The 288,358-nt window shown below is 42.1% G+C and overlaps 9 protein-coding genes and 1 pseudogene across 15 annotated transcripts in view; 7 read left to right on the top strand and 3 right to left on the bottom strand.

The window, feature by feature from the left end:
* The first annotated feature begins 42,190 nt into the window (after positions 1-42,190).
* On the top strand, positions 42,191-46,495 carry LOC146614852 (uncharacterized; annotated as a pseudogene).
* Positions 46,496-69,542: 23,047 nt separating this feature from the next.
* Positions 69,543-75,836, top strand: ncaph2 (non-SMC condensin II complex, subunit H2). Its single transcript, XM_085375755.1, has 19 exons — positions 69,543-69,650; positions 70,091-70,192; positions 70,268-70,329; positions 70,407-70,485; positions 71,455-71,511; positions 71,593-71,672; positions 71,760-71,911; positions 72,042-72,175; positions 72,279-72,362; positions 72,605-72,668; positions 72,743-72,844; positions 72,936-72,980; positions 73,086-73,156; positions 73,297-73,408; positions 73,495-73,587; positions 73,698-73,747; positions 73,948-74,049; positions 74,139-74,288; positions 75,714-75,836. The coding sequence occupies exons 1-19, from the start codon at positions 69,543-69,545 to the stop codon at positions 75,834-75,836; spliced, it is 1,770 nt and encodes a 589-aa protein (XP_085231881.1).
* Positions 75,479-78,270, bottom strand: sco2 (synthesis of cytochrome C oxidase 2). Its single transcript, XM_085375756.1, has 2 exons — positions 78,213-78,270; positions 75,479-77,498 (listed from the first exon to the last, which is right to left on the bottom strand). Exon 2 carries the CDS (start codon positions 77,484-77,486, stop codon positions 76,680-76,682), a length of 807 nt encoding a protein of 268 aa, XP_085231882.1. The 5' UTR covers positions 77,487-77,498; positions 78,213-78,270; the 3' UTR covers positions 75,479-76,679.
* Positions 78,271-89,466: 11,196 nt separating this feature from the next.
* Positions 89,467-101,090, top strand: LOC146614849 (uncharacterized). Of its 2 annotated transcripts, none has more exons than XM_085376472.1 (8): positions 89,467-89,518; positions 90,335-90,631; positions 90,990-91,064; positions 91,780-92,073; positions 92,343-92,460; positions 95,242-95,443; positions 96,622-96,756; positions 101,001-101,090. In XM_085376472.1, exons 1-8 carry the CDS (start codon positions 89,467-89,469, stop codon positions 101,088-101,090), a joined length of 1,263 nt encoding a protein of 420 aa, XP_085232598.1. The 2 variants fall into 2 exon arrangements, with proteins under 2 accessions (XP_085232598.1, XP_085232597.1); XM_085376471.1 differs by lacking the exon at positions 101,001-101,090 and adding an exon at positions 99,371-99,475.
* Positions 101,091-108,135: 7,045 nt separating this feature from the next.
* On the top strand, positions 108,136-169,988 carry LOC146614848 (filamin-C-like). Of its 4 annotated transcripts, XM_085376003.1 has the most exons (50): positions 108,136-108,829; positions 124,961-125,209; positions 127,086-127,183; positions 128,907-129,057; positions 130,245-130,363; positions 130,450-130,527; positions 131,174-131,339; positions 131,631-131,831; positions 133,073-133,195; positions 134,864-135,001; positions 135,331-135,457; positions 135,717-135,853; positions 136,341-136,534; positions 136,615-136,728; positions 136,821-136,964; positions 137,539-137,662; positions 137,958-138,118; positions 138,213-138,303; positions 139,034-139,203; positions 139,289-139,406; positions 140,338-140,600; positions 140,960-141,557; positions 143,015-143,188; positions 144,085-144,247; positions 144,348-144,508; positions 144,620-144,787; positions 145,030-145,153; positions 145,233-145,389; positions 145,538-145,654; positions 147,334-147,523; positions 147,609-147,632; positions 148,784-149,031; positions 150,059-150,151; positions 151,042-151,141; positions 156,449-156,589; positions 156,749-156,877; positions 157,067-157,240; positions 159,360-159,521; positions 161,777-161,980; positions 162,067-162,219; positions 162,483-162,605; positions 162,741-162,998; positions 164,008-164,277; positions 164,613-164,750; positions 166,216-166,331; positions 166,952-167,084; positions 167,471-167,647; positions 167,728-167,946; positions 168,334-168,540; positions 168,630-169,988. In XM_085376003.1, the coding sequence occupies exons 1-50, from the start codon at positions 108,451-108,453 to the stop codon at positions 168,815-168,817; spliced, it is 8,454 nt and encodes a 2,817-aa protein (XP_085232129.1). In that variant the 5' UTR covers positions 108,136-108,450; the 3' UTR covers positions 168,818-169,988. The 4 variants fall into 4 exon arrangements, with proteins under 4 accessions (XP_085232129.1, XP_085232126.1, XP_085232128.1 ...); XM_085376000.1 differs by lacking the exon at positions 145,538-145,654; XM_085376002.1 differs by lacking the exons at positions 145,538-145,654; positions 162,741-162,998.
* Positions 169,989-174,830: 4,842 nt separating this feature from the next.
* socs2 (suppressor of cytokine signaling 2) lies at positions 174,831-180,592 on the top strand. The gene is made up of 3 exons (XM_085375626.1): positions 174,831-175,190; positions 178,052-178,262; positions 179,214-180,592. Exons 2-3 carry the CDS (start codon positions 178,136-178,138, stop codon positions 179,693-179,695), a joined length of 609 nt encoding a protein of 202 aa, XP_085231752.1. The 5' UTR covers positions 174,831-175,190; positions 178,052-178,135; the 3' UTR covers positions 179,696-180,592.
* Positions 180,593-185,045: 4,453 nt separating this feature from the next.
* On the top strand, positions 185,046-189,754 carry cradd (CARD and death domain containing adaptor protein). The gene is made up of 2 exons (XM_085376297.1): positions 185,046-185,419; positions 189,376-189,754. The coding sequence occupies exons 1-2, from the start codon at positions 185,107-185,109 to the stop codon at positions 189,678-189,680; spliced, it is 618 nt and encodes a 205-aa protein (XP_085232423.1). The 5' UTR covers positions 185,046-185,106; the 3' UTR covers positions 189,681-189,754.
* Positions 189,755-208,058: 18,304 nt separating this feature from the next.
* On the top strand, positions 208,059-246,465 carry ptpro (protein tyrosine phosphatase receptor type O). The gene is made up of 26 exons (XM_085376083.1): positions 208,059-208,283; positions 217,713-217,974; positions 220,095-220,250; positions 221,175-221,327; positions 221,623-222,144; positions 222,223-222,384; positions 222,537-222,733; positions 222,859-222,979; positions 223,092-223,285; positions 223,371-223,482; positions 224,115-224,278; positions 225,716-225,836; positions 226,940-227,076; positions 229,733-229,871; positions 230,437-230,557; positions 232,165-232,233; positions 234,506-234,589; positions 239,996-240,031; positions 241,479-241,560; positions 243,011-243,101; positions 243,568-243,644; positions 243,762-243,896; positions 244,527-244,649; positions 244,737-244,891; positions 246,038-246,173; positions 246,361-246,465. The coding sequence occupies exons 1-26, from the start codon at positions 208,059-208,061 to the stop codon at positions 246,463-246,465; spliced, it is 3,879 nt and encodes a 1,292-aa protein (XP_085232209.1).
* A 6,543-nt stretch (positions 246,466-253,008) lies between these two features.
* On the bottom strand, positions 253,009-284,319 carry eps8a (EGFR pathway substrate 8a, signaling adaptor). Of its 3 annotated transcripts, none has more exons than XM_085375414.1 (21): positions 284,150-284,319; positions 273,582-273,669; positions 271,780-271,847; positions 269,096-269,163; positions 268,727-268,888; positions 268,405-268,554; positions 268,029-268,111; positions 267,812-267,948; positions 267,285-267,355; positions 266,840-266,966; positions 266,416-266,504; positions 266,109-266,183; positions 265,555-265,703; positions 265,296-265,479; positions 265,075-265,205; positions 263,746-263,857; positions 263,082-263,351; positions 260,814-261,072; positions 260,400-260,583; positions 259,828-259,960; positions 253,009-255,274 (listed from the first exon to the last, which is right to left on the bottom strand). In XM_085375414.1, exons 2-21 carry the CDS (start codon positions 273,644-273,646, stop codon positions 255,164-255,166), a joined length of 2,628 nt encoding a protein of 875 aa, XP_085231540.1. In that variant the 5' UTR covers positions 273,647-273,669; positions 284,150-284,319; the 3' UTR covers positions 253,009-255,163. The 3 variants fall into 3 exon arrangements, with proteins under 3 accessions (XP_085231540.1, XP_085231541.1, XP_085231542.1); XM_085375415.1 differs by having other exon boundaries at positions 263,211-263,351; XM_085375416.1 differs by having other exon boundaries at positions 263,211-263,351; positions 265,174-265,205; positions 267,285-267,352.
* A 3,960-nt stretch (positions 284,320-288,279) lies between these two features.
* dusp16 (dual specificity phosphatase 16) overlaps positions 288,280-288,358 on the bottom strand; it is a 7,890-nt gene continuing 7,811 nt past the window's right edge. The window contains exon 6 of the mRNA XM_085376172.1: positions 288,280-288,358. This exon is cut by the window's right edge and continues 2,526 nt beyond it. The gene's annotated coding sequence lies outside the window, so the exon portion shown is untranslated.

Raw genomic sequence — 288,358 nt, 5'->3', positions numbered from 1 at the left:
CTCTGCAGTTTCCCTCCAAAACAGCAGCTGGTCAGAGAAGAGACATCTAAGTAAACAAGCGTATCATCTGCATAAAGGAGCGCTTAATCAAAGAAGAAAGCAGGACCTGAAATCAAAGCATGAGGGACTCCTTTGTAGAGGACCCCAGGAAACATGACCTTTGACCATGCGTAGAAACACGCTGGGATGACCTTAAAAACCGTGAAGAAAACTTAGTGTGACTAACAGCAGCTCATGGTGGACTGAAGGAAATGCCAATAGCGCTGCTTTCTGTCCACAACATCTTTTTACTGTCCGAATCTTGTCCTGATGCAGGCTCACACTGCTTTGAGGAAGTTAAATAAATAAATGAATAAATATTTAATGCATCATCTCACACACTGGACCCAACACATAAATCCTTCAGCTTCGTGTAACAACAGGTGATGTAACAGATACAGCCAGAGTGAGGAGGAAGACAAGGAGAAGGTTCATTTCTCTCCCTCAGCACTCAGTTTCATCTGGTTCACTGCTGAGAGTGGACACCAGGCTCTGTGCGTGCGTGCATGCATGTGTGTGAGATCTAAGTGAAGGCAGGGGGTCTCCGACTGCAGCCAATCAAAGATCAGAGAAACATGAAGCTGCTGCTCAGCAGGAAACACTGGCAGAGGTTTAAATCCTGCTGCTGCTTGTTTGGGTTGCTGAGCAGGAGTGAGGATGAGTAGCTGTGCAGGTCGGTCCTCACAGGTTCTACATGTAGACTTTAACCCTCTGAGTGTCGGCCTGTTCTGCTTCTCTCAGATGGTCACATGGTTTTGTGGCTAGATTCTGAATTTTGGTTCTTGTTCTCAGATTTTTTTCTCTTTTCTTTGTGTTTTTAGTCCAGTCAGTGTTTGGTCTTCTTGCTTTGTGTGGTTGGGATTTAATTTTCTTCACCTGTCATGTCTCTCACCTGTGTGTCTCGCTGCTGTTCGTGTCCATCCTTGTGTCTTACTTTTAGACGTGGGGCTTGGTTATCCACTCATCGGTCATGGTTCATGTGCTTTTACCTGCACAAATATCTGTCACACGTTCTTAACCCGAAATTCCTGAAAACCACTTGATTATTTGATCATTTAAGGTTAAATTCTTATATCAAGTGCTTAGAAATGGAGAAAAGCTTTTTGTTAATGACCCAACTGTCTTCACTTTGATGTGATAAAAGACAGTACATTACAGAGAATGCTCATGGACACGATCATGATGCTGAGGTTGTCTGCAGCCGGCTCTTAGCTGTGTGCTTTTCTAACCAGTGCAAACAGTTCACAGAGGGACTGTCAGACTCAAGCTTATTGATAAATGTGATCTGCTCATCCTGCACATCCTGTGCAGTCACACACTTCAGCCTGCAGATATACACAATCCGTACAGATTCTTCCAGGTTTCTTGTGTAAACGTGGAAAAAAGCAGTGAACAATTTCTGACTATTAATAATTCAAAAAATTCTTGCTTTTTCAGAGCCTTTCTGCATCTCTGAGCCACCAATGAAGAAGAAATCTCCATCTGTGATTCGCTCAGAGCATTTCTCTCTGTGTGTAAGGGCACAGAAAAGTCCAGAAATCAGGATTATAAACGGATCTCTAACAGAGTTTATCAGCCATCACATCCTTCAGGTGATGACGTCCAGCTCAACGCCACCGCAGCCAGGGGCAGCCAATCAACCGCCAGCAGCAGAACAGTATCAATGCGTTATTTCCACAGTTGAAGCTGAATGTGTGTGCGTGTGTGTGTGGTGTCATTCGTTCACTCCGACCACTCATCCACTCGCTCGCTGTCACTTCAGATAAACAAAAACAGGCCACCATCGATCAGCCTCACTCTGAATCCTGAGAGGCTTTTAATTAATCCTCACCTCTGCCCCCCCCCCCCCCCCCGCCCCGCCCCAAAAAATAAAAAATAAAAAAACCTCGCCTGACATCGAGGAAGGAGAAGGGGGCTAGAGAGATGGAGGTGGAGGGCAGAGGCGAGGAGGGAGTATGTAATTAGAAAGCAGAGCTGAAAGGAATCAGTCACCTGAGCTCAGGTCTGCAGGTAGAAACTGTCAGACAGGATTAATGCAAGAGAGACTGAGGGAGGAGGAGGAGGAGGTTACCAGCAGTTTCATCATCACTCCCCCCAAACTCAGCCACATGACCTCTGTTTACTGCCAGGATCACAGCGAGAAGGTCCAAACCAGTAGAAGAGAGAAAAGAACCCCAAACAATCATACATCATTAAATGTGTCTGGAAAGTGTGGATTTCATGACCTTCGCTGACCTGAGGCTCCACAACAGTTCAGGTTTCACTGCTTTATTCTTCAGGAAAGCTGTATCGGGCTGCCCGAAGAGACTGCCTTGCTGTGGTGGATCAGCATCATCAGGCCCCACAAACCCGAAAACCTCCTGTTCCTGAGAGCGGAGGTTATTTATGATCAGGTTCTCCTAGTTAATCTCCTCGCTGTCATCGTCTTTGTTGTTCTCGCAGACATAAGCTAACTGGGTTTTATGAAATTCTATGAATGTCTACCAGGAGCATGACTGCTGATAGACATCTGCAGTTAGTTAATTAGTTGGAGGTGCATCTAACACAGTTAAAGGGTCAGGATGCTCGGCTGCAGTGAAAGCATGAATCCTGCAGAGCTGAGCTCAGAATAGATCTCAGAGACTGAGCAGCATGGTTCAGATGTACGCCGCAGTTCTGGTCGGAAGCCTGTGATTGGTTGACTGGTCAATGATGAGCTGAAGCTGGGTTCACAGACGTTGGCCTTGCCTTTCAAACACCTGTGAGGTGTTCTCCTGTCAGAGAGCATAAACATTTGTCCTCAGCTCAGCAGGAACCACCTGCGCTCCACCTGTGAGGTCATCAGCAGGTGTGAATACTGATGCGTGCTGCAGCTGTATTCTCTGTCAGCCACCTGAGCGAGACTTGAGCAGCTGAACTCCATCGATCGCCTCTCACTGTTTTTCACTGGTATCAATGAAAGTCAGCAGCAGTCCTGCATGCTGATGCCTCTGAGTGTTTTCTTCTCTCCTTCTACTCTCACACTGAGCAGATGATTAATTATCAGGAAGTACAAGCCGGGGTGGAGACGGATCTATCAGCTCCAAGTCCAGAGGCCTCCGGTCTCCTTGGGTTTCGCACAGAAATCATCTACATTGAGCTTTGAGGAGAACTCTTCGCTGAAATCTCAATGTGCCGAGATGAGGCGAAGCTACGGCTGAAATTATGATTCCCTCCTGCTTCTACACAAAAGCCATAAACTAAAAGAAAAGTTTGTTAGGCCTGTGACATGAGGCCCACCTGCCCAGGTCTACAATAACAGTTGAGACACTTCACCACCACCTCCACCTCCACTCCCATGACCTTGAATTGGATAAGCAGAAGAAAATGAGTACTGAAGGAAAAAAATGTCCATCCCGGTTTTCCCTCCAAGGCACGAGCGATAAGCAGAGTTCTGTCCTTTCCTTCTAAGATTCCTAATTATTTAAAGTAACACTCAGGTATGCCATTCAGCGTGTTAGTACGAGCTCGGGAGCAGCTTGGGAGAACAAGAAAACAGAGACTGCTTTAGGTTGTCTTCCCAATCGACTCAAAGGTTTATTTAGTACATAACAGCTTATATAGAGGAAAAAAAGGTTCGTGTGTCAGCAAGTTCTCAGTTCAAACCGGTACAGACCAAATAAGGAAACGTCTTCCTGCCTTGTGAGCAAAGAAGTATCCTGTGTGTAGTTTATCAGTTCAGCTACAATTTATGATCATCCCAGCAAAATACACTCCTAGACATAGAATACAGAGTTCTTTCATTAGTGAATTCTGAAACAAACCACCTAGCCTTTAACGAGCCTTTTTCTAAGAGATAAAGAAAAAGGGAGGATGGGAGTAAGGAAGTGGTCTCGTCTCTGTGGTGTTTTCGACCTTGGGGTACCAGCCTGTGAGTCTTACACATTAATTCTTGGGTCAGAGAGAAAGAGAAAAACAACTAGTAAATGGGCCTTATTGAGTAACAGTTTCATGTATGATATCACTATAAAACAATATCCTGTAAATGCTACCATGGTATCAAAATATCACAACAGTTCCCCCCTTTTATCATGAAATGATAACATAGTATAAAGACAGAATGTAATAACATAATATAAAGACAAATCATAAACATAAAACAAATCATAAATGTAACTGGTCCTTCGAGCAAGCTTAATATCAAAAATTCTGAGAGCGTATACATGGTATCACACAACAGACAATAATCATCGAAAACAAAATAATACATGCTGCAACGGTTACAAAGGCTACAATTAGTTCCCTCCATTATCCAAACGTGTCCTGTAGCCACTTATGTAGCCACTGACCGTGGCCTGCATTGGCAATTAGTTCTATCTTCAATGCTTCAAGTCTATTCATAGCTTGTGTGAATGAACCGTTAGGAGCGGTATTATTGGGAATGAAAGTACAGCATACATCAACGGTCACTAGACCACAGGTACCGGTCCAATTAACAGGTAGGGCTAGTCTAAGAGTATTGTTGCACAACCAATAACCGTTAGAGATTGCTCTAGTTAGGCGCGTGACCATGTGTGATTTAACTAACTCCCCCCAGTCAGTATCATTTAATACACCTTCTGGGGGAACAATGATCGATTCTCCGCTCGAACTTGAACTGTGTGTGTGTTCCTCCAGATATGATACAACTTCAGCCACAGAGACAGCTAGCCATGTTTAATTACAGCGTGCACCTGGGGAGTCAGAGAAAAATGTATAGTTATCCTTTGTATAATCTATGTGTGTGTCTGGGCCAGTTAACTTTAGTCTGCGCAGACATATCATACTAGTATTAAAATGGAGAGGGATCTGTCCTAAGGGCAGTGAGGGTTTTAACCTATTCTTAGGGCGTTTCATTGGGGCGCAGGTCCCTGCGGTGTCATTAGATAACTTCAATAATTCGCCTAATGGAGTCTCAGGGTTAGTTGGTGTGTGTGTGTGTCTAAGTAAGCAGTCGAGAGGGCTCAGAGTCAACTGTAAAGTGTCTTTAAGGAGAGCATTATCTCTGCCGATTTTCTCTAGTCCCTCAGTGAGGGGGAAACCGGATATGGGGTATCCTACTATTACCTGTTCTGGATTAGCCTTTGAACAGACATAACAGTTACTGTTTCCTAAATCACGAGCGGCTGTTCTGGCATTTTCATACCAGGAGTTGACTCCTGTTCTAGAGGGCGCATAAGATGGTTTATTAGTGGCGTCTATGTTGCTATTTACTGATTTTAGGGAACGTAATGAGTGCATTAAGTAGGTGTCTTGCAAAATAGAGCATGAGGTATAGTCAGCAAAATATGACCTGCAGAAATGTGAACATGGTTGCAGTCTACAATACAAAATAGCAAAGAAAAATCCTAAGGTTAATGCGATAGATATGATAAATAACCTAAATATATAAGAAAAACAGTTCTTCAGTCGTCTCCTGGCCTGGTCCCAGGTTCGAGAGACACAGAATAAGCGTCGTATGATGACAATGGGCATTTCATTTTCTCCATTATCAGGATGGAATGAGTCTAGCTTTATCAGGTTAGGCATCATGTGGTACTTTTGGCTTTCTGTTCCTGCTGGATGTTTGAGTACCTTGTTGTTGTTCTTTCAGGCGTTGTGTGTTAATCAGTGATTGTGTGTGTGTATGTACATTGGATCCTGGCGCTGGCTCGCCGGAGATGTCGTCTACCCGTGTGTTTATTTGCTCTGGTTCCGGGCGTTGGCCCGCCGGAGATGTCATCTGCTTGATCCAACGCCTGAGATGGTCCGATTGGGCTGGTCTTAACCCTGCTGGCATGAATCCACTGAGGTTGTCCGTCTGTGAGGATGCTGGTTCTTCGTCACTGCCAGTACAGTCTGGGGCTGGAACACGCGCGGCCTCCCAAAGTGTCCTTGGTTTTAGCGACTTCACCAACACGCATCTCCTTGTCTCCACTGGTGGAACTGTGGAGGGGAAAGGCTGAGAGAGACAAACTTTCTGATAGTTATTATTCAGTTTTTCTACCAGGTTGTGAACATCAGTGGACAATGCAATATACATCACCTTCTACTAGCGGTGCCCCTCTGGAAGCTGACCATGGTGTTGGAAATAGTCTTATTTCAAATGGAAATAATTTGGTTACTGCAGATGGAGTCATAATGTATGAAATGGAAAATCTGGTTGTGGTAAATGCTGATGTTTTGCTTTTGAGCTACCTACATTAGTTCGTGCACATGTTAGACAGGTTGCTAATATGCTTTTTACTGCATGTGATGTTTTCTCAATTACAAATCTTGATTTTATTGCCCCTATTACCCCTCTTTGTCCGACATGACTCACACAGTGAAAATGTCGGGCAAGGACTGGCATCAGGGAATATGGGAGGGCAATCAAACCCTTAAGATTTTGTATAAGCCATCTCTGTCATCTAAGGTACAGTCATTATTCTCCCAATAGGTGTAATCACATGCAGAGGCTTGCTCTTGTATGAATTTTAAATCAACATTTGTTTCTAAATAGTCTGGGAGTGTAACAAGTGGCAGCTGTAGGGGCACAGATAATACTTCCTGCGGAGGTGGGAGCTGTGATGCAGCTGCAGCCTTGGCTGTCACGTCTGCTAAGGCATTACCTGTTGCTTCGTCTGTGTCAGCTGTACTGTGTCCTTTCGTTTTTACAACTGCAATGGCCGATGGTAGCTGTATAGCCTGAAAAAGTCTTTGAACAAAATCAGAATTTAGCAATTTATTTTCCATCAGCAGATCTAAATCCTCTCTGTCTCCACAATGTGCCAAAGTCATGTACGACGCCAAATGCATAGCGGCTGTCTGTGTAAATCGTCACATGCTTATCCAAATGTAGCTCACAGGCGCGTATTAAAGCCATGAGCTCTGCTTTTTGTGCTGAGTGAAATGGTAATGAGTGAGCCTCTAGTATGATGTCAGGCAATGTCACCACCGAATAGCCACAAAGAAATGAGTTGTCACTCGGCCTTGAACAGGACCCGTCCACATAAACCGTGGCTGAGTCTGGGATAGGTGTTTGCTCTAAATCTGGACGTGGTGCTGTGGATTCCTGTATACGTGTCATGCAGTCATGATCGTCAAGCCTGTCTGAGCCATCCTGTCGGTCAGAAGAACACAGCATAGGATCAATAAATGTGCTGGCGAATTGGGTGTGCTGCTCGCTTTTATAGTGAGATTTGCATATGTTGTGTAGTTATGTTTGCTAGAATGGTCGTGACCTAGTGATTGGTGGTGGTCAGAGGGCCCGGTGGCGCCAGTGTCCGGCAGCCTCGCCTCTGTCAGTGCGCCCCAGGGTGGCTGTGGCTACAATGTAGCTTGCCATCACCAGTGTATGAATGTGTGCGTGAATGGGTGGATGACTGGATATGTAAAGCGCTTTGGGGTCCTTAGGGACTAGTAAAGCGCTATATAAATACAGGCCATTACCATTACCATTGGTGTGTAGAATAGTGTCATGTGAGAGTGTAAGCTTCTCGCAGTCCCTTATCATGATAGAGCAAGCTGCTACTGCCCTCAGGCAGGCCGGCATTCCCTGAACAATTCAGGCAGCACCTTTGAGTGGCGGAGGTCAGCACTCCCTTTAATGCATTGAAAGAGGCAGTCATTTCTGTGGATCACAGTATTCGAGGAGGCTTCTCTTTTTTACAACAGTCACGCAGAATGTGGTCATGAAAAGAACAGTCTGGTATCCACTGTCTGCAATAGTTCACCATGCCCAGGAAGGACAACATTTCCTTCTGTGTAGTGGACCGAGGGACGGAGGTCACAGCTTTGACCCTGTCTGTAGTCATGGAACGTTTTCCGTGAGACAGTGTGAATCCCAAATATTGAACAGAAGTCTGACAGTACTGCATTTTCTTTGCTGATGCTTTGTGGCCAGTCTTTTGGAGGTGCTGGAGAAGCATGTGTGTAGCAGTTTGACATAGTTTTTCACTTTCAGCACAGAGGAGGAGGTCATCCACATGTGGATCAGGGTGCAGCCCTGGAGGAGTGAAGCTGTCCAGGGTAGCACGGACCACCATTGAGAAAGCAGCAGAGCTGTCTATCATGCCTTGGGGCAAACGGGTCCAAGTGTACTGCTTATTTCTATGTGTAAATGCAAATAACGGCTGTGTCTCTTCATGCACAGGCATTACTCCTGTAGTCAATAAATCTCCTATGATGACATCTAGAGCTGCGGCTTTTTCCGTGGAAATGGGACATTGCTTGACATATACTGGCTTGTTGTTTTTCATGAGCTGTGCGTGATTAGGTATAAAGCCAATATAAGGTATAAGGTAGATCTATGTGTCGACATGGTTTAGTTATCGTAGCCTATGTCTGAGTTATGTGACAAAATCACTGTTTGACCTTAGAGAAACAAAAGTGTGGCTTGTTGTATTTGTACACGTTTTTTTTTTTTTTTTTTTTTGGCACAGTGTGTGACGTGGAATACCAGAAAAAACGATGTTGAGTTCATTCTCTGCTGAGGCGTCCAGCTGACACAGAGTCTGTTCCTTCTCCATCATGTCGATGCAAAGGGCAGAGAAAACATAAGCTGTTATCAGTGTCAGCAAACATTTCACACTTTGTGTTAAATTAAATACACAAATTCATTTTTGCTCCGGGTGTCTGTAGCTGCTGGAAAACTGAGCCACAATAAAAACACATATCTCTACTTTTATCCTTCCGTCCTCTGAAACTTCCTTGCTGTGCTGGAGCGGGTAATCCTGCATACATTAGTTTCTCACTTTCCTCTGAGCCTTCTACATCAAAATTCAACTTTATCTTAACACTTTTAGCTTTCGTGGTAGTATCTGCACTGGCCTTCAGTTTTACTGACCTGTTTTCTGGCGATAATCGTTCGGGATAGGGCTCCGGAAATAAATTAGAATGCATTGAACTTACAGTCCGTAAGTTGTAAACAAAGTCAGTCACATAAGCACTTCCGCATGTTCTGGATACGTGATCATGGACGTCTTCACCGATTCGCGGACGTAGGTTACACGTAACCGGAAATGGGAGTTGTACTGAGCCGTTATTTGAGACTTTATTTTGTATTTTATTAATTTTTGGTTTTACAGGTACTTTAGATTTTTTATCGGACCTGTCTGTGGTCTTTGAATAATTCTGACCCATGTTCAGTGATTTCCAGAGGGGTTTACACGCTAGGAGGATTTAGGTTAGTATTTTCGCTGCGGCACAGCTGAGGTCACTTTAAATTTATTGCTAGCAATTTTTGTTTGGGTGAGCAACTCTCACTTAACGAGCAACTTCTCGCTTAACGAGCAACTTCTCGCAAAACAACAGGCAACTTCCTGTGTCTTTCTGCTTTTAATTTACTGCTTTTAACCCTTGAGACCCGTGTTTTGTTTTGTTTTTTTCAAAAGAAAAATTAAACAATTAATTTTTTTTTTTTTTTTTTTTACGTATAAATGTGTTGTGTCTTTCCACTCACTCCACTTGATTATAACTGATTTATTTATAACATTTTATATAAAAGAAAAACGAGAAGCACATTAATTCATAGTAATTTAACATAAAATTGTTTGATAGTGTTAATTTGGAAAGCCACAACTCTAGCGGGTCCACCAACACCACACAAGGGTTAATTTACTTTATTCGGGGACTGAGGAAGTCGTCAGTGTATCTCTCTGGATCACTAAGTGAAACTTCGTCAGCATATCCCGTTTTTTTATGGATCGATCACTGAGAGAGGTATAATACGGTCTTTATATAAATATGAAAGACGCATATTTACCTTCTGTCAGGTAATCCCACTTCTGACGCCAAATTGAAGGAAAAAAATGTCCATCCCGGTTTTCCCTCCAAGGCACGAGCGATAAGCAGAGTTCTGTCCTTTCCTTCTAAGATTCCTAATTATTTAAAGTAACACTCAGGTATGCCATTCAGCGTGTTAGTACGAGCTCGGGAGCAGCTTGGGAGAACAAGAAAACAGAGACTGCTTTAGGTTGTCTTCCCAATCGACTCAAAGGTTTATTTAGTACATAACAGCTTATATAGAGGAAAAAAAGGTTCGTGTGTCAGCAAGTTCTCAGTTCAAACCGGTACAGACCAAATAAGGAAACGTCTTCCTGCCTTGTGAGCAAAGAAGTATCCTGTGTGTAGTTTATCAGTTCAGCTACAATTTATGATCATCCCAGCAAAATACACTCCTAGACATAGAATACAGAGTTCTTTCATTAGTGAATTCTGAAACAAACCACCTGGCCTTTAACGAGCCTTTTTCTAAGAGATAAAGAAAAAGGGAGGATGGGAGTAAGGAAGTGGTCTCGTCTCTGTGGTGTTTTCGACCTTGGGGTACCAGCCTGTGAGTCTTACACATTAATTCTTGGGTCAGAGAGAAAGAGAAAAACAACTAGTAAATGGGCCTTATTGAGTAACAGTTTCATGTATGATATCACTATAAAACAATATCCTGTAAATGCTATCATGGTATCAAAATATCACAACAAGTACCATGCTAGAACTGAAATAGAACAACTCACAGCGAAGCTGGTTCTGCCCATGAATGGCTAATATGCAGCTCATGGATGCTGATTGGTCGGTAAAGGATTCAGAGCAGGCCGCGCTTGCTCGATGATGCCTGTTTCCAAGTGATAACTCCAACAGAGGATAGCAGCATGGTTGCTAACCTCTGCCCAGCGGACACAGCCGTCTGGTAGAAGGTGAATCTATCCAGGGGCTGCTGCTCGCTTCATGCCCCGAATCAAAATGGGGATGATGCAAAGCTGCTCAAGCAGTACTGTGCTGGGTTTCTGTCATTTATAAGACATGAGACTTGAAAAGAGCCCATAAACTCATGTCATAAAATTTCATTTTAGTGTAGTTTTTGAAGACTTTCCTTATTTGGACTGTGTGATGATGATGATGATGAAGATGATGATGATGACGATAATGATGATAAAAGGCTTCACTGGTATTGAAAGAGAAATGAATGTGGGCATCGGTAGGAACAAATACAGTGCTTCAGAAACACAGTGTTGTCTCAGAGGCAGCAAACGAAGCAGGACAATAAGTTATTTTGGTGGGTTTCAATCAGGCGGCATCTCAAAAACCGAAGGATCCTCCTCAGGATCTGAGTTAGTTCTGCCTTGTTGTCTATTGAAAACAAGCAAACATTTCAGACTTTTGTTAATAGAAATCATTTCCACTGACTGCCTGATGCCGGTGAACTACTTCCATGTTCTGCAGTGTAGGTACCTCGGCAGTCAGGTGTCGAAAATCAACAGTGACACTGCATTCCAAGGCTAAAGTCGGAAAAGCAGGAAAAACAGGTTTCATTTGCTTCTCTTGGAAGCACAATACATTTTTCCATTTAACTTCACTGCCGTCATCTTGGATTGTTAACTCAGGGTTGGCGGGGCTCTTCTGACTTTCCGAGTTAAGGTGATGACCCACATGAAATATTTCAACTGGGAACTTGGAAGTCCAGACTTGGGACTCGCTCTAGACTGCACTAATAGACCCTGCTACTGCTACGACATCCCTGTGTCAGTCTTTGGAGCGTTTCTCAGAGTTCATCCGAAAACCAGTGATCGAGGTCCTCAGCAGAACAAAGCATGAGATTTGTGACCGAGGCAGAGACTCAGACACATTTACAAACCTTACAAACCAGCTGCAGCTAATCAGAGACGACCCAAATCAGGAGAGTCACACATTAACTGAATACTAATGGCTGTCATTACTGCCTCCTCCTCCTCTCTCAGCGGGAGGAAGATGAGCAGAAGTGATGAGCTTCTCCTCACTCTGTGACAGCAGCAGGCAGCTCCGAATTTCATATCAAGTACTTTAAAGGATACCTTGAACATAGACACATGCTAAACTGCATCACAATGACAACTTCTGGCCTTGCTTCATTAGGTTAATTTACTTAAAGAGAAAATGTGATGAAGCTGCCGTTCTTCAGGAGAGCCCACAAACTAAACTAAACTAAACTAACCCCCCCCACACACACACACACACAAACACAGGTCACCCTCCATGGGTTTCAATCTGACTTCTGTAATGGTTTTTCTGCTTTGCGTGGAGACGATGGCTCTGACCATCAATCACCATCAGCTGACTGTTTTTGTGGGGACGTCTCTGTCAGCAGAACGAGCTAACACACACACACACACACACACACACAGAATGTAAAACTACCCATACATGTATGTGTGTGAGGCAGGTTTTGGAGAGAAAGGTGTTTGTTCCCTGAGTTTGTCCAGAAGGCAGCGCTGCAGTGTTTGCTCATCAGTTGGAGAAGAATCTGTTTTTGTGGATGAAACGAGCACAAACCTGTTCAGTGATCATCAGCCCGACAGCCTGACCTGCAGACTGCGACAATGAGTGAATTAAAATAAAGACTAATATCTGGAGGGTTGATTTGAGATTCTCACGGTTCTGTGGTCGACAGCTTGGACAGACAAAGATTTAGTGTGTGCATCAAAGTCCAGTTGGTTACAGACAGGATGTGAGATTCTAAATAAAAGGAAGAAGCTGGTGGAGGTAAACACTGGAAGCCTAAGATACCTGGAGTACCTCAGGCATGCATAGTGGGCCCTGGGCCCTTTGTTTAGATATAAAAGATTTCCATGTGATGAACACAAAAGTTCAGTGAGGGTCACAAATGTTGTTTAAAAGAAGCAATGGCCAGTGTTTGGCGCCAATTTTCAAAGAATCCTGATACGTTTTATCTTGATTACAAAGAACGATTTAAAAGAAAGAGGGAGGATGACCAAAGTTCATTCACCTCAAACGTCGAGAGGAGGAGTCTGAATGAACACGCTCGCTGGGTGTGACTGATTTTCAAATTTACAACACAAATGGCGCTCTGAAGGTCAGAACAGACTCAGTGAGAGATTATGAAATGATAAAGAGTTGATGAAGAGACAGTCACCATGATGCTTTCACTGCCCGCTGAGGAGTGTTAACATGTCACATTTACAAACATTGCTGCCTGATGCAGAGACACCTCATTGTCGCACGCGCACGCACACACACACACACACACACACACACACACACACACACACACACACACACACACACACACACACACATTGTTGACATTTGTTGAGAAGAGGCGTCTCCATCCTAATGATCATTTCACACGTTAGTTTTTCCTTCCTGTGAGCGTTGTGAGCTTCACACAGCCAGGAGTATGTTAACAAGATGAATGGGTGGAGGAGAAGGTGGTGAGGAAAAAGGCTGAGCGCAGAGCTGGCTGTTACTGAGGCTGCAGTAAACCATTGATTTAGGTGATGGATGGAGTGATAAAAATGAGGAACATAAAAAGAGGAGAGTGAGCAGGGGAGCGGTGCTGAAGGACACAGGTTCAGGGTCTGAGATCAGCAGTTTAACAGGAACATTTTCAAGGCTGGAAACGTTCACTCAGGTCCTCTTTTCAGGAATTCACACAGCTGAGGCTGAGCCAGAAAAACCTGAATCTCAGATTTCAGCAGCACTCATACTTTCTCTCAACATTTACCCAGAAGAAGCCGTTAGATCCGTCTATCACATCACACAGTCGCCTCCTATTACTGGAAGTATGTTTGTGTTGCTGTGTAAGAACATCAGCAGCACCCAATCAGAACTTCTTCCTGTGAATCCAAACAGGTGTAGAGTGGAACAGCTTCTGTCTCCGACTCTGATCTCAGCCGGTGAACCTGGAGGCTGCAGCTTCCTGCTGGGAGGATTGATGGGATGGCTGAATTTATTCACAGAAGCTGGTGCACTCTACATGATGATGATGATGATGATGATGATGAGGTAATGGCTGTCAACGCAAATGCATTCACTATGTGTGAGCAGCCTGAGAGGCAGAAAGCAGGGCAGAGCTTCCATGTGGACTTTTGAAACCTCAGTTGGATCCAAACTGGAAGTGTTTGCAGAGATCATCGTGACAAGCGGTCATTTGGGGTCTAACTTGAGCTCTTCAAGCCTGAAGCGTGAGGCAGGAGGAGGCGGAGTAATTTAAAAGCCTGGAAGCACCCGTGTGTACACCTGTGAGCACTGGTGTACACACGGGTGCTCACACACACAAACTACACCCTTTTTGGCTCCTACCTCAAAGCACACTGTGCGCTGTCGATCTTACGTGATGCACAATAATATTCAATATTTAATATTTACTGTTATATTCACATAGATCATCGCAATGATGTAGTTTATTATATTGCCCTCTTTTTTTTGCTTGTTTTCTCTTTTTTCTTTCTCAACAGGTGATCCAGGTGATTGATATATGTATTTTTTGTCTGTTTGTTTTGTTGGTTTTTGTTTTTTGCCCTTTATCCCCATTCCTCTTCCCCGCTGTTTTTCTTTCCCTCTTTCTTTCTCCCTTTTCTTTCCCCCAGTCATGTCTGTCCCGTGTGTAGCAAGTGAAAATAAAATAAAATAAACAATAAAAACAAAGGTGAATCAAATAGAACAATACGGCAAGGCCGGGATGGTCCATTTGGTAAATCCGTTGGGCATCTTTCTTTGCCTTTAGACAATAATTCTGATGGCAAAAGAACCAAACAAAAATAAAATAAAATAAAATAAAAGCCTGGAAGCTTAAAGGCGATCTCTGTCGACGAGCCCATCGAAGTCAGAAGCCGTTTTCCTGTTTTTCTTATCGTGTTCGCTCATCTCACACAAACACTGATAAGAGTGATCGCAGGAGGTGAAGAAGTAAATCACAGCAGGGCGGAGGGAGCGGGGGGAATACAGAGGAAACAGTGAGGAGGGGGGCAGCGTTTTATCACTGTCAGCATGGTGAGTACCGCTCGGCATGCTGGGATGAAAGAGTCTGAAGGAGGAGGCGCAGGAGGGAGTTCCACCTCACTAAACTCAGCTCGTTTGTCTCTAATCCCTCCGTTTCTTGCTGCCATCAGGGGTCTGATATCAGCGTGTTTGTCGAGTGGAGGCGTCATCAGGAAGAGATTCCTCACTGCGAGGCCGTTTGCAGAGGAAGAGCCCAGACGACACGATGAGACAGGAAAGATGAGAACACGAGCTGTAACACACCAGCTCAGCTACAATTCTGTGTGGCGGGTCAGAGGTCACAGAGACGCTGCTGCTGCGACAACACTGAACACTGAAACTGTTGCAATGGAGACGTGTCAGTGTTAGAGTTCACCAACTGTAGACATGCAAGCATTACACATTAGAACAACGAACGCCTCTTGGTGTACGTACAGCGGCTGTCAGTCATGCACACACCTGAGTCTCAGCCAGCCTCTGTCAACAAATAGCTGACAGGAAGCACTCATGACCCTGACAGCCAAAAACACAGGCTGAAGCAACAGAATGGGAACATGACAGGGAACTAACAAACCTACCAGGAATCCCTGAGGACAAATTTCACAAGAATATAAGAAAACTACCCAGTAAATGAGCAGAGGTGTCTGCCTCAGCTATGAGAACCATGTTTGATAAATGGTCGACAGCTCGTTTACGTGTCTTCCTCCCCTCACCGCAACTGGTTTCTTCCTGTTAAAAGGGAGTTTTTCCTTCCCACTGTCACAAAGTGCTTGCTCACAGTGGCTGGTGTGATTGTTGAGGAGGTCTTTGATTTGGTGCTGTATGAATAAAACTGAATTGAATCTGTGATGTGCAGCACGTGGAGGACATGGAACCGAGCAGGATTGCTGATTGGCGTGTTTGTGTTCTTCATACAGGGACCTTCACAGTTAGCGATCAGGTGTTTGAGTCTGTGAGAGCTGAACCTTACAGGTATCTGCTGTGAGGTTTCTCCTGCCTCCTCTCAAGCAGAGATGGAGAAAAATGGCAGGGAGGTGGATTTCCTGTGTTTGTGGATGGTGAGGAAGCAAGATGTGAAGAGCACAAAGTGCGTCATTGTGCTGGAATGTGTCGCTGCAGGAGGAGCCGAACCTGCTGGAGGTTCATCCACCATCACAGTCAGCTGATGATGACTCTGACACTGCGATGAAGATAACGATGCCTTCGTGTCCGGGTGCTTGGTCACTTCAGAGCCTCGTTATGCCTCGTTAAGCCTCGCTGTAGTGCTGACACTGAGCTGATTAGAAATAACGAGTGTTTCTGTGTGAACTTCTCCCTCCATCACCGATAACGCAGCCCTCGCCTTTCTGCACTCGGCCTTCATCTCACACTTAGCTTCACATGAAAGTCCACGTCCAGAACGGCAGGGCTAACTTTGGTTCTGACCCCAGACCGCAGGAAGTGATGCAGCCCTGTAATTATCACTCTGTACTCACATTAGCCTCCTTAGAGCTTTTCTTAATGCTTCCTGTGTGTGAACACGGTTTTAATTAACTGTCACAAAAATTTATGTTGAACGTTTAGGTGGAGGCAAATGGAGCATCAACAGGACACGCAGAGCCTTCGGCGGAGCACACAAGCAATTATGAATGTAGACAACGAGAGGGTCAAACGGGGCATCCTGATAGGCTCAGTCAGCTCTTTCAGCTTCAGAGGATCTCACCCACTGTGCTCCAGACCCCGCCTCTTCCAGCTGAAACCCAGACTGAAATCGGTTCATTTCACCTGTGAGGTAAAAACACCCTCTGACTCTGCCTGCTCACTGAGGCCTCATAGTTGATTTTAGGTGAGATAAGTAAACTACACACATACCTGCTAATCAGTAACATCCAGATAAAATCCCAAAACTAGAGCTCAGACTTACAGTAACTTCACAGCAGCCAAATTATTGGTCAGATATTTGCATTAAAAAGCTCCAGCAGTCTCTTAGTTATTTAATATATTGTCTCTTCAGTCGTTAGCTTCACTTTCACCTTTGGTTCTAAGAGTTTATAATGTTCTCTTACGGTCTCGTGTCCAGTGTCATTTCCACATCTTACGTTAGAAAACGCAAACATATTCCTCCTTAACTTAGCTTCACTGGTGTCCCTTCAAGTTTAGGATTAATACTAAGATTTAACTGATTGATTGGGCTGGCTCATGTTCACACTCTTGTCAGATCACATGATCACATGACCCCAATAACTGAGACGATCGAGCTTTGAGTTTCTGGGATGTATTACCATTTCATATTTGACATGTCCAAACTTTACATTCAAATCTTTGCTCAAGGCTCATTTTTCTTCTCTGGACTTTAATCCACACTAAACCTCGACCTCCTTTAATTGTTTTGTTTTCCATTAGCTTTTAATTTTGGCTTCCTGTGAAGCACTTTGGTAAATTGCGGTTGTAAATTTGCTATATAAATAAACGTGACCTTGACCTTTAACTGTGTTAGGTTATTCATGTGTGTGTGTTTCCTGTTGAGGTTAATAGTTTCTTGTTATTGCTGCTTCCTGCTCATTATTGTCATCTGTGTCTCTTTACCCTGCTGTGTTAGCTTCTCTTGCTTTCCCTCGTGTGTATAAATAGTCCAGTCTTCTTAGTCTTTGTCTCAGTGTCTGTTTACTTCCTTGCACGTCTCCAGCCAGATTGATTAGTTCATTGTATTTTGGGTTTTTCATCAGCTAAAAAGCTATTAACCTTCATGCTTCATGACACCAACAGCACCAACACAGGTCCATTTAGCTGAGGTGAAGCCTAGCAGACAGCTAGCAGCTGCAGCTGCTACATGTTTCTAATATCTTACCTTTTTTTTTCTCTTTGGCATGTATATTAATAAAAGTTTCCTGATTCCTGAGTTGACTGGCTTTTTCTTCGTAGATATCTTAAAGTGAAGGTCGCTGAGCTGTGTGACTGCAGTGTGAGCAGATTGTAAAGCGGCGATCAGAGACTGAGGCCTTTTTATTGTCGTCTTCCTGCTGACAGATGATGGCCGGGAATCGTCCCAGAGAAACAATCGCATGGCGTGTCTACGGTCAGTCCAGCTGCTCACTGAGTCACACCTGATTTACCTGATGTGATTCTGCGAGCAGCGTCTGGTCCTGCAGCAGAGAAGGTGGAAAGGCTCGCCTCCTCCTCTGCAGTGGGAGGATTGTGCTGGAGGACAGGTGTCGGGGGATTTGTGGGAGCAGGCGTGCAGAAAGCCAATATGAGCTGGAAATGGGGAAGAATTCATGCGTGCTGTTTTGGAATGAATTGAAACCTGCAGAAGGCGTATTGATTCACGTCCCGGCCCCTCCGCCCACCCTCCCCTCCCGCTTTGTTTTTCGCTCACTGACTGATGGCAATGGACGGCGATGATGGAGAGGAAGGCGGTGACCTCTGGCTCCTCTCAGCTGAAGTTTAACTGCAGACAGAATGAATTTGTGTCTGACGGCTGGAGGTCGCCAACAGAGTGAACCTGCTGTCACTCGGCTTTCTCTGCAAACACTCAAAGTGAGATAAATATGAAAAATATATTTGCTCTCTCCTCCTGTAGAGCCTCTGACTGCGACAGCCTCCAATTCTGCAGCATGATTGAAAACGCTGTCAGTCTGTTTTTTCAGCCGCACGTGAGAAAGGAAAAGTCACAACTGAGTCATTCCTACTATTCGGTGCCATTTCAGTGTGATCACTCTTCATCAAAAAATACAAAATTTTGAATTATTTTAACATTTCATCTAAAAGAGGGATTTTCAACCTATAAGAAAAATGTATTGGTCCAGCTAAGGATATTATATTATAATATTTTTTAAAATCAAAGTCTTTACCCATGACGTGCCAAATGTCCACCCTGTTACAGGACATTCAATTTTCTATTAATAACTGTTCTGAATACACAGTTATAGTAATATTTACATTTTCTAAAAGCTACAATGTCCCTTTTTAAAATCTGCAAGGAAATTTCATGTTACAGTGCATAGCAATAACAGGGGTGACGGTAACAGGGGGGAGATTTTATGCTAAACTTAGCCATTACTACTAGTATGATGAACAACAAGCTAGTACATGGTGACCACTAAGAACCATTTTTAACATGTTTATTAGCCATATTATAAAAATTACAAAAAAAAAATTGTTTCCACTATTATAAGCGTAACAGGTTGGACGTGTTATGCTTTGCCACATTACAAAATCTTGCTAAAACATTGAAAAAAGGGTTGATTAAAGAGTGGTACTTACTCGTCTTCTTCTTGAAAGTTTTCCCTCCAAAATATGTTACATCCGGGAGTGTCATGTGACTAAAAGAATAATCAGGTGATGTGTTCTATGGAATTCTTATCAGAGTAACAGGGGTGACAGTTGATTCAGGGACACAACATTTTTTAAAGATTTTAAGTATTAAACATGCATTAATAATAAAAAAGAACATTTGATGAGGAACATTAGAAATAAGCCAATCCAGAAATGATGAAAAATCTAGATTTATTTATTTTTTTTAAGTTATATTTGTAACTGAAGTCGAGCAAGCATGACTGGGGACATAGTACTTTAGTGACTTGTGCTAAAATAAAAGTAATTTACTTTTAATGTATTTATCCTGTGTATATATCAATGTGTTCTATGGTAGAGGGGGGTTAAACATACAAGAAAATGGTTTAGAAATAAGCATTAGACAAGTTTTACACTAAATATACCATATTATGTCATTAGGACTCAAATGGCACCGAATAGTAAGAATGACCCAACTACAGATTTTAGGCTTTATTTCTGAGTCTGTTAAAAAATTGTCTTCAGATCAGATTTAAAGATGGTAGTTGATATTTTACAGCTATGTGTTCAGGCTGGCCTCACTTTCATTGGAGTTTTCCTGCAATGAAGGCATAAATGAAAAGTTTAACTCATTAAATTTTAAGTGAATTCACTTTAAAATAAAAGGAAAATAAAGGAAAATAAGATGTTTGATTACAGATGTGTCAGAGTCCTGTTTCGCTGACGCAGTGTTTCAGGTTGGGGACTTTCTTGGTTTTCCTTGTGTTGTGCTTTATCTTCGTTTCCCAGTGATCATTTTGGTTTTTATTGTTCTGCCTATATTTTGCTCCTTGGCTCTGTTCTTGGTAGTTTAGTTCCTCTTATGTCAGTTTCTGTTTTGATTGTTTTTTGGTTTTTGTGCCTGCTGTTCAGTTTTACTTTCCTTTGTCTCGTTTTCACAGATTTTTTTGCTGCTGTGTCTCATTCCCAGTTTCCCTCGTGTATGTAGCCCAGTCAGGACTTTGCTCTGTGTCCCTGCATCATTATCCCTCCCATCATGCTTCTGGTTCATGATTCTCCTGAACGTCTTGGGTTTTTGTACCTCTTGGATTCAGTTTTCTTGTGCATTATTTTCACAGACTGTCATTAAAAGTACGCTTTGAGTTTTCATCCTTGTTGGGTCCACAACCACACGCTACCGAACCGGATGGAAAGAAAAACGGACCCCTCCAACTCCTTTAAAGAAAACATGATCACAGCTGGAAACTGACTCTGTTTTATGCTCTGTTACGTTCAGCCTCTGCGTTATTATGATGGAGCTGCTCCTGGGTGGAGATAGGAGGTGTGTGCTGTTTAGAACAGTGTTAAGCTGATTTGGTTTAGCTGGCTTAGCTGCTTGTTTTCAGTAGTTTTGTCTCCGTGACACATGAGGTCATCATGAGATTATAGTCATCGCTCCCTGCCTGAGAAACAGCTCTTTCATCTTTTCTAATAGTTTGTATCAGGCAGGAGGTGAGGTCCAAACACGATGCGATCCATGGTCCCCTGATGATCCTCAGACTTTGCACACTGGACATGTAAAAATTTGTGCAAATGTTTTGCCTTTTAAAAATATTTTTCGGACTCACTGTTCACACCGACCACATAATTTTGCTTGATGAATTTGCAGTATTCATTTCCCCCCTGCAAATAAACAGATCTGACCAATTAGATCACTGAATTTGGCAACAAGTGTGCTCGTAGCTCGAAACATACACCGGTACACAACAAACTGAATTATTTAATTTTCCCATTTAAACTGTAGTGCTGTGATTACAGGGGAGACTCCTCTGCACTCTCATATTGGAAGGAAGCTGGAAAGCAGGTCTGTGATGTAGAGTAGTGATATCCCCTCTTTAAAGACGTGGTGATATTATTGCTACAAAGAGAAGCATGTTGGACTTCCTGATATTGTTTGACTGTTGGTGTGTTTGGTGCTTTGTGCTCGCTTTTCTTTGCTGATGTTTTAAAAGAGCGGTTGAAGAGCTTGGCACCATCAGCTCAACTACGACCGAGCTGTCTTCTAGTTTGGATACTTCTGACTCTTCTACTGCAAACCACTGCAGAAGCAAAGCCTTCATCGTGATGCTCGGCAGCGTGAAAACGGACTGACGTGGTGACACCACAGCAGCTTTTTCAGAGACAGTCCAGTCTGATCAAAGTGAAAGCAAACTTTCTGCATGTGACGTTTCCATCAACAGTTCTCTGAGCCGGACCAGGCGGGGTGAATTGGGGTGAATGTAGTGTTTGTGTGGATGATGAATGGTGGTTCTGTATTCTGTCCCCTCAGCTGAGTAAAGAGCTGCGTGGTTGTCAGGTTATTTTCTGTGGATGACTTTTGTGTCTGTAGGAGGTCATATCTGCAAATGTGATCTCTGTGAAGTCACTGAAGCTGCGACGACTCTGTGAGGAAAACAACAGCACGTAAAGGAGCAGGAGGACATATTGGAAAAATGACTCAGGACCAGCACGCCCTCTGCACGTCGTGCTTCGAGTAGAGGAACTGTGAAAACGTGACCTGCAGTGTTTTTGTCGTGAAGCATGCAGAGAAGGAAAAATGAAAGATGGCTTCAGGAGGAGCAGCAAGCAGTTCCTCTCTTTAAATCCCTCGACAGGAGGAGCAGTCAGAGATCTAGTGACACCTCCTCCACCTGCTGGACTAGTTCGTTAAACCTAAAGTTCTATTTGCAGACAAATGTCACCTGTTAGTCAGTGAAGACCTGTCCTGATGACATGTCTAAGTTTTTTTTGACCTTCATTGACTTGGATGTTTAAAAGCACACCTGTCAGGTGAGGGGTGGCTCATTAAACCCTCCCCTACTTCCTGCTCCTCTCCGCTCCAAAATTTCCACAGTGAACTTCATGTTTGATTCAGTCTGACCTGAGACCAGGAACTCACCAGAAAAGAGTTCACCGAGGAGGCACTCCCTGCTGAACAGAGAGATGGTCTGTGGAGGTCAGTGGTCCTCAGAGTTCTCACATTAAACCTCATTAGTCAGTGTGAATTAAATCTTTCTTTTTAAAGCTCGTTTTGGTGCTGGTGACTCTGAAGAGCTAATGTCCGGCCCATCTTGACCTCTGACCTTGAACCCTTTAAAGTGGCAGTAAAACCATAATGGAGCCATTAAAGACACTTGGATCCTCGCTGACCACAGAAAAAGCAGAAATGAGAGCGGCAGAGGCAGAGGGAGGGAGTGGAAGTTTAATTTGCTCTGCAGACTGAGAGGTAATTAAAAGAGACTGACCTAATTAAGTTAGAGAGCCGGGACTCTCCCTCTGAATTACACTGTGAGACTCCACTGTCACTGTTTAATCACTGCAGCCACTTCACTTTAAAAGCCACTTTCTAACCACCAGATTACAGTTCAGATAACAGCTGGTATTTATTAGGAAGACGTACAGAGATCAAAATAAACTGCAGCGTGTAATCCTGGAGCTTAAAGAGATTAAATCATGTACGATGGAGCATTATGGACTTAAACACCCATAAAGACAACAGCAGTAGCTCCTCAGAGGTCTCATCCTGTAAAGTCAGGCTTCACATCGACACCAATGTGTGCTTTATTCGATTTTTTCCTGCACACAAACGATCACAGGGTCATGGTGGAAAGGGTGGAAAAGAGTGGAGTTTCCGCTCCCGCAAATATCTTGGGGTCCTGTTCATAAATGAGGGGTGAATGAAGGGTCTGCAGTGATGTGGGTGATGTACTGGTGTGTTTTCTGAGTTTTCTTCCCTCATCTGTGACTGTGAGCTGTGGGCAGACACCAAAACAGGAGAGTGAGGATACAGGTGGACGGTGTGAGCTTCCTCCAGAGTCTCAGCCGTAGAGAGCCTGAAGAACTGCTGCTCCTCCACATCAAAAGGAGTCAGCATCTGAACAGGAGCCTCCTACACCATCCCACGGGAAGTGACTGCCAGGTGCTTGGACAGACAGACGGACGGATGGATGGACAGATGGATGGGTGGATGATGAACTGACATGAAACTTCATGGGAGTGGGGGATCATTGAAGAATTAGTAGGGCCATCAGACGGGAAGTTACAGAGATGAGGATAGAGTTCCTGTGGGTTCTTGTGATCTTTTGGGGTTTTTTGGTTCCGGATAATAAACATGAAGCTGTGTGAGAAACCGGGACTGGAACCAATTCATCTCAGGACTTAAGTCTGAGATGATTTCCCTCTTGTGTTTTCAGTGCATGTCACACATTAACTGGCACATCTTCTGAAGGTTTATGTGATGTTCATGAAGGAATAGAGAAGTACCAAGTCACCTCTCACACTGGCAGTGACACAAATGCACACTAAATAACCACAAAGGAAGAAGAAACCAAGAAAAAGCACTCAAGAAACACAAACACAAGCTGTTCTCATTCCTCTGGGTTCAATTAGACAGACTTGTCAAAGCTAGTGGCATGGCTCATTTACACACAAGATGTCCTTCATTAGGAAAATTATGCTAATCAGCAGTGGGACAAAACACAACAACAGAATAGGCCAAACTAGATGTGCACAAAGCTCTCCTGACTGACTAACCTGTGACTTACGCCAACACTATCCCTGCAAACTCAAGCTGAAACTGCTGCGTGCAGTGCACAGCAACAGCATAAAGATTTAAACAAAGCCAAGCACAGAGACTGCACTGCTCTACCTGATGAGCAAAGCGGCTTTCGGCTTTTTTAATTGAACACTCGTAGAAACAAATCTGCTGCTGGGTCTGAAATATGCAAGCTGCGGCTTGAAACATGAGTTTGAGCCCAGAGCGAAAATCTTCAAGCAGCAATTAGCAGAGAAGGATTTTTGTTTGAAACAGGCAGAGCACAAGTCAGCTGCAATTGATGGAAACTCAGCTCAGACTTCAGACTCCTTTTGAGCTGTTTAAACTCCAAACTGCAGCTCGGTCACATGGCCAGACACACATATCTTTATGCTGATGTCAGCTCCTCTGCAGCTCCCACTGACACTGACAATGATTTTATTTTAACCCTTTAAGACCTACCATAGAACCAAGTCCGCCAGAGCTTATATTATATTTTTACATGCTGTGGAGCCATTTTTGGGAGCATTTCAAGTTGCTATACATCAATACAACCATTATAGCCCAGATTTTAATAATATGTATTCATTAAGTGCATAGTAATTACATAAATTGCAAAAAAGTGCAATAAACTACAAAAAAATTGAAAATCGTTTTTGATTTTTTAACATATATTTGTAGTTAGAGAAATTTAAGAGTCTTATCCCTCAAAACTGTAAATACAAAAAAGTTGCACAAAATAGTTTCCTACCACAGGAAATTTATTTTGAGTGTCTTCATAGTTTTATTTTTGAAATACACCAATTTTTATACACTGCAGGAAAAACGAAAATAAATATTATACTGCAAATTTGCAAAAAAGCAGCATATGCATCAAAATAAACTATTTCCAGCAGTGCAATATGAGTCCTAAGCATCCCAGAAACGACACAGAAAGTCATAAAGTCAAAGATAACTTTTAAAAAGAGCAGTATAGGCCCTGAGGCCCTGATCGCAAAAAAGACTACATTTCCGCGAAAATTACGTCACTTCCGGTTTCGGGCAGGTAATGGCGGAAATGCAAAAGTTCGCGCTGACGTCTATTCCAACGTAGGAAGTGTTTTGAACAGCTGATCAGATCGGTAAAGCGTGTTTCTGGAATATTATGTTTTTGTTCCTGCAAGCGCTTTTTATGCAGTTTTTGCAAAGCTTTATGTGGAAGGAAACCGTGACCTAGGACAAGCTGATGGCATCAGATGTAAGTACAACTCCTCCGGTTTCATATGCAAAACAAATTTTTGCGCTAGCTTACGTGGTTGCAGTGCTACTGGGATTTAAAAATAGTTACGCATAACAGAGCGTTCCCGCTCCGATCGGCTCTAAAGGGTTAATGGTGTACAAAGCACTAAATTAGATCCAGGATATCAGTGGCGTGCACAGACATTTTGGGGGGCAAGTGCTCCAGGGGGAAAAAAGGGCACTTTTTGCATATGTGGAAAACCTTTTCTTTGTATAATAAAAAAATCGCACAGGTTAAATGCAATTTGACTTTTATTTTCTCCTTTCTCAGCCTCTCTTTCCTAGGCATTATGCTTGCTGAAATTAGTAAATAAATAGACCAAAATGTATGAGAACGAATAAGACTGACTGTGGTCATTACAAGAACAGGGCAGAATGGTCGTTTTCACAGGCAATTGGGAACTGCCTATTTTTCCTTTAGCAAATTAATGTGTTAATGTTGCCAATATGTTACACCAAAAAAAATTAACATGTCTAACCAGTGCTTCTCAAAACTTTTAACATGCACCACCCCCAACACCGTACCCTTCAAACTACCAATAACAACGTCACTGTTCTGTCACAATCAGGTCACAACACAGTGCGTAAATGTCTGCGAGCATCGCTGAGTCAGTAACAACCAGTTAGGCTAAAGACTGCATCTTTAGACAGTTGGACGGTGTTCTAACTTTCTCACAGGAGACACCTACTAAAGACAGTCAAAGACATTAATTTCAATCTTACCAAAGTAGGACAGTAGTTGACGTTAGTTATGGAAAGGCTAATCCACAAAAACGGAGAAACGTCCATAATTCTATTATTCATAATCATGTCAAGGTTTTAGGTTTTTCTGCAGTTCCATCTCTAAAAAGTGTGATGTCTTCCCGTCACTGACTTCAGTTTGAAAACTTTGTATTTATTCACAGATTTCCGTGAGATCATCCTAAAATTTGTAATGAAAAATGGGCTCAAAAGAGCCCTCTGCCTAACGGCATGTAGCCTTAGCCTATAGCATAACGTGATATTTTCAATAGTGTATGCAAAAAGGTCGGAATTGATGGAGAGTGGGGTTGCCTAAATGGTTTAGGTTACATTTTAAATGTGTCGTTTTTTTGTTTATCCATATGGATGGATGGAGGGGTAAGCTGGCAAAGTTTGTCATGTGCAGTTTCTGACAGGCTACTTCACAACAAAACAATTGCAGGTTGGTCTTAGAGGGCAAACAGAATAATTTCACTCGATTCATGGGTTACCCGACTGGTTGGGAAGGGAAAGAGCTGCCGTGTTGTCCGCCGTGGCTCCCAGTCGCTATAGTTAGCCTACTATGCCTACTCCAAGTAGTCCTGTGTCATGCCGCTGCTACACGCCTCACAACAAATGAACTGCAAGCGTGTTCACGTGACACGGTGACAGTGAAAAAGCGACAGGGTTCGGGTGTCTTTGAAGAAGGGGCACAAATCAAGCCATTATTTTCACACCTTTTTAAATCGCGCAGCTTTAAAAAAAAAAAAAAAATCATGTCTTTCAAAAGGGCACTTTTTTGGACTGAGGGCAAAAGGGCAAGTGCTTCAGCACCACCTCGTCTCTATCTGTGCACGCCAGTGCAGGATATATTATAGAGCCACTAAAACCACATTCACACTCTGCACTCTTGGCTGTACCACATCATCGCACACACGAACTCTGGAGACCCATGCTGCTCTGGGAAATCAAATTAAACCTGCATCTACACCCCATTATCAGCATGAGCAGCTAATGCCAGCAGAGCAATGTCCAGCTACCGCAGGAAAAATTGCTTTTAAGGAGAAAAACCAGTTTTAAACACACTGGTCTGGATCGGCACACAAATGTAATGGGCTCTTCCTTTGGCTCGCTCAGCCCGTGACCACGAAGAAGAAACAAAAACAAAGAGCAGAAACAGCAAAACGTTTGAGAAGCTTCTCGTAGTTCTGTCAAGTCACAAAGTCCGAACAAAGATTCAGATTTTCATCCAATATCTAAGTGAGTGGAAAAAAGCAGAAAACAAACAGACAAAATAAGCAAAAAGTGATGTGAAAGACAAAAAAGACACAAAATGAGACAAAGTGATCAAGATTCACAGATTCATGAAGTTCAACTCAGAGCTGCTACTGACAGACACTTTAACAAACCATCAATCAATTAATCGCCAATCAGTCGTGCAGGCAGCAGATACCTTTGCGCTTGCAAAAGTCCAACATGGAGACTTTCTGTGTGTCCTGGAAGACATCATTAAGAGAACCGTGAACTTTCAAAGCCTCTGCTGATGTCACAGAGGTGATCGGAGAGCTTTGATTGGGCTCTGATGTGTTTCAGGTAAAGTCTTTGATGGTGTTCCAGAGGACCTTCAGGACTTCGCAAGGGAGGGTGAGGAGGTTTTAGAGCCTATAGTGAAGGTTGTAGAGGATTTAACGACCTTCTGGGGATCCATACATCATTGTTACAGTGTTTACCTGCAGTTTATTTAGACCAGAACTCAGCCAATCAGAATCCAGGGCCAGCTCCCTGCAGAAGCATTCGTAGTGAGGCTGGATGGAAACAGCATGTGTCCTTCTCATATTTCGTGTGGTCTCTCGTGGAAACACGGCTGCAGGAGATGGGAGGTAATGATCATAAATACAGTGGAAAGGTCAGAGCATGAATCTCTGAGAGCGGCTGCAGCGTCAGTCCTCACCTGTCCTCTGCATCTCTGTCCTCAGGTGGTGCCAGGGTGGGTAGGAGTGTGTCGTTTCTGCTGCTTTGCTGTTCAGCAGTACTGCAGCACTGCGACAGCTGCTCTCCCTAGGCCTCATAATGGCAATATCAGTCAGAGCTGATTCATTACAGGCAGACACCAGAGAGTAGCCCGAGTCCCAAGTCTAAAGACGTCTCACACTGGCTCTAAAGTCAAGACAGCACATCATTCATTCATGACTCTTCTTTATCCTTTCAAACCTGCACAATCCTTTATTTTTCATTATTGAAGAGATGCAGGAGCAGACACCCTCAGGATTTCTGTTTTTTTTTTCTTTGTTAGCAATTTCATCCAACTAGGACTCATTAAACACCTCAGACAGAGAGGAACAAGACTACAAGTCTGCAACGGCAGGAGTTTAAGTTTAATGTGAGATTTGTATTTCATAAAATTGTGTAAGGCGTGTAGTCCTGGAGGCTCAGACAGACTGATATTTAAATGGACAGATTTGTTTCAAATCACCTTAGTGAAGCTGTGGACGGATTACGGAATCAACCTTAGCACAAAGCCCTGATGCAAGCTTTACTGGGAAACGCATGAGACGACACACACACACGCACACACGCAGCAGTGATAAAAGTATACAAAGTGACCACAAAGACACAAAATGACCACATGCACAGATTTCCTGAGCTGATGAGCACAAAAATAAAGTTTAAACCATGCTGCAGAGAAACTTTCTTCGCTGTCTTTCTTCTCTCAGCATTTTATTGACGTGTTTTCAGTGGAACCAAAGGTTCAGCTTTCATTTTTTATTCCAGGAGCATTTTTTATTCATTTTTTATTCTTTCTTCTTCTTCTTCTTCATCTCTTCCTGTGGTTCTTCCCTCCAGCTGCTTCATCAAATGACCTGAAATCAGTAAGACCTCCCTGACCATCAGAGAGAGCAGAGCATTGTGGGATACCAGCTGACTCAATGAATCTCTCATCAGACAGAAAGTATCAGGTAGGTCCAGGAGCTCATTCACTTTTCAGGATGGCTCACACTAGTCCACACTACAAAACTAGCTGCGACCAGACCAACGTGGACTCCACTCATTCATTCACTCATTCATTCAGTCTCAGCTCAGAGAAACAAAAGAGGACTGCTATTAGGTTTATATTGTGGATTGTCATTTATGCTTAGAAATATGTACCCATATATGCTTAGAGTTTTATAATCGATTGCATATTGATAGGATGTCTGATCCTTAGCAGTCTGCAAAGACTCTGTGTGCTTCCCAGAGCACCCTGGCATACACACACACATCTTACGGTCATGAGAGAGGTCGTACCTTCTCTTACTGATTCATGGTATAGGAGGACACCTACTCTGTATTTGTTTAAGTATAAGAGCCCTTTGTGTAGGTGGACCGCTGGACTCCTGGCACCAGCTTTGGGGAGTCGTTCACAGGGTCACATCTTGACACCCCCCCCCCCCCCCCCCCCCCCCCCTGCACACACACACACACACACGACACACAGACATGGAACTCTTTGTTTAAATGTATGCCTATGTAAGACGTCATATGTTAATGAACGTATGCCTTAGTCATGTAACCGCAATAAAGAGCAGTGTTACGAGGGAGCAGACAAGAGCGACTGGAGTTCGAGCGTCAAGAACAGCGCTCGTCACAGTTCTCTCCCTCGTGCACGAGATCACACAAAGAGCTCTGCTTGGTGTCCAATGCTTTTTGCTGTTGTAGTAGAATTGTCTCGTTCCAGTGGTGGGTCTGTGCTAGACAGACCCAACAACTGCTTTATATATGGGCAGGGCTTATTGTAAGCAAAGTAGCTGCTGTGATGAACAGCTAACATTAGCTAACATCAGTTGGTTCACAGGGGATCAGAGCCGACCCTGAGCTTTCTTTCTTCAGGCTAAAGACAGACTCATTAGATGCTCTCAAATGGGGGTTCCTGCTAACAGCAGAGGTGCTCTGACTCCAGCTCCAACCGCTCTGAACTCTCAGAACTTTCCTTTGTTTCCTGAAACCAAGTGCTCTGCCTCTTCGTTTATTCACCCAGTCCAGAGTTTACAATGTGAGAATGAACACATTCAGTTTCTGCCACTTTGACAGCAGGTAAAACACAGTCATCAGTCTCAGTCACACAGGTCAAAGGTCAGAGTCCCTCAGTCCTTACCCCACCAGTGTAAATGTGCTCCTGTGTTTAGTTTTTTGGCAAATCTGCTTCACTGCCTCCACAGTCTTAAACCTAACAGCCCGTTCTGCTGCGTTCCACTGTTAGTCTTCAAGATCATATGATCAGTGTATTAGCAGTCAGGTGTGCAGCTCTGAGGGACTTGAGTGGAACCCTGGGCTGAATGTCATTTAGAAAGAGAAAAAAGACACTCATCAGCTGGAAAAGGAGGAGGGGAACCTCTCTTTAACAAAGAGCTCACACTGAGTCTGAAGAAACTCAACAACCTGCAGAGTCTTTATTCTGATTCAGGCCTTTTGATCTCCCTCTCTGTCTGCTCCGGTTCTGATGTTTTCCATCACATCCCTCGGTCTACTTCCTGCCATCGAGCCAACACTTTGTCTTTTTTCTGCTTTCAGTAAATGAATGCAATGCTTTTTGCCCCAGAGGCAATTTATCAGGAACAATGTGCCTTCAGAATTCATGTATCTGAAGGTAGAAATGGTCAGGGTGAAGTAAGACTCTGGGGTACCGAGTGTACTGTACTCAGTCTGTGTTTGAAAATGCAAAGGGTATGCTGAAGTTGGAGAGCGAATAATGACTTTTATGACCTGAAACATAAAGATTTGTACAAAGAGTTGATGTGGATTTATTGCTGTGGAACTGAAGACTTTTTGGTTGGGACCTGGAATTAATTCCGAGATTTGTTCAGGTCTTAGAGCTGAGCTTGTCTTTACTTTGGATGCAGTTGAACTTCATAACAGCCTTTATGTGGAACACAATTTGTGAATTGTTAAGTTAGTTAAAACTTGTTGGATTCAGTTTACAGCTTGTATTACTTTAACAGGGCCTGGGTGGTTTGGCTCTGGAACTTGGAGCTAATATATCTAACATGTAATATAGGATAATCAAACTTTATCTTGTTGGATACACTGGGACTTGATTTTGGACTTCATTTAGGAGTTGTTAGATTTGACATGTGGATTTGTGGGTTTTCATTTCAGTCTTGATTTGGAGCTGATGTTGGATTTGATGGACTTGATTTGGGATTTAGCAAACTAGATCATGGTCGTCATTTTGTGATTTAGTGGCCTTCGTGCGGGACTTGGACTTATTTCAGGGCCTATTTTCCGCTGATTTGGGTTTTGTTGGATTATGTTAAGGACATGGAACTTGATTATGGGCCTCGATAAAATGATTTGGGATTTCTTAGCCTTGATTTGGGACTTGTTTTTCCTGTTCTCAGACTTGATTTAGAGCTACTTACTACTTACTTTGGGCCTTGTCTGGATGTGACTCTTGTTCGATTTGATTTGGGATGTTCATGTGTTGCTCTGGAACTCCTTGGTGTAAATTTTGAACTTGCTGGATTTGATTTATAACCTGATGGGACTTGTTGCTCTTGGTCTGTAACAAAACTTGGCACTGGCATGCTAACCCACTGACATTAAAGGTACTTGGATGAAAATAGCGTTTATACTTTTCGGCTGAAGCTGGCCTGCATGGCGCTGTTTGTTGACTCACCAAAGTTTTCTTTGCTTTATCTTCAGCTCTTTATTAATAACAGGAGCTTCATATGATGTATTTGTGCAGAGCGAGTCTTCATCTCCTTTGTTCTTGGCGGTTTCTTTCCTCCCACGTGGCTCCAAACATTCTTCTGATAAACACAAAGCCATAGTCTTGAACCTGCCGAGGGCCTTGAACTCACCTTTTGTCTGTAAAAAGAGAAAATTAATGTGGGCCAGATGAGACTCAAACAACAGCAGCGACTCGTCTCTATTGGGTTATTTATCATTCGGCAGCGTGCTCGGCTCCCTGCCCTCGCTGCTGCCGACACAAATTGGATTTTCTCCGTCACAAAAACTATCAGAAGAAGCAAAAACAATCTTTAAACAGATCCGAAGGAGAGGTTTCCTCTGTACACAAAGGCTGTCCTTCATGTGCCATCCTGCAGTAAATTCTCTCTGACACAAAACATCCCTGAGCTCATTCACTCCCAGTTTCATCTCTCAGCAGCCTCTATTGCCTCCCACACTGACAACATAAAATCCTCTCAGCTTAATTCTTCTTCTTCCTCTGTGGCCTCCATGTCCGCTCACAAACAGAGGCTTTCTGCAATTGATTGTCACATGGACGGCCAGCACAGCGCATTTAAATACCTAAAATATTTTCTTTACTGAGCAATCATCTTTCAAGGAAAATCACATAAATTTTTGTTTGTAACTATAACGAACAATCAAATATCTCACATTCACACAAAATAGTATTTTTATCATTTAGAAAGAAAATCAATGCATTCATTTTAAATTTATCCCCCATTAACTTTAACACGCCAGCCTGTACTAATGAAGGTTAAAATATTTTTGATTGGTTCAATGATCCTTAAAATTCACCAATTGTGGGACTTAGCTCTGAAAATCAGCAGAACTGCTGCGTTCAAATAGAACAAATCATCTTGAGTTACATTAAGATTGAAAAAGTTTGAAAAATATTTCTTTATAAATCTGACCAGACACAGAAAAAGAAATGTATTTGTATGAATAAATGTAATACTTTTCGGGATAAAAGTGAGCTTTTATTGTTATTTGAGACATGCAAACTTGTTTATCTTTATTCTTCAGATTTTACAGCTTTTATTGTGACTTTTCTCCTGAACCGATTCTCATATCATTTTATACTTGTTTATACAGTTATAATTCTGGCTTTCTAATGAATTTCACTCTCAAATGTCCACTCACTATTCTGACTTCTCCTGAAAATGGTCTGTTAATTAAAGAGTTGAAGCGTTACCGACTTTCACTTGTATGTGTTGATCTTCATCTTCCTCTTGATCTTCATCAGCTTTGTGATGGAGGGTAAGAGAGCTGTGCATAGACTGAGAGAGTAGATACCTCTGGGCTTTATTGAAAGCGAAATATGCTTGCTGTGTTTCAGGACAACAATGCATGAGCCGCTCTGCTGCCAAGTGAAGCGCCTCAGGCTCTTATTCACGTATATATAGAAATGTCTTCTGTTCTCCAGGCTGCGAGGAAACAAACGCTGCATCTTAAAACTCGGATGTAAATAATGAAGTTCTCTGAAGCGTTAATACGCTCATTCATCTGAGCAGCACATCTCCTCATTATTTATTCTTTATTCTCTTTGCTGCCTCAGCACTGAGGGACGTTAAAGTGTCTGCATGTGATTCATCATAAATCCTCTTATGTAAATGTCTCTGCTCCAATATGAAGAACAGAGAGAAGACGACAACTTATTAGGAGAAATCAGCTGAAAACTGAAGGATCTGCAACAGCCGACAGATAATTACATATGAAAAGTGAGAGGGATCAATAATGCTCAGAGGAAATCCAATCAATCAGAACGCCAATACACTGAATAGAACTGCAGTCACATTACTTTGAATTTATTCCTTGAAGTGTCAGAAATGTACGGTGGCCCTGAGAGGCCAAACGGACTGCAACTTCAGAAAACACTTGCAAAAAGAAAAATGCTGTAAAAAGAAAAACGCTGCACTGCAACTTCAGAGAAAACCTGCAAAAAGAAAAACGCTGCAAAAAGAAAACACCTGCAAAAAGAAAAACACTGCAAAAAGCACACAAAACACAACGGAAATAGGAAAAAAACACAATGGAAATGTTTCTGGGGAGACAATAACCCGACGGACCAGTTGTACGAACCAAAACATGTATGTATGGCTGTATCCCAATTCAGGGGCTGTGTCCCAATTCAGGGTCTGCACGCTTGAAGTACGCGCACTACGCGCACTACGTACAGTGCGTACGGTCTAGCCTTCATTGCGCTGTTCCATACAGCTTTGTGTGACAGAAATGAAGGAGAACAAATGTTTTGTTGGACATTAATTTTTGTCATGACATCACTTTGATTAGTTGAGTATCTGAGGCTGAGACCACAGGACTGTAAAACATGATTGTTGGGCTTCATTTCTGTACTGAACAGTTATTTCAAGATTAGTTAGTAAATAACAATTAGCTAATGTTGTTCATGAGACTAAGATCATCTCACTGTGGTAATGTAAATATAATATGGCCAATATTATATGTATTGTCAGATTATTATATATATATATATATATATATATATATATATATATATATATATATATATATATAATGTGTGTGTGTGTGTGTATGTATATATATATATATATATATATATATATATATATATATATATATATGTGTGTGTATATATATATATATATATATATATGTGTGTGTATATATATATATATATATGTGTGTGTGTATATATATATATATATATATATATATATATATATATATATATGTATAAAGCAGCTGGATAGCGTAGTGGTTAGACTACACGCCTTTGGAACAGAGGATCGCAAGTTCGATTCCTGCCTGGGGCGTCTGTATCCAGTAAGGGTCCTAAGGCTAGACCCCCTATGCTAAGCAAGCCTACCGCAGACATGAGCGAGACAGATAAATATGAAGGCATGCCGGCTCGGACGTCGCCCAGATCAACAAGGTCCGCGTCAGGTGTTGAGGAACCAGGGCACCCTGACGAAAAGTGGGCTACTGGAACAAGAAGGCATCGGTGGGCAAGGGACGAAAACAGGGCGTTGTTGGAATGCTACTACGCAAGTAACCCCGGCGGAAGGGGCTACATGAATAGGATGAGGGACCTATGGATTCTTCGATACCCAACATCCACAATGACGGCGAAACAACTAGTAGCTCAGTGTTCCAACATTCGAAAGAAGGGACTGCTCTCACAGCTAGAGATTGACGAGGTACAACACAAATGCTACGGCAAGGAGGAGTCAGGACGCCAGGTCAGGGGGGAGATATCATCACCCCCACCCGAGATTGGGTACATAGCCCCAAGTGTGATAGGAGAAGGATCGTTGAGTGCGAGAGGAACTGACCTGAAAAATAGGATCATGGCCAAGCTTGAAACCTGGATCCCCCGTAGCCGGTTACCAAGATTACGTGAAGTACCCTCAGAAGGTCTGCTAGATGATGTTAATGCAGCACTACGGGCAATACCTACAACCACGATTACCGACACTAACAAGCTGATCTACAATACGGCAGCAGTGATCAGTGAGATGCTTGGCTACAAGTTGAACAGCCACAAGGGGCAGTACCCTCCATGGAGAAGGAGGCTAGAGGGCAAGATCAAAGTAGCACGGAGAGAGGTTAGCCAACTAACGGAGTTGCAGAAAGGTGCGACGAATAAGGTGCCTAAGAAATACAGCAAGCTGTCCATACCTGAGGCCTTGGAAACTGCCAAGCAAAGACTCACAGCCTTGGCCAGCCGCTTGAGGAGGTACACCAGAGAGATAGAAGGCAGGAGAATAAACCAGCTGTTCTCCACAGAACCAGCAAAGGTGTACTCTCAGTGGCAAGGGAACAATAAGAGAACAGCACCACCAAGGCTGGAGACGGAGCAATACTGGAAGAGCATATGGGAGAAGGATGCAACCCATAACGGCAATGCTCAGTGGCTAGAGGATCTGAGGGCAGACCACAGCGACCTCCCTGAACAGGGTCCAGTAACCATCACAGTGGCGGATATCCAAGAAAGGGTCTCCAGTATGAAGAGTTGGACAGCACCAGGGCCCGACATGGTTCACGCCTACTGGCTGAAGAAGCTAACTGCACTCCACGAGCGTCTGGCAGCACAAATGAACCAGCTGCTAGTTAACGAGAGACACCCGGAATGGCTAACCGAAGGTCGGACGGTCCTGATCCCCAAGGACCCCAAGAAGGGACCGGTCCCCTCCAACTACCGACCAATAACCTGCCTCAGTACTACATGGAAGCTCCTGTCAGGCATCATATCGGCTAAGATGAACAGGCACATGGGTCAATACATGAGCGGGACACAGAAAGGAATTGGCAAGAATACCAGAGGCGCAAAACACCAGCTACTGGTAGACAGAACAATCAGCCGAGACTGCAAGACCAGACTGACCAACCTGTGCACTGCCTGGATTGATTACAAGAAGGCCTATGACTCAATGCCCCACAGCTGGATACTGGAATGCCTAGAATTGTACAAGATCAATGGGACCCTAAGAGCCTTCATCAGGAACTCAATGGGGATGTGGCGTACAACACTAGAGGCCAACTCCAAGCCCATAGCACAAGTCACCATCAAGTGCGGGATCTACCAAGGAGATGCTCTGTCCCCACTGCTGTTCTGCATAGGCCTGAACCCCCTCAGTGAGATCATTAACAAGACTGGCTACGGATACCGACTACGGAACGGAGCAGTTGTCAGCCACCTCCTGTACATGGATGACATCAAGCTGTATGCCAAGAGTGAACGAGACATCGATTCACTGATCCACACTACCAGGCTATACAGCAATGACATTGGAATGTCGTTCGGACTGGAGAAGTGTAGTCGGATGGTAACAAAGAGAGGGAAGGTAGTCAGAACTGAGGGGATTGAACTACCAGAAGGCAACATTGCAGACATAGAGGACAGTTACAAGTACTTGGGGATCCCGCAGGCGAATGGGAACCATGAAGAGGCCGCTAGAAAAGCTGCAACCACCAAGTACCTGCAGAGGGTCAGGCAAGTCCTGAGGAGTCAGCTGAATGGTAAGAACAAGATCCGGGCCATCAACACGTACGCCCTGCCCGTGATCAGGTACCCTGCTGGGGTAATAGGCTGGCCAAAGGAGGAGATAGAAGCCACTGACATAAAGACAAGAAAGCTCCTTACCATGCATGGAGGGTTTCACCCCAAGTCCAGCACCCTGAGGCTGTACGCTAAGCGGAAGGAAGGGGGCCGGGGACTGGTGAGTGTCAGCACCACAGTCCAGGATGAGACAAGGAACATCCAAGAATACATTGGGAAGATGGCCCCAACTGACCGAGTGCTCAGTGAATACCTCAGGCAGCAGAAACCCAAGAAAGAGGAGGGAGACGAGGAACCATCATGGAAGGACAGGCCCCTGCACGGTATGTACCACCGGCAGATAGAGGAGGTGGCTGATATCCAGAAATCCTACCAGTGGCTGGACAAAGCTGGACTGAAAGACAGCACAGAGGCACTAATCATGGCAGCACAAGAACAAGCTCTGAGTACAAGATCCATAGAGGCTGGGGTCTATCACACCAGGCAAGACCCCAGGTGCAGGCTGTGTAAAGATGCCCCAGAGACAATCCAGCACATAACAGCAGGGTGCAAGATGCTAGCAGGCAAGGCATACATGGAACGCCATAACCAAGTGGCCGGCATAGTGTACAGGAACATCTGTGCCGAGTATAACCTAGAAGTCCCGAGGTCAAAATGGGAGATGCCCCCAAGGGTGGTGGAGAATGACCGAGCTAAGATCCTGTGGGACTTCCAGATACAGACGGACAAAATGGTGGTGGCTAACCAACCGGACATAGTGGTGGTAGACAAACAGAAGAAGACGGCCGTAGTGATCGATGTAGCGGTTCCGAATGACAGCAATATCAGGAAGAAGGAACACGAGAAGCTGGAGAAATACCAAGGGCTCAGAGAAGAGCTCGAGAGGATGTGGAGGGTGAAGGTAACGGTGGTCCCCGTGGTAATCGGAGCACTAGGTGCGGTGACTCCCAAGCTAGGCGAGTGGCTCCAGCAGATCCCGGGAATAACATCGGAGATCTCTGTCCAGAAGAGCGCAGTCCTGGGAACAGCTAAGATACTGCGCAGGACCCTCAAGCTCCCAGGCCTCTGGTAGAGGACCCGAGCTTGAAGGATAAACCGCCCGCAGGGGCGTGCTGGGTGTTATATATATATATATGTGTGTGTATATATATATATATATATATATATATATATATATGTATATATATATATATATATATATATGTATATATGTATATATGTGTATATGTATATATATATATATGTGTATATGTATATATGTATATATGTATGTATATATATATATATATATAATAATCTGACAATACATATAATATTGGCCATATTATATTTACATTACCACAGTGAGATGATCTCTCTGACACAAAACATCCCTGAGCTCATTCACTCCCAGTTTCATCTCTCAGCAGCCTCTATTGCCTCCCACACTGACAACATAAAATCCTCTCAGCTTAATTCTTCTTCTTCCTCTGTGGCCTCCATGTCCGCTCACAAACAGAGGCTTTCTGCAATTGATTGTCACATGGACGGCCAGCACAGCGCATTTAAATACCTAAAATATTTTCTTTACTGAGCAATCATCTTTCAAGGAAAATCACATAAATTTTTGTTTGTAACTATAACGAACAATCAAATATCTCACATTCACACAAAATAGTATTTTTATCATTTAGAAAGAAAATCAATGCATTCATTTTAAATTTATCCCCCATTAACTTTAACACGCCAGCCTGTACTAATGAAGGTTAAAATATTTTTGATTGGTTCAATGATCCTTAAAATTCACCAATTGTGGGACTTAGCTCTGAAAATCAGCAGAACTGCTGCGTTCAAATAGAACAAATCATCTTGAGTTACATTAAGATTGAAAAAGTTTGAAAAATATTTCTTTATAAATCTGACCAGACACAGAAAAAGAAATGTATTTGTATGAATAAATGTAATACTTTTCGGGATAAATATATATCGGGATATATATATATATATATATATATATGTATATATGTATATATGTATATGTATATATTTATATATATATGTATATATATATATGTATATGTATATATTTATATATATATGTATATATATATATGTATATATATATATGTATATGTATATATTTATATATATATGTATATATATATATGTATATGTGTATATTTATATATATGTATATGTGTATATATATATATATATATATGTATATATATATATATATATATATATATATATATATATATATATATATATATATATATATATATATATATATATATATGTGAGTGCAGGACAGACAGGTGACAGTCTCAGGTGTATACACTGCTACAAAAGAGCACAAGAGAAGAAGGATTTAGTGTTTGTGTTATTACGAGTGCTAAACAAGAAGAGTTCCCAGATGGTACAGTGGACACATGTGTGACTCCTGTGATTAAAGCATCTTTCTTCCAGCTTAACGAGTGAACCGTCAGCTCGTTCAAACACACGTTAAAGTCCGTTTGGCTTGACACCACCGAACAGAGGCAGCAATATAACATAGCTAACATTAAAAGTGCAGTGAATCCTGCTTGTGCCGTGATATTCAGGACTGCAAACCGAGCAGCATCACTGACTTTGAGCTTGTTGTGTTTGTGGATATATGACTGACTTTAATTATCCACAAAATCATCACATTCTCTGTAAGATTAAGGTCACCTATCGAACGGCGTATAAAGTAAAGGTTTTAAAGCAAAGTAAACGCTGAAAGTACAGACATCGCTAATGTCACATAACTTTGCCGACATGTGGCCAACAGTAATGTTTTAATGTTCTTCATTATTAAACATTTGCACATAAATAAGTGACATAATATTCAGTACTTACTTTTGAAAGTTTACTCTTTGGCCGCCCCGCTTCCACCGTTTTTTTCGGCAAAATTATCCACACCCACCACCGTGCTATGCATTCTGGGATATGTTGGGCCACGAAGTCTACACCGCCACATCGTTAAAATTCAGGGAAATGAAGGACGCATTTGAGGGCCGCATTTCGAGCAGCCTTTGAATTGGAACAGCCTTCGTCGCGTCGCTGTGACATAATCGCCCTTAAAAAGCGGCCTTTAAGGCTGCAGACCCTGAATTGGGACACAGCCTATATTTCAGATATCTGTAGTATTATTAGAATCATATGATTACAGTTGCAGTGCAGTGTTTTTCTTTTTGCAGCGTTTTTCTTTTTGCAAGTGTTTTCTGAAGTTGCAGTCCGTTTGGCCCCTCAGAGAAATGTCCCCATAGAAGAGAAATGTCCCCACGAAGCAGAAACGTCCTCACAGAGGAGAAATGTCCCTAGAGTGCAGTAACATCCCCGCAGAGAAAAAATGTTCCCACAGTGCAGAAATGTCCCCACAGACTGAGGTTTTGAGCTCAAATTTGTCGAGTAAATGTGGAAATGCATTTATCCATTTACACACATACCGGCCTTTGTAAACCTGAACAACCCAACCTGTCTGACAGTCTGGACCATGCAAGAGTTTGTCCATGCTGAAGACTGTCCCACAGTGATGAGTGGAACAAATGTCCTCACAGTCTCTAAAATGCTCGCTGTTCCTCACAAATGCAGCCATGCAAGCACACAGTCTGGCATCAATCGTGCAGTGAACGAGGGTCGGTGTTTACGATCCCCTTCAGCCTTCGGCCATGATGGATTTAGTGCTGATGGGAGAGGAAGGGCTCCAAAATTCATCAGTGAGACACACACACACACACTGACCCAGTTAAGTGGTCCAGGAGTGCTGCACTTTCTTCTTCTCTCCACAGCAGCCAGCAGAAACACTGAATGTGTGATTTATGTTCTTAATTACTCAAGGAAGCAACAAGCAGCTGGACAGGAAGTGGAAACAAATCAATGTCTTGGCAGGTCAGCATGCCGCCTCACCTGTACCTGCAGCCTGATACAAACACTGTTTTGGACTCTATAGTGACAACCTCCTCCTACATTATGGGAACGTGTTTATGACTCACCTGTCTTCATCATTAGGGCGCAGCCTCTTTGACTGGCAGGTGAGTGGCTGGACCTCTGGACCATGCCTGTGCTGTTGGATGTTTCCTGAATTGTTGTTAATAAAGTTACAGATTCAAGACGTCAGACTTGAGCTCGCAATAAGAAGCTCAGAGATTTCACAAGAACTCCTGATGCCTCTCTTCTCTCTGCTGCTGCTCCCTGTGTCATGAATCTTTATTGATGTTCACTCACACAGCAATCCGACACAACACCAGGAGCATGTGATACAATCTGCAGAAATTATAATCTGTGGGATTGATGAAGCCGTGTTATTACTGAACTGATCAATCAGACTGAGCGACGAGGCCATCAATCAGATTTTATCGTGGATCGACAGATTTGTGTCCATCATTTATTCATTTATTTAAAGTCAGTGAATTTCCTGGATTTGGTCAAAGTTGCCAAAGTGTGTCTGTGCTGTGATTGGCTGTGACAGTCCCCTGAATGAATGCTGGAGTAGAGCCATGAGTCAGTGCAGGCCGTCAGAGGAAGCAAATAAATCCTGAGAGCTGAGCGTCCGGACGCAGCATTAAAATGCAGCTCTCAGTGGTTCATCACAGCATCCTGCACACTCCTCACAGCAAAGACTCAAACACACTTTGACACACTGAGGAAGAAACGTCTGCTCTCCTGCTGCACGCTGGCCTCGTCGCTCAGTCTGATTGATCAGTTCAGTAATTACACGGCTTCATCAATCCCACAGATTATAATTTCTGCAGATTCCATCACATGCTGCTGGCTGTGTGTGGGATTGTTGTGTGAGGGAACAAAAAGATTAATGACACAGTGAGCAATTGAAGAGAAAAGAGAGGCCTCAGGATTTCTTGTGAAATCTCTGATGTGATCTTTGAGCTTCTGACATCTTAAATCTGTAACTTTATTAACAACAATCCAGGAAACATCCAACAGCACAAGCACAGTCCAGAGGTCCAGCCACTCACGTGGCAGTCAAAGAGGCTGCGCCCCTAATAATGAAGACAGGTGAGTCATAAACACATTCTCATTATGTAGGAGGAGGTCGTCTCTGTAGAAACCAAACAGTGTTTGTATCAGGCTGTAAACATGTTTATTTCTGTTGTAAAGTTTTAACGGGACGGACATACTGCTGGAGCCCCTGCTGGTCGTCAGAGGAGCTACAGGCTGTGCTGGGCTTCTGATTGGCTGTTTTAGATGCCGTTATTTTTGTGCCTCTATTCTGAGCGCACATTAATAAAATGCAAGCGCCAATGTTGCATTTTGAGGAGAAATTTATTTTGATTGAAGAAAAGTTTAATTTGAGAGAACAAAATTCATTGCTGCGTGTAAGAAGTGTATTTCTTTTGTTTGCTACTATTCATATACACCCACAATAACAGCCCCTCTTGCTCAGTTGTTGGCATTTGTTCTTGCTCAGACCTCTGCTTTTTGTGCTGACAGACATCCGCTGACCTGCTCTCAGTACGGAAGCGTAGAGCTGCCACCCAGGCAAAAGAAAAATACAAGTGTATCACGTTATAACGTGAAAAGTTTATTGTTCTAACAAGATACTTTTCCTGTTTGTACAATATACTATCATGTTTGTACAATATACTTTTCACGTTTGAACAACATATCACGTTATTACAATATACATAATTATCACGTTCGTACAATATAAATATTATATTGTACGAACGTGATCATATATTGTACAAATGTAAAAAAAACAAATACCATTACAATAACATTTTTTATTGTAAGAACGTAAAACGTGTTGCGTTCGGAAACCCAAATCCATGGTAGGTGTGGAGAGCTCACGCTCTTCAGAACTGGCACTTAACTTTGAATGCCCTGCTTTCAACATGGACACAAACACTGAAAGCCCACTTCTGAGATTTCTTCGGAATCGTGGTGTACCTGAGGACTGTCTCTTACGAATGCTACAAGAACACATAAGTGCTCTCCTGAGGGGGAAATTTGTAAAACTCGCTTTTTACGAAGTTACAGCATCTAAAAATGTGACATATTGCTAAGTTAGCAACCACAGCGGTTTTCGCTTCTCTCGCTTTGACTGCGTAAGGACGTAACGGTAGGCTGCATTGGTGTGGATCTATATGGAATGGAGAATTGTAAAACAAATTAACCCGCTGTATAAAACTGGGTCGTTGTATGACCACATGTTACTACTTAACCCGTATGCAGATTCCAGGTTTCGTAAATATATCGCTATATTATGTGATGCACAATGTTTCCTTGTTTATCTAAAAACAAATGAATTAAACTGTGCTTATATTGATATTTGGCTTCAATTTAAAAAAAACTGTGAGTTCAACCCCTTGTTCTCTGTGCAACTGAAAGATACGTGAATACTAATTTACTTTTTCAAAAGTGGGCGTTGTATATACTGTAATATTTCTATTAATAACATGTTAGAGAATCTCATTAATGTTGCTGGCATAGAGAGAGGAAAAGAATAAATGCTAAATATTGATGGCTGCCACTAAAATAATAACAGACAATTATCAAAACACATGTGAAATGTACATACATTTTTTTAGTGAGGTACCTCATGTGGTGTGGCAGCAGGTATACCTTGTACTTCTGTATAGTAATAAATATCTCTTATTACAGATTGATGCCACAGTGATTGATTTCATGGATGACAAGACCCTGTCTGGTTACATCCCAACATATGGTGATCGGATAGCTGCCAGACGGTTCTGCTTGGAAAACAGTGGTGCAAGTACTAAGGAATCAAGAAAAAAAACTCATTGCTCGAAAAATTGAAGGAAAAGATGGGAATCAATGAAAATGAGAAGAAACCTGATCATGAGGAGGCATTTGTTTCTAAGAGAAAAAGAACATATGCAAAAAACAACAAATGGGCTGAGAAAAAGACTCGAAAAATTGAGTTAGGGTGGATCCATGAAGGTAAGCAAGTGAGAAAGCGCAGAGGAGGAGGAACAAGGACCTTTGATGTGCCCAAAAACTCCAAAAAAGCTGACATATTACAGTATGCTAAAGATCTTTTCTTTCCAAGTGGAAAAAGCAAATTTGGAAGATGGGAGGTGTTCAGTCATGACATATTAGACTATCAGGAAGAGGCTGTATTTGATTAAGATGTCACAGTTGGAGAACTCTACTCAGCACTTAAAATGGGAATGTTGAGATTTTACTTGTGCACAAGAAGATTTTCCAATGATGAAGATGATGAAGAAGTTTATGATAGAGGGAAAACACATGTAAACAATGTTACACAACTGACTGATTCACATCAAGGAGATGAAGAAGCTTCTCACACTGTTGTGATCTCATCATCAGAATCTAGGAATGCTGATGAAGATGTATTATTAGACACATCTGAGGTAATGATTGGACCCTACCTTGGAGAGCCTCTGCCTTGTCAACTTGATGACACTGTAATAGATGAACCATTCCTGCAGTTTGAGGAAGATGATCTGGTCATCACATCCATTACACTTCCTCCAACAAACACAGCAGTCAGTAGTCCAGATACATCTATAAGCAATGAAGCAATAAGCTCTGCAGGATCATATGATGTTGTCTGTGTTACCATCAAACTTCACAGGGTTACTATTCTGGAGGAGATGATCAGCCAGTTCAAAGATCCAGCACTCCTCATACACCCTCTAAAATACACCTACATTAATGAAAAAGGAGCTGATGCAGATGGCGTATCAAGAGATGTGTATGCTGCATTTTGGTCAGAGTTTGTGGACAACACAGCTGAAGGAGAGGAGTTCAGAGTGCCATCACTGTCTCCTAAATGGCAGGAAGAAGAGTGGAAATCCATGGGTAGAATTTTACTGAAGGGATTTCAAGACCATGGATATTTCCCTTGTCGCCTTGCTTCTGTTTTCACAGTGGCACTCATCTTCGGTGAGAATCAAGTATCAGATGATCTGCTGTTTGAAAGTCTTCTCTTTTACCTAAGTCAATCAGATAGGGATCTGATAACAAGGGCACTAAAAGAAGATCTTTCAGATGAAGACAGGGATGAAGTGCTGGATCTCATGGATAGCCTGGATGTATCAGTGCTTCCAAACAAAGAGAACTTAAAAGGCCTTCTTCTGAAAGTCGCACACAAACAATTAATCCAAAAACCAGCATATGCCGCAGAGAAAATGTCCTTGGTTGCAAGCCACTTCCTAAAATAAGCTTTTCAAAGCCCACAAGATGTCCTACAAATGTATGAAGATAAAAAGCCAACAACGAGAAAGCTTTTGAAGTTGCTTACTGCCTCTCCCACCACTCAAGCAGAGAAGCAAAGCTTCAGATTTCTGAACCAGTACATCAGAGGACTTGACGATACAGGGCTCAGAAGGATGTTCAGGTTTCTTACTGGGTCAGATGTCATCTGTGTTGACAAGGTTGAGGTACTGTTCACGCCTGTGGATGGACTGGCACGATGACCTGTAGCCCACACATGCGGCCCTCTTCTGGAACTACCATGGACATACAGTGGGGCAAAAAAGTATTTAGTCAGCCACCGATTGTGCAAGTTCCCCCACTTAAAATGATGACAGAGGTCAGTAATTTGCACCAGAGGTACACTTCAACTGTGAGAGACAGAATGTGAAAAAAAAATCCATGAATTCACATGGTAGGATTTGTAAAGAATTTATTCGTAAATCAGGGTGGAAAATAAGTATTTGGTCACCTCAAACATGGAAAATCTCTGGCTCTCACAGACCTGTAACGTCTTCTGTAAGAAGCTTTTCTGTCCCCCACTCGTTACCTGTATGAATGGCACCTGTTTGAACTCATCAACTGTATAAAAGACACCTGTCCACAGCCTCAAACAGTCAGACTCCAAACTCCGCCATGGCCAAGACCAAAGAGCTTTCGAAGGACACCAGGAAAAGTATTGTAGACCTGCACCAGACTGGGAAGAGTGAATCTACAATAGGCAAGCAGCTTGGTGTGAAAAAATCAACTGTGGGAGCAATCATCAGAAAATGGAAGACATACAAGACCACTGATAATCTCCCTCGATCTGGGGCTCCACGCAAGATCTCATCCCGTGGGGTCAAAATGATCATGAGAACGGTGAGCAAAGATCCCAGAACCACACGGGGGGACCTGGTGAATGACCTGCAGAGAGCTGGGACCAAAGTAACAAAGGTCACCATCAGTAACACACTACAATGGCAGGGAATCAAATCCCGCAGTGCCAGACGTGTTCCACTGCTGAAGCCAGTGCATGTCCAGGCCCGTCTGAAGTTTGCCAGAGAGCACATGGATGATACAGCAGAGGATTGGGAGAATGTCATGTGGTCAGATGAAACCAAAGTAGAACTTTTTGGTATAAACTCAACTCATCGTGTTTGGAGGAAGAAGAATACTGAGTTGCATCCCAAGAACACCATACCTACTGTGAAGCATGGGGGTGGAAACATCATGCTATGGGGCTGTTTTTCTGCCAAGGGGACAGGACGACTGATCCGTGTTAAGGACAGAATGAATGGGGCCATGTATCGTGAGATTTTGAGCCAAAACCTCCTTCCATCAGTGAGAACTTTGAAGATGAAACGAGGCTGGGTCTTCCAACATGACAATGATCCAAAACACACCGCCCGGGCAACAAAGGAGTGGCTCCATAAGAAGCATTTGAAAGTCCTGGAGTGGCCTAGCCAGTCTCCAGACCTCAACCCCATAGAAAATCTGTGGCGGGAGTTGAAAGTCCGTGTTGCTCGGCGACAGCCCCAAAACATCACTGCTCTCGAGAAGATCTGCATGGAGGAATGGGCCAAAATACCAGCTACTGTGTGTGCAAACCTCGTAAAGACCTATAGTAAACGTTTGACCTCTGTTATTGCCAACAAAGGTTATGTTACAAAGTATTGAGTTGTATTTTTGTTATTGACCAAATACTTATTTTCCACCCTGATTTACGAATAAATTCTTTACAAATCCTACCATGTGAATTCATGGATTTTTTTTTTTCACATTCTGTCTCTCACAGTTGAAGTGTACCTCTGGTGCAAATTACTGACCTCTGTCATCATTTTAGGTGGGGGAACTTGCACAATCGGTGGCTGACTAAATACTTTTTTGCCCCACTGTACACGTCCTACCCAGAACTACAAAATGAACTGGACAATGTTTTGGCTGCTAAAAGCTCTCATGAGTTCAGCATAGCTTGATTAAAGTCCATCATGTTTAAACCAAAAAATGAAAGGTTTGCACTAACAATGACTGGCTATGAAGCTCTAAAGTTTGTTAAACCCATAAACAGGGAACACATCATTGTATAAAAAAAGAAAGAGCTTAAATTTCAGGGAAGTGTTTTATTTCATATTTGAATTTATTTTCAAAAATTGTGGATAATATCAATTTGTTTCCACCATGAAAAATGTAAATTTCAGTTTAAATTTTCATACTTAAAAGTTTTACTAGTTTAAATGTTAACTAATTATGTTTAATAAGTTCATATGGTTAGCAGCAAGAGGTGAACTATGCTTATTATTAGTTCTTATCATGTGTCAAGGTCCTTTTCCACAGGTCTGTGGTGCAGTTTTGTAGGATACAAGATGTCTGCTAGGGGATGTTTTGTTTAGTAATAATTCAAAAGACTTAATATTAATTATTTTCAAGTATATTTGTTTTACCTTTCCACCAGTCATTTGTTTAGAACATATTTTAAGGGAATAACTTTGGAAGGCAATGTGTTTGATGCAATAGTTGACTGGAATAAAAGACAGAAAATTGGCACATAAGTTAAGTTTTGTAGTGTTTATCAAGAGTCCGTGTTTTCTTCTCCTTGAACAAAAATAAAAGGGAGGTTAACATCTAACAGTGTTTGTTAATTATTAAATAATGCAGAATTTTTACATTTACCAGTTTACAAGAAACTGTTCGTGGATGAATAGCAGTTGCACAATGTGTTCAGTAAAATTGAAAACAATATTTCATGAATGATAATGTATAGGATCAGCAGTTTAAAAAATGTTTTTTCGACAGTCTTAAAACAGAAATCAGATATAATAGAAATTCAGTTAAAAAATAATTGGACATGCCAAAAGGTTGAGGTTTTTCAATGCACATCTTTACTGATTTACTTTTTAAAACATTTTGCGTATTCAAGCATTTACTTCAATGTTCTCATTTCAATTAATAAACAGGTGTCAGATGTTTTCTTTAGATGGGAAGAAAACACCAGTTTTTTGCATAAATCTCTCAGTCAAAATATTAAAAAAAGAAAAGCAATACTAATACAAGGACCTGCTTTAATTTTGCTTCTTCACTGGAGTACACAGATTTGGTAAAATATATTTAGACATGCTTGCTTGCTACTATCATGAACCGAAAATCCAAACAAAATAATAATGATTGTCTTTTCTATTGTTTATTGCACAATAAAACATTGTACCAAAAAATATGTGCGTAAAAATTCCCAAAGCCCAATTATATTTAGGTTTATAAGTCCTTCAGTATATAGGCTCTCAGGAAGAGATACAGTTCAATGGATTCATCTGCTGTGCTTGGTGGAAGTAAGAAGTTCTCTGACATTATAAGGCAACACAAGCTGAAAACTGTTTCATCACAGGTATAAGGTCCTCTCTGTTGACATTCTTGTTTACAAGCATCCACTACCTCGCGAGAAACCTCTTTCAGATGATCCTGTCCTCCAAAGAGATGAGGGATGGTGTACATGAGAATCGGACGTCCACTTGGAGCAACTGCATTTCTGCTTCTGCGTATTATGTGGGTGTTCCACATATGTGCAACTTGCTGCAGCTCTTCCTATTAAATATTAAAAATTAAAAAATATCATATCAGTAAAAGAACACATTTCTCTTGGCTCAACGGGTTTATTCGCTCGGTCAGCAGGTGGCGGTATCCTCGTACACTGGGGAGTAAACTGCCATTAAACGAACAAAAGAAGAAGAAAACATCTGCACATGCGCGGTACGGATCGGGTAGCCCCGATTTGTACGGTCAGACTTTACACATGCGCAGTAAGGATCAGAGAGTCCTGATCCGTAACTTTCTTTTTATTTTTCGTTTTTGTCTACATTGTATTGAAATGCTTCATTATTGCAAACATTTTAAGATATACTTGTTATTCTTAACAGATACTCTGACCCATAACTATCGTAAAACGCTACGACCGGAAGTAGAAACCTTTCGCGCATGCGGGGTACCGATCGGGTTTCCGGTACGGATCGGGTAGTGACACTTTTTTTTTTTTTTTTTTTTTTATTAGTAATATAAACATACAAACAAAATGCACCATATATTACAGATTCAGAGAATAAACATTTCTTACATATTAGCAACTTTCATATATAGTGAAAATAAAATATAAAGATGGGGTCACATAAATTAACAGATTATTAACTCACTAAATCAAAATCTTCTACAAAGGAAACAAAAAAAGCAGCCTTTTTCTTTTTAACTAAAGTCAAAGATTTAACCAACAGGTTTAGGTCGTTTTTCCAGTGAGCCAGTGTTGGTTTAATCTTAAAAAAGCGACATTTATGTATAAAATACTTACACAAGATTAATAACACATTAACACCATAATTAGCTTTCTTTTCTTTCAAAAACACTCCAAACATTATCATATTTAAGGTAAATGGGGTAATTTGAATCCCACTGGAATAAAGCCAGGTATGAAAATCCAACCAAAATATTTGTATAAAATTGCACAAAAAGAATAGATGGTCCAAATCCTCCTCTTCTGTTTCACAAAATACACAATTACCCGTTTCTATTTTGAATCTATCACTAAGGAGTCTATTTGTCGGGTAAATTTTATTCAAGATTTTAAATTGGACTTCTTTCCCTTTAGGAGGGATAGGGAAGGTGATATAATCAGTTCTTATTTTTTCAATTTCTTCCCTTTGGAAATCTTTTAATATGTAATTACGTCTAAGTAAATTTGGAGAATAAAGACTCCTTAATGAAGATCTAAGAAACTTATTGTTGCATTTAACATCACAAAATCGAATACCATCTATATATAATTGCCTTAACTTGGGGGAGATGTCGGAATATATTATATCATTTACAACTATGTTTTTAAGTGACAATGGAATGGATTTTATAACCCGATTAAATTTACTTTTAGAACATTGGATATTAAACTTTTGGCAAAAATCTTGATGTCCTAAAACATGTCCTTCCTCATCTACAAAATGGGCAATTGCCCAAACACCTTTTGATAACCAATCTTGAATAAAAATAGATTTTCTGTTCATCAGTATATATCTATTGTTCCAAATTGGGCTATTATGTGGAGTGAAATTATGTTTAAATAACATTTTCCAATAAAGAAGGACCTGTTTATGGAATTCAGAGAGTTTAGCAGGTAGCTTAGTAATTTCAAAGTCACACTTTAGGAGAAAGTCGATACCCCCTAGTGTGTTAAAGACCTTACTTGGTATAAAAAACCAAATGGAGTGTGGATTATTTAGGAAGGATTTTAACCATTTAAGTTTCAAAACACCATTCATTATGTCAAAATCAATTGTGTTTCCACCGCCTTCAATGTATGGTTTAACCAAATCATCTTTAGATATATAATGGCACTTATTCCTCCAAATAAAATTAAAATTCAAGCTATTAATTGTTTTAATAACTTTATTCGATATTGATAGAGAGTAAGCTGGATATATAAATCTAGATAAACTATCCATTTTGGTTAATAATATTCTTCCAAAAATTGTGATGTCTCTTTGTAACCACTTATTTAGGATTGTCTTACATTTGTCAACATTATCTAAAATATTTACTTTTTCTAAGACTTTGTGATCTTTTGAAATTGTGATGCCCAAATATTTTACCTCCTTCTTCACCTTTATATCGTACAGTAATTGTGAATTACACTCCTTTAATGCCAATAATTCACATTTATTTAAATTTAACTTTAAGCCTGAAGCTTTTGAGAATGTAGTGATTATTTGTTTTACCAGGGGAATCTGATGTTCATTTTTTAAGAAAAGAGTAGTGTCATCCGCAAGTTGACTAATTATTAAAGAATTGTCCATAATCTCAATTCCGGCAACGCTGCTGTTTTTAATTAGAATTGCGAGCATCTCCACAACCATTATGAACAACAACGGAGAGCTTCCACACCCTTGCCTAATTCCTCTTTTGACGCTAAATCTTTTACCAGTGCCATAGCCTAATGACACAGAGCTATTTATATCATTATACAGTATATCTATTATCTTCCTAAATTTATCCCCAAATCCAAATCGAGTTAGTGTTTCTAAAATAAAAGGATGTTCTACTGAATCGAAAGCTTTATAAAAGTCCAAGAAAAGAATAAAACTGTCATCACTAATCAGATCATTGTAGTCCAGTAAGTCTAAAACCAATCTGATATTATTATGAATGTTCCTGTCTTTCAAAAACCCTGATTGTGTCTCACTAATTATACTTGAAACCCCTTGTTTGAGCCTTGTTGCAACTGAGCTAGAGAAAATTTTATAATCTGTATTTAATAAAGTTATGGGCCTTAAGTTATCCAATTGTCGTTTATCTTTGTTTGGTTTAGGAATTAATGTAATTAATCCTTGTTTCATGCTAGACATCAATTCTCCCTTTTCAATACTGGCCAGTATAGCTTTGAATAAAATTTCCCGTAAGTCTTCCCAAAAAAATTGGAAGAAATTAACTGTAAGCCCATCTGGACCAGGGGATTTATTAAGTGCCATTTTCTTAACAGATGCATCTAACTCTTCAATTCTGAAGTCAGATTCACATAATTCCTTAAATGATTCATCAATTTTAGGGATCAGATTATCTATTTGATCAAAAAAGACATCACAATCTGCTTGGGAGAACTGTGAGGAGTATAAATTGGAATAGAATGTATAAGTTTCATTCTCCAAAATTTTAGGGTCGTCACATTCAATGCCATCAATTAACAGAGAAGATATAAAATTTCTTTTCTGTCTGCTCTTTTCTAAATTAAAAAAATATGAAGAATTTCTTTCCCCCTCCTCAATCCACTTGGCCCGTGAACGCACAAAAGCTCCTTCTGCTTTATTTAGGTAGAGCTGATCTAATTTAGTTTGCAACTCCATAAGTTTACTCCTTTCTTGGGTATTTAGATCATCTTTACTACAGCAATAAGTAATTTCTTGGAATAATTTACATTCATATTCTCTTTGCTTTTGACTTATGTTTTTACTGAATTGAATACTAAATTCTCTAATTTTGAATTTAATGAATTCCCATTTATTGATATATCCTACAATTAGATGATCAGCCATAATATCTTTTATAATTTTTTTGACTATGTTGCAGTAGTCTTCATTTTGTAAAAGTTTGGCATTGAACTTCCAATAAGTTCTTTTATTTGATTGTCTAATTTCCGATTCTAAGCACAGTTCAATAAAGCAATGATCAGATAGAGGTGCATTTGACATTGCAACTTTTACAGTGTGGCTAAGAATGATGTCACTTCCTAGCCAATAGTCTATTCTAGATTTACAAGCTCCATTTGGTTTAAACCAGGAAAAGCTCTTAATTTCTGGATTTCTTACTCTCCAAATATCTGTCAAGTTGTTATTAATCAAAAATTCTATAATTAGGTTATTTTTTTGTGGTCTACCTGTCCTTGAGGGCCATCTATCAGTCCATTCATCAGGAGTCATATTCCAATCACCACCCATTAAAATGTATTCTGTAGGGTATCGACCTTTAAGTTCAAAAATATTTGAAGTTATATCTTCTAACATAATTTTATTCTGACTTTCATTGTTATATCCATAAACGTTGACTAAAATGAAAAACAAACTTTCAACTCTCATTACAGCAATCAACCAATGACCATTCAAGTCAGTTCGTTGTATTACAAGATCCCCGGGAAAGTTATTGAATAAAATTGCTACACCCCCCGACCTCATTGAGCCATGGCTAAACAGGATTTTGCTACCCCATTGGTTTGACCAAAAAGATACATCACTATCAGATGAATGAGTCTCTTGTAGAAAAATACAGTTTGATTTTTTACCTTTGCAGTACAAAAATAAGGCTTTTCTTTTAACAGATTCTCTTAAACCCCTAACATTTAAAGAACCAAAACAAATGTTAACATTCAACATGAACTATAGACAGAATATCACTCACCACGTGAGAAAAAGAAGAAAAAAAAAAGTACTAAATGCTGAGCTCCTCAGACCGCGAACAAGTTTCCACTATTTCAGTTTTTGTCATTTTTAGTTCTCCTGTCTTTCCTCAACTTTGCGTCCATCAATGAAGGCATGTGGACCACGAAAGTAGGCCCGTTTACCCGCACGTCTTGCTTCCTCCACCAGAGGCCATAGGCGCTGTCGATCTTGTATGTCCTCCTGCGGCAACATCTCCGCGAAGCTGATGCCTTCTTGCTTGCAGGTTGAAGAGTCTTTGGTGCGCCTCCACAATTCTTCTTTAATTCGCCTCTGTGTAAATAGAATAATGATGTTTCTGTTTCTGCCATCAACTCGTTTCCCTAAGCGGTGGACAATATCAACGGCCTCTTCTAAGTTCAAGTCAGGGGCAATCTTCTGAAGCGTTTGCAAAACCTTCACTCTAATGTTTTCATCTTTGTCTTCCTTCACCCCTTTCAGTTTTAGGCACCACCTCATTCGGTAGCGCTCTTGTTCTCTCACTCTTCTTTTCAAGTCTTCATTTTCTTTAAGCAGCTGTTCATTCGCATTTGCCAGTTTAACAACTTTCAGTTTGCAATCAACTATCTCTGCAGCATTAAACTCTACAGCCTTAGCCAAGCTGGCAACCATAGCTGCACTTTGTTTGTTTTGTTCCTTGATATCCTCCAGTTGTGCTTCAAATTTTTTGTCAAGTCCCATAATGGCTTCAAAAATAGTTTTATTGGAGATATCATCTTCCTTCTCTGAAGATTTTGTTCTTTTCTCCTCTGGCGGTTGTTTTGAAGGAGTTGGCGGCGCCGAGTCTGTTCCCCGTTCTCGCTTGTTTAAGCCCACGTTGGCAGCTTCAGTGCTAGCATAGCCATGGTCACTGACTTTAGCATGCGACGACGTCTTAACAATGGGGTTTGACGGCACAAATTGCAGCTTTGCATTCTTAATAACCTTTTGGGAATCCATAGTTATAGTTCGAGTGGAAAGAGAATAAAGTTACTTAGTAAATTTTGCGGTCTTTCGGAGCTCCTGAAAAAACACGACTGTTCAAGCCGCCATCTTGGTGCCTCCCCGGGTAGTGACACTCACAACTATAACATCTCTGCTCCGTGCGCTCAACTCTCTGTACACCGTTATAAGTGTGCCACAATGATATGCGACAATGGGACTCAATCTCTATCCTTTTAATGATTGTGTTTTTGGTGTACTAAGTAAGCCACATGTATGTTAAAGTGTTCGCAGAAAGGAAACTGTTATATCTCATAAAAATGGCCTTCATATATTTATGTATATGTATATATGTGTTTTTTTTTGTTTTTGTTTTTTTGGGGGGTTTTTTTTGTTTTTTTTTCTATTTCGTTTGGTTTCTTATTCAACCTTTTCAAGATGTTGTTGCACTAATGTTGTCTCCCAACGAGAGATTGTAATATGTGCATAAATTTAATTAAAGTATGGGGGAAAAAAAAAAAAAAGTGTGCCACAAAACCAACCAATCACAGACTTGGATGTCAATATTCTGATTGGCTGTTACGGTATCCAATCAGCTGGCTAGCTACTGCATTCCGGAAACACGGTCCAGAATGTAGTTAAATCCAGTGGAGTGGTTTGGTTTAAACTAGATTAAAACAAACACTGGTCTTAATTATATATATTAAAAAAAAAAAAAAATTTAACATACTAACCGAAAATGGATTTAGCTATATTCTGGACCGTGCTCCTGGAACAGGAACAGCCGATTCGAATATTGGCATCCAAGTATGTGATTGTTTCGTTTTGTGGCACACTTATAACTGTGTACAGAGAGTTAAGCGTGCAAGGAGCAGAGATGTGAGCGCGAACCACACATTGAGAGCAGGTCCGCAGATGTCTGTCAGCACACAGAGCAGAGATTTGAGCGAGAGGGGTTGTTGTTGTGTGTGTGTATATGGATAATAGCAAACACTGAAATACATTTCTTTCACGCAGCAATGCATTTTGTTCTCTCAAATTAAACTTTTCTTTGCTCAAAATAATTTTCTCCTCAAAATGCAACATTTGCGCTTGCATTTTTTGTTTACACGCGCTCAGAAGACAGGCACAAAATAACGCCATAATTTTCCTCCGTCTTCATCACTCACGTGGAGTAACAGCTTCTGTGTGGAGTCTGCATGTTCTCCCTGTTACGGCATTTGTTTTCCAGCTTCCTCCAACAGTCCACAAAACACACATGCAGGTAATGTGCTCTTAGTCCCCTTCTATTGGCTGCAGAGGTGACAGCCTGCTCACCTGTCCAGGTGTGCTCCCCTTCTCAGGCAAAATTAAGCTAAATAATAAAATAAACGTTTGGGTTTGTTTTTTTTATCATTTACAAATTCTACATTCATGTAGTTTTTATCAAATCATTCATTTGTTCACATGTTTAATCGGGGATTTGATATTTTATCTCTGAATTAGTGTTTTTCCTCACACAGCAACTTTGAGTAAAGTTGAACCTGTGACTCGCTGTTACTGTAAAGACGCGGCTTTTTATTTCATTTATCGTTTTGTTTAATGGCTTAAAATTTTGTTGCTAACATTCGTTTCTAATCATTTTGGCTTTCAGTTAATTGCTTTTATTATTAAGCATTTTAAAAAATTATCTTATATTAAACACCATGTTTTCTAATATTTATTATTTTGCTAAATTTTGAGGGATATTTTTATTATTCAGTATTTCAGAGTGTTGCCTTATTATTATTTTCTGATCTTCTTCTTCTACGTTTTTATTGCTTCATATTTTTTTCTTTTCTTATATATTTATTCTCATAAACTTGATTTTTAAAATCTTTTGATGTTATTTTTTCTTTTTTTCAAATTCTAACTTCATTCTAAATATTTTAATCAAAAACTTTTAATTTTTATTTTTTGGTGATGATTTCTTTCCCCTTTATCTGAAATGTTGTTGTTATCATTAAATGTTAATATTTTTGATTTCTATCATATAGTTATATCGTAAAGTAAATACTGTTGTTATGATTATTTGTGTCAGTCACTCAGTACACCTGTGTGAGCAGGGAGTGGTGGGTGGTTGGTGTGTCATTGAGTTGATGAACATACTTGTCTGCAGACGAGGTTTCATCTTCCTGCTTTTACCTTTACGGTAAAAGCAGGAAGATGAAACCTCGTCAGCGTTTCCTGAATCCTTCATGAAGACGTCACAGACTTACGACCCCACAAGCTTTCAGCCACAAGCTTCTGGCTGGAGGGCTTCAGTCTCTAACAGGAAGCACCTCTGCTGTGTTTCTGCTTCACGCTGCAGTCGATGGCGAGAGGATCAAAGTATCTGCTGTGTCACCGGCCTCCAGAGGGCACTCAGTTTCCTCCTCCAAACATGGCGGGTGGCGTGGATAAAGCTCCATCACTCTCCTGAGGACCTGGAAACACAGACTTCACTCATCTTAATTGGCCCTGAAGCAGTGCTTTGCCACTCTCGGCTCCCTTGGCGGCTTCTTTGAGTCTGAGGAGGGAGCTCGTTATGCTCCCATGCAGGCCTTTAACACTGAAGCGTGATATTAGAAAATGATGAAAAACTGTGATCAACACGTCAGGAAAACGAGCCGTTTGCTCAGGAGAGGAAAATATGTGAGCGGTGTGCTTCTCACTGATGTACAGACATAAAACTTAATGATTATGCTGAAGTAATGAGGGTTTAAAAATACCACAGCTCAGGCTTAGAGCAGAGTGAAGACCAACACTCTCAAACACCACCTCCAGCCTCCAAGCAGCTCTTCTACCTGCCTGCACTGACCTGCAGGAGCTCCTGTCTGCTGGACTGAGCTCTGAGGTGACGCCCTCCTCAGACACCAGTCTGTGGGCTGAGCTTGTGATGATGCTGGCGAGCTCCACTAAATCTCTCAGCTGGAGAGTTTCAATACAGCCATTAAACCACAATAGAATCTCAGTTCCAGATGTTTAACAGCTGTGGTCAGAGGTGCCTTTAATCCAGGTGTGAGGAGCATCATCAGTCACCTGAATCCTAAAATTGCTGTTTAAATGTTCACAAACTCATCTCTGATTTTGTTTCTTAGTTCTGGATTCACGTTTTTGTTCCTAAATCCTGCAGCAGGACGCAGGATTTCCTCTGATCATCGCCTTGGTAACTGATGCTGAGTTCCAGGTTAGAGATCAGCACGTATGAAATCATCGCCTGCTGACCAATCAGACATGTGTAGGACAGCATCACCCTAGCTGTGTAGCTTCAATGTGCAGGCCAGTGGCCATGTTCTGCCTTCTGTTTCTGGTTCCTGATGCTCTCCTGTGATATTATTCATCAGTGTCTCCTCGTGTTTGTTCCTCCTCACCTTGCAGAGAGTTTTTGGACAACACCTCCTCCTTCTAGGATGTTTTGGTAACAGATCCTGCTGGACGAGGAAGAGCTGCATGTGAAACACACAGAGGTGCCTATCTGTCCTGCACTCCACGTCTCCAGCTGCAGACGTTTCATTTTCAGTCACTTCTTTTTCACCTTGCTGCACTTGCCAAAGTCACATGGTCCCAAACAAAGCTGAACCCTGACCAGGTCAGACTCACGTGGTCCTACTGCAGCACCAAGGAGTTCCCGCGTTACGTAGGAGCATTTGAGCTCAACTGCCAGAGGATTCCTCCACATCTGGACAGAGCCAGGGACCAAAGCAGAGACACATCTGGAGAGGAGAGGGGAGCCTCAGCAGGCTTACGTAAGACACCATCTGTCAGTCAGTCTGATCACAAACAGCTGCAGCCCCAAATCCCCCGACACTTCACAGACTTCATCTGTCCACAGCCTCGCCCGTCAGCTGCCTGCATTGGCCTGACCCCCCTCCTCCTGCTCCTGCTCCTCATCCTCATCCTTCTCCTCATCATCACCCAGAAGGTCGCATTTGAACTCATGCATGAGTCTTTTTATCCCACTGGTGACGGCTGAATATTAATGTGCATTATGACTTTAAACGTCCCAGCAGTGCCGGCTAATGTGAACAGAAATCTAATTTGTTGATGCTCCGCACAACACAGTAGAGTGATTATGTTAGCACAGCCACAGGTGTGTAATAACGTCCAACAGGTCATTAAATGTTCTCATTCCCTCGCACTGCAGCACAAATGCGCTCTTTTATGTCACTAAATCTCATCTAACCTTCTAAAACCTGCAGATATGTGCAGTCCTGCCACCGAGAGGTCAACAGCAATAATCTCAGAACCAGGTGTGTCAGACTCCGCCTCCAAACCTCATCTTTAGGCATTTTTTTTAAATATTTATCTATGTATTTAGAAAGAGGGACAATACATAATAATTAACATTTTCACAAATGTAAATATGCCAGATTATAGCCTTCAGCTAATTTCCATCTGAAAACCCTCTGACAGGTTGGTGTTGCACACAAGTTAGTAAAGAACACACAGAGACAGTATTTACAGACCATTTATATAGAGAAACAGTTATCACATCATATTAGAACAAACAATGACAAAAACAAATGGACAACATAGCAAACAATAACAGAAACACATCAATTATATTGCACATGCCCTGATATTGCACTGACCCATTGCACCAATAACTGTTTCCCTTTTTGTAATTCTATTTCACGTCCAATATATAATCAAGATTAATTAGACATGATCACATGCTTGTGTGTCCATCAGCCACCCTTTTAAATGACTCCTAAAAATAGAGGGAGACTTGTGCTTTCCCTCACTGGCAGTGGAAGACTATTCCAGAAGCTCCCTGATATGACAGAGCATTCTGTGAAAAGGTGGTCCCTCTAAATGCCAATTCACAATCACCTCTCACCGTGGCTTAAGTCAATCAAGACCCAGTAATACTGCTAGACTTTTGTTTAATAAGATCACTCATTGGTGGAGGCGCCAGACCACCTTATAGATTAGACAGGCAGATTTAAATATTTTGAAATTAATAAAATGTAAAAGCTTGTATCTATCTAGAATTTGACATTGGTGGTATGACAAAGGTTTCTTGTCTAATATGTTCATCCTGGGTTTCAGAACAGCTCCTGCAGGAAGCATGGTAAACTTTTCTAATTCCTGCTGAGGTCTTGTTGTTTTTCAGGTAACTGATGTTCATTGGCTCGCTAAGTGTGACTCACAGCTGATAAACACAGGCCTGTGTCATCTGCACATGGAGAAAGGGGGCGGGCTCACAGGTGAACAGCAGGTCACAGTGGCACTGCTGAAAGCCAGCACTGGAGCCGGTTCAGTCTCACGGTGGGAGGTGAAGCTGAAGGTTGGGTATCATGTGCTGGAGCGCCATCTCCAGCAGCTGATGGAAGCTTTGCTCTAACGTGCTGGGTTTCGTGTGTGACACTCAGGTCCTCCATCACACAAAGACAACAGCATTTCACTTTAAACTCTTACATAACGCTGCTGGAGACCATGTTCTGATCTGCAGCTAACGTCTCCCTGAGAGGCCGGCACACTGAGGTCAGAGGTCAGACTGGAGGAACACAGGCACTCGAGCAGGTCAGCGTTTTCTCCCTCATGTTAGAAGGTGTGTGTGTGTGTGTGTGTGTGTGTGTGTGTGTGTGTGTGTAGTCAGAGCACGATGTCCTCGTTACACTGGACGGTCCTCATTATAACTCTGACCCTCCCCCTCCTCTGTCCGAGGTTATCAGGCGGCTGGGCGCGAGCATTTCTGTCTGCGGACAATTGAGGGCACGCCCCCTCCTGCGCAGCCTGATGGGAAGGATGGAAGAGAGCGCTCTAATGGAAACCAATTACAAGGCCATCATCGTGGTCACAGCTAACGTCAGAGTGAGGTGACACCAAGGACGGGGGGAGGTGGGTTAGCCTGCAGGTAGCTCTCGGTAGCTCAGGTAGAAACATTAGCTGTCCTGCTCGTGAAGACAAGCAGAGATCAGGGAGAGACTTTTCTATTCACCACAAAAACAGTTAGTTAACGATGTACGTCTTTACCTCCTAACAACAAACATCTGAGCTGTCAGTTTTTTTCAATTCAGCCACAGCTCACTGTGGAGTCAAACTGGTGTGTCTTTTATCACACCAGTTCAGGTTTGAGGAAAGGCGTGTGTATTATTCACACACCTGAACCCTGAGCTGTTTCTCTTCATGTTTTACTATCCACAGTCCTGACTGCACAAGTGAGAAAACAGTGTGGTCATCACCCTGCAGCAGCCTGACACACAGACGCACACTGACATCATCACGAAATGCGACAGCAAAAAACCTGTGAGACAAACATATTTTACCACATGACACACATCCATCCATCCATCTGTCATCATCCACCCACCCATCATCCATCCATCATCATTCATCCATCCATCCATTATCCATCCATCATCATCCATCCATCATCCATCCATCATCATTGATCCATCCACCCATTATCCATCCATCATCATCCATCCATCATCCATCCATCATCATCCATCCATCATCATTCATCCATCCACCCATCATCCATCCACCCATCATCCATCCACCCATCATCCATCCATCATCATCCATCCATTATCCATGCATCATCCATCCACCGATCATCCATCCACCCATCATCCATCCATCATCATTCATCCATCCATCAACATCCATCCATTCAGCCATCCATCATCCATCCACCCATCATCCATCCATCATCCATCCACCCATCATCCACCCATCATCATCCATCCATTATCCATGCATCATCCATCCATCCACCCATCATCCACCCATCATCCATCCACCCGTCATCATCCATTCAGCCATCCATCATCCATCCACCATCATCCATCCATCCATCATCATCCATCATGCATCCATCATCATTAATCCATCCATCCATCATCATCCATCCATTCAGCCATCCATCATCCATCCATCATCTACCCATCATCCATCCACCTATCATCAATCCATCATCTACCCATCATCCATCCATCATCATCCACCCATCATCCATCCACCATCATCCATCCATCCGTCATCATCCATTCAGCCATCCATCATCCATCCGTCATCCATCCTTTATCCATCCACCCATCATCCATCCATCATCCACCCATCCTCATCCATCCATTATCCATACATCATCCATCCATCATCCATCCATCCGTCATCATCCATTCAGCCATCCATCATCCATCCACCCATCATCATCCATCCATTCAGCCATCCATCATCCATCCATCATCCACCCATCATCATCCATCCATTATCCATGCATCATCCGTCCATCATCCATCCATCATCCATCCATCCGTCATCATCCATTCAGCCATCCGTCATCTATCCATCATCCACCCATCATCCATCCATCATCCACCCATCATTCATCCATCCATCATCATCCATCCATTATCCATGCATCATCCATCCATCATCCATCCATCCGTCATCATCCATTCAGCCATCCATCATCCATCATCCACCCATCATCATCCATCCATTATCCATGCATCATCCATCCATCATCCATCCATAATCATCCATCCATCCGTCATCATCCATTCAGCCACCCATCATCCATCCATCCGTCATCATCCATTCAGCCATCCATCATCCATCCATCCATCCATCATCCATCCATCCATCATCCATCCATCCATCATCCACCCATCATCATCCATCCATTATTCATGCATCCATCCATCCATCTACCCATCATCCATCCATCCACCCATCATCCATCCATCCCTAATCATCCATTCAGCCATCCATCATCCATCCACCCATCATCCATCCATCATCATCCATCATCCATTATCCATGCATCATCCATTCATCATCCATCCACCCATCATCCATCCATCCGTCATCATCCATTCAGCCATCCATCATCCATCCATCATCTACCCATCATCCATCCACCCATCATCATCCATCCATTATCCATGCATCATCCATCCATCCATCATCCACCCATCATCCATCCACCCATCATCATCCATCCATTATCCATGCATCATCCATCCATCATCCATTCACCCATCATCCATCCATCCGTCATCATCCATTCAGCCATCCATCATCCATCCACCCATCATCCATCCACCCATCATCATTCATCCATCCATCAGAGCTGCTTGGCCTCTGTGGTAGTTGGGATTTTAGCGTAAGAGAAACGATTCATGAATGATCGAATGATTAGTAGTTCTGCTTGTTTCGTTTCAGGATCTCACCTCAGTATATGGCTGAGATAAGCAAAACTCACTGAGGAGTTCAAACTGAAGTAAATCTGAAACATCAGAGTCAGGGCAGAGAAAATCCACTTCACATGTGAAACAACTGGCTTCAGCAGGTCCACATCAGCTGTTTGCTTTGAGAATCATTTGTTTTTGCGTCATCACAGAATTAATCCAGAAACAGCGAGCACACTTGAAACAGCTGATTAAAGCAAGCTGCTCTGTGTGTGGTGGTGAACTCACTAATCAGTTCTGTGCGTCTGTAATGTGCGACGCTGATTAGTAAGCAGGTCCAAACGAGCAGGAAGATCAATAGCAGGCAGACCAGAGCGGCTGACAGGAACAACATTTACAAACGAGCAGCAGCCAAGCAAAGACGGCAGCGAGGACGGGTCATTACAGTGGCCAATGAGCTGGAACTAAAATACGTGGTGAGCTCAGAGAGCGAAGGAGGAGGAAGTTTGAAACTGTATGTAGCATGTACAGAGGCCCTGTTGGGACATCTCAGGAGCAACACATTACACAGGAAGAGGTGTCTTCTTCTTTGGCTCAAGGTTTCAAAGAGATCTCTGTGTGTCATCGGAGGTAAACCAAAAAAGTTCTCTTTTTAAAGCGAGCCCAGATCAAAGTCTCTCAATAACAAAAAGATTCTTTTTTAACATAAGTTTAAATCAAATCTGTCAAACTTTCTCCTGTTCTCTGCTGACACTCTCAGCCATCTGGATTTTATGGGACTATTTTTCATTCGGTCTGGCTGAATAGCCGATCTGAGTAACGAGCCGGGGGTGGCCGATCCGAGCTCAGCGGAGGAGTTTCCCGGGACAGCGCTCATTTTTCCAGCCTCGCTGAGGCTCGTTGGCGAGGGAATGATCCCTTCACCCGCTCCCTCCATCCTTCACCTCGCAGACAGACTCGGCAGAGAAGTCGGACGTTTTCTCTCTCCATCATCCTCTGCCTCACCTCTTCGTCATCCTCCTCTGCCTTCCTCAGATGGGATACAGCTGTGACTCCATCAGTACATCCATCTTCCTCTCAGAGACAGAAGCAAGGGGAAAAGGTCAGAACCAGAACAAAACATCATATTTTATAAACCCACTGCATGTTCAGCCTGGCAGACTTTAATCTACTCACTAACAGTAACTCCACCTGAGGAAGAAACTTGGAGATCTGCTGATGTTAGAGCACAGAAGAAAGGTGAGGTACTCTGGGAAACATACTCCAGGAGACTGAAACCTGAAGACATTGGTGAAGCTAATAGCCAGAGAGCCATCTGATCTTTATCAGAGTCCAGGATTCCCTTCAGTTCCAGGACTTCAGCTCTACAGAGGTCCAATCAGAGTGTCAGATCACTGCGATGAAGGTGACACCTACATGTGTCTTTGTTTCATTCCGAATTATCTGCTGATTAAACAGGCGTGATCAGACCGTGTTCACTACAGCACACCTGTTTTCCACATGTAAACAGCGCTGCCGATGTCTCACAGCAGCTGGACCACCACCCGAAGTTTTCCCAGCCTGGTGGATCTGACACTAAATGAGCACAGAGACAAGCAACACAACCAACGCCATAAAAATACATGGAGTTGAGTCAGCAACAAGTCAAACAGCTGCTGCTCCCCTGCAACAAGGTTCAGAATCAGAATCAGAAAGGGTTTTATTGCCAAATGTTGAGCAGGTTTACAACATTAGGAAATTGCTGCAGTACTTAGTGCAAAACAAACTGTCACACAACCAGTGTTGGGGAGTAACGGAATACATGTACCGCCGTTACGTATTTAAAATACAAAATATGAGTAACTGTATTCCGTTACAGTTACCGTTTAAACAGGTGGTATTCAGAATACAGTTACTTTGTTGAAATAAATGGAATACACTGGGGTACTTTCCTGTTTCATTTTGTCGCGGGTCAGGACTGTTTGGGTTTTGTTTGACAGCTATGTTCTGTTGTTCCAGGCGGCAGCGTTACGGTTGCCATGGTTACAGGGCAACGCTCTCTCTCTCTCTCTGCGACTGCGTGTTTCCTGGGTGAGAGAGCGCCTTTTCGTTGTTGTTGTTGTTGTTGTGCTAAGCTAACAGGCAGAATGCTACAAGCATAGCTCTAAAGAATGTAGCATCATGGGCAGTGTAGTCCGTGTTTCAGGGAGAATGGACTGCCATACACATTATGGGTCTGTGAGCGCGAGGAGGGAGAAAAAGGGGAGTGGAAAGGTACGAGTTGTCATCGAGCAAAAACGGGAGCTGGAAGCATGTAAATATAATAATAACCACTTCAGCCAAGAAGAGTGCCTGACGAGCCCAGTTGTAAGTAAGACTCGACTGTACACTGTGTTCGTGTTTTCCTCCGAAAACAATAAGTTCTGTTGGAGCAGCCTTTCAACGCCTCTCTCTGTCTCTCGCAAGAAAAGTTGACCCACACAACAAAGTAAAGCTATTTTTCGGCTACGAGCTGACAGGGACCCCGCCGTATTAGTCAGAGGTCCCTTTACTACAGTTCGGAGTCGCGGACCTTCAGTAATAGTAATAAATCACACAGCAATAGCACATTCACGTTGTTGTAAAAAGAATGATAATATATTAAGTAATCCAAAGTATTCAGAATACGTTACTGTCATTGAGTAACGTAACGGAATACGTTACAGAATACATTTTGAGGCATGTATTCTGTATTCTGTAATGGAATACATTTTAAAAGTAACCTTCCCAACACTGCACACAACACTTAAATAAACATGGAAATTAAAATTAAAAGTACTAAGCAGGTAGATATATACATGAATGCAGGTGGTGATCAGTGTAAAAATGGAATGATGCAGTGAACACTGTATAGGGTCAGGTTAAACACATTTCTAGATCCTGGGGGTCTGGACCTGGATTAGGCTTTCACACTCCCAGCAGCATAGCAGGAGTCTGTTGGTCTTTTGATATATTGTACATTAAAGTACAATGAATTTAAATATTACTGCTCACCTGTGAATAAATGCATCATATGAGAGTCACTGATATGGCTTTGAACCATTTTGTGCTCTGTGATCTGAGATCCCATCACGGCTTAGTTGCAGCACAGTCTGAAAGTCACAGACTTCTGTCTGAGGGCAGCCCGGGTTTACTTTCATCCACCTGGGCAACACAACATCCCTTGAGAAACCTCATGCTCTTATTTTGAAAGTTGAATTGCTGCTAACCAGTTTCCTGCAGATAAACTGATGTGAGACTCCTCCTCCGTGGTGGAGGTGGTTCAGTTTTACTTTTAGTACTCTGGGGCTGGATTGAGAGATACCTGCACAACTCCTGCTGCACCTGTGTTTCTGAGAGAGTACGCCGCGAGGTCAGCAGCAACAACGGCACCTCTGAGCCAATTGAGTCACACCTTTACCCAATCCTGACAGGTGTCAAAAACAGAGGGTTCTAACGCCTGAGAGACTCACTGTGGTTTCATGATCCATCAGCGCTGCTCCTAGTGGATTGTGGAAGCTAAAAGGGAGGGAGGGAGGGGACCGGTGAGCCGTGCTGTCGTCCAATCTCACAGCTGCTGGCTGCGAGTTGGAAACTGGGGTGAAAACGGGGAGCAGGTTTAACTCTGATGGGTTTTTCCAGCCAATCAGTATGCTTGACAGGAGAGTCGTGACCTCAGCATTCTCATATTCATCTGCACGCGGTCAGTTTGAGCCATTCAAGACAGCTGATGAATGAGACTGCAGTGAAGATGTGAAACACACACACAATAAAACAGCAATTTGTTCACTGAGATCACATTTCTGGATTTCTTCTGTTTTTATTCCTTCTGGCAAAAGTATCGATTTAGATTTAGAAATACATTTCCCATAATGCTTTTATGTCATCTGAGTTCTTCCAGTTGATTTCAGAGCTTAGAGTAACTGTGTGTTACTGCTGGGCTTCATATCTGTTCTCTATCAGTGCAGGCTTCATGTTCACTCTGTTTCTTCTAGACTTTAAGGTGCAGGTCGAAGAGGCAGAGGTGCAGATTATCTGATTGGATTATACTCTGGAGACACTTCACCATCTGTATGCTTGTGCTTCACACTTCCAGTGTAAGGACCAAGCCTTCACACAGTTGTTTTCCCGTTTCCCTCGTTTACTTCCTGTCTTATTTTGAAGGGTTTTGGTGTTTGGTGGTGTTTTTATGTCTTCTTCCTGTTCTGGTTTTTGGCTGTGACTGAGTTCACCTCTTCCTTGTTATCCTCCCTGTGCTGTTTGTATTGCAACCACACACAAAAACTACCAGCCTGAGCGTAACTGGAAGCAAACCAGCGCAAACAACATGAAACCAAATCAGAGGACATCATGAATTAATCTGAGCAGTGCAGAAAACCCTTGGTATGATTTTCAGCCTCCTGATTGGCTCATTATGAGCTGCTGGTTCACTGGCATCACTACATTAATATTTGAAAACCTGCAGAAGAAGAAGAGACTGAAACTTTGAAGTCAAAGATCAATATTTAAACCCAAAAAACATAAAATACTTCAGTTAAACCACTGATCCCATCCATGCTCTCATCCAATGGGAATTAAAATAACAGGACTGACGTCCAATGGCATGCCACGCGGTGCACTCTCACCCTGCACAGACTTCTTAACTGAAACTTTTGTTTTAAGTCCATTTACATAACTGTTCCAGCAGTAATCAGAGTACAGCGGGTAGACCATTGGTGTAACCTTTGAGGAGGAGGAGAGTGCTGATCTTCACTCCACTCACTTGCTGAGATTCACACCTCCTCATTTACTCAAGCCGCCGCTCGCTGCGCTGTCTCTTCATCCATGGCAGGTGTTTGGAGGTCAGAGGTGCAGACTCCTCCTCCTGCTGTGGAACGTGTTCTAGATACTAGACTGTATATTTAAGATGGACATGATGTAACCCTTGGGTTTCTGGTGAATCAGCAGCAGCCTGTGTCACCATCCACCTGTCAGTCACAGAGGCCACGCCCATAACAATGCAGGCTGGGAGCTAGAAGTTAGAGGAACTGCAGCTGTTCAGGTTAACATGCTGTGAACTGTGAATGATTATTATTATAATGCTGATTAGATTTACCTGTGTGCTGACACCATTAGTTATCAGGTGATGTGCACACGGTGGTGTTTGTGGGGGTGGAGTCTCTGTGCTCACTCTTGCTGCAGGTGTGATGGAGCGCAGCAGGCAAATATGACTGCGACACATGGCTCAGCTTCACCTGCAGCTGAGTCCAGGATGTTCTGCTGCAGAGTCACACCTTCTTCTGACAGATGCTCTGTGTTATTAGCCAAAGACTGTATGTAAAGGATGGCTGTGGCCACAGCAGCATTACCTGTTAGTTTGTAGCTTTTCTGAGACATTTTGTGCTGGGTTAAGAATGGCGTGCAGCTGCTGGCATCTCAGTAATCTGTTGGTGCTCCAGTGGAAGAGATAAACGATGAAGAGGAGCGCAGTGCGATGGGGATGGGGTGTTGCTGGGAAACCGCTGCGTGCATTGTTTTCTCTGAGTTTATCAGAGGATTATTCTTCATAATCACATGTGGCCAGATGTTTTCCAGAAGTGTTCTTCCTGGGCCGTGACGACGTTTCTCCGCCAGTCTGCATCCTTTGTTGTCTCGTCTCTGTTGGGAAAGTAAAACAGTGGGACTCCCGAGCAGCATGTACACCTCTGAGGAGGAAAGACAAGGAGGAGGAGGGCGTCGTCTCCTGGATTAGAAATCCGGCTGCTTGAATTAGGAGTGTTAAATTTAGCTCCTGCTGCCCCGTCATCCTCCTCTCAGAGGCATTAATTACAGCTGTCCTCTCAGACTAATAATACTCACTAATGCTGCTGCAAGATGAAGAGGAGGCTTCCTGAGGCCCATCATCATCATCATCATTATTGCTTCTTAATGACATCACCTGCTGTTTTTGTAAATAAAGTTTTATTAAATCACAATAAAAAAATGGTTTCATGTGTGGAGGAAGAGTTACAAACACATGCATACACACACACGCACACACACATACTGAGGGCCCTGAAATCAGATCTGTGTGCAGAGGAAATCTCATCATGTTTCCATCTGCAGATATGATTTGTGATGGTCAGAGTTCAGACAGCGGTGTGCTGTCACGGCACACGGCAGCATGGCTCCGCACACTGCTTGTTTTGTTTCATGCCCAGGTAACCAACATTTGAGTTCAGGTGGAACCAAGAAAACCACTTTCTTATGTGTCCTTCACATGGCTTTGATTGTCTGCACGAGGGCTTTTATTCTGGCTCGATACTCTTCCTGCCCTCCTCACCTGCTGGTGGATTGGAGTGTGGTCTGGAGCAGGAATTTCAGGCTCAGAGGAGAGCAGAGACCTCCCTCAGTGCACTTCCTGCTCCACAGGGGGCGTTCTCAAGGGGCAGACTTGTTCACGGGTCGTGTCCAAATTCATACTAATGCTTCCTCAGGAGGATGCAGTCCAGGAATATGGACACGACCATTGTGTTCGCACTGAGCACCAGAAGAGTGAGATGAGGAAGAGTGCAAACATTCATGACAGTATTATGACTTCTCACTTCATGGTTTTATTTTTTCTAAAAGATTATCCAAACAGCTTGTGATCCTTTTTACTGATTACTTAATTCATTAAGTATTTTGGTTTTTGTTTTTGTTTTGTTGCTTAGGATTCTTTAACCTTTAATCCTACACCAGTCGTGTAGCACAGGGTTTTATTTAACTTGTTATCATGTATAAACAAAAATAAAACAGGGGCTTTAAATATTCTGTGATATTACAAAATAAGTCCAATGAATGAATATGGCTTTAGCCTGATATTTGCAGATATAAATATGAAATATGGAGTCCAAATTCTCACTATTTGACTTGGCTTTGCTCTTGCGCTGTTTTGCGCATGCCAAATCATCTGTATTTCTTATAAACAGATCGCAAGGTGCAGGCAGCAGCTCGCCCAGTTTCTTTAAACCAATGACTGGAGAAGTTTTCTACAGTTTTACAGAAAACTGTAGAAAACTGTAGATGTTTTCTACAGTCATTGCTTTAAACTGCAACGCTGCCATCTAGCGGTCGGCAGCCTGTATCACACCATAGCGCCGCCGGGGGGCAGCACGCGGAGCTGCTACACAGACCAGAGCAGCGAAGAAGAAATTTAACGCGGGTACTTTGAGTGTTGTGCTAACGGCTACAAACAGTTAGCCCCGGTGTAGCTCGGCTCAGGTTTTTCGGTAAGTTTCTCTCTGATTTTACTCCTTAAACACCGTCGCTGCTTCATGTTACCGACACCTGCTTATTCTCAGGTATTTCTCTTATTTAAAAAAATAACCAAGCTGAGCAGGTAAATGAGCCAAGTGTTCAAGCTTTGACAGCTGCAGTCGCTTAGACGCTCCGCCACATTGCGTTGATAAATCTGACATTTCTGTGTTTCATTCGGATTGATGTAAACATCGATCTCACAGAGGATTAATTAACACGGTTTACTAAACAGTGGAATGTCCCGGTATATTCGGCGTTAGATTAGGAATAAGTTAATTTGTTAAGTTTATCTTTTAATCACAGGTTTAGCTACAGCGATTAAAATAAATCACATTTTTGAACGTACTTTGCTTTAATTTCGTTCTCTCTGATTTCAGTATTTGCCGCTTTAGCTCGTAGCAATTATCACGCTATTTAATATAATTCACAGCAGCGATAACACAGTTTTGTTTGATTTTGAGGACAGGTGAATGCAAAGAGTTCACCATGAAAACTGATAATCGATACTTAAATCGATATGTACAGTCCAGCTGTAGCTGTGCGCTCTGATCAACATTACAGGCTTTTATGAATCTACTATTATATCAAATTTGGACTGAATGAAAGTAATCTTTGCTTGAGTTTTAAATGAGAAAGCGTTCCATCTGCAACTCAGAGCACTGCAGAGAAACGAGCTGCTTAAAGACCGAGTGATGTTTGAGACCCCGCAGGATTCACAGCCTGTTCTGGTTCTACCTGTTTCAGGTGAGATGGAGTCCACAGAGAGCCGATATGCTCACCTGCTCCAGCCGATCCGAGAGCTCACAAAGAACTGGGAGATCGACCTGGCGTCAGAGCTAAACGACTACTTAGATGAGGTAATTTATTTATACCACAGAGGCTCTTACTTTGATAGCTTTCGTCCTCCATACAACTGACACGAGACAGCAATATCCTTCTGCATCAAACATGTGGTCCGTGCCCCAGAACAGGCTCACCTACAGGGTCAGTCTGGCTCCCTGGGTGTCTTTGTAAAGAGTAAAAGCAGCACGGAGAAGGTGTCAGTTTTAGCAGTAAGCTCTGCAGTATTTCTAATGCAGACAGAAGAAGACAGAGCTGTAATTAGAAGGTAACAACTGCATTTCAGACAAATTGCTCTGGGTCAGTTTATTGTTCAGGTCATTCACAAAGGACTGGTCTGGCAGCTTCAGGTGATCCACAGAGACACAAACGTGAATCCAGGTGGGATTTCAGTCAGTCACAGCCTGATGGAATGAAGCTGAGCTCCGCCCAGTAACATCTGTCTGTGTGTCTGCAGCTGGATGACATGTGTATCACCTTCGATGGTGGGAAAACCAGGCTGAACTTCGCAGAGGCTGCGCTGCTCATCCAGGGCTCCGCCTGCATCTACAGCAAGAAGGTGAGCCACACACAAGTCACATGACCTCGGCCAGTCTGTGATGGAGTCATGTGACGGCATCTGCGTCTGTTTCAGGTGGAGCTGCTGCACAGCCTGGTGTTCCAGACTCTGGAGTACATCAACGACAAGAACAAGAAGTAGGCGTGACTCCGCCCACATGCTGGTTTGATTTCCTGCTGCAGGTTCACACATTATCTTTGTGCTCTCCCGACAGACGCAACAAGCAGGCAACAGAGTCTCAGGAGGGTGATGGCAGAGCAGTGAGCAGTCATGATGCTGACAACTTGGAGGAGGTAAAAAAAAAAAAAAAAGACCAGGCAGCTTTTATTAAAGGTGGTTCTTTACCTGAGAGCAAACTTCCAGAGTCACATTTTGTCCCTGATTTGATTTTCAGCTTTCATGATGCTTCATTCATTTAAACACACTGGCGATAAAGTGCTTTGAGAGCTGGATGTTAGACTCAAAAATAAACCACACCAAGGAAAAGAAGTATAAAATGTTTCTGTTCTAAAAATTCAAAACTGATATCTGACATTTTTATAGACTTCAAAGAAAGTCTATGAAACATGTTTTCAGAGGGGATTTAAAGGAAGCACCTGACTCTATGAGCCTGATGTTATTAGCCAGCTTGCTCCAGAGCCAAGGCCTTCTTTAACCCTCAGAGGCTGCAGAGTGAGCCGAGCTGTAGAAATAGTTCGGTCCTGGAGCAGACAAGAAGTCAGGGTCAGCTGGAACTGAAGCATCTGAGGTCACTGAGTGTGAAGCTGTTTGGGTGAAAATGTGGCATCTGTGCTCAAGAATATAAACAGCAAGTTACAGGGGACCTGGAGCCAAGCCTGAGGTACCCCTCAGGTAACGTGAGTTAACAGGTCAGAATGAAAACAGGCACAGGGTTAAGGTTTTACTGTTACGCCATTCTCTAACAACACTCACAGGGCATTCTGGGGAACGTAGTCACTTCATTCAGTCACTGACCATATCATATTTAAAAAATTAGAACCTTAAATTTAAAACATTCTTTATCGTGATCATTAATTATTTTATTTTAATTATTTATTATTAATGATCTAGATTTTTCAGATTCAACCTTTTAATCGTAAAAAATAAAATAAATTTTGACCTCAGATTTTCACAGAAATTCTTTTTAAATCTGTATCGTGTCATTTTTGCCTTTTTATTTTTACTCCTTTTTTGTAACTCTTTATCCTGTCAAAGTCAGGTGTGCTCGGGTGTAAATGAGTAACATCATTTGTGTCCTTCAGTTTTCTGCGTTGGACCTGGAAGTGTCGGACCGATCTGAGAGGTCTGACTCCAACACGGTGAGTTTGATTCTCTGAGGTCAGTTTACCTGCAGCTCGTTCTGGCCTCTGACCTCTGCCTGTGACCTCTGACCTATGCAGACTGTGGACGTGCCGCCTCTTCCTCCGGAGTCTTTGATTGCACCTGAAACCCAAGAGAAAAAGAAACTGCCCCTCATCAGGTCAGTGATCTCGCACAGCAACTAAATGAGAGCTAAGCCTCGCTCCCCGATGATGAGGTCTCACCTGGTTCTATGCCTGTGTGTCAGTGTGAAAGGTGAGATCCTGTGCAGTCAGAAGGACTTCAGGATCAACCTGTTCGTCCCAGGTGAGGGCGACATGATCCTGCTCACATTCAGATCAGTTGCTTCCACTTCCCTGCCTCACAGTGACTTCGCTCAACTAGAGACCCAGCCCCCAGGTACACCTCACCTCACCTGTTCAGTCCTTCATGACACATTTCCTCCCGCTTTTCTCCCCTTTTTTTTTCTTCTTGACTTTCACTACTTTGGTTTCTGATTTTTTTTTTACTTTTGACCTTCATGGCTCAGATGCTGTGGTTCCAGTGGATGTTGAAATGGGCAGAGCTGATGCTGAGGAGGGTGGAGGCGATGCAGCAGACGATTTCCTCCCCTTAGAGTTGGACAACATGGAGCAGGAGGAGGAGCATGTGGACAGATTGCAGGTGGAGGAGATTTCACTTGTTAGAATCACAGAACAGTTTCAGCCACCACCTCTTCATCTTCTTCTTCTCCTTGTGTAACTTCGGTGTCGTTGGTGTGTTTCAGGCTCCGAGTGATGGTCAAATGATCCGAGAGAGGCAACATATGGAAGCCAACAAACCGAGGAGAGAGGAGCCGATTCCTCCTGCTGTACGTTAATCTGCTTTAATCCCCCAGATTGCAGCTCAGTGTTCGCCACAGGAGCGTTTATTTTCCCCTAGTCAAAAATCTCACACACTTAAAGCACAACAGTACTTTTATTTTGAAAAAAATAGTTTTCATAAAGCTCCGGTTCCTCATTTTGTTTTCTAACTAGATTCATTAAATTTGACCTTTTTACTAGAGCTTCATTATGAAACATCTTTTTTTTTTTTTTTTTTTTTCTTCTTCAGGTGAATGTTTGGGCGTTCCATGACCCATACGCCATGCTTGAGGAGGACAAACCACTGAAACCAGGTAACTATGGGGACCGCGTGGCGTGTTTCAGTATTCAGTCTGCAGGTGCTTACAGAGTTTTGTGTCTTCTGCAGGGAAGTGCTACAGAGTTCCTGACGGGCTGGACGACTGCGGGAAGAGGAAAAGGAAACGAGCCGCTTTCCTTCGGGACTTCAGGAGCTGGTTCAGAGGAACCTGTAAGAACAAACTGCTTGGAGCACTCATGTTCTTCCTGTGGACCCATTATCTGTTAACATGTCACTTCCTTTTTGTGGTTGTTTGTTTCAGTTGACCCTCCAGAGCACAAGTTGAAAAATGGACCCACATTTACAGGTAACAATAGGCTGAAAACTTTTCTGTGTCCAGAAAAAGACTTTTAATCTGAAGAGTTGAATTTATACTTCCTGTTAAATGAAGCTAAGACTTCCTGTTTTTCAGACCTCAACTACATCTACCTGAGCACGATCAAAGACAAACTCAAAAATCAGAAGAGGATGAACAGAAGAGCCGTAATACGCACACACCATCATCCATGCTGACATCACAGTGATGTCAGCAGTGACATCAGCTGCGGTTCAGGTCGTTTTATCAGGGTCAGTGTTATTGTCAGATTATGACTCATTACTATCACATTTGTTATGTCACTCAGGGAGTGATGATGTCTGACGAGGAGCTGAAGAGGACCTTCCTACAGCCAGAGGGGGTGGGGCCTGGTCAACTGGGGGAGGAGCCTGTGGAAGAGTTGAGACAGCACCTGCTGGGTAACAGTCTTAGTGCTGGTCTGAGTTCAGGGTCATAAAAGCTGTTTGAGTGTGTTTGCGTTAAAGCCTGATATGTCTGTCTGAAGGTGGGGATGATGACGCCTCGGACAACGAGCACGACGCCTTTCCCGATGACGTCCCAGCCGAGTTTCTGGGTGGCCCAGAGCACATTTCACCTGGTAAAATGCTTCAGATTCAGACTGAAACTGATCGATCAGTTCAATCAGTTCAGTATCGATACAGGAACAGTGGAACGTGTGTAATGATCTGATGCTGTTTGTGTCCGCAGAAGCTCACCGAGATGAACTGAGTTACGAGGATCTGGTGAAGCTGCGAGTGGTCAGTGATCAATATTATTATCTTCAGTAATGTTCAGTACATTCTGATCAATCATACTTGGAGCCTGTAAGGTTTGTTCCTACTGCTAGAAGCTACCCATGATCAGAAAAATCAAACTACTTATAACTCCGTCATGAAGAAGGTGAAGCTTTTATTTTGAATAGCAGGAAGTTGATTAACCCTTTGTGTGTGGGATTTAGGAGCAGCTAGTGGTAAACAGTCGTGGTTACACTCAGGAGACAGCACTGTCTCGGAGGGTCAAAGACTGGGAGGAGAAGATCCGCCCTGAGTTGGCACTGCAGGTAAAACCTGCTGAGCCCCATCCAGTAACTTAACCCAACTTCTGACTCAAACCCCTTCTGACTCTAAACCCCGCCTCTCCATTTTCCAGGAGGAACGCCCAGCATTTGACATCCATGATTACGGAGACCGCATCGTGAGAGCGCTGAGCGGCGTTGGATGCCGCAGAACGTTTGCAGCCATCGTTCATGGTCTAGACAACTTTGAAGCCTCAAAGTACCTGCTGGCCTCCCTGCAGCTGGTAAAACATCTGCACAGACATCAGCGATCAACCAATAACAGCACAGAGATCACACACATCAGACCACACTTACTTTAATGATCTGAGCACACTCAAATCCAAAGGAGGCATTTTGCGCGTTTTGTGACTAGTTTGGCCCAAACAGTGAACGTCACCTGTTCCAGTCAGGGATGTCATCAAATGATGATGAATTCTCTAAAAAGCATAAACGATAAACTGCAGCATTGATACGTTAATCTGGTGTCATAGTTACGGCTCTGCACACACAGTTCGGTACAAGGATGAGCGCAGCGCTGCAGGTGTTTAACATTCTGTTGCTGAATGTTTCCTGATGAGGTCATCCCATCGAACTGAATAAAACAACATGTTTGGTCCAATTAGTGTCAGGAGCTTTTACCATGGGACCACACAAAATATCCAGGCTTTATACAGAAGTAGATGATGTCACCATGTCCATCTTTTATATACAGTCTCTGTTTAGACCCACTATAGCATTCGCACTGGGTATCGTCACTGATTTCTATAACTGATTGGATTCAATTTGATTTAGACTCAGAAATATTTTAATTCTGATCTTTTATCAGTATATATACATATTTATGCATATTTATATCTATGCATTAAAAACAAAGCTAAGACTTGTGAGAATTCATCAGAGGTGGTCTCTGAATACACAGAGAGGCAGCTGTGCAGGAAGTGTGGTTTTTATTGTCCTGGGCACAAAAGAGGGAATTCATGACAATGTTTTTCAAACATAGAGCATAGTTTGGATCTTCTTTTGCTGCCGGTTCAATGAATTTTGGTCAGAGTGACGAAACCTGCAGCTTCAGAACTTGTGAGATATCAGCTTTCAGCAACGACAGCATGTCCGCATGTGCCGTTTACCTGCTCTCATTTGCTTTTTTAACTGTTTGGCAGTGGTTGAAATAGTTTTGTGAGCTTTAACCTGAGATTCTGGTGTTTCTGGCAAAATACATTTATATATTAAAAATCAATTCAGGAATTAATGGATTGATACACTATTCAAATTGAAATCGATTTAAATAGGATAATTGATTTTTTTTTTTTTTTTAAACCTGCCCCTATCGTGCATAGCTGTGTTCATTCCAGTGAACAGCAAGGTGTGTGTTTAGGGGTTTTACTGTGAAAAAGGTAAGGACAGGAAACTGGATCAGTCTGGTGGTTTTATTTTGAAAATCCTCCATGACAGAAGTGGTGCTTTTATTTCTTTAAATCCTCTGAGCTGGTTAAAGACAGACGAGAGTCTGATGAGCTCGCTGATCAATAACAGAACAGCTGTCTGATCACTTTATTGATCAGTGACACCGTCAGAAGGTTGAAAGTCTGTTCTGATGAGTCTTCACTTCCTGTTGATGGATGGCTGCAGCTGATTGGTTGCTGATCATGACTCTCTACTTCCTGCAGGCAAACGACTACACGGTGGAGATCGACAGTTGTGCCGGTTTGGAGGGAAGTTTGGACACAATGGCTCTGACTCTACTGAGCACGCACAGAGCGACGGACAGATTTGCCACGCTGAAGGCCTGAATGCAGCACAAGCCGCTCTGACATCATCATGTAACGTTTAATCGATGATCAATGTTATTGAATTTTTGTAATAAAATGTTTGTCACTGTCTGCACTCTGTGTCTGTGGGGAAAATCTGATGGTAACAAGAAGCCAAAAAACAAAAACGCACGACCTTCTGACGAGAACCTGTCTGTCACTCACGCTTCATTAAAGTCCGCCATAATATAACTTGTTTCCACAGCAACATTACAGCTGATCAGTTTCCATGTGACCAGCATGATCTGCCCTATCGCTGACCTCTTCACAGGAATCGGCGAGGTCCTCACACCCTGAGGCCAATCTGACCTTTAACTATGAAAACTGACACTTTCTCAGAGAGCATGTCCCACTGCCATTTATGTGACAGACTGGAGGAAATGCCCAGCATGCACTTCTTCCAGCTGTAAACACACTTCATCCACACTGAGCAAGAGAGAAGTAAACTTAACCTGATAAACATCTCAGCTCCACATGGAAGCAGTCAGACTGCTTCACTTGTCTGAGGAACAGGAAGTCTGTCTAGGTGTCAACAGAGGAACACCTTAAACAGGAAATCTGTGTGTGTTCCTCTCCTGACACCAGGCCCCACACACACACACACACACACACACACTGAAACCATCAGGCTGAGACAGGAAGTGAGGGAGCATGCTCTCTGGATTTTACATTGTTATTATCGACAAACTTTCACTTCAAACACGTTTACAGTTCTGTGTTACCATGGAGAAGTGTCCCGTTTTAGGACAAGAAGCAGTTTATCCCCCAGCTGTGAGTGGGGTTGTTATGAAAACAGTCTGTAATTGGTTGCTATATAGCCAGCGCTCACAGCGTGGCATAGTTTCTGATGTGTTTGCGGACACTGTCGGCGATCTGCTCATCACTCTTCATCCTGTTGTAGTAGTCGAGAAAGAGGCCGTCAGGGCTGACAAGGTAGATGAGGATAGTGTGGTCCACAATGTAGTCGCCATCCTCGTCTTTGGGCCCGGCGCTGGCGTACACTCTGTAGTCCCGCCCTGCGTGCTTCACCTCCTCGACCGTCCCCGTCAGCCCAATCAGCCGGGGATGGAAGTCTTTAACGTACCGGGCAAGCGCCGCCTCATCGTCCCGCTCTGGGTCTACAGTGATAAAAAGGGGCTGCACCGGCGGCAGCGAGGCGTCGCGGTCCAGAGTCATCACGACAGTGCTTAGCTTTTCCAGCTCTTCGGGGCAGATGTCAGGGCAGTGCGTGAAGCCAAAGTACAGCAGCACCCAGTTGCCCAGGAAGTCCTTCTTCGTCCGGCGGCACCCCGTGTGGTCCATGAGGCTGAAAGTGCCCTGCCCCAGCGCCACCTGCCGCAGCTGCTCCACTCGCTGCTGCTGCAGCTTCTGCTGTTTCTCTGAGTGCACAAACCACCACACACCCAGCAACCCGCCGCCGAACAACAGCGTAACCAGCAGCCGAGTCCGCAGCTTCATTTTAGCCACTACTGACGGCGACGAGTCCCGATCACCAGAGAGGAAGCGAGCCTGAGGAAGCCTGTCCTGCGGTGCTAGCTGCCACCTCAAACTCAGCACCGCCGAAGACACAAATGTCCTCCGGAGTGCCGCTCCTCCTCGCAGGTCACCCATGATGCACCGCAGCCCCAACATCTCCACCACCTGCTATAAGACAGGAAGACCAGATTATTTTATTATATTATTTATTCTGATCATTAATCTGTCAAATTATTGATTATAAAACATGTTTCACTTGTGTCTATTAAACTTTAGATCCGCTTATTTTATTTGAAGTCTGACTTCAGAAACACACTGAAACGCTAAGCTCAAAACATTATTTTAGTTTTAAAAATTTACCAAAATAAAATCCATTATCATCACGTGTTATTATTAGTTTCTGACATTCATAAAATAAATAAATAAATAAATAATTAGTTTAAATGTAAAATCTTGGCCCCTTTGGTCTTCCATACACTCATTACCCTTTTAATCGTCTTTGGGGATTTTTCCTGTTTTAGTGAAGTTAAACCCACGTGACACTGCCTTACCTAGACCCCAGACCTTCAGTAACTCTCAGGTGAGTTTACGTCCTCACCTGTTACTGACCGCGTCACGACGCTGTTACGTCACAGGACAAATGACGATAAACACATACAAACACCAGCCGAAGAGACACCCCCCCCCCCACACACACACACACACACACACACACACAGCTGATGTCAGGACAGTGCTACAGGGTTTCCTGGTGACTGAAGGTTAAGGAGCACGCGGTTAGCCAAAAGCTAACTGAGTGTCGGCTCGGGATAATGCTAATGCACGAGCTGCTTTAGCCTCGTGAATTCAGCGAGTTCCGGTAAAAACGAGGTGCGGACTCACCTGTTTACCTTTTAGACCCCACACTAATGTGACCGGCTCCTGCCACACGTCCACCGAACACTCCTCCGGCTTCTGCTTCCTCTTCTATGGTGGTTTACCGCAAACATCGAGATGCAGTGCCGCCACCTGCTGGAGTGACGAAGCAGGACTCCTAAATCTACAACTGCACTTGTCTCCACCTTTAATCTTACAGAGAATGTGATGATTTCATGGATATTTAAAGTAAATACTGAGACAAATTTAGTAATCATGTTTTTACAGTCCTGTGGTCTCAGCCTTAGATACTTATCAAATCAAAGCCCATGTAGAAACAAACAAACAAATGAACAAAAATATGTTCTCCTTCATTTCTGTCAAGCAAAGCTGTATGAAACGTTTCCAGCTGTTAGTATCATGGTTGCTAGGCAACCTGGGCAGCGCGACCGAGGCTAGACCGTCCCATTTCAGAAGCCTCGCACTTCCGGCCTTAGCGGTCTTTGAGTGCGCGGCCCTTGTGGACCGTTAACGACGCGTACTTTAAGGCTGCAGACCCTGAATTGGGATACAGCCCTGGTGACACGTAATCTCCACAACAGCCTCTCTTCATTCATCATGTTTGTGTAAAATGTCTTTCATGTCATTATCAGCTGTAAGACTGGCTTCTTCCTCTGAATGGCGCCGTCCGACAACTGCAGATGCGCTCCACTTTAATCAAACAAACATCTGCACGTTCATGTTATCAGGAAATCATACAAAATCACAACTAACATAATTTATTACAGCTCCTGCAGTCAGAGCAGCTTTCGGGTAACCTGAGCTCAGAGTTCAGAACTTCACCTGAACGATGAGAACGGGGAAAAAAATCAAGAATTGAAACTAATCAGGTAAAAATACTCATGTTTCCGTGATTTCACCTCTAAATTAAATCAGAACGAGCGCTCAGAGGGGATTCTGACTGATCATTCAGGTTTTAACTCGTTTTTTAGGATTTAATCTACACTCAAAAAACAGATTCAGGTCCTCCTTTCAAAGAACACATGCAAATTATGTTAGTTGTTCACAAATGCAATTAAAAAATACCAAATTAATTTGATTTTCTTTGTGTAAACCTAAAATTATTCAAAACCAGCAGAGGCTGATTCTGAACACAAAATGAATGAGTTTGTTGGGGCACTGGGGGTAGGAGGAGTACATTTTTGCACTTAAGTATTTGTAAACTCAAAGAAATCAATTCAAGCCCCTCTTTAAGCTTAAACATTATTTTTAATCTCATTCAACGCAAATGTAGCACTCCAGCGTTACTGCAATTATTATTCGTGTGGTGAACCTAAATTATTTTCTCTCAAAGCAGTCTTTGTCACAAGAACACAAAGTTACTGAGTTACACAACGGTCCGCCTTCTTTGAAAATTTTGCGCTCTTTCAGGATCACCTAAATGAATCCAGCTGCTCTTGGCCTCTCTGTACTTTTTGGATAAAACTACACCTTCAGGTAAGGTAACATATTATTTTTCCATATATCCAATTGTGTATTTCTTTATCAGCTAAATCTATAATGCTATTTATCATAGAAGCTTGTAACAGTTGTTTTTTGAACTTTTGGTGGTGCTACCATTCTCTTCTCTGCTTGAATACTATTTTTTTTTTTTTTTTTTTGACAATATAGCCAGGTCTTTTCAAAAGTGCCTTGTTTTAGAGGAGAAATTGTGTAGCTGCCAACTTTTAAGTCGGAGCGTGTGCTAGCTTATTAGCAGCTAGCCATTGTGCTCAATGAAAGATGATGTCCTATAGCTAACTTCTTTCTTACTGTTTTCTTTTTATAATCTAAAAATGTGGTATTCTGTGTTTATTATTATATGCCATTTTCTAGTAGAAAGTATCGTTTTGAGGTGTCTTTAAAAGCACTACATAGTTTACTGAGGGTGCTACCAAAAGCGAACCATGTGGCCGGAAGAGTAACTGCAGGCAGCACAATGCGCACTCCCATGACGTTCAAACCTATTTATTATTATAAAAGATTTCGGCTACGTCCACACTTACACAGGTATTTTTGAAAACGGAGATTTTCCGTTTTCGTTTTAAAAAATAATCCCGTCCACAGGTAAACGCAAAAATGAAGGAAAACGCTGCTAGGAACATGCCAAAGCAACAGGTGGCGATATATTCCTAAACTCAGCTAAAAACAGTTTAGGTCTTGACAAACTTCACTGATGGTTCAAATGTTTAGCAACTTTCAGTGTGTTGATTCAGCAGTCTGTATTTAAACTTCTAGTTTATTATATTTGTGTATGTTTTATTTCCAGGTGAATGCAGAGTTCCTGCAGATCACTACAAAACCCCTGCAGGCGAAGTTCTTGGCTCAGCTGGACAATTTAACAGACAAGCTGATGCAAAATTTTCAGGGGAGCAAAGGAGCAAAGGGCCAAAAGATCAAGGATATCATGGCGATCAGTAGTTTGGTCGGTACTAATGATAAACCCATCAATTAAATGCAATCAATCAATTCCATTTTTTTCACCATTTTTTTTCCACCCTTGCATTAGTATGATGACATCGACATAAAGAGGGAGCATACTCTTAAAAGCCTGGTGATCTACTTTAATGAAGATCCAGACCTACTGTTCAAGGAGTATCTGGTACGCTTATCACACTTTCTTTTCTAGATTCAATTTGAGTTAGGTTCATCGCACACAAAATCCTCATATATTCAAAAGAGACAATATAATTGTGAAATAGTATTATTCTTAATAGTCATTGTTGAAACTTGCACTGGAGAGCACTTTTTAAGGGGATAGTTTCAGCAAAAATTCAATTGTTCATTCTTTTGGTGCTGCCATGTAGGTATCTACTGCCTCTATAAACACAGTAAATGTGGACAAAACATTCATCCATTTTCTGTCAGTGTTTCAATTCAGTTTATTTATATAGCGGTATATCACAACAACAGTCATCTCAAGGCACTTCAGAAAGTAAACACTCCAGTGGAGTTCAGTTTATTATGCCAATTAGTAAAAAGTCTTCATTATAAGGAACACAGCAGATTGCATCAAGACACTAACTAGTGTCACTGCCATTACAGCAATCTCCTGGTTTCAGGAATAATGTGCATAAAACAAGCTGTTTCAAAAGGTTCCCAATTGTGATGAAATAAGGGAAATTGACCCAGCCCACACACACACACACACTGATAGACACTGGAGGAGCTCCTGCTCTATATCAAGCCCCTCCCAAAGGTAGGTACATAATACCTGAACCCAAACTATTGATAGGAAACAGATTGACGGGTTTTATTTATGTTTGGAGTGTTTATAGAGGCGGTAGAGACCTATGTTTCAGCACAAAAGGATACAAAAGCTGAGTTTTGCATAATATGTCCCCTTCCAAGTGACAGAGCCCTTAAACCTGAAACAACCTGTTTTTCAGACCTCCTCCACTGAGGATGAACGGTTGAGGTCCACTGCAGCAACTGTCACTGTATTTACACCATCAGAAGAGAAGGGATTCAGGAGCCAGAGGATGTTGGAGTTGTCATTGAAGGTACTACAGTTATGAACAACCTCGGTAGTGTCATCATGGCATTCATCGTCCTCTTTGGACTGATTTATGCACTTGATCTGAGCTATCCAAATGACCACAAGTACACTTTTGAGTTCTGTCAGAAGATTTTGATGAATCTGGATGGACAAAGGCTCAGTACAAAGATGCAGCAAATGAAAATGAAGATGTTTGCTTAGGCCAACAAGACCCAGCACAAAAGTTGATTTTGGCCTTTTTATATCTTTTGTTCAAACTGTGACCTTTTTTTCTTTCTTTTTTTTGGCCAAATGGAAGTTGTCTATTTTTGTCTGCTGTTCTGTTGTGAGTGATGTGACCTTTAATCTGTACTACTATAGATGGATGAAAAGACTGGGGATTTAGCTCAGAAAAAGTTTCATGGTTGTAACCACCATTTTCTTTTTGATTGCTTTTGGGATTTGCAAAGGTAATAGAAAAATGTTGACAAGTTTTGTGTCTTCCAGTGTTTTAAAGTTGGTCTTCCCGTTCTTATAAGCTTGTAAATGTTTACATGTAATTGGTTTTGGAGAAGTAAAGTTGAAAGATTTTTTTTTTATTAAAATACCTCCCCCTTGGTAACAGAAAAATGTTCGTCATGAAAACACACACACACACACACACACACACACACACACACACACACACACACACACACACACACACACATACATATATATGTGTGTGTGTGTGTGTGTGTGTGTGTGTGTGTGTGTGTGTGTGTGTGTGTGTGTATTTATGTATATGTGTGTGTATTTATGTATTGTTGGGTTGTTTCAAATCTTCAGTGACTGCCATACTATGGTGTGAATTGCAATGTTTAGTAGGTTATCATTGTGAATTTGCAAGTGTCACTATAAATATATACAATGATTCTGAAGTGAAATCTGATTTTACAGATTCCAGTTTGTTTTCAGTATTGCCTAGTAGTACAGAGGTGTGTGCTATTCAGATTTGACATTCATTACAAATGTACGTCAGCACTTTTTTGTGAGCACTTTGATTTTTGTTAAGGTTGATTTGACCATGTGACATGTATGTTTATTTACAAAATATTCTGTTTCTGCTTTTAATTCAAGTGAATAAACCTGAGTTGTAAAAACAAATTCATTTTGTCATTATTTTAATAATTAAATTAGTTTTCTGGTAATGAAAATTATGATTTAGTTGAACTCAAAATAATGATTTCAATGCAATGAAAATCTAGCTCAAGTGAATGACATTGTATTGAGTTGGACCAACCAAAACCTTTCACATCATTTTAATGTACTTTTTTTCATTTTAGCAGTATTTACGAAATTGTGTTCTACTGACTCAATTTAATTGAATTGTCATGATGTATGTAGATTAGGTTGGACCAAAATAGATGTATTACGTGGAAAACCTGCCATCAGTCCAATTGAGTTCATCCAATGACTTATTTTTTTGAGTGTAAGAAGCTGAAAATCATGGTTCACGTGCGTCCTCTAACCGTCCGTCTCGCGCAGCTCAGCTTCTTCTCTGCTGCGTCGCTCCATGTTTCTTTAATGAGCTCTAAGGGCAGCACAAACCGGCTGAAGCACCACTGAAGAAGGAACCAGGTCACATCGCAGCGCAAACACACAGCATGCACAGTGCACAGCTGATTTTCCTCTTATCATTCTTCTTATTATTATTATTCTTATTATTCTTATTCTTATGTAACACACCCAAAGAAAGATTCTAGGTCTGACCAACCGTCTCAGTCATGGGCAAAAAAATGACAGTCAATAAAATTCTAAAAGATAATTTATTGACAAAAAAATATCAAGAGATAAAAGATAAAACAGTCCAGTGTCCTATTTATGAATCGTATAAAAACACATAGTCCCAAGGCCAGAGCCAGCTATGCCACATGGCCAGTTGCACTCCGCGTGTTGCCTTTAACAGGGTTAGAAGTTGTCCTTGGAGACCCACCACCCTGCAAGCATATAGTCAGTGGTCACTCCAGCCTCTGCAACTCTGCTGCCTTTAGGTTGTGGCATATAATAGGCCCTGGCCTGCACAGAGAGACAAAATGACACATTCAGTATAAAATTCATAGCGCAAAACCCATCCATCCCAAACATATCTGATTTCTTTTCATCACATTACATACCTGCACAGAGAGACAAAATGACACAGCAGTGTTTGTAGTGTGGGCTATAAGTAGACCAGTGTATCAGTGCAATCAAGTAGGGGAGACCGGGGATAGTTGTAACGTGGGTCAGTTGTAACACTTCCAATTTCTCCAATCAGGGCTAAGTTTCAAATGATGTGACTCATCCTGTGCATGCCCAATTCAGTTCTGCTATCACATGTGAAAAATCAGCACATTTTGTCAAACACAGACAATTTAACACGAAAAAAAGTAATTTGTATGGCAAAAAGTAAGTTTTTCTACTTTATTTCAATTTCTAATAGCATTATTTGCTTTTCAGTTAAACTCATCAAACTTAAATTGTGTTATTTGTATGTCTATGGGGATATATTCTGTGTAGGTCTTTAGTGCTAATGTTTTAGCCGTTGCCTGTAATGTTAGCTAGTTCATGGCTATAGGAGTCTGGGTCAGTTGTAACAGCAACAGTCTGGGTTAGTTGTAACAATAATGCAGATGTTACAACTTGCCACACTATTACTTTAACTTATATTAAACAAGTTGGGGCAACGACATCAGCAGAGAGAGGTTCACTGGTTTCATTTGTATATGTGGTTAATGCCATTGGCAACACAATTCCTCCACTGTTTGTGTTCCCACACATACATTATGCAGACCACTGTGTCAGAGATGGACCAGTAGGAAGTACTGGTAGTGGAAATAAGTCAGGATGGGTGCAAGAAACAGATTCCCTCATCTTTCTGAAGCACTTTGCAAACCACACCAAGGTAAGCCATGATAAAAAGTAATGGAATTGCGATGCTGGTGAACAACTACATTTTTCCAGCTTCATTGTTATGTTCAAAATTGGTGCAAGAGTTGTAGGTTATAATGCCCACTGAGCCAATGAGGCCAACCTCGAGGAAGACCAACCAAAATTAATGAAATATTCAGTTGCAGAAAATTCCATAACCTGTCTTTTTTGGGGGGTTGGAATATGTTCAAAAGCTAGATTTCTGCATTCTGTCACACACACACACAGAGCTACATAAATGGCTCTAAGTGCATTCATGTGTTGAATAAACAAAGATTACATGTTAATGTTTTGTTAGTACCCTTATTTCATTGTGTTACATTTCACCCCAGGATATGTTACAACTAACCCAGACTATGGGGTTAATTGTAACATTTCACTCTTTGTGTTTGAGACCATACCATGCAATGGGTAATTGTGCTGCAGAGAAAATAGCTGCACTATTTAATAGTTGAGACATGTAAATACTTTGCATTACATTTTGAATCCACTACCTTAAAAGAGCTCCAATTTACAGACAGAAATGTCAAAAATGTTACAACTATCCCCGGTCTCCCCTACACCTTCCTCTAATTAGTCCAACCCCATTCCAGCCATTGGCTCACCAAAAATGTGACACACACACACAAAACCACTCCCAACCCAGTGCAACTTCACATAATAATATGGAGCTGAATTAACACAGGCACATTAGTCTACCATGTTACAATTATTATTATTATTATTATTATTTCCAGGTGCTGCAGTGGTTAGCACCGTTTCCTCACAGGACAAAGCCTCCAGTTTGGGGCGTCCTGATTGGCCGGTTCTTTCTGTGCCTGCCTGTGTTTCCTTCCTTTGTCCAATGACGTGAGTTTCAGGTCACCTGTGATTCTGACAGTGACGTGAGGGCTAAAAGCCAGTTTAAAGAGTCCAGCTGAGTGATTTAGAGCCTTTACATAACCCTGCAGTGCTGAGCACACACAGCATCTCTCACTGTGTTCACGTCCTGTTTGCACGTCCACACTAACACAGCGCGTCTACAAACATCTTTGAGCTTCAGACAGAAGTAGAGACTCAGACAGCAGAGACGGTTTAATCTTTTACTCCCCTCCAAGTTTCAGAGTCTTCAGAGCCATCGTTTAAATGTAGAGTTTCAGATCTACAGTCACAAACTTTCACGCAGTTTCTAAGAATAATGTGCTCAGTTTGAGCCAAAACATCAGGATGCAGATGCCGTTTTTTCTACTCTGGGATATCTGTGATGTCACACAGGGGGGGTGTCTTCGTCAGACCCATTAGCTTGTCTCTACTCCGCTCTCGAGGTTCTAACTCCTCATCAGGACTTATTTATTTTAAGATTATTTATTTATTTTACAGTTTGTTTTCTCAACCTTCACAGCTGCGAGAGGAAGCCAGGCAAAGGGCAGCCAATCAGAGGAAAGCTGCTTTCATGCAGTGGTTCTCCTGAAGGTGGTCCTGCAGTGGTCACACCCTACACCTTTTACCCTTCATCACCATAACAGAGTTTTTTAAAAAAAATACTAATTTGTTTATTTCTATTTATTTCACTTAGTTTGACTCCTCCCACCACCTGCAGAGGCCACCAGGGGGCTCAAGAACTGCTGGTTTTAAGGCAGGAGGTCCCAAACACACTATTATTATTATTATTGTTATCATCAAGAGTTGCTGTTGTGTCGTTATGAAGTGAAAGCTCATCTGTGCTGTATCCCGTTTGCTGAATGTGGGTTCAGCGAGGCTGTCAGTCACAGAGCTGCTCTCAGAGGTTCTGGGAAAACTCTGAAACTGGGAATGAGCGGACTGGAAACCTCTTCACTGTAGATGTCAGTGATTCTGGTCTCTGTCTCTGTGGGGATTTTGAACCTTCAGGTGGAGTTTTAGTTTTAACCCTGCAGCTTCCTGGATCTTTGGGAGGTCGGTGCTCAGCTTTCATTTCCCTCCTCTCTCATCTTTGTGGCCTTTAATGTTATCCAGCCTGGATTTGTGTTGCCTAGCAACAGAAGTGAGCGAGTTTGCAGCGTTTCCATTTTCACCGGCAGTCGACTGAGAGCCAACGAGTCTTGCAGAGCGTCTGTGTCACCTTGTGTTAAATCTCTCCTGCAGGTGCGACCCAGAGACTTTCAGCTGAGACTAAAACCGCAGTGAAGCATTACTTTTAATGGGGAATAAGACAATTATTCCCCATTAAAACAATTATTAGACAGTTAATCAATACTGATATCAGTCTTTTTTTTCTGTATCAAGACTGAAATAAAATCAGTGTTTGTCATTATTGTGTTTGTTTTGCTTCACATGGCCTTGTTAGAGTTGAACACTGTTTCTGTCTGACCACTTGGTGAATCATAACCTGGGCCACAGAAATGTGATCCTTGTTATGTCTGCAGCTGCAGCCACTCACACGTCTTCAGTTTCACTGACTGCAGATCAGAGGCAGGAATGGGTTAATAAATGACGTCATGTAGGCTGATTGTGCATTCACATCATGGCCTCTGTCCGTCTGTAGCATGTAGTGACGTTGCATCACGCTGAGAGAGCAGCTGAGGAGGAAATATAGGACAACAGGAGGAGGAAGAGGAGGAGGAGGTCTGCAGCAAAGCCTGAAACCACAGAGAGTGGTTCAGAGACGAGCAGATCTGCATCAGGTACGTCTTCATCCTGCATGTATGTGTTGTGTTTGAGCAGCAGAAAAAGGTCGTGCCACAGCCTGTTAGCTGATTCTAATGGAAGAGTTCAGCATTTTAAAACTGCAATGAGGCAGGGAGAGGATGTTCCAGCAGAAAATCCAAGGAATGACATTTAAACTTTTCCTTTATGAAGGCACAATGACAGGGAAACAGGGGGATTTCAGGCTTTATGGTCACAGTGCAAGCTCAACGAAATGACACAGACCAATGAATGAGGACTTTAATATCAGCAGCAGGACAGCACATACAGAGCACATATAGAGGGTGATGACATGGTGGTATTAATGTGTAATAGTGAGGATAAGATTGTAATCCAGCTCATGTCAGAGCTGCTCTCAGTGTAAAACCTTCAACATGAGGAGTTTCTGCAGATATATCAGATTAACATTGCTGAAGCTGTTCCTGTTTGTGCCTCAGTGTTCATATTTGAGTTTCCACGTCAGCTGGGAACTCTGAGGTGTTAAAGCTAATCGATGCTTCTGTATCAGCACTGTGTTCTCATCAGTCTTTTTGTCCTTCTTGATCGTGCTGTGTCTGTTTTTCTAGTCTTTTGTGTGTTTTGGAGTGTTTTGTAGAAGCCTGGCATCAGACAGAAATGTGTGCTGGTCCCTTTAAACTATCCCTGAACGGCTGCACTTACATGCAGAATGCATGAGTACTTGCAGTGTGACTGAAGGTTTCAAGTTATCTTTACATCCTTTCAATCGGGAAATGTGATGTGTGTTCTCGTCAGCGCTTCGTCCCTGAAAATATTTACAGTCAGAGTGTTTTAAAATCTCAGCAGAGGAGCAGTTTGACATTCAGGTTTAAGTCATGAAATCAGGTGGATCGTTTCCTCTGAAGGGTTTAAACTTTAAATAAATATAATCTGAATACCAAGCTCCAGGTAAACACAACCGCAGCCTTAAATCTGACAGCCTTTCCCAACCAACCAATCTCTGGAGACCAACAAACCTCTCTAAACGATCATCAAAGGCCACACTGATGAAGAACAAGCACTGCACAGAACCGTAAAACACATTCCAAGATTAATAAATGAAGCTAGCACTGAAGCTCCAAACTAGCAGTTCTTCTAGTTTCCACTAGAGGCTCCAGGAGTGACCCAGGACCAATAGACTTCATTGTTAAAATAAACATGTTTACAGTCTGAGACGGGATAGAAACTGGTTTGTGCGCTGTACATAATTTCCCACTTCCTGAAACTATTTTACTTCTGTTACATCATAAAGATAAGTAAAAGGAAGTAAAAGACAGGAATGGGAAGAATAAGACATGCAGATGACATAGATTTATAAGCTGGAAAAGAAGGAGACTGCAAAAGTTTATCTGGGGTTCATATCAAATATAACGTCTGTATGGGGGGAAAATGTTTTTATAAGTCATATGTTTAATTTTACTAACAGGCCATCCAAGAAGTCTGAGCTCCAGTTTTGGTCACCAGTGAAATTCTAGGATTTTGATTGGATGTTACTGCACAGGTATTTGTGTCTGTGAGGCTCTGCCCTCTGAAAACAAAACATAGCACCTCATGGGTCAAAATGCTAAAACTGATGGCACAAAGCAAACAGCCGATAGCCCTCTTTTATTCACAGTCTGCTAAAGGTTAGCGCTATTTGTAGGTAACATACCAGCAAACTGAGAGTTAAGGGATTCAGTGGTCCAGGTGATCTCTGTGGTCAATTCTTATTTCAGTCATTTGTCATGAAGAGCGGTCCCAATTTATAACTGTATAGATGACACCAGCCGCCCATGGTAGCTGTTGATTGGTTCTTGTGGCAGTGGTGTCCGCAGAGAGATGCTGTGTTTGCTCCCCTCTCACTGAGGTTATGCGGGTTGGTGGTTAAAAGGCAGCAGAGCTGCAGAGTGAGACATGTGGAGATAGAGTGTGTGTTTGAGGCCTGCACGCTGCCCGCCTCCTCGTGATGCAGTATCTGTCGCAGCTCTCACCGCCTCTCCCTCCTCCCCCTGTGTTTCCCTCCCAGCTCCAGAAGGATGAAAGGGCTGCAGCGGCTCTCTCTACCCGGAGCGTGAGGACCCTTCCTGGGCTCCATCTGCCTCATTCTCTCCCCTCCTCACCCCTCTGGAGCTCTGACCCCCTCATCTCTATAGCTTCCCGTCAATCAGAGGAAACATGGATGCCTTCCGGCTGCCGCCTGTCATCGAGGAGGTCCTCGACCCATCCGGTCAGTCACTGTGTGTGCGTGTGTCTGTGTGAAGGGATAAGCATCAGAGTCTTCATTTTTAGTCCCATTTATTTTACCTTACATTTATTTTATCTTCACCTTGTTAATTATGTTCAGCACTTCCTGTTTCACATAAAAACCATAGAGGCTAGAACAAGGTGTAGACATTTCAAATGTGTGTCAGAGGTGCAGACTGAGGTGCACGCTGGAATTCAAATTATTACTTTTGATTTAAGAGAAACACGTTCTCCTTTATATGAAATATTATATTAGAATTATCTTATTTTATGGGATTTTAACTCTTTTGTTGTTTTTATGCTGATGGTACATACATTTAAAGGTGTTTTGCTGCCAGGTGAAGTCAGGTATATTCAGTTGTTTACCTTTTCCCTGCCCCTCACTTTAAATGATTTGCTGTTAATGATGCACCAGATTAAATAAAGGTTAAATCCAGCAGATGTCTCTGCAGCACAGCACACAAAAAATTTGGACATTGAGTAAATTTAGAGGATTTTAAAGTATTTAAAACAAGGATATTTGATAAAAACTGTTAACCTGCTTGAAAACCTCAGACAGTTTCGGTATTTATCTCCCACTAAAATAAAGGGTATGACTTTCAGTGACAAACAAGAAGAAACCTGGTTTATTAAGAAGAGCCCTGGTGGTCAAGTAAAGAAGTACATCATGGTTTTATAATCTTTTAAAATAAATATTGTTTTATTTGGAAACTCCTACAAAATAAGAGAAGTGTATTTTCATCTCTCTTTGTTAAAAATCCTCCTCTGCCTCTTCATTGTCTCCTTCCTCTCTGAGCAGATGAGCTCTGTGAGCTGAAGGAGGAGAAGCCCATCATGCTGGCAGATACCCTCACAGCCAAAGAGAGGGAGTCCCTTGAGGAGAAGGAGGAGACAGGGGGTGAAGGAGAGAAGGGGCAGGAGGAGGATGAGAAAGAGGTGAAGAAAGAGAAGTCTGAGGATGAGGAGGAAGGCGGCGATAAAGGTAAAGAAGAGGAGCTGGAGGAGCTGAAGGCTCAGGTGTTGCAGCTACTGCTGGAGCTGGAGGAGACACGGGAGGTGTCTCAGAGACATGAGGAGAGCTTCATGGAGCTACAGGGTGAGGAAACGTCACTTTGCTTCATATTCACGGTTGTTACTCCTTCTGCATCTCCTGTTATGCAGGAGCACAATCAAAACTGCTCCCAACAAACATAGAGGTTTACATCAGCTCTGTAACTTTCCTCTTATCTGTATTTCATTTTATTCAATTTAATAACGGTACAGTACTCTGTTTTTGGTAACCTTTGTCCTTGATGTAAATATGTGAAAACTGTGTATGTTTCTGTTCTGTGTCTTGTGTACTGTTTGTTTGTATATGTGTCTTTCTTGCTGCTGTTACACCCAAATTTCCCCATGTGGGACAATTAAAGGATTATTCTATTCTATTCTATTCTATATCATTTCTCCTTTCAAAGGTCTGTTAGAGGAGGAGCGGCTGGCCAGCGCCCACCAGGCCGAGAGCTTCACCCGGCAGATCCAAAGGCTGCAAGGTGAGCTCCTTCACCTCCCTGACTCTGACAGTATGACACTCTGATTCTCTGACACTCTGACACTGACTCACAGACTCTGACTCTCCGAGAGTCTGACACTCTGAGACTGTGAGTCTGACTCACTGTCTCTGACTCACTGACACTGACTCACTGACTGACTCTCTCTGGCTCTTTGACACTTTGACTCTCTGACACTGACTCTCTGATCTCTAAGACACTGACACTCTGAGACTCTGACTCACTGACTCTCTCTGACTTTCTGACTCGCTGTGACTTTCTGATCTCTCCGACTGTCTCTGACTATGACGCTCCGACTCTTTCTGACTCTGATTTTCTGATGCTCCCCGACTCTCTCTTGCTCTCTGACACTTTGACTCTCTGACTCTCTGACACTCTGACTCAGACTGACTTTCTGAGACACTGACTCTCTGAGACACTGACTCTCTGAGACAGTGACTCTGACTCTCTCACACTGACTCTGACTCACTGACTCTGACTCTCTGACTCTGACTCTAAGACTCTGACTCACTAACTCTGATTCTCTCGGACTCTGACTCTTGGACTCACTGACACTGACTCACTGACTTTGACTCTCTCTCTGATTCTGACTCTCTGAGACTCTGACTCACTGACTCTGACTCTCTAACTCTCTGAGACTCTGAAACTGTGATATTGACTCTCACTCTAATTCTCTCACGCTGTCTGACTCATTCAGCCCAGCTGCGTTCAGTCCAGGAGGAGATGGACAGTCTGGAGGAGGAGAAGGAAAGCGAGCTGGAGGAGGTGCAGCAGGAGCTACGCTCAGCTCAAGAGGAGGTGCTAATGCTGCAGCAGGCAGCCGAGGAGGCAGCAGCAGAGAGAGAGAATGACATTGCCTCCCTTCAGGAAGAGCTATGCCGTCTGAGGGCGGAGCTACAGCGTCTGCACGCCACAACAGCCGAGTACGAACTTGAGGTGACAACACTGAGAGCTGAGCTGAGCATGAAGAGCCACAGCACACTGACACAGGGTAACTGCAACTAAACACAGTAACTATAACTCTAAGTAATATTAACCTGCATTATCTAAGGTTTAGTACTAGTAACTGTAACTAAGTAGGAGAACTGTAACTAACAGATGGGACCTTTATCACCTGAGATGAAGGAAACAAAGTGAACAAACATCTGATGCACCAATAATGCAGAGATGTAATAACGTGTTTGTTTCTTCATTAGAATCAATAAGACAATTATTAGTCAGTTAATCAATACTGATATCAGTCTTTGTCTACTGATACAGGTGAGGTCACTCAGCTGCAGGACGAGTTCAACTCTCTGACAGACCAACATCAGAATCTGACTAGTGACAACAAACAGCTGAACAACAAGGTGGAGGAACTGCAACAACAACAAGACGCGTGAGTGACCTGAGCAGCTTCAGTCAAAACATCCACCTACACCTGACACTCTGACTCTTAAAATGTGCGAAAATTCTTCAAGCTTGGGTTTTCTACCAGAGGCTTTTTTTGTGTGGTAGACCCCACCCCCTGTGGATCTTGTGCTCAGAGCTTGTCTGATCATTTCCTAATAATATTTAAATTTACAATAATGAATTACACGGCAATGGGGAATAGATTTCATAACAGCAGATGTCTTTCTGAAAGCACTGTAACTAAGTTCAAGGTCTTGTTAATAATTTTACTTCTTCACTGTGTACGACTCTGCACAATGTGGCTCCTCAGAACAAGAAAGCACCAGATCACAAGAACTTGACTCCCTGGTGTAACTCTTAAACACAAACCTTAAAGATAACTTGTAAGCTGGAGAGGAAATGGCATATCACAAATTTAGAAGTTCATTATTTAGCCTGAAAAAATAGTTTGCTGCTTTATTGTTTTGAAAATGTCCCCCATAAAGCTAGAACGTCTCACTATTCATCATTGTTTGACGAAAATAAGAATAACCCCAGGTTTCTCTAAAGCACTGTAGCCAGGCTGACAAAAGGTTACAATTTATGTTCTTATGGCCTCTGACGGTGGACTTATCTCTGTGCTGGTCCTGCTAGACCACAGTGCAGCATTCGATAGTGTTGACCATAATATTTTATTATAGCGATTAGAACTTGACGTAAGTGTTACAAGTACTGCACTGCAGTGGTTTTAATTATATCTATCTAATGGACTCAAATTTGTTCATGTAAATGGAGAGTCGTCTTTACACACTAAGGTTGATTATGGAGTTCCACAGGGTTCTGTGCTAGGACCAATTCTATTTACATTATACATACTTCCTTTTGGCAGTATCACCAGAAGGTATAGCATACATTTTCACAGCTATGCAGATGACACCCAACTTTATCTATCCATGAAGCTAGATAACACACCAATTAGTTAAACTGCAGCAATGTCCTAAAGACATAAAATCCTGGATAACCACTAATTTAACGCTTTTAAATTTAGATAAAACTGAGGTTATTTTACTCTGCCCTGAAAATCTTAGAAATATGGTATGTAACCAGATTCTTACTCTGGATGGCATTATCTTGGCCTCCAGTGACACTGTGAATCTTGGAGTCATTTTTGACCAGGATATGTCCTTCAGTGCGCATATTAAATAGATACAGATGTGGACAAAATTGTTGGTACCCTTCAGTCAATAAAAGAAAATCTCACAATGGTCACAGAAATAACCTTAATCTGACAAAAGTAATAATAAATAAAAATTCTATAAATGTCAACCAATGAAAGTCAGACATTGCTTTTCAACCATGCTTCAATAGAATTATTTAAAAAATAAATGCATGAAACAAACTACCAAAAGGCAACATTGCAGACATAGAGGGCAGCTACAAGTACCTGGGGATCCCACGGGCAAATGGGAACAATGAAGAGGCCGCTAGAAAAGCTGCAACCACCAAGTACCTGCAGAGGGCCAGGCAAGTCCTGAGGAGTCAGCTGAACGGTAAGAACAAGATCCGGGCTATCAGCACCTACACCCTGTCCATTATCAGGTACCCTGCTGGGGTAATAGGCTGGCCAAAGGAGGCGATAGAAGCCACTGACATCAGAACAAGGAAGCTCCTGACCATGCATGGAGGGTTTCACACCAAGTCCAGCACCCTGAGCCTGTACGCTAAGTGGAAGGAAGGAGGCTGGGGACTGGTGAGTGTCAGCACCACAGTCCAGGATGAGACAACAAACATCCTCGAATACATTGGGAAGATGGCCCCAACTGACCGAGTGCTCAGTGAAAACCTCAGGCAGCAGAAACCCAAGAATGAAGAGGAAGAGGAGGAACCATCATGGAAGGACAGGCCCCTGCACGGTATGTACCACCGGCAGATAGAGGAGGTGGCTGATATCCAGAAATCCTACCAGTGGCTGGACAAAGCTGGACTGAAAGACAGCACAGAGGCACTAATCATAGCAGCACAAGAACAAGCTCTGAGTACAAGATCCATAGAGGCTGGGGTCTATCACACCAGGCAAGACCCGAGGTTCAGGCTGTGTAAAGATGCCACTGAGACAATCCAGCACATAACAGCAAGGTGTAAAATGCTAGCAGGCAGGGCATACATGGAACACCATAACCAAGTGGCCGGCATAGTATACAGAAACATCTGTGCCAAATACGGCCTGGAAGTCCCGAGGTCAAAATGGGAGACGCCCCCTAGGGTGGTGGAGAATGACCGAGCTAAGATCCTGAGGAACTTCCAGATACAGACTGACAAAATGGTGGTGGCTAACCAACCGGACATAGTGGTGGTAGACAAACAGAAGGAGACGTAGTGATAGACGTAGCAGTTCCGAATGGCAGCAACATCAGGAAGGAACACGAGAAGCTCGAGAAATACCAAGGGCTCAGAGAAGAGTTTGAGAAAATGTGGAGGGTGAAGGTAACGGTGGTCCCCGTGGTAATCGGAGCACTAGGTGCGGTGACTGCCTAACTAGGTGTGTAGCTCCAGCAGATCCCAGGAACAACATCGGAGATCTCTGTCCAGAAGAGCGCAGTCCTAGGAAGAGCTAAGATACTGCGCAGGACCCTCAAACGCCCAGGCCTCTGGTAGAGGACCTGAGCTTGAAGGATAGACCGCTTGCAGGGACGAGCGGGTATTTTTTTTTTTTTAGGGTGTTATTATATATCTCACTTTGTCTCCTGAAGCTACTGTTCCAACAGATCTTCTGTCTAATGGCAAACAGGTGTGATGACGTGTATCTGGCAGTCAGAGCGGAGGGCAGTACTGAATATGAAAAGGACAACCAGGTGAAGGCGGACTCTTATATCACGGTGTTCCAGTCCAGACCTGAGCAGAAGGACTCATCTGATATACAGGAGGAGATCAGCATCCTGAAGGTCAAACTGAGACAAGCTGAGGAGACAGCGCAGAAGGTCCAGAGAGAGGTGAGAGGTGACTGCTGTTTATGAGCTAAAACATCTGGATGTTTACTACAGACGGACATCATATTTGGTCAGTTTAATCCAAAGACTGTTGATATCTTGAATTGCAAAGCTTTTGATTTTACCTTTAACAGTCATCTGTAGCAGCATGGCAAATTTCAGCATTTCAACATTAAAAAACAGGCAGTTGTAACTCGAATAGAATAGAATAGAAACATGCTTTACTGTCATGGTACATGTTTAATGAAATTGTGGGAAATTGTCCCCAGTATGTCTGTGAAGGTTCTCAGTCATCCAGGTCATCGTAGTCAAAGGAGCTTGGAAAGAAAAGCGCCTGGACTTCTTTAAGTTGCTTGAAGACGTTTCACCTCTCATCCGAGAAACTTCTTCAGTTCTAAGGTCAAATGGTGGAGAGTCCCAGATATAAACCTAGTGGGAGTAACCCCCCACAGAGGGACAAAAGGACCCCCTGATGATCCTCTAATCGCCTGAGCCAAGGTGTGAAACTGGGTGTGGGTCCCAATCAGCCAGAGTTTCGGGTGTGTTCATTGTGAAACCTGGCCCCACCTTATCATGCGACTTCCTGAGGTCAGATGGCCCAGGATGTGAGTGGGCGTTAAGGCGTCTGGGAAGGGATCTCAAAACTGGATTATAGATGGCAGAGAGTTGGTGTCGTAAACCCCCGCCTCTGTTCAAAGATGGTCGCTCACAGTGGACATAGATGGCTTCTTTCACTCCTCTTTCAAACCATCTGTCCATCTGTCCTCTGTCCAAAATGTGAACATTGGCATCCTCGAAAGAGTGTCCTCATGCTGTACAGTGCAGCGAGGAATGCTCAGACCTCTACATTGGAGAGACCAAACAGCCACTTCACAAGCGCATGGCACAACACAGAAGAGCCACCTCCACAGGACAAGACTCAGCAGTCCATCTGCATCTTAAGGATAAAGGACACTCTTTCGAGGATGCCAGTGAGAGGTGAAACGTCTTCAAGCAACTTAAAGAAGTCCAGACGCTTTTCTTTGCAAGATCCTTTGACTGTTCCCAGTATGGAATCAGCATCTTCCAATAGTCTTCAGGTTTACAGACCAAAGAGGTCCTGACCTGCCCATAGTATCTTTGTCTCTTATATAAATATCTGTTATTGATTTGTTGTTGTGTTTCTTCTGTCCTTCCTTCAGTGTGAAGGTTTGAAAGGTGAGCTCGCCGAGCTTCAGCAGCTGTATGACTGCAGCCAGCGGGAGCGAGCGGCACTTGAACAGGAGCTGCAGCGCTGCAAGGCTGAGCTGCAAAAACTGGTGGGCAGGAAGTCACAGGTGAGAGGTCACAGGTAAAAGCCTCAGGTGCTTAGTGAAGTTGGGTATGTTACAATGTTAAAATGTTTCAGTACTGATAGATTATTTGGTCTCAAGTAACCATGCCTGACAGAGATTAGGGTTAAAACTCCCTCCCTCTGGAGAGGAAAGGGTGAGGTTTAGATTAACATAGCAGAACATTTTCAGGTAAGTGTTTAGAGAAAAAAAATCTGGTCCGTGCTCTGTCACATGACGCCTCTCTGTCTGTACTGTGTGCATGTTGGCCGGTAACAGCTAAGCCCAAACGCTTTCTGGATCATTTTGCTTTCAGCTCTGCTCGTGGCCGGTTTCTGACAGTTTTTCTGTGAGCTTCTAAATGTCTGTCGCTTCAGGGCACGTTGTCTTTTGTCTGGTCTTTCGCCTATATCGCACAGCCCTTGAAAATGAATTTCATACAAAAACAAAGAACACGGACATTTACAGCTCATCTGATATGGAACATCTCCTGCAAGACAGACCAGTCCAAACAGTTTGGGACTCTTTACTTTAACATCAGTAAATCAATTCTTCCCGGAGACTCCAAAACTTGAACAAATAAATTCCCCAGTTAGGTGACTCAGTATTGATCAACTGTCAATTTTTCACACCTTATGACTCAAATTGACTTGAGGGTTCACTAGGTAGGATGTGAAATTCAACTGATTTTCATTTTTCATAATGTCAAATGGATTAAAGAGATTGGAAACTTTAACAATCAGATGACCCCCCCACCCCCACCCCCCACCCCAAGGAGCAGCATTTGGTGTCAGTGAGGAGCAAAACTCCCGTCTAACAGGAAAAAACCTCCAGCCTAACCAGGATCAGGGAGGGGCAACCCATCTAGTCTGATATAGTTCCACATAAGAGGGGCCTTAAAGATGAAGGCTCTGCCTCCCATTCTACTTTTAAATACTCTAGGAACCACAAGTAAGCCTGCAGTGTGAGAACAAAGTGCTCTAATGTGGTGATATGGTACTATGAGGTTATTAAAATGACATGGGGCCTGATTATTTAAGAGCTTAAATGTGAAGAGCAGGATTTTAAATTCTGGATTCTTAACAGGGAGCAAATGAAGAGAGGCCACCTGTCAGTACTGTTGCTGCAGCATTTGGGTTCAACTGAAAGATTTTCAGGAAGTTCTTAGGGCATACAAATAACAAATTGCAGCAGTTCAACCTAGAAGTAATAAATACAATAACTAGCTTTTAGCGTCACTCTGAGACAGGATATTTCTAATTTTAGAGATATTGCAGAAATGGAAGACAGCAGTCCCACATATCTATTTAATATGCGCATTGAAGGACATATCCTGGTCAAAAATGACTCCAAGATTTCTCACAGTGTTACTGGAGGTCAAGTTTATGCCAGCCAGAGTAAGAATCTGGTTATATGCCATATTTCTAAGGTTTTCAGGGCAGAGTACACTAACCTCAGTTTTATCTAAATCTACAACCATTAAATTAGTGGTTATCCAGCCTTTAAATTTTTAAGACATTAATGTAGTTTTACTAATTGTTCTTTCTTATCTAGTTTCATGGACAGTTAAACTGGTATGGATTTTTGCATAGCTGTGAAAATCATAATCCTTTGTCCAAGTCAGCACTCAAGACCTGCTGTTTGACTTCACCCTTATCTGGATCTCCAGCCATGCTTTCAACACTCCTACTTGTAATTTGAAATGTAAACTGTAAAATTAAAAACTAAAACTACACAGAGTTTGGTTTTCTAAGACTTGCTGAGGAACTTTCCTGACTCGAGCATTTGCATTCACTAGTGCTGACATGAGGTTTGACTCAGAACTTGTTGTGGCACTTGCCTTTCTTTTCTTTGGACTTTGTAAACAGTGACCTGGTCCCCAATCCACTCCTCTTCATCAGATAATTCATTCAATTTCTTATCCACCATGCAGCACTGCAGGGGTGTCATTATTTTGATAGTAGCAGCCTTTAACATTGACATTAGTTCCTCCTTCCCTTGGCAAAAATTAAATGGGATTTTTTCACAGGCCTCCAGAAAATATCACTTTGTGAAATATAAACATTTTAGGATGAATTTAGGATATTTTCACCGAGTGAGATATAAACTCACTTGTGAGAATACTAACGCTAGGCTAACAAACTTGTTAGGAAACACATCAACTTTTAAGATGGCTCTCTACAGCCAAAGCTGACCTGGTAGTTCTTACCCAAAAGCTCCTGCAGGGCTGCTGATGCTTCAGATTTGATCTCCAAAAGTCTTGAAATGACAAGATGCTGATGTTTTAATGTTAAAGACTTCAAACAAAACAAAACAAAAAAAACCTCACCATCTTGTCTTTAATTTTTCAGTTTCCTCACTTCATTTCCATTTTTTTGTCTGATTGCCGTCTCTTCTGTTTCACATGAAATTTACACGAGAAACTGAAAAATTCTCTGAAAATTTGATGAGTTTTCATGATCGACCTGCCTGCCTATCAGTCATTTCACATCAGATCACTCGTTTTCGTTTGCTCCCTGCTTGCCGTTCGCCCTCACGTCCTCTGACTTTATTATTCTGATTTTTTTATTTTCTCCTCTCTCCATACTCCCCACACTCCTACCTTCTGTCTTCTTCCCAGAACTGCACTCGCCAGTCTGAGCCCCCTGTTCTCTCCATCCCCTTCATAGGAATGATTGTAATAGTGGCCTTGATTTGGTGCTGGTGGGAGGAGCTGGCGTCTTAGATGGGACCAGGTATGGCCATGACCTTCTTCCTCTACCAGGCGCTTTCAAGGAAAACTGCCTCTGCATTTGTTTCCACAAATGAAGAAACAATTGCTTCAGATGAACCCCTCTGTCATTTAAAGAGTTTAAAAGTGGAAACCTCTGCCACCATGACTTCCCAATCTCTGTTCAAATCCAGGTTTTACTTGTTTGTTTGAACTGTAGTAGTACATCAGCCGTGCCGGGTGTTCCATCCTCCATCAGCCATGATTTTACATGCTCATGTCCCGACTGATTTAATGCTGGGCTCAGTTTGTTTTGTCAGGTTGCTTGAGTTTCTGTGAAGCAAATCAAATATGAAGGAAGGTTGGTGGTTCAATCCGCGTCTGCTTTCTATATGCCAAATATCTTTGGGCAACATACTAACCCCAAGTTGCTCTCAGATGCCTCCATCATCTGTGTTAATGTTAGATAGAAAACACTTGCATAGAAAGAAGCGCTTGTGCGAATGGGTGTGAATGTGTGAATGAGCCAAGTTGTGCAAAGTTAGCTCATAGTAGAAAAGCACTATATAAGAACCGGTCCATTTACCATCTGTCCATCAAAGAGCCCATAATAATGTAATCTTTACACTTTAATTCTTAGATTAATGTCAGAATTCCGAGAAAAAAAGTCAGAATTCTTACTTTTTTCTCGGAATTCTGGAAAACAAGAAAGAAAAAGATGTTCCCACTCTTTTTTTCCCCCAGTGGCCCTAATCCTCTTCCATACTTTTATCTTTTATATCTTTTTAAAGAAAATCTATTTCTTTATTTATCTTTTTTGTATTTTCTTTATCACCGAGGGCACCACTGTAATTTTTGTTATGTTCTAGCAACATAATGCCAGTAAAGAAAATCTTGAATCAGAAGAGTCTTTGCTTGTGACACAGCACGGACTTTTTCTGTAAGATTAAATATTTTCAGTTTATGTATGATTGCATCTTAGCATTGACTCTGTTTGTAATTTTGAGGCACAAAAAACGTCCTTCACCTTTCGCCTAAACACAGCCATACAGAGGTAGTTAGAAAAATACTGAATGACCTGCCACTCACTCTTCACTTGTGACCAGTACGAATGGATTCGCAGAACATCTAAAAGTTCCCAAACATCTTAAAGGCTCCACACTAAAACTTCGCTTATGGTCATATTCAGTATTTTTTGTTGTCAATTTGTGTGGGTTCTTTGCATATGTGTTTAGAATATGCAGAGGTTGAAGAGGCTCTGCTTCAGGGGCCACCTGATTTCTTCACCCCTCTGGACCAGATCCTACAAGCACATTCAAAATGTGGTGGGAGGTCAGAATGTAGTGCTCTTTTATAAAAAGTATTGTCCCCTTTTTTATAGACATTTCCATTATTTGGTGCATCCAAATGGAAAAGAACTGCAAAGTCAAAATAAAGTTTCAAACTCCATTTAAAGTTTCCAAAATATCCAGCATGTGGCTAAAACCTAATGTGCTTATAAATTAATTTTATTCTAACCTGTCTTGTCGTCTCCCGGCAGCGCGACTGTGAAGGCTGGAACCTGGCAGTGGTGGCAGTCGCCGTGGCAGCCATTGCTGTTCTGGTTGTCCCTAGTTTCACCAGGGCTTGAGGAGTACACAGGAAGCGACCTCACGGTGAACTGTAGGATTGTGGGATTGCCGTCATCCATCCAGTGCTGCCCTCATACATGTGACCATCCTGATGTCTGCTTGTTGCATCTCCATGACTCTTTGACCAAACGCCACAGACGTCAGTGAGTGCTGGAGGGGAAAGCAATAGGAATTCCCGACATCGTCTACTATGATTCTTTACTCTTCCTGCAGGTCAGCTCTGCGCAGATGGTCAAGCGGTTGATTTATTGAGTACTCACCATCACAGTTCAAGAGTTGAACAGAATATCTCATTTTGTTGTATCTTCCAGAAGTACCAGAAGTAGCTTGTCATGAGGTTCGTGAAGACAATGGACTAAGTTTCACTTTCGTGTTAGTGGATGCTACATATAAAAAAAAAAATGTCTCTACATTCAGTGTTAAAATGGAAAATATAAACTCATGGGGTGAAATGATCTAATTAACTTACTGATAAAACATGCTTACTTACTTGAATAGTTTTGGTGATTATTCATTAAAATGAGATTTGATCAAACAGCAGTCCAAAACAAAAGGCTCATTAATTTAAAGGCAACACTCTGAAAAAGTAGCACATTTTTACTTTAAAAATGACTTGAGTTATTATATTTTCCTTCAGCTTTAAAATTATTTGCCTTATTTCTGTCCTGGTGAGTTTAAGGAGTACTTTGCACTTACTGATAAAGGAGAAAACAGTAGCAGATAAAACTTGATTGTTTAGCGCTTCAAATACTGCCTTCCTTCCTTCTTAATGTTATACATCATCTGATCATGTATTTGTCAGAAACTTAACGCTGATTAACTTTAATCAGCGTTAAGTTTCAGCAGGTCTGGTTTGTAGCATGAAACACTGGGATTAGCTTTATTTTACCTTCCTCACTTCTTATAAATCCGTTTACATGTCTGGATTTCTGTTTTTCAAATGTGTAGTATGACTATCTATAAAAGTAAAATAGCACTTTAAAAATATATATATTTCCTAAAGCTCATTTCTAAAGAGAGATAATTTCTGTGGACTGATTACACTGTGTTTAAATTCAGATTGTGCCAGAGTTGTTTTTATTTTGCACAGTTAGGTGTAGCAGATGGTTTTCATTGATTTATTTATTGATTTATTTTTGAACAGACACTTTCCTCCTTCTCTGAAATAATGCTAAGGGGATTTTTTTGTTGTTCATTTTTAGCATGTTGTAGAAAATGTGATTAAAATCAAAACACAGCAAATGCTAGTGTTACTTAACATGCAAATTTTAGATTGTGTATGCAGATGACACTTTTCTTTATTTTTACGAAGAGCAGAGTTTGATCAAAACGTAATGAACTGAAAACTATAATGATTAAACAGAAAATTACTTTTTTACTAAAAAAGTCCAAATTTTATGCATGCAGATGATACATTATTTTACATCTAACAGTTGAGCACAATGCAGCAGAATGAATTTCATGAAAATTTGATTAATTGAAAAATGATAGAAGTTAAGCTCATATACAGTCCTAATCAAATAAGGGCACTGGGCAATATCTATTTACAAATAATAATGGAGGAGGACCAGAAATGATGTCATGTAGTGGAACACCTTTCACTGAATTCAAAATGACAGTGATAAGGACACAAAGTTTTATTTAGATTCCAACATTGAATATTGTTTTGTTTATTTTTTTTCTTCTGTAGAAATTAAAAACTGGGATGGATCTTGTCTGAAAGGGGCGGCAAAAATTCAGCATTTAATGTAAAACCCCAAAGAGAAGTCTGCATCTGCATTTTGGTTGATCAAACTTCTCAGATGCCTCAGATCATCCTTCTGAATAAACACGTCTTTTTCTGTAAGCTTTTGAATTTTTTTTACTGTGGGAGATACCCAAATACATCTCTTTTTTGCTTTTGCACACATTTCAAACTTTATGGTTCCTAAGTTATGTTTACATTTAAATAGAGACCAAATAATCCTAGAAAATAAGAATAAGCTGTTCAGATGACTGTGATCCCTTTCAGGGTGGAACAAGGTACTTCTGTCAAACTTGTTTCAGTAAGATAACAACTAGCTCAGACATTCCAGTTTCTTTACAACATATGGCACTGCAAATGAAGATTGAACTGTGACAAGTGTACTTGACTGAAGATATTAAAAGCATTAATTTGATAAAGCAGGGCTTTAACAAACTATGGGAATTTAAAATTAATAAAGGCTTATTAATTAATTTAAGATTATTTAAATTAATTAATAATTAAATCCGAAGTTTGATCAGGCTATTATACTGTATTGTTTAAAACAACTAGTAGCATGTGCTGTTAGGAGCTCCTATAAACATTTTGCATGACAAACACGTGTAGCCTACTTTAAAGACACTTGCTGAAGGAAAAACATATTTTACACATTTAACTGATGTTGTGAAGTTTTCTTAGTAATATGTGTAGGTCAGCTCCCAGCAGAAAAAAAAACAATAATATATATGAAAGGTTAGTCAAGATAAAGACTTAATTGCCACACAACTTTCACGGGGTAACTTTTTTAAATGTACTTATTTACTCAAATTAAAGGTATGAAAGCCCATTACTGCCAGAAAAGGGAAACCAGTTAGGAACAAAAAATTATTATCTCATTAATGTCACTAGCTAAGTCAACATTAATGAGATAATTAGACAGATGTTGAGTTGCACATTATTTAATCATTTTGATCAGTGAGTTTCAACTAATTTTATCTGATATTTTAGAACATAAAATACTAATAGTTATAACCTATATTTGACCTGCTAGTGTTTTTGGTATTTCCTGGGCTTGAATCTGGTTTTGTGTTGTATCGGGGCTCTCACTGTTTTTAGTGTTGCCTTTGCTGGTCTTGTGTTAAAAATGTGTCTGAAAATATGTAATTTATTCGAGACTTCCACGACCTTAACTGGCACTGAATCAATTCCTCCAGAATGTTTTTAAATCTGTGTTTTACTGTGAATACAAACTCGATACTATTTTTTTATTATTATGTCAGTAAAATTACAAAAATCTTCCTAAAAGCTGCATGCCGGTGTTCCTCTGTACCGTCTTGGTATCTTTGCTTTGATCAGGTGCTTTGTTCTGATTTTTCTTCTGCTTGGTTTCTTCTTTGTTCTGTTTTAAAGTGCATAATTTTCCTACAGCTTCTGTGATAATAAGTATGTGATAGTTTGTCAGATGTTTGCAAATCTAGCATTAAGAAGAGTCTGGGGGTGGACTGATTATTGGTTTCCTGATACATTAATATACAGCAGCACAACTCAGACTGTTTGTCCATTATGCAGAAATCACATCTGAATTTATAGAACAATTTAAAAAACTTTCTTTCATCTATTGTGTGAATATGGATTTACTTTGAAAACTTCTCAAACATCTGAGCTTCCTGTTAGGCCACCAAATCTCCTCTGATGGTTCTCGTATGTCTGTGTTGGAGTTATCTTGACAAAAGTCACAATAATATAATCAAAATACAAAATATGTCAGTTTATCTGCTGTTGTTTCTGCCACAGTAACTTGCACTTGATATCAATTTCTGGAGGTCTGTGATAGTTTTTATGTACTTCTGAAAACAGAACTAGTACTTATCTGATCCTTTTGTTGTTCTCTTTTCACAAAATTAAAATGTAAAAGTGAAAAGGCATATTTTGTTTTATCAGTGATATCCTGAATCCGTCCATCCTTAGCACAGTCCTGACAAACGTTAGCTCCCAGTAGGTATCTCCATCCTGCATGTTAGGTTTAGAGGAATAGTGACTTTGCATGAAATTAGAAGAGTAGATGTAGCCGCTGTAGCAGCTTCAGCCAAGCTGTAGCATGAGCGCTAAAATCCAATTCTTCCATTAGCTGATGCAGACTGTGTTATTAGCCAATTGTTTTTATGGTGGATTTTAGTTTCATCTGGGTTTAACCAAGCTGAGCATGAACACTGGAACCATGGGAGCACCTTAACATCTACATGATGGTTTACATTAAGTTTATGTGGCACACAGCTAAAGACATTGTCACTGAACTAGTTTAACTTATAGAACTACAAACAGTTTAACGCAACATGTTTTCCTGCTGGTTTCTAACTGGTGTTGTGTCGCGCAGCTGTGTCTAATGGAAATAGCAGTTTATTATTATAGTTATCTATCAGTAGCAGCTAGTTCAGCCTAATTTAGCACAAGTCCGTGTAGCTGCTGAAATACTGGCATGTTTTATTAGCTAAGTGATATTTTTGTTGTTATTAGCCACTGCAGGCATTACACTAGGTTCTTCTAGTACTGACAGGCATTGTTGTAGTTTTTTGTAACTGGTGTTTATAAAATTAGCTTAGCCTAGCTTAACATATGTTAGCCAGCATAACTAAAGATAGTATGCTAAATGTTTTTCCATATTTTGGGATTTATTTGGTAGTTAGCAATAGATTTATTCAACATCATGCTAGTTGGTATAAAAATGAATGTTATGGTTTGTTGTTTTGTTTAGTTTTATTTTGTTTTGGGGGTGGGACAAGTGTTCATATGTTTAAACGTGATTAGCCAAGCTCAGCGTTGATTAGGATGTTAAACACATAGGGGGAAACTGCCAATGAGCTTTAAAAAAGAAAATACAGAAGACACTGATAGCTGTCAGTTTGCCCCTGAGTTCCAGCCTTTTTGCAAAGCTAGGTTCATCCTGGATGTATACTTAGACCACGGTGAAAAGATTTAAAAATGTCTGACTGTTTAAACTCCTCAGATTTCACTGCTGATTGTGCGTCAGGTGTTACTGTCAAGTATCAGGTGTGCTGTATGAACTCTGCTTCTACTTTGGCGTCCTGAATCTGAGCCGCAAAAAAGTGGAACATCACTGTCATCTGGCTGCTGTTTCTCTTCTTTGTTTTTGATCTCTGTTCTTGATGTTTTTGCACCATGATAACATCTGTCTGGGACTGTATTTTATGTTTGTTAAATGATCTAATACAAATAAACATAGTTTTCCTTGTCTTTCATGTGTTCAGCATTATGGTATATTTTCAGAATTACTGGTAAAAACAACCTTGAGACATTACATGCACCTGTTTCAACCATGCAATTATCTATTCAACCAATCACATGGCAGCAACTTATTGCTTTTAGGTATGTAGACATCGTGACAATGACCTGCTGAAGTGCTTGGTTGTTGGTGCTAGAGAGGCTGGTCTAAACTTGAAGCAACTGGGCTCCAGCAGCAGAAGACCTCACATGTACCACTTTTGTTCACTAATAACAGTAGGCTACAGAGAGGCTACAGTTTACACAGACTCACAAAAACTGGACAACAGAAGACAAAAAAACGTTTCCTGGTCTGATGATGATTCCTGCTAGTACAATCAGATGGTAAGTTTAGAGTTTGGTGAAAACAGCCATTATGAAGTCATTTATCAATCCTGCCTTATACCAGTATTTCAGGCTGCTGGTGGTGTGATGGTGTGAAGGATATTTTATTGACCCGCTTTTGTCACCTGAGCAACACAGTTTACAGTTTAAATACAGCATCGTAGCTGAGTATTGTTGCTGACCATGTCCATCCCTTTATGGCCATAGTATACCATGTTCTAATGCTCTATCTACTCTGTCATCTGATGCTGTGTCAGTTTCTGCTGTGAAACCTTGTGTCACCATCATAGTTGTGGCAGCTGTGTGGTGGATCAAACCAAACCAAAAGGTCCCATTAGAGCCAGAAAAGACCACAAAACCAGGAATGATTTAGGGCGGGGCTACCTAGTGGTCAAAAAGTTGCTTCATGGTGACATCATAATGGCTACTTCCATCGTCTTTATTCAGTTCATGGTGAAGGGGAAAAAAAGAGTAGGAATCAGGAGTGAAGTCATGACCGTAATAAGTGGTGATAACTCTGGTAAACTGTCTGCCCTGAGAGGATGATGAGTGTATCACGGCGGCACTCGCTGTTAAATTTAGTTTGGCTCCATATTTACACTTTAGATGTGAGCTGCTGTTTTCCTCTCGTGATATCTGAGCTGGACGCAGATATTTTCAGACTCACGGTGAGTCTGTATTCCTGTCTTGTGTTTTTATAGTAAGTCTCTAAACGTGACACACAGGAAATATGCCTGATGCCACACATTTTAACTCAAAACACTACTTTCATGTTTTCATACACATGTTCAACGAGCCCACGATTCCACAGCATGAATGCAGTGAGCCACTGTGCCACTTGTCACTTTTTAATCCACTCAACCCACTAGAATCATCACTGTGGACATTTTTTGTTTATAAAGACTATAGACTATGTACAGCCACAGCGAGCACATTTTAGGCTGATGTTCAACACAGTTGGAATAAAACCAGCAGCTCTTATAAAGCTGTAACTGCACACATCTGTATGTGATTATTGCAGAGCTGATCTTGGGTTTCACTCTGGGTCAAGTTCAGCTTGTTTCACGTAGAAGCAGACTGTGCTCAGCAGGGGGCGCTGCTGTTTACGTCAATAAATCTCTTCAGTTTGTTTTATTCTTCAAAAACGCAGCATGGAATTTTTCTTCCTCTCTCGCTTGCTTCAGTTTGCCGCGCCTCCATTTGGCAGCCAATGGAATTGCAAGAAGCAGCAACACCTCATTCAATTAACTGTAAACACCTAACCTCCATTGTAGTTACCATTAATTGTCATTAATCATTATCACAGAGCCTATTGTATTTTCAGATATGATATGTATTTCCAAACTGAAGTAAACTTTGATGTTTTTTATTTATGCTTTGTTGTTTAAATATCATGCAGTGATTTGATTCGCTGTCTGATGGTGATGTCATGTCCCTCCTCAGGGTGTCTCTCCAGGTTTGAGGACTCTAAAAATACCCGGAGGTGTCAGAGCGGCTGTGGAGCCCCGGGTCCGGCTGTCGGGGTGGGGTAGATGGGGGTGTCCTGGTTGGGGGTGTCCAGCGTGTCTCCACCCCCCTGTTCCGCGCCGACCAATGATCTGCGGTCTCGGTGTCCTGCGGCTCGGAGGATGCCCGGGCCGCAGTAGTATATGGTCATGGCAGGGGCATTCCTGGGAGTCCTGCGCAGTGACGCCGAGCCTTTAAACCTCGCTTCACGCTCCCGCAGCTGCACAGCCCCACTCTGTCCACGACGCCACCCGCGTGTGACCACAGCCAAGCCAGCCGGAGGACAAAAGCAGACTATTCTTCACTCTTCCTCCCGAGCCTCCGCTTTCTCTGAGAGTGTGAGCCACAGGAGTGACCTCGGGTCTGCATGCGCGCCTCTTTACGCACAGCTCCGTGAAGCTCCCTCCCCGCGCGCTGGGCACTGCCCCTCCGCTTCCACTGCCCCCCGTTTCTCTTTTTTTTCTGCCTTTCCTTCTCTTCCCACTGCGCTCGGTTCTATAAAAGGCATGTCCATGATGAGCAACAACAGCTACTTGGAGCCCCAGCAGTTCTACCAGAGCACCGCGGACATCGGCGAGGAGGAGGAGGAGGAGATGCCGGCCACCGAGAAGGACCTAGCCGAGGACGCCCCGTGGAAGAAGATCCAGCAGAACACCTTCACTAGGTGGTGCAACGAGCACCTGAAGGTGATCAACAAACGCATCAACGACCTACAGAAGGACCTAAGCGATGGGCTAAAGTTAATAGGGCTGCTGGAGGTGCTAAGCCAGAAAAAGATGTACCGGAAGTACCACAGCAGACCCAACTTCAGGCAGATGAAGCTGGAGAACGTGTCCGTGGCGCTGGAGTTCCTGGAAAGGGAGCACATCAAATTGGTCTCCATCGGTGAGTGCGTAAAACCGAGACAGAGGCGCGTTTGGAGAGTTTTTACGCAAATTTTACGCACGGTGTGTATTTGTATGTGTGTGTGAGAGAGAGAGAGAGACCTGGAAACAGTCAGCCCAACTGCTGGTTTCTTTCATAAAAGGGGTTTTAACAAAGGTAATCACGTGTGGCATCGGTTTGTGACTGACAGGTCACAGGTGTGGCTCACAGGTGTGTGGAGATCCAGGTGTTCACAGCTGTTCAGTGCGTACAGCTTCATCAGTGGATTCATTCAAAGAGTTTCTTATTTTTAAGGATAAAAAGTCAGAATTATTAAAGCCTGCTTTTAAATTTCACCCAAGTACAGAATATGTGGTTTTTGCAAAAGGTCTCGGGAGGGCTCAGAGAAACTTGTTGAAACTTGAACCCTTCAAGAAATCCAAAAGTGTTTGGAACCCTCCAGAAGGACGTAAATCGGACTGCAGATGTCTTGGAGTGGATGTGAATGATGAGTGGCCAAGGTGTTGCAGGGTTTTATAAATCCTGAAGAAGTACAACTTTACTGCTCAGTCTGCAGACATGAAGTCCATGCTACTTAGTACAGCATTAAAAAACTAGTATAGATGAAGTTAAATGCACTAATCTGACTAAAGGACAGTATTTGCAGACACAGTGTGTTTGTGTTGCTGAATTCATTGTGCAGTGGTGTGTTGGAGTCTGTGTGCCATGGTTTTCAGTGTTTATATGAAGGTTTAGTTGTTAACAGACTCCTGTTGAGAGTAATTGTTCCCACTTCAGTCTGTCTGTAACTGTGCAGGACACAAAGACTAAGCAGGCTTACCTTCATTAAATGAAACATAGGTAGTAACAGTAATAATAACTTTGTTCATATAGCATGATTTAAAAAAAAAAATCAAAGACAGATGATCAAAAACATAAATAGCAAAATCAAAGGGAGACCCTGAAATAAAAGACGATAAATGAGAGAGAGGAAAAATCCACACACTGAAGAAAAAATCACAGCCAACAATTCTTCTTACATTCAATATCAGGATTAAACTGAGTTTAGACTGAGCTTGTCACAGTAACCGTCAGCTGGAAATCAATGCTTTAATTAAAGAAAATCACTTTTTGTAATTATGTCACATTTATTATAACTTAAGGAAAAACATGCTTCATTTTCATTCATTGAGCAGTTTTCAGTTTCGGGCTTTTGAATGTTTCTTGTATCGGATTAACAGAAAATACCCAGCTGTGTATTTAACTTGTGGACATCTGTCATATATTCATGGAAATAATATTAAAATATTTAAAGAAAAATACTGACATCACTAACGAGACATGGTGGTTAAGGCTAAAGGTGAAAGTTTTCCTCTGTCCAGCTGTGCGCTCAGCTCTGGAGATAAGTTTGTTTTCATGTGTTGTAGTTTTACTTTTGTTGAGGGTCTAACAGGACAAACTGAAGCTTGAGCTGCTGTTGTGAGTCTGCAGCTGATGGGGGGGCTGTTGGGGGGCTGTGAGGCCTGGAGGGCGCAGTTACTTGTTGGGGTTTTATGGGGTGGAGGGGGTGGAGGAGGTGGAGGAGCAGTGTGAGTAGGAGTTGATTGATAGCAGCACAGCTGAGCTCTGCTGTCCCTCAGCCAACAGCTGCTGAAAATAGACCCAGAGAATGCAGGGCCTCGCTAACCTGCTGAGGGGCCTGGGGGCAGAGACATGCTGAGGGCTCCTCAGGACCCCCTTATGCAGGGCAACATTTAATTAAACTTTGTTAATAAAATGCATATGCTTTTCTATTATTTTATAATAATTTTATATAGATAGATAGATAGATAGATAGATAGATAGATAGATATCTATATAGATATATAATTATATATAAAAGGTCATTATAACCAACCACAGCTGACAGGCTTCATAAGAGGCCTGGCCTGGAGACAGCCACTTAATAATGTTTTAGCACTAGTAGTGGGGCCAACAGGAACTCATCATTGGTTAGCTAATATATGTGAGTTGCTTGTTGTGTCTGATACACAGATATTTGATGTGTGACAGGATGTGATCTGTAACCTGATTGGCTTGTTTCCAAACCTGAGGGGTGGGTGTATAAATGGTTAATGTGGTGTTTGTGTAGCTGAGGCTGCTGAGCTGAACTGCGCGTTTTCTCTAACCTGGATTCTTTCAGCCAAACTCCATTCAAATATCGGCTAATTTTACCTCCATGCCTCTCTGGCTGTGTCTCTGTAATAGTTGCCATGTGTTGCAGCAGTCAGCACACAGGAATGTTAAACTAAGGCCAGGACACCCCGCCCCTCCCTCCCCTCATAGTAACTCACTACACGCTGCTGATTTCTGAGCCGTGTTTCACATTAACTTCCTGTTACAGCTGAGGATATCCTACCTGACTGTGAGGTCACAGGTTAGACTGTACCTGTGCAGCGTTTATGTGAAAACGGTGATACCGAGTCTGTGTGTGGCAGCAATTCAGAGGTCAAAGGTCGGGTGGAATAGGAGACGAAGAGAGGTTCAATGTGGAGATGGTCATTTGTGGGAGAGGAAGTGTGAGTGTGGTATCGCCTCTCTTTTTAGGACGTACTGGGAGCTTCACTTTGTCACACTGTCGGCTTCATTAAGACCAAAATAACGAAGTCGAGTCTGAGCCTTTCTTGTGTGGGGGTGACGTCCTGCTGTCCTGAACCTTCAACCAGGATATAATAGTGAGAGTAAAAAGTCATACTAAAGAAAAACTCAAAGCTCCCAGCGGGACTCGAACCATGACCTCCAAAGAAGGGCTCCTTCCAAGCTCCTGATGAGGACGTCACAGGCTGTTATATAAGACACCCTCGTACTGTCCTGATCCTCCCTGCTGAACACTTCCTGTCAGGCACCGGCAAACACGAAACTAATGAGGAGGCTGTGGTCACGCCCCGTTTGGACTTTTATGTTTGCACTTTTTTTCTTTTGTTATGAGCTTGTTGGGTTTAGATGGTTTAATCTGCACCAGTAACCCACCTCTTTGAAGCTGTGGTGTGTTTGCACCTTCCTTCTCTCAGAGCTCCTGGAAACCTCAGAATCAATCTGTTATGAGTCAGCGGGACAGCTTTCATTAACGATGGCTCAGCATCTCTAAGTATCACTGAGGCAGCGTGACACCAGCTGGATGCTGGAAACTACATCAAGGGTCCAGCTTAACCAGATTAAAGTGAGCTTGTTTGGTCATTTCCAGATGTGGGAGCGTGTTTAAGCCACTGTTGGAGACAGATGTTTCAGTGCTGGGCGTCTACATGCTAGTTGGTCTTTGTTCCCTCTGAGCCTCACTGGGTATTTGTGAAGTTTGAGAGGAACAGCTGCACAAACAGCAGAAATCACCTCAAAACAGTTTAAACTAGCTGAGGGTGATGTGGGGGAGTAGGAGCCCATTACCAGATGAGCTAATAAGCAAAACTGGAGATGGTGGGGAGGAAGAACACCCTTTAAACTGGAAAACAGGAGGAGGATCAGGGTGGAGTACCTAACAATAAGATCAGCAAAATTTCAAATGGACTGCAGGGAAAGAATGAGATTTTTCAAAGCCCCGGACTTCCCCTGTGTGTGTGTGTGTGTGTGTGTGTGTGTGTGTGTGTGTGTGTGTGTGTGTGTGTGTGTGTGTGTGTGTGAGAGAAGAGAGATAGAGAGATCTGGTGTGATCTGCTGACTGTCACACTGTAGACTCTGCAGTAAACGTCCAGTTTGAGTCTGAACAACAAAGACTCACTTTAGTTACTGCCCCCCCCCCCCAGACAGAGACCAACCACATGACAAGAGGGTGAGGGTGTGTGTGTGTGTTTGTGTGCATGTGTGTGTCAGCTGTCGCCACAGCTGTTGTGAAGCATTTGAAGCAGCAGCCGGAGCCTGAGCACATCGAGGGGAATGATGTGTTCAGGCTCCAGCTGACAGAGTTATTATAAGTTATTGATTAGTGTGTGGTGTGTTGTATGTGTGTGTGCAAGATCTGGGGTATCTAACAATATCTAACAGTGGTACATTGGCTTTGCAGAGCTACATCCCTAAAAAATCAGACAGACTGAGAAAAGTTCCACGCTGGAGAGATTTGATCTCTCGGCTGGTTTGTGAACGCCTCCATGCTCATTGTTGTTGGAGGAGGAGGCTGGGCTTCTCTGCTTAGACTGCTGCCACTAGGATAAGAGAATAAGATGGATATGTGTGTGTGTGTGTGTGTGTGTGTGTGTGTGTGTGTGTGTGTGTGTGTGTGTGTGTGTGTGTGTGTACATACATATGTATATGTACATATATGTAGTAATGTGAAAAAATGCTTTAAACAAAGAATGCTTTCAGAAATATGAACGCTTGTTTATTTGCCCCAAATGTAGCCAAGCCAAAGTCATTAAGAATTATCTTAAGTGTAAAGAAGAACAAGAAGTACTGGAAGTAATGGCATGGTCCCCACAGAGCCCTGATCTCAACGTCATCGAGTGTGTCTGGGATTATATGAAGAGACAGAAGGATGTGAGGAAGCCAACATCCACAGAAGATCTGTGGTCAGTTCTCCAAGATGTTTGGCACAACCTACCAGCCGAGTTTCTTTAAAAACTGTGTGCAAGTGTACCTAGAAGAATTGATGCTGTTATGAAGCCAAAGCGTGGTCACACCAAATATTGATTTGATTTAGATTTCTCTTTTGTTTATTCACTGCATTTTGTTGATTGGTGAAAATAAATGATTAACACTTCCTTTTCTGAAAGCATTTTTTCTCTCATCTCCGTTCTTCCTCCTGATCGCCTCTCAGATCAGCACATTTCTCTTTGACCCACCTGTTTCTTTTGACCCTCACCTGCACTATAATCCAGTGGAGGGTGTCTTAAATTGTGGAATCTCACATGAAATCACGGCTTTATTCATATCAGCTCCAAACAGCCTCTGAGCCGTCTCACGTGTCGGGTTTCTCTGGGTGGTGTTGTCAGAAGGAAGGCGCCTTGATGAGGATGACACCGGAGCGTCACTGCTACACGAGGATATACCTCACATCTATCACGTCATCTGACAAACGGATCCCGGCTCCTGCCAAGTGTCCCTGCTGAGGGACACCTCCCTGTGGAGCCAGGGACACTTGGCAGGATTTCGGGTGCCTGAAGTTTGTCTGTCAGGGTGAGATGTTAAGCTGTGTTATTGGAACTCTGATATATATCTGTTTTATGTCTTCATATTCCTCTCAGTCTGTTCAACTGTTTGTTTCCTGTTTTACTTTGATAGTTTTGTCTGGTGTCTTATATTGATTTTGACTTCCTGTCTATCTCCTTGTCCCTCCTCGCCTCGTTTAACCAGAACTCTGAGGTACATTTAGTCCTTTGTTTGCTGCTCATATGTGGGTGTTTTCGGTATCTAAGCTCCTCATGCCTGGCGCTGGCTGCACTCGTTTCACGGCTCATCCAAAGGTCTTCTTCAGTCCTGACAGATGACGGGGAGTCAGTGGTATTTAATTTGGAGGCGGATCAAATGCATGAAGGTGTGAGCGGGGCTAAATGATATAGGCGGTTGATGGCTGGTGTCATATGCCACTACCTTTGTCCAGTGATGGTGCTTCAGGTCTTCAGCAGCTCAGAGAACCAAGCAGGACCCTGAGATGTAAATGTTACTGTTCCTGGATCAAGCTCTCCTCACTGAGGAGGACGGAGGCCTGAACATCGTGCGCGACGTGTACAGCCTGGAAATCCAGTAGATCCTTGCTCTAGGTCTGGTGGGTGATCAGCTCCCTCCTGACTGACCTGCTCGTGTCTAGCAGAGCATTTGAAGTGTCCAGGTAACTGCTTTGACCTCCTTTATTCAAGAAAGCATTCAGAGGAAGAGAATGTGTTAAACTACTGATAGAGTACATGTTTGTGCGCTGAATATTGCAGTAATAACACGTATTTCTCACACCTGGGCATGCTTTGAGGTACAAAGCTGATGGAGGGATAAAAGTTCATTGTACACCTGATGTCACTGTGTGGACTCTGAGGGGGAAACACCAGAGCAGCACACTCAGAAATCCTAACCAGCTGCTGGCCCGATCAGCAGACTTTGGTCTTTTATAGCTCACGTGTGTGTGTGTGTGTGTGTGTGTGTGTGTGTGTGTGTGTGTGTGTGTGTGTGTGTGTGTGTGTGTGTGTGTGTGTGTGTGTGTGTGTGTCTTTAAATAGTTGTGGTCTTTGTGAAGTCTCCCAGGATAAACAACAACATCTCATTTACTCAGCTGCCGTCCATCTGCTCAGACAGAAATCAGGTTTGAGCTTCCAGTGAAGTTCGGGAGCAGCTGATCAGTGACTGAATGAGCTCTATCTTCGCTCCATCCAGCAGGTGCTCGGGGTGGATGTTTGTGTGACAGCAGGCTGTTGTTCTGTTTCTTCTTGTAAACTTCAGCTTCATGAAGAGCTTTTACAAAAGTGACCCACTCAAAAGGCAGTCCAAAAATATTTTTTCAGGCTTTTATTTTGAAAAAACACTCCTTCCTGTAGTGTTTAAAATGCTTCACGAGTAAAATCAGACTGCGAATTGCTTAAATGCACTAAAAAGGGTAAAATCTACTTTATGTTATGTTAAATTCAGCTTCCTGCAGTCAGAGTTCACCTCATGTTCATTTCTTCCCCCGATACTAAACGACCTACATATACTTTCCTGCTCTGCTCACATCCAGCTGCCTGTTTTCATACTGTGCCAGGGCAGCTTTGCATGATTCACAGTTCAAAATGTTATAATAGTGCTTCTTTATCTGATCCTGCGTGTCGGTGCAGCCCGTCAGTTCATACTCTGTCGGAAACAAACTGTTTTAGCTCTTTTCACTTTACAGCTAACCTTCTTCTGATTGGCCAGTTTCTGGAAGCGTGCTGAGGGACACTACCCAGTAACTGTGAACAGCACTGCCTGATTTTGTTTTTCTTTTGTTTGTTTGTTTTTTTGTTTGGGGGGGAGGGGTATCAGCCTGAGTCAAGATGACGTGGTGATGGTCGTGAAAAGAAATTTGTAATCTGAGAGTGTTTGAAGCTTTGTTGATATTCACTGTGAAAAATACACAGAGCCTTTAAAAGTCCCTTTTCTCAGTTTGAATGTTGAAGATTGAGGTTTTCTTTGTTTCGTCTGCCTTCGTATTGCAGGCGTGACCTCGCTTTGACCTCTGTGTGACTGCAGCTCAGCAGATAGTAGAAATCCTCCCACACAGACGTGAACATCAGCGTACCAGCCTGCGCCTTGGACGGGTGCTCACACAAACTATCTGCACTCCATCAGTCTGTCACGACCTCATTTGTCCTTTTAAACCACCTTCAGTTTACTGAGGTCACACTGTGAGGGCTCAAAGGAAGCCTGGCCTCAGACTGTCTGACACCAGTCTGCTTCCAGTTAAACCAGTGATGGAGACATTCAGACTTTCTCCTGATCTTGGATTGTTTAACTCTCCTTTTTCAAATTGAGCTTGACAGGAATCCGATGAAAGGATGAGTAACTTTCACTCTTCAGAGAGGAAGAGGACGCGGTGATGTCAGGCTGGTGGTTAAACCACCTGTAAAAGCAGACTGTGGACATTGGTGAGTCCAAGCGTAGGTGATCTTCCTCTCATAGTCACAGAGTGGAGTTTACAGCAGTGACTCTATTCTCAGGGCTGCGTTTTAAAAACGTGCAGATAAAGAGCGACAGCAGACTGGACGCCATGTCAGCAGGTAGCCGGAGGATTGGCTGGCAACTTGTTTTAACTTCCTGTTGTTGGACTCCTGCAGAGCTCAGACCCTCCTCTTTAATTCTTTCCCTACATCGTCATCCTCGTTCTTTGCTTTTTCCACCCTCCCTCCATGTCTTCCTCTCTCCACTCTGCAGCTCATAAAGCCTTTCTTTCTAAATGTCACATTACACAGCTTCTCCGTCACCCTCGAGCTTGTTCTGGAGGAGGAGGAGGTGATGGAGGAGGTGACGGGGGGGCTGTTTTCCTCTCACGCTGCAGGCTTTCTATCAGGACTCCATTGTTTCTAGGTGGCCTGTTTGTTTGGTAACCAATGACGACCGGCGAGCGTGGCTGTCGGACATTAACGAACAGATGAGTTGTTGTGCGGCTGGCAGAGTCCTGATTTTAGAGCCTTTGGGGGTTTTTACAGAAAACTCACCTCGACTCAGCTTCTGTTTACAGGACGCGGCGCTCAGAGCACGTGTAGCTCAAACCCACCTTCTCCAAATTATAAATCACTTTTTTTGAACACACATTCACATTTTCCAGAAAGCCTTCCAGCCACAGGAAATAAGAATCAGTGGTGACGATCATGTCTGAATATGAGCTGATATTTATTTCTGTGCTTCACCATAAACTATTTAAATGATCGCAGAATAAACTGTGTTTATCAGGCAGGGAAGGCCAGGCCAACTGCTGCAGCAGCTCCTGTTTCCTGGGGAAAGATTACAGCGACACTCCAAACACATTTCCTCTCTGGACACCGGACCGGGCTAATCTCTGGGCTCCGAGTTTCCTGAGGGGTGAAGAAAGGTCATCTGAGCTCAGAGAAGGAAAATATGATTTAATGACTGGGAACAGACGCAGTGGTGTTTCCATCACCTCAGAGGACATCACACTGAGATTTATTTCCTTCAGGCTTAACCTTAAACTAACCTTAATCTCACTTTAAAATAACATTAATCCCAGGAGACACAGAACAATTTATCTGCCTTACAGAGGCTGCTGTGGTTTCAGACATGCAGAGTCGTGTTTCAATCATTTCCAGCAGGAAGATATTAAAGAAAACTTATTTTCATTAGACTTAACTTAATGTCAGTTTAAACCTTAATATAACTTAATATAAAATATCTTTATTTGGGCAGAGTCAGGACCTTACATTGAGGTTTTTTTTTTTGAATACTTTTTAATTTTACTCTTTTTAAACAAATATCTGTACTTTCTACTCCTTAAATTTCCAAAGCAGACTAATTACTTTTGCCATAACACATTTGAGGGGAGTTATTATGTCATCACTCACATCAGTTCCTCACGTCAAACACATGAAAGGAAATCCTGTTCACTTATTAATCTCCAGGAGATGTGGCATAAAAAGAGATGACTATGCCAAAGTCACAGGTTAAAGTGGGACAGTGTTTTTTTGTGTGTGGGGTGGGGGGTGGGGGTTACCACAACCACTGCAGGTGTCCATAAGCTGTGTGTTTGTGGTACTTCAGCATCTAGTCTTCGTTTTTTTAAAATCAGATATCAGGTCTGTACATGTGAAATTATGTTTTTTCATATTGTGAAACATGCTGCTAAACAAACTGAGGCAGACAAACTGTGTTATTTGAAATCCTCTGCAGGTTAGTGCAGGATAAATAGGTTAGTTTTCTGCACTGTGATGGATTTAAAGTAGGGGTGGGAATTTAACACGTTAATTGCTATTCATTTTTTTTTTTGAACAAATAACACATTCAAAAAAATAATGCATTTAATTGCAATTTGTATTCCAAGCAAAGGGGAACTTTTGTCAATGCACAATTTCCTGGTATACTGAATACACTGAGGCACACATCAGAGCGACTGTGCTTGACCCATGCTTTAAGGATTTAGAGTGTCTTGCAAGGGGAGAGCGAAAAGAGGTTTGGACCAGCCTTGAGGCCGCTGCAGGAACAGTGTAAAGATGCCACCACAAAGGAGCCAGCAAAGACAAAGAGCCTCCTCTTCTCTTCGTTGTTTTCAGACTCTGATTCAGATGAGGAAGCCCTGTGTAACAGGGCCCTGAGTTTGTACAGAGCAGAATCCACCATCAGCAAGACAGACTGCCCGCTGCAGTGGTGGTCCAGTCGAGCAGGGACCCACCCACAGCTGTCTGTCCTGGCCTGCAAGTATTTGATTAGTCCTGCCACTTCTGTCAGATGTGAGAGACTGTTCTCAGTTGCAGGTCACAGTAACAAAAAAGAAAGCTACCTTCAGCTCAGAAAATGTGAACAGACTAGTTTGTCTAAGTAACTGGCTGAAGAAGACGGACAGTAAATAACCATGGAGGTATTGTGAGTCCAGTGGGTTTGTTATGTTTTGCACTAAAATGTTCAATGATCACACTGTTTTAACCTAATGTACAAAATAAGGTTACTTAGAGTTTAAAGGTGAAGCTGTTGAAATAACCTTTTATGTTTCTGCCTTATCTTTTTTAAGAAGAAAACCTGCACTTTATGTTGACATTTTTATTATTATTATTGTAAGACAATACAATTTTGAAAATGTACTTAAAATGGCACTTTATTGTTAAGTCTGCCCAATTTTGAACAGGGATGTTAGGTTTCTCTGTTTTGGATTGAGTTAAATCCTTTTTTTTCTTCCAGAAATTAAAAGAGGTTGAGTTACAATACATGTCCATGTCTATTATTTGATTCTGTCACCCACTAAAACACTTTTCAATTTAAAAAAAAAAAAAAAAAAGCACTCTTGGACAAATTTTCTTGTGTGATTAAATGCGATTATTCGAGATTAATTAATTATAAAGTCGCTAATTAATTAGATTAATTTTTTTGACCTAATGACAGTGTGTGACTGGTGCACAGTGGCTGTGGTTTCATGGTCAGAGTAACTTTACATCAAGTGTAGCAGAGACTCATTCACTGAATTCCACCTTCATACCAACTTTAGCACTCAGTAGAAATCGTCATATCATCGTCACCCCCCCCCACACACACACACACACACACACACACCTGAATCCACTTGAACCCCTGACTGTACACCAGAGGAGGAGCCAGACATTTGAAACACCCGGGGCTTAGCCCTAAAGGGTAGTATGCATGTGGGATTTTTTTTTTTTTTTTGAGGGGGGGGTGTAGAAATGACTGAAAGATTAATAGGCTCTGTTTTGAGTTTTGTTCAAAAAAGAATGACTTCATATAGGGAAATATATATATCACACATGCAGGACACCTTAAACTAGTTTTTTAATTGAGCAGCAAGACAGAACAAAGTCTCGGGGCTGTATCAAGACACAGGGACTAAACCCCAATTCAACCAGACCCAGAACTGATCCAGAATTAAAACAGGACTACAACAGTTCAAAAGCAGGACTACTTGGGACTTAACCAAGACAGAACCAGAATCAGAACTAGATGATAGTAGCACTAAAAATCATCATAGACCTGCACTACACTTATTTATTTAATTCTACCAAAGTACAATATTTAGATTGAGAAAAGTTTATATAATTATTTAGCTTTGTTGTGCAAACAAGCCTGCAGAACTTAATAAATATAGAATTTGAAAAATAGCAAACCTAAAAAGAAACACTAGGTACGAGATACATGAGTACCTATGATACGGTGATACTTTTGGTAAACAACCATTTGACTAACATGTGTGTCTCACCTGCTCTTGTTCATCTCTGTTCTGTCCTCATTCTCCATCTCAATCTCTGCTCCTCTCTCTCCCTCTTTGTGCTGACAATCATCAAATATACAGTTGAAACCAGATATTTACACACTCTTCAGATAAAAACACTTTTTTAATTGTAACATCAAATCAGACTAAATGTTTATTTTTTTAGATTGATAAATATAAAAACATATTTGTTAACTTTAAGAGTAAAGAGAGAAACTGTCTGTGTTTTTTAATTGCAAATGGCACCAAATTGTATTCAAACTGAGCCACACTTATGGAGCTCCACGATTCTTTTCCTGGTGTTTTGGTTGACATCTCTTGATTTTCCCATGTCAAAGAAACAGGCTCTGTGTTTTGCCTTATATGCATCCACAGCTGTGCCACCAATTTACTCACATGGACTCTACTAACCTATCAGAAGCTTCTTCAGCTCACAATGGAATCCTCTGGAGTTTTTTTTATTAATTAACAAACTTAGTGTACATGTGCTCCTAAATTTAATGAAAGTGATAAAAATAGACAGCTCTGTCTCTCTTTATTCTGACATTTAACTAATTCAAAATATATTTCAATATTTATCTAAAACAAAAGTTTACTCTAAATTGATGTTGTACAGTAAAAATGTTTTATGTTTTCTCCCTAAAGTGTAAATATCTGGTTACAAATGTGAATATCCTGCTGTGTACTGAAATCCCTCTTGTTTTGCATAGAAATATACTGAACAACATACAAAGCATAATATATAAAATAACATTTACCTGAGTTTTTTCTTTGAAAGAACCCTCTAATGTCCATTCTTATATTTCAGTACATAACTGAAACCGAATTAGTCGGGGAGGGTAAGAACTGAAAATATGAAATAAACACACGTAAGCTAAGACTCTCTAAAAAATAGCATTTGTTCGGCTTTTCATTTCGCCATTTGTTGATTCACTTGAAGAGCAAGTAACTAATATGGGTCAAGTGATCAGTTTCATATCAATCTTTCGTGATGCACCGTCATATTTACATTATTTGTACGGTACGAATGATTTGCTTTGGTACCTGCTCAAACTTAAGCTCTCCTTAGTATGGCTGGCTCCGTCTCTCCAACAGCGCACTCACGGGCAGCAGCTCCCCCCGCCCCCTCGCTCAGTCGCTTAGTGCCTGAGCTTGGATCATACCAATATCAGGGGGGGATTCACGCACAGTCGTAAATTCCCACAGTGTGCACTATGTGCTTCGAATATTGTGTGTACTTTTTGTTTTATACAGTTGTCAGCCAGGCATCTAACTATGAAAAAATTACACTCCAAAATATCCCGGGCTTCTGACAAAACAACCCGGGCTTAAGCCCCGTAAGCCACCCCCACGCTCCGCCCCTGCTGTACACATTGACTGTACCTGTTTAGAGGTAAAGTCACCCTCTACAATGCAGGCAACAGAAATATAGATTTATTTATTTTTTCCTTCTTTTTCTTCCAGTTCAAACTGAAAATAATTAGGATTAAAAAAGTTAGATTAAAGTTTGTATTCCCATCTACTGACATTATTTTATCATTATGTTGATATAGCACAAGGTTCAGTTAGCATTGTGCAAGACATAGAAATGTCTTCCAAAGATCTGCTTATACTTTCTTACTTTTTTACTTTTAATTAAGTATAGAAGTAAAGTTAAATCAGTACTTCACCTTTTTGTGGTGTGTTTCTAACAGTAGTACCTGTACTTCTGCTTAAGTACAGAATGTCTTTACTTTTGCCAACTCTGGTCAGAGGCCTTAAGAAGATCATTTGTAACCTTCACTAAAGCTGTTTCTGTGCTGCTATGAGCTCTGAAACCTGACTGAAACTCTTCGGATAAGCCATTGCTCTGCAGATGATCTGTTAGCTGTTTGACAACTACTCTTTCAAGGATTTTTGAGATAAAAGGAAGGTTGGAGGCCTGTAATTAGCTAATACAGCTGGGCCAAGTGTAGGGATGGGTATCGTTTTGGTTTTATCCGATACCGGTGCCAAACCGGTACTTTTGAAACGGTGCCGGTGCTTAAACGGTGCTCAAACCAGTGCTTAAAGAATGGAGAGCACAAAATTGGTCCAAAAACCTCTCATGTTCAGCTGGTTTTTTGTAAAAAGATAACAATGTTAGCCTTTTCTGCAGCTATGGGGCATATATGGTATCACTCTTGGCTGGAAGCAGTGCTTAAACAATGGACAAACACAAACTTTGTCCAAAAACTTCTCATGTTTAACTGTTTTCCACTTTTTCTTTGGTCATTTTAGCCTTTTTGGCCAGGGTGAAGGGAGTATCTGCCATCAAACAAGAGGACAGCCGCATGTAGCTATGATGATGTTTGCTAGTTCACCTTACATGCATTAATGTAATAACGTGGTTAGCCTACTCAACGTAAATTACACACGAACAACATTAAGCTACTCACGCAGAGAAGAACGGCTGCTGCTGCCATCATCATCCGTCATCATTTCTGCTACACTGGCAGGGCTAGGGGCCAGGACTCTCCTCTTTGGGTTTTTGGGGGATGATGCTAACTCCGGGTCCGATAACAGGCACCACACCCGCAGTAGATGTGCTCGGTGTGAGGTCTCGCAGCAAGCTATCAAATACGGCGCATTTCTCGGCTTTTAAAAAAAAAAACGCTATGCGTCGCCAGGTGTTTCATCGGATTTGAGGTGTTACCTCCTTTGACAGTATCACAGTATCAGCTTAAAGCACTTGTTGCAGGCTGCTGAGTTTGCATATTTTGCTGTGAAGTACAGCCAGACTTTTGACCGCTTCGCCTTGGGCATTTTTAATCTGTAGCTCTGCTCTAAAAGAACGTACGTACCTGGACCCGCCTACTATCCTCGGAAACGTAAAATGATCGGCTAGAATCTAAAGTGTATCACAGCTCAGGAAAAAAAAAGCACCGAAATAAAGCACCGAAATGTGCGCTGCTTTTCGGTCTGGTTACTACCGTTTATGTCAGAACCGGTGCCATCATGGCACCGGACACCGGTACCCATCCCTAGCCAAGTGCTGGCTTTTTAAGTAAAGGTTTAAATACTGCCAGCTTGAAGGCCTGTGGTACATAGCCAATTATTAGAGATAGGCCGATCATATTTAAGATTGAAGCATTAATTAATGGCAGGACTTCTTTGAGCAGTTTTGTAGGAATGGGGTCAAAAAGACACGATGGTTTGGAGAAGTAATTACTGAAGTTAACTCAGAAAGATTAATTGGAGTAAAAGACTAAATAAATAGTGTTACATCTGTGCGAGGATTATGAATATTTCTTTCTCTAAATAGTTAAAATTTTATTTGTGAAGAAGTTCATTAAGTCATTATTACTAGTTGGTCTTTAGTTTGTCTCTTTGGGAGCTGACACAGGCGATGGGGCTTTGGGGGGATAACAGGAGAGAAGCTGCATAGAGGCGTGTAAGACTGCAACTCTGTTTCCTGGTCCAAACTCTGGATAGTCACGTTTTGGTGGTTTTAATAAATTTGACCAGATTTCTAGAAATGAAAGCTGCTCCATCCAATGTGGGACGGATACCATCTCTCCTAACAAGACCAGGTTTCCCTCAGAAAGTTACCCAATTATCTATAAAGCTCACATCATCAAAATAAGCTGGCAGGCAGTGTTCGTGTTGCTTGTATGTGGTAATGTGAAGTTAAAGGCGCTGAAAACAGCCAAAGCGTGAGTGAAACTCCAGCTGTGTGTTTAGAAGTTGGTTTCCTCGCCTCCTGATTGGGTAGGCCTTCAGAAATTTTAACAACACTCAGGGGGAAACACAAGGTTTTCTGCTGTTTTAAAGACGACATGTTCACATGCCAAGCTGACCTCAATATAGAAAGAAAGCAAATTCACCTGAGAATTCAGGTGTGTGACAGAAAACAACAGCAGTGTTCAGCAGAGCAGGAGAAATGTGTCTGAGGGTGTCCTCCATCAGATTCCTGTTAATGTGTGTGTGTGTGTGTGTATGTGTGTGTGTGTGTGTGTGTGTGTGTGTGTGCGCGCATGTGTTTCCTATTTAAACTGACCTCATTCCTCAGAGCGGGGGCTGCATGACATCATGCTGCTCGCTGCTGTCGATGGATGAAACTTTTCTGCACGATGACAGAAAAAAATAAGTCTCCTGATGTCTGAAAGATAAACAGAGAGCAGACGTGAACTTTTATTTTGGCACTCTTTGGCAGAACAGGAAACTGGGTCACGAAATGTTGGAAATCAAATTCAGCTGAACGTGACTTTAAATTAATCAAAACCAGCTGTTAACATCTGTTCACTGATGCTCCACACGTCACAGAATCAAAATACCACAACAGCGCACGTAAAAGTATAAAAATATAATCATCTACAGTCATGATACAAAGAAAGTTAAAAACAACCTCATAAGAAAAAACAACCATGACACATTACACCGTGTCTTTATTTAATTAATGAAACTAAGTCCATCTCATATTTCAGCAGCAGTAAGTTGCACTGATGGTTCCTGTGTGACTTCATCAGTCCGTCTCATCTCTGCGGGGGATTTTTAGTCCACTCTTTTTCACAGCCATGCTTTAGTTCATTGAGGTTTGCAGCATTCATTCATGCACAGCTCTCTGAGCTCTGCAGCCCTTCTAAACAGCCATACCTGTTAGTCTTTTTCTAATTGTGCTGTCATGAACTTTGACTTTTAACCTGCTAACTGATGCTTGTAGAGTCTGACATGTAGTTCTTGGTTTTGTTGCTCAGTCTGACCTCAGGGTGGATTTGCTAGAGCACTCAATCCTGGAAAGACACTCACATTAAAACACCTGAATGACTCTGTATTTATTTCAGACTCCAAAGCCATCGTGGATGGGAATCTGAAGCTGATCCTGGGTCTTATCTGGACCCTGATCCTCCACTACTCCATCTCCATGCCCATGTGGGAGGACGAGGATGACGAAGACGCCAAGAAACTGACTCCTAAACAGCGTCTGCTGGGCTGGATCCAGAACAAGGTGCCCCAGCTCCCCATCACCAACTTCCACCGAGACTGGAGGGACGGCAAGGCGCTGGGAGCTCTGGTGGACAACTGCGCCCCCGGTAGGATCCCGCTGACACTGCACACAGTGTGCAGAGACGCTGATGTTTAAGTTAAAAATGATCAGTAAAAGTAGTTTAAATGTTTTAAGACAGGAAGCTGACTGAGTTTGGTTTTCTTTAAAACGTTCCTGTGATTTAAAGAAAAGCGGCTGCTGTTTTCCTGGAAGCTGAGGAAAGCTTCCAGGAAAATATAGACGCTGTCAAATAAAAACTTTCCCTGAAGCCGTCAAACTGTCAGTTAAAGTGAACATGTGCTTAAATAATCTGTGAGCTGATGTGAAGCAGCTGCTAAATCTAAACTATCGATTTGTTCCTGTGTCAAAGTTTTCTCTAGAAAACCTGATATTTAACTTCCTGTATCGATGTCTGGAGGGTTTGGTCATCGGCTGAGTGCTTCGCTCTGGAACTGATCCAGCCCCACTAACCTGGAGTCAGGCTGTAAAAATGTCTTGACTTTGCAGGAAAAGTTGAAATCTTCACATGGAAGTTTGTACAGCACACTTGGGGAGGAGGAGGAGTTAATCCTCTTATCAGCTTCAGGCTCAGAGTGTTTCTGTGTTTCTGCTTCATGTCAGCAGCTTCAGGAAACAAGCAGCAGCTGAAATCTGCAGTTTCTGCTCTGATCCTCATCAGAGAGCAGCGAAGGACAAATATGTATAACTCATCAGCTTTAACGTTCAGCTAATTTTGAGTTTTTCAGTCCAGGGTGAGGTGTGCCGGATATTTTCTGATCTCATTTTTGAGTTTGTGAAGCTTATTATGCAGCCAGAGGCTCGTTACCTTTGTGGAAATGTGTTCAAGTAATTTATGAGGACAAAGTGTGTGTGCTCAGGGCTGATTACAAGAAACTGGCTGAACATATTGTTCCATATTTTTTGTTTTCATCATCATTTCTCTCTGATTAAGGTCTAACAGAAGAATCCTCCTGTTTTATGTTTAATAACAGTCACATATTTTATTCATGTTTTCTGCTCCAGTTTCATAAATGCTTTTTCTTTTTCTCTTTCATCATCGGAAACTTTTATCTTTAATATTTCCGTATAACAGACCTGCATTAACTAACTGCAACACCTCCTCCATTTCCAGTTCATAGTCAGCACTTAACTGTGAAAATATTTACAAATAATTCAAAGTGCATTAAAATAGAAATGTTGAGAAGATCTTGTTACTTTGACTCTGTAAGTCTGACCCTCGACGAGGTTTGATGATGAGCATCTGCTGCCTCTGTTTGTATGTAAAACCAACAAGAACTGAAACGAGTAAACCGGCTCAATCAAAATAAAACCTGTAATAACTAAACCTACAGTTTCATTACAAAGCTGGTTTCTCCTAGATTACAAAGTAAACCCGTTCATCCATTTATAAATATAAAATACAGACATAATTACAACAAATTTTAGACATTTGTTTGTTTTCTCAAGAATATTCTGTAATTTCACAGTGAAGCATATGCGAGTTAGAGAAAATTGTGCACATGAAACAGAAGTAGTCAAAGTGTCTTTTAATTATAAAGTACTCTGTAGTCAAAGTCCATAAAGAGCCCATATCACATATTTTTATGTTCATAATTTAATATGTGGCATAAATCGAATATGTAGTTTTTTTCATGTTAGTTTGATATTAACTCCCAAACTTTGTCTCTTATGGAAATGAACTCGTGTCAGACATGTTCTGAGTTTCTAAAGCTTGAACAAAAAGGAACTCGCTACACAAATCAAGGAAAAATAAATCTTATTTTGAAATATTTTCTCTGCAAACTGTTAAGCAGGAGCTCATCGGATGTTCTGCAGCAGAGGCGACTCAGACTGAATGTCGTCCTGCAGGACAGACTAGTCTCCTGTACATAATGAAACCTCTCTGTCTGTGCTGCCTTCAGGTCTGTGTCCCGACTGGGAAACATGGGATCCCAGTCAGCCAGTGGAGAACGCCCGGGAAGCCATGCAACAGGCTGACGATTGGCTGGGAGTGCCACAGGTAACACCTACCTGCGCACGGACTGCAACACATTCAGTGTCTGTTCTCTGAGTTTCTTCTTACTGATTAATGAGAAAATCAGAGCCAAAATCTAGGAAACAGCTACAAAATAAAAGCCTCTGCTTCACTGAACATGGATGAATCAGGGATAAGTTGACCTGTATGCTGTTTATATCTGCCGGTGAGCTTTGTGGTTCCTTTGAATTCAGGCTCAGAGGATATATTTGTTACGATTAAATTGAACTTCAGAAATAGCAGTCGTGGTTGAGCCATGATCCATGTGGATGATTCACACGCTCGACTCTATTTTCAGCCTGCAGAGATGTGAGCAGGCTGCAGTTTAAATTAGCAGCAGAGCAGATGAGTCAAAGCGATTGTTCACTCAGTAGTCTGAGGCACGAAGTCAGAGTCTGAGTTCAGCTGCTGCCTAATTTCTGCAGGTCGGAGGTGAATTAAGCCTCTCTAATTTCCCAGAAAGTTTAATCATAAAATTCAACTGCCAGAGTCGTTTAAATGAGAAACGCAGAAATTTTTTAGTCAGAACTTGTAAAGAGAGGAATAATGTATAAATGTTTTCACAAGAAATTAGAGGGAAATGATTTGGTAAGGAGCGCTTAAGTGGAAAAAACACATAACGATGACAATAATGATAAAACTCTTTGCACTGTTCTCAGGTTGATTCAGGCGGTTTTCCTCTGAGATTTCAGACGTCTTCTCACTCTCCTTCGCTGAGCAAGCAGCTGTTTACCATTTCACCGACCCCTCACGTGTTCTGTTCTTTTGTTATTTATGTAATTAAAAAACAGATTTTCTGATCAGATGAAACCATTCATTTTGATTTCCCTCCAGTTTCTCTTCCATGGAGGATTTTGGACTCGACTCCCTCAATCTCTTATGAACTCACTCACTTCAGCTGTTGGAGATTAGAGACGTCTTTATCGAGGCCATCTGATGTGTTTCTGGCAAAATGAAATCGTTTTTAAGTTTCCAGCTGTTATTTTTTAAATAAGTATTTGCAGCTGGAAATGTATTGATTGTAACAGGTTTACTGACATGTTCACAAGCTCATCAGCTAATTTATGTCCTACCACTCTGAGCTTCACGAGAAAGAGCAGGGCATCCCCTAATCAGAAGGTCGGTGGTTCGATCCTAAGCGCCTCTATTGTGTGTGTGTTTGTGTGTGTGTGTTTGTTTCTGGGTTAGTAAAAAAATGCTTAAAGACGTAAATTATTATAACTTGTTGTGAAAAGTGCTTTGAATGCTGAGTTCGAGTAAATGGTAAATGGTAAATGGCCTGCATTTGTATAGCGCTTTTCTAGTCCATAGGACCCCAAAGCGCTTCACACTACATTCAGTCATTCACCCATTCACACACACATTCACACACTGGCGATAGCAAGCTACATTGCTAGAGTAGAACATTGCTATAAAAGGACCAGTCCATTTAACATAGTTCCAACTTAAAAGCAAAGCAAAGAAATAAAACTGCAACTAAATCAGGAGATGTTAAGCATAATATGAGAAAACAAATTTCTAGCTGCAAAACAATTTTCCTTGAAGGTTTTTAAACTTCTGAAGAAATCGTCAGTAAATGGAAAACTTACCTTACCAGTCATACAGGAGAACCGTTAGCAAGGACATGTAGTTCCAGTTCGATAAAGCTTGAGTGTGTGGCTGCTGTGTGTTGAGCTGATGCAATTTTCGTCTTGTCCTTCCTCTCCAGGTGATTGCTCCTGAGGAGATCGTCGATCCTAATGTGGATGAGCACTCTGTGATGACCTACCTGTCTCAGTTCCCTAAAGCCAAACTGAAGCCCGGTGCCCCCTTGAGGGCCAAATCGCTACACCCCAAGAGGGCTAAGGCCTACGGACCAGGTGAGTGGAAAATGCACAGGAACAAAGTTCATTAATCAAACTTCAAGTTTTATTGAGGTTTTAGAAAAATTTCTGGTAGAATCGACTCATTGGGATTGTACAAAAAACGTATTGTAATACCTCAAAATTCCATCAATCATTTAGATATTTGTCTCATTACTCAAAACAAAGTTGTTAGGTGTGGCTGTGTGCAGACAGGAATAGGACCCAAGGTGCAGACTCCGGAGACAGAACTTAAACCAAAACAGCTTTAATGCTGAACTCAAACATAACATAACTGGGGAAAAAAGGTCAAAAATAAACTCACACCGGCGGATTGACAAAACACACAGCAAAATAAACGGTAGATTGCGACACAGACACTAAGAAACACAGGGCTTAAATACACAGAGGGAGCAATCAGGGAATGAGTAACAGGAGGGAAACACAGCTGGGACAAATTAGAACTGACGAGACCAAAGAAGCGTAACCTGAACACACTGAGATAAGACAGAGACCTTCAAAGTAAAACAGGAAACACATAACACAGACTGAACAAAGACACAGACTCACATGCAGGCACTACAAAGGGAACAGAGACGTGGGAACAGGGCAGACACAAACACTGACTGAACACGGGGATATAGGAACTTAAGATACACATAGACGCGAACTAGACAAGGGGATGCAGGTGATAGGGGAGACATAAGCCATAAGACGGAACTCAAAGAAACCAAAAACTAGAAAGTATAAATAATAACATAAACTCAAACACCCTGGGTCAACGACCCAGGCATCCTAACAAAAGTATCTAATCTGAGGATGTCTTTGGGCTTATTTAACTCCTTTTTTTGTTTCATAGATGAAACACTGAAGTGGAAAAAGATCATTGCTAAATTTCCAGAATATTAAAATGTTTAATAAATGCAGATGCACATTTAAACTGAAATCATGCTCAAATAGCAATTTTATTTGTACTGTTAGCTGAATTAAAACAAGTTTTCTAAATATGTTATCGACATCAGCACATTACGGCCCTAAATCCAGAAACAGTCAACTTTATTGTAGCTTCTGTTATTAACACGGTAATACCACATCTGAAAAACTATGTCGCCATTTACGTAGTTCGATGCTATCGGAGGACTTTCACAAACATTTCCATTCATTACTTCAAACAATAAAGTTACGTGTGATCGCTGTGTTTGCAGGTATCGAGCCTCGAGGTAACATGGTTCTGAAACCAGCAGAGTTCCTGGTGGAGACGGTGGAGGCTGGACTGGGAGAGGTTCTAGTTTATGTGGAGGATCCAGAGGGACACACAGAAGAGGTGCAAACACACCCTCACATTAATTTAAAAGGACACAAAAGTTAAATATAACTGAAATTATGCTGCATCATTTCTGTCTCCATCAGGCCCGAGTCATCCCCAACAACGACAAGAACCGAACCTACTCTGTGGTCTACCTGCCCAAAGTGGAGGGGCTTCATAAAGTAAGAAGCTCTCACTGTAAGGCTGAAAGAAGTACAGTGGTTCTTATGTTATTGATCAGAAATACAGGGCCATGGTTCCCAACGTTCTTCATCTGATGGACCTGCACAGCCTATAACATGGACCCAGAGCCCTTCATGTTTGAAGGGGAACCCATTTACATTGGACAAGGATGACTTTACCATTTAAGATAAATAAATAAATACAAATACAAATAAATGTCATCATCCACAATCATTAGCATAACTGTTCACTGACTCATCAATAACTGCATTCTCTTTCACCATTAATTATCACTTTTAATCATGTATGCATATCTATTTGCTACCATTTATCAGTTCCTTTTAACTTTAACTGGTGATGTCTGCTCAATTTTGGTCTCTGTAATTTTTTTAATGTTTATGTTTGAGCTAATCTTTCTGCAGAAGAACTCCCTGTGATGCTTATACCCCTGATTGGGGAATACTGAACCAATGACATGTATAACTCACATGGATCATGTGTGGATAAAGGAGCTGTTTCTTGTGTTGTCCTTTTGACAGGTTCTGAATGTTTCCTGGTTCCTTTGTCTTAGCTTTTGTTTAGTTCATGGAAACACAAATTTATGTTTGTGAACCTAACAGGCCTTTGCGGTCCTCTTCCACTCAGGTAAAGGTGTTGTTTGCTGGTCAGGACATCGACAGAAGCCCCTTCATTGTAAATGTTTCAAAAGCCATGGGCGGCGACCCAACCAGAGTTCAGGCCCGCGGGCTGGGACTGCAGCCAACGGGAAATGTGGCCAACAAACCTACATACTTTGATATTTACACTGCAGGTAAGTCTCATTGTATTGTTAGTTTGTCTGAGCTACATTCCCTTAATAAAAGAAAATTGATGAAAAGTTTTTCTTCCATCATTACTCTTGAAAGAACAAATTAAAACCAAAATTATGCACAAAAACATTTTGTGGTCTCTCGGAGGGACTCTGACTCTATATTTCCATTAGCTCTGGGTATCCACTGCTATATTTCCTGCAGATGACCTTCATTGTCTGATACTGTTCCAGTGACTGTCACATTCCTCCTCCATTGTTTAAAGGTCTTGTTATTCTCTGTCCGTACACCAGGAGCGGGTGCTGGAGATGTGGGCGTCATCATTGTGGACTCAAATGGCCGCAGGGATACAGTGGAGATTGTCCTGGAGAACAGAGGCGACAGTGTATTTCGGTGCACCTATGTCCCTGTCCTGGAGGGACCTCATGTCGTCTGTGTGACTTTTGCTGGGCAGCAGATTCCCAGAAGTCCTTTCACTGTCCACATCTCCGAAGGTGGGCTATTAACATTTACTTTATGTCTACAACACTACAAACTGACCTTTCTAACTCTTTCCTGCATTCTAGGTGCTAGGCAGTTCCTTCAGTGATTTAAAATGAAAACCACAATTTTGTCCTAAAGTCCTATCTTATATGTAATTCTTTAAATCTGCAGATATATTTTTATTTCATTCATTTAATATAGTCAACTTAAATATTTACAATATTTATTTTAAACATTTAACTGACCCTGTCTCTTATTGTAATACATTCACCAGCACAGATCTCTGATCAGCATGCGTGTAACATTAAACTTCAATGGATTTTGTAACAGGAACCTTTGGTATCGTCCAAGTCCAGGTCTTCTGAGATTGTCTGTGCTTCCTTTATGGTTCACTCTATGGACTTTCATGTTTTTAGGCTGTGGTGTTTGATCACCTCTGGTTTGCTGGAACAGGATGTGGATATTTATATGGACTGGATTATGTCTGACTTGGCTGTTCTTGATCTGGGATTTGGCTACTTTTGGTTAGGACTTGTAAGTCATGTTTGGAGCGTTCCTAATTTGTCTTAATTTGGAGCCTAAATTTAGGGTATTATTGGCAACTTGGTCTTGTCTTGTAATTTGTTGCAGAAGTAGCCTTGGGATGTCATGTTGGATTAAACTAATTTGGAATTAGATGAGGGGATTTTTCAATATTGAACTTAAGAATCGTGAAATGTGATTTCCAAGGATTTAAGATATAAATCAGGACCGTGTTGATCCAGGACACTGAGTTTGGGAATAGCTTACCTTAATTTGAAGTCTAACTTGACTTATCTTTGAAAATGGGACTAGCCTGATTCAACTGACTTGAGAAAATTCCAGTGACTTGAGACTAACTTTGCAGAATTAATGCAGAATTAAACTTTATCCCAACTGTCTACGGGTTTGATTTATGTTGGTTAGGTGGTTAGGTCTGGAATAGTTTGTTTTGGGTTGACTGGATTTCCTATGTTTTATTTAGCGTTGGTTTGTTGGTTGTGTTTGATTTGTTTTAGTTTTGTTTGGATTGATTTGGCTCGTTTGCTTTATTTTAGTGCATTTGGGTTGGGTTATTTTGGGTTTGCTTAGTTTTCGTTTGGTTTGGGTTGGGTTGATTTGGTTGAATTTGGAGAGTTCGTCTTGCTTTGGTGACGCTGCCCTTTAACCGATCTGGGTTCTGTCCTCCTTGTGCCGATGTACAAATGCATCATACTGTTATTCCCTCCTTCAGTTTCACAGAGTGTCCCTCCTCCTGGGTCTCCAGTGCAGATTGTACCTCAGTCCATACGCACCCCACCTGCTGACAAGACCAGGAGAGCTCCTCCTCCAACACCACCCAAACCCAGGCGACCAAGTTAGTACAGGCCATTGACAGGATGCAACTGGAGCCTGCCTGCGCTAGCCTGGTCTTTTCGACTCAAACTGTCTTCACTTTGGCCCCATATGGATGGGGGTTCCCTGCCTTACAGCATGTCCTGGCACTGCTTCATCCTGAGCAGCTTGTTCTTTTTCTACATCTCAGAAACTGAATGTGGTAGTCTAAAGCCCTTTTTGAATGGCATCAGAAATAATTAGGAATTATTTAAGTTCATCATTATTTTATCATTATTATTTTATTACACTTTAGTTCTGTAGAAATTCAAGCTTAATAATTTACATTTGGGTTGGTTGTGGTGTTCTGGGATGCATTTTGTCAAAACTATCTATCCTGAGAACATGTTGTTAGGTCAGTAGGTTGATAAAAGCAGCAAAGAAAGCAATTCCAAGTAACTCAAGCTATTTACTGCTCAGTTTTTTGTTTTTGTTTTGTTTTTTTAGCTCCATTGCCCACAGATTCAACTTTTGTGTCAGCAAAAATCCAGAATATTCTCCTGAGTGGGTTAGTATGTGTGGTGGGTCACGTCTTGTAAACATTTGGAGACTTTTGTTTGATTTAGATGGTTAACAAAAAATCTACAAGAACCGTTGAGGGCTGGAAAACGACACTGACAAAGTAGCCCAAGAACAGCTCAGATTTTCTTGGTATCACTTTTAATTTTAAGAAATTTTGTAGAATTGAACAGGGTTCAACTATATAAGGAGGTATTAAGAAAAAGTGTGTTATGAAGAAGATTCTGGGTTGTTTTATTGGTTTGAATCTGTAATTTGAATAACAACTAAACAGAATAAGAAGTGTTAATAACATCTTAGCAAAACAACAAAATTAACCACTTTAAAATAAAGTGGTTAGCAAGTGACTTCACATAATTATATATAATCAAAGAAGAGGCTTAAATGCCAGAGTGATCTTCTACTTGCTCCTCCCCAACATCATCATCAACCCTGCCTGTTCTTCCTCACGTCGCCTCCAGTAACTCTTCCTTCTGCAGCTAACCGACGCTCTATCCTCTGAGTGCATCGTGTTCTCAAATCTGATGCTTCAAACTTAAGTTTAAGTTTAAAGAACATATCAATCTATAGCAAGTTTTTCCTTCTGTTTGCTATTAAGTTTGTGTGTATTTTGTATTTTTCTTGAATCTTCAGCTCTGAATTCTGATTTCATCACGTCTTCCTCTTTGCTGCTTTTCCCTTTCAGCCTCAGCAAACTGCATTTTATGGCGCTGATCAGCTGACTAATGAGAAACTCGTGCTGCTCTGTGTGTGTGTTGTTAGTATATTTTAGTTAGAATCACTGTGTACTGTTGTACACACAGTAATCATTTGAGTTCAATCAGCTGTGCACTGATCAGTCTGAGAGAGTAAATGAGTAACCTGTGAGATTAACTATTAATTTCTGAGACCAAATTAACTCCAACTCAGCCCTCCATTTCAAGCTTCATAGCTCCTCCATGATAGCAGCCGACTTTATGGCTTCAGCTGGAGGAGGCAGTTGGACAGATAAGACAGATTCTGATGATTCTCCAGGAGATTCAGTGTAGGATTACATAGGAAGTATGAAACAGGCTCTGTGTGTTTGTGTGAGTTTCATTATCATTTGAGCATCGTTTCCCAGTCTTAACCTCCATCTGACTGATCCTTGCAGCCTGTAACCCAAACGCCTGCAGAGCATCTGGCAGAGGTCTGCAGCCGAAGGGTCTGAGAGTGAAAGAATTGGCAGATTTCAGAGTTTACACCAAAGGAGCCGGCAGCGGGGAGCTCAAAGTCACCGTAAAAGGACCAAGTAAGACAGCAAGACTCACCAACCCACGAGATTCACCAACTGGAGCTAAAATCCCTTTAAGGAAACACATTTAAACACAAAACTGAAGAGAACCCCTGTTATTTTTAGTACAGAACACTGACTATAGCTGATATTTGTGAGATTTTTAATGATGGATTCAGCACAGTATGGCCTTTCCAGAATATCCAAAAAGAGGTTTCTCCTGTGTATGTACATTTGTGAGTGTGTTTTACAAAATGTTTTTATTTTTGGTAATTGGCTTTATTTTCATTTGAAATTTAGCTCAGTAAAGGTGGGCTGATTGTGGATTATGTTTATTTTTAATATAGAGGGCCTGGAGGAGTCTGTGAATGTGCTTGAGATGGAAAATGGCCTGTATGAGTGTAATTATTACCCCGTCATGGCAGGAAAGTACATCGTAACCGTCACTTGGGGCGGACACAGCATCCCTCGCAGGTGAGGTTGATGGAGTGATTATACATACTATTACATTTTGGGGAGTTAACAGTGTTTATTACAGCTGTGCATTATGTCACATATAGTAACAAATGCATGCATTTTAATCATTTGGCCATGTGATGCCATATAAAACTAAAGATATTGAGGATCCAAGATTGAACCCTGAGGTACTCCAGTGACTTGTGTGCATAAATGTAAACTTTTTTTTTTATCTGAAATAAAGATAAAAACTAATCAATTCGTTCTGTTTTTCCAGCCCATTTGAAGTTTATGTCAGTGAGGAGGCAGGGCTTCAGAAAGTGAGAGCCTGGGGTCCAGGTCTGGAGACCGGTATGGTGGGGAAGAGTGCTGACTTTGTGGTGGAGGCCATTGGAACTGAAGTGGGAACTCTCGGTTAGTTACAATAACATAAAGATGGGACTCAGGAAAACGTTAAGAGCTTAAGGTGCTGACTTATGGTCAAAAGCAATCCACAGTACTTCAACATCTTGTTGAAAAAATATTTTTAAATTTAATAAGGATGTAACATTTCTGCTGCATCTATCAAACGAAACGAGACCAAGGAAATCTAACACCTCATATGTTTCAGTAAACAGCTACCAAACAGAACTCCACATCTTTTATTTGCTTAAGTGGTCATGGAATAACAACCTGCAGACCTACTCCTTATCAACAGTCTGGTTACTTTTGAGCATCTGAAAACAGGGCATTGTGTGTAAGATGTTTGCCACTGTCCAAAAGCCTCTGGATCTGATGGTATATCCTGCTATTTCTGTGAATATTTGTGTGTCATGTAAAGTATTGAACTCCATGGGCAGATCCCATTGTTTTCACATTCATCAATGATAGGCAGTGTTTAAATAACAGCGTCTATGTGTAGGTTTCTCTATCGAGGGGCCCTCCCAGGCTAAGATTGAGTGTGATGATAAAGGCGATGGATCGTGTGATGTTCGATACTGGCCGACTGAACCAGGCGACTATGCCGTCCATGTTATTTGTGATGACGAGGACATCAAGGACAGTCCCTTCATGGCCCACATCCTCCCTGCTGCCAGTGTCATCTTCCCTGAGAAGGTCAGATCAGAGCCTTGTTGAGTTTCAAACATTTTCCTGCATGTTTAATTTTTAAACATGTGATGTGTTTACTTCCTCAGGTGAAATGTTACGGTCCAGGTCTGGAGCCTTTGGGCTGCATTGTTAACAAACCTGCTGATTTCACCATTGATACCCATGGAGCTGGCAGAGGAGAGCTGAAGCTCTATGCTCAGGTGAGGATTCAGAGGCAGCCTCTCCGTAATGTTTTAATAACACATTAACATCTTTTCAAAGTCACACCAGTGTAAATCTGTTTGTGTTGTAGGATTCAGATGGTTTCCCCATTGACGTCCAGATCACAGATAATGGAGACAGCACCTACTTCTGTGTTTACATTCCCACAAAACCCATCAAACACACCATTATCGTCACCTGGGGTGAAGTCAACGTCCCCAACAGCCCATTCAGGGTATAAAACCAACACCAAATATAGTCTTACATTAAAGTCACTGAAGTATATCCTTTAAATCTGTTAATCCCACTGACAATGTCTGCAGTTTGTTGCAGTGTAAACTGGTCAATCATTAACACGAACATACAAATACCTTGCTCTTTGAATTATTACCAACTTACAACAGACACTATGTGAGATTAGTTTCAGGTTTGTTTTTTGTTAGTAATCAGTAAAACATTAAATGGAAAAAACTAAATTAACCTTTAATTTAAGCAGATGTCTGCTAAACACGATTTCTATTCGTTGAAGGACAAAATGCTGTCATGTAAATACAGAACTTTAGGGGACCCATAATAGAGCCTTGAGGTACTCCGGTGGCTGCAGTGTTTTAATAATAGTGTGTCGAGAGCTCAGTGTATCACCTCAAATGTTTCTTAGCAGAAAAAGATGAGTTTAAAATTTTCCTTAAAAGCATGGATGTTTATATTCCATGATTTCTTCCATATTTCAGCTTTTGCATTTATTTGTTAGAGTCTAGATAGAAGCCAGGTTTATTGTTGCCAACAATGATGGTAATGTTGTGAATAAGGTGACTATCGGAGAGGGCAGCCATCCAGAGAATGTGAAAGTTTACGGTCCAGGTGTGGAGAAGACAGGACTGAAGGCCAACGAGCCGACTTACTTCACTGTGGACTGCAGTGAAGCCGGACAGGGTGAGACCTGTTTCATGTCTAATGTCCTCTTTTCATGTCCCGCCACCACAATGCACGACACATAGGAGATTGTTTTGTCTTTCTGATCGTTGAGCTTGATCTCCAATGAATGACTTTAACTCAGATTCAGACCAGCTGTGCAGCACACAAACATGCTGTAATGCCAAGTTTTGTTTTTATGAGTGTAATTAGAAAGAAATTAAATAGTACAGGAATACTGCTACATGATGTTTGAATATTACTGCAGAAATAACCTTGAATCTCTGTAATAGAGTTAATTATTATTTCCCTGCAGGTGATGTCAGCATTGGCATCAAGTGCGCTCCAGGTGTAGTCGGACCTGCCGAGGCTGACATCGACTTTGACATCATCAAGAACGACAACGACACATTCACAGTGAAGTACATGCCTCCGGGTCCCGGACAGTACACCATCATGGTGCTGTTCGCTGATCAGGTAAATGAGGGGTCAACAGTTGGATCAAATCTTAAATGCACATCTATGTTAAAACTGAATTTAAAAAACATCTCACTCTTATTGTGTAAAACAGGAAATCCCTATTAGCCCCTTCAGAATAAAGGTGGATCCTTCCCATGATGCAGCCAAAGTCAGGGCAGAGGGACCTGGACTCAACAGGACAGGTGAGCTGGGTTTTATCACATTTGCGATCAATACAACACAAAAATCAGCGTGGGTTCTCTCCGGGTACTCCGGCTTCCTCCCACCGTCCAAAGACATGCACTTAGTGGGGATAGGTTAATTGGTTAATCCAAATTGCCCATAGGTGTGAATGTGCGAGTGAATGTGAGTGCGAATGGTTGTCTGTCTCTGTGTGTTGGCCCTGCGACAGACTGGCGACCTGTCCAGGGTGTACCCCGCCTCTCGCCCTATGACAGCTGGGATAGGCTCCAGCGCCCCCCGCGACCCTGAACAGGATAAGCGGACGCGAATGGATGGATGGATGGATGGATGTTTTCTATTGATTCCAGCTGCCTACTATTTATAATTTATTCTGGCACAACTAGGGTGGAGCACCCACAGTTTTGATTTATATGTACAATGACAATAAAGGGTTATTCTATTCTATTCTTCTAATAATACAAACTTTAAATAATCTAAAAAGACTGTATCAGACTATAAACATCTATATCTGTTGTAAAGTTGGACATTTTAATCTTTAATTAGTCTGTTAGGACTGGCTCACTGCTGGAGCCCCTGTTCCCATCAGGGGGACAGCAGGTTTTAGCTTGTTATCTGTATTAAATTAGATAAAGTAAAATTTTATTTATATAGCACCTTTCTAGACAGAGAATCACAAAGTGCTGCACATAGAAGAACCTTATTAATAAAGTTTCTGTCTGAACTTTGCAGGGGTGGAGGTAGGTAAGCCCACCCACTTCACCATTTATACAAAGGGAGCTGGTAAAGCCAAACCTGAGGTCCACTTCACCGGAGCAACTAAAGGTGATGCCGTCCGAGACTTTGAGATTATCGACAACCATGACTACTCATACACTGTCCGCTACACGGCGGTGCAGCAGGTAACACACCAACTTCACATGTGTGATGGATTACCTGTGAGGTGACTGATGGACATAAGTTAAGCACTGCTTGTGTTTCTCTCAGGGGAGCATGTCCATCATTGTGTGTCATGGAGGAGACCCCATCCCAAAGAGTCCATTCACCATCATTGTGGCCCCCCCACTGGACCTCAACAAGGTCAAAGTTCAGGGACTGAACAACAGTAAGTCTGTGAGGAAAAAAATGGAACATTTATCATACAGAAGCAAAGTGCTTCCATACGGAGCCCTGATCGGGTTTCATGACGCAGCAGATGAAGCAGAGAATGCGTGTTTCCAGCTAAATTCCTGGAATTATTCATCACAAATTCCTAAATACAAGCTGCTGTTTAGCTTTAGATTACATGATGTTTCCATAGAGAGTCCTGCACAGTTTGGTACTAATTATAATAAGTGAGGTGGAGAGTAAATGATGGATTAGATGAGTAAACAAAAGAATCCAGGAGTTCCTCTGAAAGGCAATCACAACCCCTTCATGGGGATCCTTAATGACTCTGAGCTGCTGTTCATTCAAGCTCTGTTTCATTAAATTTAATCTAACTGATGTGTAATTCTGATCTGCAGTGGAAATTTCTCTTCTTTCTGAATCATTTAACATAAAACAAGCTTGAACTGCTTAGACCACTTTTCCATTTCGTTTATAATCGGTATCAAAGGATTCCAACAGAAATATCCCTTAATGTGCAGCCGAACACACGCCAGCATTTCCAAAAATAATAGCTTTTCATCTTTATGTCTAAAGCTGCGTCCACACAGGAAAAAATTCACATGGTGACAGGAAAATCAATGACATTCAATGATGTCACGCGTGACATAAACGTTTCTCAACTTTAAGGAGAGCAATTAAAGTGATTGCTACTTAGCTCAGGATACTGGTGAATGACATATGACTGGCTAGTAAATACATTAGAATGTTACCTAGGTAACTGGAGCCTGGTAGCGACCAACCATCAGGTTGAAAGCGATGCACGGTGAGTGAATTGTCCTCTGTGTGGGTACAGCTTAAAAAGATGTTCAGACTTCACTGTTATCAACATCCTAAACCCCAAACCCCTGTTCCTGCTGACCATCCTGCTGTTTCTGTGCACTAATCAGAAGTAGACGTTGGGAAGGATCAGGAGTTCTCCATCTGTACTCAAGGTGCTGGAGGTCAGGGCAAACTAGACGTGAAGATCACCTCCCCTTCTCGTCGACCAATCCCCTGCAAGGTAGAGTCGGGCACAGCCAATGAGGTTCATACAGTGAAGTACATTCCTCCTGAGGAAGGACCATACAGAGTGGACATCAGCTACGATGGGAACCCTGTCCCAGGAAGTCCATTCACTGTGGAGGGCATCATGCCCCCTGATCCTTCAAAGGTGAGTTAAGATCACAACAACCCACACTGATAGAATTTTAATATTTGTCAGAATAAGTAAAGACATGTGGTTATCCTAATTGGGCTTTCATCGAGTCAGCAAAGATGCACAGAAAAAAGTATCAGACACCAACTAGGAAGGATCAGAAAGGTACTTAGTACTTAGTTGAGAAATCCTTGTGTAAATCTTTACTTGTGTGAATGTTTTTCAGGCCTACCAGTTTAGTAATCCATGGATGTTCAGTCAATCATCTGTGCTGATTCTGGTGCAAACCTCAGACTTAAAGCTAATGTCTTCTGCTAACCAGCATTAATAAGTATTCCTTGTGTCTCTTCTGGTTTTTTTCATTTACTTTCCAGGTGCGAGCCTACGGTCCAGGCCTTCAGGGTGGTGTGGTAGGCAAACCAGCCCCCTTTGCCATTGACACAAAGGGTGCTGGTACTGGTGGTCTGGGTCTGACAGTGGAGGGGCCGTGTGAGGCCAAGATTGAATGCCAGGACAATGGTGATGGATCCTGCTCTGTGTCCTACCTGCCGACTGAGCCTGGTGAATACGCCATCAACATCCTGTTTGCAGACCAGCACATCCCCGGTTCCCCCTTCAAGGCTGTGGTCCAGTCAGTGTTTGACCCCAGCAAGGTGACAGCCAGCGGCCCCGGGCTGGAGCAAGGCAAGGTCAACGAGGCTGGAACCTTCACGGTGGACTGCTCCAAAGCCGGAGAGGATGAGCTCACCATCGAGATCATCTCTGACTCTGGGGCCAAAGCTGAAGTTCACATTCAGAACAACAGTGATGGGACCTACTCCATCACATATATACCCCAGTGCCACGGCATGTACACCATCACCATTAAATATGGAGGACACATGGTGCCAAAGTTCCCCATTCGCTTGCAGGTGGACCCAGCTGTTGACACCAGCGGAGTGAAGGTCTATGGACCAGGAGTGGAACCCAGAGGTGAGCACTTAAAGATGGTTTAATGCCCAGTTAAAAGAAGGATGTCTGAGGTTTGTATACTTTAATCAAACACAAATGTAAAACAATATCTGGTCATCAAATTTGCTCATCGATTTTGTGCTCTAAACACGACAGAAAACTCAGTAGATTTTGCACACGTGTGAGAAGCTGTGAAAATGTACTGATTTTTATTAGCTGTAAACATGCAGGGGTGCAAAATGCTTCCACAAAACCCCCTGCAAAATTTTAGTGACGTAATGCCACTGCCATGTATGTGTATAAAATATGATACATGCACCTGATATAAAAACATGTCCAGAAACGCCCCTGACCCTAACAGGACGTCTGCCACTAAAGATGCAGGGGTTTTGGCTCCTCTATGTTATGGGGTACACATTACCTTCTATTTTCCTTAATAAACCATAGGGGAGCCTTTAACTTGTTTTCAGCCCTAATTAGCCTATCCGTCTCAGTGGTTAGAGTTTCCAAACTCTCTGCTGTTCTGAGGTCTGTTTTTACGACGACAGGACTGTTTCCAGTGTGATCTGGTTTAGGCTCAGCTCTCTGTGGTTGGTTCATTGGCCTCCTGGACGCCACCAGACTCCATTATCACAGTTAATAAACTCCCAACAGCACATTTAGTTTGTATGTTGTTCTTTTTTTAATTATTACGTTTTTCTTTCCGTATTTCGATTGCAGTCTTTATTAAATTGAGATTAAAGTAAAACCAATAAAAGAGCACTGAAGTCATAAAGTCTTATAATGAGAACAAATGGGAGAAGTTGCTGAATGCTCACGTTACTAATTTAATCAATAAACAAAGAGCAAAGAAGAAATGAGTGCTTGTTGCATTACTCTGATGGATTTATCCTGAAACAACCTTTGGTCCTGATCTAAGTCATGCTGTGAAAGTTAAAATATGAGGCTGGAAAGTGATAGAACGTCATACCTCTAACAGAGCCACGGCATCCAAAATGAACTTGTTGTTCTATTCAATCAGACCTGAAAGCAGCGACTGAGAAAGAGTTTGCTGAGCTCAGAGACTTTTATCCAATCAGACTTCACTGGAGTCGCCCCCTGCTGGAAATGACAGAAAATGCAGCACTAGAAGCTAAAGTCCATCTTTTGTAATAACTATGATCTGTGTTAATGATACACGTTTTCTATCATGTTTGGGTTTTTTTTAATTTATGTGACTGGAACCAAAAACATAAATTAAGTGATTAATATGGCTGATTGTTTGTAAACTGAACATGAATTCTGTAGCACTTTAAATAATCTGTTCAGTATGACTGTATTCAGTGAAATATTTCAAATATTTTACTGTCTTTGGATATGATTAAAAGTGATGAGTCCTTCTCTGCATCTTGGTAAAAAATGGGATGTTATATTTCATGGAGACATTGACTAACTTTCTTCTCTACTTTTTTGCCTTCGTGCTGCTTTCCTCTCCGCAGGCATCCTGAGGGAAGTAACCACTCATTTCATCGTGGACGCTCGAGCTCACTACAAGAGCGGTGGCAGCCATATCAAAACCTCGATCTCAAATCCGTCAGGCGCCAACACAGACGCCTACGTCACCGACAAGGGAGATGGGACATACAAAGTCGAGTACACACCGTATGAGGACGGTAAGCCTGAGACCTGTGTGTTGTTTGTGAGCCTGGCTGCAGATCGTCAGCAAAGACAGAGGACGGGCAAGACGACGGTTTGCTGCTGGTTTGTGGGTGTTTTTCCACTGCAACACCTCCTAATTGTGAAATAAAATTCCATTTGGCTTTCATAAGGCTTGTTTTCCCTCGCCAGCCATGAAGGACTGTTGGCTGAACTGCGGTCAGTCTGTGTACAGAGGGGTTAGCAGCAATCAACATCCAGGGCATAATTACCATTCCAGAGCAAATATATCTGATTTAATATTTAAGTGCCTGAAGCTCAGACAAATATCTGCTGCTCAAAGCTTAACCCTGCATGTGCTACTGTTATAGTCAGTTATAGTAATGTACTGAACATCAGTTACAATGATTGGATTCTGGTCCTTTAACCTCTCAGTGAGGAGCGGGTTTGGACCAAGGGTATTTATAGCTGCAGTCTGTCGGCGCTCAGCAGATGGTTTTCCACTGATAGTGAAGTGTGACGTGTTAGAGTCCATTGCATTGTGGGAAAGAAATACTCAGTCAGACTGGAATTTTAATGGAAGGTGATTCTTTGTCTGGTTTACTCCCACTCTGCCTGAGAGGTTGCTGGTTAAAAACTGAACCGTGGGGTAAAAAAATGAGTGACCATTAAATGTTTGGGTTACTTTGAAACAACACACTCAACAGCTGAAGACGGATAAATAAATAAATGTGTAAAGCATTTAATTTGTATTTCTTCGTATACAAGTTTAAGAGAACAAACAAATTACAGAGCAATGAGGAGGTTACTCAGTGACATCTACACACCGGATCACTGCAGAATGGTTTCACCCACATTATCTTGACTCTATCCATTAAAATACTCACTTTTACTGGACTCTTGTTTGCTGAAGGTTTACATCTGATTGAAGTTCTTTTGGATGACATCTCGGTGCCAAAGAGTCCGTTCAGGGTGTCCGTGAGCGAGGGTTGTGATCCCAGTCGAGTCCGAGCCTACGGTCCAGGTTTGGAGGAAGGACTGGTGAACAAACCAAACCGATTCACTGTTGAGACCAGGTATCGTCACTCTGTTTTTAAATCCAGAATAGATTTTGTAGCATCCATAGATCTCTGTTTAAACATCCTAAACTTCCTTTTTGTTTCATGCGTGCCTCAGAGGTGCTGGCACTGGGGGACTTGGCCTGGCCATTGAGGGTCCATCAGAGGCAAAAATGTCATGTAAGGACAACAAAGATGGCAGCTGCAGTGTGGAGTATATCCCCTTCACACCTGGAGAATATGACGTCAATATCACCTTTGGAGGCTTACCGATCCCAGGTGAAGGTCACTTAACCCTGTAGGGTGTGGTTTGGATATAACTGACTCTGCGCTTTTCTAAGGTAAAGATATCTGCAATCAAGAGCATCTATTACGTCACTTGTCTTTCAGGGAGTCCATTCCGGGTCCCAGTGCGAGAGCTGGTTGATCCCAGTATGGTGAGGTGTTCAGGTCCTGGCCTTGGAAGTGGAGTCCGGGCTCATGTTCCTCAGACTTTTACTGTAGACAGCAGCAAGGCAGGGGTGGCTCCCCTGTCAGTTCAGCTATATGGACCAACAGGTAAGATTACAAAGACTTATTAACCTCATAACATTGCCCAGGCCATTGGTAACCAGGAAAGCTGTTCCAAAAAAGCTGCACCTGCCTTACCTTATACCCGTGGGACTTCCAGTCAGACCAACTCATTATCAAGCTGGAGTTAAATCTTTCTTTAGTAGTATTGTCATGAAACTCTCCCATTAGCTTTAATCACCTGATATCACCTCATTGTGGCCTTGCCCTGTGCTCTGGTTTGTCTTCAGGTGTAGCTGAGCCACTCAACATCACAGATAATGGTGATGGCACTCACACGGTCAACTATACTCCTGCCAACGATGGCCCATATACGGTGTGCGTAAAGTATGCCGACCAGGAAGTGCCCCGGAGGTTGGTATTGAAGAGAAGTGTGTACAAGACAGTTCTGGTCCTTCAGGTTCAGATTTAACCTTTCTAACTGTCTCTTCAGTCCTTTTAAAATCAAGACGTTACCGGCTCATGATGCTAGCAAAGTTCGAGCCAGTGGTCCCGGTCTGAATGCATCTGGGGTTCCAGCCAGCTTGCCAGTGGAGTTCACCATTGATGCCAGAGATGCTGGAGAAGGACTGCTCACCGTCCAGATTCTGGTGAGTCTCCTGTCCTGAAATCATCATTGTGCTGCCCAGTCAGTGTTTGGCAGGGAGGTGTCTGTCGTGTCTTGTTGCTCTTCTGTGACCTGTTTCTGACTCACCCCGATTCAAACGCAGACCGGCGGGCTTGTTGCTGTCACTGCAGGGTCCAGACGGCTGCAGTCGCGAGGCTTCATTGTTTGTGGAAGACTGGGGCAGGAGGGTGTGGGAGACTCACATAGTAAAGAAAACCATCCCCTTCAGTATTCTTAGGAGAGGCTCTGTAAGCCCTGCACTCTCTCCCTTCACCTCCTTCCCCCTTTACCTGTCTCTTGTCCCCCCGCCCAACCCACCTGTTCTCCCCCGCTGACTGCCTCCTCATTGTGTAGCCTTTGGCTGTTTTCACCGCTCTTATATTCTGCATAAGATCTAAAGTGTGAATATTCCTGTGACGCTAATAACATCCATGAAACTCATTATTAGTTTCATGGATGTTATTAAAAACGGAGACTCAAAGAAAGAATAGCTGCACGTGGTTAAGCTCTTATAATCAACTCCTTAATATGGAATCTTATCTGTTAGTTACACTTAAATGGAAATCTTATAATGGAAGAACTGTAAGGATAAAATAAGAGTGAGAGAACAAATTTCAGCCCTTTCCCTTAGCAGTTCACATCTGACCTGGCAGATGGTAGGATGTTAGGTAAATGCTCTTAGTTAAAGCCTTTTAAATGAAGCTCATAGTTTCCTGTGTTAGAGTCCAAGTACTTGAAATATCACTTTCAATGTTCATCAAATCAACAACAGATTCAAAAAGATTATCTGCTGGAACGTTAGAAGCAAATTTTCATTGGCAGCACTTTGCTTGGCTTCCACCCCTCTGTGGTCTGCACGTGCACTGACTCCATTCAGTTTGTTTAACGAGTTAACAGACATATTTGATTTTGAGTTGTTAACTAACCAGAGTTTTTGGTAAACCTGCTTCCATTCAATGATCCATCCATCCACTTGTCTGACCTGTCATTGCTGCAGTGAATAGTTAGATCCTGTGAGAACACTTGTGGACGTGACAAGCCCACTGCTCTCAAACCATCAGCGGCCATCAGGTCTACGATAGTGTTCATAATGCGGTAGCTGTTAATCTTTCTGATACACACTTTAGTTTTTCACATGGATATAAGCTGTAGATGCCTGCTTCCACACACCAGGGGGCGCTGCTGCACAGGGAGGTTAAATCAGATTTTTTTATTTTTTTTTTATTTTTTTTACGCCTGTTTTTACATTCAACTGCTCATCACTGACACAGTGAAAAGTTTTAGATCCAGAAGTCTGAATTTCATGTTGGTTGTTTGATCTCTAACATATTTGTTTATCCAGAAAATCTGTTTTGTCCTCTTCTTCTGTGCAAGATACAGAAACCGGGTATTACCAATACTGCAATGAGAAGTATATTCTACTTTGTACAAAAGCAGGGGCAGGATGAGCAGTGCCAGAGCCCTACAGAATGACCTGCAGCAGGCTACTGGTGTGAATGTCTCCGACCAAACAATCCATTGATTGCATTTATGTATCACAAAGATTCCTAAAAATCATCAAAAGAAGTTGGAAATTATCATTAGAGACCAAAACAGTTTCTGTATCAGGTTGTAAAGATGTTTATTTCTAATGTAAGGTTTTAACTGATGCACTGCTGAAGCCTCTGCTGGACATCAGAGGAACTGCAGGTTTGTAGCTTCCACCCAGCAGTTCAGTTTGTTTGTGTCCACACATGAAGAAATGAGCCTCAGTCTGGTGACCAAGAAGATCTCTGATCTCCGTAAAATAAAATTAATTTGACTTCATATTACTTTTCCCTTTTCTTACTATCGATGGCAGATGGTAGGAGACCAGTGATGGGCAATGGGACCTATTTATGTTTTCTGTACCCCAAACATGACTAACTTCTTGTCTGTACGCTTCCAGGATCCAGAGGGAAAACCCAAGAAGGCAACCATTCGAGACAACAGAGATGGGACTTACACAGTGTCCTACGTGCCGGACATGGCGGGCCGCTACACCATCACCATCAAATACGGAGGAGATGAGATCCCGTACTCACCTTACCGGATCCACGCCCTGCCCACCGGAGACGCCAGCAAGTGTCTGGTCACAGGTTAGGCTCCACCCATCAGCACTGAAACTTAAACTTTATCATTGGAAGCTTAGCAGCATCACTGATTGTAGTTGTTTTCCTACAGTGTCGATTGGAGGACACGGACTCGGTGAGTGGCCTCAACTTTCTTAGACTCACTGAACGCCAACAGATAAACAGCATTACAGTTTTGCATAAAAAAGCAGCTGCTTAACTAACCAACCAGCAACTACACATATATACTGAACGGTGGATATTTAAAATGGACACTGATTCATTGAGTTTAATGTTTTCTCAAATTTTGGTTCTGCATTGTGACTGGAATCCAGCTCTGTGTGTGTGTGTGTGTGTGGGGGGGGGGGGGGGGGGGGGGGGGTAGTTTGCTTTAAAAGGTAGGATACCATTCCTAGTAGTAAAGGTCACCTCAGAAGTTATTATTATTATTATTAATAATAAGAATATAAAATTAGCTGGAAGCTGTTATATATGGAAGGAACTGAATAAAATAAGATGCTAAATATGCAGTGATTTCTGTTCTCAGAGGCCAGAAGATGGGCTGGGAGTTTCTCTGAGCTTTCAGAATGAGTGATGGGAAATGTCATTCGCTAAGCAATGGCTAAACTAAATCCCAGTACGCGCTGGGAACTGGACATCTGTCAGTGCAGCTTGAAGCTACTTAAAGATGTTTTGGTGTGTAGGGTGGAGAATTAAAAATGCTTGGAGGTCACTGGATAAACTCCAGTGGACTCCAGATGAGACCGAAACTATCTGTGGCATTTCTGCACTCATTTCCTGTCATCTATATTTGACATATGTGTAACTACCCACAATTACTGTCACTGTATTTGTCCAGTCAGTCTGTCTGGAAAACAGAAGGAAATCCAAGATTTATTATAAGTATGTTTTGCACTTTAAACCCACCCAAACAAATTCAAACACACTCAGTGCAAACTGAAATAAATGACAAAGACTTTAATTTATTGTTTTATTTAAGGGTTTCTATTGCGCAATAAACATATTGATAATAAACACAATAGAGATTAACAACCCACTCTAACAGCTCATTGAGCAGCACTCACTCTGAGGCTGGGTACACCACCGTTATCAGAACCTTTTTCTTATAATCACTGCTCACGATCACTCTTAAAGCTTCCCCTAATCAACTCAGCATCAATCTAAACATTTAACCTCCCTGGTATTAGTGTGTGCTTTCTTTCATTAACATTAATCACTTCAGAAATCACTGCTTTGACTCTGTTGGTTCCACAAATGTCTTGTCAGGTTCAGGAATTGGACCAACCATCCAGATCGGAGAGGAAACAGTCATCACCGTGGATGCAAAGGCTGCAGGGAAAGGTAAAGTCACCTGTAAGGTGTCAACGCCGGACGGAGCGGAGTTGGATGTGGATGTAGTGGAGAACGCAGATGGGACGTTTGATATTTATTACACGGCTCCAGAGCCAGGGAAGTACGTCATCACCATCCGCTTCGGAGGGGAACACATTCCTAACAGCCCCTTCCATGTCGTGGTGAGTCACCACCCTGAAAACACCATGATTTGGGCTTAGCTGATTTCAGTTTGGGACTGAGTTGGAGTCAAGTGGTCAGGTTAGCTTTGTTTTGCTTTGACTTTCTGGCCTGTTATTGTTGGTTTTATGGGGATGGATTTGGGATAGTTTAGGTTGAGGTTAGTTTAGGTTGGGTTAGGATTTTTTTTTTTCTTGGTTCAGAGTGGTTTTGTTTGGGATTTGTTGGCATGAGTTTGGTTTGGCTTTGGTCTGGTTTTTGTTTAGGGTTACATAGTTAGGTTTGATTTGGGATGGTTTGAACTGGTTTGGGGCAGTTTGGTGTTTGTTGGGGTTGGTTTTGGGATAGTTTAAGTTGGGGTTTTTGGATTGGGTTTTGTTTGGTTTGAAGGTCAGTCCTTCCAAGGCTTCTTCATGTAAATACCAAAGTAGTTTTACGCCTCCAACTATCTCAACCCATCTGAATCTATCAGATTTGGAGCCACTGGAGATCGATTAGCTAATGGCTCATTTATTTAACACTCTGTATAACTGCATGTCTTTCACAACTGATCTTGGGATTTTTTTTTTCATGAATATTAGTTGTCACTATGAAAAAACAAATATTTAAATTATTTAGTTGACCCCCAAACAAAACAAACTCTTTGAATAAAACTGTGAAACTGTGAATTCTTCACAGCATTGACACGATGGAGAAATCTCCAGTTTAAGGAAAATAAATGTATTATTATTTATTATTTTGTTCATCTTTTTGTTTTCTTTTATTTTTGTGGCTGTTTTTGTATTTTTTTGTATCTTATGTATGTATTTGTTTTATGTCTCATTTTTGATTTGATTTTAAGTTGCAGTCTATTTTATCCTTAATTTTTCTTTGACTATTTGTTTTATTTTTGTTTATTTATTGTATTGTTCCATATTTTAATTATGTTTCAGATTTATTTCCTGAAACTGTGGAAAATTGCTGCGCTTTTCGGTGTGTTTGTTTCTGGTTTGCTTGTGTTTGTAATGGCTGCACCTTGTTCCTCGTCAGGCAAGTGATACCATCCCAATAATAGAGGAACCATGTGACAAGCTTCAGTTACAGCAGCCCTACTCTCCCTATGCGGCCTTCTCCCCTCAATGGGTATCATCATTACCTCCACACCTGCTGTTTATCTGCCGCTGCGTCTCCTCTTCATAAAAACTGTCATCTGTTCCTCGCTTTGCCCTCCATCACTGCAGCGTTTCCTGTCCCACAGTCGATACCGACCCACATTCACTTATTGATTGATCTCTGGCTCAGCATGAGGCTGCATGTTTAATCTGCATGATCATCATCTCCTGCTGGGAGGGCAGCTGGGGGCTACTCTTATTAACACTACCCTCTGATTTTTACCCTCTGACTGGCTGATATCAGAGACAATTCAGCATGTCAACTTTTCTTCAACATCTGGAGAGCAGCTGATCCAGATGTTCTGACAATGTGATGATTTTAGAGAAATAGTTTCAAGACAGATTTGATCTGTTTTGTATTATTTCAGAGAATTGTGTATTTTCTTAAAATTATAATTTATTTTATTTTTATACTTTTATAATTTTTTCATATTATTTTTAGTATGACATTATTTTAAATTTTAAATTTTGTTTTATTGCTTTACTCTATTTTTCATTAAATGTATTTAATTATAATTTTTTGGTAATTTTATGGTTTCGTTATAGTTTTCAGAGCTGTTGTCTCTATTTCATTTTGCTTCTTTATATCAAAATGCTTAGATAGGTTAATATTTCTTATATTAACCTATATAATATTATTTTCTTATTATCTCATTTGTTCCAGTTCAGTTCTGATCGTTAGAAGCTCCCTTCCTTTCCCCGCTCTTAAACCAGTGTTACCTAAACTGGACCAGTCAGATGTCTCTGTCAGCCTCTCTGCAGCCCTGCTGTGCTTCCTCTGCCTCTCCCCTCTCTCTGGATGAAATCCCAGAGTTCCTAGTATGATGCCACTAACGCCCCTCCCCTCTTGCTCTGGTTCAGGCTACCGATGATCCCGTCAGCCCTGTGGATGGGCTGGAGCCGATGCTGCGTCCCTTCAGTCTGGTCATTCCCTTTACGGTGCAGAAAGGAGAGATCACAGGTAGGGCATCTTTATTTCTAATGGTAGTGTTTATGCAGTTTGTGTTAATTTTGTTTTGTTTTGTGGGCATTTTAGCCATTATTGGACAGAGGCGGTGTAGACCAGGGGTCAGCAACCTTTAACACCCAAAGAGCCATTAGGACGCGATTTCCACGCAAAAGAAAACACTGGGAGCCGCAAATACTTTTTGACATCTAAAATGAAGATTACACTGTATATATTGTTTTTTACCTTTATGCTTTGTGTGAACAACTAAGGTCTATTGCTTGTGAAATCCATGAAGTGCTACAGAGAAAATTACATTTCAATTTCAAAATTACAATTACATTTAGCAAACAAAAACTGTTGTGAGCCGCCACCCTCATATCGCCTTTGGGCTTTTGGAGCCTTGACCTGACTTTTAAAAAGTAATTGGAAAAAAAGCACTATGCTGCTAAAAAAAAATGAAAACTAGATATTTGCAAAATTCTGCCTAAATATGTATTTTACCTGGTTAATGTGTGTGGCGGGGCGTGGTCTGCAGCGCCGCTGCAGGGGAGGCGGACGCACCTGAGCGGCACCCGCAATCACGCCTCGCCGCCTTAACGTCTGTGCTATCTATGCTGTTGTGTTGGTGTGTGTCGGGCTGTGAACTGAAAAGCTACAGCCGGCTGTATGCGTACAGCAACCGTGTGTGAAAAGTGGTAGATGCTGAAAAGCATGTTCATGGAAACATCGTTGGTCTGCCGTGGTATGTTTACAATGGAACTTCTGCTCCTAAACCTCTGCGCACTGTTACGTTATTTGAGGTTATGGATGTTATTTGACTGGAGGCATAACTCACAGACACAAGAGACGCGCCATTACTCCAATGAGTGTCCTTTATTATTTTTCATCCCCCCCTACAACAACAACCCAGCAGAAACGTTCCTACCACTTAACATTTACCTGATACTACATCCCCCCTACTAAATAGGATGTGATGCTGGAATACAACCAAGAAAACAGATTAGACCCGCACGCTTTAAAGTATACTATTACTATGTCCTTGTGCTTTATCTGGTAACAGCTTGTTTACTGAACTCGCTTGGTTTCAAACCAGACTACTCAGAATGTCCAAAAATAAACTCTCAAAGTATACAACTCTGAACACTAAGCATAAGTGCACATTTCTGAACTATTCAGTGCAGCTACAAACAACATGTTTAAACAGTGCAACCATTTGCTTTATTTCTCATTGTCTCTATGAGGGATGGGGTAGACTACCCAGCCCTCAGCCTGAGTGTGGGGATTATTCTGCCCCATTGCTCACTCAGTTCCAAGCCCTATGAGCAAACATAGTCTTTTAGGTATGCTGGAGGCCTCCTAGACCTGGGTTGGATTTGGCTCCCAGCTTCAGGAGTCTGCTGGCTGGCCCCCTGTGAGATAGTGTCTGGAACCGACACAATCTGTGCAGCTGGAACAGAGTTCTCAGGTGAAGCCTCTGGTGGATCGCCAGAAATCTCCGGTGCCCCAGGTGTCCATGTAAGATGGTAACGGTTTCTTCTCAGCGTGCCCTTTGCTGTCTCGATGATGTAGGACCTCGGTGAGCCTGCCATGGACACGACTGTCCCTCTAGTATCCATGTCTGAGACCCACACTTTGTCTCCAGGATTGAGCTGTAGCATATCATGTGCTCTGTGTCTGCGGTTGTAGTTTTGTCTTTGTTTTTGTCTGTACGATTGTTCTATAGCTTTGAGCTTGTCTGTGTCCGTACCTCTTGGATTTAGCTGTGATGGGATGACAGGAATAGTTGTCCTTATCCTTCTACCCATGAGAAGCTCTGTTGGGCTGTAGCCATTTGCCAATGGAGTGGCCCGGTATGCCATAAGGGCGAGATAGGGATCGCCAGACTTTTTAAGAAGACTTTTGATGGTCCTGACTGCCCTCTCGGCCTCCCCATTGCTCTGAGGGAAGTGGGGACTGGATGTCTCATGGCTAAAACCCCATTCTTGTGCAAATCTTTTGAAGGAATCAGACGAGAACTGAGGTCCATTATCAGAGCGAACCCGCTCTGGTATGCCATGACGTGCAAAGATTGATTTACAGTGCTCGATCACTGCCTCTGATGTTGTAGATGTCAGTTTGGCAACTTCGAAGAATCTGGAAAAGTAATCCACAATGACCAGGTACTGTTTATTCTCTATCTGGAACAGATCAGTTCCAACCATGGCCCACGGTCTTTGTGGGAACTCGGTAGGTAGCATGATTTCTTTGTGGTTAGTCCGCTCACGGCAGCAAGTGTCACAGGTCCCAATCACTTTTATCAGCTCACTGCTCAGGCCTGGCCACCAAACAGATTGTTTAGCTCTCTCTCTGCATTTCGTTATTCCCAGGTGTCTCTCATGTAGTTTAGACAGAATGTCTGCTCTGAGTGATGTGGGAATCACTATTCTGCTCCCATAAAGAAGCAAACCATTGTGGACTGTGAGGTCACCTGAAAATGGCAGATAAGGCTGGAAAACCCTTTCGATGGAGTACTTATCTGGCCATCCTTCCACACAGAACTTCTTCAGCTGGCTTAGAATGCTGTCATTGTCCTGATGTGTCTGGATTTCTCTGAGTCGTGGCTCTGTGGCTGGCAGGCTTGCTATGACGGACTCCACATACAAGTTGATTTCTTCCTCCGGCAAACCTTCAGTTGTGTCACATACAGGAGCTCTGGACAGTACATCTGCTGTTGCAATGTAGCTGCCATCACCAGTGTGTGTGTGAGTGGGTGGATGACTGGATGTGTAAAGTGCTTTGGGGTCCTTAGGGACGAGTAAAGCGCTATATAAATACAGGCCATTTACCATTTACCAGGAACATGAGATATGGTATAAGAGAACCTCATCAATCGCATGCGTAGACGTTGTATACGAGGTGGAAGCTCGTCCAGGCCCTTGGAGCCAAGCAACGAGACCAGAGGTTTGTGGTCTGTTTCAATGTGGAATGTTTTCCCAATTAGGAACTCTGCAAACCTCTCACAGGCCCATGTTGAAGCGAGGGCCTCCTTCTCAATTTGAGCATATCGCGCTGAGAGCTTTTGAAGCGTATGCTACTGGTTTCCACCCTAGATCGGCGTGCCGCTGGAGAAGCACTGCTCCCAAGCCATACGAAGATGAATCAGCTGATACGCACGTTTCAGCATTTGGATCATACAGAGCAAGCCCTGGGGGTGTTGTCAGTTCTTTTTTGATGCCGTCGAAAGCCTGCTGCTGCTGTGGCCCCCATGACCACAGGTTGGACTTCTTCAGTAGATCTCTTAGGGGGCGCGTTTTTTCCGCCAGGTGAGGAAGAAACTTTCCTAGGTGATTCACCATGCCCAGGAAGCGTCTCACCTCACTTATGTTGCTGGGCTCATCCATGGAACTCACGGCATGCACCTTGTCAGGATCTGCGCTAACCCCCGATGCCTCAATGACCTGCCCCAGGAACTTTATCCTGTTCTTGGAGAACTCACACTTGTCGTTCAATGTTACTCCAGCCTCCTGCAGTCGAACCAGTGCTTTTCGAAGTCTCTCATCATGCTCTGCTTGTGACGTCCCCCAGATGAGCACATCATCCATCTGGCAGAGGACTCCTTCTAAGCCCTCAAGAATGCGTGCCATCCGTTTCTGGAAGTGTTCTGGGGCTGATGAGATTCCAAAGCACAGACGATTGTAACAATACCGACCAAAAGGTGTAATAAAGGTCGTGAGCAAAGAAGAGTCCCTGGATAAGGGAATCTGCCAAAATCCTGCATTGGCATCCAGCTTTGAAAACACTTTTGCTCCTGCAAGCTGTCCTAGTGTGTGTTCTACTGAAGGGAGTGGATGCTTCTCTCTCATGACATATTTGTTTAGTTCAGTGAGATCGCTGCATATTCTCACTATGCCTGTGCGCTTAGGAACCACCACCATAGGCGCGCACCAATCAGTGGGCTCCTCCACCTTGGAAATGACACCCTGCTGCTCCATCCTGTTCAGCTCTTCTTTAACCTTTGGTAAGAGTGGAAGGGAGATTCGCCTAGGGGTCGAGAGGGAAAACGGCTGTGCCTCTGGTTTCAGAACAATATTGTACTCCCCCTCCATTTTGCCTAAGCCGCTGAAAAGCTTGGGGAATTCTTGTTTGACAGCGTCAATAGAGTCTAAGCTAATATGATTCACACTAGCAACCAGCTGTAGTGCCACTGCAGCATGCCCGCTCAGCAGCGGTGTGCATAAACCCTGTACGACATAAATGTCTTCTTTGGTTTTGTGGTTGTTCTTGCTGAGAGTGGCTGTGAACATGCCTTTAACCTTCAGACGTGTTCCTCCTCCTCCATTGTTGCGAGCGCGGACGCCAAGGGGCTGCCAGACATTTATACAGCCGTATTTCACACATGACTATGAAAGGCGGAAGAGGAAGTAGTTCCTCTGAATGTAGACAATCCGAATGTTATAGTTTTTTCCCACTGTGTTCCTGTTAATGATAAACTACAAATTTACTCTAAATTACTAAAATATCGATATTTTAATGTGAGAATCGATTCTAGAACATAAATGATTGGTATCGGAGGAATCGATATTTCAGGATCGATCCGCACATCACTAATAAGAAGTCACTTTCATCTTTACGCAGGACTGTAAGCTATCATCTGTGAGGCGTGAGCAGTGTTTGTTTTTAGCATAGTTCGCGGTGGAGAATAGCTGTTGACATAATGTGGATCCAAAGATCCATAATTTGCCTACCTGGGGTTGAAAGTCTCGATAAATGCAAGGTGTTTCGGCGGGTATGCCGGCTTCAGTGAGTGTGACGCTTATTTTCAGCCATGAAAAATATAATATAATTTTATATTTCAATATCACAATACTCTTCCAATTTAGGACTAAAAGTTAAAAAGAACATAAATAAACATAAATAAAATGCACTTCAGCAAAATATTTAAAAAATATATATATATATTTTCCCAAACCACGCAGAGCCGCACTATAAGGACTAAAGAGCTGCAGGTTGCCGACCCCTGGTGTAGACAGACAGGAAAGCGGGTCAGACTTGAATCTGCTCTCTTCTGTGTGGCCATGCCGCACATGGTCGCCTGCTCATGCTCAGTTGGCACCCCAGTAAATGCTGTTTCTTAGCTTTGACATATCATTCCTAACCAGGTGACTTTGCATCAAAGGATGCACTTGAAGCATTACTAGAGGCTGATAACTTGCATAGTATTTTAATCTAATTTAAAAACTCTAATGAAATTTAACCTTTTGGTTATTGTGATTAGAATGGTTTCAGTCTAAACATGAAATTAGTCAGAATAACTGAACTTGTGTGTGTTTTATCCTCCAGGTGAAGTCCGCATGCCTTCTGGCCGAACGGCCCGACCTCACATCACCGACAACAAGGACGGGACAGTTACTGTGAAGTACTCGCCAACTGAACGAGGCCTCCATGAGATGGACATCAAATACGATGGCAACCACATCCCAGGTGATCCCTCCTCAGTGAATATGTGTTCTGTTTCTGAGGCGCACATTCTTTCGTCTTCAGCAGTGTTATCAGCAGACAGACTGACTTTCAACCTTTAATGTGAAAATCATTAAACATCACATTAACACACAGGTTCTCTGTGTGCTCTCTCTGTTACAGGAAGTCCACTCCAGTTCTATGTTGATGCTATTAACAGTGGTCATGTGACAGCATACGGTCCCGGCCTGAGCCACGGCACCATGAACCGGCCAGCTACTTTCACTATAGTTACAGAAGATGCTGGAGAAGGTATCCCTCATATGTACACTAGTAGATATAAGAGCTGTTTAAAGCCTGAGCCCAGTTCTTCTCGGGCACGTAGACGGTGTTTATGACTGTATCTTTTATCTGAAATATGAAATGTGTATTTAATCAGAAGAAGACACCATGTGAAACTGAAGATAAGAAAGGCAGTAAGTGTTCCCACTCTTTCTACAGGAGGTTTGTCTCTGGCAGTTGAAGGTCCATCCAAAGCAGAGATCAGCTGTAAAGACAACAAGGACGGGACATGCACAGTGTCCTACCTGCCCACCGCACCTGGAGACTACAACATCATCGTCAAGTTTGATGACAAACACATCCCTGGCAGCCCCTTCACCGCCAAGATTACTGGTAAAAAATTCTCTCTCCTCGGGAAAGTCGGGCTTTTGTCCAGACAGCTCAGCTTTAAGCAACACTTTTTAAATGATTGTTCATCAAAAAGCAGCTGCAGCACCTATGACGTTGTACATTTTTATGATTTTAACAAAAGATGTAATTTGAATTTAATGTGTAATTTTTCAGAACTACCTCCAAAAATGTAGAAAATCTTCTTTTAAGAAAACTAACATGCTTAGCTTGAATATCTTCACAATCAATACCTTTCAGTACCTTCAAAACACATTAATTATGAAGCACGTGCAGAAAAAGATAGATATTAACTGTGTACTTGGTCACATGTGGATTGCCTTTAGTTGATTTCTATCTCTGTACGCAGACAACACTCTGCTCTATCTTCCTGTGGGACACCAAATATACAAAACCCTTTCCAATCAAAGCAGATATAAATGATCAGATTTTTTTTCAGCTAAATTCAGAAAATAAATTATCCAGCATTTTTATCTTCAGTTATTCAGTCATTTAGTCCTGTAAAAGGTTTCACTTTAACTCTAACAGCTTTAAAGTGTTCTGGAAAGTTTCTTTGTTTTGTCAAACCATGACGTGGCATGTGTTCTTCTTTTGGTTGTCTAACTTCTTGTAATTATCCTTCCTTGTCATTATAATATTTCCTAATTACATTATTTAACCTCCTGACCTTCACTGGCTCATTGTTAACCTGTCTATGTCACGATCTGGGGGGCAGATCATCAGGAGATGCAGGATGTGGACCCAAACGCAAGCACTGACAACGGCGTAGCTGTGAGAAAGTTTATTAATAATGAAAGGGGAAAATACAAACCAAAGCAGGGTATCGCAGGGAACTACGCTAACAAAACCTAAACTGGGAAGAGCTACGAAATAATAATACAAGAAATAAAAACCTGTGACTACAAACCTGAAAACATGGAGAGACACCTGGAGAAATACAGACACGCAGACGAACCAGTAACTAACAGAGGGAAACACAAGGCTTAAATAGACAGACGGATAACGAGGGAATGAGACACAGGAGAACACAGCTGGGAGTAATCAGACATGACCAAGGGGAAGCAAAACTCAATACATTGACATAGGACGCAGACTTTCAAAGTAAAACAAGAAACATAACAGACACGGACTTAACTAGGTGAGACAGCAACCATGGAACACAGAAACCAAAAGACTAGAAAAGATAAACAATGACAAAATCAAAGTTCAATAGTAATACAGAAACAAAACACTGGGTCACAGACCCAGGACAGTGACAGTCTCGGTTTTTAATTGTTCCTCCAAGTCTTGGCCATCAAAGAAAAGAAAAAGTATCTATATATGAATTACATCTATATTTACACATAGATTATTCCTGTCTTTCTTCTTTTTTGTGTGGTACGTGTACACAAGTGCTGAGGCAAAGTGGGGGTAATGATGAATATCATGAATCAGTAGAGTGCTGAGCATAGGGTAGGGATTAATCAGCGTGTACATACTTCTTCCTGCTCCATTTTGGACTTGATGATTAAGTGGTTTATTTCATGTCACTGAGATTTTCTTTATTTATTGTATTTTTTTGTGTGCATATGTGTGTGTATGCAGGTATCAGTGTATATGTGTATGTTTGTATATGGTTTTTGTTTTATGTCAGACATAAAAGCTCATCATCATCATAATCAAAAGATTAAAAGATTTTCTGCTTAGGTGGTCCAAACTCTGGCATCGAGCTGTGAATGTTGATTTAGTCTGCATTTGGAGAGCACATTCCCCTGCCGAGACACCCCCCTCACCTTTTAAAGTTCCCAAGCTCCTTCTCATCATGCTCCACCTTTCAGTGTAGTTTTTTTTAAATTAGTCATGATAGTTGTTCAGTAAGCAGCACCTGTTACCCACGGTACGTCCATCACATGGCCAATCATTAGCTTAATTTCTGTTTTCAAATTGATGCCAGTTTAGTTTGTTTTAGTTTGTTTATGTCATTGCACGTTGTTTCATTTGTGTCGGTGCTGGCTTGTCTGTGGGTGCTGTAACCTGCATTAAAAGCTGCAGTATGAGTAAAGTTTGGCTGATTGAACTAAGCTGGTTTTCACTATTACTTTGTCGTCTCACATTTGATCTCCAGGTGACGACTCTATGAGAACATCCCAGCTTAACGTTGGCACGGCAACAGATGTTTCCTTAAAAATTATGGAGACGGACCTGAGCAGCCTGACCGCGACGATCAGAGCTCCGTCAGGAAACGAGGAGCCCTGCCTGCTGAAGAGGCTGCCCAACAGACATATCGGTCAGTTTCTATGCTTCAATGCTTCTCAGTCACCCTTTGGCAAAACGTGGACCAAAACCAAACAACATAGAATCTTTATTATTATCCAGATTTCATCAAATATTTGGTTTTCTAAATATTACATTCTTCAAATTATTACCCAGTCAACAAAGCTAGCTGTCCATCACTAATTCATCGGTGATAAAATTACCTTATTGTCCCTAAATAATAATGTCTTTATTAGGACTTGAAAGGGAAAACCTTCAGGTGCTGAAGGTCTGAAGCAGGCCAGATCTGAGACTATTGTTCATGTTTTTGGAGGTGACACAGGTGTGAGGATCAGAATATCGTCACAGTCAGCAGACAAGGCTGGACTGGGACAAAAAATCGGCCCGGGCATTTTGACTAGAGACCGGCCCACCAGGATAAATGTGACGTCATTCAGGGGTAAAACCGCAAAGGATTCTGGGAACTTGTGGCAAGAGGTACTAGCGCACGCAGGCTTTCAATTGAACTCAGTTACACAGCGATAAAAAGAAACCCAAAAAATGGCAAGAAGCTGTTGTATTATTAACTGCAATAGCCGGTCGCATGACAGCCACGGGAAGCCGACGGGTAAAGAGATCTTTTTTTTTTTATCGGATTACGTCGTTGAAGAGAAATTTTTAAGCCATGTTTCCGAAGTAAGAGCCGACGGATGGTCTGGATATACCAAATATAACGTCTCAGAACACTTCAGCTCACATGTTAGTCTGCTCCAAGCATTCCCACAAAGGTCAGAGTTTTGTAGTAGTTAATACGTCATTTTTCTTAACATAACTGGTGATATAGGTTACAAGCAAGTCTGGCGCTGAGCAGAAATTGTTGCGCTATGCTCCTTTATTTATTGTGTTTATTGTGCATAAATAGTGAATTGTCCTGACACAATATTGCGTTTCGCTTCTGTTATTATGGTACATTGACAAAACCATATACTTTTATTCACAGGATAAAACAGTTGTTTTGTATCACTAATTGCCCAGTACGATTACAGCATACAATATTATTGTCACTGCTAGATTCCTGTAATGCTACCAGAAATTATTTCCACTGCTAATTAATTACCCTTGAGCTCAAAGGTTATATTAATAAACGGTTAACGAATGTGTATTTATGACGATGATTTGTGAGACTGGTAAACTTACCTTTGTTCGTACGATGGTCTTTCGTTCTACACGGTGCATTTCAAGGTCCTGCACCCATCCGTCGGTAAACTGTACCTGGGCTTGTTGCAGTGACCTGAAGTTACTAAACTTCATGAGTGTATGCACTCACTCCAAGAACCGTGTAATTATAAATCTGAGCGTGGTGAAAGTTGGGCAGCACGCTGACGTCTTTTGTCCACTCTGGGTGCTCCTAAGGGTCTGACCCTTTCACTCCTTTGATTTTTTTCCTCGTATCTTTTCTTTGTCTTTTCGTCGAGTCTGTCTTTGTACGGACCGACATTGTTCTCCTTTTGTACATTCCTTTTTTGTGCGGCAAAGAAAAAACAGGAAGGTATTGGAACCGGAGAATGAACGTTTAGCGGTGCTGCAAATGCTTGCATTTGATGCGGTACTTGGATTGTTTTGCCACGAGTTCCCGGCATGCAATGCGCGAAAATCACGTGATTGCTAAACAAGGGGGCGGGTGAATCCGGCCTCCTCGGCTGTAATTGGTCCAGCCCAGAGTCGATCATGACCAATTGGCCAATCCAACACCTTTCATTATATATACCCTTCCTAAAAAAAAAAATCCATCGGCCCATAAAAACAAAAAATCGCCAGCAGCCCACCGGGCAAATGCCCGGTATACCCGATGGCCAGTCCAGCTATGTCAGCAGACACTCAGTTTTTACATTTTTCTGGGTTGAATACTAGCTTAGTGTTGGCTGTGCAGATGTTAGAAAAGAGGTGAATTTGTGTTATCAGCATATGATGCAGTTGTGTCTATCCTGGATGCAGTTTGCACTTTACCATCGCGTTCTCGTCCTTTTGTGCAATAAAAATAAAAGTCCACATCCACACTGGAAACTGCCCAACTATTTTCCTCCTCTGACACACAAACTGAAATCAGCAGATTGTAGCGTGCAAAAACCGATAAGTGGGACAGATAGGTAGGCAGACGATTCAAAAGAACTGAACTACTCTGATCTCAATTCCCATTCCTACACGGACGTGTGATTTTCTACAGTAAAAAGAATTCGCACAGCTGTACAAGAGACTCCACGTTTCTGATGACATGTCTCTTTCCTGCAGGAATATCCTTCACACCAAAGGAAGTTGGTGAACACGTGGTCAGTGTGAAGAAGAACGGGAAACATGTGACCAATAGTCCGTTTAAGATCATGGTGGGTCAGTCGGAGATCGGAGATGCCAGCAAGGTGAAGGTTTACGGTCAGGGGCTGGTGGAGGGACACGTGTTCGAGGTGGCCGAGTTCATTGTGGACACAAGGAATGCAGGCGAGGATTCAACCTTCATCCACACAATCAGAGCGCTGAAGCTCAGGATTTCAGATTCTAACCCTCAATGTCTGTGTTTGTGGCAGGTTATGGAGGTCTGGGTCTGTCCATCGAGGGTCCCAGTAAGGTGGACATCAACTGTGAGGACGTGGAGGACGGGACATGTAAGGTCACCTACTGTCCCACAGAACCAGGAAACTACATCATCAACATCAAGTTCGCCGACCAGCATGTGCCAGGTACGAAAAATTATTCCAAGTTTGATTTGAGGCAAATTAGTTTGTAGAAAGAGAACGTACCACTGCAGATGGTATAAAAGATGAATGCAGATGCCTGAAGTAGTTCTTCACAAGTACAAAACATTTTCCTGTAACTACCATAAAGAGTTAGATAGATCATTGGTTCAGATCTGATGAGCTAGGTGTTGAGCTGATGCTCTGGACAAAGCATGAGGGTCTAAGAGTTTCGGCTTTCAGTTGTGATGTGATGTTTGTGTGAACAGGAAGTCCGTTCACGGTGAAGGTGTTTGGTGAAGGTCGGATGAAAGAGAGCATCACCCGGAAACGTCAGGCACCCTCCATTGCCACCGTGGGCAGCACGTGTGACCTCAACCTCAAAATACCAGGTGAGCTGTGATATCTGCCTCCTCCTCCTCCTCCTCCTGTCGGCTCCTGCCCTCCCTGCTTCCTTCTCTTCACCTCCTCGTCTTTGTCCACTATTTCCTCCTCCTCCTCCTTCCTGCTTCTCCTCTGGGTCGCAGGAAACTGGTTTCAGATGGTTTCGGCTCAGGACCGTTTGACCCGGACGTTCACCCGCAGCAGCCACACCTACACCCGGACCGAGCGGACGGAGATCAGCAAAACCCGAGCCGGAGAGACCAAGAGGGAGGTGCGGGTGGAGGAGAGCACGCAGGTCGGAGGCGATCCCTTTAGAGACGTATTTGGAGATTTTCTAGGGCGAGAGAGTCTTAGTGGCTTCAGCGGGATGCCGACCGGCAGCCGACAGCCGCTGCAGAACGGTGTGTGTGTGTGTGTGTGTGTGTGTGTGTGTGTGTGTGTGTGTGTGTGTGTGTGTGTGTGTGTGTGTGGTAAGTGAGAGTGGCTGATTTAACAGAGTGTTGTGCTGTAATGGCCTCCCATGCTAACCCTCTAACCTGCTCTGATTCTTCCAGCTCTCTCACTTCTCTTTGTCTGCATTCTGCTGTCAAAATGTCTGGATTAAGGTAGTATTGTTATTCAGTCTGGCCTGATGTGGGCACTGTGCCTAATCTCAGATACAGCAATAAAGAAATGTGTTGGGTTTATAGTTGCAGTAGAAGGAAGGAGCTGCTTACAGGTTCAGCAGTCATATCATTGGTCAGATAAAAAATAAAAATTAAAAAAACCTTAAAAAGGCTCCAACAATACAAATACAGCCCAGAAGTCCAGTTCAGAGACTTCTGGGCCATGTTTGTACTGTTGGAGCCTCTAGTGGACTTTTGAGGAAAAGCAGGGTTTTTTTATAGGTTAATGGTTGCTGTTGTTTTTGTTGACTGAGACGTGGAAGAACTGATTTCTGTTCATCTTTAAGACTATTTTAAAGCAGAAAGACAAAGACAAACATCCATTAAGCATATTAGTAATACGCACTCTCAAGGAAACATTTTAAATTTGTAAAATTATTAAAAGATTGCAGTTCAAGTATTTACAGTATCATCACTATTTCTTATCAAATTCTTCATAAAAATGTCTTTTCACTTAAATGTTACTATTGAATGAGATGATTTGTTCAAACTGAACTAACAATTGAAAAAAGAAAAGAGGACCTTGGATTGATTTCTGAGGAGCTCCACACCTAATTTTAGCTACTAAAAATTACAAAATAAACATGCTATAGACCAAAAACCTACAAAATCTAAATCCGTGACATATTAACCAGTGCATGATGCAAGATTTTTTTTTTTTGGTGCATGCTATGTAAAAACTGACTATGAAACATTTGCTGGATGAATCATCTGATCCTCAGTAACATTCTCCTAATCCTGTCAGGTGAGGCAGCTAACCAGGAGATGACGGCTCAGGTGACGAGTCCTGGAGGAAAGACAGAGGACGCAGAGATCATTAAAGGAGAGGAGAGCACCTACAGCGTCCGCTTCATCCCTCAGGAGATGGGACCTCACACTGTCAACGTCAAATACCGGGGCCAGCACGTCCCTGGGAGCCCCTTCCAGTTCACTGTGGGGCCCCTGGGAGAGGGAGGGGCCCACAAGGTCAGAGCAGGAGGCACTGGACTGGACCGCGGAGTGGCAGGAATCCCAGGTGGGCTGTAGGATTTACATTTGTTCCTTATCTCTTCTTCTGTCCTTATGAACCGGTTTCTTTTTGCTTCTTCTGTAACAACTTTGATTTCATTTGAATCTTTGGATGAAGAAGCATGCTGACATGCTCCTACATGTCAGCAAGGTTTGGTCACAGGAAACAAAACATCCATCTGTGATGTGTCAAATGAACTCTTGAAACACCCATGTTCCTAATTTTGTTTCACTGATGATATGTCTGCTATTTCAGTTCAATTTGAAAAATTTTCTTTACAAAAAGCTCCTCTAGTGGCCACCATAGGAACTGCAGCTCTCACAGTTTGTGTTGTTTTGCAGCGGAGTTCAGTATCTGGACCAGAGAGGCTGGTGCTGGAGGTCTCTCTATTGCTGTAGAAGGACCCAGCAAGGCTGAGATAACATTTGAAGACAGGAAAGATGGATCCTGTGGAGTTATTTACGTAGTGCAGGAACCTGGTAAGTCTCAAGAGATATTTGGCTTAAGCCTCTCAGATTTATTTCAGCCAATGAAAGAAGCCTAACCTTTTTCTGTGAGATGTTATCATTTTAATTTTAATACTTTTAATACTCTCTGATAGTTTTAATACTCTCTGACAGATTATTGTGGTGTTTATTTGTTTTTTGTTTTGTTTTTATTCCTCTGATTAATTGTATCACTCTTTTCACCATAACAGCAAGACAAATTCCTTATTTGTGTGAAAATTTGACAATAAACATCATTAGGATTCTGTATCTGATGGTAAAGGGTTTGATCTGCATACAAACTTATATTCCACAAGGTTTCTACCTACATAGCAACAAAGGCACAAGCCTGGAATCACTACTTGAATTTTATCATTTCAAATATTCGCCCAGGACCAGTTTAGTTCAAATCCATCCATGTCACAGTATAATTATTGTAATTGTAAAAGTGTAAGCGTGCTCTGCCTCTGGAACGATATATAAAAATAAATTAAGAAAAAAACAGATTAAAGTTAGAACTCATGGTAAATGGGCAACTTTTGAAAAACAAACTTGCAGATTAACAGAAATAAAATTAGAACTTAAAAACAGTATAAGGCTACGTTCACACTGCAGGCAAAAGCGCATCAAATCCGACTTTTTTTTTTTGACCCTATGCGACCCATACCCAATCATGGTATGACAGTGTGAACGGCACAAATCCGATCTGGGTCACTTTCGTATGTGGTACTGAATCCGATACATATCCGATGTTTCAGAAAGCGACTGCTGTTTGAACGGTCAAGTCGCATTAAATCCGTCTTTTACGTCACTGACACAAGACAGACGCCAATTATCAGCGCCGGAGAAGCGCCCGATAAGACATCGCGAACGCTTCCTGGCCATCCAGTGAAACTGCTGGGAAGACGACGTTGGAGAAACGTGAACATTTTATTTATACTGTATAATCTGCAGATTCTGACAGAAATCTGCAACTATCCTTTGAAGCACCGCTCCTCTAAAACAGCAATAATGATAATTATTAGGTTATTTACATTATTATGTAAATAACAAAATAACTTAAAGCAAAAATTGGGAAACGTGAAGTCCGAAGTCTTTATATTAAGGGCTATCAGTCAAACAATACTGTTTGCTCTGGGTCTAAACAGAGCGCGTTGTGTATGACGTCTTCTTTTGCGCATGTGGGCCGCTTTGAGCGTTCACACTAGAACGCGTTTGCTGTCGCATTTTATTTGTAGTGTGAACGAGCAGACAAAAAAATCGGATTTGATCAAAAAATCGGAATTGAGCATCAAGACCTGCAGTGTGAACGTAGTCTAAATGTTTTTGAAGTTCCTTGTTATAATGTTATATTGTTTTTGTTTTTTTTTATCATTGGATCTGCAAATTGTTGTGATCGTTAAAGTATTAAAGGAGAAAGTGCATATCCTTCCAACAATAATATATTTCTTTTGTTCAGGTGATTATGAGGTCTCCATCAAATTCAATGATGAACATATCCCAGACTCCCCCTTTACCGTCCCCATCGCCTCGCTGTCAGATGACGCTCGCCGCCTCACCATCACCAGCCTGCAGGTGAGGAAAGATCTAAATCTACCAGCTGAACTTACAGAAATGAAACCCTTTGAGAATTATATTTACTGTGGACAGATTTATTTTTAGAGTCTCAATAACTGTGCTGTGTTGAGGATTGTATTTGTGTTCATAGGTGTGTATATTTATCTCTGAATATTTAATCGCTGCCCTCTTTCTTTGTATGCAACACATTTATTCTTGAGATATAACAAATGTGTGTACAAGTAGGGAAAAAAAACAAAGTCACAATATGTTAAATTGTGAAATTAAAAAAAAATTATGCTGGTAACATTAACAGAAAAAAGGCTATGGAGGATCTCACAAAAAAAGACAGAAATAAAACTAAACTGACAAATTTCTATTTTAAAAATAAAAAAACTAAATAGTTTTGATTAAACAATTTATAGTTAAAGCCAAATCTTTAAAACATAGGCATAAATATAAAAACAGGCACTACAAACTTTATTAATCAGACCACCAAAGAAATCTTGTAAAAACACTTAAATGAGTATCTGCAGTACTGAGGAAGCATATTCCATTTGTTTAAAATAACCGAGAACTGCTTGTTGAACACTTTTAATCTCCATGGTCCAAAGCACTGAATCCCTTTTCTTTACCAGGAGATGGGTCTGAAGGTGGGTCAGGAGGCCTCCTTTGCAGTGCAGCTCAATGGAGCAAGAGGGCTAATTGATGCCAAGATCCACACGCCATCAGGAGCCACCGAAGAGTGTTACATCACTGAGCTGGACAGCGGTAAGACCCCATTATAGCTGTTAGTGAAGTGATCTTTAGGACTTTTGAGTACAATTAAAAACCAAACATGGATCCACCACGATTTCCTAACCCAGTCAAAATTACATTTGGAGTTCCACAAGGTTCAAGTCTGGGCCCACGACCTTTTAGTTTTTCAGGTTCAGATCACTTATTTGCTATAAATACAAGACTGTTATTTACTGCTTAACTATTAATTTTAATTTGTAATTTTTCAGAGTGTTTGGAAGTTTAAATCTTTCTTGTATTTAATCTTCATATTAAATACAGGATTATAGAGTCATTCGTATAAGAAACCTCTTTCTCAAAGTCTGTATTTACGGTGGTTATAGAACTGTTTGTAAATCAATGATTTCCTGTTTCTACAGATCAGCATGCTATCAGGTTCATCCCAAAGGAGAATGGAGTTCATTCTATAGACGTTCGTTTTAATGGCAGCCATGTCCCCGGCAGTCCCTTCAAGATCAGAGTAGGAGAACCGGGTCAGGTCGGAGATCCAGGAATGGTGTCTGCGTTTGGGTCAGGTCTGGAGGGAGGAACCACAGGTATATACAAAAAACAAAGTCTTTAACTTTGAAGCCATTTGATGAAAGAGAGTTTTAATGAGCGTTCTCACTTTATTTAGGCATGGCATCAGAGTTTATTGTCAATACTTGTAACGCCGGCTCAGGAGCACTGTCCGTGACAATTGATGGCCCATCAAAGGTTAAGATGGATTGTCAGGAGTCTCCTGAGGGGTATAAGGTTTCCTACACACCTATGGCTCCTGGAAGCTACCTGATCTCCATCAAGTATGGAGGACCCCAGCACATTGTAGGCAGCCCCTTCAAGGCCAAAGTATCAGGTGGGTTAATGACCATTGACCTTTTACTGAGGTCAGTCCGTGAGTTTTCCTGATACTCACGGGTATAGTTTCCTGGGGTTTCCTTGGAAATGAGGATGAAAGTGATTCGGTCTTGTTGTGTACAGTCCGCATGCTGCCTTCAGGCGTAGTGATTCCTGGAAATAAAGCATGATTCATCACTTTCCACTGATTCCTCCAGAGATAAAGAGCACATTCAGTTCTAAATAAAGCTTGTTTGGAACCAATTGTTTTTATGCACTTGTAGGACACCAAGCTCTACATAGCTGGTGATACTGACCATATGACTCCTTTTCCTCCTTTTCAGTAAACCTGAAGGGATGTCCACATACTGTTGGAGAAAGCTGACTCTAACTCTTCTTCTTCCAGGACCTCGTCTGTCAGGTGGCCACAGTTTGCATGAGACGTCGTCTGTTCTTGTGGAGACCGTCAGCAAGTCAGTAGCGATGGGCAGCCCTTTTGCCTCTCTGCCTAAATTTTCCTCAGATGCCAGTAAAGTCATCTCCAGAGGTGCCGGCCTTTCAAAGGCCTTCATTGGTCAGAAGAACACCTTCACAGTCGACTGCAGTAAAGCAGGTGACCATTTCATCCCTCCTGTCTTTCGTGAAAGTCAAATCTGAGATTTTTCTTCACCACTCACGATATTTCCGTTTTTTTCCTTGCAGGCACAAACATGTTGATGGTCGGTGTCCACGGGCCGAAGACACCCTGCGAGGAAGTGTACGTCAAACACATGGGCAACAGGATGTACAATGTCACGTATACTGTTAAAGAGCAGGGCAGCTACATCCTCATTGTGAAGTGGGGAGACGAGAACGTCCCCGGCAGTCCGTTTCATGTCACAGTCCCTTAAAACTGAACTCTTCACTGTCCAAGACTGGATTAAAATGTGATCTGCATTATCTGGACTAGTTTATTTTCTTGATGACAGATTTTCTGTTAGTATTTCTGAAGATATGCAGCACTCAGAGGTCCAGAGGTGTCTGAGGTCACCATGAAGGGGAGACTGCATACATTTCCATCTTTTTTTGTGTGTCCACTTCTCTGAACTTTTTCATCACACCTCATATTTAGTGAAAAATTCAAGCTGCAAGTTGCTCTTTTGCTCCCACAAACCAAACAATTCAGAAGTTAGCTTAAACAGAAGAAACAGTTTTAACGTCAGTGAGGGGGGAAAAGTGCTTCCGAGTCCTTTATTTCTTATCTCCATCTGTAAAAACAGGAAACTATAAACTTTCTCTAAGAATCCTTATTTCTTACTGATGCTCATCCGATAACCACGAACACTTCAGACCCTTGGACTGTCTGCACTCCAGCCATGGTGACTATCGTCCAAAAATCTGATTGGTCAGTAGATGGTGAACGCTTACCTGCAACAAAACCTGGAGCAACTTTGGTCTGTAGCATCAGTTACCATGGTGACATACCACCTTTATAACCCTGAAAAGACAGAGTTAAACCCAAAGTTAGCTTGATAACTACAGATCCCTAAAAGCATTCATGTTTTCTCATGGATGAGTTTAATGTCTTTCGAAGATATTCTGAGTGAAAAATGGTGTTTAGTTAGCCTCAGCAGGCAAAGTCTCCCCTTCCTCAGCATTCAGTTTCAGGTGAGCGAGAGACTATCTTCCCTCCATGTTGAATCAGATGCACTCAGCAGGTCTCTGTATGTCAGGGTTTGTGCCAGATCGCTCATGTGGCGTAGGCCCAGTTGTGGGATGTGGAATGATCAAGATGAGCTGGGCTGTGACGTTAACAAACTCTTCTGTTTTTATTTATCCTGCAGCATTTTTCTCTCCTTTGATTTTCTTTGACAGAAAATGGTCTTACTGTTGAGAGAAGCAGGTGATGATGGATTTTTTTTTTTTTTTAAACCACAGGAAGGAAGTGAAGTGGCGTTTCCTTTGTGAATGTTGGAAAAACAGTAGCAGATATTAGAGTGACATTTTATAGTGATTTTATATGTATGAGTGAAGCAAAGTTTAAGTGTTTGATATGTTAACCTTCTGTATTGCGACACTGTGCAGGCATAATAAAAGTTTATCTGTGAAATCTCTCATCTCATTTTCATGATGGAGAACAATCTACTGTGCTTTTCCTCTTTCCTGTGTTGTACAATAGACTGCTGTCTGATCTCATTTTCATAAACTCTTGGTATATAATGTCATGCAGAGGGTGTATTCTATTATGATCGTGTCAGACAGAAGTCCGCCCACCTGCTGTTCAAACCTTCTGATTGTGAGGGGTAGCCAACCAGAACAAAAGTTGTCCTCCTGGGGGAGGAGTGAAACAGCTTGTTTCGGACAGAAAGACAGATACAGGCCCATTATCTGAGACTCGGGTTACAGCTCCTTCAAATGGAAGCAGATGAAAAGAAATTCATAAAAAAAAAAAAATCTAATTTGTTCCAATTTTATGAAACACCAAAGACAAAAATGGTAAGGACGGGTCCAATACTCTGATTAAATAAACTGGGGCAATGTATTTGAAGTTGCTTGGAGACGATTTCTAGTCATATTAGACATTGTTATTTAAATGGCTGGAAGATGAGCAGTGTGAATATCATGTTCAGGGTTTAAGCACAGAAGCTGCTGAATGTGATCTGAGGGCATCTGTGTGACTGTGGTGCTGCAAAGGACCAGCAGGTGGAAGCAGAAACCAGTAAAAACGGCAAATAGAACCCGAGAAACAGTCTTTGTTTTCAAACAAAGTCTTTATTGTATTTTGTTTTGAGAAAAAAACACAATACAGACTATATGAACCAAAATAAATACAATACCAGATTATTAAGCATGCAAAGATAGTTAGGAATTATCAACATGTTTTCTCAGTAATATTTAAAAATAAATTATAATTATGTCACATAGGTCAATAATAGCATCACAGTATGTTTTAATAATACCAGCCGCCATGCTTTCAGCAAAGGATATGAATGTTATCAGGTAGCACGGGATTTTCCAATAGATCCTGTTATGGTGTAGCTGATATCTTCAAGATGAACGTGACCCATGACTTCTCTTATCCAGTGGCCAAATCTTGGGGGGAAAGAGTCCTATTTAAAAAGATCCGCCTGGCCAACAGAGAAGAGAAGGTGTTCATATCACTCTCTGTGAAGTTTCCCACTTTGAAATTCCTCCTGGAAAGGCTGAACTTCTCTTAATCTGCTTAATGGATGTCTGTCTTCTTGTTTCTGCTTTAACAAGAAAAAAAAACAACAACAAGAACAGACAATAGTTCTTCCATTATCTTAATCGGGCTGCCCAGCTACTCAACTTCTGAAGGCTGATCACACAGGAAGTGGCGAGTGCTGGTTGAGCGAACAGCCCAACGTTTGTGTTGAACTTGCTGCAGCGCTCTGCTTGTACTACGACAAGTTTTGCACCTGTCAATCTGAGATATAGACGTCATACCTCACCGAGGTCAAAGTTCAAATGAACCTGCCAGGGGCTACCGTCAACTTAGCGGGAAACTGTGCAGCGAAGGTACTTCGTATGCGAGACGCTGAAGAACTAAAGCCTGCAGTTCCTTTGATGTCCAGCAGGGGCGCCAGCAGTGAATCAGTCTCATGCTAAAATGCTCAAAATTACAGCAGAAATAAACATGCTTACAGCATTTTTATATCTCACTGTTCAAATTGGACTGAGGCTTATTTCACATGTGGCTCATATAATCTGTGGATACAGACTGATTACCAAGTTAGTTAGCATTATGACATAGCACTTGTTTCGCTTCTGGAAATAAAAAAAAGACTATAGTAGTAGGTAAAGGGAGCTAAGCTTCAAAATGAGGATGTCAGGTTTGGTAACTAGTGATGTGTGATACCACTGATTTTCTTTCCAATCCGATACCAAGCAATATTCAGGGTGGTATCGACAATACTGATCCGATACCGATACTTTGTACAAAAACTTATTTTTATTTATTGTATCTCAAATTATAGTGTCATAATAATTACAGGACATCAGATTACTTGTTCTTATCACTTAATAATGCAGAGTTCATCATATAGAAATAACAAAACTGAAGTTGTGCTATTTGAACACCTTGCCTGCCTGCAGCACTAAAGGACTCCGTGAGAGACATCTGTCTCGCCCTAGCAGCACCTGTCCCTCTCCTCTTCAGTTCACCTCTGAAGGAAATCTCGGTCCCCGGTTTCTCCGTGGATCGGGTTTCCTCCGAGGCGTGGGCACCTATAAGCAGAGTTTTGTCTTTACCCTATAAGATTCAAAATTATTCAAAGTAACACTCAGGTATGCCGTTCAGCGGGTTAGTTACAGCGCCGGGAGTAGCTTGGGAGAACAAGGAAACACAGACTGCTTCAGGTTGCTTTCCCAAAATCAACTCAAAGGTTTATTCATCAGACAACAGTTTATATAGAGGAAAAAGGTTCGTGTGTCAGCAGATTCTCAGTTCAAACCGGTACAGACCAAATAAGGAAACGTCTTCCTGCCTTGTGAGCAGAGAAGTATCCTTTGTATAGTTTATCAGTTCAGCTACAATTTATGATCATCCCAGCAAAATACACTCCTAGACATAGAATATAGAGTTCTTTCATTAGTGAATTCTGAAACAAACCATCTGGCCTTTAACAAGCTCTTTTCTAGGAGATAAAGAAGGGAGGATGGGAGTAAGGAAGTGATCTCTGTGGTATTTTCGACCTTGGTACCAGCCTGTGATTCTTACACATTAATTCTTGGGTCACAGAGAAAGAGAAAAACAACTAGTAAATGGGCCTTATTGAGTAACAGTTTTCCTGTATAATATCACTATAAAACAATATCCTGTAAATGCTACCATGGTATCAAAATATCACAACAACCTCAACATACACTCGTCATATTCTGTGATATGATTTACTCTGAGGTGTTTGACAAGGTTAGTGATGTTGCCACAACCATACATGCCAACCCTCCCAATTTTTCCGGGAGAATCCCGAATTTCAGTGCCCCTCCCGAAAATCTCCCGGAGCCACCATTCTCCCGAATTTTTCCCGATTTTCCAGCCGGACAACAAAATTGAAAAACCATATCGCAGAATTCATAGCGCGGCCCAGCCTATTCCAGTTTCAACAATGGCGGCAGCTGCTTAGATTTAATATTACTCTTATTTCGCTTTCTGGGTCGCAAAAAAACTTTTAACATATTTTCATGTGAGAATGTAGCTGTGTAAACTTCAAATATCTGAGCCGATCCAAACATCATTTTCAAACCCCCGCGGTCTTTTGCTACTCGGGTTAAACATGATATAGTCACTTTGATAACTTAAAAATGTTATTGTTCGGCTTTTTCAGTGTTTTATTTGTTCGTGACTAAATCGGTTTGGCTGAGATTAAAGTTATTAGATTAGATTAAATTAAATGTAACTTTATTAATCCCTCAGGAGGGTTCCTCCGGGGTTTTCACACAGCTGAATAAACGTCAAACAGAAAATAATTAAACAGAAGCGTTTACGTCAGCGCCCGGTTATGTATTAGATAGCAAGGAGCAGACGGCAGTTTCACTCCAGCTCGTGACGTACTACCCGGCTTTCTTTAGACCGGGTCCTCAGGTGGAAGCAGCCTCTGAATTTGGACACTGTTGTAAAGGCTCACCTTTCAGCACATTCACTTCATCAGATGCACTTTCTTCTTCTTCTTTCTTACAGTTATATTGGCGGTTGGCAAACAATTGAAAGGTGCATTACCGCCACCTACTGGCAGATGCACTTCTTGTCCTCACCTTTGATTGGGGGTGGTGCTTGGCCTTAATTGCACTCACCTGTCACTCGTTATATAAGAACTGCACTCACCTACCCCCTCACTCTTTCTTCACTCCCACACGGGCGGCAGCTGAGGTGAGTTTCTCTTTGAGTCTCCTGAGTTCATGTATCATTTTGAGTTACTTAAATCATACTTTGTCCCTTTTAGTGATAGCAGTCCATGTGTCTTTCCTTTACCCGTTATCTAATTAAAAAGACAAAACCTGCAAATGATTGATGACTGCTTATTCTCATTCTAATCGGATGAGTCCATGATGATGACTACTTAAACCCTGAAACTTCCTTCCTCCAAAACAGACACCCCGCTGTTTCCCGGCTGGCCAATAATAACTGTGAGATTTAAAGTATTTTATCCGATAAATAAACCATGTAAAATGTATTCTCCCCCCCCCCCCCCCCCCCCCCCCCCAGCAGCCCTTTGAATGTCTCCCTAGTATGGCCACAACACCTCACTCTTGGAGCACTTTTTTTGCCACATGTATGGCAAACCACGTCTCAGCTGTTTGTGGAGGTAAAATACTTCTGCACAATTAGGCTCAGCCATTGTTGTGAGTGCGCACACCAAGGGGCTGCCAGACATTTATACAGCCGTATTTCACACATGACTATGAAAGGCGGAAGAGGAAGTAGTTCTTCTGAATGTAGACAATCCGAATGTTATAGTTTCTTCCCACTGTGTTCCTGTTATGATGAACTACAAATTTACTCTAAATTACTAAAATATTGATATTTTAATGTGAGAATCGATTCTAGAACATAAATGATTGGTATCGGAGGAATCGATATTTCAGGATCGATCCGCACATCACTATTGGTAACTATCATTTATTAAACAGTGTTATATACAGTGACATATAGGAGGCGCTAGTTGAGACTAAGAGATGCATCACTGCAACATGGGTGATCTTCACTTTGTTTTCTGTGTGGGCATTAACACCTGGTTTGAGTTTAATGAGAGAGAGCCTGTGAGTGACTCCAGGTGGGTCCTTACAGAGACAGGAGGACCAACAGCCGCATACGTCAGTCCACCTTAAATCGTGGCACCACGTGACCGTGTTCCTGGAAAGTTCCTGGAAATGCTGCCTTTGTGTTTATGGTGACATTGGTTCTTAGGCAGCTGCTGGACTCGGTTGTGTCCAGCTCTCTGACGGACGTTCGGACGCTCGATTACCCGCTCGGTGCTTTTCGGTCTCTCCGGTAGCTGCCGGTGCGCGGTTGCTCCCCGGGTGGGACTGGGTGTCAGAGAGACGGCAGGGACCTCCGTTTATCTGCACTGTAACCCGCCATTTGTAAATCGGGAAAGACAAGAAAGAAGGAAAACCTCCAGCAGCGGAGCGTTTCTCGGGATTTGGACTAGAAGTGTTACTGGGGACATGTCGGGGCCCCCCCGAGGACACATCGGCGGCAGCGCTGCTGAGCCCGCCGTGACTTTTAGCTAGACAGCAGCTAGCAGGACGTAAAGCAGTCAGGTGCGTGTGCTTGTTTTTATCACCAACATGTCACCAAAACTCAAACCAGGTGGGTAAACACGCACCCAAATAGACAAGTAACACGCCGATAATACGCTCCAGACTGCACAGAGCCTTCTGCACTGACCTGTGCTCCCAAGTTCGATTATTTTACCCAGAATAATGGGAGCCCTTCTACTGCCTGTCGAATTGCGTTCACATTTAGAATAAGCTTCTCGGTGTTCTCATCTGATTAAAACGTAATAATCTAATTTTCCCGCTATTTTTACAGCCCATTCTTCAGTTCGGCACACAATAACTCCCCGTCCAGGTTTTGCTTTAGGAAGGGCTTTTTTTAAATCATCGTTGAAGAACTGTTCATGTTATACCAAATTCTACTCAATAATAATAATAATAATAATAATAATAATAATAATATTATTATTATTATTATTATTATTATTATTATTATTATTATTATTTAAGGGGTATTTATTATTTAAGGGGTATTTATTATTTAAGGGGTATTTATTATTTTCTTTTTTTTGGGTTGTATGGAAGCCCCAAACGCAATTTCATTGTTCTTGACAATGACAATAAATAAATAAATACTAAATACTAAAATTCTTCCAAATTTATCCCCGTGCCCAAAGCTGTGTAGATTTGAATAAAAACAAGCGGATTTATGTGTCCTGCTTTACACAGCTCTCCTTTCTATTCCGTCCACAAAGTTACATCAGCGTTCAATTTTAATTGTAATAAAATAAATTAATTTTGCACTACTCACTGCTGTTTCGCCAAATAGAATTTAAACTCGAAGCCACTGTAATATTTCTTCATGACCTCGGCGTAAAAAAAAAAAAACAAAACCCCAGAATATTTGTTCTTTCCTGACAGCCTGTTCCTCGGTTACACCAAATATTTTTTATTATTATTATTATTAGCAGCTATACGTGCAGAATTTTTTTTTTTAACAAATTCTATTGTAAAATCGCCTTAATTTGTTTCCGAGGTCAGAGTGCAAAGTCGCTTATAAAAACAGTGATTTTTGCGTCCTTTGTCCTCTGCAGTCAGACATAAAACCTCACAGCAGGTTTTAAACTGTACGCTTAGTTTGCTTTTTCCAAATAGCCCAGTTTTTCCAAATTCAGTTAAAATTCTTGTAATTCTCATTCTTCACGGAAGCCACTGTTGTAGACAACAAGACATCAGAGTGCAGTACTGATTTGTGCACACAGGAACAAGCAGCCTGTATTTATTCCGTTTCTTCTTGTGTTTGCCCTGCTGGCCTGAATACTAAGCAGGTTATTCCACGGGGGGAAATGGAGATCTCTCACCAAATTCTGTGAGAAATTCAGCTGCTTTAAGGCTGCCTGGAATGTAAACATGTGGCCTGTCCCCCAAAGTCCACTTTGAACAAGAACCACCTCACCTGACTGCTTTTTAAGGTGGAAAAATGAATTAATCTAACTTCAGTCTGCTGTTATGTGCTGAAACATTCACATACTTTCTTTGTTTAAACACAAAGCAGTCAAACAGCATTTGTTTCATGATGGACAGACGAGGAACTTAAGGTGTCTCTTTACTCTATTAGTTTAGTTAATAAGATTTCACCTTCCACCTGAGTTAATTTAAAACTGCCACTATATCTGCTGCACAGAATAAAGAAGCTGGTCTCTGAAAGATGTTTGGAGGTTTGTCTTTGCAGAGATAAGTTGCATAAGCACTCAGGAATGTGAGATAACAGAGTTAACCTAACAGAGGACAGGAGTAACACACCGAGCCCTTCAACACATTTCTCATCTGAATGATTTCCACTATTTACTCAAATATAAAAGCATTAAAGGGACTTCGGCAGAGTGCCAGTCTAAAATGTTTTAACTTTTTATTATTGCTTTATTTCTCCCCAGTCTTTAAAACACTTTAATGATAGTTATGGTGAATATTGGTTGGTTTTTTTTTTGGTTTTTTGTTTTTAAAGGCCACACAAAGCAGTTTTAACCAGTGGTCATAAATGTGGACTTTTTTGACTGGAATTTGGTAAGAGGGAAAAAATACTGCTCAGTTAAAGCCATTGAAAATCTTCCTGTAGTGAAGAAATAAACAATACTCTTTGATAGACACTATGTACCTTTTTTTTTTTGTTTGTTTCACATCATCAGTCTTTTGGCATTTTTGACCTTAAAGTTTCTTCGCTTTTTGTTTTTAGCTGATGTGTGTTTGTGATTATGGTTAAGGTTTAAAGTTGAAATTCCTTTCTTATTGTCTCATATGAACTTAAATTTTTTTTAAATAATAACAAAGATCCAGGAAAATGTGATTTTGGCTTTTTTCTTATTTTTTTTTACTAATTTCTCTCAGTTTGGACAAAAAAAATGCCTCTGCAGAGTTCAGATGTCAGGTTTGTTCAAAAACATTCAGCCTCCTCCCCCCAAAAATCTACAAATCTGACACCCAACAGTTTTAAACTTTCAATCAGTTTGGTCTTAAATCTGCACTTTTTTTGACTGGGGTTTGGTATGAGAGAGACAGTATACCTGTTTGTTTTAGTGCTGAATTTATTTAGAGGTGATGAGTCAATCTCGTGTTTTACAGTCAGCTGATTGATTTAGTGAAACATAAATCGGCCTCTGTCTGATCTGTCTTTATGAGTAATATTGTCTTAAAGATAAAGCTCCTTTATTTACCGGCTCACTTGAACGTAAAAAACGCTGAAATGTTGAGAAATAAAACTTTCTCTTGTTGAGTTTCTGGTTAAAAATGTTTTCAGACTTCATTCAGGCTCTAAAGTATTTTTGGATCAACTTTTTTTGAGTGGAGCCTGGTGTGCAAGCCTCATGTCAGATTTTTCTTCTTCACTGGTTTTTCTCCTGAACTTCCAGGACTTTGACACTGTGGTGTGAGCAGTTGCGCCCTGTAGACTTTGTCCATGTCTCAGCTGTGGGCCTGAAGGTCGGATTTATCCAATGACTTGCCAGTCCTCAGAGTCCACGGAAACCATCGAGAGTGACAGACGAGCCGACAACAATACCGCCGCTGTGGAATCTGACGAGAGCCGCATTGCCGCTGCCATGAAGGAGCTCAGAAACACGGGTAGGAAAGATTTACGCCTCCACAGTCTCCATCCAGAGGAGAACAGCTGGAAACCAAAGCCCAGCAGGTGGAGTTTCCATCCTCTTGTTTTTGTTTTTTTTTTTTGGCAGATTTAGGGGGGGTCACATCCAAAACTAAAAAGGCTCACCTTAGTGCATCAAATAGTCCTGTTCAGGAGGCTGAAAAATCACAAACACAACAGATTTTTCTTTAAAGCATGATGGTTAACAGCTCCAGAGACGTTGCAGCGAGTCTTCAGGTACCCAGCCGCCACAAATCAGCTGATTGATTTCATTCTCAGCTCATAACATGAGCAGCACTGCCGTCTCTAAAGGTCTCCTTGGCTGGTTTGGGCCGTTTCGCACCACAGCTGCTGCATTCAGTGACAGACAGGGGAACAGTGAAAGGTGTGCACTGTATGTTGTTTCACACACCTGAAAGAATCAGTGTGTGTCTAGGTGGTGCCATTACTTTCCACCAGGCAGATTCACAAAAACATTTTACTGTGAAACAAACGGGAGCTGCTCTTTTGCAGCCATCCTGATTGGTTGGTTAGTTTGGTCATTTTGTGGTTTTAACCTGTTAAGTTCCCATTAATAGCTAGTATAAAGGTGCGGTGAGCAACAGTGACGTCACATGTTGGTTTCTGAAGTCCTGTTTCCAACCAAGACTTTGAGTAATTATTTATTGTTGGAACAGCAAGGGAGACTGGGGGCGTGGTTTCAGATTAAGATATGGTCTCAGCAGGACAGTGGGAGGGGTTGGTGATCTCCAAACACTGACACATACAGACAGCTCGGTCACTGGGTGCTGCCCCTGAGCAGGCTTCCAAAAGTTGGCTAATCAGAACAAACTGAGCTTTTAATGAGACGGGTTAAAACGGGTGGTTTCAGAGAGAGGATGAGCTGGGATAAAGGGTTATTCTGAAGTTCATCTTTTGCTTACTGTCAGGTTGGTACTGGGGCAGTCTGACGGCTAATGAAGCCAAAGAGATCCTGCAGGACACCTCCGAAGGCACCTTCCTGCTGCGGGACAGCTCTCAGAGAGATTACCTCTTCACCATCTCCGCCATGACGTCAGCAGGTCCCACCAACCTGCGGATCGAGTTCAAACACGGCAAGTTCAAGCTGGACTCGGTGGTCCTGGTGAAGCCCAAGCTGAAGCAGTTCAAGAGTGTGGTCCACCTGGTCGAGTACTACGTCCAGCTGTCCAGGAGCAGCGACAAGGCGGCGTCGGCGTCAAATTCTCGGGTCTCTCCGGTGCCGCCTAATGGCACAGTGCAGCTGCTACTCACCAAACCCGTGTACACCTCCACGCCATCCCTGCAGCACCTCTGTCGCATCACCATCAACCAAAGGACACGGCAGGTTCAGGATTTGCCGCTGCCCAACAGACTAAAGGACTACCTGACGGAATACGCCTACAATGTGTAAGGACTGATGTCATCTTACCACTGACTGATCCCATCGTGTGCTGCTCTACAGGGTCACGCAATAAGCTGCAGTGTCGATGTGCTCTGAGTCTGCAGCCAATCACGCTGGAGTCAGAGGGGAAAGGTCTGATGGAAACGCCGTGTCACATGACCCCTCCTGACCACAGCTACCTCTCTGCTCTGTGGTGACTTGACACCTCGTCGTCCCCTCACCTTTACCAGATCATCACTTTTCAGAACATCCATTTTCCCCTGAATCCATATGCTGATTTTTAAAATGGACCAGATAAATCTGAAGTATCTGAAGTATCTTAAGGTATTAATGTTTACAGTGGTTACTGATGTGGTCACTGATGTTACCATGGTTCTATGAAACGTCATATTACAAATACCATTATTTAAAAAGCTTTGTTATTAATTTTGCTTGTTGACACTTTGAGTGATGCAGAGGGGGAAAGTGGTGCTATCGGGCTGCCCCCAAGTTAATTTTATAAATAAAAACCAGAATATTGTATTTACCTTCATGAAAACAATAAAAATATTTCTTTTAGTTTTCAGGTTTGCTCTGCTGATGAATCACAGATTTGCACAGGTTTGGAAAACATTCCCTTTAAATTACAGCTGCAACTAAAGATTGGTAGTTGACTAATCTGTCAATTTTTCTTCAATTAGTCAACGATTATTTCAGTAACTCTTGTCCCTGTGGGCAAACTTCCTGTTCTAGGCTCCAGGACCTCACCTTCTCTGGTCTGCCCACCTGTGACTGTCACCCTGTTGTCTCATTCCACAGCAAATTCAAATAATTACCCAGGAAACGTGTGAATTTGAAAATAATCAAATGTATCTCTAGCATTACTCAATAGCACGGTCAGAATAAAAGTAAGTCAATAAAATATCAAGGAACATAAATTAAAATGCTACTTTAAACAGAAAAGTGTCCATAAACTCGAATAAAGCTTTGAATTAAAAAAAAAAAATAATAATTTTTTTGTTCAGGTTCAAAATAACAAGTTTCCGAAGTTTACAGATGATTCAGTTCATGAATTCACAACTGCAGTAGACATGCTCTGGAGGAAAGCTCACACTTGTCTTTGAGATGTTCCCAGCTGCTGATAAACATGCTGAAGATGCTCTGTCATGATTTCAGCAATTTGAGAGGTGCATCAGCCTCTTTTCAGAAATGTACTGGTTTGCTATTGGATTTCAGTCATTGGCTAGCAAAACTGAAATGCTTAGCAAGCATCCTGAGAGGTTTCTAACAGGTAAGCTAAAATAAACATTACTGTACGAACATGAACAAGGTATCAATGTGACGCACTGACTTAGCTCTCAATAACGGACTCATCAGAGCTGATGTAACAGCTCTAGGGTGACAGCGTTTGAAATGCTCATGCACTGTAGTCGTGGAAGGAAAGCTCCGTTTAGCACGGTCTGGTTTAACTGTTTAATTTTTGTAAAATACTTTCACTTTTTTTTTTTTTTTTTTTTTTAAATTTAATCTCCCTTTCAGTTTACTTCTGTCATCCACTTTTGCCGTTCACACAATGTTCTTCTTCGTTAGTAGTGAGTGCAGTCTTGCCAGGTGATAGAGGCGATGCTGCCCCCTTAGCTTCCTGTAGTGTATTGCTATTACAAAAGTGCATTCATGTGGTTTTTCTATAGGATGCATCTTAGTCAACATGATCAATTATAACAACAAATTGTAGCAGCAGGCCTACTTAAAATGACTTTTTTTTGAATGGAGTTTGGTGTCAGAAGAACGTAAACAGCAAATTGTGGGTTCATGGGTTACTAGCTTTTCTCTTTATTTCAAATCTAAAGTAAACAGTGGGTGTCCAGAAGCTGGCCAATCAGAAAGTATGCTTTTAAAAGACGAGGACTGAAATGACTTCACTAAACAAAATAAATAACTTTAAACTTTTAATATTTGTTTTTATTTCTTTAATGTTTTCTTTGCTTTTTTTATTTGTATGACTTTACTTAAAGTAAATAAGCTTTGAAAATATGGAGGGAAATACAAAAGCAAAAAAGAACAGAAACAAAACTAAAATATAAATATTTTTATTTAAAATATTTTTAAATAAATTCAAAAATTGTAAATAAAACTAATAGAGGTGTTAATACAAATACTGAAATATGTCCCATCTTATAACTTCATTATTTTGTGTGTTTTTAATAATTTCGTGCAGAGTTTTGGCCATGTTGGTCCTCCATATGTAACCTCTTTCAACCTGGTCACAGTAATTTAAGTGTTGAAACATGAATATTAATCGATTATTGATTAACCTTTTTTTCACATTTTTAAATGTTTATTATTGATCAAGTTAGTAATTATTGTTCCCATTAAGTTATTGATTATTTGATCAGTGAAAAAAAGAAAAAATGTTTAGACCAAATAGCGGTTCCAGATTGATTTTCTAATTGATCTTTTGATTGATTATTCGGCCTCTTCATGTTGGAAAGTTTCTGCGAGGATTTCTGTGGAAATAATTAACAGAAGGAAAACAAAAATCAGGAAATAGAATAATTTTCCATTTTTCTCCACCAGTCAGAGCTTGTCAGTCCCACCTGTAAACACAAGTAAACAGAGCCTTCTGATTGGCCGACAGACAGCCTGTGACAGTGAACGCTGGTGAGGCGGAGAGTCGAGGTGTCCTCGTGGACGTTCAGAATCAAAACAAGCTCCTCAGACTTTGTACCTGCATGTAGTAAATACTCAGTTTTCTTAAACTGTGATTGGCTCAGAGCTGTAAAGGTGCAGGACCTGTTATTTCTGTAGCAAGGAGACGGAAAGGCACACTTTCAAAGCTCAATTCATCAAATAACCTCAGTCTGCACCAATGAACCAGCTTCAGGCTGTGTGAAGACCTTCCAACCAAACTCAATTTAAATATCCTACGTTTTTATTACCAGTATCATGGTCTCCTAAATTCAGCACAGACACTGAGACCTGGTAAAAAAATATGTTTATATCTTTATTTTATTTTACCAGGAAGTCTCACTGACACCATATCTCTAGCTTCGAGCCCTTACTCAGGAAGGAACCTTTAACTACAATTCAGCCAAACTCAATTCAAAAATCTAAATACATCCTGCTGGTGTTAGTAATTAGTCCCGATAAATTCAGCACCATCTTTGTTGTTGTCGTCATCATAATCATCAGGGTTTTTCCTGCTTACAAAAAGTTCTTGTTTTACCCCCAATGTAAAAGAAAAATCCCCAGAAATGTGGTGCAAGTGGGTGTGATTTGGATTAAATGGTCTTAGTCTCAAATATGTCTCCAAACAAAACAAAACCCGCTGAACCACCACATTTCACAAACATGTTTAACAAACCCTGACCAAGCCTCATTAAAAAGCTTTTGTTTTTAGGATTCATATTCACCCACCAGTGTTGATGGTTAATGCTGAGTCTCTGGAGCACATTTAACCAAACTTCATTCAAAAATTGCATGTTTTTTGGGGGGGCCTGTGGAATCTTGTGGTTGCCTCATTAATCCAACAGACATGCAAGCACTTAATTTAATGAAAAAAAAAACATTTAGTCATGGATTCAACCTGTTTGTTACCGTAGAAATGAAGGTTACACAAGTGACCATGTTATGTTTTTGTCAAGTTGTCCCTGATCGGGTACAGGGCGTCGATGCTGCATGCTCACGCTCTGTCACCTTTCTTTAAAATCATTTTCAAACATCCAATCACAGCTCAGCATCGGCCAAGAAGAAGGGGCAGAGCTGATTGGTCATGTAGCTGCTCAGGTAAACAGGGTGTGTCCTGTGATGTGTGTATAAGGAGGGCCAATCAGGGTGTTTGTTTGTGCTTCAGCCTTGATATCTGACCAGTTCCATGATGAAGATGACAAAGAGCAGCTGAATTAAGCATGGATGCACCAAGCAGGCAGGGCGTGTGCGCGTTCTTGTACATATCGCAGCCCCTGTGATCTGATGAAGTATATAATTAATCGTGTCTGTATTTCTGGTATGTTTCTGAAGCATGTAAACGATGAACTGATCAGCTCCTACCAGGAGATCAATAAATTTTATATGGTGCCTCATCAATAATGTCTCACTGCTGCTTATACTTCATGCTGTTATTGATTCACACCCACAGGACAAAACTATGGAAGCCCAGGTATGTGTGTAATAAATGGTTGGGGTTTTTTTTATCATTTATTGAAAGGAAAAAGCTGAATATCTTCATTAATAATCAGATTTTTTTTTTAATAAAAACATAATACAAAGAAACAAATGATGCTAATAAAATCTCTCTGTTAAATTTTGTTTCTCTGGTTAGTTTATGAAGGCCCATTCTTTATAGAAGCCTGAGTGTGCCAGGAAACCTGAAACGTGTTTATAGACTGGTCATATTTGTTGTTTAAGTTCTTCTAGCAAGAACTGCTGCAAGTTATTCCATTCATTTTCTAGATTTGTAGAAATAACAAATGTTCATGATTAAACTTCCTGGTGCTTTAAATTAAAGATGTAAAAATTTAGATTCTTTTCCCCACATTTTTAAATGTGCAAATGAGAACATTGTGCAGTAGTCAGCTTTATGAATTTGTCTCAGTGTACTGTTTTTCATTTGGTGGCTATGTATAAATTATTTTTCTCACAAATAAACATATGAATCACATATTATCAATAACAATGTCAAAAACAGATTCAGTTAACTGTAAATTGGTCTTTGAAAATAAAATCTTGTAATAAAGGACAATGTGACACGAGGTTTTGTGAACTCCATGGAAAATCTTTCAGTTTGGGGAATTTTATTTTGAATTCCTAAATGTAAGTATCTGATATATAACAAATATATTAACTTCTTTGGTCAGATTGTGGCTTTTTAATGAATTCGGCAGATATTTTATAAACGTTATTTTCTTTTTTTATTAATAAAATATATCTTGTATCTATAAAATTACCCTTGGTTTTTAGCTAATGCTGTGTGTTAGGTAACGTTGCTCGATGCTATGGTACGCTGAACCTAATTCAATACTTTGTTTTTGAGGTTTCCTCGTGGATTTATTAATGAAGAATATTTGTCAGTAAAGTGGAACGCTCTGCGAGGCTTCTTACCGAACTTCGGCGTACATTTACGTCACCAGAAATCATCTTATCAGAACCAATCTGCATAAAATCTGTTTTCCCTCAAAGTTAATTTTATCCGGGGTATAAACGCACGCCGAATTTAAGATCAACGACTAACCAATCCTTCCACGCAAATAGATCCCATATTAACCACCAATCTAAGCAAATTTTAGATTGTATTACCATAAAAAAATGAGAACGCAACGTGATTAGCAAAGACTTTGGTTCCGCCTGCTTGTTTCCACCCGAGCACAAAAACAGAGCAGTTGAAAGGTAGTTGTACAGCTGACACAAAGGACTAGTTTAATGATGTGGAACTGCTTATTTTTATGAGCTTCGGTGAAATGGACCCGGTGCACAGAGCCGTCCTCCGAAAACACCGGCTGGAGCTGTCCGGCCAGCTTCTGGTCAGCGAAACCATCGTTCCGTTTCTGTACCAGGAGGAGATTTTAACGGACGCGCAGGTGGAGGACATCGAGTCCCGATCCACGGAGAGACAGAAGACCCTCCGGCTCCTGGACCTCCTGCCGAGCCGCGGGCCCCGGGCCTTCCAATCCTTCCTGCGGTCCCTGCAGGATTTCAGTTGGGTCCGGGACCGACTGCTGCAGGAGCTCCAGACCCCACCTGAACCCGGACCCAAAGGTAAAACCAATCAGGGTGCGGGGGAATCATACCTCTCTACATAAACCCGGAAGTCTTGTTGGCAGAAACATGAGGCACAGGTACTTTAGCCAGACCAGATCCAGGACACAGATCAGCCTCTGGGTCCTTTGTTTTAGGATCAGATGAGGGTCAGAGGTCACTGATGTTTGTCTGAGGAGACTACATCCAGTGTGACCAGGTCCAAATGTAAGACCACTTCTCTTGGACCTCTGTAACGTGGACTACATCAAAGACTCTGACCACTGTGAGTGGGTCACATTTAGTTCAACCAAACCTCATGGAAGTATTGTCTGATTTGAGGACTGAACCATGAAATAATTTCCAGAAAATTCTAATTTTTGAAAATCGACAGTTTATTGAACCATGTGACAAATTTATTTAAAACATAAATTACATTTCAGTTTTCTTATATGACTTTTAATTTGTATCACATTTGCTGCATTTGGCTTTTTTAATTGCTTAAAAATGGATAGTGCCATTTATTTTTAGGGGGGAAATCACACTGATGATTTACTGGGGCGATCGTGGCTCAAGAGTTGGGAGTTCGTCTTGTAATCGGAAGGTTGCCGGTTCGAGCCCCGGCTTGGATAGTCTCGGTCGTTGTGTCCTTGGGCAAGACACTTCACCCGTTGCCTACTGGTGGTGGTCAGAGGGCACGGTGGCACCAGTGTTCGGCAGCCTCGCCTCTGTCAGTGTGCCCCAGGTTGGCTGTGGCTACACTGTAGCTTGCCATCACCAGTGTGTGAATGTGTGTGTGAATGGGTGGATGACTGGATATGTAAAGCGCTTTGGGGCCCTTAGGGCCCTATACAAATACAGGCCATTTACCATTTACAAGCCTAAAAACCCCACAAAAAATGTATGTAGAAATATAATACACTATTTAACATTTATCAAAATCAGAAGTGTTCGGCAGAACAAATTCCCCACTTAGAAAAATGGGAGGAGACTGATCTGCTCCAAGGAGGTTTGGGATTATGCAGAATCAGCATCATGTGAATGTGATCCCAAACATCTGGCTGGGAAGCTGCTGCCAGGTTCCTGGAAACCAAGAGGGAGGTAATAAAAGGAGGAGGTGGACGAGGGAGGCCTGGGCAGGAAAACAAACTCTTCCTCCTCCTCTGAGTGGTGGGTTTTCAGCCTCTCAAAATCCCCTCGTTTTATTTTTGTCTGAGTTTAGTTTCCCAGAATTTTCCTGCTGCAGCCGTTCTCGGAGTCCCTGATTTTGATTGTTTTTTCCAGGAAAGTCCCACGTCGTGCTGACAAAGTATTGATGCAGAATCCTGACCGTCTAATCCTGTCATCTCTGTCCTAATCTGAACTAAAATGTAAAGACTCAGACTTTTTAGTGTTAAATGTAACTTTCTCTCTGTTTGCTCAATCCTCAAATCCAAATCTTAGATTTGTATAGTTCACACTCATCTCATAACTTGGATTCATAAAATTCACAACTTTGTCACTTTTAATCCAGAAATTGTAAACTTCAGACACACAAGGTTGGAATTTTAAATTTGTTTTGACTTTAATTTGAAAATGTGGATTTTTATTTATAAAATGAATCCAAATGAATCGTGCAGGACTTCCTGTAGGTTGAAGTCATCCTGTGAGCTGGAAGTCTGAACACGGAGCATTGGTCTTAACGAGTCTCCTGACTTTGATTAAAGCCCGAGAGGAAGACTGTCCTCTTCCTTCAGTCTAACCTGAAGCACATCTTCATCACGGGACTGTGGATGCTTTCAGTTTAAAGTTAATGAAACAAATAATCTGCAGCTTCCATCAGATGCTGAGTAAAAATCAACAGCAGTCATTTATTAATACAATAATGTGATCAACAGTTATCCACCTAACCCAACGTTTGTGGATTTGATACTCCATCATTGTCACAGCTGACGGTAAACTGTGTTTTGGACAAAATGAAGCTCTTTCAGTGATTAATGAAGTGATCAGACGGACAGACGGATGCCAGCAGATGTTCTATTTTTGATCTGTAGGCGTCTGAGTCGTCTCACTACCCCTCAGACGGTCAGAGTTTGGCCATCACTAGTTACCTGGTGTGGGGTTGGTCTGATCAGCGGCAGCAGAGAAGCCCTCTCACACCTGCAGAGCACTCTTCCATGGCATGCATTTTTAATTTCTCTTTGATGCTTGGGCTGATCGGGACCCGATGAATGTAAAAACAAAGAATTACCAGATTTTTGATTTTTTTTTTTTTTTTTTTTTTTACCTAATTTTTGTTTCTGAGAAAAATTAGAGCCACATATGAGGGTATTCGTTTAGATTTTCGATAGAACAGAGGCAGTATAATGTCCTCGTAAGTGGATATCAGGCCCTTGTAGAGCAAAACTTTGTATTTTGGTCTAGACAACCCAAAATGTGATGTCCACATATGTGGACGCCAGGTCCTAGGAGGTTACAGCAGCAGCAAACAAGCTTGGATTTTAAAGGTCATGTAAATTACAGTTTTTTTAAAAATAGATTTTGGTGGGCTCACGCCTGCCGTGCATGGATTCAGTGATGTCAGCATTTGAAGCAGAAAAAGGCAAAAACATTCTACACTTGTTTGTGTTCTGGCCGTTTGAATAAACTTTATTTGTTCTGCTGTCACTGGTTTTTGCTGTAACTTCAGTTCTCAGTATTTTAACGTAGGCAGGCGGTGGTGGGAGGGCTGTGCCGTTTGGTCTTCATTCATTGGACGGCAGCATCAACAACAACAGAAAAAATACTATGAGCTGTTGGCGTCATGTTTTCCTGTGAGGTCACAGTAACCACGCTTCACTGTTTGTTCAACCCCCGGAAAGTTCGAATTGCTCAACCAGCTGAGGTTACAAACAAACGGCACCCTGCAGAGCACCAACGGGCTCGGAGTTGCCCAATCCAAACAGCCATTCACTTCTGTTTGTCCTTATGAGGGTGTTAAGTTGAAAACATCACAATCCTGACAATACAAACCAAACATTCAAACATTTGGAGATAACATTTAAAATAAGATGTTTACAAACCAAAGCAATGTTCAGATTTAAAACAATTTAAACTGGAAATCTGTTAGATGAATTTGATATTATGAAATAAACCTGAAGAGGGCAAATATAAATCAGTCGATCAAAGTCTGCTTTTTTTTCTTTTTGAAATGTGAAAATTTAGTCCAGATTTGAAATAAGTCTGAATTTGTGATATTTCAGAATGACAAACTCCAAATTCAATAATTAGTTTAAAGAGAATTTCAGAATTTTAAAATTAAAATAAACATGTAGTCTAAGAATAAATTGAAAAGTAATTATTAGAAATTCTATTTAAAAAAAATCTTCAGTTAAACCTGAATAAAGTCTTTGTCTAAGCAAATAAAAATAAGTCATATTTTGTGTTATTTAGAAAATAAATTCATTGTATTAGTTCATTTACAGTTTTGAGTTTTTGATACATCTGAATTTTCCCTATAAAACAACAAAACTGAATATATATATGTTGATGTGTACAAGAAATAATTATATCGAAAATAAGTCATTAAGTCCAAAATCAACGAATTAAGATTACATTGAAAAGTGTTTTTTGTTTTTTGTCAGTACATATTCTGAGGTTAAACATGATTTTTTTTTTTTTTTTTTTTTTGTGACAGTTTTGGTTTTCGGGAGAAGTCTAAAAAAAGTTTTAAACTGAATGTCAAAGAAACTTTTTTTCAAAGAAGTGTTATTGTTCATGTTATTGTTAGAAATTTGAACTCAAAGTTGATTAAAATCCACATTTTGAAATAAAAATGACAAAAACTGTGAAATAGAAATAAAAGTCAGGATTAAATCCAGAATCTGAAATTAGAACTGAGGTTCTAGTTCTAAGATGATAATGACATTATGATAATAAAAAAAGGTAAACAATGATTTTTTTTTTATATAGGTGAAAGTTTATTTCCTTTGACCTTCCTGTTCTCCGTCTGTCTGCAGACGCCTGTCGGCTCCAAGAATCGGTTCTACAGCGGGTTCCCTCAGATCGAGAGTTGTCCCAGCTGGCGTTGCAGCTCGGTGCCGAGTGGGAATCGGTGCTATTGGATCTGGGTCTGTCGGCAGAGGTGTTGTTTCGATGCCGGTCCGATCACAGCCTCAGTTCTCAGGCGGCGGCGCTCGCTGGGCTGGTGCGGTGGAGGCGGGCTGAAGGGAAGCGAGCGACAGTGGAGAGGCTACTGCAGAGTCTGCAGAGCGCTGGCATCCATTCAGCGGTCCTGGAGGACGTTCTGAACGTTTCTTCGTAATGCAGAGAGACGCATTTCAAATGAAGAAAAAGACTGAAATCTGAAATATAATATTAGGGAAAAATATACATTTTTACACTTATGTTCAAGTTTTGAAGTGTTTTCAGGATATAAATCAGAAAAATCAAATTTAGAACAAACTGAAGCAGCCAAAGACTAAAATGTGCCTTTATTGCTTGTGTCTGTGGGGTTTTAAACTTTTTACATAAAACTGATGTGTGATGCTAGAATCCTTTTATTAAACTTTATATCCAGAGAACACATCTTTAGATGAATGCTTTGTAGAAAGTCAACAATATGAAACAAAAAGAGTAAATTTGTGGCATAAATATCAACTCATGACAGTAAAATCCTGTTGAAGCAACATAACCTGTCGAAGGTTTGGGATTAAAGTTCAGTCTGAGATTAGATTATGTTTGAAGATAAAAAGTCTGGATTCTGAGAGACTTCATTTCAAATGTTGAAGCAGAAAGTCTGACAGAAAGAGCAGAAATGTAAAGAGATTTAAATCCTGAGTTTGTTCTGAAGTGTGTAAAGTGACAGGATGACGTTTCTTCATGGAGCTGAATCATCAGCATACAGGAGCATCCTCACCTGCTCTGCTTCATGCTTCACTCATTGTTACTGAGGCCCAGGATCAGAGACAGAAGGATTACTGTGAAATGTGAGTCATGCTGAGCTGGTCTGTCAGCTGGAAGTGAACAGAATAAGTTACTGTGATGAAGCAATGCACTATCCCTTTAAATCCTGATCAAATAAAGTTGGACTGAACTTTTTCCTGAGAAATTAAATCAAATGTTTCCTGTAAAAACTGTGTGTGCAGTGTTTGTGTTTCTTCCTCCACCACCACCTCCTTCCTGGAAGACGACCCAGATTTGTTTCAAGAAAACCAAATATTTTAGTCCAAGGAAAACCTTCAGAGAGCCCTTTGTGCCTCCAAACACAGGCGCGTGCACACACACACAGTAACACACTCTTTAATACACACATGTAATAAAACAGTGTGACTCAGCCACACACACTAACACAGTAATACACTCTAAAAGGCGTGTAATAAAACATTGTGACACACACAGGAAGCTGTTCATTAATTCCTCAACAGCCTGCAGAGGGACGGCTTTCTGAGTTTTTAAGGTGGACTGAAGAGTTGAACTTTGTTTCCACAGTGACCGTCTGAAAAAAGTGGTTGAAACCACGAAAAGTTCACATTTCTTCAGTTACTGAATTTGCTTTTTCTAACAGTTTTTAAAAGACTTTAAAAAGTGAAACCAGATCCCGGGTTAACCTTTAACCTTTGAACTGGTGGTTCTGAGGAATGTTTACATGGGTTTAAGCTCAGTATTTTCACCAAGCAGTGGAAATTTTCAGATTGAAAACTTTAATTAAAGTTAAAATGTTTCAAATGCGTGTGAGAGTTAATAGTTAAACATCTCACAACAAAATCATATATTTGTAGGATTTTCAGAAAAATACATAAGAAATCTAGGAAATAAAGTCAGAATTCTAGGTGTCTGAATAGAATAGAATAGAATAGAATAGAATAGGATAGCCCTTTATTCTAGATAGTGGCTGCACAGGTTCATTGTCATCTCACTGAAAATAACTTGTACGAACAGTTTCAGTCCGGCTTCCGTTCATGTCACAGTACAGAAACAGCTCTAGTAAAAATCACCAATGATCTTCTGCTTGCAGCTGACTCAGGACTTATCTCCATCCTCATTCTCCTTGACCTCATAGCAGCTTTTGATACTATCTCCCACCGCATCCTCCTTCACAGATTAGCATCTGTTGGCATCAGTGGTACAGTACTTGCCTGGTTTACCTCTTATCTCTCTGGCCGCTCACAGTTTGTTCAATTACTCCCTCACAGATCAGTATCTACTCCAGTTAATTCCGGTGTACCCCAAGGCTCTGTCCTGGGTCCTTTACTTTTTATCATCTATCTCCTACCTCTAGGTAATATTTTTAGGAAGCATAACATCCAGTCTCACTGCTACACAGATGACACCCAGCTCTACCTATCCTCCAAACCCACAGCTACTCGCCCACCCACATCCATTTCTGACTGTTTAAGTGAAATCAAGGTCTGGTTTACTCACAACTTTCTTAAACTTAATGGCAATAAAACAGAATTCATTTTAATAGGCACCAGATCAAAACTGACTACAGTTCCAACCAGTCTTTCGGTATCCATTGATAACTCTGATGTCACACCCTCCGCTCAGGTTAAGAGTTTTGGTGTCATCCTCGATAGCACTCTGTCCTTCACAGCACATATAAATAATATCACTCAGTCTTCCTACTTTCATCTCCGTAATATTAACCGTCTTCCTCCCTCACTCACTCCAAACAGTACCGCCATGCTTGTCAATGCTCTTGTCACATCTCGTTTAGATTACTGTAATTCTCTTCTCTATGGTCTACCTCACAAATCCCTCCATAAATTGTAGTTAGTTCAAAATACAGCTGCTCGTATTATTTCCAGAACTAGATCCACTGAACATATAACACCTGTTCTTAAACAGCTCCATTGGCTTCCAGTTCACCTCTGGGTCAATTTCAAGATCCTGCTTCTCACTTTCAAAGCGCTTCATAACTTTGCTCCTCCATATCTATCCGATCTTCTCCATACATACTTATCCCTTTGTACACTCCGCTCTTCTTCAGCTTCCCTTCTGTCTCTTCCACCTGCTCGCCTGACTAACATTGGACTCAGAGCCTTTAGTTGTTCTGCCCCGAGACTTTGGAATGCACTTCCACTTGTTCTCCGGACCACACACTGTCTCACTTTTAAATCACGTATCAAAACTCATCTATTTAGAATTGCATACACCTGATCTGTCTTAGTCCATTTTTACCTTGCTCAGTTTTTATACTTGTCTTTATACTTTTATGACTGTTTATGTCTAAATTTTATTTTACCATGTTTAATATATATACATAATTTTTTTAAAAATGTTTTTTATGCTATTGTTCACGTGTTCTTGTAAGGTGACCTTGAGGGTCTGAAAGGCGCCTATAAATAAAATGTATTATTATTATTATTATTTATTATCATTGTACATGTATAACGAAATTATGGGTGCTCCACACCAACTGTGCGGGAATAAAATAGAAATAGTGGACATGAGGAATATTTACAGAACAATAGAAAGGCACACATTAGAGAACAAAGTGCTTGAAAGTAGTGCAAAAAACTTTGTCTGAATAGAGCCTGTGTGTGAGTGACCTGAGTGATGGGGGTTACTCAGACCATGGTTCATATTTGTGGGTGGGGTGTGGGGGGATAGTGTTTGCTAACCGTCTGAATGGCCAAGGGGAAGAAGCTGTTAGTGAATCTGATGGGGAACCTGTGAACAGAGGGCAGCGTGAAACCGGCAGGGTGTGAAGAGACACCTGTGACGGCCCTGGTTTACCTGAGACAGGAGGATCTGGCGATGGCCTGCAGGGGTGGCAGAGGGCAGCCAATGATTTTTTGAACGGTGTTAATAACCCTCTGTGCAGCCTTCCTGTTCTCAGTAGTGGCTCCTGGGTACCGAACACCCAGGCAGGAGGAGGGCACACTCTCCACTGAGGAGCAGTAGAAGGCCAGCAGCAGCTTCTGGTCCTGGTTATTCTTCGTTAGAACAGAGAAAGTGCAGCCACAGCCGGGCCTTCTTTACCAGGGCAATGGTGTTGTGGGTCCAGGTGATGTGAGTGCCCAGAAACCTAAAGGTGGAGACAGAGTCCACCCTTCTCCATTTATATTGAGAAGGCACCTGTCTGTGCCTCCTGAAGTCCATTATGAGTTCTTTTGTTTTAAAGATGTTCAGCTTCACTGTATTTATACTGTATGCTGTCTCATCTCCTCCAGAGATGAGCCCAACCACGGTGGTGTCATTGGCATTCTTGACGGTGACATTGGTTGGGTGGGTTGTGTTTAGTCATAGGTGTACAGGGTGTACAGTAGGGGTGCGGTGCTGAGTTGGAGGGTGAGGTGGGGGCTGAGTCAGACTGATTAAGGCTGGTTTGGTAGGAAGTCTTTAATCCAGGAGTAGATGGCACAGGGGATCTGAAGGTGAGGATGTCTGGGATTATGGTATTGAACACTGAGCTGTGGTCCACCAAGAGCATCCTCACTAGCTCTTCTTAGTCTCCAGATGGCTCAGCGCTCTGTGAAGGGTGATGGTGATGGCTTCTGCTGTGGACTGATTTGCTCTTGATGCAAACTGGTGGGGGTCAATGGAGGAGGTAGGCAGTCTCTGATGTGCTGAGACACTATCTGCACGAAACACTGCAGGACTACATATGTGAGGTCTGTAGTCATTGAGGCTGTGGTCATGTTTTCTGGATGTTTGCTGAATGTTTGTTGGATGTTTTCTAGATGTTTATCGGATGTGGTGACAGCAGATGAAGCAGCAGTCTGGTAATGTGTGGTTTCCACCAGCAGGGGGTGGAGCAGGCTCATGATGCATCTTCAGGTCGTGAAGGCAGACTTTCACCTGAAGCAGACAAAGCTTCCAGTTCCCGTTGCTGTTTCAGGATCATAATGACTGTTTGCAACTTTTGGAAAAAGAAGTTCTCCCTTTCAAAATAAAAATTATTTTCAGTCGCTTCAGCGGCATGGAGAAGGAAACAGCAGTGACACAAACAGCTGATCAAAGTCCAGTTGATCTGAAAGTAAGAGCTTTTTTTTTTACTTTCCTTTTTTTTAAATATTAAACTTTATTAAGAAACAGAAAACAGAACATGTATACAACCAGAACAAAATTAACATATGCCAGGGGGTGTAATACAAAGAATTACAAACATTCAAATAATTTGTAATTACTACAAATAGTAATAGTTTTCATAGCCTTTTTGTTAAGTGATCCACTAATCAATTTTATGTAACATAAAACATAATTTGTTGTTGTTTTTTACTTTCCCTCACATATAGGGCTTTGGAGTTGGCATCACGCCGCAATGCATTGTGGGAGCACGCCACCATTTTAGCAGGTCACGAATCAAAACACTGTGGCTGTATCCCAATTCAGGGTCTGCAGCCTTAAAGGCCGTGTACCGGAAACCCGATCGGTACCCCGCATGCGCGAAAGGTTTCTACTTCCGGTCGTAGCGTTTTACGATAGTTATGGGTCAGAGTATCTGTTAAGAATAACAAGTATATCTTAAAATGTTTGCAATAATGAAGCATTTCAGTACAATGTAGACAAAAACGAAAAATAAAAAGAAAGTTACGGATCAGGACTCTCCGATCCTTACTGCGCATGTGTAAAGTCTGACGTTTTTTTTTGTTTTTTTTTTTTTTTTTTTTTTTTTTTTTTTTTTTTTTCGGGTTTTTTTATTTTTTATTTTTATTAGTAATATAAACATACAAACAAAATGCACCATACGTGTAAAGTCTGACGTACAAATCGGGTCTACCCGATCCGTACCGCGCATGTGCAGATGTTTTCTTCTTCTTCAGTTCGTTTAATGGCAGTTTACTCCCCAGTGTACGAGGATACCGCCACCTGCTGACCGAGCGAATAAACCCTATTATGAACGGAATTATCGTCATTACAAACGTGTGTTAAATCTGATTTAGCGATAGTCGAGTGTGTCTATGCTTGTCTGTGAGGAGAGGATTGTTGGAATAGTGATGATGATGTGCGCTATCACTGTCAATTGTCAGTAAACACTTAATCTGGCTGATGAATCTACACGTGAGATATTACAAAGTCTGCATTATTAACTCTGTAATTAGGCGCCATTCTTCTTATTTTACGGCACTGTTGCTCAATCGGGGGACGCTCTCTGTTGAGGAGAAAAGCATGAATTTCTTTGTATACGGATTATCCATTGTTTAAATGTCCCGGGCAGTCGAAAAGGAGGCAGAGCTGTTGAGAAATGCTAGGAGCTAACTGGGCGCTAACCGTATCATTCAAATATATATATATATATATTTTTTTTTCTTTTTTTTTTTTTCCAAAATCTTTATTTAAACATCAGTACAATACAAAATGGAATTAAGCAGTATTACAATAATGGTGATGTACTTACAGAAGAATTGTATGCATAGATAAACAAATACAAGAACAGCATTCAAAAACAACAATAGAAACATGCTAGGGGGAAAGTAACTAATCAAGCCAAAGAACAAAGTGATTGAAAGATCTTGATTTTTTCACAAACACCAATAGTTTTTATAGCTTTTGGGTTAGTGGAGTTCTTAATAGAGTTAAGATACTGTACAAGTTCAAAGGAGAATACATAGAAAGAGGGATGTCTTCCTAAATATTTGGACTTGTGAATATGAAATTTAGCCATTAAAAGTAACAAGTTAATCATATATCTGTTATCAAAATTGAATTGTTTTTGATTTTTGTGCAGACCAAACAAAACATATTTCCAAAACAGTACAAATCCTTTAAATATATTTTCTGAAATAAAAACACATAAGCTCTGCCAAAAATCTTGTACAAGGTTACAAAACCAAAAAAGATGTGTAGTAGATTCCTTGGAAGTTTTACAAAAGCTACAGCTTGTATCAATGTCTAATTTGAATTTGCTTTGAAGATAATCTTTAGAAGGATAAATTCTGTGTATCAATTTATAAGAAATATCTTTAATTTTGTTGGTAATTAAAAACTGATTAGGGAGTTTCCAAACTTCGTTCCACATAATACCATCTGACAGCCGGTTCCAGAAAAAAATAACATATGGTAGCGTGGTTATGGTACTCTGAAATAAAGCTCTAATCGATTTATTGTTGTTTTTAGATTGCTTAGAAAAGCAAATCTTGCCAACAAAAGTTTGTATGGGAGATGTCAACGGCCTGTGGAATGAAGTGATATTAGGTTGATTCTTAAACAGCATACAAACCCCTGATGGTATTGAGCCAAATACTTTGGTATAATCATGACGATTTATAGCTAAATTGAAGTGTAAACAAAATTCTTCATAGGAGAAAAGCATACCATTTGAGTCAAATAATTGGTTGACTAAAACAATGTCATTCCTAAACCAACTATCTAAGAAGAGAGATTTTCTTTTAAATAAAACATCCTTATTATTCCAGATATAATAACTGTGTGGACTAAAGTTATGCTTGTAAATAAGGGTCCAAGCTAAAAAAGCTTGACGATGAAAAGCAGAGATCTTTAACGGGATTTTATCAATATCAAAATTACAAGTAAGGAAAAATTCAGTGCCACCTAACTTAGAAAACATGAACACAGGTATAGCATTCCAAATGGAAGTAGGATTAGTAATTAGATTCTTCAACCAATTTATTTTGAATGTGTTATTTAAAGTGTTAAAATCTAACACATTAAGTCCTCCGTTGACATAGGAGTTCATAAGAACTGTTTTTTTAATGTAGTGTGTCCTATTTTTCCAGATAAAGTTGAAAATTAACTTAACCTCTTTTATAAGCTTTTTATCAAGGTGCAATGCCAATGCAGCGTATGTAAGACGAGAGATGCCTTCTGCTTTAGTTATTAATACTCTGCTTCAAATATATTGAATGTCGCAATGTTGGCAAAGAGAGGAAGTGACGTAAGATTTGCGCATGCGGGATACCGATCGGGTTTCCGGTACGGATCGGGTAGTGACAGGCCACATTTTAAGGCCGATTACGTCACAGCGATGCGACGAAGGCTGTCCCAATTCAAAGGCTGCTCGAAATGCGGCCCTCAAATGCGACCTTCATTTCCCTGAATTTTAAGGATGTGGCGGTGTAGACTTCGTGGCCCAACATATCCCACAATGCATAGCGCGGCGGTGGGTGTGGATAATTTTGCCGAAAAACAAGAAGAGTAAACTTTAAGTACTGAATATTAGGAGGGGTGATCGTGGCTCAAGAGTTGGGAGTTCGCCTTGTAATCGGAAGGTTGCCGGTTCGAGCCCCGGCTTGGACAGTCTCGGTCGTTGTGTCCTTGGGCAAGACACTTCACCCGTTGCCTACTGGTGGTGGCCAGAGGGCCCGGTGGCGCCAGTGTCCGGCAGCCTCGCCTCTGTCAGTGCGCCCCAGGGTGGCTGTGGCTACAATGTAGGTTGCCATCACCAGTGTGTGAATGTGTGGATGACTGGATATTTAAAGCACTTTGGGGTCCTTAGGGACTAGTAAAGCGCTATATAAATACAGGCCATTTACCATGTCACTTATTTATGTGCAAATGTTTAATAACGAAGAACATTAAAACATTACTGTTGGCCACATGTCGGCAAAGTTATGTGACATTAGTGATGTTTGTACTAACTTGGTTTTAAAGCTTTTACTTTAAAATATACACCGTTCAATAGCTGACCTTAATCTTACAGAGAATGATCAAAGCTCATGTAGAAACAAACAAACAAATGAACAAAAGATTTTCTCCTTCATTTCTGTCAAACAAAGCTATATGAAACGTTTCCAGCTGTTAGTATCATGGTTGCTAGGCAACCTGGGCAGCGCAACTGAGGCTAGACCGTCCCATTTCACAAGCCTCGCACTTCCGGCCTTAGCGGTCTTTAAGTACGCGGCCCTCGAAGATCGTTGAGGCTGCGTACTTTAAGGCTGCAGACTCTGAATTGGGATACAGCCTGTGTTGGAAGAAAGATTGCTATGAACCATACCTAAAAGCAGGTCAAAAGAAAAATAACGGTATAGAGACAGACTGGGTCCGGATGCAAAGAGACGGTACTTGCAAAAAATAGCGTGCATTGGAAATGTGGACCCGTATGAAATAACGGCAGTGGAGTAGAAACCCTGAAGACCAACCGCTTTTGACGTAGCCTGATATATTTTCGTACCTGTGGAGTCAGCGCGTACACAGCGAACCAATTTCGCAATTATAAATGTCTGGAAGCGCACATCCAATTCACCAACGGTTGGGTACAAGATTTGACTATTTTTAAGCCTGCACGTCGTGAATACGTCATCATTCAAACAAAGGTAAGTCAGCTTGAGTGCTGCGAGTAAAATGCGTTTGATTTCCTCCCGAACATTCAGATTAGTGCAGCATAAATTCATTCATGAGGGAGAATTACAGTGAGAACATGTGGAGGCTGTTAGAGGGATAACATAGTGAGTTCAGTGCATTGATGTGACATTGTCCTGAAGGATTTAGTCATTCTCTATGGTTAAAGAAATTGCACTAATTAATTCATATTTATTATAAATAATCCTTATTACACATCTTCTACGCATTCTATTTTAGTTTTATACATTGATTCATGACCTGCAGAATCTCCTTATCATGTTAGGTGATTCATAATTGTCACTTAAAATCGAACTTTATGCTTTCTCCCTCTTGAAAGTGATTACATCCTTGCATACATACTTTAGGTAAATTTTTTGCTGGCAGATTAAAAAAAAAAAAAAAAAAAACCCAGGCAGATTTAGAATATAACATGCAGCGTTCTTTAGATGGATGCATAAAAAGATAAAAAATTACATGTATGTGCCAACTTTCTAAACACTTTTACATTTATGATAAAGTAGATTAAACACATTTATGTCGGCCTTGGCTCATAGTTCTTGTCTTTAAATTAACTTTGCCTGTGTGTGTTTCAGGTACTGCACTCTCAAAGACTGAATGAACCAGCATTGCAGCCATGGGTCACTGTGAGCATCACAGGGAAGGTTGAAGCCGCCCACTGCACCTGTATGGCCGGAGTCGCAGAGACCTGCAGCCATGTCGCTGCTCTTCTGTTTAATGTAGAAGCAACAGTGCAGATCCGTGGCACAAGGACTGTTACAGATGAACCTGCATACTGGGTTTTGCTGGGTAATATGACCAAGATACAGCCAGTGGTTGGACATAAGATAGACTTCTCCTCTTCAGCTGCCCCAAAAAAGGCTCTTGATCAAAACATAAACAAACCATCCGTAGTGACAGGTAAAAGAAGTTCCACCTGCTACCGTGGAGGAGTTGTCTGAACTGATGCGAAAATATTTCTCCAAGCATAGTTCTGTTCTGAATAACCCATCATGTTGTATTTAGGGGGTCTACATTTATGCCTGAAGTGCACTGCCATGTAAATAACTTGCATTTACTGAACATGTTCTTACTAAGTACCTCTGTTCAAAAGTTGAATAAAGAAACAAACTAATGTTTGCCTCTTTTATTTTAAATTAAAACCACTTTGTAGAACATCACATCAGTAGAATCAATGTCATGTATAGTTTACAAATGACAAAATGTTTACATAAAATCATGACAGCATTTAAATAATATCACCCACTACTAGCATTCTGTAATTTACTGTCTCTTTTGAAAACTTATCACTACATAAACAGCACAAGACTTTTAAGAGTATTTAACAAGAGCATTTTCCCTGGTTTTACTAACACACTGGGGCACATGTTCACCAAAATGCAGCAAACCTTCACCATCTTATCCAGGAGGGTCGGCTCTTCACCCACACATGGAAGAAGTTATCTGATTGGCAGGGTGGTGTGTAGCCAGGCCGTTCTCACTCCCGAGGCGTGTTAATGCAGCATGTAGTTTGAAGCAGGGATTTCGTAGTGCCCCATGTGTAGCGTTGGAACCCATCAGGATTTGTTTCATTCATTCCTTCGGCTGGTTTGCCTGCATAATGAAAAAAAAATTAGCAACTCTATAAATAGAACGTAAATCTACAAAATCACTCATTAGGATGTTTGTTCTAATTTGCTATGACCTCAGAGCGCATTGAAAATAAAACTAATAGGCTAGAAAGAGTGATATGAAATTATGTAGAACTTACCCGAATGAAAATGTCTGGAGCACCAACAGATATCTGTGGATGGTAGAAAACTGGATAGCAGCTTGTCTCACAGCTGCTATCCAGGCTAGACGCCTTCTTTTGGTAACGTCCGATACATGAGCTCCCTCACATTGCTTCCAGGTGGGGAAAGAATAAAAATAGAGCCCATTTTCCAGCTTATTCCCTTCCCGATCGTGCGATCTAACATTACAACTGACAACACAGCAAGGATGAACCATTACTCATGCTTTCGCTCCTTTTGCCCTTTGTTTGGCCTACTAAAATGGCGCCTCGGCAGCCTCTATGACGTCACCGAGATCCCAAATGAGACTGTGTGATAAATGTGGTGTAATTGCATTGTACAGTAGATGTTAATGCAGCCGGTCAGTGTAGTTAGGCTGATGGCAGCTAGAGGGCGAGACCGGTGTGTTTCTGTAGAGAATGTTATGTTATGTGGGGGCAGAGCAAGAACAAGAAAATAAAGTGTGGTTATGAATCGTACAGTGGACCCGCGTATAATTGAACAACACGACATGGTGTCAGAAGTCCTGTACTGATCCATATAACCTCGACTGAACGAACCTGTGTCTGGCGGAGCTCGCGGGATAACGAGGGGAGAATATGGCGGATGAGACTGCACAGAGAGCACCGGCGGGGCCGAGCGCGACATTCAGCATCCAGCCACCGGAATCCTTCGACTTTTCAAAACTGCAGGAGTGGTCCAAATGGATACGGAGGTTCGAGAGATTCCGTCTCGCCAGTAATTTGAACGTCAGCTCGGAGGAAAACCAAGTCAACACGTTGATTTACTGCATGGGAGATGAGGCGGACGATGTGCTTCGCGGTCTGAGTTTAACAGCGGAGCAAAGGACAACGTACGAGGGGGTACGTGATGGTTTCCAGGCTTTTTTCATTGTGAAGAAAAATGTGATCTATGAGCGCGCCAAATTCAATATGCGCCGACAGGGAGACAATGAGACAGTGGATGCTTTTGTGACAGCACTGTATGCGCTAGCAGAACATTGCAACTATGGAGTGCTACATGATGAGCTGATACGTGATAGGCTCATTGTCGGTCTCACAGACAAACGGCTGTCAGAACGCATGCAGCTTGACCCAGATTTGACTTTGCAGAGGGCTATCAACATGGCGAGGCAAAGTGAAGAGGTAAAGTGACAACAATCCTCCTTGCGAGGTGACTCTAGAGGTGAGGCTAGCGATGCTAAGTCAGTAGATAGAGTGCATAAAATCAGTCGTAAGCCTGTTAGAACCAAACTGCTCCAGACTGATAGTCGTCAAGCTAAAACACGTGGTTTCCGAGAAGATGGCAGAAAAGGGCCAACCTGTCAGAAATGTGGTGGCGCTCCATCCCATTCAAAGCAGGATTGTCCAGCGAATGAAGTGAAATGCCATGCATGTGGAAAGAAAGGACATTACAGGCGTGTATGCAGGGCACCAAAAACAGTGCATGAGCTTGAAGAGGATGAACACGGTTTGTTCCTGGGCAGTGTTAAGTGTGAGGGTGAGCCGTGGACTGTCGACTTAAGCATAAACAACAAAAACGTGTCATTTAAAATTGATACAGGAGCCGATGTGACAGTCCTACCCCTTAAGGTGTTTAAGGAGCTCTACAGACACAACCACCCCCCCAGTCTCCACAAATCAACCAAGGCTCTGCTGGGTCCCGGGAGGAGTCGTTTGGATGTCGTTGGTGTCAGTGAGCTTGCACTGAGGAAGGGAGACAAAGAAATACTTGAGGATGTCTTTGTCATCAGACACCTGCACACTGCTTTGCTGGGGAGACCTGCTATTAGCAAGCTGGAGCTTGTGGCTCGTCTGGAGAGCATAACTATAGAGACGCTTAAAAAGTGCTACCCAAAGCTGTGCAGTGGTCTCGGTGAAGTACGTCAGCCGTACGACATCAAACTGAAACCTGGAGCTCAACCTTTTTCCTTGAAGACGCCACGGAGAATCCCGTTGCCTCTGATGGACAAAGTTAAGCAGGAGCTGGCCCGTATGGAAGAACTAGGGGTGATCAGCAGGATTGAGGAGCCAACTGATTGGTGCTCAGGCATGGTGGTGGTACCGAAGAAGACAGAAGATGTACGCATATGTGTCGACCTTACACACCTCAATGAGTCGGTGTGTCGAGAGAAGTACATACTGCCATCGGTGGAGGAAACATTGGGCAGATTGGCTGGTGCCAGCATATTCAGCAAGCTGGACGCTAACATGGGGTTTTGGCAGATACCTCTGACGGAAAACTCAGCCAAATACACCACTTTCATCACACCGTTTGGGCGTTATTACTTCAAGAGACTGCCCTTCGGGATTGCTTCAGCACCGGAGCATTTCCAGAACAGGATGGTCACAGAGGTCACAGATGGTATGGAAGGGGTGGTTTGCCACATGGACGACGTGCTGGTCTGGGGCAGAACGCAGGAGGAGCATGACTCTCGCCTACACGCTGTGCTGGGCAGGATCCAAAAAGCTGGCATCACCCTAAACATTAACAAGTGCGACATCGCGAAACAGCAGGTGACGTTTTTAGGGCATGTTCTCTCAGCCAGCGGTATCAGCCCTGACCCAAGCAAGACCCAGGCTGTGAGGGAGATGAAGGAGCCACAAAGTGTGAGTGAGTTAAGGAGCTTTCTGGGAATGGTTAACCAGCTTGGAAAGTTTATCCCACAGCTCGCAGAGAGGGACAAACCTCTAAGAGACTTACTGTCTAAGAAAAACTGCTGGAGATGGGACATTGACCAGGCTAGAGCATTTCAGAACCTGAAGGATGCGCTCACATCACCGCCAGTGTTGGCCATGTATGACCCAAGCCGTGACTGCAAGGTGTCAGCGGACGCATCATCGTATGGCTTAGGGGGTGTGTTGCTTCAAAGATGGGATGAGGAGTGGAGACCTGTTGCCTACGTGTCACGCTCCCTCACTGCAACAGAACAGAGATACGCTCAGGTTGAAAAGGAGGCTTTAGGTCTGACCTGGGCTTGTGAGCGGTTCCGCAACTTTCTTATTGGCAAACACTTTCAAATGGAGACAGACCATAAGCCGCTGCTAAGTCTGCTGGGGGCACAAACTCTGGATGCGCTCCCTCCCAGAATTCAACGCTTTAGGATGCGCCTCATGCGATATTCCTACTCGATTTCGCATGTACCAGGCAAACACCTGTGGACAGCTGACACGCTCTCACGATCTCCAGTGAAAGCAAAAGAAACACTTCAAGACAAGGAGTTGTTGGAGAGCACAAATATTTACGTGGACATGTTGATGGACAATCTGCCAGCTAGCAACAATTTCTTGGAGCAGCTGAGAGAAGAGCTGGAGAGGGACAGCGTATGTGCTCGCGTGATGCAGCTGTGTGAGGAAGGATGGCCCACACATTTCAACAGCGAACCAGCGCTAAGACTGTACTGGGCAGAACGGGCGTTCCTCACCGTACATGATGGTCTGCTAATCAAAGGGGACAGGTTGGTTATACCTGCAACTATGAGAATTGATGTGCTCACCAGACTGCACGAAGGTCACCAGGGAGTGGTTAAGTGCAGACAGCGAGCACGACAGTCGGTTTGGTGGCCAGGGCTAAGCCAGCAGATAAATGAGCTTGTCCTTAACTGTCGGACATGTTGCCAAGTGAGAGAAAACCACACAGAACCGCTGATGCCATCACAGTATCCGGGGCGGCCGTGGCAAAAGCTAGGAGCCGATCTGTTTATGCTGAGAGGGAAAACCTGCCTTCTTGTCGTGGATTATGCCTCAAGATTTGTTGAGATTGCCCCTCTCACACCTTCAAGGTCAGAGGACGCGATCCATCATCTCAAAGGGATTTTTGCACGACATGGGATCCCCGAGCAGCTGGTAACAGATAATGGGCCACAGTTTTCAGGGGCAGCTTTTGAGACATTTGCAAAAGTGTATGGCTTCTGTCACATTACAAGCAGCCCGAAATATCCCCAAAGCAATGGCGAAGCCGAACGAGCAGTTAAGACTGTCAAGAATCTATTGCGGAAAGCTGTTGATCCACACTTGGCTCTGCTCGCTTACAGAGCCACCCCACTGCAGAATGGCTATAGTCCAGCCCAACTCTTGATGGGGAGACGGCTTCGCACCACAGTGCCAATACTGCCATCTCTGCTAGACCCCGCACTTCCTGATAGTGTGGTTGTCACCCGGAGGGAAAAGGAGAGGAGGACTAAAGAGGCACAGTCATATAACCTTCGTCATCGCGCACGCAGCCTCGACAGGCTCACTCCAGGCCAAGAAGTGTGGATAACAGACCAGAGAGCCAGCGGCACTGTTATTGGCAGCCACTCCACACCACGATCATATCTCGTGGAGGGACCTCGTGGGACAATTAGGCGGAATCGTCGGCATCTTGTTCCCATGAAACACTCTCCAGACCAAACTGAGAGCAATAATGGGGAGCCAGAATCTGCAGAAGCCGGGGAGCAGTGCTCCACGGACATGCCAGAGACAGTTTCTCCAGAGCTTCCATCTACACCCAGAACCAGATCCGGAAGAGTGGTTGTGAGACCAACCAGATTGGACTTATAACGGATAAGATGGAAAGGACTGTTTTATACAAGAATACCCCTCTTTCGTAGTATTGTTTGCACAATATGGGTAAAAGCTAAAAGGTTGTCATTTTCAAATATGCATGTTCAGAAGTTGGGAAATGCAGGGGGTGTGACAAGTTAGCATGTAAGAATTTGTGTTACTTAACGGGTTAATTAGAGTTAAGATTTTCATTATATAGTATTCCTTACAGGTAAGCGCAGGACCAGACCTTCCAGCCACAGAGGCAGAATAACCCTCTAAGGTCTGGTGAGTCAATGGTAGTCTACCCATTGATTCTAGAAAGGGGAGATGTGGTGTAATTGCATTGTACAGTAGATGTTAATGCAGCCGGTCAGTGTAGTTAGGCTGATGGCAGCTAGAGGGCGAGACCGGTGTGTTTCTGTAGAGAATGTTATGTTATGTGGGGGCAGAGCAAGAACAAGAAAATAAAGTGTGGTTATGAATCGTACAGTGGACCCGCGTATAATTGAATAACACGACAATAAACACAGTGTTTGGCTTGGTCTGCAGCCTCCTCAGGAACAGGACACACGTGATCAGCTGAACTTTCCCCCACAGTTGCTGTCAGAGGGATAACCTGGATTTCTCATCAGTCTTCGCTGTCTCTGGTTCTAAGGACGCTGCCCTTAAAGCATTTATCCAGCTAGGCTTTATTAGTGTACACCACGGCTGGTTGTCACGTTGTTTGTTACTGCCACACGAGAGGGCGCTGTGGAGCTCCTCTGGTATCACACGTTTCACCTGACAGTGTGGTCAGTTTGTGGACATCCACAGAACTCTTAGGGGAGGACGTATTTTGTGATGGGTCTTTGGTAGGTAACAGTTATTTTTCATCATGATCTTGTGTTTATATTGGAAGCTCTCACAGTGTTGGTCGTTATGTTCCCTCTAAGCTGCGCGCGTGTGCAATTGCGCACTGCTGGCATGGTCTCTGCGCACAGAAAAAAAAATCAAACCTGAATTGAAATTAAAACTTTAACAATTCTGATTTGCAGTGTTAGTCAGTAAGTGACTGGCTGCTCCCATATGGGATTAGAACGATGCCACCTTATCCAATAGTCCAGCCAATAATGCGATTCACATTTGTATATGCGCAGCTAATCAACATTGTTGACAGGCTATGACAGCATCCTTATGTGCCAACACCGGTGTTTTAGCTAGAAAAGCAGTGTGGCTGATGTGGAGTGAAACCGCCTTAATGACAACGTGGACAACCATTGGAGATGTGACCAGGACAGACGGAACAATTGGCGGAAAAAGTGTGGACTTTATACCAGTTTTTAAATTGTGTTGATAGACCACGAAAACCAGAGTTATGATAAAAATATTTGCAATGTTTGGTTTTCTTCCTGAGCACTATTGTTGTTTATATTTACTGCGAAGAAATGGTAAAAACGGCGTTTTATAAGGAAAACGCTCGAAAGCCCTCTCCGCCTGTGAGGAAAGATGAAACCAAAAAAACCCCACCCTTTCCTATTGGTGGAAAAATGTACCATGTCGACCAATCAAAGAATGAGATGGCAACATGGCATTTAGTTGTTTAGGGAGGGGGGAAGTTTTAGGAGTGACGGCAGTGTTTTGAGATGTGAGAGATTTGCTACGTTTAGCGCAAATCTTGTGTTAGTGTGTAGTGTAGTCAATAGTTTTGTTGTGTGTGTCAGAACAATGAGGCGACTACTGAATGTTACAGGTGTTACAGGAGTGATACATCTCCTGTTGTCAGGCCTGCAGGTAATCAGGCTGTTGTTCTCCTTTATCTCATAGTGGACAGAAATTACTTTTTGGAGTGGCACAAATAATTTGTGTGACATCAAATTTGATGCAGAACAGCTGATTGTTCTGTAAATAGTTTGAAATGTTTATTTAAAAAAACGCCTTAGCTGCATTTTTAGGTAAACAGCTGCAACAAACGTTGTTGTTTGCATAACTCAGTTACTTTTTTGAAGAAGTAACTATATAATTAATTGCCCAACATTGGTCATTATTTACTGTATTTCGCAGACAGAGAGTTACAGGACTCTCTCCCAGACCACAGACTCATAATACAAGTCAGAGCTTTATATATATATAAAAAAAAGAAAGTTGTGTTTTCAAAATTGGAGTTCAAGTTATTTTTACTTCCAATAGTGTTAACATACTACACAGGTCATGAACAAGATTTCTTTTACATTTTTATTGTAAGTGGGCTAAAGCAGTTAATTAAAAGTAGTGTAACATAAATGTAAACGCTGTAATTTGATTATTTTAATAAACCATGTAACTTGGATGGATTTGATGCTGGCGTGACCACAGTGCACACGTCTGATGTTGCTCACAGTGCTTCAAGGGACCGCTCAGGGAGTTTGTGTGTTCGCTCAGACACATGAAAAATTAGAGGGAACATTGGTCGTTAAAAACGGGCATGGGGTCATGCGTGAGAGATGTTCTCCAGCTTCTAATGGCAGACATGTTTTTGTCTCTGTGCTTGCACAGTGGTTTGTGTGAGGACGCCTGGCTTCCATGTGGAGACCGCTTCCTGTTCAGGGGCTGTTCATTTCTGTCTCCATTTAAAAACAGAAAAACAAATCTGTTTTGGAATCATTATTTTTACTGAGATCTCATTGTTGAGTACAGAGACAGCCAGACATGCTGGCTCTTTACTTTAAGTTACAGTTACTCTTGAGTTACAGTTGCTTAATCTCAGTTACAGTTACTTACTGTGAGTTATTGTTACTCTGAGTTACAGTTACTCTGAGCTCTGATGCAGTGAAGAGTGATCACTGCGTCAGTGAGCAGCAGAGCGATGTGATTTTAATGTGTGATGTGACGTCACGTGACGGTTGTGTTTTCTTCCTTGTGTTTTTTATGTTTGCGGTGAAATAAAGTTTGGAGACAGGATGTCGTGAGTAATTTCAGTCTGAGCGCCTCTCAGAGGGAGCTGATGAAGAGGAGGAGGAGCGGCTGCGGGGCGCAGGGCGGGGCGTCGGCGCGCAGCAGCAGCAGCAGCTCCATCACCGACACCGTCACCGACCTGCTGGCGTCTGCGGGCTGCGGCATGGACCCCGCTGCCCGGCCTGTCTGTGAGTGTGGGCCGGTCCGGTGCTGCTTCCCGCGGTTCTGATGGTGAAGGCGGTGCGCGCTCAGAGAAGCGGAGCGGACACAGACCTGTGCGCGTGGCGCGGCTCGCGCTCCGATGCAGCAGCGGGAGGAGGAGGAGGAGGCGCCATTGTTTGGATGCGCAGCAGATTGAGAGGAAGAAGGCCAGGGATCGCGCGCGCTGACCGGGACACGCGCACCATGCTGCACCCGTTGTTCCTCGCGCTCCACCTGCTCTGCTTCACCCAGGTAAGGAGCCGCACTTCCGGCCGCAGCGGCTTTGTTCGACCGCAGGAACCGGGGAAGGGAAGGAGGGAGGTGTGTGTGTGTGTGTGCGCGCGCGCGCGCGCGGCGGACACGCGACAGCCAGCAGCTCGATGTGTCTGCGGAAAGTGGGTCAGTCGGCTGCAGCATCACACACTCAGTCTCACACGCACGCCACACAAATACAGACGGACTCACACACACACACACCCATACACACACAGACTATCACATTCAGTCTCACAGGCACACTGCACACACATGCGCAAATACAGACTCACACAAAGACACTTACATACACAGTCTCGCACACATCACACACACACACACACACAGACTCACTCTTAGCTGGTGCATCTGGGTAAATCTACTTTACACTTACAGGTATTAGGAGCAATGCCTTTATTACTGCACTCCTGCACATGCTCAGTCTGTTCTTTGTAAAGTGACTGAGTGGTCATGTGTGAAGCCAGATGTTCCTGATGTTTCTGCTGAAGCCAGAGGTTACTATAGCACCCCCTGTGGGTGTAGTCCATCAGCTGTTGACATCATCACACAGACTCGTCCATTTGTGCTTGCTGTGTGTCGTTTTTGTGGGCACAGTAACACAAGTGAGGTTACAAAAACAGAGAGGTGCCTGACCAGTGATGATGATGTCACTTTTGTCATGCAGTGCTATTCACCGGGGTGAAGATGGCAAGATGATAATGGCCCTGTGACATGCCACCTGTGGACACTTATAAAGCACCCGTCGGTTTCACGGTTAAAGTCAGCCTGTTGTGAAGGACCAGCGAGTGTTGCGCTGATGCTGGACGACTTCCTGTCTGCGAGTTTCTGTTTCCTGTCCCTGTAAAATCATCTGGAAGCTGCAGACTTTTATTTCCTGTTCAGTGTCGAGATAGTTGTGAAGTAACGTGGTAGGTTTACAGTGTAACGGGTTCCCCTCCACCTCGTTATCCTCGCTATCCGCATGCGGCGTTAATATCCTGCTCTGAGCGCTATCTGATGCTCCAAGCTTCCAATTTCCTGTCTTCTGACAGCTGCTCTGATTCGAGGCGCTGAATGTAAAGAGTATGAAGAAGAAGAATTTATGAAGCATTTCCTGTTTCACTGACATCAGCATCTTAAGTTTTGGACTTTTATTTGGACATAATATGACGCACATTTTAACAAATGTAACCGTGTGAGGAACTTTTACTTTGAAGAATAAATGTTTTATCCAAATCCAGATTTGTTTTTATCCAAATCTCCTGCTTTGTCTCTAAAATTTCAGGTTTAACAGCAGCGTACTACATTGCCCACAATCCTAAGGAAGACGCTGAAATCACTGATATGTTGCAGCTGTTAGTAAAACATATTTAAAATCAGTGCCATCAACTGTGGCAGTGGGCTGAAGGCCTTGGGAAGGTTTTATGTGGCCCGTGATGAACAAAGACTGTTCATCTCTCCACTGCACCCATCCACTGTTCATGTTGTAGAATGAGACAAGCCTGAATCTCCTCAGTGCAGGTGTAATTTCAGGTCTGGACAGGAACTTTAACAGCTAAGTTAGCTAAGAGCCATGAGGTGGCACATTGAAATTCACTGTACTACTGTGGCCATGCCCCCCAGTGAAACCTATGTCTCAGAGGTCCTTCAGATGAAGCTGACCAAAAATGAAGGCGACCTGATGAAATGTTGAGTTTGGCACCTGAAAACTTCAGAGAACTTCCTGTTTAGCTGTTACTTATGTATTCTGGCTTCCTACCACAGTCCAAAGACATGCAGTTAGGTTACGTCTACACTAGCCCGGATAAAATGGAAAACGGTGTATACATCTGAAAACACTCCGCGTCCACACTATTGTTTTCATTTGTTTTCACAGAGTTGTTCATCCACATTGAAACGCAATACAGGAAACACGTATTGCGTTCAAGCAAGACAATTCGACCTGCCTGATTTCTGTCTGCCGTTTATTTACTTTTCGGCTCTTTGAAATGTCGCGGAAAAGCACAGAGTTTTTTAAAACAATGAGGTGGAGTTGTTGCTCCAGCGCCCCTGCAATCCTGAAAAGGATAAGCGGCAGAGAATGGATGGATGGATGGATGGATGACTTTTGTACATGCGGGTGTAGAGGTGGGAATAGGGGGCGTGTTGTGGGTCCTATTAGTGTTTGGATGAGCTTGGAGTTCAGAGGTCAGATAATAACAGCGGTTTTTTGTATTTTTAGGAAATTGTTTAATGTCAATCAGCTGTTCTCATTATTGTGGCTGTGACATCATCAGTGAGATTTATGGGTGATGCGTGAGCCATCACGTCCTCAGATCTGCATCATGGTTCTGGGGTCACTTCTGGACTGTAAGCCCACAGTAACCATGTGGCGCCGGCTGTGACTCAGAGATCTGTTTAAGTCGGCGCTCCACACGGTCTCTGAATATTCACACATTCGTGACTTTAATGTGCGTCTTGGATTACGTTGGAGGGTTTATCCCTGTATGTGACAGAGGGCAATAATGTGAGGGCATAATCAGAGCGGCGGAGGGTTAACAGAGGCCCGATTAGAATTTAATCAGAGTTAGATCTGCAGAGCAAACACTGAGCTTCTTCTTTGAGCCGCCATGTCGCCCATGCGATTCAGCTGCAGCCGAGTGGAATAACAACGAGTACAACCTCAGACACCCAGAACAGAGGCTGGACGGGCTTCTTTAGGTCAAAGGTTTATAAAGAGCAAGTGCCAGAATGATCCAGAGCCAATCACCACACACGACCAGTCTTCATCCTTCCTCATCCTCTCTGTAGAACATGGAAGGTTCTTCCTGCTTCAGCCCTCTTTCAGAATAACAGTTATCACAGCTCGACTTTGGGTTTTTATCTCCCTACTAATGGGAACGTTTACTTTGAAAGGTCTTATAAATAAGATAGGCTTCCTGTTGGCTTTGATTGAGTAATCAGCTGATGGACCTTTTACGTGTTGTTAGTCACATGATGATGGTTATGGTGAGCTGATGAAGAGAAGGTGATTCGCCACTTTTCCTGCTGAGCTCTAATGAAACGTTTAGGAAGGTCACTAAAGAAGCTCCTCCACCTCCAGCTCCACCACCATGATGCATTGGGATCTGATGAAGGACTGAAAATGATCAACTTCACCCTGAAGCTCTGTGTCATTTCAGAATCCAGACGGTGAGAACAGAAAGCCTCCACGGAGGGACGCATTGTCATTGATTGGTCCACAGTTTCACATGGGGCCATCTGATTGGTTGAATCTAAAATATATATGGAGCTGCAGATCCTTCTGGATCTTTTCTAGTGACAGGCGATGAAAATGAGGTTCACTGAACCCCTCAGTCCACATTTAAGGTCAAGAAAAACATCACTTACAGTAACGTGTTGAATTTAATTCCAGAAGTTAACTTTTAGTTTCCTTCCTCGTGTTCTTTACCAGAGCGTCTTCACATGAGTTAAGACAAACTTCCCTAATGGACATTAGAGGAACTGCAGCTTTTGGAGTTGATACTTACTTATAAGAAGTTTCTTCTCCATTTTTTGATTACAGCAATGAGCCCCAGCCCTAAATGTCGGACATTTTACCTTATTGTGGTCACATTACCTCATTAGGCTTGTTATAGTACTTGAAATAATCAACCAATCAAGTCCCTGTTCCAGCTTCTTAAGTGTGGGAAAAACATTTTCAGTCTCTTTCTGTTTTTTTACAGATCTTGAGAGCCGTAAACTCGCTTCCCGGCGTTTGATGCCCGATGTTTGTACCTCTGCGTTCCGCTTCATTCGGTTTGGTTGTTGCAGCAGCTTCTTCTGTGGGAACCTGCTTTGGAGAGCTCGTTGGAAAGGTTCTCATTGTTCTGTGAATGAGGCAGAGAGCTGTCAGCCATCTTTTGTTATTCCGGTGAAAGGAAGCACCGCATGAAAAGACCTCTGAGCCTCACCAGGCTACATAAAGAAAAGTGGAGATTTTAGTGTAACACTCTTGTAGGAGAGAGGCCAGAAACATGATGAAGGAAAGGCCTCAGATTGGATTTCATCAGAAAAAAACACCAAGCTGAACTTTTCCACGCAGGAAAAATAGAGTCAAGAGGAATCTGCAGAAGTTGTGAGGCTCAGGTTGTTTTTAGAGTTATGAAATTTACCCTCACCAGACTACATTCAAAAAAGGGAAGATTTACTCTGCTCTAATCAAGCCAAAAAGTCTGAGGTGAGCCATAAAAGTCTGAAAAAAGCCCATCCAGAACACACACACCCCCCCCGTCTTCCCCACCTGCCTCCACACAGCTTTGCAGGTTTGCATGATAATGCTGGCAGCTGCCTGAGGGTGAAGCCTCCCGACCCCTGGCTCCACCCCCTGTTGGCTGTCCGTCTGCAGCCATTCACAGGGTCACATTCATTCACTTACTCAGAATCACTTTCCCCTCATGAAAGGATGAGCTGGTGTCCTGACACAACTCTGAGGATTCAGTGTTTTTAGTTTTAGTTTCTACGCTCTGTTTGCTTCTTTCAGTTCATTTGTATTATTTAGAAATTTTAGTGTTACTTTAATTTTGATCTTTTTTATGATCAGCCTACAGTTGTAAGAAGTTCAGAACAAGTTTTACAATAGAAACACTCATCAGGACCTGATCATTAACACAGTTTAATACAGGGGTGTCCAACTCCAGGCCTCAAGGGCTGGTGTCCTACAGACTTTAGATGTGTCTTTGATGCAACACAGCTGATTTAAATGACTAAATTACCTCCTCAACATGTCTTGAAGTTCTCCACAGGCCTGGTAATGAACTAATCATTTGATTCAGGTGTGTTGACCCAGGGTGATATCTAAAACCTGCTGGACACCGGCCTTTGAGGCCTGGAGTTGGACACCCCTGGTTTAATAGAAGCCAAAACCTGCAGTTCCTCTAGCACCCAGCAGAGGCCAAAGCAGTGAGTCAGTCTCCATAGACTGTAATGTTAAAAACTTTACAGCAGAAATAAACATGTTTACAGCCTGATACAGAAGTGTTGTGGTCTCTATAGATAATTTCCCCCTTCATTACAACTGTACCAAACTTTTGTTAAGGAATAAAGATAAGAGTAAGTAAAAGAGAGGAATGAGAAGAAAAGCGTCTCTATACGCAGATGACACAGTTCTATATACAGGAGAAGAAGGAGACTAACAGTTTATCTGGGGTTTATATCAGGAGTTAGAGACACAAACAACTGCACAAGAGGAGAATATTATTGTAAGTCACCTTATTAACTTGCATTAGAGCTTAAAGTTTGCATTATTAGAAGCGTGGCCTCTACCTGCAACCTGCCTTATGTCAACTAATTTGAGTCTCTTAACTGGACCTCTGGACCATATTTGTGCTGTTGGAGCCTTTGGGAGCATTTTTAATTACTTTATCAGACCAATAATATGGCTGCTGTGAGATTACTGTACTAACAGGCTATCCAGGAAGTCTGAGCACCAGTTTTAGGAATTTATTTGGATGTTACCAATTAGCAGGCATCAGCGTCTGTATGTTGTTCCCATACAGTTTTTTCTAAGATGAGTCCAAAAACCAGTGACTGCTTCCATCTTTTATTTACAGTGTGTCGTTACAGACATTGATTGAAAGAAAATTGATCAGTGCTGACAGACCATTGATGTTGTTTTGTTCCTGTCTGAGTATGTACGGCAGTGCTTGACCCTCAGAAAGTCTGTGATCTGCAGAGAAATCGAAAACCTTTCTCTTTGGAAAAGTGTAAGCGGTGCTGAGTGTGTAGCTCTTGGAGCTGTAGGATTAGTTGGACAGTTAATGAGTGAACAGTGGGTGAAACTAAAGATAACCTGAGGAAATGTGTTGCAGGTTTTGATGTTCAGGCTCTCAGAGGATCTTCTTATTGACCAAACTCGCTGATCAGTGAAACAGCTGGGGTCATGTGATTCTGGCCCGATGTGGGGGCTGGGGGTACATTAGTAGCATTGAGCCCCCATGCTCTGCAGCGTCTCCGTGGTAATCCTGCTGCGCCGCCACCCACCCTAAACGTGGTGCTCCTTTCATCACTGTTGCCATGGCGACAGCAGAGCAGTGGAGCCTTGAATGAGTCAGTGTGGATTTTCTCTTCCACTCTCACTCAGGCTGATGTCGATGGTTGCAATGTGGCGACAGCTCGGGTTGTCACGATACTTGAATTTCTAACTCATCACTGATCCCCAAGAGAGTATTGCATATATGGGAATACTGCAGTACCACAGGAAAAATTAGAGGCTTTAGTGTTTTTCTTTTAAATAGAGACTGGAACAATACAAACAACAACAGAAGTAACAACAGTAACTATGTGACTGGTACTTTAAGGTTGTTTCTGTGCAGCTTCTGGTCGACTTTTCTGCTTCGGTCATAAAGACAAACCGGTCTGTCCACTGACCTCTGAACTTCCTCCTGAAGCTGTGCCTAGTGTTAGTGATGGGAGGGGTTCTTTCAACTCAGAATAGCTGTCTGATCAGATTGTAATTTAAGTATTGATTAATATCTGAGTATCAATTTTTGCCATCTAAAATAAGTTTTCAAAACTTGATTGTGTGAAGCTGACATATACATTCAGCTCATTTTGAAACTTATTTTTACTCTTGGAATTTGAACTGGATATTGGTGCAGCCCCTTAATTGGTCCTCTGAAACAAGCTGTTTTAGCTTCTCCCTGAAAGCACACTATCTTCTGATTGACTAACTTCACAGGCATGCAGAGGGGCAGCACCCAGAGGTTATGAGGTGTACTACAGTGAAACAATATATCCACGACAGATAATAAGAAAATAAAGAATAGGTACCCTTTAATTTAGAAAGTAGAAAGCGGCTTGTGGATTGTGATTAAATATGTTCTGGAGGTTCGTGTTCCCATTAGGATCAGCTCATCTACCACCTCCATCAGGTTATTGATTAAGCTCTAAACAATGAGAGCCATGCTCCACATATGAATCAAATCAAAACAAAATGACATAATCATGAATTAATTCTAAAAAAAAAAGTTTTGTTTTTCAAAATAAGGGCAACCTCCACAAGGTTGTAGATAGCTAAGACTTTCCACATTTTAAGAACTGAAGAAACCTCTTGAATAAGAGGTGAAATGCCTTCAAGAAATTTAAAGAAGTCCACCTGCCACCTGCTTGCTTTCCAAGCTCCTTAGATTATCGTGACCTTAATGACAGAAAACCTAGACAGACAGAAGAACAATTTCATTTTGATCCAACATCCAACTTCCTCCAAATACCCTGACTTCCAGCTTCAGGAAAGTAAAGAGGTACAGTTGAGTATCACCTGCATACAGGAAAAAGCTCAGTTAGATGTACTGTTGATGTAAGTACAGAAAAGAGGAGGACCCAGGATCGAGCCATGAGGTGCACCACACAGTCAGTTTCCTTTCCACAAACAAACCTATGTTCTTCCTTTTTCTTTATCTAACTCCACAAATAGACCTCAGCACCTCCTCCCCCACCTCCCTTCCCATCTTTATGGACCTGCTCTGTCCAAATACCGTACCACAGCAGTCATTAAGCCAGAGTGCCGGCCTGGCATTTTAAAAGGCCAAACCAGAGTAGGCTGAGCTTTTATTTGCCTCCTTTCTATAGAGAGAGAGAGAGAGATTTATCTTCTACAGTCTAATGTGGAGGCGTGCTGTTAGAGGAGGTGAAGCTTCGTAGGCGGAGGTCGTTCACAGAGAGTTTTAACAGCAGTTGAAGGAAAATACAAAAAAATACAAAAGTTTTATATCAGGCACAGCAATTACAAAGATGGCTCTTTGATAAAACTGATAGTTTTATTTGATTCTGCATACATCATACAGAACATTTCCCTCATCTCTTTAATGGCTTTTTGAGAGAATTTGTGTGAAACACTGAATGATAACAGTTTTATCATTTTTAGATCATACACAAAAACACAGTGTGTTTTTGTGTTCTTTAAATAGAATTCAATTGATGTTTTCAACCTGAGGGTTTGTTTTTTTTTTCAGCGATCCAAATGTCTGTAAAGTCTAGATTGAGGTTACACTGTATTCTTATTAAGCACAGCGCTAAAAAGACAGTAAAACCAGAGCCTGTGTCCTGCATGGAGGAGTTGGGATAATGGTTGTTCTCAGCTGAAAGGTTCAGAAATGTTTCCTTCCTGGATGTAGGTCAGCTCCTGCTACACTTTACATTTACTAACATTTAACCCGCTTCGCTTTCTCTGTTTGTCGCTGAATATTTAACGTCCTCACGGTGTCAGGGTAGATTCCATCATGCCTCGGTGCAGCACACGTTCGTGACTGTTTGAAATGTGGGTCAGGTTCTGTGCGGGTGGATAATCTGCTGCTCCGCAGTCACAGCAGGTCGCAGTGCTTTCATGAAGCTGCTGTAGGCAATCGTGTCACTGAGCTGCTGCTGATCCACAAACAGGAAACACAGGCTCTAACCGACCGATCCGACCTCAGCCGGAGCGCAGCCGCTCTTAGATAAGATACATGGAAACTGACGGCACAATAAATACACAGAACCAAAACACACGAATCCAAGAATTAGTTTGACACTTCTGTATGGTTTTATCATCAGGAAGAAAAAAAAAACTCCTTTAAGGTGGAATCAGCTGACATCTCCTGTTTCAGACCAGGAACCAATCAGTGACCAGTATCAAATAGTGGGTTGTAACTGAATGAAATGTGTGGTGCTGTGATCATGTGATTCAATCAGCAGCGTGACCTTTATGCACACGGATGGTGCTTGGCGGGGAGTCGACCTCCTGATGTCAGATTTAACGAAGGCAGACCAGCCTGCTCAGCTCAGGACAGGAGAGACAAGAACACAAATCATCTTTGCGCTCAGAAAGAAGAGAATAGAATAAAACAGGCCGAGATTACGGGAACTCCGATGCTCAGTCTGAGGCTCCTCTTCACCCAGTCAAACGTGTTTAATATTGGTCATTAATTGATCACCAGCCAATGGGAGCCCTCTCTGCATCCTCAGTGTTGTGTCTTCTCTTTCTCTTTGGCCTGATTCTTAGAGCTCTGGGGCCAAAGCATGATGGGAAATCATATTCATGGACACTGAGACTGCAGGGGGTAAAACTGACGGCTGGCTGTTGGCAAGTGTGAGAGGCTGTGCAGCTTTTGAGCTGTTTTCACTTTTGATTTCTTAACTTTCAGAAATAAATCATGTTCTGTTCCATGTTTCTTCCTGGACTCCACCAGAGCTGCTCTGCATTATTCACAGTTAATAATAATCCTTCTTTATCTAAACAAAGCTGTCTCTTTAATAACCCCTATCCGAGAGCCCACTTTCTTCTGATTGGCCTATTCTGGGAATCCTGTTGAGGGGCAGGATCCAGTGCGTTTGGGCCTCACCAGAGCTCAGCGGGTCAGAGTGAAAGGAGCTGCTTCATCTAAGCTGAAATAAACTTTAACCTCTTTGTTTGCTCACATTTTTCTTTTTCAGAGCATGACGGCGTTCCAGGCGACCGTAAACGACGAAGGTTTGATTGTGGCGACTTTGGATAGCTCAGACCTGCAGGAGAACGTCACGGCGTATGCGGTGCAGATCTCTGGAGAACCTCGAACCATCCTGATCCAGTTCGTAAACACCAGCGAGCCTCTGCTGTACAACGCCTCCTTCCACGGCCTCTGCTACACGGTGGGGCTGCTGCTCAGACGGGGACAGGCTTGGTCCCGCCCCATGAAGACAGTTGCCGTGCTCACGAGTAAGAACCTCTCCAATCACGGGGTTGGGGGTTCAAAATCACTGATTCTGATATTACAGGATCGCACCATGTTTAGCTGCTGGCCTTTACAGGGAATAAACCTGAGAGTCACTGCTTTCCATTTTTAATAACCTGGAACGTCATTTTGGACATTTCTGATGTTTTCTGATGTTTTTAAAACCAGTTAAACGATCAACTGAAATAATCAGCAGACTGTTTTTACCTTCAAATTCTCTTAGCTTGATCATCATCGGTGACTGCAGAAGTCAATGCTGTAAAAGTCTGATTTATCTGGATTATTCTGTAGATTTAAGCTTTAAAAGTGGTTGAGGTTTGTTTAATTGATTATGTGTAATACAGGAGCATACAGGGAGTGCAGAATTATTAGGCAAATGAGTATTTTGTCCACATCATCCTCTTCATGCATGTTGTCTTACTCCAAGCTGTATAGGCTCGAAAGCCTACTACCAATTAAGCATATTAGGTGATGTGCATCTCTGTAATGAGAAGGGGTGTGGTCTAATGACATCAACACCCTATATCAGGTGTGCATAATTATTAGGCAACATCCTTTCCTTTGGCAAAATGGGTCAAAAGAAGGACTTGACAGGCTCAGAAAAGTCAAAAATAGTGAGATATATTGCAGAGAGATGCAGCAGTCTCAAAATTGCAAAGCTTCTGAAGCGTGATCATCGAACAATCAAGCGTTTCATTCAAAATAGTCAACAGGGTCGCAAGAAGCGTGTGGAAAAACCAAGGCGCAAAATAACTGCCCATGAACTGAGAAAAGTCAAGCGTGCAGCTGCCAAGATGCCACTTGCCACCAGTTTGGCCATATTTCAGAGCTGCAACATCACTGGAGTGCCCAAAAGCACAAGGTGTGCAATACTCAGAGACATGGCCAAGGTAAGAAAGGCTGAAAGACGACCACCACTGAACAAGACACACAAGCTGAAACGTCAAGACTGGGCCAAGAAATATCTCAAGACTGATTTTTCTAAGGTTTTATGGACTGATGAAATGAGAGTGAGTCTTGATGGGCCAGATGGATGGGCCCGTGGCTGGATTGGTAAAGGGCAGAGAGCTCCAGTCCGACTCAGACGCCAGCAAGGTGGAGGTGGAGTACTGGTTTGGGCTGGTATCATCAAAGATGAGCTTGTGGGGCCTTTTCGGGTTGAGGATGGAGTCAAGCTCAACTCCCAGTCCTACTGCCAGTTTCTGGAAGACACCTTCTTCAAGCAGTGGTACAGGAAGAAGTCTGCATCCTTCAAGAAAAACATGATTTTCATGCAGGACAATGCTCCATCACACGCGTCCAAGTACTCCACAGCGTGGCTGGAAAGAAAGGGTATAAAAGAAGAAAAACTAATGACATGGCCTCCTTGTTCACCTGATCTGAACCCCATTGAGAACCTGTGGTCCATCATCAAATGTGAGATTTACAAGGAGGGAAAACAGTACACCTCTCTGAACAGTGTCTGGGAGGCTGTGGTTGCTGCTGCACGCAATGTTGATGGTGAACAGATCAAAACACTGACAGAATCCATGGATGGCAGGCTTTTGAGTGTCCTTGCAAAGAAAGGTGGCTATATTGGTCGCTGATTGGTTTTTGTTTTGTTTTTGAATGTCAGAAATGTATATTTGTGAATGTGGAGATGTTATATTGGTGTCACTGGTAAAAATAAATAATTGAAATGGGTATATATTTGTTTTTTGTTAAGTTGCCTAATAATTCTGCACAGTAATAGTCACCTGCACACACAGATATCCCCCTAAAATAGCTAAAACTAAAAACAAACTACAAACTACTTCCAAAAACATTCAGCTTTGATATTAATGAGTTTTTTGGGTTCATTGAGAACATGGTTGTTGTTCAATAATAAAATTATTCCTCAAAAATACAACTTGCCTAATAATTCTGCACTCCCTGTATATGAAGGAGAATTATCCTCAACATGAGGATAATTCTCCTTAAAAAAACCTGTTGTTGCAAGGATTAGGAAAATGTTATTATTTTTTAAATTTTGCATATTAGACATGTAGTTCAAATAAAGGGCTTACATCTCTGTTCTGTAGTTCTGTGATCGTGATGTTCGACTCAGTTTCGTTTGTCTCCTCAGAGCCGCTTCCTGTCCGCAGCGCTCAGATATTGGACTATAAGGAGGCTCCAGAGACTGGCGTGGTGTTTGAAATCGATCCTCCGACCAGAAACGTCTTCAGCAGAGTCAACATCAGCTACACTGAAGGACAGGAGCGCCGATCGATGCTCTATAAAGGTAGAACATTTCATTCTGTTTGTATGAGTGGGTGCTATTTAGTGTAATTTAGTGTTTTGTAAACCAATATGAGCCTTCTGCCTGAATGTGAGGACAGTTATTGTAGTTCACAGTCTCACTGGGAGGTGAAGGCACGTGAGTAGCGATAGAAGAATGTGTCTGTCTGAATAAATGCCCGGCCCCTTCCAAACTGAAGATTCTGATTGGGTAGAAATCCTCCGGGGAACTCTGGTGCGCCCTTGCCTTTCTCTAATGGAAAGCATTTCTGAAAGCACGTTATTCCACTTAAAGTGGCTTGAGACAACTGATGTTGTGATTTGGTGTTATATATAAATAAAACTAAATTGAGCTGAACCAAGTTATTTCAAGTTTACCTGCACACACTTCAGTGGAGGCAAATATAAAGGAAAGAGGACCCAGGATTGACCCCCGAGGAACTCCATTTCAATTCAATTCAATTTATTTATAAAGCACCGAATCACAACAACAGTCGCCTCAAGGCGCTTCATATTGTAAGGTAGACCCTACAATAATACACACAGAGAAAAACCTAGCAATCATATGACCCCCTATGAGCAAGCACTTTGGTGACAGTGGGAAGGAAAAACTCCATTTTAACAGGAAGAAACCTCTGACAGAACCAGGCTCAGGGAGCTGCGACCGGTTGGGGGAGTGAGAAGGAAGACAGTGTAAAAGACATGCTGTGGAAGAGAGCCAGAGATTAATAACAAGTATGATTCAGTGCTGAGGGGTCTATTAACACATAGTGAGTGAGAAAGACCAGACCTGATTTCAGCTGCTCCAGACTCATAGTCGCTCAGTGCTTTGGTGTTCATGTCCTGACTGCTGACAGATGTTAACACAGCTCCAGGAATAAAGAGAGTGTTTTTGTGCTAACAGTTTCTTTCTGCTTGTTGTTTGTAGATTTCTACAGGGGGAAGACAGTGTTTAAGCACTGGTTACCGGGGATGTGTTACCGAAACATCACCTTCCAGCTGATCTCAGAGGCCACCGTGTACCAAACTGCACTGGTGACCCACAGTGACATCACTCACACACCGCTGCATCATCGGACAGGTGAGGCCCCTCCCACTGTGAGAGTCCAGTGCTTGCTCTGTACTGAGTAGATTAGATTGGCTCTGAGGCAGACCTTCCTGCATGAAGCTCTAAGTTCTACTTTCAGGAATCGTTGCCTTAGTAAATACAGTGATCAGGTCTGGAGAACATGGCGGCCCGGTTCAGAGGCCTCCAGCGAGGACCTGCTGCCTCATTTTTTTAAACAGTGATGTATGATGAGACGGGAGGAGCTTCGTCTGGCGAGCTGACTAGCCATTTCCTGCTCAGAATAATTCACTCCCCTCTCTCCCCCCAGTGCCCCACCCTCCCCTCAACATCTCCTATAAGATCATCCATTTGAGCCAGAGGGCAGCTCCAGGTCAGCTCCCCGACATGCTCCCACATGATAGTGGGCAGCGATCCCCCCGCCAGGCCCGGGACGTCCCACTGATGGAGGAGCGGGAGGAGGAGGAGACCCAGGCCGAGGAGAATACCTCAGATGAGGTAATAGGAGTCACTTACGCCCCCTTCAACTCCACAAAAGTGTTGACGGTGAGCGCCCCCATTGATGTGAACAACAGCCGCACGGAGGAGGCAGAGCCTTCGAGCTACTGGCTGGATCCGACGGAGCCATCTCCTGCCGACAAGGATGAGGAGTTCGTTAATGGCGTGCTGCCCGAGTACGAAGACTCCAACGAGCCGGGCTCGGCCATGGCACTCCCTGCCGAGCCTTCTGTCCTGCCCACCAGGCTTCCGCCAATCCTTTTGGAACTGCGCTGGCTGCCACCGCGCCCACCCACCAGCTACGACGGTTTCAACGTCTACATCTACAGAGATGGTAAGCAGGAAGCAGCTGAATAAAGAACATCTCAGATGTTCCCGTGTTGGCATCTGAACCTCTCGCTCTGCTCCTCAGGTAACTCGACAGAAACAGCGACGGTGGATGAAAGCACTCACGAGTTCTTTACAGAGTTAATGGAGCCGGGAATATACCGTGTGCAAGTGACCACACTGAGCTCGTCTGGAGACTGCGAGTCCCGAGAGAGCAGTGGCGACACTGCCTTCACCTTCTACCTCAGTAAGTGTACAGGAAGTGATTATGGCGCATGCAGCAGCGTGTGGCAATAAAGGATGGATTCAATCAAATGCATCTTTGTTCTAGTGTTGTCATTGTTAACGTAATCCACTTCCTGTTGACCTGCTCCTTCGCTGGTTTATTAATGGTTACAGGTCCCAGCGGCGAGCTGCTGGAGGACCTGCGAGAGCGTCCTCAAGCCGTTAGCGTCAGGCTGCTGGACTCGAGCACCGCTGCCATCTCCTGGGCGCCATCGTCGCAGAACCACAATGGGAGCCTGGTGTCAGTGGTTTCCACCACCTGCCTGAAGCCCAGCCTGAGCCAGAGGATGGAGAACACCTACTGCAGCGAGGTATGGCACGGCACTCATCACTGGCCGCGCACCGCAGATTGAAGCTCACACAGGGGGGGGGTCTTTTAATAAATAATAAAAAAAAATTTTAATACATATATATGTGTTTAACTATATAATCACAGGAAAACTCGACGAGTGACATCATCACCAACCTGACGCCGGGTGCTCAATACCGGGTGGTCGTCTATCACACCAATGGACCCCTGATCAGCCCGCCGTCGGAGCCCGTCATCATCGATATCGGTGAGCGTCACTTTATCACTTTATGCGTCTTTTTCAGTTCCACTTCCTGTTCACTGCTCCTGTTCTTCCTGTTCCACTCTTAAATCCCGCCTGTGTCGGTGTGCTGTGTCAGAGCCCACCGGCGTGCGCGAGCTCACCGTTTACCCCCTGAGTCCAACGGCGGTGATCCTCAGCTGGCAGCGTCCATACCACGTTGCCTTCAGGAAATACGTGTTGCAGACCTTCTTCTTCAACCCCGTCACGCTTGCCTCTGAGTGGACCACCTACTACGAGATCGCCGCCACCGCCTCCGTCATCGCCTCAGTGGTAACCAGTCTGTCTCCGTCACAGGAAACATTTCATGGCACCATGCCACGTCCACCTCACCGTATTTGTCTCTATTTCCTCTCAGAGGGTGACTGACTTGCTGCCTGCCTGGTATTATAATTTCCGTGTTTCCATGGTGACGTGGGGTGACCCACCGCTCAGCTGCTGCGAAAGCTCCACCGTGAGCTTCGTCACAGGTAATGCCTCACCGCTGCAAGGACGCTGCGAGGGAGGCTGGGCCAGGATCCAGCAAACACACTTAGACTTAAAAATAGAATAAATAGACTTTTAAATTTGTTTTTACTGATTTATTTAGTTTTTATATAAAGAGACATTTAGACACATAATTTCAAGCCATTTTTTCTTCATGAATATTTTTTATTCTTCTGTATTCATCCATCAGCTCTAAAAATAAATAAAAAATAAATTAAGAAATAAAAACATGCAAAATTAAAACACATTTTAGTGTTCAACATTTTAAATTTTTTTTTAAATTTTGTTTAAATATTACTCAATTTGGTCACTCCCTGAAATAATACAATAAATATACAATTTAAAATTTATGCATAAAAATAGAAATAAATAAAATAAATGTATATTTTTAATGATCTAATTCATTTTGTTTTTATTTTATATCTTTTTCTGGGTTTACTGATAATGCAGCTCACAGATGAAGAACAAAACGCATAAATTTTTATTGTTTCTTACGTTTTTTTTTTTTTAAATTTTGGCTTTTATTTGCTGATATTTCTTGTGAAGATCCAGACGGCACATCTTTAATGTGTCTGCAAACGTATGATGCAGGTCTCCTTCCTCTTCCTCCTCTCAGCTCCCGAGGCGCCTCACATCTCCTCTGTGGATTACTCTCATGGCGTTCTGTACGTCCGCTGGACATACGGCGAGCTCTTCATTGACCTGTCGCACTCAAGGATGCTGCACTGGCAAGTGGTCGCTGTCGGGAAGAAGGGACCGGAGAAGACGTACTCCGTTGACGTGAGTCCAGACACATCTGTCTAGGTGTTCACGACACTCTGAGACACGTTCTCGCTGTTTTAGGTGTATTTGTGCGTTTGTGTGGTGATGAGTGTGTCTCCAGCAGCAGCTCATTATTTCAGGGTCGAGCGGAGCTGTTATTGACTCTCTCCTTCGGGTTGGTTCGATGGTCTGATTAGCAGCAGGAGAATGACCTGCAGACGTCGCTGCTCTACGAGTCCAATTACCACCGTAGCCTGAGCTCGCTTCTGTGATCAAGTGTCTGAGGGTCCCAAGCCATGTTGGAGGTTTAATTGAGAGTGTATACAAATGGCGTGTAGATGTCAACTATATTCAGGATGTTAAGCAGTCTTCATTTCTACTAGATTGCTACTAATAGTTCTGATAAATGTGTAAACAATTAAACCAGCTTACAAAAACACAACAAACAAGAGAAATGTAACTTTATTTTGAAGAATTTATGTGAAATAGAAATCTCAGTAATGAGCATTGACCTCGGGGACTGAAACCAAAAATTACACTTCCTTTTCCAAATGTGGTCAAATGTGTATATAAAAGATGAGCATAGCCACCATGACATCATTCATTAGTTTTGTTAGCATTCTGGGCGCCAGCTCGTTGTTTTCTTGTTTCTTAAAATGTTTGTTTTGTTTGGATAAGAGGGTGGAATGCTAAGTTATCATCTAATGCTAGCTAACTTGGTTAGCATTGTTTAGCAAAGTTTGTCTCTATAATAACCTCACAGCAGCTTTATTATTGGTCAGATAATGTCATTAAAAATGCTCCAAAAGACTCCAACAACACAAACACAGTCCAGAGGTCCAGTTTGCTAAATGTAAGCCTAACTGACAGCTGGCAGCTACAGCCACCTGTCAGTCAAAGAGGCCACACCCCTAATGATGTAACCTGAGAGTTTCTGCGGACTCCATCACTGCTGGGGCCTCTGCTGGAGGTTAGAGGACATGGCTTTGCAAAGCAATGGCTAATGTCACATTGGTGATGTCCATCTTTTATATACAGTCTGTTCGGTCTTTGAGGTTGAATGTAATTTAAAATTATAATTAGATATAAGAGTACAAAGACTGAGTCAGCAGGTCTGCAGAAGTTTAATGAAGCTTCCACACTCAGAGCTGATCATTTATATTTAATCGTTAGTTCGTGGTGGAAGCAGACGGTCACAGTGACTAAACGGAGACACAGACAGCTGTGAGGATTTACTGCAGGGATATTTTTAGTTTTATTCAGGGCAGATTAAAAAGATATTTTAGGAAAATACCTGCACTGTTAATCTTTCAGCAGCTCCGCGTGGGACAGAGGCAGAGCAGAATATGACCCTATCAGATGGAGGAAGGGGGCACTCAGGACTGACTGTGTGCACGCTGTTCAAGTGTTATTTACATGTTGTTTACGTGTTGTTTACATGTGGTGCTGTGTCAGGTGACTCGGAATGTGATGCGGGCAAGCCTCCCTCTGCCTCCTGGAGACATCTACAACCTGACGGTGACGGCATGCACAGAGCGCAGCAGGAACACGTCCACGCCAAACATCATCAAACTGGGTCAGCGAGTATTCACTGCAATTAACAAAGATATAATAACTCTAAGAAAAACAAAGAATACAAAGGTATTCACTGCTAACAGACTAACTCCCCCAAAGTTCCCAGAGTGCTTTTTCAAAAGAATCATCCCAGTTTTCTTGAGAAAGCATAAATGATTTATATTAGTACACTATAACTGAACAATATTTTCACCCCACTGAAAGGCCGACCTTTAACTCTGTAATTCTCAGAGCTGTAAAATTGAGTTAAAGGGAGGGTTAGCTTCTGGATTACACTCAGTATTAAACTCCAGTAAAAGTTTGAGCTGTTGCTGAGAAAGCATCACGCATTAAACCAAAGAAATCACTTTAGACCTGAGAAAAAGAATCAGTTATGCTCATAAAGCAGGAGGTGGATTTAGAAAATTATCAAGTTATAATGTTGAGTAATGAGGCTGCAGACTGAGAACAATTCCACTTCTGCAGAAGAGACACCTTCGTGTCAGACTGAAGTATGTTGAGGACGATCTGGGGGCAGATCTGGAGGAACCTGAGAGGTTCTCCAAAGCAGAACGGGCTGGGATCATTTAGGAGATGAGTGTGAGACACTGAGCAGGCTTTTTTTTTTTTTGGAATACTTTAGTTCCTGTGTGCAAATTACAACAATGTAAGCATCCAAAATAAAACCAGGATGTTTGGAAGAGCTGTGCAGCACTTCTTTTTCATGGGGGTAAAAATTCTGTCCTTGTGATAGGATGACGTATAAAACGTGTTTGCTGTTTCTGTCAGTTTGTAGAGAGATAATTGAGAAAATGAAACACTGGGCTGCAGGAGTTTTAAAACGTGAAGGATGTAAGTGGGAAAGACGTCTCGGTGCTGATCGCCGCGCGGCAGCCTCTCTGCTTGTTAATCTGTGCTGTGGGTCTGAGGTCAGACTCACAGAGTGAACATGAAACTTCATTTTCTCCACTTCCCCTTCTGAGCGTATCAGACTATTTCAGTCCTCCTCAGAGGAAGTGCGGGGTCTTTAGCAAGCTTCGGCTCGGCTCGGCCCTGCAGTTCACCACTGCAGTTCGTCCTGTACTGTAAGCTCTCGTGAAGGGTTTTCACTGCTGTTTCCTGCAGAGCCGGCTCCTCCCAGATCGCTGTATGCCGTCAACGCCACTCACTCGTCCGTGACTCTGCTGTGGACCGAGGAGGGAGTGGTCGACTATTACCAGGTCCTCTGCAGACCCAGCAAAGCCAGCAAGGAGCAGCTCAAGGTAAAAGTGCTTCAGCCATGCTCTATATCAGCTTTCATTGCCTCAGCTGCAGGTCTGAGACGATTAGGAAAGGATTACAAAAGAGCGAGATTACAAGTTAGTTTCAGCTCTGCAAGTGTTTTCTGTTTTAACTCATACAAATTCATTCATTTCAAAGATTTTTCTATGTTGTTCAGACATTAAGTCAACCAAACTTTTGTTAATTGTGAAAATAAAAATGTGATGCGCAGATAAATCAATAATAAAGGAACTACTTTTGTGTTTTGCTGATCTGAAAGTTTCTGAGATAATCCCGCAGAAATGTGGAAGTTGTTAAACATGAGATGAGATGACATGCTGATGAGAAATAAACCAGACAGATCGAGTGAGGACCGAGGATCGATCCCTGGGGAACTCCAAGCCTCATTTTAGCTGCTACAACTAAAAAGTTCGATTTTTGCAAATCAGATTTTAATTGCTGTAGAAACAAAGAGGAGGAATGACAGAAGTCGCAGACGTTTTCTTCGAGCATCAGCGTGAATAAATTCATTGAGGCTCTCTCAGGCTGGTGAATTTGTTTCATATTGGCCACATGGGATCTGTATTAACAGTTTTCTGATCATGTGACCCAAAGAATAATAAAATGCAGTAATCAATAATCCCAAACTGAAGCTCCCTGAACACAGTAATGAACCCGGACACAGACACAGGGGACCAGGTTTGCAGAGATAACGAGCTGCTGATGCTGAACACGTGTTTTTACCTGCAGGCTTGAAATTTAGTTTGTTCCCAAGCTAACGAGCTGGATGCCGGCTTTAATTAAAGAACTGAAAGTGTGATCAAAGCTGAAAGCAGAATAGAGTGAGTTCACATCTAAGGGAGATGGTTGATTGTTTCCTTCTTTTATTTTAGCTGTTTAAAACTTGAGAGTAGACTGACTCAAAACAAACTCACACAAAGCCTGAAGTCTGCAGTAAAACATGATGACATGTCATGAAATGCCTGGGTCTTGTGGTCGGGGTGTCCTGCAGCGAGTTGAAAAGCTTTCATGGTGTCTCGAAATGAATCAGATTATATATAAAAGGATGAGTCAGCGTCAAATTATAGGAGGTCCAAAACTCGAGCTCTTCAGCACCATAAACCAGTTGAAACTTTTCACTTTCAGTCTGAGACCAAACTCAGATCTGTGAGGACTCTGATGTGATTGGTTGCATTTGACCCACACCAGCTGAGGTGGAGAGAGCACGATCAGCCTGATATTGTTGGGACAGTAAAACAAGATTATTTTTATACAGCTGGCGTATATCCCTTTAAGCAGTTAAATAATGACAAATGGCAAACAATTGGGAAATCTGTTGTTTCGCATCTGAAAGGAAAAAAATCAGCTGATTTCTGATCAGATTTTTTGAGCGTCTGTCAGTCTTAAAGTCTATAGGAGAAGAGTTTAGAAAACATGGTTTTCTTCCCGTATCGAGCTTTCATCCCTGACTGTGTTTTGTTGTTTTTTTAACGTCCTTTCAGTGTAATGGCTGGTTTACCGTCTGCAGGCGGAAGTTTTTTTTTATCATGAAAGCAAAATGATGTCCCAAAGAGCCGCTCAGCACCTGTGTTTGCTGGTGCGAGTTGGTGTTTATGTGGATCAGTTGCAGCTAATCTCATTAGAAAGCTTAAAAGTGAAATAAATCTTTTATTTTGGAAATAAATCCTACTTTACTTTTAAAAAGAGAGAAAAAAATTTTCTGCCTGTGATGCATTTGGATGATTTGACCACAACCTCTCGGGTCATCTGCACGTTAGAACCCAAAGCCTCTGACAGCAGGAAACTTACAGCTGTTTCCAGCTGTGCTCCAAAACAGCTGCTTTTGGAGTCATCAGACAGGTTTTTTCTGCAGATGATGAAGAACATGGTGAAGGAGGCGTGTTTTCGTTGTGGATGGCTGTGGATCACATATATGTGCTGCGTGGTATCTGTGGGATGCTGTGAGTTTGTACAGCAGCTGACTCGCTAAGAGAACATTTTTGATATGAGTCCAGCTTTCAGGTAAAATAAAGGCGAATGACTGCAGGGAGGTTAGCAGGAACTGGTGTTGGAGGTCTGGACCTTGAGAACAGAAACTTGGTCACATCCATGGTTCCATATGAAGAGGTAGGCGATAAAAGCAGACTAACAAAAAGGATTTAGATAGGCCTAGTGCTGCCAAGGGTAATTTGGCAACACGTGTGCAGAGATGCAGGTCAATAAGATGTCTGATCGTAGAATGGCAAGGAAAGCTTCAGGCTGTTGTTAATGATTCAAACTTGAGTGCACTGCTCGGTGGTTTCTGTCCAGTGAGAAGTCTCTCGTTTGACCAAATTTAAAATTAGAGTTGCAGAAACAGGAAGTGCCACGTAACCATGGAAATATTTGGGAAAATTAAGACAGTACAATTTTCTTTAGCTTCTTCTTTTTAAACGTCTTGACAGATTTAGCAGTGAAGCACATACTGGAACCAGGGTTATAGTAGTAACAACAACAAAACACCAAAGAGTTTTGGAAAATGTGAAATATGTGGTCATAAACAAAAATACAGTTTTAGTGATTCAGTCTTACTGCTCAGCACCAGGCTGGGGTCAGCAGCCGCTCAGCCCTTTGTCTTTATCTGGACTACAAATCTCACCTCTTCTTCCTCTTCCTCAGGCCCTTGAGCCGCAGACCTCCACCTCCCACGTGGTCACCATTTCTGGTTTGATACCATCGTCCAGCTACAACTGCACCGTTACCAGCTTCAGCTACAGCACGCCCAGCAAACCCACACACATCAGCGTCAGCACCGTTGGTAGGTGGCACCATTTACCTGCACCGTAGGAGGGCAGTGACTGTCTTTATTTGAGCCCTGAAACATCTTAAAAGTGAAAACTGAACTAAGTGCAGCTCTTTAATTTGAAGATTTAAAATGTTTTTAGTCACTCCTGCAGGCAGTAAAGTGAACTGCAGCCACTGAGGGTGAGTGTGACATGAAGAAGATTTGTGCTGTGGAGCTGAGCTCAGTGAACTCTTTCCAGCTGCTTGCAGCGACTCAGTGAAACGTTTTGGTGCCGTTAGTCACAGAGGAGCAGCAAGCTCATTGGTTAGCACCTTGTCATAACAGGTGTTAACCAGTGAGTAAGGATTGTGAGATCCACCCCTCTTTCAACACAACAAGAAGCTCACAATTTCTATGTCGATCTTTTATAGTATATCTTTGTAGCAAAGTACAGTTGGAGGCCACCCGCTTGATAAAAGAACTTTAATGTGAAAGTACCATACAGGAAGGGTTCTGTGTTGAGAAAACTGATGAAATCGGAGAGGACTGTGCTGAGAGGTAACAACGTCTGTCTGTGCGTCTGTCTGTATATCTGCAGCCAAAGAGATGAATCCAAGCGTTGCTGCCATCTCGGCTCTGGCTGTCCTCAGCATCCTGCTCATCAGCCTGCTCGTTCTGTTCCTGCTTGTGCTGCGCAAGAAACACCTGCAGATGACCAGGTAACTCAAAGTCAGCACAGCAGCAGTGCCCTCTGCTGTCACGCAGTCATCTGTTGTTCATTTGGCCTTAACAGCTTCACTCTGTGTGACAGTTACAGTGTTTGAGATACAGTGTATGAGTTTATTGTGCATGAGTTGTAGTGTATGAGGTTAGTTTCTGTGTGCATTTCTGCAGCAGATCCTGCAAAAAAAACAAAACAAGCATGCGTCCTGAATGTCTTGTTTTTGAAATGCCCATTGAGATCAGTTTATGGACTTTATTCTAGTTTTAAGAAAAGTAAAGTCCTTCATTTAGAATAGAAATGATGGAATTTGGATCACAGTTATTGGAGTTTATGAGCATGAATAATCTTGGAGCTTCAGAGTGATTCACAGCTGAATTTCTGAGGAAATAACTGAGAGGGTGTCTGCATGCTGTACACTAATCTGTAAAGCGGTCAAGCTGTGGTCTGCTGTGGTCAGCCGTTAATGCCCAGCTAACTGGCATTCATAATTCACAACACCTTTTTTTCTTAGAGTCATGACACGCACGAGTTAGGACGCAAACTACTTCCTCTTGTCAGGAGGCTGAGCGGCATGGGCGGTGTTTACGAGGCACTTTATAGACCTACACGTTATTGAGGAAGCAATATTTACACAGTATTACACTGTGTGTACTGTAATATGTGTGTTTTACAGATTTATAGAATAATGGTATTCTCTTTTGTACTAAAATAAAATACTGATTTTTTTGAATGTATCTTAATGCTACATCTCAAATATAATGTGGAAAATAAAAAATACTTGTATGACAAAAATAAAAGATTTACTTTTTTAACATAAAAATTATGAAAAAAAATCAATTTAATACAAAAGTTAGAATGAATACATTTTAAATCAGTTTCTACTTTGCACATTCAATTCAGGAGTTTTTGTATCATATTTATGCAGGATATAAATGCTGTGACATTAAAATGGTGCATTTAAAAATGTTGACGTTAATTTAAAATTAAATCATATAATTTTTACTCAACAGTTTTCGTTACACTTACGTTATAATTCAGGTTTTTTAATGTAGGTCAGACTACAGACGCACTAGAACCTTTTTAACATTGAGTAGTGTTTTTTAAATGTGTCAAAATAATTGAATGCAAAAGTTAACATTATAAAATTATAAATTAATAGTTCTACATTTAATTTTATGTGGCCAAAGTCGTTAAAAAATGTAATGTAAAGCATTAATAAACATCAGTAAGCAGAATTATTTCAAATTTTTCACATGAGCCAATCAGAATGCGGCATGCAGACTTTTACTAGTGAATCACATGCAGAGGTTAAAATGTTTAAACTGTGTTACAAAGTTATGATTACCTTATGATCGTAACTTTACCCTGCATCATCTCTCCAGTTATTCTATCTTTTTCATTTTTATTTTAAAATGTTTCTAAAATGTTTGAGCAAAGAAAGTCGTTATTTTCCGATGGCTTGATAAATTCTTTACTTCACTGTAAATTTTCTTTTCATACTCACTTCACAGCTTCCTCCATTTCCTTATAAGTCATCTATAATTTCTGAGTTCCTCAAACTGAGCTGTTCTCACCACATGTGCTTTTTAATTTCTGTTTCAGAGAGTGTGGCGCGGAGACCTTTGTCAACTTCGCCTCGTTTGAGAGAGACGGAAAGCTTCCATATAACTGGTATGAGCTTCGTCATGTGTTTGTTCATCTTCAGATCACAAATTAAGCGTTCACGCACGGGTGGATGTTGTTTTAGCTTGGATTTTGAGTAATCACACAACCTCGGTTTGGATGTGCAAACACCCACGAAAGACCCAATCAGAGGCAGATTAGCAGCCCGGAAGGGGGATTGAAGAGGCAGATTAGGGATTTGAACATATAGGCACAGATTATAGCTCATCTGTGGTGCTTTATACAGCTTGAGGTGACGATGACCATGATGATGATGATGACGACGACAAAGAGCTCAGCACCCTTGCCTGCTTTGTTTGGACCAGCTGAAATGGGGTGTTTGATGATGATGAAAGCTTTGAATTTCCCCTAATCTCAGATTAAAAGGACAAAATGTTGCTTTTTGAGTCAGTCGTGTTAATTTGTTCAAAACAAGAAAAGATAATTCAATTTTATTTCTCCTTTAAAATCAAGCAGAAGAGGCAAAAAGTGCCTGTTTTTAAACTGTGAAGTGGCTGATGGATCAGATTCAGTCTCACATGTTATTTCTGACAAACATTTGGAGATTTGTGATTAATATAACAGCTGAAAGACGGTCAGTTAAGGCAGAACCTTGGCTTCCATCTGCTGTTGTATTTGACCTTCCATCACTAAATGCACATTTCCATCAGAGTGTCTTCTTCTTGATGTGATGGTGCAGTTTGCTTTTAATGTGCATGTGGACAGACTCACTGTGTGATGTCACAGCAGTGTGGATGTGATGAAAACGCGATGCCCCCACTGATGCTCCAAAAGGAAATTCTTTCAAGAGCATTTATCTGAATATATCAAGTTTTAAAGAACTAAATGATCCCTTTTTATGTTATATAACAATGGAACCACTTAAAGAAAAACAAAAACCACAAACAGCATAAAAAATAGAGCAAAACAATATAAATATGATGTACAGTTAGGTTATTTATAGTTGTAAAATATGAAAGGTATAAGCAAGAAACACATCATGATGAACAATTCTCCATATGTTTTGTACAATGTTATGTTTAATTCTGATTGAACTCTTTATGCCTTGAAAGCCTAATAGGAGTTCTTATATGAACTGAGCAGTTTCTGTCATATGTCAGGCTGCTTATTGCGCATCAGAATTTAGCAAAGGTGGTCTCTTCCAATGGACCTACTCTTGGAGAAACCCAAAAATGACTGTAATTGTCATCAAACCACCTCTTCATTAATATACACTGAAGTGTAGAAACTTGCTACACCTCAGGGGAGGTCGTCAAATGTCATGTTTGTGGGGGGAAAAACTTAAGGAAGATAAGTCTTAATGTAATTAATGTAATTTACCTTCTAATTAACCTGATTTTTATGTGAATTCTTTGATTGCTTTCAACAAATCCTGAAAAAAGTCCAAAGCAACCAGTGTAAAACCAGTATGGTGTACCTCAAAGCTCACTTCCTGGGATATTCATTTTTTAAACTCACAGTTTTACACTTTTATGACATAGGTTAGATAATTTTATTAGCAAGAAGGTGATGCAAATATTTTTCAATGATAAAAATTGGAATGAAACTAACAGTGTATTATCCAGTGTATCTAGCCGGCTAAATGTTTTCTCATTTTTATGAACAAGTCAGCAAGATAATTCATCCAGTAAGTTGTTTTAGTATTAGTTTTAGACTTAGTTTTATTACTTGATACTACAGAGACATTTAAGTCTGTGGCAATAAAATGTAGAAGTTTGACATGACTTAAATTTTAATGTTTGTGCTCCCGAGCTTCATCAAGAAAACTCAGGAAAACCCAGACGGACAAAGAGGAGTTCATAAATGTATCGGCATCAGTGGGGTCATTACCCAGGCACCACAAATGTAAATGAGATCATCAGGTTCATAAAGGTGGCTGTCACTGCCAAGTGACAAACTGAGAACTGTTTATACATGGTGTCGGTCCTGGCTGAGGGTTGCATTGTGGGATGGCAGGGAGGACGCAGTGATGTCACAGACTCAGGCTGGGGGGTTGTGTAAAAGAAACAGAGTGACCATTGACGTCCAGCAGCATACAGACTCCTGTTGTCCTCCAGAGACACAACAGGACACTCTCTGAGCGGCTGCATGATGCATTAACTCTGTGTTCAGCACTAATGTGAAGCTCTTGACGCTCTGTGCCTCTTTACTAATGGAGCACCATGTTCTGTCCCCAACCTATCACCCCCCTCGTGTCTTTTTTTTTTCATTTTTCATTTTTTATTTTTTTTATTCTTGTTTTTATTTGAACCCCCTTCAGGCGAAGAAGTCTCTTTGCCTTCCTTACCCTACTGCCATCCTGCCTTTGGACTGACTATCTTTTGGCTTTTTATATTAATCCTTGGTAAGTAAGCACTTGCTGGCCAAAAACACTGCACTTCAGGGGCATGTCTAAGCAGAGCCACAGCCGACAGTATTGATCAGAGACACTGTTTTACTCTCAAAATTAACCAAAGTGAGGAGTCACGGATCACGTCTGGATCCAGAGTTCACAAATAAGTCTGGTGGTGTTTTGTATGGAGTAAAACAACAATCCATTTGTCAGTGTGATGTACCTCAGGGTTTACATCATTCATATTTTCTATTTTTAGGTCAATATTTTTTTTTAATATCAATTACAAAGAAAACCAAACTATTGCCAACAAAACAGTCCTTTTCATTCGTCAACAATGGTCCACATAAAACAAGAGAAGTGAGAGATTACTGGGTCAAAAGCTTTGATCCTTCTTTGTAGCAGTGAAATAACTTCTGATTGGCTATAGGTGTTTTGGTGCATTTCAATAGGGAAACATTGTGGTTTGGGTTAAAATAACCACTTCATCAAGTTTAAAATAATAACCACAGAGTTAAAGTAGTGCAGTGACTGTTTTGGTGGTTGGTAGAAAACAAATAGCCATGTCCTGTTTAAAAGTACAACATTAATAGACCTATCCAACCACCTTGAGCTCCTCCCTGAGTTTTATCCATGCTTCTATAGCCAAAATACACTCATTTATCTTTTAAGAAACTAGTGCCTTCATTGCATACCACGCCTGCATAGGGATGGTGTGGCTGAAAATGTCCTGTGATGGTTCTCTAATTCTAGCAAATTTACTTAGATTAGATAGTGAATCTAGTTTTTCACAAGGGTTCATTTCAAGGCCTGTGTTGTTTTTCCAGGACACACTCATTTAATATGACTGAATGAAGTAGCCTAATTGCAAAGCCATTGTCTTCTTTTGCAAGTTTAAAGTGAATTAAAACCAAAATGTAACAGGTTTCTTCAATAATCCATGCTCCACGTCGCCACCAAGCTTCAGGATATTCAGTTTGGTACTTATTGTGTAAGAACCGCTACCTCAATTCAGCACAATACATAGTTTATGTTACAAATGCACCCAAGATCTATTTTTCTGTCACCAGGGATTTACTGTTTTATTTATGCATGGCCTTTAGTCCTCAAATTTGAATACAATTTTGGGTGTGTGTTTATAGCATTATGTTACACTTAATGCACACAAAAATTCTAACTCATCAATTTATTTGGGACTAAACCAAAAAACAAATGTGATCATTTTTAAGTTATCTAGTATAATCAGCTGGGATTTCTTACTATTCATGTTTACTAATTCATGTTTATATGTAGATAAATATCAAATAAAACAGTCAAATAAAAGAAAAAAAAACAAGAACAAAATATTATCTTTAGATGTATAAATAGATCACTTGCAATTCTGCTTCTGTGAATATGAAATCTGGTGTTCCTCAGGGATCCATTTTGGAACCCTTTAGGTTTTTTTGTGTTATAAATTATTTTTATTTGTAATGTTTTCTTTAGTGTTAGTTGCTAGCAGGAGACAAAACTCAGTGTTGGATTGGACATGTGACTGTTTGTTGACAAGAACCAAAATATATCAAACTTAATATATAAAACATCACCAGACTTTTCTTTAGCATTTTGACACTTCATTTTGAAACTACAGGGAACTCCCGACATAAATAGGTAGTCAGATGTAATTTCTGACATGTTAAACTTTGTCTTGCAATGCTGTGTCTGTGGTTACACCTTCAAAGTCACATTGAGTGTATTTCTACTAACATGTTGGATGTACTTCAGCATGAAGCGAACTCTCGATGCTAACTCCGGCTTTGGTGTCTGCATGCTCCCTGTCTCTCTCTTTGTGGACTTTCTCTTTAGAAGTCTCTTTGTTACTCAGTTGTGATTTCTGTTCTCTCATAGATTGTAGATGTGATGTGCATGTTGATGGATCAAGATGAACTAGCGGATTGTGTTTTAGCGTCTCCAGATTTCCTCCCACTTGATGTTTGAAAACTTGGTTGTAAACCAAGGAACTTTCAGGACATCATGAGTGATTCAGGGGGAAATTTGGCCCAATTTAACACAATTTGTGTTAAATGGTTGAATGTAGATACAGAAGTATGAAGAGCAAAAATTACAGAAGATGCATGATTGTGGAGAAACTTAATGGCTCAGTCACACTAGGGTGAAAATAGGATGGCAACCTCCTTGACCTCCTGGGTAATCCAGAGGTTAACTGTGTAACACCTTTAATCTGGGCAATCACAAGATGACTGTACAGGTCGCCTGGTAGGAAGCAACCTGTCTTGAAACGGTCGTATTCCAACTCGGACTGACTGCAATCACTCTCAAAAAAATTGGAGAAGATTGACAAATAAGATCTTGATAATGTATAAATGCAGACAGATTGCCAATATACTGAAGTCTGAGTCAGTCTGCACTGATAATTGCAATTCGTCTACAATCCATCACTTTGTAATAAGGACCTCAACTCAATTGGTTGCCAGCTGATTATAATCTGATTATATTCCTACAGAAAAGCAAGCTTGTGTGTACAGGTAAACTGCTGTGTTATTTGTGTTATTTTTAAATCTATGAGATGAATGTGTTTGTTTTACTTTCTGTGTTTGTTGATTGCAACAGATTTGTAATTTAAGCAAATGTATCCCAGTTAATTGCCGTATTATCACAGACAGATTGCATGTTATTGCCAACTTGACCCAATGTAATTGTAAACTGGTAGCAGACTGACTCCATCTTTTTGTTGTTTTAATGCTGTGTTGACACTTTGAAGCCAGCAACTGACTGAATGGTTGCAGACCTGGTCCCTTTTTTCCAAAGCAAATTTCCAAAGCAAATTCAAAAATTATTTCAGAGGCAAGGCAAGTTCATTGCACACTTTTGCAGTAATTAAGGTTGTGCCATGGTTTGTTTTCCTTAGTGTGACTGTAGCATTAAGCAGGTAGCAGATCTAGATGAAGACGATACTTGTGAGCATGACATTGTCTTGCTTTGATGGGTCGACTTATTTTGAAGTTCTGCTTTGTTGGGTTGGACCGATGCTTGGGTTCGGTACTGGCGTTATATGCAAAAGTGATTTGTGTGAATCTATCTTACTGAAGATAGACCATAACCATAACCCTAGCCCTTTTATTATTGCGTAGATATATGACAGAATAGGAACCTCAATAAGATTTCAGTTAGGCAAAAATGTCTAAAAACTACAACCCATCTTTTATCTGGGACTAAATCCAAAACAAAATGACTTGGTGCTTTTATGCAATTCAGTAAGTGACTGGAATAATTAATGTACAGTTTAGTTGGAAATTATCTATCGGAATTTCAGGACCAGGACCACGCCTCCAAACATGCTCCTTCCGGTTGTCATCTATATAGGTTCCCCCAGTTCTGCAAGCTGTTCATTCTGGTTTACGTGCCCCACCCTCCCTCCCTTCTTGTTCTCAGTTCTTTAACTTCTTCATTTCTATTTAGTACATGGGGATCTGCCAGGCCTGGGAGCCATCGCCAGTCCCCTTCGAGGCTTTCCCCAAACCGCAGCTCAATTCATGTCAAAGCATTCATTTTTACCCACTAAAACACTGTCAAATCTAAAATGAGGACGTGGGCCCAGCTAGTGAAATATTTTATTGTTGCCATGGTGCATCATAAAAAAAAAACTAATACTGAAAGAGGCAATTATATTTGCTCATTCATCATAACCTGGAAATTTTGTTCACGCCAAAAAATGAAATGTGAGATCTAGTCTAGAATAAAATAGAATCCAACCTGTGGCCCTTTGCTGCATGTGTTCCCCTCTCTCTCTCCTGCCGCTTTCCTGTCACTCTTCACTGCTTCTATCAAAAAAGGCCCAAAAAAGAAATAATATTTCTAATTTTTGTCAGTAAAAATGAAGTGATTATTGATAACATTTAAATACTTTTTAAGAAAGATATTTGGTGTTTTACAGTATCAAATGTCTTAATATTTTAAGCATTGTGGCAGTTCACAAATTTGATCTAAAATAGACCATTTATTTATTTATTTATTAATAACCACAGAACCATAATTCAAGAAATGTATACAGGAAATGCTTTAAATAGAATATTCTACCTGCCCATGACTCTTAACTGTGGAACTAAAGTCTGAACCTTCAGCCTCTGGGGCGAAAATAGGCACAAACACTGAAAACCTCCAGTTCCTCTCATCTCTAGCAGAGGCTGCAATCACAGTATTCTAACATGGTGAGCGAAAGCTCCAGGCGATCCAGGAGAGAAGAACAACTGCTGCCTAGTCAAAAACCCTTAGCGATCCCTTATGTGTCAGGAGTATTGGAACAGTCGACACGCATTTTACTCTGAACACACTGCGCCAAAAATTAGGTCCCCTGGCACAAACAGTGTAATATAGTGTACCCTGTTAAGTCCCAGGAGGATTGCTGTGATTTATACTTGAGGGAAACAAACAACCTCTGGTGAAGTGGATGGCGCGACACAGAAGAGCTACCTCATCAAGCAGGACTTCACAGTCTGTTTACGCCTACAGGCCAGTGGACACTGTTTCAATGATGAGGATGTACACATCCTGGACAGGGAGGAACGCTGGTGTGAGCGCGGAGTCAAGGAGGCCATTTACATGAAAAGGGAAAGACCATCTCTGAATTGAAGACGGGGCCTAAGGGTACATCTGTCACCATCTTACAATACTGTGATTGTTACTGATGGCCATTGATCAGTTGTCATTGATCAAAGGTCTTTGATCAGTGGTTGTTGATCAATGGTCATGACAATTTGGATATTTATCATCAAGAAACTACGCTACATCCACATGAGCAGAATCAACTTTTTAGACTCCCGTGTTAAAACTTTACAGCAGAAACAAACATGCTTACAGCCTTATACACAAACTGTTTTCATCTCAAAAGGTGATTTCCCCTTCATAACAACTGTATTAAACTTATTACAAAAAAAACAAAATAAAAAACAACTTATTACATACTTATTACATATTGAAGAAGATTTTAGCAGTTTAAGTGGGGCACATATCAGGAGTCAGAGACAAATATGAAACTGTTAGGGGTGAAATTTTATATGTTGTTATAACCCCCATGTTTAAATTGTAATATGGCTTAAAATTTCTATTATTAGGGGTGTGGCCTCTTTGATTGTCAGGTATATGGAAACACAGGAAGGTGTAGCAGCTAGCTGTCTGCTAGGCTTCATCTCAGCTAATTGGAGTCCTTGAACTGAACCTCTGGATCGTGTCTGTTCTGCTGGAGCTTTTTGGGTTTAATGAGCAATTTACAAACGAACTGAAAACAAACCACACAGCAGGGGGAGATGCTACATTAAGGGGTAAAAACCTGCATCGGTCAAAGCCCAACATGAGCTAATGATGTGAATGAAGGAGGGGTCAGAAATCATCACAAGGACTTGACATGTTTGTATTTTATAGGAGCAAGACTGCTTTAAAGAAACGGAAGCTAACAAGGTAACGACGACTGCATGCAGCTTTCAGCCTGTGGGCTTCATCTTTCTGTGTGTGTGTGTGCGTGTGTTCACCACTAATACCATCCTTCAGCCAGAAAACAGTTTTATCCAGCAGTCTCCTGAGAAATTGAACCAACATTAACTGTGTACTCAGAGGGATTTCTGACTTTTGTGGGTGTTGAAAGGTTTGTTAATAAATTATTTCAGGTGCATGAAATTGCTCATGCTTTACCTTAGTGATGAACTCATTAATGCATTGCAAGAACTTCGACCTTTAGGTGGCAACAGATACATTTTTGCTCCATCTTATTATTACTATGGAGTAAGTGTTCCCTGTGCATTGTAGTACCTATGTGTTAATTACCTGTTTATGCTGGTTACCTGTAACAGTGTTTTAAGAACCAATGCAAAGTTTTTGGTGATCAACAAATGTAAAAGAAGTCTGAAGCCTAACGTTTCTGATACTGTCCAACTTTCTTCAAACTGCCATCTATCCACCTATCTTCTTAACCACCTTCCTAGTACCTATCTACCTACCTACCTAATTACCTCCCTACCTGTCTTCCTGCCTTACTATATGCCTACCTTCCTGACTCCCTTCCTTTCTACCTACCTATGTTACCCTTTCCCTCCCCAAATCCCTGTTATTCCCTTACTGCCTACCTAACTCTCTCCTTAATTACATCTATCTGCCTGCCTACCTCCCTTTTATCTTCATTATCTTTCTACCTTTCCTTCCTACCTCCACGTATACCTCTCTACGTTTCTTCTCATCTTCCTATCTACCTACCTGCCTTCTTCCGTCCCATCTTGCCTAACTGTCCTCTTGGCTATGTCCTTCCTACTTTCTACCTGCCTACCTATTTATGTTCCTACCTATTTCTCTTTCTTTCTACCTACTTACCTGCCTACCTGTGAGCTGGTGCTGTATAGACATAGGCCCATCTATCATTCAGGGCAATTGGATTGTATTACAGCAGTTTGTTCTTTATTTTTCTTGACTAATTTATTTAAACTTACTTAATTTAAAATTTTCCAGTTTAAAAAACTGACATTAGCAAGCTAGCTGTAGCTTAGCTACTCTGAATCAGGCGCTGGTTATTCTCTTGTGATAGCTGAAAATATGACTTGCACAGGGCAAGCTGGCCAGTGAGGCGCATGGATAAATGAGCTGACAGCATCAAGGCTTTTACACTGCTGCAGTGTGAGCTAAAGAAATGTTGCTGAGGTGAACTGAATATACAAGCCTGAGGGTTTCATAGAACCAACTGCAGGTTGTTTGGGGTGAAGAGATCTTCAGGTCCAACATTAGAGCTCATTAAAGGTTTTGTGCAGCAAACATCTGCCCGTATAGGACTTGGAGCTTTCGTTATCGGTGAGATTAAAAGCGAAATGTAAAGACGGTGGTGGGTGTCAGCCATTTGATAGTGTTTTTTTTGTGCTTTCAGCCCTGTGCAGTTGGACGACTTTGAGGCCTTCTTCAAAGACATGAGCAAGGACTCTGCCTACAAGTTCTCCTTGCAGTTCGAGGTACAACTTAAATCACGTCTTCTGAGACCAACAGGCCTGACGTTTGTTCTGAGAAGCAGAGGGAAGCATCTGAAACCCTCTGTGTTTTTTATATCATTTAACTTTGGTTCTGGTGACGTTTCTGTAGGAAAAACCAAAAGAGGAAGTGAATAAATGTCCCAAAATGACCTTGATAAGCTTCTAGGCTAGTGAGTGATGAAATAAAGTCTGCAAATAAAGTCTGATTTAGATCAGCAGGAGTGAATGCTGCTCTAATACATCGCCTGACGTTAGCAAGTGAGCAGGATCTTACATATTTCATCAGTTCACACATAATATTTAAATGTTTACAATTTAAATGAAATATGTCTTTTAGTTATATATTTATTCAGATGCATGGGTGTGCCTTTCAAGGGTGTTGGGCGACACTTCCCCTTACTTGGGAAAACAGCGAGATGCTTAATTATCATGTGGCGCCTGATTTTGTGTTTTTCTTTACGTAAATAAATACGGTCTAAACTGAAGCACAAAAAACTAAAACTGAAAATGAAATCAAATTTTTAAAAATGTTCCTCTAGCGCTCAAACTGCAGTGAGGCTTAAACCTTTTTCTGCATAGTGGGTGTGTCATCTGATTTTAGGGTGCTTTATTCCACAGCCGTTCACAAGTAACAATCAAAACATGTCCTGTTAGAGCAGATTCGTGCTGGTAGGTAGCATGGCAACAGTGGTGGCTGCAGACGTGCTCGCAAGAGCATGGGATGGGTTTTCCTGTCGTATGGACATGTGCCACTCATTTGAAGGGAGACACATGCAGACATTATATAAAGTTTTCTATGTAAAACTTTATATTCATCCAGGTATTTTAAATTTTTGAATTCCTTAAAAAATACAGCGTTTTAAAATCTGATTAACTTTTGATACACGCAGTATTATACATTTATTCAAAGTGGATCCATTCCCCTTATTTCCACCTGCATTTTTTACTGTTGACTGTTCAAGCAGCTATGCATGATTCACACTTCAGAATAATCCTTCTTTATCTGATGCCAAGATTCAGTTCAGTCGCTCTTTGAAACAACCCGTTTTAGCTCCTCTTCATTTAAACCAGCTTTCTTCTAACACTCACAAACAGAAACATGTCAAATCACTTGTTTTGAACTTGAACAGGAGGTGGGTGGGGCTTCTGTCTACCCTCTCTTACATCATACAGTTCCAAGAGTAGGAAAAACTGTGATAACAGTTAGAACAGGCTGCAGGGATTTGTGTACATGCACTGAGCTGATTATTAGACACTGGTCATTTTTAATATGAACATCCAGCACAGGAACAGGAAATGAGGAGAAGACCCCTGGGTCCATTTTACATCTCACATAACCTCGGAGCTTTTTAAGAGCATTTTAATTTGAAAATCTGACTCAGATTTAAATGATCCTCATCCTTAATTTTAGTACTGATGTTTTTTTTTCCAGGATCTAAAGAGCATCGGTTTGGATCTTTCCCATGATGCTGCTGACCTTCCCATCAACAGGCCCAAGAACAGATACACCAACATCCTCCCCTGTGAGTCTGCACTAACATGTATATATCTAGATTTAAATATCTAGATAAAAAAATACACAAGATCATCAGAACAAAGAGGAAGGCGGGGCCGGACTGAAAGCAACCCGCTGATCATGGGGAAACCATAAAATCAACCGTGAGCCTCCACTTTTACTGATTTATTGCCCAGAGAAAATTTACTTTCATTAGACGGTCTGTAATAAATGTGTAAAATGGAGCCTCGCGGTGCTTTTTCTCTGACTTAAAAATCCAGCTCGTCAGAGTTGTATTCTGAAACCAGCGCACACCACTAACTACAGTGAAGATGCCATTATTAAGTGCCTTTATAGAAATGGAGAGCTTTCATTTTTTCTGATTCTAAAGTCACGTGAGCGTTTTGTGTTCCTCGGAGTACGAGGACAAGTTTTACTGTTTGGTGACGACCTGTAGTTTATCTTGGGACTAACGAGAGAAAATCTGCTCTAAGATGACTTCAGTCGGGTGAAGCTGATCTCGATGCACAATGACGAAGGTTCAGACTACATCAACGCCAATTACATACCCGTGAGTACATCCACAACACAAATGTGAGGAATTAGCATCCATTTGTTTTTCATCTCTTTTATAGTCCATGTTTTGCATGAATTACTTTTTTCTTCTGTGCTTGTGTTTGGATTCCAGGGCTACAGACACAATAAAGAGTACATCGCCACGCAGGGTCCGCTGCCTGAGACCCGCAATGACTTCTGGAAGATGGTTTTGCAGCAAAAATCCCCGATCATCGTCATGCTCACACAGTGCAGTGAACGGCGCCGGGTGAGACTTTATGTTTAATCAGTTTAACTCTTTGTAAGTGGAAAATCTGGAGGTTTCAAGCCGCTTTAAATTTTATACTTAAATCAAAAAAAATAACAGATACGTAAAAATAGACAGACACGTAAAGATGACTCATTAGAATAAGTATTAAAAGACTGATTAATAAATAATGTTTTGAAGAAAAATTGTAGTAGCAAATACTTGCTAAAAATGGTTTTCGAAGGATTCTGATTTTTTGGTGTTTATTTATTGGTGTTTTATTCAGACTGAGCACAAGTAATGTGATTAACACAATCAACAGACAGTCACATTACACATATCCACCTATGGCTCAGCACAGAATCACCATCTTCACCTTTCATCAGATCAGAAAATGATTCTTGTTTAATTAGAAGAATAAAAACAAATAAGATGTTGTGTTTTTTATTTGCATAATGAAATTATTAATGTCATATTTCTAAATTAGTATAAATAAGGGGAAAATACATACACACAAATATTTTGTGTTTGGGGGGGGATCTGAAGACGAAAATTTCTTTAAAAAAAATAAAGTAAAATGACAGAAGTTGCACAATTCTGCCCCCTGGTGGTCATTGTTAACTGTGGCTGTAATTTTCTTCATGTTTTCAGGTGAAGTGTGATCATTACTGGCCCTTCAATGAGGACCCTGTGATGTACGGTGAGGTCAGTGTAGAGTTGCTATCTGAAAGCGAGTCTCCAGAGTGGATCATCAGGAAGTTCAGACTTGGATATGTGAGTTTCTTTGACTTCCAAACGGCTACTGACAAAAGCTTCCAGTTAGTGCATTTATCGAACGTGAACTGTTACTGCCACCTGCAGGCTGATGAGAGTCAGGACGTCCTCCACCTGAACTACACCTCGTGGCCGGATCATGGCGTCCCCACGGTAAATGCCATCGAGAGCATCCTGCAGTTCGTCCATATCGTCCGCCAGCAGGCCAACAGGACCAAAGACCCCATCATCGTCCACTGCAGGTAAGGCCACTCCTTAAAAACATCTGCAGATATTTTATCTTGCTGTGACTCATCTGTTAGCGTCCTCTGGTGGATACATGGAAAATCTAAAATAAATCACCATTATTGAAACTTTTTGTCATTCCTGCTCATTAAATGAAATAAAATGAAACGGCGTACCCAGTGGTGGTGCAGTCTGATTATTTAAACAGAGAAGCAGTGCGCAAATGTCTTCAAAATAAAACATTAGTGCACAATATATGCCACTATTAATGGTTCTACAAACATGGGCTGGATTTTCTGGATGGTTGCAAAGATTCTAGGATCCTCGATGGAATTGGATCAAGTAAAAAACCGAACCCAGGTCCCAAGAATTAGTGATGTGGCAAAAAATTGGGGTTATTTAAAAGGAAGAAATGGTGGTTTGTGGGAATGTGTGAATCATTGAAGAGGTTCTTTCTGTAGCCCTTCCCTGATCTCAGTGTTTCTAACTTCAGGACCAGTAATCTGTGGAGCTGTGTAGCCATCTTAACACTAGAACCACGGACTGGATCATTTAGACTTATCATTTAGGTATTTTAAAAATCGTGTAAATCTGTCACATTCAAACCCCATCATCTTGTATTTCATGGCTTTTCCTAAAACCCTCAATCCACCAACTTCCTTAGATGTCACTTAAAACTTTTAGAGCCGTGGAGCATTTCTTTGGTAGAAATACTTGGAACCATGTAGACTCTGACAGATGGGTATGTGCTCGACAGATGTTTAATGGTTTTCTATTGTAACTGAGACATAAAAAGTCCTCCTCTTGGTGTTTTCTGGTAGCCAATGAGGTCCATGTTTTTTCATATTGCTTCTGTATTAGAACCAGAACTGAGTCAGTTCTCCGTTAGTGGAAACTGACCCACCTGCCATTAACGTCCCAGTTTGCGTTCAGGTTTTATGAACGGTTGGGTAATGTCCTCATTCTTTCTCGGAGTGAATTTATTTATCCAAGTTTGATTTCTGCAGGTTTGATTTTCTCAGAGCAGGAAGGCGACTCGTTTCCTGACAGTCTGAGCCATAAAAATGCAATTAGAGAGATGATGTAATGGCCATTATGATGTCCATTAGTGGACTAGCGACAGCAGCGATTTGGTTTCTAATGATGCCGCCTGTGTGTGACAGTGCTGGAGTCGGCAGGACTGGGACCTTCATCGCTCTGGATCGCCTGATGCAGCACATCAGAGAGCATGAGTACGTGGACATCCTGGGCATGGTGTCGGAAATGCGATCGCATCGCCTGTCGATGGTTCAGACTGAGGTCAGACACTGGCACATCACACCAACACATACATGTGTAAATAAGACAGTTACTTGAAGAAGTCATTAAGTGTCCACACTTTAGAAACCGTCAACTGGATTGCGCCAATGTGTCCTCAATGACCTGAATTTGTGATTGTGAGTATCAAAGGGTGGACGATTAGTTCAAACGTGTTTGTTGTCTGCAGGAGCAGTACGTGTTCATCCATCAGTGCGTCATGCTAATGTGGCAGAAGAAAAAGCAGCAGTCCATCACCTCGGACGTCATCTACGAGAATGCCAGCAAGACATAATGAGGACACCTCCAGACGTGAGTCCAACCCGAAGTATCAGGGCTCATCCCGATTCGCGACATGCTTTATGGTTATTCACGGTATAGAAAATGATTTAGAGCATCCATCCATCCTCATCTTTGTCGCGGGGGCTACACCCTTTTCCAGCCATTCTAGGGCGAGAGGCGGGGTTTACCCTGGTCAGGTCACATGTCTTTGGACTGTGGGTGGAAGCTGGAGTACCCGGAGAGAACCCTGCTAATCTTCATTGCTACCAATGATGATTAGCAACAACTTTCTAGAGGAAGTGGTTAAATGTCTTGGACTAATTTCAGTGAACCCTGTCAGGTCTGAGTCAAGCCAACCCTAAACTCTGTTATGAAGAAAAGTTTTTTTTTAAGTGTATAAATATAAATGCCATGGTCTGATAGCTGTCTACCTCAGAAACTAATCTGTGATAAAAAAGTTTGACCTTAAATTTAAATTGAATTTATCTCTGCATCCATCATCTTCTTGTTGATCCAAACGAATGTCTTTGTGTTTTAGACTAAATCCTCCCTTTGTGCTTAAACCCTTCTGCTTGTTTTGCAGGCTGTGAACACACCCCAACCTCCTGTGCTTCAGGCATCCATTCTCTGCAGAAGAAGACTCGCTTCATCATCAGTATCAAAAACAAAAAAAAACAACATAGAACATCTGGGCGAGAGAAAACTATTATCAGTCTCTTTCTTTGAATTGGTGTTAAAGCATGGGATGGAGTTTTGCCTTAAGGAGCCTTCACTGACTGACCAACATGTTCAACCACAGCCCTGCCCTCTGAACTGGACTGACTCACACCAATGTGGGCTCGGAGGAGCGTTGACAAGCAGCAGTTGTTGAGGCAACGAGTCGGTGGAACGGAGTCAGTGGTTTTTCATTTTTATTTATGTTTTTAATCTCAGGAGTCGCTGTAAAACCAGCAAGCACACTGGCCTCCCCTTCAAACCTTTGTTTTAGGTTCAGGTTTTGCTTTGCCCGTCGTCTTGCACGGTGCAGCTTTCCTGGCTTTTTGGGGCGTAGGAGTCGGCGGCGGTAGATTTCATCGTTACGCACTGCCACACCTACCGCACACGTCGATAATTAAAAACCCCAATGGCTCGAGCTCGCTGATTAACTGCCAGGACTGCTGCACAGGAAGAACCCAGCAAACATTCACTAAAGAGCGAACCCAAGATGAGCACAAATCGGATGTTTGGAGACACTTACGTCATCTTTCCATCATGGCTGCATATGCCAAACTTCAGAAGTGAAAAATGAGGAACTTTTCAGATTTCTGCTCCAAATTACGGCAGAAAAATATCATCATCATAACACTATCCGAACTTTATCATGATCAACCCTAGCGGTGTGAATGTTTGCTAGGTCTGTACAACAAGAGGGCACAAACGAGTCGAGGGGAACGCCGTACCCACGCTGCCATCCGTCGCCGCTCGGCGTGTTTGAGGCCAGTTTAGAAGCTAGAGACTGTGGTTGTAGAGCTGTAGTTTGTATTTGCACTGAGGCCTCTGAGCTGCTGAACAAGAAGGGAAGCATTTTGCTGCTGCTTCCCACCGTGGGCGACCAGCACGCAGTCACCATGCTTGGAGCTGTAGATTAACGTTAGGACTACTGTAGAGCTTTGGACTGTCCGATCGGGCTGGCAGAGGAAAAGGACCGTATCCGACAGCATGGACATCGGAGACAGAATCTCTCAAGTTTTCCCGTTACTGGCCCGAAGTCACAGAAACATATCTGCTCAGCATATCAGCAGAGCTCATCTGGGTCCCACATTGATTTTTCACCGTCTAGAAGTGCAGTCAGTTATTGCACAACTACAAATTATACCTTTGAATCTGGACTAGAAAGTATAAATACATAAGTTACAAAAATATCTGCATTTCAATGTCCCGATGCAGTCAGTGGTTTTCTTATACATGCCCACAGTGACTTCCTATAAAGAAGTACTACACCGATAAACGTTTAGCGTACATTTCACTGGACGTCACGTGTGATCCAGCGTTTGTAGTGCAACAAAACAGAATGTACGCATCCTGTAAGTATCTTTGACAGTTTAAAAGAAACTTCCTTCACAACGGTTTGTTTTCTCGTTCATTTTGAACTCTAAGCTTTTCTATTTAATTACAGATTTTTTTGTAGTATTTTCAATGAGTAAAACACCCAAAATTTAATCATTAACATTTTATGTAGTATTTCCTACCTTTTTACCATGTCACATACTACAGTCTAGTATGTATTAGACTAAAAGTATTTTAAACATGTGCATTTCACTAAAATGCATTTTGTTGGGTTTTGTTTTTGCCACAGTTTAACATTTTGAAAGGATTTTTCGGGCATTATAAGAAAACCAGTGAGCACGGACATTTAATAAAAAACACCACAGTTCAGGTTTTTGCTGGTTTTGGGCCCCTGGTGTCGGTTTGCGAATGGCTGAGACCGACTCATCAAATTCGATCTGTACAGAAAAGTATTGAAGCATCAGTGTCTGCTAGTTAGATCAGATTCTATTCAGCGATTTAGTTTTCATTGTTCATCTTTCTACTGAGTATTTCACATGAAGGGCAGAAGAATATTCACATTTCCATCATTCCTCAATGATTGTAGAGAATGTCTACTGAGCAGATGAGTGGTCGACTTCAATGAACCCAAAGTTTTACACTCGATTCAGGACATACAGGGTGTCGTCAAAATAAGAGCTCAACTCTGGGGGACGGGAGTATAATCATTTGGGATAGCTATGACTTTGGAATGAATCACAAAAGCTGGTTGAACAATCCAAATAAAAGATTTGGTAAAATGCTAAAAAATTTCATCAAGCTTATAAAATGTATAACACAAACTCTGCACTTCCTACAGTCTACAATCAAAATTTATTGTTATTTTAGAAAGTGTACTGCAACATACATGGTGGGAAAGGTGGAGCGCATTTCAGATGACTGAAATCAAAATTCAATTTGATTTCATACCAAACTGAATTGTAGTTTTTTTTCCCATAATAATTACATTTTGGCACATCGAGCAAAGCTTTTAAATTGCTTTGCTAGTTATTCCCATAATGAATACTAAACCAGGTAACTCTCACTTAATGCTGAAGTACAGATTTTTATTTTGACGACACCTTGCATTAAGTTTGTGCAAATATTTCAGTAATTAATGAATGTTTAAAAAGGCCACTGGCCACTTGTGAAATGATTCATCTTTGTGGCCTTGTGCTTACCACACCTGAAGTCTTTGCCTGTCAGCCGTCTCAGATCCTCAACGGTTGGGTACTTCGGTTCAGTCGCCGCTCGATCTGAAATAGTTTCCATGTCACTCTTAGATATCAGATGTACTGTACATACTACTACTACTGCTTAACTATTCTGTTTCTACTCGTCATTGCAAAGTTATTCTTGTGGAGATGTTGCTTTAGAAGTTTGTTTTTTAAAAGTTGTTGTAAATGTGAATCATCTTTCTCTGAGCTCAGAGCTGAATTCTCGCCGGCGCCGTTTCTTAAGCCTCAGCGTTTAGAAGCGTGACGTGGACGTGGAGGATGCATCTGGGGTCTGAGAAATGCACTTTGGTATGACTGTCAAAAAAAGATTTTTAAAAACTGACAGAACTTGCAGACAGTTTTGTGAAGCTCAGCACTGAAACTCTTCTACAGTTCTTTCTTGCTTAGTGTGTGTCCAGTCGAACTCGTACGTCATTGGTGCCATTATTGTGCATTGTGTCACTTACAGTTTGAAGGATGATCCCGAGCTTGGGTCACCGTCACAGAGTTTTACTGTGTGTGTTGGAACAAAATAAAAATGTTGCAGTAAAAACAGTGTGTGCTAAGTATAACTGTATGATCTTACATAATAATTTAGGATACCATCATGTGTGTTGGCATAATGGCGATATAATTTTTAAATACAATAGTTATGAATACATAGATTTACATAGCACCATGAATATAAAACAGTAGCTCTTTTGAACAACAAGGTCCTGAGTACTACTTAAGGGAAAATTAAAATCAGAAGGTCGCCAACTGAAACGTCAACTTTATGGAGTACAATGTGCCACAATATATGATTCTAGCTTTTCTGACCATCTCACTGTACCATATTTTCCGCACTATAAGACGCACTTAAAATCCTTTAACTTTCTCAAAAATCAACAGTGCACCTTATGTATGAATTGTGTTTGTGCTTACTGACCTCGAAACAATTTTATGTGGTACACGGCACTCAAAAATGTTTTAGTACGACTTTGGTAAGCTACGAAACCGGACTGCTTGATGGATTGTCGAAACATTACGGCTACCGTAGTCAGGAGCCTCGAGGACTCTGAGTATCTGGGTCCAAAACTCCGTCGCTTCAGGTCCCAAAGTCAAATAAACACTGTGGCATCACTGAGAGTTAAAAACCGTCTAAATCTTTAATAAAATGATCAGCGTTGCTGCTTTACCAGGTGTAACAATTAAGTTTGACATCCAGGCATCCATGAAAACAGAATTTATTAAATTTAACAGTTAGAAGTTAGCAGGAAGTTAGCTCGCTAGTTTCCACCTAAACATGATATAGCATGTTCTGACTGAGAGATTTCTGAAAAAATTAAAACGTACAGCTCTGCAATCACTTCCAACATAAACAAAGACAGAAAACTAAAAAGCAGTGACGTTTGTAGGGTTACTGAAGTTGGACTAGCTGGTATATAATGATGTGCTACGTGATGTACCTGGTAGCGACACGGCTATGTTAGCATAAACACAGTGAAGCTGGAGGCAGTGTTGGTCGAGTTACTTTAAAAAAGTAATCAGTAACTAATTACTGATTACTTCCCGCAAAAAGTAATCCCATTACTTTACTGATTACAAAAATAATTAGTTACTTAGTTACTTTTTAAAAACATGATTTACAACCTGAATAGGTAATAAAGCAATAGATCTTTCAGCCCAATTCTACACGGTGGGCCATTTATAGGGATACACCGTAATAAAATGGGAATGGTTGGTGATATTAAAGTCCTGTTTGTGGCAAACTCCTCAAGATGGGTGGTGACCATGGTGGCCATTTAGAAGTCGGCCATCTTGGATACAACTTTTGTTTTTTTTCCCAGTAGGAAGAGGGCCATGTGGCACATCAAAGTTATTGGTAATGACAAGAAAAACAATGGTGTGCTTGGTTTAACAGGGTCTAACCCTGTTAAACCAAGCACACCATTTTTAAGTACAGGTACTTAAAAAAACGTAAGTACCTGTACGTTTTTTTACATAATCCATCATATAAAATGTAATGTAAAATGAAAAAGTCTGTTTTTAAAACTTGTTTTATTAGTTTTAATCTTTTAACTTTATGCATCAAGCAAAAATTTAATTATATGCAACATTCTCTGACTGGAAGAAATTTGTTGAACATTTAAACCTTTTTGCACATTCCAGCATATAAAATAAAATAGTTTTTTGTGTTTACACTCACTCTTTCAAATAGATGCGAGTAAAACACAGCAGAAAATAAAGAAAGTCAAAGACTCAGCGGTCCTGTTGCTCTATTTTCACCAGTATAGCAGGAGTGAGGCAGGCAGAGGTTTGCCCTGGTGCAGGTGTGTCGCAACGGTCAGTGGAAGGATCCGGGAGTTTCCCATTCTGTGGCAGCGTACTCTGTGCTTGCTCTGAAGTTTAGGGTGTTTTTCGCTGTAAAAAGTTTTCTTCACATGCAGTGAACAGCGGACGCTAATGTTTTTGTCACTTTTTACGGAATCAAACTCAAAGTAAGGTCAGTACTTCCACGCTTTAAACGCTGCACGGTCATACTCTCTCCCGCACTTGTCATATTATCCATTGTTGATCTGCACACAGCTGTTGCCACGAATGTCGCACTCGTTTACGTCATTCTCATGAGACACTCTCGCAAAAAAATAAATAAATCATGGCTTTAGTAACGCAGCGTGCTTACAGGAAAGTAACAGTAATCTAATTACCTTTTTTGCAATACAATCCCTTACTTTACTCATTACTTGAAAAAGTAATCGGATTACAGTTACGTTACTTGTAACACGTTACTGCCCATCTCTGGCTGGAGAATGAACGCTAACTTTTTTCCACTCGATAAAACTTAACGTGAGGGTTCCTGATGGTTGGGGACAAATGCAATCGCATTGGAGGATGCTGTAAATGGACCAAACTTCAGTCAGGAGAAGAACTGAGATAATCCATACACAATACGAGGTTAGTCATTAATATACTGCAACAACACGGGAATAGAGCAGCTGCGAGAGAATTCATCATTAATGAATCAATGGAACGGAAGTGGAGGAAGCAAGAAGAATTAGTTGAGTAAAGTTTGACTTTTTTGAAAGTTTTAAAGTTTGACTGTTTTGTTTCGCTTAATCCAGTGCGCCTAATGGTCTGAAAAATACAGTATTTAAATAAAGAATGAATTTAAAATTTGAACTTTGCTGTGAAATGAATCTCTGAAAGAAAGATGGCTCAGAAGCAGACGTGAAGATTACAGGAAAAAAAAAAAAAAAAAAGGCTCCATGATGACATTAAAAAAAAAATGCTTTTAGTAAATGTTTTATTGCAGAATGAGCAGATTTACATGGAAAAGGCACGAAGAAAACTATACACGTACAAATGAACTCTAACCTTTCCTCCTGATTGGCCTCTATACATCTGTTTGGGTAAAACTACACTACGTACACTTTTACTGTTCTCTCATTAGCAACAAGCAATTCTCCATAAACTGAACTACTCTGCTTTAATCATTATTTGTATTACAGTGCTGTGCTACAGTTCAGACAAAGACAAAACTTTCCTTCAGAAGATTAAGTGCATAAGTGGAAACAAAATCAATACAATCAATGCCACAGTGAGTACAGGCTCATTTCTGTACATTTCCTTTTCTATGAGCATTTACATCTTTCATTTACAGTGTTTTCAGGCTGCTTGTACAAACAGAAACAGTCTGCATGTTTTTACTTTATTTACTGCTCACTGATCTGAACATCTTCTGTTGTTGATTTTTGGCGGTAAATTCTCAAACAATAGCCAGTGTTCAAATAATGTCTGAGCGTGCTCGTGACCAGCACGAACCAATCCAGTCACAGCGGGAACCATCACACCCGTGACTGTTAGAGCACATCATCGCTTCAGTCCCAGTGGTCACCTCACTGATTGGGTTGGGTGGTTTTCAGAGTGATCAAAAAGGACAGATTTTTCACATTAAAAGCCTTTTAAGAAAACAGATTACACCCTTTTCAACTTTTAATGTGAAAGGTCTGGACTCCTTAGTGTGAGTCGTTATTGTGATCCAGTTCAAAATCAAGTCCATGTGAATGTGTGCGTGTAACCTTTAAAATGTGAACTTAAACCTGTGAACTTCCTGTCCCACAGGGGGCACACTCGAGCTCATCCAGACAGAATGCAACTCTGTGGAACTGAAGAACAAAAATGCTGATTTTTCTGGGGTAAAATTTTTTCTTTTCCATCAGGTTTTCGATAGAGTATACAGAGTTCAATTTGTAGATTTCCCCCCCCCCCCATTTTTTTCACGAGGAGGCTGATAGTAATGGCAATTACTAAACCTGAATATAGTCAGCAATCGCTGGCATCACATCACCTGCAGCTCGAACAGGTAAGATGACCAATGAGACAGAAACATGAGGCTACCTGTTGCTTTGGACGGGGCGTGATGAGTTCAGCTACATTCATTTTGTGTTTTTACCCTCAGAACAAAGTCAAAGAAAGACTTTCAGATCTGAGCCATTACAAACACCTCAGCTGCTTCGGCTTGTTTCATTGGTTGTTACCTCTGCCTGAAAAACAACAGCATTTTTATTCATGTGCAAAAATGCTGATTACCAAATATCATTTCCTTGTAAGAAATCTGATCACTCACTCTGTGACAGATGTTCTTCATAAGTTATTTCTATAAAGTTATGTGCATTTCATTTTGCTTCTAGTTTTAAAATAATCTGAGAAAATGAAATCCCATCAAATAACTCTCAAAAACATTTAAATGTATATTTATCAGTCTGTTAGCATAGATGATAGAATAATATTCATTTAGTGAATTTCATTTTTGTAACAAGCAGTCAGGCATGTCTAAAGTACCAGGCTCAGTTTTAGCCTCTCCGTGATCTCACTGTGCCCAGGCACAGAGGGAATAATCCACGTGTGCAGGGTCAATCCCTCTTTGGAAATAAAAACACAGGATCAGCACTTCCTGTTTGCTTTTAGCCTTTTCCACAATCTTAACTCAAAAGACATAAATCCTGAATGTCTCGGCTCCACGAGTCTTCTTAGAGTGCAGTGTGTTTACATCATTACATCATGAAACGCTCCTATGTGTGACCTGACCGCAGTGATGGAGCGGAGAGGACCGGGCGCGGCACTGATGTTAATACTGCGAGGCTTTGCTTTGGAAACGGTGAGCAAACAGCTTTTCACCAACTAAACGAGTCCCCAAAGTGTTCATGTGAACTCCAGGCAAACATGGCAGAATATTGTGTGTGTGGCAGTCCGGTGGGCGGTCGGTTTGTTTCTATGGAGATGAGCTGAGGAGTTCCTGTCTACGCCGCATGATCTCCACGAACGCCGCGCGGTCGGCCGCTGCCTGAGGATTGAGAGAGCAGCAGGCTGCGGTTTGAAAAAAAGGATAAGGTACAGCAGAGGGAGGGAAGAGGAAGGGAGGAAGGAAGGAGAGGAGCTGGGTGGAGCTCAGTGGGCGCCGCCTTCATCGAAAGACTCCACCCCTGAATCACAGGTGCTGGCTGCCAGTTTCTCCTGCCGCCTCCTCATGATCTCCTGCAGCTCGGAGCCTGCACTCTTCTGGAGACGCAGACGAAACAGAGACATGAACAAACACTCATCAGGACACAAACGCACATTTGATCTCGGGAAACTCTCGAGCGCCGCCTCGTGAGACGAGCCCATTTAGACAGCCTGCCTGACTCACTGCAGTTTAGTTTTCCACCAATAATCACGCACTAAAACCACTTTGTTTTTGCTGAGCTTTACTGAAACAGAGTGTTCCTCTCCACAGATTACAGGTGGCCATCCAAGGGTAAAGGGAAATTTAAGAGAAAAAAAAAAAATTCTCCATGAACTTGAAACGTCAGAAACTACGATGTAATTATAAACTTTTTTTCTTCAAGCTGATCTTAAGTTTGAATTTTGGTAATTATCCACAGCTTTTATTTACATCGGTCTGTTACCTTGGACAAACTACAAGCTCCTGCTTTCCCGGACCACCTCAGCCCGTTAGAGCGCCCCCGAAAGTCTCACCTCGACCTCTGAGCTTTTCAAGCAATAAATGTAAAATCTACTGAGCGTCAGTGCTGTCGCTTTAGAAGATTTTTTCGGCGCGTTGAGGTGAAATCTTCTGTCGGTCAGAGCCTAGCGGCGCCAGCTGGCTGCAGTTTGGTGTAAACTCAGCCTCGGGAAGCCTTTGGCGACTGCCAAGCTGCAAACAGCATGTGGATGAATGTGTCTACGGTGTGGTGTCAGGAAGCATGCTGGGTAACGGGATTTTCTGAAACTGGTGGCACAAACACCTGCTACACCAGAGTCTGTGTGTTCCCAGAGACGAGATGATCTGGAGCAGTTCGTTCACCGCAGGGAGAAAATATAGCGTTTGAGGCCGAAGTGCCGATATTTGTGCAACCAGCTGCAGGTGGAAAGAAGCTTGAGGTGTTCAGGTACGAGAAGTGATCAAAAAGATTACAGGAAGCAGCCAATTACAGGAAAAACCCTCATGCCACTGAAATTTAATCAGTTTGCTCTTCAGCGTCGTCTCATGTGCACCTCTGGACCTCTTCCAGATGTTTCCTGTTGTGACCTGTGAGTCCTCCTCAGAGCTCAAATGTCACATTCACATCTCATGTAACAACAGTTATACTAAATTAGTACTAAATTATACTAAATTAGCAAAATTGCATTTTTACTTTAGTTTAATGAGTTCAAACTATTTTCCCTTTTTGTTATATTTCAAAAGTCTATTTTCATATTTAGTGAACTAAAATGTTTTTTTCACATGTAGTTTTACTTTAATGAGCTTGCAAAAGGTCCAGAGGTGCAGAAGAAGATCTTACAGGCAGATTGAACAATTTTAGGCAAGTGTTTGGTTGACATCTGAAACTTTTTGGTCACTTTATTTAAAAAACTGTTTTAAAAACTGATCCAGGACCACAGACAGCTAATTTATACTTACCAGACGCTTCAGTATTACAGGTGCTTTCACAGGTATGTCGCCACTTTACTTATCTAAGATGGTATTTCAAACCATTCAGCATGGTCCATGTCTAGATTGTGGGTTCAGCAGCTGATCTGAATCTGGATGTTTTCAGTGTTCGTTTCTTTATAAAGGACAAACTAACAACAGTAGATATTAAATCTAAATTAAGTGTGTTTAAAAAATAAAAATATGAGCTAAAACTAACAATTGATGTGTTGGAGAAAGTCCTGAAACCCAGATCCGTACATGGAAAATGTGTTTGCACATTTCACCAAAAGAAGGTGAAAATTACTACACATCCAGGTTTCTATGGGAGGGTGGGGCTGTGAGTTAGCAACAGGTGAGGGTCAGAGGTCAACAGGAAGGGCATTGTTTGGGAGCTGCTTCATTCAGGGAGATTAAGAAGGACTTTGTGCACAGCCACAGCAGGAAGCCTAATGCTGACTACCTTAAAAATGCTGCTACACATGAAACATCTGGAGCCTCGTTCTGATGGCCAGATTCAGGAATTCTGAGAAAAGAAACTAGTCTGGAGTCCTGTGTCGATACGAACAAATCCTCCGGTGCAACCGGTCAATGTTGGTCTTCATCTGTGGGCTAATTATAGACTATAAATCCAAAAGGGCCAGGTAAAGAGAGCTGACGGGAAAGTTCTGTTAGATGAAAAACTCCCCAATATCAACAATCCAAATTCAAAAACTTTTAACGCACTAAGACTCATTTAAGACTTGTTCCCCCCAAAATCAAGACCAACTAGTCCTAAGCTTGGAATACTTTTCCTAAGTTGAGAACAACAAGTCCGAAAGAAGCAGCAGTTGCTGCAGCATCTTGGGCCTTTTTGGCTTCTAAGTCATGTCACTAATTAAGAGAAACAGGAGTCCAACAATCTAAATTCAAAACCTTCCAAACTCGCCAACAGTCCCAAACCTATGGCCACATCAAGACCAGCAAGGCCAAGTCAAGAAGAAGAGCAAGACACAATAATGGTAAATGTTGATTCAATTTTTGTTGTTGAACTTAAAGTGGTTTATTGACCATGATCCCTAACCCAAAAAAGGGCCAACAATCCAAAAGTAAGACAGGTAAGTCCCAGTTAAGACCCCTCAAACATGCGCCTCACGCCAGGATGAACAAGTCTCGCGTTCGCCTGACATCTTCTGACCAAGTTTAAAAAAAAAAAATAATAATTAGTACTAACAGATACTGGAACATGTTGGTACCCAAAGAGGAAATAAAATTAAGGGTTTACTTGAATCGCATTAAGTATCTTAATTTTGTCATGAGTCATGGAGGACCTCCTGTTGAATACCACAGCATGTAAAACCCCATGAGTCCTCCATCTCATGCAGTTTCCTTAAATCTGGCCAACAGAATGAAGCTGCATTTACATGAACACGATACCTTTAATGAGTGTGGTAACAGAATCAGAAGATCAAAGGAGGCTCAGAAGAAAACCTGCAGGTGGGAAACAGACACCAGAACACCAGACCTTGCCAGAGTTTGGCGACAGAAAGCTTAAAGACAGAAAAGATCGTGAAGAGGCCTCCAGCTTCCAGACACAAACACATGGCAGCGAACAGATTACAGAGATTACAATCTCTGACCCCTCAGATTATCTGACAACGTCAAGATCAGGATCATAAGTGCTGCTGTTGTCTACAAATAAAACGCTTCCCTTTAAAGAAGTTTAGATTTTATTACAGGAAGTGATCCGATTTGTATTCCAGCACAAAACGTTTTAATAATAATAATAATAATAATAATAATAATAATAATAATAATCCTCAGCATTGAGGTGTCTGTTAACACCAACAGCCTGTTGGCTCCCTCTGGTGGTCAAACTCAGCGACTTAGCCCTCTTTCATTTTCACTAACTTCAGTAATCAGTTAAATCGGCGCTGACATGTCAGATACTCAGATTGTTTTGTCTCCGTTTCCTGCTGCACGCGTTTGTCTGATGAACCAATCAGCTGTCAGGAAGCTTGGCCTCAACTAACAACACGATCTGATAAAATGCAGTAATAAAACCACACTGACAGACACTAAAGTGAACAATAACACGATTTCACCATCAAAGATTCATTTGTGAAAACTAATCTGTCCTAATACAGAACGTTTGTGTCAATGATCCTTTAATCTAAGAACATAATCATGATGAGGATGTCTCTAAGGAAGCTGTTTAAACTCAATAAAGGCAGGAAGTACAGGTCAAAATTCATTTTTAGATTATTTGAAACTTAAAGTTGTAGTTTGTCAGTTTTATTCTTTTAATATTCAAACTTTATTCGTTAAATATTGTGGCTCCACCATTAGATTCATGGGATGCATGGGACTGACGCTTCTGTAAAGTATTATGGATGTATAATACAGTTATTATTGTAATGCAATCTTAAGCTATTTGCAGTTCATCTCCTTTAGTCCTTAAAGAAAAAGTTAAATCCTTTTAATAAAATGTGTAAAGTCTAATTATTATTCTTCAAAAAGCTGAAATATTAAAAAAAAAAAAAAAAAAAAAAAAAAATTACCCAGACTTTTTAAATAGTCAAAAGTCGGTTTTGTTTTTGATAAAAAAAAAAAATCTTGTCCTGAACATGAAATTAAAATAAATACATCAATTAATTAAAATAAAATAAAACAATAATGAACGTGACTATATTTTCAGGATATTAGAACAGGCTAACTTTTCATTTTATTGGGTGTAAAATATTACTGTTCAAATAAGTATGAACTCATTAGTGAAATATAAAGATTATGAAACCTAAGACCATTTTAACTTCAGCGTTTAAATTATGCTTCCTGTTTTATAAGAATATATCCTACATTATGACTGCCTCATTCTCTAAATACACAAACTTTACTCTGAAAATATATTTTAAATACGTTTGTATTTAATTAAAATGTTTTTGCTGTTCTTGAAGATTTGAAGTATGAGGTTTGATTACTGTAGTTTTATTTCTAAAATATTCCAGCTTTAATCAAACCAAACCTTTATTTTGAAATACTGCACACATTTCCTCAGAGTGACTTCCTGTCTCTGTTGCTTTCCTGCAGTTACTGACATTTCTGCTTCCTTTACTTAAAATCAGACTGATTATAATGAATAGGAATAAATCTGATGGTGACGTCGGGTCTGAGCAGTGACACCCACCTCGAGCGCCGCCTTCTGCACGGTGACCTGACTGAAGACTCGGGCGCCGTCGTCAGGACAAACCGTCCTCAGCTCCTCCTTGTTGAGCGAGAAGAGCTGAGCGCCAGTGAGCACGCCGAGGCTGGTGATGGTGCTGCACACACACACACACACACACACACACACACACACACTCCATTATAGCCTCTCCAATTATGTCCCCCTTTCCTTTTACAGTTTGTGGTTACACACTACAATCATGAGATGGTTAAAAATGATGACGGGTAAAGAAAGTGACATCATTTTATTTATATGACCCGCTTTGAAGCATGAAAGTCACACTGTGGATTATTTTACTTTGAAAAACTGTCATTAAAGCTTCCAGAAGTGAACGTTTCCTGTTCTTGGTCATAAATCCAAACGTTTTAGTCACATGACTGTCAGGAACATGCCTGATTGGTCACATTCAGACTTGACTCTCAGACTTGAGTCCAGTTTGTGTTTTTCTGGTTTCCTTCCTACTCTAAACACAGGTTTAAACTTTAGGATCAACTGAGCGTGTGGGTCAGTGCGGGTTAAAGCAGCAGACTTACACGGGGCTGAAGCCTTTGGCCTCCAACCATGCTTTGACCTCTTCTGGTGTCGAGTCATACGTGATGCTGACCGACGGCGTGCTGCCACTGCGGGCGGGACCCTGAAACTTCTTCTGGGCGCTGCGACCGAGCGTCAGCCTGTGCATCAGCTCGTCCTGGACCTCCTCCATGTTCGACTTCCTTCCTATGGACAGAAACACAAACAGGGTTACCTGTACCATGTCACCTGCCTCTGATGGTCTGGATTCTTTAAGTAGAAACATTTATTCAGCAAGTCTGAATATTAAAAGTATTCAAACTGATCACGGTTTGATTTTCTGAACTTTATTTAAAAAAGATGGGATTGTTTGTGTTTTTAGTCTAAAACAGGTGTTGGGGCTGAACAGCTGGATCAGCAGGTGTTTCTGGACTTACGGCTGCCAGCGGCAACAGCAGGTTTCTGGCTGTTTTGCTCCCTCATGGCGACACTGCCCATGTCGCTGGACGCGTTGCTGTTCTGTCGGCTGACTGTGCTGCTGCCGGCGGCCAGCTTTGTGGGCTCGGCGGCCGGAGGAGGCAGTGGCGGCGTGGGGACCCTGGCGGGGGCTGGAGCAGGAGGAACCGGTGCGGGGGCTGGGGGCATTGGCGTGGCAACGGGTTGGCTGGGGACAAACTCTGTCCTTGTGGTCTGTTTCTGCAGGATACAGATGAGTTTTTCAGTGTACAGTTGAGTGTACAGGTGAGCATGTCTGTTCATCTCCAGCTCCATGTTTTACTCATGACTCCTCAAGAGCAGCTTTGCATGATTCACAGTTCAAAATAATCCTCATTTATCTTATTCAGCGCATTAGCTGCAGCTCCTCCCTAAAAAGCCTGCTTTCTTCTTATTGGCTGACTCCTGGAAGCCTGCAGAGGGGCGGCACATATTGTTTTCAGCTGTCTGTATAAAATAAATTGGATTTCTACCTCAGGAACTTTAAATTGAGCTCGCAATGAATCATTTTCCACATGCCATCAGGTCAACTTTGGGGGCGGGGCTTGCAGCGCTGAATATTCCTGATTGGTCAAGCCCTTCAGGTAATTTTAAGCCACCAGTATCTGCAGCAGCTTTTAAAACATTTTAAAGCACAGCCTCTACTTTCTCATCAGTCAGATTTTTCAGGGTCAGGGTTTAGGCTTCCTGCAGTCAGGGTTTTCCGACCCTCTGCTGGAACTTCAGGTGGTGTAAAAAAATTTAAAAAAAGGACCTGGACTAATGACGAGACACCTCTGTGAACAAAGAAAAACTGTTTTGATCTTTGAAATATCTAAAGCGGTGGAGTCTGTTCAGAGCTGGAGGCGAGCAGAGTGCTTCCCTCGAAACAGCAACAATCAGAGTCTCAGTGGTGTTTACCTCGTTAAGCTCTCCCAGTAATTGCTGCCAACAAGAAATGAGACAGATGATGGCGATGAGACGATGAATCAACATGTGTAACTCACTGCAAACTGAACCAGGGTCTGTGAGGAGCCACTACTGGTCACTGACCTGATCCTAGAAAACCTCTTAAAGGGACAGCCCACTGCTTTATTTTAGCCTTGCTCAGACAACAGCGGCACCAACAGTAAATGTTTATTCAGCGATCTACAGCAGCGCCACGAAGAACCGAAGAGAAACGTCACTGAGTTTCTGTCGGCTTTGGCATTTTACACTGAAAACCTCCACAGGAAGTAAAGTATTAAAGATAATCCATCACAATTGTAATCCGTTAAACCACAGAAATTCCACCTTTAAAGATCAGCACGTTTACCCTTTTAGAATATAAGTAAAAATAAACTGAAATAAACTAAGGTTTAAAAATGTATTATCAACATTTCATATTATACTATAAATAATAATAATACTACAGTGGTCCCTCACTATAATGGAGTTCAAATACAAAACAGCATTTTGTGCAATTTTGCATTCTTTTTTCTTTTTTTAACAGCGCATTGTGTTCTACATCCTGATTGACAATGATTGGCTGTAGACCAATCAATCTCGTGCCGTGTCTCCTGTACAATGCAGAATGCGTTCAGCATGTCAAATTTACAAATTACAAATTTTCAAATCTTCGATTGCTAGCAGTGTGATCTGGAGTGCTGTATTGTAGGTTTTCTCCCCAACAAACACAACAATGTCAACAAAACATTTTGTACCGTCAGAGGCAACCATGGGTGCCTTTGGTTTCATTCTATAATATTGGACTTATTTTTCTACGAAGGTTTGAAGAGTGTTTAAACAAGAGAGAAAAGTGTGAAAATGTTCATGCCTGTCTGAGAAAAGTGTGTAGTGAGGGGTTTTACAGCCTTAAAACATCTATAATAATTGTAAAAAATAAAGTTGGCTACTTCATGGATTTCACCCATCACGGGTCATTTTTAGAAAGTAATAATAATAATAATAATAATAACAATAACAACAATAACAACAACAAGTAGTAGTAGATATTAGAACAATAAGTAAAATGTCCTTGGAGCTATGACGGAGCTCTGGGTCCTCCTGGTCCAGTCCACAGGACTGAGAGGAAAAACAGCTTTAATCTCTCTCTCAGCTGAGAGTCATTTCATAATTTAAAGGTAACCAGATTCGCTCAAATGTGACACTGTCCCTTTAAGATCACAGCAAATCAAACGCAGGAAGTGGAAACTACAGCGAGCTAGAAACACACACCCAGCTCGTCCTACCTTGAACAACTCAAACTCCCTCCTTGGCATCATAAGCTGATGATTGATCATAAAGACAGAACATGAATTGAGGTGACTGAGATGGGACAGGAAGTGAGCCGCTGCGGTGAGCGTCAGAGCGTGCGTTACCTGGACGGTGTGGCTGTAGATGGGCTCTCCTCGGCTGGTCATGTCCACCGCTTTGGTGATCTCCAGGATGTTGTTTGGCACGTAGCCCGTTGCACCGCAGCCGTTACGAACCTTCCACCACTGCTTCCTGTCGTCCAGCACCTGCCAGGCAAGAGTCAGGGATTACTTCACTCAGTCTCCCCCTCCTCCTCACTTCCTGCTGCGTATTTTCTGTTCCCATAGAGATGGGCATGTTTAATATGACATGAAGTCAATGTCTACACATTAAAGCTCTGAACACTCAGTTTATCTCAGTTTTTTATACTCTTGGATCGCTTTGATGTCATCTTAGACACAGAAGCCCCACCTACCAGCTTTTAAAACCTTCTCCAGCCAATCAGAAGAGACCTGTTTTTAGGGGAAGGCACTTTCAGAGAGGAGGGGCCACACTAAGGTCTAGTATCAGCTACATGAGGATTATTCTGAACTGTGAATCATGCAAAGCTACTCAGAGTCCAGGAATAAACCACGAGCAGAAGAAAACTAATATGATTACCTCAACCACCTCGTCTTTAAGCACCGACAGCTCTGTGTTGTTCCTCCCCACAAAGTCGTACTTCGATTTGGCAAACATTTTGGGCTGCCCTCTGCCATCAGCGTCGAAGCCTCTGAAACACACCAACAAGGAAGACTTCAGTCCAAAAAAGAAAGAGGACCCGAAGCAGCACAGCAGCTCCACAGGGCCAAACACCGAACTTTAAAGGTAGATCAGTCTCCGAGGAGGAACATCAGGTCAAACAAAAACCTCTTCTCACTTTAAGTCTGATCGGTTTGGATCTGACGCCATGACGCTGCTGAACATCGTAAAAATGCGATGACATAAACTAAACGGCTGCAGCCGTGGAGAAATGTCCCACCGACAGATCAGAGGAGCGTCAGCCAGAAGAAGACAAAGATCATAGCGAGCGAAGAAGAAAACCAGCAACAAAAAAACCCAATCAGCAGCAGGAGGACAAACAGGAAGTGACAGAAGATTTATCAATATTTTAGCTGATTAAAGTTTACTGATCAATGATTATATTTCCTCACCTCTGTTTTATATTCAAATATAAATGAAATGTTCTGACGTTGATAATTAAACTGAGTCACATTCAGTAACACTTCATTAATGCATGTATTATTTTCAAAACATTTACTCAACGTTAACGCCATAACTGCATTAATGCGGCAAATCTACGTTTGCTCATTAACGCGGATCGCCCCGTGTGAGGGCTGCATAGAATCAATGCGTTAGTTCGTTAAGGCGGGTCGCTCGTTAACGCATTAGCGCCGTGAAGCCCCTTGCACGGGGCGATCCGTGTTAACTCGCTAACGGAGATTTGCTGCGTTAATGCGGTTATGGCGTTAACTGTAACGAGATTAACGCTGACAGTGCTAGTATATTTATATTCATTTATTATGAAATCTTATTAATTATTCTATTTGAGCATGCATAAATATTTGAATAATAATTATTATTGTTATGATGTTGATGAAGAAGAAAAAAAGGAAAATTAGATAGAATTCTTTCTTAATTCTGGTTTGTTATATTTTCTTTGTTTACATACGTAGTTGTTTAACCATTTATTACTTTTGAAATATCTTCATTTGAATTTTTATAATGAATTTCTATTTACTGTTTTCTTTATTCGCTCATGTTTGAACTTCCTCTTTTCTTTAGTTAATTTTTTAGAAATTTTGTTTTTAGTTCATCTAATCATTGTTGATTGTTGTGTGATTTTTCTTTATTCTGCTGTATTGATTTTGCCCCTCCCAGGCCTCCGTAGAGCAGAGCAAGCACAGCAGTGGGATCAGTTCTCCAGGGCGTCATGTGACCTGCAGTTACCGGTCTACACGGCGGCTGGCGGCGTGTTTGAAAGCAGCCACGGCCGTGTCCTGATCCAGGATCTGCATGCGTTTGTAGGAGGTGTTGGTGAAGGCATACCCGTCAGCAGGGGAGAACCTCTGCAGCGCCACCTGCAGCAGAAACAAATCACACCACGAGTGAGTACCGCGTCAGCGAGAGAAAAGCTTAACTCAGAGCCACTTTCACATCCCGCCCCTTACCTCCTGAGCCACCCACGGCCTTGGGTCCTCCAGTCTCTGCAGGTTGGCGTTGGCGAGGCTTTCAGCAAGCTGAGCGAGCTCCTGCTCACGACTCGGGGTTGTCGCCGGCAACGCAGGTGGTTCCCAACCATCACGAAACCTCAGAACACACGGCGGGAAGTAGTGGTCCTTCGGCCACTCCAGCCTTTAGGAGACCAAGATGTTGATCAGTCAACCAATTAAATCAGTCGACTGATCCATCGGTTACTTCCTGTCTGACCTGCTCTTTGTCCATCCGTCTCCCAGGGCAACCCACAAGTGTCTCTCCTCCGCCGTCCCCGAGGCGTGAAGGAAGTCGATGGCGTCTCTGGTCAGCAGAGGAATGACAACGCTACGAGCCAGATCAACGCTGCCCGAAGCCTGGATCACCTGAGCGGAAGGAGGAGGAGGGTGTGACAATAAAAACTTTTAACTTACATTTACAACACTGTTTGGGGTTGTCTTAGGTGTAGCTGCTCTGGTGTTCCACCTGAAGGTCTGAGGGTGGAACTGAGACTGGAACCTGAGATTCAAGGTTGGAGCAGCAGTTGTGATATGTGACGGTGTTTGTGGACCAGCCGTCACACTGATCTTAGGTCTCGAGTCCCTCATGCTCCTCCTCCATGTCAGGGGTTTGATGGGAGGAGAGATTCTGCCTCTCAGCTAAAGGATGGATGGATGGATGATAGGTGGAGCCTCTATCTTTCTTTAGTTCTTAAGGATTTATTCCAGCTCCATGCCTGAAGTCAGAGCACATACAGGAAGTAGCTGTGTGAGGCGCTAACGCTGACTTACCATCTTTAGTGGTGTGAACAGGAAGTGGACCAGCTCCACGGCACTCGGGTTTTGGATGTGGTCCTTCAGCTTCCCCTGCAGACGGAGCACAGAGAGCTCATGAGGCAAGAAGCAGGTTCATCACCAACGAAACTATTCAGTCAGTCTGACAATAAATAATCAATACATTTAACCTGCGCAAGAGAAAACACGGACAAAAGATTCATTTATGATCAGCGAGTTTTATATCAGCAAATAAACTGTGAGAGGAGGGAGGAAGGAGGAGGGAAGGGGAGGAGGAGGAAGAGAAAGAGGAGGTAGGAGGTACCAGCTGGTTGAAGGCATGCTTGAACTTCTGCAGACAGTCGACAAACTCGTCTTCGCTCGGAGGTTTGGAGCGCAGCGTCAGGACGCCCTCTGGTGGACACAGAACATGACAGAGGTCAGTTTGTTTAACTGAGGTCAGTCACAGGTCACATGACTCAGAGGAGGGAGGAATGATAGGTGTTCCTGTCACTCACACTAATTTATTAAAACAGTTTGGAAATAAATCAATAAATGTATTGTTGAGGAACGCAGTGATTCAGAAATCTGAAGCAGCCTAATGGGAAACAGCTGCCAGCGAGCTGATCTCTGATCAGCACATCCCTCACTCTGGTTTCAGCAGGATCTGTCTATGTGGACAGTACTGTATTGTAGTATCAGCACTTTTACTGCATATTTTGATTGGTGTGGCTCTGCTGCCTTCTCACCTCCGGGGCTTTTCTTCTTGCCCTTCTTGTTCTTCTTCCTCTTGGAGAGCTCACCGAAGGCCTCGGCAGCCTTCTGAAGTTTGGTGACGAAAAACTCAATGTCATCCAGGATGTGGTTCAGGATTTGCTGCGAAAAGGAGAAGCTGTGCTCAGGATCTTTTAATGTTTGATTCACCTTCACGGTGGCTTGCAGGTTTCCTGTATGCGTTATTTAATGATTAAACCTGAACAACAGCGCAGCGTTAAGCGCTCTCAGCTCCCTTATGTAAGCAGATTTGCTCTCCAAAGCTTCCAAACTCTGATTATGCTTGAATGAAGCAGCCTTCTTCAATCGGCTTAAATCTTCTATTGTGCCACAACCCCGGGCCGACCTCAGATTCAAGTTTAGCTCCTCCAGCTGCTCTCAGATCAGCCTTGAAACCCCACCCACACATGGGACACTCACCACATCGCGATCTACGCGAGCTGCCGTCATCTCCACCGGCCCATTGTCCTGCGACAGCCGTCTATCGTCTGCTGCAGAAGGGAGAAAGCGCATGTGTGAGGAAAACGTAACACCCGATTCATGAGAAAACATTAAAGTGTGACTGAAAACCAACACAGACATTTTTATTACTACGTCCTATCACCCATATCAGTTCCACACAGAGTCACATCACAGTAAATCCTCAAAGAAATAAAAAGCAGAATGATTCATCTGAATAAACTTTACCTGCAGCCTTTGTATTAAAAAAACAAAACAAAACTCAGTATTTGTTGCTTTCACTGTCAAAAAGAAAACAAAAGAAGAAAACAAAAACAAAACCCATGTGAGCTTGAAGCAGCTGGTCAGAGATAATCCCAAATACTCTGCGAAACAAGCCGCTTAAACTCCTCCCACTTTAACCCAAATTTCTTCTGACTGGCTGTCCCTCACAACCAGAAGGTTTGAACCGCAGGTGACTGGGGCTTCTAGCAAGTGACATAACTCACCCTCGTACTGCTCATTGGTCCATGCCGACCAGGCTGCTGCACGACTCTTTACGTCCACCAGATCAGGTGACGGTGGCGGCTGGGGGGCAGGAGCGGAAGGGGGAGGGGGGATAATGCCATCGCTCTTCAGGATCATCCTGCAGACAGACAGATCAGCCAATCAGCTTCTAGGATGAGAAACTGGGCTTAGTAACCCTCAGAGTGTCTCAGCTCTTACTTCAGGGTCTCCGGCCGTTTTTTCACTTTGCTTCCTTTGGCATCCATCATGGCACTTTCTACGTCCGCTTGGATCAGATTTGCCTATCAGAGAAAGAACATAGATCATTAAGTTGTTCATCAGGATGAAACACATTTATAACGTGACATCTGACTCTGTCCAAACAGGCCGGTATTGTTGGAGTCCCACAGGGCTCTGCCCTCGGTCCTTTGCCGTTTACATCAAAGCTGAATTTTAATCAAAGTTTTCATTTACTAGCAGCAAACAGGTTTCACAGCAAACTCCTTCATCACACAGTAAAGTCAACTTTAAAGTGTTTTAGGACTTTTGGCCCTCAGGGCTAGCTTAGTGTCTTGCCCAATCAGAGGCTGTTTACTTTGATTTCGTCGCACTGGAACAGGTGGAGGTCGGGTTTGACCTGACCCGGCTCTTTGCAGATCAGAGCCAGGATGGAGTCGTAGCTGCAGGCGTTCATCACGGCCTGGCAGTGCTGGATCGAGCCAATCTGGAAGTTCTCCAGCTCGTTCTGAAGGAGAAAAACCCACAAGTTAAAGTCGGAGTGGGTCACACTGAGCTTAAAGCTGAGGACACACTGAGAATCAGTGTTCTTTTTTTGCCTTTTGTAATTAAAACAAACAAACAAACAACCCCCCCCACAAAAAACAAAACCAAAAATAAATCCTTGTTTTTAGCCTCACCTTTGTTCCTAAGTCGATGAGGCTCACCATCTTCTCCTCCACCTGCAGCAGCATCTCCTGTGTCCACACTTTCCCTTTAGCATCGAGCAGACGGAGGCGTCTGATGCCGTCATCCACCGTGATCATCCCGTCTTTGCGGTCCAGCACAAACGTGGTCAGGTGCTGAACAGACAGATTTAGAGTAACGGCAGGAAACTGAACATCAGCAGGACAACAGGAGCTTCAAGCGATCACAGTCACAAACAAAACAGCTTATGTTTTTTATAATTTAAGTGGTGATTTTTGGTCACTTTGTATGTGAAAACCTTAAATTTGAACACATTTGGTTTGATAAAATGCAAGGCAAGAGGAGCAGGCGTGAGCACCAACCTCCACATGATACTGCGATGTGTCTGTCAGGCTGTTGATGCTGGTTTTGGTGTAATGTTTCCTTTGTTCTGTTAAAAAGAACAGAGAAAAACTCTTATTCTGGACTGTGAATATCATGTTTATGTCTCCCTAAAGTCCCCCTGGGAACCTGACTGTGTTCATATTTCATGACTGAAGCTGGAAATTAGCATTCAGCTTTGATTTTATGGACTCAGAGAAGGCTTGAGGAAACTGTAATGAGAAGATGGTTTTATGCTGCTCCAATGACCTATAAGTGACACTAAAGCAACACACATGACGATGCTCTGAATTAAGCAGAGAAGAAGAGTGAACCTGGACATGTGATGGATTAAAGGTGGTGTTTGCAGGAGGACGTCAGTAATTCAGCTGCTTCAGAGCCCCTCCGGAAGGAGGTGACAGATGTTATCAGCTGTGATGGGAACAAAGAGGCCGCTGAGAGCCGCAGATAAGAGCCAAATCTGCATCGTCACCATTATCTCCACCTGGCAGGAGGACCGGCACACAGCTGCTCACAAATCAGCGGCAAAGCAGCAGAACAACAGCCAACAGCGACGTCCTTGCTAGAGTCCATGTGTCGTTTCAGTTTTTAAACAAACTCATTCACATGTGCACCAACAGGTAATGGTTTCACAGATTACCCATGATGCTCCTCTCCACCAAGCGCCAGGACGTTTGGCTTTTATTTGTGTGAAAACAAAAACAGCATTGAATCCTTCAGCTCTCATCACAGAGGAACGACCTGAGCTCAGGCTGGAGCTTCTTCTTCACTTGAATAAATTTCCTGTTCACACACGGAGGAGGGATCACATGAAAGTTTTGCCTTAAAGTCCAGCTGTGTGTTTGCGCGTTTTGGACTTCCTGCAGGTTAGAGGGCGGGGCTAACTGGGTTTGTTGAGACTGAGGGACGCCATTCCGTCATTGGTCCCAGGAAATGTTAAAGTGACCTATGTGATCAAAACCGTTGTTTAATCTTGGTTACATGATCAAACACAGTGCTGACGTCTCTTTGGTGACCTGAAGCCTCCTCGGACATGGGCAGCAACTCCAAACAGCCCCTGGGCGACTGACAGGGATCAGAGCGAATTAGCAAAATAAACCTGGCAATGAAATCCTGAGCAGAGCTGAAAGTTCAAAAGTTTGGAGAACAGCAGCCGACTTTTATCCCACAAATGACCCGAGCAGCCAGAGTAACCAGATCCTACATCACTGAAAACATGTCTCAGAGGAAACACTGAGCCTCTGACGAGGTTAACCCTCAGCCGTCCAAATCCTGGTTGGAGTCTCTGGACACTGCAGATCTTCCTTCTGCCTCAGACACGGCAGAAAGTTTCAGCAGGAATCGTTCCTGCAGTGAGAACATTCACACACACAGCAGCTCCATAATCCTGCAGCTCCTGATCACATCACATTTACCTCACACTCAGCCTTAACTCAGCGCCTCCAACTGAAGTTTATATCAACAGTAGGCCCGCTGGACAGCTGTGGTAAATGTCAATGTGAGCATAAAATTTGATTTCCTGCTGATGAACTGAGGAGGCCTCAGTCAATGGCTGAAGAGTCTAAAGCTGGAGGTCTGAACTTCAGTCACATGTTCACTGAGGTAAAGTTCACTGTGACGGAGATCATAGGAGATAGAGACCAGGAGCTACTGCACACGTGTTCACAGTAAGACCTGAGGGCTAGCTCACACGAATCAAACATCTGTCCCATTACAGATGTTTGACAACACGAGTCGTACCCCCGAGTTTGGACTTCAAACCTCTGTCTGAAGATAATCGATGCTTCACAAGAAACATCGACTCTGCAAACACGTAACGCCCAAACGAGGCAAAACACGACACACACACACACACACACACACACTTTCATATCTTGGTGGGAACATCTAATTGACTTACCCTAACCATCAAAAATGAATGCCTAATCCTAACCATAGCCTAACTGTAACTTTCACACTAAAACCACATTTTGAGTCTCAAAATGCCTTCAATCTCATGGGGACAGCCTTTTGTTGCCATAACGGACTGTTGGCCCCCCCAAAAATAGTAAAATTCCAAGTTTTGGTCCTCACAAAGATATGTAAACGTGGTACATACGCAAACAAAAACACACACACACACACACACACACACACACGTCTCACTGTGACTTTTCTTTTTGTGTTTGGCAGACGAACGAAGAAAATAGATTTCGTCAGATCCTGTGAACAAAGATAAAGCAGATAATGAGGTCATGGATCATGTCTAATTTCTCTGAAACCCAATAAATCAAACAAAGATTCACAGGTGAACGGAACCTGCTCAGGTTCAGTTCACCTAACTCACCTGGAGTCTCAAACTCAACTCCAAGTCTCAGTTTGTTTCAAGAATAAAAGCACCTAAATCTGAAGTAATGAAGACTACAGCATGTGGTGTTCAGAGAAATCTGTGCATGTTGTTTAGTCCTCACTGACGTCATGACCTTAAACCATTTCTAACATCAGCTCCTCTCACAGGTAACATTCCCACCTGCAGACACCTTACAGTCAGCTACCCATTGTACCACCCCGATCACGGATGTCATCTCTGAACCAAGCTTTATTATAAATGAGGTCCAGAATGATCCAGGACAGCCTCACCATTTCCCAGGAGGAGGAGGGAGAAGGGAGGAAGGAGGGTCCTCACCGTAAAGAGCTTTGGCACTGGTCTTGGCTTTGTGCGTTGCAGGCTCTGGAGATGGAGCATCATGGCCGCTGGGACAGAAAGCAGAACAGAGTTAGGAAGTCAAAGGTCAGATCTGAGATCAGCTGATGATGCAACCAACAGCAGCTTCTGATTGGACGCCAGGTGATTTTACCTGACAGGGATACTGCGTGAGTGTTTGATTTTATTTCACTTCATCTCTGAGGTGTCCGAGTTTGGCTTCTGTTACAGTTTTATTTATGATGTCACTTCCTGCCTCCCCTCCTGTGCTGATCTCAAACCGGCATCCCGCCTGTGTCACTCGATACTTTTGCACGTTCACACTTTAATTCGCCACATGAAGACGTTTATAATGAATGAGCGCGATTACAGACTACATCAGAGCCACGCCGGCACAAAACCTGACACCTTACAGGAAGCGCAGCACAGCAGCTGGTCATGTGACACACCACTGATGATTGCCACACAAATGAATCTGTGCCAGGAACTCACAGGAAGTTATTCTTATGAAGTTATACGCGAGACCCTCTTTAAATGATTATTGACTTTATAAATAAATAAAATCAATAATCATTGATTTCAGATCAATATCCAGTCTCCATATATGACTCCAAGCCAGAGAAATTAGCTGGTCTATCCCAGATTATCCTCTTATGTGGGCAGGGACACGCTGATGTTTTTAGGGCTGGGGACAGTGAATAAACACACGAACCAGGAAAAACAGAACGGTCCTGCTTCAGAACCAGAAACCATGAGATCCGGTCTCTGCTCCTCCAGAGGTCAGACAGCTGCTTCCTGTCCACATCTCAGTTTATTTCTTAATAACACCGTCACAGAAGCAGATGCCTCGGTATAGACGTAACAGAGACCAGTAAAGCTCCTGAAGCGTGTCCGGTTTGAGTTTTCATTAATTTTTAATCTGAGGTTTTCTCAGAGAGAAGCTGAGCTGCAGTAATATTTAACTTCTACTGCTGCGAGACGAGAAGCGTCAGCACGGATAAGAAACTCAGAGACGCTTTCAGTTGGCCACAAAAATCCTCCAAAAACTGTCATTTTACAAACAAACAACAAAAGTTCTGACTTAACCATTAAAATTGTTTAATGGGCACTACTCAGTAATAACTGGAATTATTAACAAAACTGAACATTGTCATGCACACTTCAAATACATTTAAAATTGAAACTGTAAATATTTTTTAAGCTTTACCAAAGACTATACAAAAGTATGTTTTAAATAATAATTACTATTTTATAATAATTCATAATACAAGACTTACTAATGAAAGATTTCAGTCGTTACAATTAATCTGCAGTTAAACTTAAATTTACTCAGTTCATTTACATCACAAATTTATGGTTGTATTTTATGGTATTTTTAAAAAGAAAAGTTGTAGTTTTGTAATCTTATTTTGAAATCTGTTGAATATTTAAAACTAATACTTACCAAATTGTTTAAACTATTTTAAAAATAGCCACAAAATATACACACAACGAAAATTGAAACTGTTCAAAATAAAATGTTTTATACATTAACCTCAGTTATTTACTTAAAGAATTGATGAACGAAATTTACCAGAGTCCAGTAAAAGCTCAGTATTAAAATAAAACTTTAAAAACCTGAAGAGATTCTCTTATTTCAGAAACAATCAGTGTCACAGAAACAGCACAGGTTATGCCTCATATCAGAGTAAGCATTATTAACAGTGTTTCACATTCAAAAAGTGACCATGTGAGCTAACGTGGCTAACATGGCCAATAGCAGAAAAGGCTGCTGGGAAACTCACTTGATGGGCGAGCTGTAGGAGCCGAAGACGCCCGAGGCGAGAGCTGGAGGTTCGTATCCGTTCATGCTGCTTCACGGTGGACCATCAGCTGGAAGAGACGCAGACGCACCATGAGTCACATGACCACACTGCTGGGTCAAAGGCTAGCTCCGGGTAAATGTAATACATTTATCTGCTGTGACCAAACATCTGCACAAAGCTCATACCTCCTGACACTACTGGAATGCACTGGTGCCGTAAAACCACAATTTTATTGATATATGCTGAGGCGTCAAAACTCATCATTTTACTAAAACTAAATTAGTGGAAACGGCACAAAAAAGGCCAAACAGCAGCTCTTCAGAGGCCTGTGGGTCCCCTAAAACTCTATAACTCCTAAAAGCTGAAAATGAAGCTGAAAATGAAGCTGCCACGCTGCCGTTCCTCTGACATCCAGCAGAGGCAGCAGTGGTTCAACCTGTAAGGTATGGACGCTACGATGACAGAGCAACCACCTGACCGCCAACATGGCTGCTGCGAGTACTGCCAGAGCATCCAGGATGGCTGCTGAAACGCGAGGGTTTAATCTGGATGTTTCTGAGTGCTGAGTGGCGAGTCGCCCTCAGAGAGTTCATCTCATTAATGGCTCGTTGGGCGTTCCCCACGGAGCGGCAGGGAAATTAAAACTGCGTGGCACACAAAGGGGGCCCGAGCATATTTATGGTAGTTAATGACACAGTATGTACAGTGCAGCCACGCGTGATTACTTTTCCCACAGCGCCATTCAGCTGGGACTCATAGCCATGGTAACCAGGCTGCAGCCATACTGTTTGTGCTGCAGAGGAGGAAAACCTGTGAGACCGCAATCAGGGAGAGATGAGTCCACAGCAGGAAGTGATGTAACGACAGCAGAGTGAAAATACCAAAACACCATCTCAAAATACACTGGCTGGTTAGCTCCTCCGATCATGAGCCCTCGCGGGTGACAGCAGCAGAAACATGAGGACACAAAGGTGAGGAAGAGTCAAGGTACAGGCATTACAACCCAAACCAACTGAGACTAGGGCCAAGGCCGGATCTGTGACCTCATCGAGACCCTGCCTCCAGCGTGACAGGAAGCCATCACAACTCCAAATAAGCCCAATATACGTCAATGTTTTCAAAAGGTACAAAGACAGCAGATACAGAAAGCAATGAAGAAGAACCAACCACATAATCCGCTGTGTGCTTCTCCACTAAACCAATACAATCCAAACGCAGGAACACCGCCACTGATTAATGACGTTCAGAAAATAAATTTTTTTGAAAATCCAGTTCAGCTCTAAATGTTCATGTCTGAAGGCTGTGATGTCTCTGGTGGGCGGTGACGCTACTGCAGGATCGTTTGAGTGTTTCGAAATTTGAATGATCATTTACGTTTTACTCCACCATCAGCATCTGGCTTGATTCTACACTGATTCCAAATTTGTCATCCTGACTTTAACTTGCTCACCTGAGCACGTCCACCCACCTGTGCAGCCCCAGTGGCTTTAAATCCTCATCATTACTCCCACAAAGCCCCGCCCACTCTGATGGATATGAAGTTAATTTTCCACCACCTCCTCCTGACACCCCAGGAAGCTGAAGGGGTCAAAGATCACGCTGGTTAGGCTCAGTTTTGTCATCTCTATTTGCTCTGGGAGGAGATGCGGTCACCACGGCGAGAGCCACTTCTTCTTTTCTCACTTATCTTAGGCGGGGCATCAATGGCGCTGTGAGGTCAGCAAGCTTTACGATAACGAGGCGTTTACAGCATGATTGTTTAAATAGAGTTTCCTGAACGTTTCCCGGTATCCTTCACTCAGCAGGAGGAAGGTGGGGATTAGGTGTGTGTAGAGTTAAAGCTCCTTACCGATCCTGTGACACACACTTTAATCCTTTAAATGCCATGTGGATTTCAAAGTAAAAGCACACAGATTTAAACTGGTTTGTAGTGCTGGGCGATATGACGATATATATCGTGTGAACGATAGAAAAATGGCTATCGTGCCGTTTGTCTTCTGTCGTTTCTAACCTAATTTTATAATTTATTACATAAAATATATAATTAAATAGCCTGGGGCAAATATATCAGCGTTGTCTTCTCACTATACAGACTCTATTTTCTCTTGCGTAAATTTAAAAAAAAAAAGGAAAGGTTTTTCACAAAGAAACTCCGTCTTGTTGTTTTGCGACATGGTGCTGCTTTACGTGCACCCAGATTTGCAACATGCTTTACAGTAACTCAAAACGATGGATGCGCGACAGGTTGCAGTTTCATGCCCGGACATGCAACAGGACGGCTACACAGGCAGCTCAAGAAGAAGCACTTTTACCAAAAAGAGGGGGTACATCTGGCATTTGGTTATAATTTTTGAAAAACAAAACAAAACAAAAAAATTAAAAGTGAAGGCCACAGCTGTTTTCATTTGATACATTTATATTGCTGCACTAAAATGTATGTTTGTCATTTTTGTGACAGTTCCGTTAAATGTCTCTTCAAAATAAAGTTGGAGAAAAGAAACTTTTCAGAGAATAACTGGAAACGTGGCAATATTGTGGTATATCGTGATATAAAATAATTCATATCGTGATAAATATTTTTTCCATATCGCCCAGCACTACTGGTTTGTGTCAGGAAAAGAAAAAGTTCACTTTGATTCTCGCTGTGAGTCACACCTAAAAGCCCCCTCAGTTACCCACAGTCGTATCAGGCTACAAAAAATAAAATGCCATGTTTATTATGAGTGTACATTATGAATATAGGACGCTGTGATGTCACAAAAATATGGATGTGAGGACAGGTCGGCTTTCAAAGGAACTCCAGCTGTGAATAATAAATGTGTTGAGGTGAGCGGCGGGAGGAGAGGAGAGTGACATGTTAAAGAAAAGAGATGAAGCGGGGAGTCACCAGGCTGATAAGAACGTCCTTGTCGGTCACTCATTAACTGTGTGTTTGATCTGGGAGGCGTTTCCACGCCGACACTGGAAAAACACCCTGCTCGAGCCGCCACACGCTCTGGGCCTCTAGACCTGGAAAGGTCTGACATGAAGCAAGAACCGTGAGACTCCACCCACATAAAAGAGATGACACTGATGTCAGGGTTCAGAAGGTCACCGCAGCACCGTCGGCTTCCCTCCATCTTTACTCCGACAACAAACATCCACCTCACAGCGTTCCACTGAAACAAATTCAGGATCAAACTCTAATACAAGTGAAGGTGGAGAAGAACACACACCCTCAATCCAGTGCTCCGCTCACACTGCATCCATGTTTCAGAGAGAAGACATTTTCTACAACTCCTCCTTTTAGTTTAAATCTCAGAGTTTTTCCCATTTCCTCACTGATGTTTCTCAGTGCAGATGGTGAACGAACTCTGCTCATCTCTCAGATATTAAACTGCTTGTGAAACAGCTCTGTTACCATGGAAACTGCTTCTGGTGTCTGCCGCTGCCTCACAAACCATCAGCTGACACAGGAGAGCCATCGCCGCCACGTCTCATCCGCTCAATCACAACTTCATCACCGTGCCCCTCCAATTTTCAGTTTTCCAGTCCCTGATCTCAGATGGCGGTCATGAGTCATGTGACTGGCTTCACAGTGAGGAGACATTGATTAACGTCCTCCGATTGGTCTGTAACCCAAATACTGAGCGTGTTCTGCAGCTTCAGCAGGAGGAACAGTTTGATGCCTCAAAGTTCACTTTCAAATCTTTTATGACACGTTTATTTTCATGTTCTCTAGTTTTATATTTTTCTGTAAATTATTTTGACTTCTTTAACTCTTTTCTTTATTATTTTATTTACATTTGTGAGAATTTTTCTTAGGTGGTGTATTTTTTTTTAAAATCAGTTTTCATGACTTTCTTGTAACTTCAATTATTTGCAGTGTTTTGTCTCATTTCCAATTTTATTTAATCATGTCTCTTTAGATTTCCCTGGTTTCTTTTTCTAGCAAGTACCTTTAAAAACATAATTTCATTCATTTATTTCTTCATTTTTTTATTTTATAGTGTTATTTTTAATCAGTTTTTAAAGATTGTTGCAGATTTGAATGTGAACTGTATGTTGAAGAAACACTTTATTAAATAAAAAGGTAAAACAAAAATTGCCTCAGTGATCGGGTCACTGACACCAATTCGCTCACAGCTCCATCACCTCCGGAAAAGATCCATACTCATCAGCAGTGACCGTGTGGTGCTGACATTGGACGCTGCAGCACGTGTTCGCCAGCTGACCCGCTTTCAGACCCACAGCTGGAGGCACCTTTCCACCTGCAGTTTGTTCAAGAGCAGGTCCGCGAGGGCCGGCGCAGTAAAGGAGGCTAAAAATAATCCTGAGTAATCCTGAAAGTGCTGAAGTCTTCATTCCTGCTCAGAGGGTCACGGTGCCCATTACAGGCGGCCTCGTTACACCGGCTCACAGCAAGGGAGTACCGAGGAGCACACTGCACAGAGTGAGTGGAGAGTGGCTCGTCTCTGTGAGAGTGAGTTTCAGTGAACAAGTGCATCTACAAACACACCGAGCATCATTGACTGACACAGATTGTGGCAGGCACGGCAGCAGTCACAACCATGACCTGCTGACATCATGGAGGTCACACTGAAGGGCGCTTCAAACAGTTTCAGCAGAAACTTCCTCCAGTCAGAGCCACAGAACTGAACTGATCTCAAAGAAGTTCTGAGCTCTGATTACACCTGCCGCCAAACACAAACACGCCCCGTGGGCCTGCTGATTGGTCAATCCACCTCGTCAGCAGGTATTTGAGACAAAAGCGGAAAAGAATAAAGAGGCGTCCACGCCAGCTGGGTCACTGAAGTCTGTGACTTTGGCTCTGTGACGTTAACAATGAGGTGGAAGAGAGCTAAGCACAAAAACCCAGACTGATGTTATTACTGAACCAGATTTTTTCTCTCACACACACACACACACACACACACACACACACACACACACACACACACACACACACACACACACACACACACGGGCTGCCCAATCCCAGTCCTCGAGAGCTACTATCCTGCAGCTTTTAGATGCATCCCTACTCCAACACAGCTGAATCAAATGGTTTGATTACCTCTTCAGCATGCCATCGTGTTTGGCAAAGGCCTGATAACAAGCCATTCATTTGATTCGGGTGTGTGGGAACAAGGATGCATCTAAAAGCTGCAGGACGGTAGCTCTCGAGGACCGGGACTGGGCACCCTTGATTTACACCCTGAGGACAGACAGGAAACCTTTGGCACCGTGAGCTGAACCGGCTCAAACTGCCAAACTGCAGCCTCAGAGTGACGACTGCAGCGGATCCAAAAATCGCAGCATAAAAGCAACTTCCTGTTGTCTCCTCAGGAGCTCTGATACAATGTTTTGTGCCATGTGGATCATTCACAGACATTCAGTCCCTGTTTATTGGTCCTAAATTCTGTTCAGGTTAGGATAAACCCCGCCCACTCACATCAGCAGTTCTCTTCGCTTCCATTGGAGGGAGTATCAGTCACTTGTCTGACTGAGGTTTGGGTTTAACAAAGATCTCCTCGGGACTCAAAACATCTGGCTGCAGATGCTGTGATTCATGATAAACTAAGATCGTTGTGACCTGAGACCACCAGTTTGTGAGAGACAGCCAATCACAGGAAGCAGCTTTGAAAGGGAGGAGTTAGAACTTGGAGAGCGGATTATTCTGAATCCAGAAATTGAACCGCGGAATCCTTGCAGCAGACAAACCCACAGACGGCGTCTTCTCAGACCACAAAGCCTCGGTAACAAACCAAGCGAGCACCTACCTGTCCAAGTCGTCCACAGGTGAGCGGAGTGTGAGGTCGATGCCGCAGACGGCTCAAATAAAGCTTCTCTGACTCCAAGCATCATGTGGTGGATTAGCGAGGATCCAGGGCTTGGTGCAGCACCGGGATTCGCTGCAGCAGCGAATTGGCGTCCAGGATCCTCTGCTTTAAGCCTGACTAATCACTAATGACGGACAGGTGGGGGATAGGGAAGGGGCGGGGCTTCCAGGTGGCAGTGGAAACACCGAGTGGGCTTAAAACTCTCAGTTTACTCTGTGCAGAAGAGTCATGCAACACCCAATACTGTTATCAAAACTGGTCGCTAAGGAAATGTGCGGTTTATTTTTGTTTTCTTTTAGAATAAATGACTCATTGTGAGGGAAACGCATCTTATCAGCAGGCCACGCCCACCGCACCCATGGAGATCAATAAAGTTTAATCTAACCTGCAGCGATAATGGGTCCTGATTCATCTGTGGTGCTGACCCGCTTTAAAAATAAAATGTTATTTGTTTCACACAGCTGCTGCCTGATGACATCACACTTCAGTGTCACGATTACTTATTGATCTTCAGCAGCTGATCAACAGAGCCTCTGATTCAGACTCAAAGCTTCTCCTGAAGCTCAGAGTGCAGACAGATCTTCAGTTATTGATCAGTTATTGCTCACAGGTCATCTGGACTGGATCAGAAGTTTGATCAGCAGAGAAGAAGAACCTGGGATTTGTTGATCTGGCATTTCATGGCTTCATAAACCAAATGTGTCCCCATGACTCCTCTTTGACGATTCAGTAGTGTCACAGAAACCAAACACCAGTCTCCAGGCAGGACTTTAATACCTGATGATATCACCGACTCTGATCAGGTACCTAACACACGTGAGCGTGTTGTTGTGTTTCCTTCTTCTGTTGTTGGATCCTCGAGTAGAGCACAGCAAATGTCCTCGGATTCTTCTCACCGAGCTTTGTGCATCGCAGCGCCCCCAACAGGTCAAAGTCTCAACTTTCAGATTCAACTTCCTGTTTCTGAGTACAGTCTCATCTCTGATTGGTCCATGCTGATTGGTCCATGCTGATTGGTCCATGCTGATTGGTCCATGCTGCCCTCCGTGTGGAGGATGGGGCAGGCGGGCCGTGGTGTGCTTCAGTAAATGAAGAGTCAGTCCCTCAGGAGGTCCTGAGCTCCTTTACTTCCTGTCTTTGCTCCTTACGACAGCGTGTGATACCTGGTGTTAGGTGAGACAGGTGAGTCGCAGGTGAAACAGGTGTGCCGACGCCCTTGCCTCCTCTTTGTTCTGCTAAAAATCAGACCGCTGGCTCAGTCCGAAACCCGACTCCCAACCGGCCCCAGTTTCCCATTTCAAAGCCATAATCCTGTAGCAACACCTGGCAGGTACGGTTACATCACACTGTCGTCACAGCAACCACAACACAGCCAAACAGGGAGAGCTCCAGGGAGACGCCCAGAAGATGGGACAGACGTTTTTCACTTTGATCTCAGAGTTCATGGGAAAAGTTTATAAGTGATATCATCATAATGCGTGTTTCCACTCCATTTGTACCTGCTGTTGACATCACACACAGACCCTCATGACAACACGTCCACTGACCCTGGAGTCAGTTATGGTGCACAGTACAGCACAGTTAAGACCCGCTCACCATGGACAAAACCCTCCAACCACTAAGCTGAACACAATCAGAGGTGGAGTGGAGCAGCACAGGCATGGAAACATCCAGAAATATCCTGCAAGGCTCTCAGGAGGATGGCAGGCTGACGATGGTTCCCATGAAGAGCACTGATCCAAGACCAGCTGTGGCCTGCAGCAGCCTGACAGGAAGCCCACATACAAACACTCGATTACACAACCAGCTCAAAGGTCCTCCAACTGTTCAGCTTCAGAGCCCGCTGACCTTTGACCTGCAGGAAAAACAACCCCATCTTCCAGCAGTAAACACACACACAGCTAGGGTTGCCAACTCCCTGAAAAATAAATAAGGGACACCTCGTGGCCAGGGCCGGGCGACCCAGTTGTCTTCACCCTTCCCAGTGTGGTGAATTTTCTAGCTCTTTTTTTGTGTGTGAAATTATTTTTTTAACCATTTGACTTGAATTTGATTTAAGTAGATGTTTATTCTTTGTGATATGAACACATGTGAAACAAATGATCATTTAGCCATTTATTTTTAGCTCAAAATGACAACATTAACACAGTAAAACAGGTCTCTTTCTTAAACAGAAGCCTGTCATGCTTAACTTTTGAGAATATAAGTAAATCTTTCTTTAAAAGAACTCTGTCCTGCTTAACTTAAAATAATAGAAAACAATAGAAAGAAAAATATTCTTGTAACAGTGCACATTTAGTGCATTTAGTACAATTGGCTTCAGTTGAGGTATTATTTCAGCTTTTCTAATGCTAATCAGCTGCTCCTGTTTGTAAACCCGCTTGTTCCCATGATTACGCATCATAACTCATCATCATTATTCATCTATGTATTACTTTTATGTATTAGTCATCAATTTGTTGTAATCATCTATCCTTGCAGTTGTTTATTACACAAAATAAGTTATATTATCACACTTCTGGCCACATAGCGCTGATATTCACTGCACATGCCCATATTAACTTTTTCCAGCCAGGTGTTTTCCTTTTCCCATTCTTCCCTTTCTCTGAGGGGAACAAACATTGCTGCTCTAACGCTGGGCTCACACTGTGCGGTTTTAGGCCCATTTTGAGACGATTTTTGAGTGATCGGACCGATTTTGGCCTTCATCGTGCGTCGTGTAGTATACGTGGGGTAACGAGAAGTGATTAACACCTCACGACCAGCTCCCGATCATCAATCGCTCGTGAGGGTGTCACCACAGGGGCTCACTGCTCACGCGCAAACACGTAAACGTTGGTGTAAAAGATGGAGCAGCACGGCAGTGCAGCGTGTGATCTGGACACAAGCGACGGAGGCACAACTTGTAGAACTTTGGAAAGCTCATCCGAGCCTTTTCGATGTGGCATCACAAAATTATCACGACCACAACAACCGTGAAAATAGTTGGATCGACACTGCTGCTCAGTCACAGCTGCCTGATCAATGTTTTTCATTAGCAATTTAGCAAAGTTGATGGTGGTGGTGTGTCTGTGTGAGTGAAAGACAGAGAGGGAGAGCGACAGATTTTCTGTTATAACCTTCATTTTATGGAGGCACAGTGTGAGCACTCAGGTCGCATCAGAGCATCGGGCGGTATAGTGTGAGACCTGCATCGTGACCTACCAACTTCTAACCCCTGCGAGTCAATTGTGCAGTTTGAGCAGGAGCTGAATAACGCGACTGAAAAAAATCGCACAGTGTCTGCCCAGCTTTAGGTGTACTGTCATCCGAGACTTGCACCGCAGTGTCGGCGTTTGTTTCCCTGTTGGCCATGCTTCTTGTTGTGGTCATCTGTTGTCTTCCGGTATTTTCTCTGTAAGCGACCTTTCCTCGACCAATGAGATGAGCGGTAATCTGAATTGTTATACTCGAATTGTCATAAGTGTGGTGTCAGCTCATTGGTCACAAAGCAGGAGAGGGGCTGGGAATTATGTTTTCAAACAAAGTGTTAATTCCATAAACATTTATAGACTACTTTTGATTCTCACTGTATTACGGGACAAAGTGCGTCCCTTATTAGCTCAATACGGGACGTGTACTTTTGTTTCTAAATACGGGACGATTCCGTTTTTTAAGGGACGGTTGGCAACCCTACACACAGCTGAAGCAGGTCTGATCACACCTTCTGTCAGAACCACTTCAGTGAAGTAACAGTGACCTAGACGTGACCTCAGAGAGGCTCATTATGGTGTATGGGGGAAGGAGCTTTCTGATAAACATCAGGTGACTGTGACCCGGTCAGGTCACTCACCTAGCTGCTCTGCTCTCGGCAGTGATGGCACGAGGTTCAGTGCACCACATGAATCCAGGTGTTAGCCGGTACCACCGGGAGGAGCAGAGAGCTTCCAGGCCGAGCCGAACAAGTGGAGCACCGGGCAGCCCTGTGCATATAGCCGGGGAGGGTCGCCTGCTGCCTGGGCCGCCTCACACACCTGCCCGCTGACTGCTCGGATCCGCCATCAAAAGCAGGCAGGTGTTTTTATTCCGGAGAGAGCGAGCACCCGGGCGCAGGGAGGAGCTGCCCTTCACCTTCATTTACTATTATGAACACACAGTGTGCCAAACTCCATTTAAGATTCTGTTGATTTAGGAAGAACTGGACTCCAGCCAGAATAAATGAAGGTGTGGGCTGTAAATGAGAAGCTGGGAGCTGAAATGGAAGCTTCCAGCCATTCCGGCGCACACACTGCCCGCTCCTAGCACCTCTATCCGGAATAAACTGGCATTAAAGTTGGTCTTTAGCTCCAGTCACCCATCCACTAAGACTCTTTGAGACACACCAACAGCAACAGAGAGCGCGGCCATAAAAGTTTAATTTACACTCACTTGAGCCCTGTCTGTGTTTTTGAGTGAAGCCGAACTGAGGCCGAGACACTGGAGCTTCAGGTAAAGAGGACTCGGGTATGTGTGTGCGCGCGCGCGGTCACAGCTTCACTGTGTGTGATCTTTCCGGCGGAATCTGGTGTGGGAGCCCGTGACCGCAGGGCTGCTGCCACAGAGCAGAGGGCAGCTCAGCTGCTCCGGTCCGCAGTTCCACTAAGGTCAGAGGCTCGAAGCCGCTCACAGACCACCACCCACGGCTCAGAGCCGCCGGACTAACCCGGACCTCAACGCCCCCCCTCCGCGGCGGATCAGGAGACTCACCTGCAGGTGCGGCTTCAAAAATCCCGAGGTCACAGAGACATGGCACAGTCCGCGCTGAGAGCTCCGGGCGCTTCACCGGCTCCTGCCTGCACTCTGTGTCTGAATAACTGCACTCCTGTTCGGCTGCGGGAGCTCCTAGCGGAGATTAATCTGCGGCTGACTCTGGATCAGCTTTAAAGCAACGGACCGCAGTAGAGGGCGGTGTGTGCCCTGAGTGAGGACTGACAGGACAGTCTGCCTACTTGACCACGCCTCCTTCAGGTCGTTAAGTCTGACGTCACTAGCCGTGTCTGGGCCTAAACTCTGCTGCAGGTCCATATATCAAATGATTACTCAGCATTACTGAGAGTTGAAACACTGTCTAAAGTCTTTCATCTTTAATAAAATGATCAGCGTTCTGCTCTACCAGGTGTAACAATTGAGTTTAACATCCAGGCATCCATGAAAACGGAATTTATGACATTTAACGGAGTTAGAAGTTAGCAGGAAGTTAGCTCGCTAGCTTCTATCTAAATACAATATAGCATGTCCTGACTGCGGGGTTTTGGACGTGATAACAGAGCTGTACGTTTGAATTTGTTTCCAAAACCCCGCAGTCAGGACATGCTATATTGTATTTAGATAGAAGCTAGCGAGCTAACTTCCTGCTAACTTCTAACTCCGTTAAATGTCATAAATTCCGTTTTCATGGATGCCTGGATGTTAAACTCAATTGTTACAACTGGTAGAGCAGAACGCTGATCATTTTATTAAAGATGAAAGACTTTAGACAGTGTTTCAACTCTCAGTAATGCTGAGTAATCATTTGATATATGGACCTGCAGCAGAGTTTAGGCCCAGACACGGCTAGTGACGTCAGACTGAACAATCGGATAATATGAACTAATGAAATAGTTATGATATTGGTAATACAGAGAAATAAAAAACAAAAATAACTGGAAACATTTTATTATCAATATTTTTTTATTGAAGTTACAGTGTGTCAATTTTTCACTAACAGATGTCAGTAGCTGGAGTCTGCTGAGTTTTGTTTTCTTAACCCTCCCAAATCAAGAGCATAATCCTAGCTACGGTGGCTGCTGTAGGACAAAAATGTTTTAATCAGCCAAGAGAGATCAAAGACACTGAATCTAGATTTTACCTCATAACAACTGGCATATTTCTACTACTTTTTAAAAAATACATTATAAACACATTTGAATAATATCAATACTTACCAATAAATCTGGAATAAAACCCAGAAATGTGTCAATTAGATATTTTGGGTTCTCCTCAAAAATGTGGGCTACTGTTCATCTGCAAAGTTGCAGGTTCAGATCTGGCTCGGAGTTTTCCCTCTTGCAAAGGCTGGCAGTGTGTATCTGTTTACTCTGGAGGAGGCTGCAAAACTTCATGAAAGGACTCAGACATAAATAAATGGTAAATGGCCTGCATTTGTATAGCGCTTTACTAGTCCCTAAGGACCCCAAAGCGCTTTACACTACATTCAGTCATTCACCCATTCACACACACATTCACACACTGGCAATGGCAAGCTACATTGTAGCCACAGCTGCCCTGGGGCGCACTGACATGAGTCGATGACTCAGTTATTAAGCTCAGATCCCACTGATAAAAACTATAGGTGAGCTGCTGAGGATATGCTGAACTTTTCTGCCGTAACACTGCTGTTTGTTCCACTGCTGGGCTACGCTAGCTGCTACTAACATCCATTAGCTTCTGTTAGCATCTGTTAGCCCTGTCTATAACACAGTGTAAAAACGTAATTAACCTGTTTTTATATTAGATGGATTTTACATTATTGTGGATTGAATGTTATTAGTGCACCAGTTCAGTGCTCGCCACTGAAAGCTATAAATATCTTAAAAATATTCCAAAATGAGGGACATATTGATTTTTGATCTATAAATGTCTCAATTAACCAATAATCTTCAATTTATTGAGACAGTGCTGATCAGGTCACCTAAAGCTGCCTTCCAGCCTACACTCAGGGAAGAAGGGGGCCCTCGCAGTGATAAGGCAGCGAGGGCCCCCCCTGCTGGGACAGGACACACTCAGCAACAGAGAGGCAGAACCTCTGCCTGCAGTAAAACACCATGGTACTAGTACTCACTAAAAGTATCCGAGTATAGTCAGGACTCTTCCACGTGGCCTGAACCCAGAGATCAGTTTGTTAGCCAGAATCCTCAGGGAGAAGAGCTGTGAATGATGAAATAATGTAATGAAAATAATCCAAAAATCAGTCAATTGTCATGGTGACGACAATGAAAACAGGAGGTCATGTGACTGGAATTTCTGTAAAACCTTTTGTGAAAAGACTCAGAGTTCGTAACTGCGGCTAGCCTTATGCACACGTGTTTGTAAGAGTTTCACCTTCAGGAGGAGAATATCTTAATGAGTCACACAAATATGGCAAATGTGAATTAAAAGTCTGACACACAATTGCAAACTGCACAAAATCTGAAAAATCCTGCCTGTTTTCAAAGAGAAACACTTGTGTGAAACTTTAAAGCACATTGTCAGATCATCTTCAGTTGTGACATCACAATAATTTGCCCCACTTAGTAAATCTGTCCAGTAGTCCGTAAAGTAAAACTTGTCTTATTTTCTTATGTTTACCTGCTGTGTATAATTCCTTTTCTCCCCTGATGGGTTGAACAGTGACCACACAGAACCTTAAACACACTCTGATCAGTTGTTATAGATCATAATGTTGAGCTCATACAACGTTCTACACGCAGCAGCAGGTCAACAGAAAGCAGTTTTTCTTCCACTGGTGCAACGTTTAAATGTAGCATGTCATTTTAACAGCTGCTGATAAAAACTGAATATGTCAGAAGGTTATGGGTGAAATGGAAAATACTGTTATGTTGAACATTTATATGCTCATTTCTGCTCTGTATTGTCGTTGTCATAAAGGGTGAGATGCTCAGTCACTATGAATTATAGGGTGGTGTCTTCTCCTCCCCTTTCATAAAGGATGGTCCAGCCAGCATCTCCTCTGCTAAAGGAAACAATACAAGAAGCACTGACCCTCCTTTCCTTAGTGTTTTGGAGAACTGGAACAGCTCAGATTATGGCCATCATGCAGATACTTGGCCCGCACCCCATTCTTAGAGCTTCATAAATAGCTGACCCTAATGACTGTGGTCAGGTTTGGACCAATCACAGTGCACATCTGAATCCTGTTTAAACGAGTCAGTGTGGCCTTCATTTACCAGGTGAGTCATTAACAGCCTGTTCCTGGCTGGCTGGAAACAGGGAAGCCTGCTGAGGACATGCAGGTAATGCAGCCAATGCTGACCCCTGCTGGTGAAAGCTTCAGTGGAGGGTAACCTTTAAACACAGTTTCCTGTTTGTTACTGAAGCGTGGGTCACCACAGCCTCAGCATCCAGAGGAGCGGTCATTGACTGGAGCCTTCTGATTGGTCCATCAGCAACATTACCGGTCGCTTTAACTCTTTAAACTGCTCTGGAATAAAACAGCATCATCGACGTTGTTTACTTACAAATCTGCAGGAGGAAAATATTTACATGTAAAATACAAAAACTACATTAAACCTGACTTACAGTACGAGGATGATGAAGCAGCGTTTCATACAGATGAAAACTGCATGAAAAAAAACTGAATCATATATTCTGATTTATTTATACTTTTTCTTTTATGTTTTGTACTTTTCAGACTCCCATACAGGAAACACATAAGGAAATAAAACAGGAGTATCTGTTTAATTAATGTATCATTTTTGATAGTGTATAAACGTTTGTTAAAATTTCAAACTGTTTGACTACATTAGATCTATTCATATTTCTCATTTATTGATAAATATGGGAAAAACAATTACAGAAATTACTTTTTTTTTTTTTTTACACTCAATTAATTTTATTCTACAAGGTGAAATTAGCTGATTATTTTATAATCAATAATTTGTCCACTTTATTTTTATGGTCAATAAATCCAAAGGAAAATGAATATGGGAAAAAAAATGTCGTGTTCCGTACTGACAGAACATTGTGCTAAACATGTTTTTAAAACTTTAAGAATTTATTTCTAAAAATCAAGCTTCACAGATAGAGTTACATCTATGTCAGTGTCTGAGAGCAGGGCTCAGAGGTGTAAATTAGCCTTTGTATGTGTAGTTTCACGTCCACTTTAATTACACGTCAGAGCATGTATTTTGTATTTTTTGGCAGTGTTGGTCTTCCATA

The sequence above is a fragment of the Diplotaxodon limnothrissa genome, linkage group LG17, assembly GCF_057381915.1.
Source record: "Diplotaxodon limnothrissa isolate DT_005_m linkage group LG17, D_limnothrissa_male_GT1.1, whole genome shotgun sequence".
Lineage (NCBI taxonomy): Eukaryota > Metazoa > Chordata > Actinopteri > Cichliformes > Cichlidae > Diplotaxodon > Diplotaxodon limnothrissa.
This window is presented reverse-complemented; position numbering and strand designations above follow the sequence as displayed.

What these genes read in the sequence shown, in the direction of transcription:
- ncaph2 (XM_085375755.1), top strand. Translation starts at nt 69,543, where the DNA reads ATGGAGTCCACAGAGAGCCGATATGCTCACCTGCTCCAGCCGATCCGA. An exon ending in ATCAACGACAAGAACAAGAA is followed by an intron (nt 70,330 to 70,406) that starts GTAGGCGTGACT and finishes CTCTCCCGACAG; the next exon opens with ACGCAACAAGCAGGCAACAG. An exon ending in ATCTGGTGAAGCTGCGAGTG is followed by an intron (nt 73,748 to 73,947) that starts GTCAGTGATCAA and finishes TGTGGGATTTAG; the next exon opens with GAGCAGCTAGTGGTAAACAG.
- sco2 (XM_085375756.1), bottom strand. Translation starts at nt 77,486, where the DNA reads ATGTTGGGGCTGCGGTGCATCATGGGTGACCTGCGAGGAGGAGCGGCA.
- LOC146614849 (XM_085376471.1), top strand. Translation starts at nt 89,467, where the DNA reads ATGGATGCCTTCCGGCTGCCGCCTGTCATCGAGGAGGTCCTCGACCCA. An exon ending in GCAGATCCAAAGGCTGCAAG is followed by an intron (nt 91,065 to 91,779) that starts GTGAGCTCCTTC and finishes TGACTCATTCAG; the next exon opens with CCCAGCTGCGTTCAGTCCAG. An exon ending in CCACAGCACACTGACACAGG is followed by an intron (nt 92,074 to 92,342) that starts GTAACTGCAACT and finishes CTACTGATACAG; the next exon opens with GTGAGGTCACTCAGCTGCAG.
- LOC146614848 (XM_085376003.1), top strand. Translation starts at nt 108,451, where the DNA reads ATGTCCATGATGAGCAACAACAGCTACTTGGAGCCCCAGCAGTTCTAC. An exon ending in CAGCAAGTGTCTGGTCACAG is followed by an intron (nt 147,524 to 147,608) that starts GTTAGGCTCCAC and finishes GTTTTCCTACAG; the next exon opens with TGTCGATTGGAGGACACGGA. An exon ending in GATTGGAGGACACGGACTCG is followed by an intron (nt 147,633 to 148,783) that starts GTGAGTGGCCTC and finishes ATGTCTTGTCAG; the next exon opens with GTTCAGGAATTGGACCAACC.
- socs2 (XM_085375626.1), top strand. Translation starts at nt 178,136, where the DNA reads ATGACTTGCCAGTCCTCAGAGTCCACGGAAACCATCGAGAGTGACAGA. An exon ending in GAAGGAGCTCAGAAACACGG is followed by an intron (nt 178,263 to 179,213) that starts GTAGGAAAGATT and finishes GCTTACTGTCAG; the next exon opens with GTTGGTACTGGGGCAGTCTG.
- cradd (XM_085376297.1), top strand. Translation starts at nt 185,107, where the DNA reads ATGAGCTTCGGTGAAATGGACCCGGTGCACAGAGCCGTCCTCCGAAAA. An exon ending in ACCTGAACCCGGACCCAAAG is followed by an intron (nt 185,420 to 189,375) that starts GTAAAACCAATC and finishes GTCTGTCTGCAG; the next exon opens with ACGCCTGTCGGCTCCAAGAA.
- ptpro (XM_085376083.1), top strand. Translation starts at nt 208,059, where the DNA reads ATGGTGAAGGCGGTGCGCGCTCAGAGAAGCGGAGCGGACACAGACCTG. An exon ending in GACAGTTGCCGTGCTCACGA is followed by an intron (nt 217,975 to 220,094) that starts GTAAGAACCTCT and finishes TTGTCTCCTCAG; the next exon opens with AGCCGCTTCCTGTCCGCAGC. An exon ending in CGTCTACATCTACAGAGATG is followed by an intron (nt 222,145 to 222,222) that starts GTAAGCAGGAAG and finishes TCTGCTCCTCAG; the next exon opens with GTAACTCGACAGAAACAGCG.
- eps8a (XM_085375414.1), bottom strand. Translation starts at nt 273,646, where the DNA reads ATGAACGGATACGAACCTCCAGCTCTCGCCTCGGGCGTCTTCGGCTCC. An exon ending in TCCAGTGCGACGAAATCAAA is followed by an intron (nt 268,112 to 268,404) that starts GTAAACAGCCTC and finishes TTTCTCTGATAG; the next exon opens with GCAAATCTGATCCAAGCGGA. An exon ending in TGTTCACACCACTAAAGATG is followed by an intron (nt 265,704 to 266,108) that starts GTAAGTCAGCGT and finishes CCTTCCGCTCAG; the next exon opens with GTGATCCAGGCTTCGGGCAG.